At 45.5% G+C, this 288,358-nt stretch overlaps 2 protein-coding genes and 1 long non-coding RNA gene across 3 annotated transcripts; 1 reads left to right on the forward strand and 2 right to left on the reverse strand.

Annotated features, from left to right (window-relative positions):
• Positions 1 to 9,937: 9,937 nt before the first annotated feature.
• Positions 9,938 to 182,169, reverse strand: LOC146863111 (uncharacterized). The gene is made up of 5 exons (XR_014978214.1): positions 182,130 to 182,169; positions 177,419 to 177,566; positions 165,501 to 165,617; positions 140,195 to 140,279; positions 9,938 to 10,296 (listed from the first exon to the last, which is right to left on the reverse strand). It is a non-coding gene; the product is annotated as an uncharacterized LOC146863111 (long non-coding RNA).
• On the forward strand, positions 90,591 to 231,419 carry LRPAP1 (LDL receptor related protein associated protein 1). Its single transcript, XM_085642489.1, has 8 exons — positions 90,591 to 90,982; positions 166,414 to 166,558; positions 175,488 to 175,612; positions 183,664 to 183,784; positions 204,684 to 204,839; positions 207,173 to 207,255; positions 216,530 to 216,706; positions 230,604 to 231,419. Exons 1-8 carry the CDS (start codon positions 90,809 to 90,811, stop codon positions 230,670 to 230,672), a joined length of 1,050 nt encoding a protein of 349 aa, XP_085498615.1. The 5' UTR covers positions 90,591 to 90,808; the 3' UTR covers positions 230,673 to 231,419.
• On the reverse strand, positions 180,494 to 181,616 carry LOC146863113 (uncharacterized). Its single transcript, XM_085643403.1, has 2 exons — positions 181,244 to 181,616; positions 180,494 to 181,155 (listed from the first exon to the last, which is right to left on the reverse strand). Exons 1-2 carry the CDS (start codon positions 181,614 to 181,616, stop codon positions 180,494 to 180,496), a joined length of 1,035 nt encoding a protein of 344 aa, XP_085499529.1.
• Positions 231,420 to 288,358: the final 56,939 nt, after the last annotated feature.

Below are 288,358 nucleotides of genomic sequence, written 5' to 3' on the forward strand. Positions count from 1 at the left end.
TTAATCATATGCCAGGGGAGTGGGACAAGGAAACTGCCTACCTCTGGGCGACCCCTATTGCCACGCATTGAGTCCAGGGCGGTATCAATAGACAATGTGAAAGGCATATGGGATTTCCATCTAGAGTATAGACGGCTTATATGAGGACACAAAAAAAAAAATCACTGTGGCTCCAGTAGAGTGCAGCCAATTGATGCTCTCACCCATCTCATTACCCTCTGAGGTTGCTCCTGCAGCTGTAACTCTAACGCAAAGTACACAGGAAGATGGGCAGACCCTACTATATCCTATGAATAATATCGAGGGAAGTAGGGCGAACAAGGTATCATGGAATGTGGCAGGTGTAGCCTCCAAAATTTCTAAACCACATTGGCTAAAGGAATGGCAATCTATGGAGATAGTATTATTTCAGGAAACATGCGCAAAAGACCCTCCCTACTTTACGAGGTTTCACACCATCCATTCTCCAGCCGTTCCCTCAGTCTCTGGAAGGGCGAAAGGGGCTTACTTACTTTAATTTAAAATACTATTCCACTTCAAGTTTGGCAAGTTGGATCCTTACACACTCACTTCCAGATTATGGAGCTGGGGACCAGGAGACAGGCCATTTGCACTTTTGTCAACTTTTGTAATAATGAGTTTGGGAGGAACTCAAGGGTTGTGGTAGATGCTCTAGTGTTAGAGATCGAGAAATTGTATAAAGGGAAAAAGGGGGAAATATTAATATGATTCTTATATGGGCGGGCGATTTCAAAATCTACCCTTGTAAGCTTAATGGGACCAGGGTATGTGGCGTAGAAGATGCTCATGGTAATCCCCTCTAACATTTTTCACATAACAAATGTGGTGAGATTCTGAACAGCTTGCTATTTCAGTGGAATCTATCAATATTAAATGTAATCAACGAGAGAGGGCAAGGGACCACCTTCAGAAGGGGCACTCAAGATTCCACTATTGATTTTGTGTTAGTGGCCGGACATCTGCTTCGGAGAGTGGCCCTTATGAGCATTCGATTTTCACCCCACAGTGACCATGCCATGCTATCGACTTATATAAATATTTTACCCAAACCTAAAGATCATAAACAGGTTGTAGAAGAAGTGAACCTGTCTAGGAAAAATGGCTACCAACTGAAATGGCCAATAGCACAAAAATTAAATCTGGTCCCCGAAATTTGAGTGCGGGTAAAGGATGACATAATAGCATGTTTGGAAAAATGATATTGCCCGCAGATCTGGTCATTGAATTTACCGTTCTTTTGGCGAAAATAAAAATAGCCCTTACTCGGGTGAAGTCAACAAATGCTACTGCTAATAAGGGGTGGTTTGACTCAGCCTGTTCCAAAGTGAAAATAGCCCTCACAAATGCCCTAAAAACTCTTCCCAGAGACTATTCTAAGATCTGCTTGTAGAGTTCTTCCTGTAATGGAATGTAGAACTTGCTGTAGATTAGAATGTTGATCTTTGAAGGGAAGGTCAGTATTGTAATGCTGGAAGAATAGCTGGAGGTGCTTCCTTTACTTGCTACCAATAAAGATCATCATCATTACTACTACTACACTGTGTTGGAAGTGGATCTTTACATTGGCGACGATGGACTTATGCTGCGCAGGGGGCAGACAGCAAGTACCTCCACCCCTGGATTAATTTCGGTCTAAGAAGAACCCACTGCTTTGAAAGCTGTGTTTCCTTGGATATGTGATCAAGATATCAGGTTTGATATACCTGCATCTTGTTGGAATTCAAGAGTTTCTTCTACACTTACGTTTTCGACATTTTGGTAATTTCCTACTGTACTTTCACCTGCTTATTTAACTTTAAATTTCTGTGGAGGAAGGAAATTACGTTTTGGAAGTAAATTGTGCGTGTGTGCAGAACGCTGTGAGTTAGACAACTCTTTTGAGCCAGGAAGATTTATTCTATGTGCGATGTTGAACTTCAAATTTGACTTCAGGAGAAATACTCGCGCTTATTAAATCAAAGGACTAGTCTAACTTTATAGATAGCGCTGTTATTACCACCGTTTTCACTGGTAAATCATTGTTACTATTGTTATTGAGTGATCGCCAACTAACCGTCATTTTGCCAAGCGATCGTCATTTTTCAAGGCTGCATCTGCGTTCCAAGCGTCCGTTCTTATTCCTCGTTTACTGTGCCCAACTGCCAGTAGAAACCGACGCGCACCACGCATAGCACGTACAGCGGCCATTTTAGAGAGTTGGGAAAGTTTATTTCCTGTTTACTGTGCCCAACTGCCAGTAGAAAACGACCCGCATCACGCACAGCACGTACAGCGGCCATTTTAGAGGGTTGGGAAGGTGCCCAACCGGGACTTCGTCTCGTTTTTCGCTCCACAAGAGGATTATCAGAATTCCACAGCGTTTCAGCAGTATTTATGTTTTGTTTATTTATTTATTACTAATTATTCTTCCACAGGTCATTGGATTTGGAATTGGATTGTAATTTAAAGTACAGATTAATAAGGGTACAACTGGTTATCAGCCATGGCAGACCAAGGGTTAGCGACTCCTCCTTCTTTTCTTTCCACTCCTGGAGATCCTCCCATTCTTTGGAAAGAATGGAAAAAATTATTTTTAACATATATTCTGGCAACTGGAGCGGACAAGTATGGTCCGGTTCGCAAACAAGCTATCCTACTTCATCACCTGGGTGTTGAAGGGCGACGCTTGTATGAAGATCTACCTGAAATTTCTCTAGGGATGGGTGATGGTCAACCATCTAATGTTTATGAAATGAGTATGCAGATGCTAGAAGTGAGGTTTGTCGCTAAGATCAATGTGGTACTTGAAAGGCATAAATTTTTTTGTCGTACACAAAAACCAGATGAAGATATAGCAACATATGTGGGTGCTTTGAGAGGGCTTTCTTTAACCTGTCGCTTTGAAACATTAGCAGATTCACTCATACGTGACCAAATTGTGAGATGTACAAATAATGAGAGAGTACGCGAGAAACTTCTTATCAAAGATTGTACCTTAGAAGAAGCCATACAGATAGCTAAAGGGCTTGAGCACACTGATCTTTGGATGAAAGAGATGGAGAAATGTAGTGGCTCAGTTGTACCAAAAGAAGTAGTATCAAAAGATTTGAATTCTAAGGGATCGGAAATACATGCATATGTTGATGAAACTAAAAATGTAAAAAGTATGGGGAAGCCGGAACCTAGACCAGTAGGTAAACAAGCAGATACGTTTCATGAAAATAAGGGGACACCTGTGTACACACGCCCAAGAAGTATGGCAACTACAGCATTCACTCGGAATGTTAAATGTTATAGATGTGGGGCTCCTGGGCATATAGCTTCAAGTACTAGGTGCATGGCTAGGAATAGTATTTGTAGAGCATGTGGGAGAAGAGGTCATCTTGCTAAAGTGTGTAATGCCAAAACCCAATATGTACAAGAGGTTGACGATACCTGTGAGAGTGTCCAAGAGCTAATGTTATGTGTAGATGGTTTGTCCTTTCCTATGGAAGGAGATTGTAATGTTGTCAACAATATGGGGATTCCTTTGGAGAGCACGGATAAGTTAGAAAAGCCTCATTCTATTATTTCTCTAGACATGAACAATGTGAAAATGTTAATTGATTCTGGAAGCCTATACACACTTTTATCTAGAGACATGTACCTTGAAGTGTGGGGAGAAAAGAGTAATGTTGAAGAGTGGGGTAGTCCAGACATCAAAGCTGTAGGTTATGGAGGGAGGCCAATAGAAATATTGGGTTTCAAGTGGATGTTAATAAGCTTTGAAGATAAGAAAATTTATGGGCGTGTTTATTTGACAAAACAGGGTTCAAATTTGCTTGGGTGGCGTCACCAAAAAGATCTGGGGATAATGTTAAATCCTAATGCCAATGAGCCAGTTATATCCACCTTTGTTCACGATGTGGGTAATTATGGAACGAATTTGATGGATAGGTTCCCTGATGTTTTCACTGATAAATTAGGTAAGCTAGTGAATTTTTCTCATAAGATCATCTTGAAAAAGAACGCCATACCAATTGTCCATAAAGTTAGAAATGTTCCTCACTTGATGAGAGGGCCTCTCCAGGATGAATTGGACAAGTTGTTGAGTCAAGGGATTATCGAGCCCATTGAGGCCTCGGAATGGTTGGCGCCCATTGTGGTCGCTCCCAAGGAAGGAAATAAAATTCGTTTGTGTGTGGACTTGCGCGATTTGAATCGTAACATATGGGTAGATAGACAGCCGCTACCTAATATATCTGAGATGTTGACTGCAATGGGGGGGGGAGCTGTTTTCAGCGTGATAGACATGTCATCAGCGTATCACCAAATTGATCTTTGCAAGGAATCAAGGCATCTCACGTCTTTTGTGACACCCTTGGGTGCCTTTCGCTATCGCAGGATGCCATTTGGTTTGGCATCCGCTGCGGCGGTATTCCAAAGGGTTATGCAGCAAGTGTTTTCTGGGTTGGACAATGTACTATTCTTCCAAGACGATGTATTAGTTGTAGGGAAGAATGATGAGCATCACGATATGGTGATCGAAGAGGTTTTGAGAAGAATGGAAAAACATGGACTTACAATAAAAAAGGAAAAATGTCAACTTAAGAAGAAAATGGTGACATATTTAGGTCATGAGATATCTGAGGCAGGGATTAGACCTAAAAAGAGTATTGTTTCAGCCATTAGTGAGGCCCCTATTCCACTTAATAAGGAACAATTGAAATCTTTTTTGGGGTTGGCAGAATATTGTTCCAAGTTTGTGAAAGGATTCACAGAAATTGTAGAACCTCTCAGACTGTTGATGAAAAGTGGTGTTGTGTTTAGTTGGGATGAAAAGTGTGATGAAGCTTTTAAATCGGTAAAGTGCTGTATACTCCATGCTCCTACGCTTGGTCATTTCAATGTTAATGCGAAAACAATTATTACAACTGATGCAAGTGCAGTTGGAGTTGGAGCTGTTCTAGCTCAAGTGTACAATGGAGAGGAAAGAATTATCGGGTTTGCATCCAGGAGGTTGCAGGGTGCTGAAGCCTCATACTCCGTGATCGAGAAAGAAGCATTAGCTTGCTGTTGGGGAATTAAGCATTTCCGTTACTTTGTTTGGGGTTTACCTTTCAAAGTTCGTACTGATCACAAACCTTTGATACATCTGTTTAAAGGAGGGAGAGGCTTAGAAGGTAATGTCACGCCAAGGATCTCAAGATGGATTCTGTCGGTTATAGAATACAATTTTGAGATGGAATATGTGAAGGGATTGGAAAATGTGGTAGCAGATTGCTTGTCCAGATTACCAGCTAATGTTGTAGATGCAGATTCAGAAGATAGTGTAGAGGTAATCAAGTGTAATGTTGAGCAAGCGTTTGATAAGGAAGAATGGGAGTCTGGTATGTTGAATGATGCGACTTTACAAGCTGTTATGGATTGTGTGTCAACAGGATGGAAAGATGATCATGCACAAGATAGTCGTTTCAAGGGTTTTTGGAATATTGCATTAGAATTGAGCTTGAGCGAAGGGAAGTTATGGAGGAGAAGCCAGTTAGTACCACCAGTTAGTCTAAGGGGTAAGATTGTGAATATAGCTCATGAGGGACATCTGGGCAGGAACATGACCAAGAGACGAGTTCGACAGTCATTTTGGTGGCCAGGTATGGACAATGATATTGAAAGTGTGGTCAAAGATTGTTATGCCTGTGCAAGTAGTGACAAGACGAAAGTCATAAGGCAACCGCCATTAGCGTGTCCTGAGTTTCCTACACGTCCGTGGGAGAAGGTAGCTATTGACTTTTTAGGACCCATTGGTAAACTGGGGTCACGCAACAAATTCTTGATGGTCTTGGTAGATTATCACTCTAAATGGTTCGTTGTTGAGAGTACTGAGTGCATTGAAACTGAAAAAGTAATTGGGTTCATGGAAAGGATATTTATAAATGAGGGGATTCCCAAGACACTTGTGTCTGACAATGGGGTTCAGTTGGTTTCCAAAAGAATGCAAGAATTCCTCTGTGGAATGGGTATCAACCATGAGAGGGTTGCGTTATTCAGACCTCAGGCCAATGGGTTGGTTGAACGAATTAATCGTTTGATTATGGATAATATTCAACTCTCTATTTCTAATGGGTTAATGTGGTCAGAGGAACTCAAGAAATTAGTTTGGTCATACAGGGTTACACCACATTCAGTGACAGGGGTGTCACCTTTTGTGTCTCTTAAGGGACGGGAACCTGGCATGAAGGAGGTTCCAGGTTGGCTTAAGAATAGGGAGTGTGTGTGGGTAGATCGTGAGGCAGTGAAGGATGATGTGAAGGAACAACAACTTGCTGCTGCAAGGTATTATAATATCAAGAAGAGTGTCATGAATCATCACTTTGTGGTTGGTGATTGGGTGGTCATAAAACGTGGGGGAATTGTTGCTAAGGGTGAAAGCAAATTCTCACAACCAATACAAATTAAAATGGTGAAAAAGGACATTCTCATTATGACTGATGGTTCTGCTTGGAGCGTAGGAAATGTTTCAAAATGTAATGCCCCAAATGTCAATGTGGGGGATTAATGTTCTTCTTTTATTTTATTTATTTATTTATTTATTTATAAGGAGGGAGATGTGTAGAGTTCTTCCTGTAATGGAATGTAGAACTTGCTGTAGATTAGAATGTTGATCTTTGAAGGGAAGGTCAGTATTGTAATGCTGGAAGAATAGCTGGAGGTGCTTCCTTTACTTGCTACCAATAAAGATCATCATCATTACTACTACTACACTGTGTTGGAAGTGGATCTTTACACTGCTCATTGCGCAATGACTATAAATTAGCCAGGAAGGCTCCAGCCTTAAATATTGGATGCAAAATGCTCCCTCTCCAAGATGATGGTATATTTCCTGTTTGAAAAACATGATTGAACAGTGGGGTGAAGTATTCTGCCCAAAACGATTGGTCGTATTTAAAGAGCCCGTTTGGCAAGCCATTTGGGCCAGGAGCGCCGGTGGACCTCAATTTTTTTATAATCGTTTGTACTTGATGTGGTCTGATCCAATTTTCGCCAAAATTTTGTTTGGTATCTTCCTCTTTGTGTTGGTGATGAGTGAAGTTATCTGGTTTAGTCACTTGGTGGATACGATAATTCCCTTGATTTTGTTCTAAGTGGTGTATCCAGTCTGCCTCTAATATGTTTGGCTTGTGTTCGTGGAATGCTCCGTTTGCTATTTTATTTATTTCAGCCCAGAGACTATTCTAAGATCTGCTCATTACGCAATGACTATAAATTAGCCAGGAAGGCGGGAGAGAATGATCTTAAGGCACAGGCATGGGAAGACCTCGAGCAAGCAGCTATCTCTGGTAGCAGCAGAGATTTTTGGGAAAGTGTGAATGCCCCTCATTTTAAAGGCATCACTGATTCCTTATTAGATGTGCATGTAGATGAAGAGGCTTGGGTGAGACATTTTGAAGGAATATTTGGGCTATCAACTCCCTCATCTACTCCAGTATGTTGCCCAGTACCTGTACCTCAGGGAGGGCTAATCTTCTCTGTATCCAAGGTCCGGAAGGCGTTAGAATCCTGTACCCCAGGTAAGGCCCTGGGGCCAGACGGAATACCATTTGATCTCTTACAATTGGACTATGATATGTGTGTCCCTTTACTTGCAAATATTTTTAACAGCATTCAGATAGCAGGTCCACCTCCATCATGGAGTCAGTGCTTAATTGTCCCCATTTATAAAAAAGGGGATAGGGACTCTCCAAAGAACTATCGCCCTATATCTCTCCTCGATACCACCGCCAAACTAATGGGACGGGTTCTCCTGGCCAGACTGGAGGATTGGGCAGAGTTGCATAATATGATTATGAAGGCACAATACGGGTTTTGCAGAGGAATTGGGACGGTTGACCAGTGCCTAAAGCTCTCCCTAACCATAGGGAAGTACACACAGGCTAAAAGCTGGAAACTATACATGGCCTTCATGGACTTCACATCAGCCTTTGACTGTGTGTCACACTCTAGGCTGTGGTCCATGATGGAGGTTATGGGTATTGACCCGCTGATTACTGGATTCATCCACCAGCTGTACGCCAACACCACAGCTTGTGTAAGGTATGGCAGGAAGGGGGAGTGCACTCATCATTTTAAAATTGAAAAGGGAGTAAGACAGGGGTGTGTGCTCGCCCCGTTTCTTTTTTCAATCTATACAAACAGAGTTGAGCCCTCTCTGTCTACTCTCTCACTGGATGTGCCCAAATTCGATCAAACCCTCCTCCCGATTCTGGCGTACGCCGATGACGCTAGATCGGGGTTGCCTTACAAAAATTAATTAAAGCTTAGTCAATCTTTATGGCCTCCCTTGATCTAGAAGTTAATGAATCCAAATCATTTATAATTGTGGCCGGAGCGAATAGCGAATCCCCACTTTCAGCTGGCAGGTAAAAAAATCGAGGTGGTTTCATATCTTGGAGTGCTCTTTGATAAGGATCACTCGTGGTCTAAATTAGTGAAAACAAGAGGCCAGGGTATGCAAAGGAGCCTTAATGCTTTTAAAAGATTTGCAAAAAAGCTGGGAGGAAGCCCACTGGATGCAATCAAAAATATTTATTTAGCTAAGACAAAGTCGGCCGTAACATATGGGGCAGGTGTCTGGGGGATGGTTAATGCTGCTTTGTTACAGCAAATGGAAGACTCCTTTTTAAAAAATCGTGTGTCTTTACCCCAATCAGCCCCAAATTATATTTTACATTTAGAATTGGGGCTTCCCTATGTGAGTGACGCCATAAGGTTGAACCCAGTTCACCTGTGGCTTTCAATATGGCGAAGAACTACGGTGGACCTGACTCAAACTATCATAAGGGATTGTTGTAACCTAGATCACTACAAAAGGATTGTGTGTCTAAAATACGTAGAGACTGAATTGAAAGCTCTAGGGCTGGGAAAACTTTTTCAGGATCTTGATTGTTGTAAAGAGGTCACGAAGAAATGGATAACGGATATACATACTCAAAGATTAAATTATGCACGAAGGGGAAAAAAAGTATCCATCACTCCATTGCATACGATCTAGCTCCACCAATACCAGGAGGTTTTCATTATTTATCTCGTATAAATAATGAGCAGCATAGATTTATTTTACTGTGCTTCAGACTGAATATGATTCCGTTACTCCTGGGATCGCCACAAAATAAATACAGATTAGCAGATCTGGCTCCCTGCCCTTGTAATAACCATGCCGTGCAGCCAGCCATACCGTACTATACTGTAAAAATTATTCAGAGGAAAGGATGACATTTATACTTCCAATCCTGAGGCACCATAATTTTAGGCAATGCCGGGTTGCAATGTACTTTCTAAAGGCCTTATTGGACCCATATGTATGTTTCTGTGTCGCTTCATTTTTATAGGCCTGTTTTAGGAAAAGGAAAAAGGCGGGCTTACATCCTACTAGTATAGTGCGATTTTAATCATTAACTGTTTTTCTGAATGATTTTAATGGTCTTACTTGGATCACAGCAAATTTGTTTAATACTCATTTTAACCTTGTATATATGTATATTTTTTGGTCCGGAAATTTTATATGTATTTATGTGCTTTTATGGTCTGTTTATAAAAGATCGACTAAAGCTGTGTGACTGACTGACAGGTACAGGTTAATCATGGTAGTTTGATGTTCATACTGCCCCTACTTCAGACGCTCTTACTGTAAGAGGCAGAGGAGAAAAGGCAAGACCTTCTTCTGGTGACCACCTCAGTACTGCTTTTCTTATCTAAATCTGGACGCTGAAGTACCTCATGTCTTGTGCATGTTTTACATGGTTGACCTTGTTTGGCTGCATTCTGGCAATGATGCTACTGAGCTTTCATGAGATATTATTACCAATACACAATGTTACAATTTACCAAGAAAATCAAGCAAGTACTAAATAATTTAAAAAAATACTTTTTTCATCAAATTGTTACAAATATGAGGCTGGTATTTTCTGAAATGCTACAGCAAATTGGCCCTTGGTAGAGAGGTAATTTGGCAGCAACGTGGTCCCAGTACTCACTGGACTTCAGCTGTGAATTACTTTTATAGCAAGGACTTTCAGCAGTCATATCCTCAATAAAAATGTCTTCTGGAACTGGCAAAAAGACGCAAGCATTGGGACCCCATTTTTGGAATTTTGCTGAGCCCCTCCACTTGCTTCGGAAAATCTTTTGTCCATCACTGTCGCTTATGCAGAGAGGAGCTAGATCTGCTGTTGTCTGTTCGTCCTCACGCAGATTGATGATCTTCAGATTCTCAGTTTTAATTCTGCTTTTTTCCAGAGCTAGTTTCTTTCGGGGTAGTGCCTATCAAAGACAAAAATAAATGAATGGTGAGCTCTACAGTAACCTGAAAACCTTCACACTGCTGTGGTAGACATGAAAAATCACTTGAGTGCCACTAAAAGGTGAACAACTGCCTACAACTCATACAGAACACAGGTAAAACCAATGGGCAGTGAGACAAGATCGGCATTCAGTGATGGGTGGACGAAGAAACCCACAGCAGATCAAGAGGGCTGGACAGGCCTTTTGTTCCGCTAGGCATTTCCTCAGAGGCCTGGAGCCACTCCTGGTGCCTCTATCACTCTCCACAGCTCCCTGGGACTAACTGCACAGGGAGGCTTCAAGAGAGAGAGAAAAGGAGGGAGAGCGGAAGGGATGGTTGAGAGAAAGCGATCAGAGAGAGGAAGAGAGAGGGAGGAGAGAAGGAGAGGGAGAGAATGAATGAATGAATGGACAAAAGAGAGAGGTTGTAAGAGAAGACAAAGGAAGCAGGGCTGCTTAGAGGTTTGTTGCCAGGGCTGTATTTGGTTCCACCTCCGGACAGGACATACATGAGGTGGGCTGGTGCACTTGAAGGCCATTTTCATGGACTGGCTTGACAGTGCTGCTGTCACCAAATAATTATGTGAGCAACACTAGAGAGGGGCTCTGGCTCTGCCCGCATGTTGGGAGCGAGGAGTACATGTTTTGATTGGGCAGATGTTGTGTTCCACAACAAAACTGCTTGTCCTACACACAGGTGTGACCATTTTATTTATCCAGCTGCCTCAGCTTGAAATTTCAGGGGTACACACATAACATTGTAATGCTATTACAGTGTCTTAGATGGCTAGATAATGTTTGGTGTTTTTCTCTGGAATCAGTGCAGCAGATGGGACATGTGGCTGTTTAAGTCTGGTGTGATAGTGCAACTGTCTACAAACCTTTAACCCACACCAATATTAGGTTACAGTATTTTGCTTTCTCACAAATACATATCCATTCCCATGCTATTTACTTGTAATGCTTCACATTACCATTCAACATTATTTTGAAGCTAGGACTATCAGCCTTGCCAATGCTTGTTTTTTTCTGCTGGGGCTATTATCATCCTATTTCCAATTTCCGACTTGCCTCAGCTAAAGCTTCCCCTTTTCATTGTAGAATTGCAGAGCTGATGTCATACTCACAGTGTGACTGAGTGACAGTGCAAGACCCAATGAAGCCCTGGGTTGTTAGTCACCTAATATGTGTGTGACATCATCTCTGCAATGGAGCTCCATACATTTGGCCACAGGGCCTGCCTCTGATCTCTGAGGAGCGGGCAATGGAGCAGACTACGGTGACTGTATGGGGGAGGAGGTGCAAACAAAATGGCTAGTGCAACTGAAGGTAGGGAAAGAATATAAAAAAAATATCCAGAATGGGGTGGGAGTGCTAACAGTGCTTGAAGACCACAATAATGATAAAAACAAAACAACACACTATGCACAAATTAATGAATTAAGTGTGCAATAAAAATACTCCATAAAAAAGTGATAGAGTTCACGAGCAAAAATATATTTGTATTTCTTTTGAATTCAACATTGCCTGTACAAAGGCAGGTGCTATAATTTAACGATGCACTGACCTCAATGAACCCAAGAGCTTCCACCCCATCTCTCTGCTGCCCTTTCCCGCCAAAGTCCTCAAGAAGGCCATAAACTGCCTACTCACAGGACACCTGGAGAACAGCAATCTACTGGACACCTCCCAATCTGGATTCCACCAACCACAGCACCGAAAGCATCCTGATTGCAGCCGCATATAACATCATATCCCTCCTTGACCAAGGAAAAACAGCAGCACTGATCTTCCTAGACCACTTGGCAGCCTTCAACACAGTATCACATCACACCCTGATCAAAAGGCTTCAATACATCAGAATCCAATAAGACGCCCTCAAGTAGACTGCCTCCTTCCACACTGGAAGAACTCAGAGAATCTGCCTTCCTTCCTTCACCACAGAACCCAAGTATACCGTCTACGGCATCCCTCAAGGTTCATCCCTCAGCTCTACCCTGTTCAACACCTACATGACTCCCTTGGCCAATGTCATCAGATCGCACAGACTGGGCATCATATCTTATGCCGACGATACCCAGCTCATCCTCTTTCTATCAGAAGACCCCTCCGCCACGCTGACCAATTTCCACAGGTACATGACGATCATGAAAGACTAAATGAAAGACAACTGCCTACAATTCAAAACAGACAAGACAGAAGTGCTGATCTTCAGTAACAATGCCTTCACTTGGAACGAGGCCTGGTGGCTTCCCGAGCAAGTACCCTCACCCACTTCAACTGACCATGACGCAACCTCTGCATCACCCTGGACAGTAAGCTAATCATGAAAAGACAGATGAATGCAGTATCATCCACCTGCTACCTCACCCTTTGCATTCTCCGCAAAATTTTCAATTCCCCATTGACACCAGACGCACCATTACACAAGCCCTGGTAACCAGCCAACTGAACTACGGTAACGCACTTAACGAAGGAATTGCCTCACACCTCCTCAAGAGACTGCAAACAATACAGAACTCAGTGGCCAGACTCATTCTTGATCTCCCCAAATGGGCCAATATCACCACCCATCTGAAAAAGCTCCACTGGCTCCCCATTCAGAAGAGATGCCAGTTCAAGATGCTGATCCAAACCTTCAAAGCCCTCCGCAATCATGGACCAGAGTACATCAACCACTGACTGAACTTGCACCTTCCCTCCAAACACCTGCACTCTGCCTCCTTCTGCCTCGCCCTTAACCCCTTCATCCTCCACAGAAACAGTGGAGGTCGCTTCATCTCCTACCTCATGGCTAAGTCCTGGAACAACCTCCCACTTCACCTACAGACCTCATCCTCTCTGCTGGAATTCAGAAAAGGACTCAAGATCTGGCTGTACAACTGAGCCCCCTACAGCAGCTCCTCAAGCGCTTGAATACCCTCAGGGGTGACAAGCCGCGTTATACAAATCCAGTTTGATTGATTGAAGGAGTTGTTCTAGACCTCTTATTTGATTAAAAAATGGGTGTGACCATTTTTCACAGATATTGAATCTGTTCAAACATATAAGAATTGTTGCTTTTAGATGGATACTTTTGCATGGGATGGAATCCAGGAAAAGGGAGAAGTGAGGTAGACGGAGCAAGGATGACAGAAAAGAAGGAGAGAGGATACACAGGTTAGTAAACCAAGAGAGAAAATGAGGGACACACTGACAGGATGATGAGGTGAGAGGAAGGCGAGGGAAGGAGGAAGACGGAAGAAATAATGATGGGGAAAAGCAAAGTGTGGTAGTTAGAAGGGGAAACAGAAGAGAAGCGGTGCGGAGGAATACATACAGATTTTATGGCTAGAGAAATAAGGCGAGGATTTGGGGAAAAGAAGGAGAGTAGAATAACGAGCAAGTGAGTGGGAAAGAGGTTAGTGAAAAAAGGCAGTATATAATGAAAAATGTGTTGTAAAATGCACCAGTTTCATAATTTAGTTTTCACAAATTTATTAGAGAGAGTCCCTTAATCCCCTTTTCAGAGCACATTGGAGGCTGGCCTTTCCCATTGAGCCTTAAAGGAGCCCTGAGGGAGCAGCACACAGCTTTCTGAAACCTACTTACTGTACCAAACACTGTTGTCTTTTCAGCTGTTAAATGTCTAAAATTGCATACTATAATGAATGAGGTGGCTCATGTTTTTATGTCTTGGGGAAGGTGTGTCGGAAAGGATACAGTGGCATAAAGGATTGCTGTAAAAGGGTTTTCTCTCAGCTTCCATTTCTGCCTTATGAAGTTTTCGTAATTATATCACTGAGTGGCAAAATCATTACTTTGTTATTACTGTTGAGTTATCAGATAGGTATATCCTAAATGTTAACAACAACGGTTTAAAGACCAAACTACTTAATGATGTTTTTTATATTTAAAATATATATCTTTTTATAAAGAATGGATCATTTACTGTTGGACCTGGCCCTTTTTGCAGATTTATCCCACAACGTTTTGCCTCCTATTTCTCTGACCCTCTTTTTGTTGGATTTAGGATGTCTGGGTACTTTACCACTGCTAATCAGTGCTAAGGTGCATATGCTCTCTGTGTAAATTGTGATTATGATTGGATATCCATGACTTGCATATTTGTTTTACTGGTAAGTCCCTAGTAAAGTGAACTGTGCGTACCCTATGCCTTGTAACATCTTACAAGTGTAACTTGTAATTGGGAAGAGATAGAGATTTGGAGTTTGGGCTCCCTGAGTTCAGAATTTAATAAAACATCTTTTAGTGAAGTTGAATTTTAAATTGTGTGTTTGAAAGTGCCACTTTTAGAAAGTGGGCTTTTTCTTGTTTAACCATCTTGTGCCTCTGGCTGCTTGTGAAATCAACGTCTGGTTTAGACTGACAGGGGCTGTTTGTGCATTCCCTCTAGACATTCACACAAAGGGAGCTGAGGTGTGTCCTGCATATCCTGATGGCCCATCCCCAGACTGATGGATCTTCCTGAGAGAAAGTAGTGAGAGGAGTTGTCAATGACTTCTGAATAGGGCTGTGCCTGTCCTCTCACAATGCTGTTGCCACCCCCCTGGAGTGTGTCTGGAGCCAAGGCTGGGCAAGGCGGGAACTTGCAAGCAACAAAGACTGTTTTCAAGTTTGCCAACTTCAAAGGCCAAAAGGGGTATAATAATTGGACCTAAAACCCCAGACTTTTAGAACACTTCTGGCTTAAGATGAACCTCTGCGAAGGGGAAGAGCTGAAGAGTAGTGAGGAGGAGTACTGCCCCTTTGCAGTGTGTTGCTTTGCTGGGTTGGCCTGTAGCTGCTGCTTGTGCTTTGCAGAGGACAAAGGACTAGACTTTGCTGTGTATCCTGTTAGTGAAGTTTCTCCAAGGGCTTGATGTAGAGATTGCCTCCTGTTAAGAAGTCTCAGGGACACAAGGACTTAACCTGCAGCATCTTTGAGCTCGACTGCTGGGATTTCTGACTTGCCTTGTGGTATGATACGCCATTCCTCTGACTGGTTGTCATAGATTAGGGGCTGGTATTATTAGATATGGTTTTTGAGTTCGTTTTGGAACTCCGAGGTTCCGGTTTCAACCATTTTCTCTCTGATTTAGGCAACGCTTGTAATAATTTGTCCTGTGTTCTCATATAATACTTGTTTGTTTGTAACATGTAATAGTTTTTCTGCAACGTTAGATTTAACGTGGCTGCTGAACATTGCAAGATAATACTGGTGCTATAGTTACTAAAGATACCGGGCGTCTGACACGCTTTCACTTAACTAATAACAATGACAGCATGTGATTGTAGTATATCTTTGGAAGGTGGCTGAGATTAATGTATGCAAAAAATCAAAAGGGAGTGGACCACTTGTCCTGTGTAGCCAGGGTCTTATTACTGTTCTTTCCTTCGTAAAAGAACCCTCATAACCATACACAGGTACCAGAGGCGGCATGAACTGGGTTACCGCTTAAGTGTAAAAGTGCAGCATCATCATAGGGTCTTTTTTTGAATGTACGCTGCCCTCCACCCGGAGGAAGACCTTCTGGTTCAACAGTAGTGTCCAGACATGAAAAACAAAAAATGTGAGAGGGTTCGTATTTAGTGAGTTAAAATCTCTTGGTCATTGTTTCCATAGTGACTTTATTCTTGAAAGCTTGATCAGAGAGTTAAAAGAAAGGAGTGCGGGGTGAGACGGGGTTACTGGTCTCCCGTACTTGTCATGATATAGGGGTCAACATGTTTCAGCCTTCTGCAAGGGTCTAAAGGCTTTCATCACGACCGTTATTTGTAGGAAGGCGCTCTGTCGCTCCTAAAGTGAGAAAACTTGTCACTTGTTCTGAGTAAAGGGGTCAGATCAATAGTATCTGTACCTAGAAAAGGTAGAAAAGGTTACTTTCACCAAAATTTTCTTAATTAAAGGTCATAATTTGCTGCTTCATGCCATCGTCTAGGGCAACTACTTATGTGAGGGGAGGTAAGTGAGGATAGTATGTAAAAGCAGAGCAAGTAGGCGGAAGTCAGGGACAGTTACGTGAGGTAAAGAGATGCTAATCTCGGCGAGATGAAATTAAAAACACTGTAGAACAATGCTTAGTTCATAACAAGGAGACACGTTGTGGTTAAAGGATTACCAAGCCCTGTAGATAATATCCAAGGTGTGTTGTAATCATTCGGTGGACTCAAATTGTCAACATAAATATCATCAATAATAGCGAGTTGCCACTTATTGCGACGTGAGTGAGTTGAACTTTGTCACATCTTATAAACAGACAGTCGTTGGTGTTTCTAAAATACGCTGCGGTAATATGTCAATGCGTATTTACCTCAGACAAGATTAGTAACATTCATACGTGGATGCCCGGAGGCAGGGCGAGAATTCATTTCTGTATTTAAATAAAAGACAAAAGAGGTAAATTAGAAAGACCTTACTTTAGTTTGGAAGTTGTACCAAAACTGCGGCGGCCATCGGAGCTTACCGATTCTCGCACGTTCGGTGTCTGCATCTGCCTCTTCTCGCGGTACACCCAACCAGATTCGTCCGTGTAGGCTTACCGTTAAGAGGTGGAGAAGTAGTGGAGGTTAAAGAAGGACTCCACGTTATACGGTAAAGATTGGCAAAGTATCGTGGTTGGCACGGTACAAACGTGTGTTCGAACCAGTTAAATGAATATGGGTTATTATTGTGTGGGATTGTATTCACTGATCGAGGCGAAACATTGTTGTACGTGATTTAGAATTATATTTTGTTAGTGTATGATGTTGCCGGCTGAAACTATCATGATTGAGATAGAGTATGATGGTAGAGGAACTGCGATACTCTCATGATTCTGAACTTGAATGGTGGAATGAGTATGCGTTATGCGTTATGTGCGTGCCTTGGTGAATAGATTAATCAAATACTACATTCTTGTTTGTTTCAAAATATTCATGTGATGGAATGCTTACGTGGCTAAGGTGTACCATGGGATATTATCGTTGAGGCCTTGTTTGTCCGTGGACAAACGATCAATCCAACGTTGTTCTTTCTCATACAAGATACGTTCGGCATTGTAGTTGACAGTTCTTAAACTTTCTAGGACTACCCATTTGAGGTCACTGGTGGCATGGTTGTTCTCTATGAAGTGTCTGCTCATTTTGGTGGTCGCTCTTTTGCAGTTCACGTTGCTTTTATGTTCTGTGATTCTCAATTTTATTTTTCGACAAGTCATTCCAATATATTTGAGGTCACATTGGCAGGTGATCATGTAAATTACGTGGGTAGTATTGCAGTTAGTATGCTGTCGCAATGTCCACGTAAGGTTAGGAAGAAGTTGGATGGTTTTGGTCACTTTTGTTAGGCTGCAGACTGAGCACGTCCCACATGGATAGTGTCCTGTGATCGGTGCAAGATTCCATGCTGCTGTTATGGTTCCTGTACTTGTTTGCAGAGCTGGTCTAGTATGTACTAGAAGATCTTTTATGTTCTTTGTTCTTTTGTTTGCAAACCTTGGTTTAGGCCATTGTAAAGTGTCAGAGGTTAGAATTCTCCAATTTTTGTTCACAATCTTTTTCACTGTGTTGGACATAGTTTTATAAGTAAACTAGGGAGGGTAGTGGTGTTCCTAAAAGGAAAAGACCTGCACATCAAAGAACACACGAATATATATAAGTCAGTTAAAAAGGCGTATAACGTTTGATAATATGAAAATAGATTTGGGTGCTTGGCTAGCTATGGGCACTCACTACCCAAAAAGTGCCAGTAAGGTGGATAAGAAATCAACCTATATAATATGAATAAATATAGCTATTACAGCACAACCATGAATAGTGTAAATGAAGTCAAACTGAATAACCAATAATATACTCATGCGTTACTCAGAAGTTGAAACAGATATACATATATATCTCAAAAAGTTCATCTGTAGAAATCCTCTGTTGAGAAAAATTAGGATGAAAGGTCCAAGTTCTTTATGATGCAAAACTTGCTTTTATTTGATAGTAGTATTAGAATCAAAACTCCAAAAGCGAAAACAGCCAACACGTGTTTCGTCAGTACAATGTTAGTACCAAAGACTTTCTCAAGGCTGTAAACAAACAGATAAGGTATATATAAGAAACTAAATGAATTAGACATTAGAATAAAACAAATATAATTTAGATTGTAATCTGAAAAACAATACCCAAGAGGTATAAGCATGGAAAGACACCGATCAGGTGTGATATAAAAATTACCAAGAAACTGTGAATAGAGGCCAACGTCCCGATTTGTAAAAATATCAGAGTGTAAAGTAGCATATCGCGAGAATACAGGAGTACCGTGTCATATTAAAAGAGAGGTCCCTATAAAGATGATAGAAAGAAATCAGAGATTGTTGGAAAAGAATATAGAGAGGAAGTGTGTGGAAAGACTAGATATGGAGTAAGTAAGCTGACAAGCAGGTGAAACTGAAAAGTGTCAAAAGTGTAGTGATAAGCCAGGAAAAAAAGAAAAGGAGTCGAATTAATAAAATAACGGCTCCTGGAGAGATATATGTATAAGTCACATACCTATGTAGGAATATAGTATGCAATGAAGTCCAAATGTAATCGTGAGGGGTATAAATTACAACGCTCGAGTTACGTAAAACGAGAGCGCCAAGAATATCTAGAAAAACACAAAAAAATGTTATTGATTTTTTTAAATCAGAATATCGAATAAGTCTTGGTCTGACTGATAGGAGAAGGCATCACGTGTAAAAATATCGCAATGAAACCGGATAGCAAGAGAAATTGTATAAATCAAAAGAAGGCTGGTGGTGACATGCAAATAATTAAATGAGCATGTCTGTCTAACGTTATAGAGTAATAGTCCTGGTATTAATAAAACCATCAAAAGACTAGTCCAAAGCATAAACTCACCTAAGTATTGTTGGGGGTCGCGTAACTAATCCCAATATATCTTTAATGCGTGAGTAGAAGGTGAAAGGATAATGTCCTTAAAATACAGTAACATCTAAAAACAGAACGAGTGATAAGTAAACAAAAGGACGGGAATTCCCAATATAACTATTAACAATGCTGTTAGTACCATTAAGTACTCGACAGTGACTCACCATGAGTAAAATGCGGAAGGAATACCCCCAAGTCGTGCTTATACGGTATTCAAAAAGTCTCTATGCGAGAATGTAAAGAGTCACTGGTTGATGTCCAAGTAATACGAAAACATCTAAAAATGAAGTGAGCCATAAGTAAGAAAATCGGGAGGTCCCAGTAAAATTGGTAAACTTAACGTTAGCACCAGAATGGACCAAACGTCAACTCACCGTAGATGAACCAATGTAAGTTCTCCGAATAAGTGCGCTTGATAACGCTTCACCGGAGGCAGTGTCAGACCAAGAAAACGCCGTGTTCAGTGGATTCATATAATGAAACCAGTCCCATGATCAGCGTTCAGAGCCACTCGGCTCAAAAAATTAGAGAGCGAGAGTGGACTAGAATGTAAAAAGCCACCGCCATTTTGTAGTGGCTAATGTAATGAACTGTAGTAATGTTAAAATAATGTTGGTGACCCCGAAAACGGGATCTAACATAGTGGTGTAATGGTAAAGAGTATTAAAACTACACACACCCACGAAGTGACTTAATTATGATAAATATAAAGGCGGGGCCATAGGGTAAGTAGACCGGCGCCATCTTGTAATGGTAAATGTAACAGTGGGCAGAGACTGTAGTGCATTCAAGCAGTAATGTTTTACACAAACTAATGCTGTGAACAATGTTTAATAAGCCCATGTTGGAAATAGGCAGGGTTGAGAAGGAGAAAAATTATATCTACAGAGGCTACGAAAGGATGGAACACACAGTGGAAAAGGAAATGTTAGAGTATAGCAAGAGCCCCAAAAGATAATAATAGATATGGTGAATAGAGGCAATGATAATACTACATTGTTGTGACAAAGCTTGGTCAATACTAAATAGTTACAACAAATGGAAATCAGAGTAACAAGTCACAACCTGTATGTATAAGGAACTTTACAGAATCAAGATAATAACAATATTGGACTTCTATTGCGCCTAAGCTGACATTATGGTAAATAACAAAGATAATTCAGAGAAGACATAAGAAACATGTAGTTAATCTCGTAGGAATACATGCAGTTCTCTATCTATGTTTAACCCATGATCCACTGATCTCAGTTTAATCAGCCACATGGCTTCTAATTTTCTAAGAGCTGAGATCTTGTCTCCACCCCTAGGGTTATCTCGTAATGTAGCAATACCATGAAATTTTAAGCCCAGAAGTTCCGTAGACTTATGTTCAGTATTATAGTGAACGGCTAAAGGAGAATTCGTACTATTATTTCGTATGGCTCGAATGTGTTCTTGTATTCGTTCTTTAAGAGCTCTAATAGTGCTTCCCACGTAGATAAGATTACATTTGCACACAATACAATATACAACATATTTAGTGTTGCAATTCATAAACTGTGTTATGTTGTGTGTCAGACCAGTGTTGTACCTGAAACTCGTGATTTTATTGTGAGCAAACTGGCATATGTTACACATGGAACATTTGTAAAAACCTTTCGGTTTGGCTGGTAGCCAGGTCAAAGCTAGATCATTTTTTATAGGCTGTTTGTTGGTAGAATTTAAAATGTTCCTTAGAGTGTTACCCCTTGTGTATGTAACCCCAGGTTTGTTGCCAAGGTAAAGATCCAAGTCATGATCTAATCGAAGTAAATGCCAGTGTTTCTGTAGAGTACGGAATACTTCATTGCTATGTGTGTGAAAACGTGTGATGATATTCACTTTTCTACAAGATGTATTGACATAGCTTGATTTGTGCTTTAGTAGATCTGAGCGTTTTTTGTTGTTAATCCTGGTGTGAGCTTTATCCAGTGTATCCTTATCACAACCTCTGGTAAAGAAACGTTGCTTAAGATTTGTGATTTCTTGTTGAAATATCTGGTCCGTGCTACAGTTTCTCCTTATACGTGTCATCTCACCATAAGGTATTGCCCTAATTTGTGTAGTTGGATGAGCACTGGTGGCATGTAGCACGGAATTGCACGCCGTCTTTTTACGAAATAACCTCGATTCCAGTTTGCCATTATCTACATACAGTGTGACATCTAAGAAGTCAATGTGTTCTCTATTGTGACTATGGGTAAAACTAAGATTGTACTCATTTGTATTCATGTGGGCAAAGAGATCATGTAAGTCAGTGTCACTTCCTCTCCAAATCATAAGAATGTCGTCAATAAAGCGACCCCAATAAACAATGGAGTTGGTAAGATAGGATGGACAAGCTCTCCAAATGTGTTGATGTTCAAATAGACCCATATAAATATTGGCGAAGGAAGGCGAAAATTTGGCTCCCATAGCTACCCCCAGGTGTTGTCTGTACCAAGTTTCACGATGTTTAAAGTAGTTATTATCCAGGGTTAACCTAGTCAGTTCAATCAACATTTTAGTGTGTTCATATAGAGTAGCATCCCTCTTGGACAGAAAATATGTAAGGGCTTCCATACCCTTGTCCAGTGGAATGCTGGTATAGAGCGCATTAACATCTAGTGTGACAAAAGTAAGGTCATCCTGCCAGGTGAAATTTTCCAATTTGTTAAGTAGGTCTTTAGTGTCCTCAATAAAGGATGGTAATTGGCGTACTATTGGTTGGAGGTAAATATCAATAAATTCTGAGATATGTTCCGTGGGTCCCCCAATACCCGAGATAATGGGTCTCCCAGGTGGTGATGTGAGGTTTTTGTGGATCTTGGGCAGAATATACAGATATGCTATTCTGGGTGAGGGGATGAATAAATATTTGGCTTCCATGTCTGATAACAGTCCTTCAGATCGCCAATAAGTTAATGTACTTTCAACTAATTCATTGACTGCTGGCAAGGGATTGTAAGTGATCTTAGTGTATGCCCTAGTGTCCGAAAGCTGTCTCTCAATTTCACCAAAGTAGTCAGTATTGTCCATAAGGACAATGTTACCTCCCTTGTCGGCCTCCTTGATGGTTATTGTAGTATTTTCGGCTAGATGAAAAAGAGCCTTCCTTTCTTGGGTTGTCAAGTTGTCTCTATGTCTGTTAGGAGTGCGTATTAACTTATCCTCGAGTTTATACAGGTCAGATGTGACTGCTTTGTAAAAGCAATCTATTAAATTATCTGCAGCCAGCATGGGGGTGAATGTTGATTTCATTTTCAATCCACTATCAGTTTGTAAATTTGTGGGTATATTTAGATCATCTAGTATCGTACCAATGCTGGGCGTTAAGTCAACACTTTCATCCAGGGACAAAAGCATTTGTATATTGTTGATGTCTTCAATGGTTTGTCCACTCTTGGAAGCTGTATATATAGGTAAAGGACACAATTTGTTCTGATTGTCAAAGAATTTTTTTAATTTCAATTTGCGAATAAATTTGAATAAATCAATGTGGATTTGAGTGAAATCAGGTCTCGAATTGGGACAAAAGCTTAAACCCTTTTTTAACACCATTGTTTCAGCATTATCCAATATTAATTTGGACAAATTAACAATTGACACATCATCTACAATGTTAGTAATAGGACTGTTAACAACTGGATCGCTGGTAATCATAGAGAGTCTAGTGTCATCACTCAATTCCTCTGTGTGCGCGACGCCGATCTTGTACTTCTTTTGCTGTTTTCTAAGTCTGGTTTTGTGCCCCCCTCGCCTGGTTCTCTTCTTCCTGTTTGTTTTGAGTTGTTGAACCCCAATCTGGTCCCCTTTCTGTATCTCTCGAGTTCCGATAAAAAAGAAGATGTACCTGGAGCAGTATTGACATTACCCAGTGATGTGGGTGCTGTCTCACTTCTTACATCACTGATATCACTAGCAGTGCTAGAGAGATCGGAGTCAGTTGCTGTTGTATGAGCATCGGAGTTCTTGGTATCCAAATCTTTTATACCAGCTCTTGGTCTTTCCTCGTCAAATTTCTTCGCAAATGTAAAGATGCGACCGTTTTTGTAGTCGTTTTCATCCCTCTTTAGTTTGCGTATTTTTTTGTCTCGAATATATGTTTGATGTGCGTTAAGTACATCTTTCAAAATTTTGAAATTTTTTTCTGTTGCCTCAGCTAGATTCAGTTTCTTGATTTCCTCCTCAATCTGTTCTATCTCCTCTAATAGTTTCCCTCTCTTCCTTTCTGCATGTCGGATTAGTAAATCCATCATGCCAAATGAAGATGAGGATATCAGATTCTCCCACTCTAGGAGGAGATCTGGATCAAGATCCTCAAATGTTGGAAATATGATAACTCTCAGGCCTCTTGGTACCTGTTTTAATTCAATGTATTTCTTGAGAGTGGTGAGGTCCCACCACCTAGAGAGTTCTGACTTACGAAGTCTCTCTAGTTTGACAAACAATTGCTTTAAACCTTGAGGTTTTGCCTCAGTTGTAGGTTTTTTAGTGTACTGAATGCCTTGTACGCAAAAAATGTCATTAAATAATTTGTCCCTTTCATCATCAAAACCTGCCATGATAAGGAAAACGTAAAGTAATATCCAAATGAACTTACACTCGGATCACGCCTACAGAAGAATTGAGTGCTGGTCACCACCAAACTGAAAACAAACTAGGGAGGGTAGTGGTGTTCCTAAAAGGAAAAGACCTGCACATCAAAGAACACACGAATATATATAAGTCAGTTAAAAAGGCGAATAACGTTTGATAATATGAAAATAGATTTGGGTGCTTGGCTAGCTATGAAGTCACTGACATACAGACCCGCCACACTAGGAGCAAAGGTGCTGCCCATCGATGTACCATGGCGTTGTCTATAGAGGGTGCCCTCGTATTCAAAAAAGTTTTCAGTTAGAGCTAACTTGCAACACTGTAGTATGAAGTGTCTCGGTGTTGAGTTGGTCCAAGGTTCCGAGAAAAGCACGTTTTCAAGTGTGTCTAGGGTCTTCTGTTGGGGGAGACTGGTGTATAAGCTTTCCACATCTAGTCCCACTAGGTACATGGTGTTTTCATTGTATACCTGGTTGTCCAGTTGATTGAGGAGGTCACGTGTGTCCTTCAGGTATGTTGGTGTTCGTTGTACAAGAGGTTTGAGGAAATGATCGGCAAATTGTGAAAGAGGTTCCAATATTGACCCAATTCCTGAGACAATTGGTCGTCCTGGTGGTGGGGATCTATTCTTGTGTGTTTTTGGTAGGGAATAGAAATATGGTGTTCTGGGTATTCATATTTCTATTCCCTACCAAAAACACACAAGAATAGATCCCCACCACCAGGACGACCAATTGTCTCAGGAATTGGGTCAATATTGGAACCTCTTTCACAATTTGCCGATCATTTCCTCAAACCTCTTGTACAACGAACACCAACGTACCTGAAGGACACACGTGACCTCCTCAATCAACTGGACAACCAGGTATACAATGAAAACACCATGTACCTAGTGGGACTAGATGTGGAAAGCTTATACACCAGTCTCCCCCAACAGAAGACCCTAGACACACTTGAAAACGTGCTTTTCTCGGAACCTTGGACCAACTCAACACCGAGACACTTCATACTACAGTGTTGCAAGTTAGCTCTAACTGAAAACTTTTTTGAATACGAGGGCACCCTCTATAGACAACGCCACGGTACATCGATGGGCAGCACCTTTGCTCCTAGTGTGGCGGGTCTGTATGCCAGTGACTTTGAGCAAAAATACATTCACAACCCTGACAATCCGTACCTGACCAAAGTAAAATTCTGGAAACGTTACATAGATGACGTTATAATGATTTGGGAAGATACTGCTGAGTCTTTAGGAGATTTCCTTATATGGATCAACTCCAGAGACGAGTGTTTAAAATTCACCTGCACTTTTGACAGACACAAACTTGACTTCCTAGATATAACTATCTATTCAGAGAATAACCTCCTCCAAACTAAGACGTACCACAAACCAACAGCAAAGAACAGCTTGCTGTCTTACAATAGCTTTCACCCGCGTCCTCTCAGAGACAATCTACCATTCAGTCAGTTCCTTAGACTCAAGAGGAACTGTAGCAATCTTCAAACTTATAAAACTCAAGCCAAAGAATTGGGTGAGAAACTAATCAAAAGAGACTATCCAGTAAAAATCATAAGGAAGTGTCAGAAAAGAGCCTTGTACCAACCGAGAGAAAACCTTTTACAGACATCAACACGGGCAGAACCAGATGATCTTCTAACGTGTGTCACCACTTATAATACTATGTCCAACACAGTGAAAAAGATTGTGAACAAAAATTGGAGAATTCTAACCTCTGACACTTTACAATGGCCTAAACCAAGGTTTGCAAACAAAAGAACAAAGCAGAGCTGGTCTAGTATGTAAAGATCTTCTAGTACATACTAGACCAGCTCTGCAAACAAGTACAGGAACCATAACAGCAGCATGGAATCTTGCACCGATCACAGGACACTATCCATGTGGGACGTGCTCAGTCTGCAGCCTAACAAAAGTGACCAAAACCATCCAACTTCTTCCTAACCTTACGTGGACATTGCGACAGCATACTAACTGCAATACTACCCACGTAATTTACATGATCACCTGCCCATGTGACCTCAAATATATTGGAATGACTTGTCGAAAAATAAAATTGAGAATCACAGAACATAAAAGCAACGTGAACTGCAAAAGAGCGACCACCAAAATGAGCAGACACTTCATAGAGAACAACCATGCCACCAGTGACCTCAAATGGGTAGTCCTAGAAAGTTTAAGAACTGTCAACTACAATGCCGAACGTATCTTGTATGAGAAAGAACAACGTTGGATTGATCGTTTGTCCACGGACAAACAAGGCCTCAACGATAATATCCCATGGTACACCTTAGCCACGTAAGCATTCCATCACATGAATATTTTGAAACAAACAAGAATGTAGTATTTGATTAATCTATTCACCAAGGCACGCTCATAACGCATAACGCATACTCATTCCACCATTCAAGTTCAGAATCATGAGAGTATTGCAGTTCCTCTACCATCATACTCTATCTCAATCATGATAGTTTCACCCGGCAACATCATACACTAACAAAATATAATTCTAAATCACGTACAACAATGTTTCGCCTCGATCAGTGAATACAATCCCACACAATAATAACCCATATTCATTTAACTGGTTCAAACACACGTTTGTACCGTGCCAACCACGATACTTTGCCAATCTTTACCGTATAACGTGGAGTCCTTCTTTAACCTCCACTACTTCTCCACCTCTTAACGGTAAGCCTACACGGACGAATCTGGTTGGGTGTACCGCGAGAAGAGGCAGATGCAGACACCGAACGTGCGACAATCGGTAAGCTCCGATGGCCGCCGCAGTTTTGGTACAACTTCCAAACTAAAGTAAGGTCTTTCTAATTTACCTCTTTTGTCTTTTATTTAAATACAGAAATGAATTCTCGCCCTGCCTCCGGGCATCCACGTATGAATGTTACTAATCTTGTCTGAGGTAAATACGCATTGACATATTACCGCAGCGTATTTTAGAAACACCAACGACTGTCTGTTTATAAGATGTGACAAAGTTCAACTCACTCACGTCGCAATAAGTGGCAACTCGCTATTATTGATGATATTTATGTTGACAATTTGAGTCCACCGAATGATTACAAACACACCTTGGATATTATCTACAGGGCTTGGTAATCCTTTAACCACAACGTGTCTCCTTGTTATGAACTATGCATTGTTCTACAGTGTTTTTAATTTCATCTCGCCGAGATTAGCATCTCTTTACCTCACGTAACTGTCCCTGACTTCCGCCTACTTGCTCTGCTTTTACATACTATCCTCACTTACCTCCCCTCACATAAGTAGTTGCCCTAGACGATCGCATGAAGCAGCAAATTATGACCTTTAATTAAGAAAATTTTGGTGAAAGTAACCTTTTCTACCTTTTCTAGGTACAGATACTATTGATCTGACCCCTTTACTCAGAACAAGTGACAAGTTTTCTCACTTTAGGAGCGACAGAGCGCCTTCCTACAAATAACGGTCCTGATGAAAGCCTTTAGACCCTTGCAGAAGGCTGAAACATGTTGACCCCTATATCATGACAAGTACGGGAGACCAGTAACCCCGTCTCACCCCGCACTCCTTTCTTTTAACTCTCTGATCAAGCTTTCAAGAATAAAGTCACTATGGAAACAATGACCAACAGATTTTAACTCACTAAATACGAACCCTCTCACATTTTTTGTTTTTCATGTCTGGACACTACTGTTGAACCAGAAGGTCTTCCTCCGGGTGGAGGGCAGCGTACATTCAAAAAAAGACCCTATGATGATGCTGCACTTTTACACTTAAGCGGTAACCCAGTTCATGCCGCCTCTGGTACCTGTGTATGGTTATGAGGGTTCTTTTACGAAGGAAAGAACAGTAAAAAGACCCTGGCTACACAGGACAAGTGGTCCACTCCCTTTTGATTTTTTGCATTAAACATAGGAAGCCGAATGGACCACAGCTTCTTTTTCCCTCCCCTTGATAACTTGAGATTAATGTATGCCATTTTGTTTTTAGATACACGTCCATATATTTTACTGTACCGCCTTGGATACAAGTGATACTAAGGTAAACCCCAAACATACTTCAATTTATTGTGGAGAAGTGTGTACTTCTCATTAAGGAACATGGAAGTTCCCTCTGTTACCGTCACTTGTTAGGCTCAGACACACCACAAGAAATTCTCTCGGTATATGACCATTTACTGATCTACATATCTTATTCTTTATATGGGCACAGTTTTAAGATATATTGTTTGATATTTATGCTTGGCCTGCAACTATTATTTGACATCTGACCCTCCAAACATTCATAATGATGTACTCTGGGCCAACCATTCCGAATGTTTTTCCTTAAATAAACCCTGCTTATGAATAGGTGGCACGATGTTTGAATTGAGAGTTTCAGCTATGACGACATCCTCTGAGATCACTTTCTCTTTTCTCAGACCCATGCTGAATGGGATTATCTGCAGGCTTGCCTGGATATAGGCAGACCTGTTCTCAAGTTACCATTTGGTGAGGGATATGCTTGTGGTTTGACACAACCATGTTCACTCTGGTTTTCTTTTGGTATCACAATATAACTTATGTGCACCTATTGGACCTTTCGCCGTGGGTGTCCGTTTTTCAAACATACTCTTCTCTGTGCTCCTGAAGTGAGTGCACACCCCTTTAGCTACTCTGTCATTTTACCCTTACAATATGCTTTACTCCACTCTAGTTGGTCTTTTCTATCCTTTTCCGCTTCTCTTGTTCACTTCTTCAGCACTTCGTTAGATGGCATTTCACTTGGTGAATTATTCTGGTGGTCTTCTCACTTGTTTTTTAAAAATCCCCTTTTCCTCTTTACCTTAACAAATCTTACTGTTTTGGTGTTCGCTCTTCTAGTAAAAACCTCTTTTGGACAAATATCACAGAATGTTTTCTGAGTATATATTTCTCTATTATTGTTATTATAGCCTTGAGGAAGTCAATGGGCGATATACCCAAGACGAAACACGTGTTGGCTACATCGGTTACATCTATATGTTTATACGAACCATCTGTGATATATCTGTGGTCTCTGAATGTGATGACAACCTGAAAATAAAGAAGAACACTGAAACACTGATTTTGGATTAATACTCTTTTATGGACTTATCTTTTGATGAAATGATTCAACCCTTTGCTCAGGAGCGGAATCTATGTTTGTGACTTGCTCTCTGTGAACTGTGTCCACAGAGAACACTTGGAAACGTGGGTGGCCGTTTCCCTCTTGTTCCCTTGAGCAGCTATTGTACATTACTGATGTCTTGTTTATAGTTATGGTATTGCGCAAATTCCAACCCAGCCACATTTCGAAGTTGTAATATAAAAATTCATGCATCGCCCTTCCAGTGCCTGTTTTTCCAACGCTGCACCGCAGTGCGGGCGAAATTTCCATAAACCGCCAGAGTGCGGCTGAAGAAATCGACACAGTGCCTGTCAGCAGCCGAAAAAACTGCCACAGCCCAAGTTCAGTGCACCAATCTCCGAAGTCCGAGACCATCACAATGACTCCGAAGCAGGCCCTCCTTGCAGCTGAAAGAATTGGCACATTTGGACCGCAGCTGAAGAAATCAACGTAGCGCCTGTTTGCCACTGCCGCATTGACCTCCAGCGCGTCCAGATTTCCACACATCGCACCTGTGCAGCATGTTTTTACGACGCATCACCTGCAGATAAGAACCATCTTGGAATCCACGCCTCGCTTCCCCCTACTGTCCTGATTAGATGCAACACTTCTCCTGCGTGCAGCAGAACTGACACATCGCCTCCACAAAGACTTAGGAACCGATGCATCGCTGTGTTTTTCTACGCTTCCCTCCTCTGCAGCTGTTTTGCCTTGTGAATTTTGGCGCATCTGAAGGTACTTTATGTAAAATCACCGCATCCAGAGTTTTCTTTGAACAGATTTGCTAAAACCTTTTAAAAGTCATATTTTAAGTTGTGTATGTTGGATTTTTGTCGTTTTGGTCTTGTTTGGTTTAGATAAAGATAACTTATTTTTCTAAACTGGTGTGGTGGTCATTTGCAGCGTTTTCACTGTGTTACTGTGTGTGTTATGTACAAATGCTTTACACTTTGTCTCTGATTTAGGCCTGACTGCTCGTGCCAAGCTACCAAGGGGGTGAGCAGGGGTTATCCTGGGTGTGTAAATGCCTTACCCTGACTAGAAGGAAGGGTACCTACTTGGACAGGGTGTATACCACTGCCAACTAGAGACCCCCATTTTCAAAACTTGCCTTTTCTTTAACCTTAAATACTGTATTATACTAATGTGGATATTTATAGTTGCTGCTTGAATAGGCGTGTGAATTGATTGCTGACTATTTTCATTTTATAAGCATTATGTTTACATATAAAACTCTGAATAAATATTGTATAAGGATACCCAGTGGTATTCAAACATTCAGGCAAATGTTCTATTTACTTTACAGCCATGTTACTAAATCCCTTGGCTTCGCATGTGCACTTTAGTTGCTCCAAAAAGACCTGGCACTGAAAAACGGCTTCACACAGCAATCTCTATGCACAGCCAAAGCAAAAATGCCATTCCAAATCTTGCTTGAAAGAATTAGGTTTCAGAATTTTCCGGCCTCAATTTCAACTTATGATTTTGAACATACACAAGTCTAGCCGGAGTTCAAGAGTGGCAGGTACAGTGCTAAGTAAGAAAATGTATGAGAAAGAATTTCCTTGCCTAAAAATTTATTTTCAGAGTAAAGGAGGACTACATTGCATTCACGTCCACTACACTCACTCTTGTGGATTGGGAGACATTTATTCTCCTTCACTCTTCCAATCCCATTGGCCACTCTGCAGGAGAACATAAAGGACAGGGTGTGTGCAAACACCCCATTTACAAAGATGTTCATTGGTAACCCTGGGGATTTTTGTGAATAGTTTGAAAAAATGAAAATCTTAGGTGAAAGGTTATAGTGAAAGGATTTCTGACTTTGTGGTGTGTTCCCTGAGTCATTAAGAGGTGGCCAAAACGGTAGGAAAGATTATGAAAAGCTGGAACTCTCTGCGTCATACGTTTACTTCAATGATACCCAGAGATACCTTGGGACCAACCTAAGTCATAGAAAAAGAATAGTTTTGTTTCTTTGTCTATATTCACTGAGAACGTCTGCAGGATAGACATTTCACTGCAATATGTTGGAGTATTTCTTTTTTTTTTTCTTTGCAGAAAATATATATTTATGTGGTGTAAACCCTTTCCACACCCTGTTGAAAAATGAGGTTGTTCTTATTTATTTTCCACCCAAGGCAAAAATGTACTACCTTCTGTTTTGGTAGAATAGTCTTACATGCATCTTAGGTTAATAAACAACCTGCAAAATATTTGTGAATACCTAAAAAGTAATGATTTTGTGGGTGTTCATTGCATTATGCTTGGTCAGCTCCTGGCTATTCCTGCTACTCTGCCTGTCCTGCCCTATAAATGGTAATTAAAAATATGTTGTAGAGAAAACATAAAAACACACAGTAAACAGTTGTGAATGTCTAGGAAGTAAGCACAAAATCAAATGACAGACACCCGGATCATACATCCAGCCAGGTAATTTTTTTACAACTTTTTTTGCTTGCAAATCTTGAAATTACTGTTATATTTTGCCAAAGTTGCACTACTTGAATAATGTGTTGCGTTAAACATAAGAGTGATTCACAAAAACACTGATGGAAGTGGTTTCCTTACAGTTACATAAAATTCAAGGTAATTGAAATATGCATAAACTAATTGTAAAATATGTAAGGTATTACTCCATGAAAAAGATAGATAAAAAGGACTATACAGTGCTGAAATGCATCTGTCTCTTTAATATGCGGTCTTTTCATAAGTGAATAGAGCAGGTTACAACGCATGCTTTTACTACGCGGTATTTAACAACGCGATGCCATTACTACGCAAGTCATTACATCGACTTGCAGTAGAAGGCACCGTAACATTAGGAATGTATAATTTACTATTCCAACTCCAGCCTACGCAACAGTAGGGAAGGTGTTGAAATAGTAAATTATACTATTCTTTATGTCAGAACGCCATCTACTGCAAGTCGATGTAATGACTTGCATAGTAATGGCATTGCGTTGTAACAACGCAGTCGTTGTAACAACCGCGTTGTAAAGGCATCGCAGTCTAATGACCTTGATGTAAAGGTTGTTTCCCATTTAGGATCATAGGAAAAGGCCATCTCCCCACAATTTTGCCCTATCTGTTTGCTGTTTTGCTGGACTTAGAACTATGGGCACTTTACCCCTGCTAAATAGGAGTTAAACTGATCCAGGCTGTACCATAGCTACTAAGGAGTTGAGCTTGGGTTAATTTAGTAACTTTTGGGGGTCAATCTGACAAGTTAGTTTTATTATTCCTTGAAGTACGAGACCACCTACCCCAAATAATAATCACCTTTCTTACAAGTACCATGTCATCACCCTTCCATTTATCTTGATTCTTTATCATAGTACATGACATTAGGATCTCCAAAAAACAACACCAAGCTAATCCTCACCATATTTTTGTTGTTGCTCACTAAGATCTAAGGTTATATATAACTACTTCACAAAAATTAAAGACAATACATAAAAGAGTATGCAAATATACTTACTTAATCCCCACTCCATTAAATTGTGTCAGTGAGATAAAATGCCTTGCAAAAAACAAACACGTGTTCAGCCAGAACCACAACAGAAATGAAAATAACTATCCCAAAGGTAAATTAATACCAAAAAGTAGCAGTAGTCAAGAGACGTTGTGTATTTCTAGATTATTGACTAAGGGGAAAACAAGATATGGGTCCTTGTTATGTAAGTCAGAATTCCAATGAGAAAGCCTGTTACAAACTCTCAGTGAGTGAGCGAGCGAGGAAGTGAATGAGTGATTGAGTGAGAAAACTGGTACAGCACACTTTATGGGCTAAACCATCCCTTGGCACTACTCTCCTGCTTACCTTAATCTTACTGCACATCTCAATCATTGAAAAAGATATTTTGGAGAGATTTCCTGAAGGTAAGATGGTTTGTTTCAACCTGAAAGTTAAAGGGACGGGAATTCCTCAACTGGGCTCCCCATGTTCTGCCTAGTCTGCCACATTTCGTTTTGAGATTTAATGTCACAATACAAAGTAAGTTTCTTATCGAGGGCCAGAGGACCCTAGATGGTTGCTAGCTATTGACATTACAAGCAAGGTACTCTATGAGATTGTTAAAAAAGCATTATGTAAAAACATAGAATCTTGAAATTTACTCTGGCTGTCACCAGCAACTAATGAAGAGATCATCATGCAAAGGATATGCAACAGTCCGAGTTTATAAATTCCCTACTACCAGGTAACATTTTAGATGTTTGTACCTGTAACCACATCAGAGGTCTAAATAATCCCCTTACTCCCAAAGTTTTGAGCAATAAAGCAAATTGTGAGTGACTTTATGAGTAGTCACCACTTATGGAATGGCAACCCTTTCTTCTGTATGGGCAATATCTAGGTTCACACCTCTAGCCCAAAACAAATTACTCTAATGGTAACTCCATTGGATTTGTAATATGTGAACTTGAATTCAGGTTTATGCATCATAAAGTCAATTAATGACGACAAAAATATTTATGAATACAGCCCTAAGTCGGTATTATGCAAATAAGATTAAATAAATGATTCAATATTGGGAGATGTGAATATTCAGACCTGGGTTTTCTGAGTGTAATTACTTTCAGGGTAATTTCAATTTTCCCTATGCATAAAGCTGGGCATGGCTGTGTCCTTTATAATGTTTTCTTCACTTGTAAGGTTTCTTTTATCACACTAATATAACTATGGGACTGATTTAGATTTTGGCGGACGAATTAGTTACTGTCCTGTGGCAGAAAACTTCACTCCCGCATTGAAAGTTTTATGGAGTGCTCCGTCAAAATGAAGAAGCCGTACACCAAACTTTCAACTTTTATTTTATTTTCAAAAACAAAATTCCAAAGCAGGATTTTGTTTGTAAAAATAAAGAAAAAACAACGATCCTCTTGCCATAGTAGTATTCTCTCATAGCGTAGTGGTAATTTTGTAGTTTTCACGGTCCATTACCACCAGGTTTAACCTGACAGTGAAAACTGACTATGTGCTTCCCACTCTAAATAGGGAGTGTGAACGCATGGCAAAACCTCTGACAGCTCTTTCTCCTTCGGGCTGTCGGAAGTTTATGTAGGCGGTGGAGACAAAGTAGGCACTGCCATCAACATACTGAAGTCCTGCCCAACCATAAATGAGGCAGGCAGAACTTTGTTTTAGCGGGGAAGAGTACTCCATTTTGAGTACCGTCTCCGTCAAAGTCTAAATCAAACCGGAACTCCATACTATTTGAAATCATGAGACTTTATAAATCAGGTTGCCTTATATGGTCACTCTTCTTAAATTGCATGAATTTTCATGTTGGAAATTGATTTAACCAAAGCATGTTAATGATGGTGATGAGAGTAAACCAGTCTTACCTGTACAGTCACTCATTAACTGGTGTATCCTCCCAGGGGACAATGCGCATTTTTAAAGAGCAGGGGACTCTTTCTCGACAAAGTTATTATGCAGATCACTTAACAGGTCCTTCCCACACCAGTAGTACACAGTCTAGAAATAATTATTTTATCTTTAGCTAGAGAGTCAGTAAATGATTGCATAGCCCCATGCTTATACTACAACTGAACCAACATTCAGGAAGTCTCCCAGACTTACACAATGTCTAGGGGGTGTGTACACTCACTCTCTTTCTCAGATCCTGAGAGCAAAGGATTGTTTTTATTTGACCAACAAAATCAAAGAAACCATATTATATCACAGGCTATCTCTTTTTGATTTGGGTAATACAATATTTGTATAGGTTGATTACTGCAGCTGATTTCTGAAAGGAATGGTTTGGTAGTGACATGCCTACAAATATTGTCTCTGTTTTATTTCCCCCAGTTGGTTATTGATGAGAACGGAATTTCAATTCCTTCTGGTGGGATAACTGTTTGCCAACCAGGCGTGTAACTAGGGATGTGTGAAGGTTTTATTCTACAAACAGTCTTGTGGATATTAGCCTACCCTTAGTTACCAGTGTTTCCTGCTTTTCCTACAGCTACTCACTCGTGTAGTTTTCTGTTATAAATCTCTCCATTGTAGGAAAAATTCTTAGAAATGGCTGCACTAATTTCATATTAAGACAGGGAAAGCAAGTGGATAGTGGATATGAATGTGAAATCACCATGTGAAAATTAGTCATTTCTTTTGAGTTTTGAGTAACAGTGTTGTGTTGTTTCCTGAATACCTCTAACAGGTGAGGTCCCTTAGTATTATGGTTAAGGGTCATAGATGGAGGTGATTGACACTGAAAAGAACTGTCATATACTTTGGCAGATTTTGGAATCCAGATTTCTGTGGAGCTATAAAGAATTCCTTTGCTATGTGTTTAGCAAGTTGGCTAGTCACATATTATTCTACTATTTTCCACGGAGAGGGCTATTGAAATGGGAAATGGGATAATAATTGCCTGGAACCTCTAGCTCCAGGTTTGGTTTCGTTTAGTGAGTCAAATACCTTTTGTTTTTAAGAAGTCTGCAACCGTTCTTCAGATCATGGCGAAATTAGTTATAATAATAACAAATAATAATTTTATTCGATCAATAGCATGATCATTTCCATCAACAAAATCACAAACAATGCAATAATTCATTACAACATAAAAAGACAAACTTACAATAAAATCAAATTTCTCGTCCCTTTACATCAGTTATAAAAATTTATCAAATTTGTAATTTCATACGAGATTAAAAAGTGGACTGGGAAGTCGAATGAGGCTTTGACCTATAGCTGTAGCTACATTGTTATCCGCCACCCTCTGGTCAATTACATTGTAGAAATTGACTACTTTGTTGACTTCTTAACTAACATTTCGATTACAGAGAGGTTCTGAGAGCCTGTTTCGTCAGATTTCTATGTGTTCTTATGCTGATTTTCTAGTATCCCTATTTGTTATTGTATCATTTTTTTATTAAACAGTTAGTGTTTAAAAAATCAAAAACTTGTTAAATGTTTGACGGGCAGCTGTTGTGTTTGACAAAGTCATCTGTCAAACTGTTAACACATTGGCAGGAACCGCTGTGACTGTAGTTCTTGCTAAGGACTAGAGATGTCTGCAGGGCTGGTGAACATCTCTAAATGCGGTGTTTGGGTACTCTGTGAGGGCGACAGAGTATTTTACTGTGTCACGCTGACGGACTAAATGCCATACTCCACACTCTAGATCAGGCTCAGAGGCTGTATTATGAACTAGGTGCACCTACATGTGTGATTAGACCAGATACACTAATTGAATTTTTGATCATTGAGCAGGACCATATATGTGGGGCTTTTTCTCCAAGCCCGCTCTTTTCTGGGACCCATAGTAATGCGGCATAGTCTATTTGTATATAATAAAAACAGGCAAGCCTGCTTTTGCGATCTATTCAGATAAGGCAGTCATTGGCAGCAGCCACTAGGCGAAGTCAGCATATTGAAGCGACCATCAGACATTTTCTTGCACATTGTTTCTGTTGTCAAAGGAGCTCTTATAGGGCCCTGCATGGTTTGTGATACTGACCCCACAAAAAGCTTGTCAGTCAGAACACATTTTATGAAGTTATTTCCAAGAATATGTAAACAAGACCATGTTTTTCTGCATAGTCAGTTAGTAATACCTTTCTAAACTCTGCATTGACTGTTAAAAAATGTAACATGAGCATCTGTGCTAATTCCAGCCGAGCGCATATGCATAAACTGAGGCATATAAATCACAGATACACAGATGCAGTTGTGCAAATGTAGGTACGCAAACCAATATTTACACAGGAACACATTGTTCATAGTATGGATCCTGCTCTGCAAATAAAATGGATGCACTCCATAATCAACATTGAGACTTTATTCAAAGGAAATATATATGTAGAAATGTGTCTGTGCATGAGGTGCATAATTAGGTGCACTGCTCATCACGTCTCTCTTGGATTGAGATAGAACTGTCTCACTCAAAGTGAGGCATCCATGGTAAGGGTTGGACTGGCCTATAGGGCAACCAGAGAGTGGTTTAAGGGCTGGTTTGATAGGTCTGTGTGTGGGTCATCTTTAGGTCTCATCTGATGCAGCGCATGAATTTTTTTAAACTAAAAAAGGCTTGAAGCCCAATTATCGCATACCATTCACTTGCTTCCTTGTCACTCTTATTTTCTGTCTCATGATTGTCCAGTGTGTGCCAGCTTCACTTTTTCTACCTTCGTATCTTCCTTCTGTTGAGCATAGACCAAGTACTGGTTGCTTTTTGATTTGTTCCTCCCTCTGCTTGTGCTGGGATTGAGATTTTCATGTCTTCTACCCCATTATTCTTGTTGTTCTTTGCTCCCCCATCCCCCTCTCACACCAGTATGCGTATCACCACTCTTCCACCACCACTATAACACTACAATACCAACCATCACTCAACCATGTCCTACCACCGTCACCCTAATTACCACCATCCTAACCACCACTACCCTACCATAACCACCACCTCATTAACCACAATGATAACTACCACCAAAACACAACTCTAACCAACACCATCCTAACCACCACCCTAACACCACCACCTCCCCACCACCCTCCACCACTCCTCTGCCACCACCCTCAACACCACCCTAGCCACCACCACCACCCTAACACCACCATGCCCACCATTCTAACTACAACCACCACAATCCTAATTATCACCAGGACCCTAACCACAACCAACACCACCACCTTACCCTAACCACCACTATACCCTACACCAACCAACACCCTACCTTAACCACCACTGCCCTACCCTAACAGCCTCCACCCTGACCACCACTTCTCTAACGACAACCACCTTCACCAACCTCACCCTACCACCACTACCATTACAACCACTACCCTGCCACCTTCACCCTAACCCCTACCACCGTAATGACCACCACACTACCCTGCAACCACCACTCTACCCTACCACCACACCACATACCACTACCACTCCATCCTACCACAGTCCCACTACCACCCTACCAACAGCACCACCCTACAACCAATCACACAACTACCACCATACAACTGCCCTACCACTCTACCACCACTACCATCCCTGACCACTATTACAACCTACCACCACTCTCACCACCACCCTCTTCACCACCACCCTCATCAGCCTTACCACCACCACCTTACCAACACCATCCTCACCACCACCCTCACCACCTTATTCTCCATACTCTAACCTACCACCCTTTGTTTCAACATGGCTCTCAATTCCTGTAGAAATACTTCATGTTTTAACAAATATTTCAGCTCATTACTTGATTATTGTTCTCAAGGAAAGTTGTGGCCTAAATTTGTGTTTGTTTCAAGTAACTTGTTCTCGCCTGAAGCTATGCATCTAGGTATGCAAAATAAAGTCATATCAAAGATTTAGAAAGATTTAGACATTGTCCATAGCTGTCTATCAACCTGATCAGCCTTATCCATGAAGATCAATTTGAGAAGGTTGAGAAGGATTGACAAGTAATTTGTTCTCGCCTGAAGCTATGCATCTAGGTATATAGCAAAGTAAAGTCACATCAAAGATTTAGATGGGCACTACCAATTCTGGGTTATGCCCTTTGGGATGAAGAGTGCCCCTACCACCTTTCAGAGGTTGGTCAACCAGGTGTTGGCTGGTCTGGAGGATTTCAGTGCCGCCTACCTGGATGACATTGCAGTGTTCAGCGCCAGTTGGGAAGAATATCTGCGCCACCTCTGGGAAGTGTTGATGGCACTGTGGAAGGCAGGCCTCACGATCAAGGCGAGTAAGTGCCAGATCGGACAGGGTTCTGTGGTGCACTTGGGGCACCGGGTGGGGAGCGGCCAGGTAGCGCCCCTACAACCCAAGATTGATACCATCCTGGCATGGGAACCCCCTAAGACTCAGACACAGGTGAGAGCATTTTTAGAACTTACAGGGTACTACAGGAGGTTTGTCAAGGGGTATGGCAACATTGTTGCACCCTTGACTGAGCTGACTTCCAGGAAGCAGCCAAAGAAAGTGAACTGGACTGACACCTGTCAGAAGGCTTTTGACGCCCTGAAGACTACTATGTGCCCAGCACCCGTGCTTCAGGTGCCCAACTTCTCAAGGGAATTCATTGTTCAAACAGACGCTTCAGAGCATGGTGGGGGAGCAGTTCCATCACAGATTAATGAGGAGGGCCTAGACCAATCTATAGCCTTCATCAGTAGGAGGTTACTTCCACAGGAACAGAGGTGGAGTGCAATTGAGCATGAGGCATTTGCTGTGGTCTGGGCACTGAAGAAGTTGAGACCATACCTGTTTGAGACTCACTTCCGAGTTCACACAGACCACAGGCCCCGCAGATGAGGGGTGAGAACCCAAAGTAATTGAGGTGGTCCATTTCCCTACAGGGGATGGACTTCATGGTGGAACACCGCCCTGGTACAGAACATGCCAATGCTGATGGTCTGTCCAGATTTTTCCACCTTAGTGAAGAGAACTCCCAAGGGGAAGGGTAGTTCTCCCCACCTTTCAGCTGGAGGGACATGTGTTAGACCTGGTACCATTGGCATAAGTCTCCCTTCCATTTTTTTACCGATTGTCTCCTCTGTCTTTGATCTGTGCGCTGGTTTAGATGCTTTAGGAAGTGTGCCACTGCTATTCAGTGCCACAGTGCAAGTTCTCCCTATGTTAAGTTGATGTATTGATTAGTGGCTCCATGATTGTTTTTTTTTATTTACTTGTCAGACCTTAGTATAGTGCACCATGGGTGCCCAGTGCCTGAAAACAAATATTGCTGGTGGTGAAACTCACTGTTAGAAATGGGGTTTTCTGGTTGGCAAGGTACACTCCTACGCCAGGCAAAACTAGCCGCTCTAGTCAGGGTAAGTTAATTACACACCAAAGATAACCTGTGCTCACCCTCTGGTAGCTTGGCGCAGAGTAGGCAGGCTTATCATCAGAGGCAATGTGTAAAGCATTTGTGCAACACACTCATACAGCAACATAGCGAATACCCCACAAAAGAGACTCCACACCAGCTGTCAGTGTCCAGGGCCAGACCCCAGGCCATCCAGGGGTATCTGTCCTCTGTGCATTCTCAGAGTGGGGGATGGTAGCCCCAGATGCTTTGCATCCTTTCTCCACTCCACTACCCACCAGTGCAGGGGTGGTATCCTGAGACTGTTTCCCCAGTCCAGGGTCTGCACCCTTGAGCTTGACAGAAGTTAGGGTTGAGTCCTTCCTCCCCTCCTTCTGGGGTTCTGCATCCTCCTTTTGGGAGTGGTACCCCCAGAGACCAGAACTGTCAGGGCGCTTGTGGCAGCCGTCCTGCTCAGTTCTTCCACCAGTTTAGGGATGGTATCCTGTCCTGCAACTGGTCCCCCAGCACAGAGTCTATACTCTTAGGCTGAGCATGTGCCTGACAAGCCAGGACTTCCAGGAGAGTACACCTCCCAAGGGAAACGCACTCTGCATGTGTTATGCAAGAGTCTGCCTGGCGCAGGTCTCCTGCCCTCCATCCATGTGACAGAGCATGGAGTCCTCCCAGGCCAGAAGTGGCTTCACCAGGGTCAGTCCTGGGGAACTCTGATCTTAGAGCTGGCAATGCCTGACCCACTGCTCCTCCCACTGGGGACCGTCTCCACCCTTACCCCTATATCTGGACTTCTGCACCCTCCCCTGTAGAGTGGTACTGCCAGACATCAGACCTGGTTGGACACTGGTATCAGTCACCCCCAAAGATCCTTGACACTTTGGGATCCCCCTCAGTGGTTGGTCTCCCAGTACAGACTACACTCCCCTTGTGGTGCTCCCTCTGGGAACTATCTAGGCTCTGGGACTGGGTATAGGGCACTGTGGGCCTCTGCCCACCCCACCTCTCCTACTCTGAGGAGGGACATGGGACCCTCTGCCCCTCCAACTACACTGGGACCTGCCTGGGCTACTGTGAACCTCCCCCACCCTCGGCTTGGAGAACATGAGCCATTCCCTTTAGGATCACAACCAAATGCCTTTCCAGACCCTCTGATATTCACCCCGAGGTCTGCTTCCTTTGCAAATTCCCTGGGGTCAGAGAACGTTGGCGTAGCCATGGAAAACAACAATGGAACATGTACTCTCTGGCAATCAGATTGTACAGCCCTTCAAAAGTGTTTACTGTGCTACCCTTCACCCATCCATCCAGTACTCTGAAAAATCCTCCACAAATTCCTAACAAAACTGGTTTCCAGCTGCCCCTGAACCTCAACCTATACACTTCAGGGGTGAATCCATACCTTTTTATCAGGGCTTCCTTAATGGGTATGTACCTCTGCCTGTCACTCCCTTCTAGGGAGAGTAAGGCATGCCTCCCATCACCAGGAATGTGACTCCACATGACAGTTCCCAGTCCTCTTAAGGGATCCTGCTCACCTTTAGAGCTGTCTCAAACTCCTGAAACCACTGATGTATGTCACTCCATCCTTGAAACTAGGCACCAAGTCTCTGTGTATGTGAATGGTATCTTTACACTGGACTCAATAACTTTGCTGCCACCACTGGGCTCTACTTGCAATGCTTTTAAGTCCAGAATCCTTAAACTATGCACATGGGCCAATTTCCTCTCCTCAAGAGTATGTTTTTCTCTAGGGAAGGCCCTTTCTGCCTCTGCCTTCCTCTTGTCAGCTAAGGCTCTTTCAGCCTCAGCCCATCTTTCCTCTAGAGCCAGCTGGACCAGCTACACCCTCAGGTCCCTCTCAGTCTGTCTATCCTTGAGCTCCTCAGGGGACAGGTGTGGGAGGTGACACTGTTCCCTCACTAGACCCAGCAAGGTTCTCCATATCTATGGGGCCCACTCTCTCTACTGGTATCTCTGCCCAGTCATTTTCGCCCTCCTCCTCAAACTCTTCAGGGCCACTGCCCTTGTGGAATTCTGGTTCAGAATGTTCTAGGAGATTTGAAGGCTTAGGATACTTATATATTCCCAAGGGGTCCTCATTCTCCTCAGAGTCCTCCCCAGAATTACCAACCTCCTGGTCCTCTTTTAAGGTTGCTTCCCAGTGTGCCTTTTCTAAATTAGACAGGGCTTCCCAAAGGTCCCACGTAGTGGATTCCACACTTGCAGCTAATTCTTTCTTGCTGCAGAAATCTTTTAACTCCTCTACATTGTAAAACAACAGGTCATGTAGTTCAAAGGTAGATTCCATTTTGTCAAGGTACTAAACAACTGCGTGGGACCCAGCAGTCACAGGGGACCCCCTGGGCCCACACTCCGAGTTCCCTGGTACCTTTCTTGTAAGTAGAGCGGTCCTTGCGTCACTGGGGACCTGCTCCCTCGACAGAGCGGCGTAGCGCCAGGCCGTACATGAGTGCCCTTGGTGATCGGAGCAGCTGGGGATAACACTGCTTCATCACAAGTTAAAGTGGTGCTGGATGAGTCTGTGTCAGACAAGACTGAGGAAAATGTGAAACAAGAGAATTTTGTTTTGATGATTGAATCAAATGTTTTAGATGTAAATCCCCATTCTAGGAATAAGCATGTGTGTGAAAAGAATTTTGGGGGTGTTGTTCACATTGTTGCAGACTCCGGTTCTCCATACACCTTCAAAAACAAAATCTTATGGGAAGAGAGATTTACCGCCGTCCTGGGAATGCGCCTACTTCCTACCGACATCCATCCTGAGAGTTTTACAGGAGATCCAATTCACGTAAGACGGTATATGGTGTTGTCCTTTGAATTCAAAGGCAGAATGTCTAGAAGGAAACTCTACATTGCTGAGAAATGCCCTTCTGTCCTAGGGTGGATTTAATCAAAGAGTGTTGAGAATTATTCTCGATCCCAACAGCCCTGAACAAGTGTTTCTCATAGGGCAAGAGGGTTCCTGTTAGAAGGCGACCTCAGGGGAGCCCGGAGGGGGCCCCGACTGTCCTGAGACCCACCCTCAAGGTATCGTAGCCGGGCACTGGCGGGAGATTCCGCAGGGGAGGAATCTCGTACCTAGGATCGTACACTTGGCACCACACGACAAAGAGACACCACACCGAGGGTTCTTATGATTCAAGCTTTATCAAATCGAAGTGGTAGGATCTTTATGATCAGCAAGGCAGATATTTACAAGCAGAGCGTGGGATCACAGAGTTGGCGGGGGTAGGAGGTAGCGGGACAGTCTTTGGGGGGATCGGATCAAATGCAGGAGCGTACCCGGCGCACAGCTCACAATCCTCGAGCTGGGGGATACGCTTGTCGTCGTGGGGTCCGGCGGGACCAAAGAGAGTCAGGGGGAGCCGCGAGTCACTCAGCAGGCTCAAGCACAAGTTCGGAGGTCTTACGATCTTCAGGGAGCCGCGAGTCACTCAGCAGCGCTCAAGCACAAGTTCGGAGGTCTTACGTTCTTCAGGGAGCCGCGAGTCACTCAGCAGGGCTCAAGCACAAGTTCGGAGGTCTTACGATCTTCAGGGAGCCGCGAGTCACTCAGCAGGGCTCAAGCACAAGTTCGGAGGTCTTACGATCTTCAGGGAGCCGCGAGTCACTCAGCAGGGCTCAAGCATAGGTTCGGAGGTCTTACGTTCTTCGGGGAGCCGCGAGTCACTCAGCAGGGCTCAGATGTTCCAAGGCGAATCTGCCGAACAGTCCCGGAGCACCCCTTGTTATAGGTCGACCCCTCTTTGATGTCCGGAGTCTGTGCAGGCAGGGGTCTTGTCACCTGGGGGTCGTTTGTCGAGGTTTCCTGCTATTGTCTTTTGATCCTTTCAGGGCTGGGTCGGGAGGAGTCCCAGACACCCAGCAGGCGTGGAGCCAGCCCTCAGGGAGGCCGGAGGGCCGATCGAAACCCATCGTCCCAGGGGGGTTCAGAGGTGCGATAGAAACGGCTCCTCCCTCTCTCATCCCCTGGAAGCGTGATGTCCTCCAGCCGGAGTGGCGCCTCTAGGCCCGGGTTGTGCTGGGGCCGGGCGGCCATCTTGGTGCACGAAGTGGGCACGCGTGCCCGGGGTGGCCGAAAGGAGAGAGGCCATGGACGGGGAGGCCCGGGCTGCGTGTGTGTGTTCTGGTGGGAAGGATCGGCTGGGCCGTGTACTTGGGGTCCCTGGTACCAGGTTAGGTAGTGCGAGGACAGGAAGAGCCATGCTACGAGGCCGGGTCTAACACGCGTCCCCCCCAGCTGAAAGCCGGAGAGAACTACCCATCATCTTGGGGGGTTCTCTTCGCTGAGGCGGAAGAACCGGGAGAGGCCGTCTGCGTTGGCGTGGTCCGTACCAGGGCGATGTTCTACGGTGAAATCCATCCCCTGGAGGGAGATTGACCACCGCAGTAGCTTGGGGTTTTCTCCTCGCATCTGCATGAGCCATCGCAAGGGCCGATGGTCGGTTTGTACTTTGAAATGGGTGCCAAACAGGTAAGGGCGCAGCTTTTTGAGGGCCCAGACTACGGCAAATGCTTCGCGCTCAATGGTGCTCCACCTCTGTTCTCTGGGCAACAGCCGCCGGCTGAGGAAGGCGATGGGCTGGTCTAGGCCTTGGTCATTCATCTGGGACAGGACGGCCACAATGCCATGCTCGGAGGCATCGGTCTGGACTACAAACTCCTTGGAGTAGTCGGGAGCCTGGAGGACGGGGGCCGTGCACATGGCCTTCTTTAGGGCATCGAACGCTTCCTGGCAGGCAGTCGTCCACTGCACCCTCTTGGGCTGTTTTTTTTTATGTGAGTTCGGTGAGGGGGCCAACCAGGCTGCCATACCCCCGGATGAATCTTCGGTAGTAGCCAGTGAGGCCCAGGAAGGCTCGGACCTCCGTTTGGGTGGTGGGTGGTTCCCAGGCTAGGATGGCGTCGATCTTTGGCTGTAGAGGGGCGACCTGACCGCTCCCGACCTGGTGCCCCAGGTAGACTACTGATCCTTGCCCAATCTGGCACTTGCTGGCTTTTACTGTGAGGCCTGCCTGGCGCTGGGCGGTTAGCACTCTCCGGAGGTGCTGGAGGTGCTCACTCCATCCGGAACTGAAAACAGCGATGTCGTCTAGATAGGCCGCACTGAACTGTTCCATCCCGGCCAGGACCCTATTCACCAGTCGCTGGAAGGTGGCCGGGGCATTTTTCATTCCGAAGGGCATTACGCGGAAGCGATAATGCCCATCTGGGGTGGAGAAGGCGGACCGCTCCTTGGCTTCCTCTGTGAGCGCAATCTGCCAGTATCCGCAGGTGAGGTCGAAGGTGCTGAGGAACCGGGCCGCCCGAGTCGGTCAATGAGCTCGTCGGCTCGGGGTATGGGGTGGGCATCGGCCCGGGTGACGTCATTGAGCCCCCGGTAGTCCTCGCAGAATCGGAGCTCGGGGGCGACACCGGGGGCCGCTGCCTTCGGAACTAGGAACACGGGACTGGCCCAGGGACTATCGGATGGCTCGATCACCCCCAGGGTCAACATCTTCGAGACTTCAGCTTGAATGCAGGACCGGACTCGGTCAGTGACTCGGTAGGCTCGGTGTCTTACTGGCGGGCTGTCCCCGGTGTCCACGTCATGGACACACCAGTCGGTGACTCGGGGGATCAGGGAGAAGAGGTCAGAGAATTGTCCTAGGAGCTGGCGACAGTCCGCTTGTTGCTGGTCAGTGAGGGATGGGGAGAGGTTCACTCCCTCTACAGAGCCATCCTTCTCCTTGACACACAGGAGGTCCGGGAGGGGATCGGACTCATCTTCGGCCCCGTCATCGGTGGCCAGCAGGAGGCTCAGTTCTGTCCGTGCGAAGTGAGGCTTGAGGCGGTTCACGTGTAGGACCCGCAGGGGATCCCGGGGCGACTGGACGTCCACCAAGTACGTGACTGGACTCTTCCGCTCAATCACTTTGAAGGGCCCGGTCCACTTGTCCTGGAGGGCGCCAGGCTTTACGGGGGCCATGACCCATACCGGCTGGCCCGGCTGGAACTCGACCAGAGTGGCATTCTGGTCTTACCAGCGCTTCATTTCTTCTTGGCTGGCCTCCAGGTTGGCCTCGGCCAGCTTTCGGAACTTCCTGGTCTGGTTCCGGAGGGCCAGAATGTATTGGAACACATCTCGTGGGGGGGTCTGGGGTGCTGCCTCCCACCCTTCCTTAACCAAACTGAGGGGACCTCGGACGGGGTGCCCATATAGTAATTCAAACGGGCTGAACCCCAAGGACTTCTGTGGGACTTCCCGGTAAGCGAACAGGAGGCAGGGGAGCAGGACGTCCCACTTACGCCGGAGGGGTTCTTCTAGGCCGTGGATCATCCCCTTCAGAGTCCGGTTAAACCTTTCTACTAGGCCGTTCCCTTGGGGATGGTACGGGGTGGTGAACTTATAGGACACCCCACATTGTTGCCACAGGGACGTCATGTATTTCAAGATAAAATTAGTGCCGCGATCGCTCACGACCTCGCGGGGAAAACCCACCCGGGAAAAGATCCCCATCAGGGCTCGGCCCACCACGGGAGCCGTGTCAGTGCGTAGGGGGATCGCCTCAGGGTATCGGGTGGCGTGATCCACTAGGACCAGAATGAAACGGTGACCTTGGGAGGTGGGGGGATCCAGGGGCCCCACGATGTCGATTCCGACTCTTTCGAATGGGGTACTGACGACCGGGAAGGGTTGGAGGGGAGCCTTGCGCTTCCCCCCACTCTTCCCACTAGCCTGGCACGTGGGACAGGACTTGCAGTGGGCTTCTACAGCTACTCTCATCCTAGGCCAGTAAAAGTGAGTCACGAGACGGCTGTAGGTTTTGTCTTGACCCAGGTGGCCGGCGAGGGGGACGTCGTGGGCCAAGCCCAGGAGGAAGTCTCGGAAGCGTAGGGGTACCACCAGCACCCGGCCGGATCCTAGCTCCACCGACTTCTGCTCACTGTACAAGAGGTTATTCTCCCAATAAACTCGGTGTGTTCCGGTCTGGTCGCCTGCGGCTTGGCCCTCGGCCTGGTGCCGTAGTCCGACCAGGGAAGGACAGGTGGCTTGCTCCCGGCAGAACTCCTCCCGGGTGGGCCCGCCCTCTTGGCACCACGGGGCCAATTCGGCCGGATCGCTTAACTCGGGGACCGGGGTGGTGTCGGAGGGTTCGTCGCTGGCGACTGACCCTCCCGATGGGGGGACGGGAGGACCCTCGGCAGGGACTGCTCTGACTCCCTCGGTCGGGGGGTCCTCGACTTCCCCCAGGGGGGTGAGTCGGGCGGACATAGATCGGATTGTGGCGCACACCCACTCGGGGAGTCCCATCATCTCTAGGTGGGCCTTGCGCTCGACGTACTTCCAGGGAGAACTCTCCAGGTCGTTCCCTAAGAGGCAGTCGACCGGCTGGGAGGTTCTTACGGCAACCCTCAGTTTACCTATCACCCCTCCCCACTCAAACGGCACCAGGGCTACCTGACACATACTCTCTCTATTATCTGCGGAAATTACGGGGCAAAAGACGTTGGGTAGGATCTGCTCCTCGGGGACTAAGTGCCTGAGGACACCGGTGATGCTGGCCCCGGTGTCTCGCAGGGCTTCTATCTGGTGGCCATTGATTTTGACGAGCTGCCCGTACTTCTTCGTGTTGGAGGGCAGGAGGCTACCAGGGACCATCTCTCTGTCTCCCAGGGACACTAGGGCCATAGCTGCGGGTTCCCACTCCCCGGTGTCCTCAACCTCCTCCCCCAGGGCTACGTTGGCTATCTGTCTAGCAGGGTTTGCAGCAGGGGGAACCTGGGGGGCCATGGGGCACTCCGGGTCATTGGCGTAGTGCCCGGGCCTTTGACAACGGAAACAAGTGATGGTTACCCGGTGCCCCCGTCTCCCGGGGGGTCCGGAGACTGGTGGGGGGGGCGCCGGGAAAGGTGGAGGTTGGGCCTTCGGGGGACTCGACTGGGACTCTCTCTGCCCTCCCTGGTTCCCTCCCCCTCTCTGGCGGGGTGGTCCCTGACTGGCTCGGGGGTATTCTCCTACACTGCTCCGCGGGACCCGGGTGTTGGTCCAGCGGTCTGCTTCCACAGCCAGCTTCCGGGGATCGGTGAGTTTGCTGTCGAGCAGATGCTGGCGTAGTTCCACAAAGCAGTTCGCCGCCAGGTGTTCCCACAACATGAGGTCGGTGAGTTCCTCGAGGGTGGTGACCTTGCTGCCCTTGATCCACCCATCGAAGGCCCGACTGAAAAAGTTTACATACTCCACCCAGGTGGTGCCCGGGATCTTCCTGCAGTCCCGGAATCGCTGACGGTACATCTCTGGGGTGAGGCCGAACCTAGTGAGGAGAGCCTCTTTCATGTAGCTGTAGGAGGTCTGCAGGGAGAGGGGTAGGTCGAGCAGGGTGTCCCTTCCTTCGCTCAGAAACCGTCCCCACAGCCCTGCACCCCAGTCCTTCTTCGGGACCCGATGAGAGGTCATGGCGACCTCGTAAGCCCTGAACCATTGTTGAATGTCATCATTTTTATAATATTCTTTGACCACGTCCTTGGGGATGTGGACCTTCTGTTCCGCCGGGGAGGTCGCCTCTCGGTTCCCGGGGGCCTCCCTTCCTCGTTTCTGGCTTTGAGCTCGATCTCCTTCAAGCTGCGTTCGTGCTCTAGTTGAAGCTTCCTTCCTTCGTGCTCCCGTTGGAGCTTTTTCTCCTCCAATTCGCCTTGTACGCGCATTTGTTCTACTGCTAGCTTTTTTTCTGCTAATTTCAATTCGCCTTCGATTTTGAGTTTGGCTAACTCGAGTTCGTGATTGCGACTTCTCTCTCTGTCTGCGAGCTCTTCCGGGGAAAGGCCCCCGTCTGGCACGAAGCCTCGCACCTGATTGCTGCTGCTTTCGCCTTGGGTGGGTTCTGCTTTGTCGTGTCGCTCCCCCATGCCTTCTGTGCGGGAGGCCCCGGCATCCACCCAAGCTTTCAGTGCTTTCTGCAAATCTTCTTTGGTGTTGAGACCGGTGGTAGCGATTTTAAGTTCTTTGCAGAATTGCTTCAGTTCTTTGTGCGTGTATTCTTCTAGTTGTTCCACCTGGAACACCCTGTTGGTGTTGGTTTCTGCGGGGCTCATGGCGCTTCCTTCTGCCATCTTTGTCGGTAGTGTCAGTCGTTCACGGTACGATCTCTAGGTTATGGGCCCGAATCCCGTCGCTTGCCACCAATGTTAGAAGGCGACCTCAGGGGAGCCCGGAGGGGGCCCCGACTGTCCTGAGACCCACCCTCAAGGTATCGTAGCCGGGCACTGGCGGGAGATTCCGCAGGGGAGGAATCTCGTACCTAGGATCGTACACTTGGCACCACACGACAAAGAGACACCACACCAAGGGTTCTTATGATTCAAGCTTTATCAAATCGAAGTGGTAGGATCTTTATGATCAGCAAGGCAGATATTTACAAGCAGAGCGTGGGCTCACAGAGTCTTGGCGGGGGTAGGAGGTAGCGGGACAGTGTTTGGGGGGATCGGATCAAATGCAGGAGCGTACCCGGCGCACAGCTCACAATCCTCAAGCTGGGGGATACGCTTGTCGTCGTGGGGTCCGGCGGGACCAAAGAGAGTCAGGGGGAGCCGCGAGTCACTCAGCAGGCTCAAGCACCAGTTCGGAGGTCTTACGATCTTCAGGGAGCCGCGAGTCACTCAGCAGGGCTCAAGCACAAGTTCGGAGGTCTTACGTTCTTCAGGGAGCCGCGAGTCACTCAGCAGGGCTCAAGCACAAGTTCGGAGGTCTTACGTTCTTCAGGGAGCCGCGAGTCACTCAGCAGGGCTGAAGCACAAGTTCGGAGGTCTTACGATCTTCAGGGAGCCGCGAGTCACTCAGCAGGGCTCAAGCACAAGTTCGGAGGTCTTACGATCTTCAGGGAGCCGCGAGTCACTCAGCAGGGCTCAAGCATAGGTTCGGAGGTCTTACGTTCTTCGGGGAGCCGCGAGTCACTCAGCAGGGCTCAGATGTTCCAAGGCGAATCTGCCGAACAGTCCCAGAGCACCCCTTGTTATAGGTCGACCCCTCTTTGATGTCCGGAGTCTGTGCAGGCAGGGGTCTTGTCACCTGGGGGTCGCTTGTCGAGGTTTCCTGCTATTGTCTTTTGATCCTTTCAGGGCCGGGTCGGGAGGAGTCCCAGACACCCAGCAGGCGTGGAGCCAGCCCTCAGGGAGGCCGGAGGGCCGATCGAAACCCATCGTCCCAGGGGGGTTCAGAGGTGCGATAGAAACGGCTCCTCCCTCTCTCATCCCCTGGAAGCGTGATGTCCTCCAGCCGGAGTGGCGCCTCTAGGCCCGGGTTGTGCTGGGGCCGGGCGGCCATCTTGGTGCACGAAGTGGGCACGCGTGCCCGGGGTGGCCGAAAGGAGAGAGGCCATGGACGGGGAGGCCCGGGCTGCGTGTGTGTGTTCTGGTGGGAAGGATCGGCTGGGCCGTGTGCTTGGGGTCCCTGGTACCAGGTTAGGTAGTGCGAGGACAGGAAGAGCCATGCTACGAGGCCGGGTCTAACAGTTCCTTTGTAGTAGAGTTAAAGATACATTTTTCTAAGGTATTCACAGGGAAGTAGGGGAACTGGAAGGGTCATACTGAAAAAGAACACTGCCCGTTTTGCGCAAAGTGCAGAGGATTTCTTTTGCAGTCAGAGTGGAAGTGGAAGTGGAAATGGAATTGATGAAGTTAGAGAAGGATAAAATAGTTGAGCAAGCGGAATCTTCGGAGTGGTTAGCAACGTTGGTGGTAGCTAGACGTCAGTATGGAGAGATAAGATTATGCATTGACTTCCGAGATCTCAACAAAAGCATTTTGATAGACAAATTCCCTTTGCCAAAAATGTGTGAACTTTTGGCATTGATGAAGGGAGTGAAGTGGTTTACCACACTATACTTGAAATCGCCCTACCATCAAGTGCTACTTCACCCAGATAGTAGATCTATGACAGCGTTTATAACTTCTTTTGGGTGTTATCAGTTCCGCCGCATGCCATTTGGTCTCGCCTCTGCAGTGGAGGTGTTTCAAAATCTCATGCACAGCATCTTCAAGGGGTTGAATTGCACTACTTTCCTCAGGATGACATTTTGGTGATGGGCAAGACAAGGGAAGAACATGATTACAGACTGCACAAAGTGTTATAGTTGCTTGAAGAAAAGGGTTTGACTGCTGACTTTTTGAAGTGTAAGTTTGCCCAAAAGTCAGTTACTTACCAGGGACATTTGGTCGGTGACAAGAGAATATTAACCAAACCGGAGATGGTGGAAGCTATAAACGTTTTTGGGGCCTAGTGGAGTTGTCCGTGAAATTTGTACCCACATTTTCTGAAAGAACCTTATGATATCAGGCAATTATTAAAGATGGATGTGAGTTTTGAATGGAATGGTAAATTACAACAGGATGTTGACGCAATCAAAGCTGATATCAGTCTTGCTTTATCTTTGAGTGGATTTGAGCCAAGATTGACAGCAGTAATTAACACTGATGCTAGCAATAGGGGGTTAGGCGCAGTACTTTCTCAAACTGAAGATAATGGGAAGAAAGTAACAATTGCATGTCTATCAAGATCGCTAACTAAATCTGAAGAGTGCTTCTCAGTGATTGTGAAAGAAGTTTTGGCTTGTGTATGTGGTGTGAGTTATTTCAGACAGTTTATATGGGGAACTGAGTTTACTTAAGAATGGACTGTTAAGTCCCATGTAAAACTCCTCACTACCAGTGGAATAGGTAAAGCTACACCACGGATTGCCAGGATGTCTCTGTGATTGCTGGATTAGGCTTATGTTGTGGAATACCTTACTGGTGTAAAAATTGTGTGGATGATTTCTTGAGCAGAGCAACTCTAGCTTCTACTGAGGATAAGGATGTGGAATGGAGTCATTGTTGGGTGGCCGAAGTACAGGTACCAGGTGCCGTTTCTATTGAAGGGTGGAATTTTTCAAGTGATAAGAATGATCTGTTATGGGCAGTCAAGAATAAACTTGTATCTGTATCTTTATCTGTTAAACACCAGAATCAAGGAGTTTGGGGAAATCCAACATAAAGTATCTGTAAACGATGCAGGTTATGTTTTGCGAGCACAACGCATTGTCAGTCCTGCTACTGTAAGACAGAGGATATTAGACATTAATCATGAAGGCCATTTAGGCATAGTGAAAACCAAGAGAAAAATCAAGGAATTGTATTGGTGGCCAGGGATGAATGCTGTGACTGAAAGATATGTTTGTTTTTGTGGTGATTGTAGTAATGCGGATAAATTGCAAGTTACTTTAAGACCACCATTGTCTCCCATGCCTATTTGTGATTTGTCCATGGCAAACGGTGTGTATAGATATTTTGGGTCTAATATTCAGACGGAGTGAGACATGTTTTCTAAATGGCCTGAAATAAACATTGTGACCAGAAAAGAGACCAACGATGTGGTGCATTTTATGAAAGGGGTATTTTTGAAGGAAGGGTTACCCAAAGGAGTTGTAACCGACACTGGCCCGCAATTTACTTCCAAAGAAGTGAAGGAGTTTTTGGGAGAAACGTGGCAAACCATAATTTCACGTCAATGCATCATCTTGCTAGAAATGAAAGTGTAGAACGATGTAACAGGGTAATCATGTGTAACATTCAAATCTCCTTAAGTAAAGGAAAAATGTTGGGATTGGAGTAACAGAAACTGATTTTGTCCTATTCGGCTACACCCAGAGTAACAGGGTTTTCCCCATTTAAGGTGACCTGAGCCTTACACTAAAGATAATTTATGTTGGATGTCTAAGCAGAGGCTTAGTGATTGGTCACCAGATATGGTCAGATTGAATATTGAGAAGGCACAAAACACCTATAAGAATGATTATGATCACAAACATGGTGTATCTAGAGTCAAATTGAGTGTAGGAGATTGGGTGGAATTCAAAATTACACAAATGATGTCTAAAAGCTGTAACAGATATACTGCTCCATTAAAAGTTGTCAACATTTTTAATGATTCTGCTAAATTGAGGGAAGTGTACGGCATTTCAATAGGTTGCCAAAATGTGATAGGGGTGAGATAAGAATGCGTGAGGAAGCGGGTGAGTGTGCTGGGGAATCACTGCAGGGCTGTCCATTATTTGAGTTTGGAGTACCTGATGCGAGTGGTCAGGAAATATGGATGACCTCTAGTCGGGTGGAGAAGAAAGATCGTGTAGCAGTGACAATGCTGAGTGCAATAGAGAGAGCAGCGTGAGGTGAGAAGTGGAGAATGTGTCTGAGGAAGTGATGAGGAGTGGAAGTGGTTTAGAAGATGGCATAAATGTGAGAAAAAAGGATTTTCTGTGACTTGCATACTTTTTTAATTGAGATTTTGGGAACCTTTGTTTGACTTTTTAGTCTGGATTAAAGGGGAAGTTTATGGTAGACTGTAACACTCCAAGTTTAATAATGTGCATATTTTTTTAATAGGTGAATGTAACCACTTACCTTATGCCTGCTCAGTAACTTAAGTTTATTCTTTACTGCTGTTGTTCCAGTTCTTTTAATATTTGTGTGTTTATTGAAAGAGGAAAATGTGTTGTGTCTTGGCTTCTGTGGAATGTGGAATCCTCCAGCAGGTTTAGAATGTCATCGCCTAAGGATTCCCTGAGGCAACAGTTAGAGGGAGAAGCGCTGGAGGAGAGTGAGGAAGCAGGGTTGTGCTAATAAAGGAGTTTCAGAGTTATTCACGTATCCGGTTATTACTCACAATCAGTAAACAAAAGGAAATAAAGCCACAGCACATTCTGTAGATGCATGCGTGCATGGTGCACACGGCAAACAAATGCCAAGGCCTTTGCAGCTGTGTCATAGCACCTTGATTTAGGTTTCCTTTTTAGGTCTCGCGAGCCAAAGGCTCGAAGAGACATTTTATATGTGGGATTTTCAAAGTGCTACCCACAGTCTTTTGGCTGGCCTAAACCTTGAGTGCACGATCACATGCACGTGCACAGCTGCTCCTCTGCTCATTGCATTCCCCCCTCCCTTCTCACCCAGCCCTTTGATGCTCTGCTTGATTACTTTCACTTTCGGCGGTTGGACCCTTGCATTCCCCCCTCCCTTCTCACCCAGTCCTTTGATGCTCTGCTCACATCTCCCTCCTCCCTGGGCGTGAAGGGAGACAGAGCCATCCTGCTTGATTAATGGCTTTGCATCCCATGTGTTCCCGTAGTAAACATGCCCGAGGCGCCAGCCGAGCACAAGGCTCACGGAGACATTCTCTTTACCCTCGTTAGTCCCTGTATCTCTATTTCCTTCAGAAGCTCCTGCTTTTCCTACCTTTCTGCCCAGCGATTTGCTTGTTTTCTTTCTTGTTAAGTGCGCTTTAGAAAGAAATTAATCAATTAATATATAAACAAATACGAAAAAGTTGCATTGATAAACTCATCTGAGTACACTTATGGTGTTTTTTCTTCACGGCCGTCATCAATCAAATTAACAGAGTCAATATGGTCACCGAGATGCCTAAATGTTTAATTTCCATTCTGGTTTTGTAAGAGATAGCTCCTTCCCATTTCCTCACCAAATCAAATCATGGCGCTGAAATTATACATCTCAAAAGTTCTTCGCAGACGATATCACGTGGAGAATAAAGTTACAAGACTTCGTAGTTCTATGTTCGTCAACCGGAAATCTTTTTTCCGAGTGCTTTTTTCACTCGTTTAACCTAAGGCAACGCTGTGAAATGAATACGAAAAACGTACGTATTTCATAAACTGAGCATGGAAATTTATGAAAGGCTGAAAGCAAAACAACTTCACAGCGACATAAACCTTCGTCTTCGCTTTCCTCATTAGAAGACGACTCTGCAACTATTAGAAGGTCCGAAAAGAGTTAGCAAAGTAAACCCAGCCTGGTTACTCATCTTGAATTGCCTGGCATGTTTTTGTCCAAAACAGTTCGATCCACTGTTTATTTAGCTTGAAGCTTGTAAAATGTTGGCACCAAAGTCTATACATGGTTTAGTTTACATCAGAGGCGCAACTAGAGCCGAATTTCGGGGGAGGCTGAGCAAATATTTCCGGGTTGGGGGCTGAACTTTAAGTAATAGGCAGAGTGGAGCTGCAGGGGCTCTTAGAAGGGGTGAAACAACAGCGAGGCCTCATTAACATGCAAATGGTGTTTTAAAGACCTGTGAAGTGCTCGGGTGCGGCTGTGTGTGCGCTGCGAGGCTGTCTCATCCTGGGCTGCCACACACGACGGGGGGGGGGCTGAAGCCCTGTGGGTCCAATGGGTGTTGCGCGCCTGGTTTACATCCCTAACATCAGTTTCAAAGACTTTACTCCTCCCTCCTCCTCTGCGTGTGCCTCTTGACCTCCTGCGATCCCTTCTACCCCACGCAGACGCATAAGTGCCATTGCGCCTGTTGGCTCACAGACACTGTATATGCAGAGCTATGCCACACAGGGGGATAGTTACAACTTTGAAGTATTTTTCCTATGAACTTCATGTCTTTCTAGGCTACCTCAATCTTCCCTTTCTGCCGCGAAGCAACGGAGTGATTTCCACTGAGTGCAATAACGCCTACTTGTGCAAGCAGGGCTCATCGGCAGCAGGCCGTCTCCGTGCTGAAAGTCAGCCAGGAAACCACTCACGGCTTCCAGAGGGGCGATTTGTAATCCTCAAGTCTGTGCAAATATGCATGAACCCCAAAGCAGAGGAGACTACAAACTTTAGCTTCGACTTAGGAAAGCAGGAAGGAGAATGCACCGTGCAGGCATCTACTCTACATCCAAGTGTCGACTCTGCAAAAAAAAAATATATGAAAAGTAACTGGTGATGGGGATCCTTCTTTTTCACCGGCAGATGAGGTTATTATTGCGTAAGTCACTAAGACGAGACAAGACCGGATAAATGCAGAACTTTTTGGAGAGCGACCAAACTATGTTTTGCCCTTTCTTTGATACAAGCCTATCCTCCAGACGAAATAACCAAGATAAAAAGTTATACCCAGTGCAATGATTATGACAGAATATTGGGAACAGAGATTTAACAAGCATCTAACGAAGAAAACAGCATGTAAATGTAGGCCTCTACTCCCTGCCAGCATTGCTTTATAAATTGTTTTTTTTTTTACAGTTTTTAACCTTGCTGCTTTGCACTACACGCTAGATGCCGCTAGTTGATTTCTGGGATCGTGGGCGCACTCGCACTTTTTGGCCATGTTTAGTGTTGGAAGTAATAGAGAGCCCCAGTTGACGACCAGACACGGGTAGATCGAGCACTCCGGGGAACCTCTGAAGGAGTGCTTCCTGTCTCAATAACTTGCGAGTACCTTGGACGTCACAGTAGGGGCCATTTGACCACCCTTCTAGGTGTTTTCCAGAAGGTATATTCAACTTTACCACGTTCCTCAATTTCACACAGGAGTACCACAAGAGTCCAGACTACAGGGGAAGGAACAACTGGTATATATACCATCACCGCCCCCTCTACAGTAGATGAGTATCCCCATGTCCTGAAGAAACGCCAAGATCCAACTGGACAATTTAGGGCATAAAACATGTCGACCACCTCCATTCCACACACATCACCTTGAACTTGAGATTGTATAATTTCCCCTCTTCAGCCCAAACTTCTCAGTCCGCTGTTTTTACTCATAGCATAGGAACCCAGTGAATACATTTTTATTTGAGAATCGTTTAGCTATTTTTAATTCACACTTTCTTTCCCCCCCCCTTTACACATACGCCCCACCACCTCTTTTTAGCTTCAAGTTGGCAACCAGAGAAGATCTCTGGCAAAGAGCCCCCTTGCGGGGTCCGTTGGTCATTGCAGTGCCGGGCCAACGAGAAGCTGCCCAATGATGAAGCAGGACACCCTTCGGAGTGTCTAAGGGCCCTTGCTCCTTATTGGAGCTACTCCACCTTCGGTTCTCCTTCATCTGAAGAAACCCCCGGACCCCTCTCCCCTTTTTCTCCCCTCTTGTCAAGTAATAGAGAGCAATACTGTTTTGGGTCGGCGGTCTAGTTCTTGCTCATGACGTGAGGAGCCTGGGTGCGCAGCACAGTGGACACGCGCACAAAGGCAAGCTCGTCTCCGTCCGCCCGCGCCAAGACCACGCCAGGTGCCTCCCGCAGCTTATTAAGGGTAAGCTTCCCTTATGTAACAGTTTTAACATGAATCTGGTCCCAGACAAGTTAAACAGCAGCCATTGTAACTTGTTTCGTCAAAGGGAACAAACTTTCCCAGAAGAGAAACTGGATGGCTTTTCCAATACCGAGCCTCAAATTGTTGACCGACCTAGATTGAGAAGTACATTGATAAATTCACATGATCTGATTAAACATAAAATGGAATTCTTCAATCATTTAGAAATCTATAACCGTGAGTTAGCATTCTTAACAGAAACACATGCTAACGAAACCTCAGACCCTGATCTGGTTGATGCCTTACCTACTGGATTTGCTAAAACAAGGATAGACCGACCAGGTAAGAGTAGGGTAGGTGTGACAGTACTTTATTGGGACCACCTTAAAGTAATATACAAGCCTGTAACAGTTACAGATAGTGAAGCAATGTCATTAAGCTGCAAACTATCCAATAATACCAACTTTAATGGACTACTGATTTACAGGTCACCTGACCGAAAGTAAAATTTCTTGAGGACATCTGAGACGTTCTAGAACCATGTATACAGTATTCCAATTTTACTTTTTTAGGCAATTTTAGCTTGCATCTAGAAATCAGCAGTGACAAGGAAGCTGAGCAACTCATTGATATTTTAAAAAGCTTAAGTCTGACTCCGCTGGTAAACACCACCACACTTATCGCATACACACCCTTGATGAAATTTTCTCTAATAATTTGGACGTAAAGGTTAACAACACATAGTCATCAATTTCAACTTAAAATCTGGCCTAGTTTCGCCTCTCAACAATGAGATGGTCCAAAGTAAGAAACTTCAAGCCTGGAAAGAATTAATAAAGCAGACGTGACAGACAACTTAGATAAATCTCAGCTGATAATTTTGAAAGATTCAGTACTAACTGTTTGCAAATACTCTGAATTGATAGGGACTGCAGTCACTAAACTGGCCCCATGTAAAACCATTAGAAATTATAGAGGTAGGCCGTCAGCTCCCTGGATTTCTTCACAGATTAAGGATTTAAAGCAAAAATGCAGAAGGCAGGAGAAAGTATGGAGAAAAACCGATGTCACAGAAGAATAGATCAGATACAGACAATACATTCAGGACTATAACAACAACAACAGCTTGCTATCAAAAATTGTAAATACTTCTCATAATTTTTTTTAATCAAAGAATTTTACAAGAGAACTTTTTAAAACAGTTCAGCTTCTTTCTAGCTTATCATCATGCCCTACAAAACCTCCATGTCAACTTTTTTTTTGATAAGCTAGCTGAACACTTTGAAAAATAAAATAGAGACTATTCATGGCAAATTGAATCTGGGGGAACAGGGCCTTAGCCCTGGCCTTGAGACCTTCTGAAGTACCCAGTGATAAAAACATCTTTTGCAAGTTTCCCCCCGCCCCATCAAGGAAGAAAAAGCAATTGATCTTATTGACTAGAGCGATCGACCTCGAAGCTGGGGAACTGGGATAGAGTCTCGGCAATGACACTCCACATCCTGTGATTCTGGGCAAATCACTTAATCTTCCTGTGCCTAACAAAATTAATGTGTCCTTCTGTAACCCAAATGGTGCTCAAGTAAAGTGCTCTGATACCTTTGGGTCGAGTTCGAGCTATATACATTTCCAAAAAGTAAAAAATAAAGTCTAGGACTCCTTCGAATCTCCGTCCTCCAAAAATCATTCAAGAATTTACAGAGACTGTTGCTTCCCTCCTCACAATACAATCATGGACTCAGGTTTCTTCTCTACGGAGTTAAAAAAGGCCACCACCCTTCCTCTACTGAAAAAATCATAGTTAGATCCAAAAGAGGACACGAATTATCGCCTCCTATCCCACCAACCCTTTCTAGCTAAAACCATTAAGAAAGCACGTGAACATTGCTCTTTTCACATTTTTGGAGGACAACGAAATCCTAGAACCAGCGCAATTTAGATTTAGACCAAATCATGGCACTGAATCAGCTATGGTTGTGACCACAGAGCTATTTTAGACAACGTTGGGAAGACGGTAATGACTCTGTTGGATCCATCGGGGGCCTTCGATATCGTGAATCGTGAATTGTTTCGCTCTTTCCTCACTGAGAGAGAGAGCAATCAGTCGCCCCGGAGAACCCGGTTTCTAAGTCCTTTTCACTACCTCAGGGTCCATGGCTGAATTACACATTGTTTAATGTGTATGTGGCTCCCTTGACCAGAGACTGATTTGTTTGTTTGGTTTTACTCCAGTAACCTAGGCAGATGGCACACAAATCGTGGTATCTACTTTGAATGAAATTGACAAAATTGCAACTTGTTTTAATAACTGCATAAGCTCAATTGAAGGATGGATGAACAATAACAGCCTTATTCTGAACTCAGACAAAACTGAGGTCCTCTTCTTTAGAAAGGACAAGGTTGTTTGGGATCAAACTTGGTGGCCACAATCACTTGGTGCACCTCCAAACTTAGGAATAATATTAGACTCTAGCTTGACATTTGGTGCTCAAATCAACAAACTTACATCTACCTGCATTTTCATGTGGCGCACCTTAAGGAAAGTTCTTCCATTCATTCCTTATGATCTTCAAAAATAAGTGGTTATTGCCCTAGTTTTGTCTAAGTTGGACTACTATAATGCACTACATTTAGGCATTCAGCAACGCTCTTTAAAGAAACTTCAATGTCCACAGAATGCAGCAGCTTGCTTATTAAAACAAGCATTTGAAATGCAGTAGGTCTCGCATTTACGAGAGTTTGAGCTATTGGCATTGTAGATTACAATACCTTTTATTAATGTGTTGATTTTTCAGACAAATAAATAAAATGCATTGTCATTTACAATGCCAATGGCTTAAACTCTCGCAAATGCGAGACCTATTGCATTGCAAATGCTTGCTAGCCATGCTGCACGGCATTACTAAAAGCCAACTGCAAAGCCAATAGTTTTCAAAGGCGGGACCTATTGGCTTTGCTAATGCTTGTTTTGTCTGTTTGTGAGCCTGTTTTATGGTGTGGTGTGCCGGTGTCTAGTGTTGATTTCCCTCATATTGCCACATACAATGCCTGCAGCAAGCACAAATGCAGTCTCCCATACCTACAAAACACCAATACAACGTGTCTTCACAAGTTGAAAACTGCCCCGATTTGCAATTGTGGGCCACTTTATTAAATATCAATTGCGAAAAAGCAATAGCAAGCAGATATTATTGCATGCAGGCAGCGGCGTCACTATGGGGGTGCGGGGGTGCGGACCGCACCGGGTGACACCCTCACATGGGGTGACACCAACAGGGCTGGTGTGCGCATAGCAACCTAACCTTTTAGGAGGACGAGGTGCCTGTGCGCAATGCGCACTGTCTCCCCTCCTTTCTTTTATTTGCTTCCCTGTGAAATGGATCCAAAAAGAAAATCACTTTTGCTGGTAATCAATGTCTATTTTTCTGACATTTAATTCCAAAGTGCAGCATCGGGAATAAAAGTTTAAAAATTTGAAAAATAAATAACTAAATAAAGTAAGACAGAGTGGTAGCAAACTGGCCAGATTGATTGTATTCACACCCAAACACATTAGCGCCACTTTTACAGAGTTTGCCAGTGAAGCGCTATTTTTGTTGTCTTGGCTTTGTTTTCCCTGGGCTTGGAACTAGTGCCCCAATCCTGGAGGTACTGCAATGTGAGGATTGAAAAACAAAATTTGTACTGCTGCTCTGTATCTAGGGATGTTGTCTTTTTTTACCATACCGCTTACGTTTTGTAAGGATATAAGCAATGGCCAATGAAATGGGTCCATTCAGGGCCCTGTTGTCATGTCCTTAACTTTTCAGGCAAAAGCACTCACTGATTTCTGAACAGTGAGTGTAAAAGCGTTAATGTAACCATGTTGTTCCTGCTTACATTTCACATGGTTTGCAAAATTTTGCATTCCCTATGATTGTTTGCTTTTTCCAGGATGCTGTCACTTTTTTTTGTAGGCCACATATTGCTCTTGCCCAGTGCGTAATTTAAATTGAGCCGCATCCAGGTGTTTATAGCTGGCAACAATTGGGTTGTAGTTGAAGGCAGTCTGAGTTTTTCTCAGTGGGGCAGTATGGTGTTCAGTGGGGGAGAGGATGTGGCACTATGGCCAGAGCTGCTGAATTTGGAACTGGGGAACCAGGTTCGGCCTTAATAACCAGTCCGCCAGACCACTCTCCTGAGAGAGCACTATCTAATGCTAAACCTTAGAAGGCTTCGCATGACATTAGAAGCCCCGGAGTCGTAGCACCAGCAGGTGGACCCTAGCATGACAAGTGTAAGTTAACCTTCAAGGCTTGTCTACCACTATTCATACTGAAGTTCACCTCCAGTCTTGCGGGCAGGCCTATGAAGCAGTACACCCTAGAACAATGACCCTGTCACTGAGATCACAGGACCCTTGAGAAGGGCCAGCTCTAGGGCGGTGCAACCTGTGTGACCGCACCAGGTACTCACTTTAGGTGGAGGCATCATTTTTGCAAGTATAATATGGTTTTAAAAGCGCTTGCTGCCTCCTTCCTGGCCTCCAGTAACTTTCGGTAACAATAAAAATGTCATGATGACTCTGGTGATTAATGTTCTTCCTAGAGAGAGATCGGAATTTTGTCTAATGGAAGATTTGACTCATGGAAAGGTAGCTCAGAGGGTTAATGTACCTGCTGCAAAGAACATGCACCATGCAGATCACAAAGTGCACATAATGTAAATAGGCCAGTGGGCTACTGCTTTTGTCAGAGAGACCCTTTTGTTACTTGCAGTTTATAAGTTAAAATCCTGACATAGAACAGTGAGCTATTAACTGTCATCTACTCCGCAGCAACACAAGTCACATTTTTTATTAACTTTTGATACGTTTGAGCTACAAACAATTTATTAGTTTAAATGGTCAGATCATGCTACAGATCTTGCATTATGAGGCAAATATGGCAGAGCCATTATTATTTAGAAAACAGTTGCAAACTAGGATTTTAGCCATTCATGTTTGAACTGCTGTTTTGGAAAAGGGAGAAGTGCTGATGACAGAAACTCCATGGCTCGGAGAAAAATGGCTTGTGCTTCCACATTTTATCGTATTTGGGGACATTCTGTGATTAGAAGCATATCCCACTTTGTGAACACATTTTACTGTCAATAACTCATTATTTTTTATTTTTTTTTTGAAAACCTTTATTGTGCACATTTATGCCATCTTACAACGCACATTCCCCGTCCATATGGCAAAGCAGTCAAATAAAGTGTACATTTCCAGAGATAAGAACACAGCCATTTAGCCGGCAACCCGGAGGTCCGGCGGCATTATTCAGGATGACATGCGCGCGGAAGGGGGGGTGTGTGCGTTGTGAAGGGAGCAGGCGCGGAATGTTACGTATGTGCTTTTTAGTTTTAGAGGTGTCTCAGGTGCAGGTTATCAACGGTAGAGGATGGCGCTGTGATCTAGCCCACTCCACAGCTATGCCGGCTGCCACCCAGGCCCCAAGTCAGTGACCCAGCGGACGTCACCATGTCCCCAGAATGTAGAGGCCTCCGGGTGGACAAACGCCAGCAACGCGCTCAGAGTGCGGGCCGCAGCGCGGCAAGGATAACCCAGTATAGCTCACAGCTACACATATGGCAGCGCATAGAGTTGGCGAGCCTGGTATGCAGCATCATAGTCCTTATCTATCCCGTGTATGCATAGCAAGAGTATGTGCTAGGGTTAAGGTCATAAACTCAAACAGGGCTGAGGGGGAGTGAAGAGGGAGGGGGGGTGGAGATCGGTCTGCGGCAGAGCAGGAGGGTCATTGGCTGTCAGGTTGGGCTCGGCAGGACCGCGCGATGTGCGTGGGGGGTCGCAAGTCAGGAGAGGGGAACAAAAGAGACAGAGGGCCTTCAGGGCAACATATCTCAGGGATTCAGGTTATCCCCCTATCCCGGCAAGCCCCCTGGAATGTCCCAAGGAGAGTGTCCCAGAGGTGTGCGATGGGGAACTTCCGGAGCCCTGCCGTTTCCTCGCGAAGGAGCACCGCGCTCTCCGCTTGCGCCCAATTAACAAAGGAGGCTTTCCAGTGGCGTACTTGCGGGGAAACTGCTGCTTTCCAGTGCTTGGTAATCATGCGTTTGGCCGTGATAAGACCCATGTCCCAGAAGCGTGCCTGCACCTTATTGTCTTTTGTGCGCCTGTAGAGTCCTAGAATGCAAGTTTCCCATGTGTGCGGGAGCCGCCCATCTGCACCGTGCGCGAGCAGTGACAGCACCGCGCCCCAGTAGGCCTGTATCTCCGGGCAGTGCCATAGCATGTGTAAAAGGTCCGCTCCCGGCAAGGAGCAGCGCGGGCAGGTTGCGTCTGTCCTCGCGAAATATCTGTTAATTTTATCAGGGGTGAGGTATGCGCGCTGCAGAATGTAGTACTGTATAAGCTTAAAGCGGGGGTTGCGTGGGATGTTTGTTGGGCCGGCCAGTATCATCACCCATTCCTTGTCCGTCCAGTCTCTTCCCCTGTCCGCCGCCCAGCGCTCCCTTAATGCTATTGTGGATGGCTGCGAGAGCGTCTGTAGCGCCTGCGCCAGCCAGTGTACGATGTGCGCGCCATGGCCCATAACGTGTAGGTATTGCATAAAGGTGTGTGTCGGAGGCTCATCTGTCATGTCACCCCAGGAAGCCGTGAGTGTGCGCAGAATGGAAGCATGTAGGAGGAACTGCCCCGCCGGGAGGGTCGAGTCTTCAGACAGGTTGGCGAACGTGAGCAGTGCGCCATCAGCATATAGATCGCTCAGCGTGTCCACCCCCGCTTGGTCCCAGCCAGCTAAGCGAGTCTCCGTGAGCTGCCCCATCGGGCTGGGCATGCCCAAAAGTGGTATGCTAGGGGCATAAGGTTTCGTAGCGCGCGTGAGACGAAGGCTCCTCAGAAAGCATCTGCGCGCCACTGCCAGGTGGATCTGGGAGGGGCAGGGTGCGCGGGTTATCGGATGGAACAGCGCATTAACGCGCGTTTGTGTCCATGTAGCCATATGTGTGGCCGTGTCTTCGAGGTGTTTGCCGCTCAGCCATCCCGCCACCCATTGCATCTGCGCTGCGAGGTAGTACAGCTCCAGATTAGGAACCGCCAGACCCCCCGAGTCTGTGGGCATATATAATTTAGTCAGCGCCACTCGTGGCCGTCCCTTGTTCCAGATGAGCGAACGGAGCAGTGCCTCTAGGTCTCGAAAGAGCCTGACGGGCACATACAGAGGCATGTTCGCGAAGTAGTAGAGGAGGCGAGGTAGCACAATCATTTTGGCTAGCGCCACACGGCTGGGCACGTTCAGGGGTAGGGTATTCCAAAAGCTAATTTGCGCTCGGATAGAAGCGATCGCTCGGCAAATGTTCCCTTCCAAGACATCCGCCGGTGTGCGGTAGATTTGGATCCCGAGGTATCGGAAAGTGGTGGGATGCCACTGTAGTCTGTCTCCCCCCAGCCGGATGTCACATTCCTGTACATCAGGGTTAAAGGGGTACGCCCCCGACTTGGCCCAGTTAACCCTGAGGCCCGATATCTCTTCAAAAGTGCGGAAATCGCCAGCGAGGGAGGCAGGGATGGCGGTTATGTCCCTGACGTACAGTAGCAAATCGTCTGCATACAGTGACACAGCGTGTATTCCATCCGCCAGCGGGATTCCCCACTCCAGCCCGTGTGCTCTGAGGGTCGTGGCCAATGGCTCCATGGCCAGTGAGAACAGCAGTGGCGACAACGGGCAGCCCTGGCGGGTGCCCCTGCAGACCCGGATGGTGTCCGAGATGAGGCGACCCGTGCGAACCCGGACCGTCGGTCTGCCGTAGAGCAGGCCAATCATAGTCTGGTATCCCCCCCCCAGTCGATATTTCTCTGTAACCGCCCGCAGGTACGGCCACTCCACAGAATCGAAAGCCTTCTCTAGATCCAATATGAGGCATCCCGCTCGCGGCCACTGCCGTGTAGCGTACTCCTGCACCCGGAAGAAGCGGCGTATGTTAAAGGAAGTGTGGCGCGTGGGGACGAAGCCGTTCTGGTCACGGTGTACTAAGGTGGGCACATGGGGGGCCAGTCGTCTAGCCAAGGTAGAAGCCAAGATTTTATAATCTGTGTTCAGGAGTGCCAATGGGCGATAAGAGCCCACCCGTGTGCCATCTTTGCCCGGTTTGAGAATAGAGACCAGCGTGGCTTCATTTAATGTGGGGGGCAGGGCGGCAGTCTCCGCTGCTGCGGTGTACATCTTCAGCAGCTCCGGAATGAGAATATCCGAACCGGCCTTGTACATCTCGGCCGGCAGTCCATCCGGACCCGGCGTTTTACCATTTGACAGGTTAAAGATGGCTTCCCGGAGCTCATCAGGTTCCAGGGGGGCACCTAGTTCGTCCTGTTGCGCAATAGTCAGGTGTGGCATTGGCAGGGGGGAGAGGTAGGCAGCAATAGCCATAGGAGGAGCCGCCAAGCGGGAGCGATACAGCCCTGCATAATGAGTCGTGAAGGCTTCGTGAATACCGGTTTGCGTGTACACTATGTCCCCCCCTTCCGTCTGTACAGCCGCCACTGGCGTCGAGCGGGTCTCCTGGGAGATGAGCCACGCTAAAAGTTTGCCAGGTCTGTCGCCCAGGTGATGCGTCCTCGCCGAGTGTGCGGCATAGTTTATGTTCCGGAGCCGCTCTAGGAGACGTGTGTGCTCTGCGCGGGCCTCATGTAGCGGACCCCCGTCGCCAGCCACAGCCCCCTCCTCCCGTGGCAGTAAGTCCAACTCCAATCTGGTCAGGTCCCTCTCCAATTGGAGCCTTATGTGTCCCTGTGCGCGTAGGCAATGTCCCCTGAGTACCACCTTAAAGGCGTCCCATTCCGTCTGTGGAGTTGACGCCGTGCCAGCGTTGTCCTCGAAGTACTGCGCAATGCATGTGAGCAGGTTATCTCGGAAAGCCGCGTCTAGTAGCAGCGCAGGCTGCAAGCGCCAAGTGGGGACAGGAGGGTGCGGGTGCGCCCAGGCCAATGACATGAAGTGTGGGTTGTGGTCCGAGTGCGTGCGGCCCATGTATTGTGTGTCCGTCACGTGGGGTAGGAGGGCAGCGGAAGCCATGAACCTGTCCAGGCGGACGTGCAAGTCGTGAGCGCCGGAGTAATAAGAGTACGTCCGCGCCCCCGGGTTGCGTTGCCGCCAGACATCATGTAGGTCCCACTGCGCAGCCCACTCCAGCAACGCTTTTGTGGCTCCCCGCGTAGAGGCATTAGCGGGGGGTGGGAAGGAGCGGTCCAGCGCTGTATCTAGTGTGCAATTGTAATCGCCCCCTATTATCCACGAGGTTGCGTGCCATGGTGCCATGACCTGTGAGATTCGCGCCAGAAAGCCGCCCTGATCTACATTGGGGGAATAGAGGGACACTAGCGTGAGAGGCTGGCCATCTAATCTGCCCTGCGCAGCCGCATATCTGCCCTCCCCATCTACCGCCACCTCCGTAGTTACCCAGGGGGTCCCAGGGCGGATCCATATCAGTGTGCCACGCGCATAGGAGGAGTACTCCGTAGCGTAAAGCTGCCCCCGCCATCGTCGGCGCAGTGCTTGCACCTCGGCACCGTTCAAATGGGTCTCTTGGAGTAGTGCTATGTTGATGCGATGGCGCTTTAGGTAAGAGTAGATTTGATAGCGTCTGGTTGGCGTGTGCATTCCCCTGACGTTCCAGGTGCATATGTGTATATCAGTCATGTCAGCTACTCGTGCCTGCGTGCCATCCCTCCCCCCAAGGTGCGGTCCCCCGGTCAGAGACCCCCCAGCTCCTGCAGCCCGTCCCAGCCGTGCAACTGTCATAGGTATCATATTCGCAGTACCATGATCTCCAACAGGGTATTGGGGTAGGGAACAGGGGGAATACAAAAAGCCTTAACATGGCAACAAAGTCCAAATACCAAAAGGTCGGCCACACAACAGGTCGCCGTCCAAACACTCAAGTGAGCTCGCGAACTATACAGTCTAAGGGGGTGCTTGTGGTTGCGTTCAAACAGGAAGCAAAACAATGCAGTTACGGGCGTGCCCAGTGCCCCTCCCGGGTGCTGCACGCAAGCCCCCACTGGCCAGCGGACGCCCAGCGCCTCCCATGTCATGCCGCGGCAGCTATACGTTCAGGTATCAGTCTGGGATGTAAAAGAGTATCAGGGGGGGGTGTGAGCCCCCTCCTCCTAGGCAGGTCAAATTGCTGCGGGCCGGCAGCGGGTCGCGGCAGAGTGCTCCCCCGCGTACGCAGCGGAGGTGCATGAGCCGCAGACAAACAAGTAGGTAAAGTACTTACAGTGGCCAGCGCCGCATTTCGGTTCCCCAGGGCAGCGGCAGTGTGAGCGTTGTCAGGTCCAGGACAGCCCCAGGGCCAAGCGGGGCAGTCAGGCAGGAGCCCTGGCGGGTTCTCATTATGTAGGGGGCAGCAGTCAGGGCCAGCCGCCATCAACCAAAGAGATCCACAGTCTGGGGTGTGACCTCCGGGGGTCCCCCAGAGCTCTGCGTATCCGGTAACCCATATATTGCCTCGTCATCTGTAGAAGACGCTACTGGGCTGGCGCCCGGGTGGAGCGACGGCGCCGGGGAGTTGCTGATTTCCGCCACTCTGCGTAAAGCATCTTGTTGTTCTTGTTGGATCAGATCCGCCGGCGGGGAGTGGCGCACTGCCTCCCCGTGCAGCGGTGGCGTGGATGATCGTCGGCGGCGTCGCCTCCCCGGGCCCCTGGACTGTGCCATCGCGTTGGCTCCCGGCGCCCTTCGCGGCGCGTCAGGCATACCTCCATCCAGCCAGGCCGCGACCTCCTCAGGGTTCATAAAGAAGTGCGTCTTGTCACGCAGCACGACTCGTAGTTTAGCCGGGAAAAGTAGCGAGTACTTTAGGTTTGCTTCACGCAGCCTCCGCTTGACAGCCAGGAAGGAGCGTCTCTGTCCTTGAACTTTTGCAGTGTAGTCCGGGAAGAACATCACCGCAGCGTTCTCGATGGTGACCTCCCCGAGGTTCCTGGCTTCGCGTAGGATCGCTTCCCGATCTCGGTAGTTGAGTACTCGAAGGAGGAATGACCTGGGGTTAGAGCCCGGAGGGAGCGGTCGCATGGGCACTCGATGGGCTCTCTCCACCACAAAGTGGGGGGAAAGTGTGCCAGCTGGAAGAAGGTCTCGTAACCAGTCCTCGACCTTACGTGCAGGATCCGCTCCCTCCCATTTCTCTGGGATGCCCACGAGGCGAATGTTGTTTCTTCGTGCCCTTCCTTCCGCATCCTCAGCCCTGCCTTCCAAGAGGTCCATTCTGGTTAGGAGGTCATGTACCTTTTTGTCTGTTTGTGCCACCAATGGTTCAACCGCTGCCACTCCATCTTCCAGTGTCTTAGTGCGGGCCTGCAGCTTCTTGTGGTCGGCGCGGAGGTGGGTCAGGTCAATCGCCACGCCATCGATTCTGGCCTCCAGGGAGGCGCGCGTCTGCTGCAGCGACTCTTCCATCCGCTCCATGGCCGCCAAGACGCTGTCCAGCTTCGCCGCCACGTGGTCGGTATCCATCTTGTGTGCCGTTTTCGTTTGTCTCCCCTTTGCCGCCGCAGACCCCGATCCAGTGCGTGTCCGCGCTCCTCCCGGCATGGGGCTGGTGGCTAGCGCAAGTTGATGACCCCCGGTGTTGTGTGTCAGGGGCCCGTCGGCCGCAGCAGGTCACCCCGGCGGCTCCGGGATCGTCGTCGGAGTCCGCGTCTCACCTGCCGTAGAGCCAGCAGCTCCAAGCAGCTCGGGGCAAAGGTCTCTTCCCAGGGGAGCAGGGCACCTGCGTAGCTCTGATCAGGTCCAGTCTCTCGGAGGGTCGTCGGCGCGAGCGCGGCCGCAGGCGGCGCAGCCCGTTGGTCTATGAAGATCCCGCGCGAAGGAGGCCAGACTACGGCGCAGCAGCTCTCAGGTCAAAGCGGGGGGGGGGGAGGCAAGTTCCCCGCGTCGCGTCTCGGGTCCAAGGGTCGCCGTCACCTCCTCGGGTTCCCGTGTCCGTCCCCTCTCCGGGTCTACTCCGCCGGCCCCCAGGCCCCCGTCCGCCGACTCCTAGCAGGGCCGCAGATCTGCTGCCATGTGGGTATCCCCGATCCGCTGCCCCCGTCGATCACACCCTCGGGGGGGGGTGGGGGGCGATCGCTCCAAGTGTTGCCTCAGCCGCTCAGAGGCTTCCCCGCAGGGGCCGCCAGCCGCTGCGCGCCTCCGCGATGTGTCCCTCGTGGGCCTCAGCGCAAGGCCTACCTGTCCGTTGGAAGCCGCGGGCTCGCGTCGTCCGGGCCCCCAGCAACGTCGCCTCCAAAGCAGCCTCGATCTCGCCTCTAGAGTCGGTGCGGCGTCGTTTCGCCGATCAGCGCCGGAGTCGGCCAGAGTGCGCCTCGGGTCTTAGGGCAGGTCCGCCAGCAGTTGCAGGCTGCTCAGGAGAAGTTTCAAGGAGTAATTCGCCCGGGATAGGGAGGCTCGGCCGGGAGCTCTACCCAGGCACGTCCATTCACCTCGCGTGGTAAGCCACGCCCCCCGTCAATAACTCATTATAACCTTAAATAATCATGTGTATCCATTGGTTGATAAAACTGGGCAGTGAAACCAAACAAATACAAAAAATTGGGATGTTTGCGCATTCTGGCCACGCCTCTGGCTCTACCCACTGATCCAATCCTTGGGTTATTCCCGCCCTCTGATTCTCCGCCCACAGTTCCCCTACTTTTTTCCCCCCACTTCGACCACTGATATATCATGTTGCTGGATAGTGGGAACACCACACCAGTAAAAAGTACCATACTTTTGATATTATAAATTACAATAAACTGTTGACTAGCAGATAGCCCACTGTACAACCTGATTAATGAGTCATTATCACACTGTTGTTAACAGGCACATTTTGTAAATATAGGACCTACAAACGTTACTAAGGATTCTGTATGGTCCCGATAATTGCAAACTGTGTCCACTGGCAGACTCGGGGCGGAGGAGGTCCATGCGGTAAGTCGTGAGGGGGTGACACCAGGAGTTACCCGCACCGGGTGACACCAACCCTAGTGACGCCACTGCATGCAGGTGATGTTCCTGCACACTGTCAGGTGTGAGCCTGTGTTGGAGCAGGAACTTTAAGGTGAGAAACCATTGAAAACGTGTTAAATCGCGCTGGGGCTAATTCATAGACTTTTTGCACACCTCAGAAGTACTTGTGTGTACAAGGGAAGCAATTTGCATTTGTAAAGTTTACATGCTGAATCCCATGAAGATTGGTAGTATTTTCCAAAACGTAAAAAGGACATCTAGAGGTGGAAAATCTGCTGGTTTTAGCATAGTTTGACGTTGTACATTTAGTGTCAGTATGGGCATTGTTGTATTCAAGGGTGGGACAGCTTGCAGAAGTAGAACAGCCACAAGCCTCTAAGTTGCGGGCGCTCATCTTTGTAACAAATGCAGTTACCTGAGGTAAAGCTCAGGAAATGCCTTCCTGGGTGGAAAGAGGAAGGGAACAACCCTATATTTAATGGGGAATTTAGGAGAAGCAGATTCCAAGGGTAAAATATTTACACAGTGGCCAAAATGCACAACTCTGCATGATTTTCTCATGCATAGTCCAACCCAGCATGAAATCCAACAGTTGCAGTTTTCCATGAGAGCTCATGAGATTTTGTGTAACTCCTGGTCAGAACTCGCCTTCACATCTATTCCAAACGAAGGAGAGAAATCTACGAGCAGATTGCTGACTCCTTTTCTTGGATTTTTTAATCAAGACTATCAGTGTCATAAATTAGATTGATATCAGATTTAAATTATGATCATTAGAGTACTGCATACAAAAAGGCATCCAGCCCGATAGGAACAATACTACATTAACATGGAATTGAAATAAGTAGTTTTGATAAAAATGAACCAAAAATATTAGTAGGAGTTAGCTTACTAAATATATAATTCCTGCAAAAGTGCATGTAATTTTTTGTGGTAGCCTTCTTTATGAAAAACGCTACTTTTTATTTGGCTAATACAATGCACACACTGCCCCACACTCCTGCACATGCCTTTTGTATTACATATGCAGTTGCCAATCCTACATTGATGAGAGACACCACATTAAAATTAATGTACAGAACACACATTTTTCTCTGATTATTTTAGATTTTTAACAAAGGCTACCTGGCACTTCCTAGAGGTTAATCTCTGCTGCTTGATAGCACTCTTACAATGGTGGAAGGGAGCGCTAAATCGTTCCTTGGGCAGGTTACATGGCTTTTTCAGTATTTTCTGTTTTCCGTGTCTCTGAATTTTCCGTACCCGCCGCGAGGTGTGATGAGTAGATGAGGTATTGTCCTTCAAAATAACAACTTCACCCACTATAGTCGGGCATTCTCCATAAGGACTATCTTTTTCCATGTCCTTTCTCACTACCCTAGACTTCACCACCAGAGAATGACCAGGAGAGACTGAGATAAACCTGGTGTGCAAACTTCCACATGCAGAAAGTTGGACAAATAAATACCTTTTGCTGAACGCGTGGCTACCAAGAATGTCCCAGGCCTATTGGAATCCTCCTGGCATAATGGTATCAGGATTCCTGTTGCCATGACCTACCCTTGAAAGATTCTAAAAACACCATGGTAACAAAGAGTTCAAAGTAAAGAAAAAATACTCTAAGAAGCAAAGTGTAGGTAATTATAGTGTCTAACCTATAGACACATTCAAGTAGGTGGACCTTAAAAACAGCAGATCTGGTAAGTACTGGCTATCCCACTAGGCTGTATCTCCCTCTGAACCAGTGCCCTTTTTAGCAAAAACTGGAAGTGTATAGAAGAGTTTGTCATTCATGATAAAAACAAATAAAAGCAAACATCTGCATTTAAAAAGCAATTTATCTAAAACAAACGTATTCAAGATATTCTTATGTTTGATATACAGTATGTCTTCCTACATGAACAGAGACAGCCTAGGAGGACCTGTGATGGTTGGGATAGCACTGTTTGAATTTTAAATTAGTTTTAATATTGATCAGGCATTGCTAGCTGAATCAATGTCCTTTCAAATACATGCATTCTTCCTCCTGAGCGACTTTGGTCACTGTCGTCTCTCAACCGTCATGCCACACGGTAGGTTTTTAAAGTGAATTTACTTACTTTCTGTAATGGGCATTTCGACCTGCTTATAGAATCATTGTAAGTGATACAAGACCCACATGCTGCTACTTTAGCTGAATACCTGTCCAGTAAACATTTGTTAGAGCACCTACTCAGCACCAGCACAATAACGAACACATAGGGCACCATTATTGAAAATATGTTTATTTTCAATCCCAAATGATTACAGATTCGGGCTCTAATGGACTGCTTAAAAGGTTAGATTTCCAGTCAATCAGGAAAACAAATATAGCATTTTGAACCAAAACATTAACAAAGGATGTGTTCTGAGCAAAGACAAATCAAGCCAAAACTAAGGAATGTCTAGAAGACTTAAAACAATACTGGATCTTATAAATGTACTCACTTTAATCAGATAAACTAATAGAATATTAGTAGAGCAGGCTAAAGCTGCATATTACTCTTATTTCATACATGATTGCAAAGCACCTAAGGACATTTTGAAAACGTGTAAAAAATGTAAACAGCTAGTCCCTTCTCCAGCTCTATCAGAATTTTCTCATGAATAAACAATTAACTAATCCACTTTCTTTAAACACAAAATCCAGATATTAATTCACAAAGCCGCCAAAACTAATGCCTATGCCATCATGTATCTGGACAGAGCCTTCGGATGTGCATGCCGGCGTGCAGAGTAGTAAGTACCTCACTATAACATTGTCAGATCATAATCCAATCTTAATTCGAATGCAGTGGTCTCACACTCAAACTACGATACCTACATGGTGCTTGCGTCCCAAAGCCTTAGAAGACCAAGTCTTTTGTGAAACAGTGAGCACTGACATGACTCAATACTTCCAAGAAAATGCTGGCACAGCAACATCTTCATTGGTGGAGTGGGACGCTTTTAAAATAGTTATTAGGGGTTGCTGCATCTCAGAGGTAGTGGGGGTGCGTAAAGTGCTTTTGAGGGAGTTACAGGCAGCAGATCAGCACCTGCGAGAGGTAGAACGTGATCGCCCTGAGAGACCAGATAAGCAAGAGGAGCTCTTGGAAGCGAAAGAGGCGGTAGCGGCGCAAGTAGAGCACCTACGCTGCTTCGACTATAAAGCATATACTACGCGTGCCCAAGCAGAAAGAGACGAATCGGGAGCTCTCTTGGTGTGGCTAGCTAACAGGAATCGATGGAGCTCAATGATACTGGAGCTCAGAGATCACCATGGGGAGGATTGTTGCACCCAACAAGGTATAAATGAGGTGTTATTTGAGTATTATGTAGACTTGTATAGCAGTAAATAACCCTGATAGAGAACGACTTGAATAGGTTTAGACATGCAGTCCGGCTCCCGAGTTTGGACAGAGAGTAGGTGCATGAGCTGGGGCGCGATATTGAGATTGGAGAGGTGAAGGGGGCCATTAAGCATATGTCAGCCTTAGTACATAAAGACCAATCTGGGTTCATCCCGACCAGAAACACAGCTATTAATGTTCGGCGCTTATTGCAGATTTTGGAAGCTGATTCCTACTCGAAGGATAAGGCCACTATTTTTGCAGTTGACATCGAAAAAGCATTCAATAGCCTTGAATGGCCTTATTTGTTCCATGTAATGGAGAAATTTGGGCTTGGAGATAAGTTTATAAAGTGGACGGCCCTATATATTATTATATAAGCACTCATTACCAAGGGTTAAAACAGGTAGAATAATATCTGACAAATGTGGCATAACCCAGGGCACGAGACAGGGTTGTCGGCTGTCCCCCCTCTTGTTTGCCTTGACGGTGTAACCACTAGCAGCACGGGCCAGGGCCACTACGGGACAGCATTATCAAGGCCTCTACGTGCGCGGGCAAACCCACCATATTGCCCTGTACGCAGACGATTTGCTAATGTTTCTGGCGATGCGCTTCGAGGGGCGAAGGAATTGCTTCATGACCTTGGCACGGTGGCAGGGCTTCGAGTAAATTGGGCAAAGTCTTGCTTATTTCCGACCATTGGGGATAAAGTCGGCCCGCAAGCTACAGCCGGGGTGAATTGGAAGTATAGATGCCTGACATATTTAGGTACGAGGATATTTCATACACAGGGAGATCTGTTGGAGGGCAATATCCGTAGGGCAATCAGAGAACTGAAGGGTAATTATGATTTCTGGGGGGCGCTCCTGCTATCATTGGCTAGCCGGGTGGCCTTACTTAAAATGGTGGCCCTCCCAACTATTGTACAATTTCGGGACCATGCCAATTTGGATCCCGGTGCGATTTTTTAAACAACTTAAGACCATGGTTACGGGTTACCTATGGGGTGCTGGTAGGCGGCGGGTAGCGTTAGCTGTTTTGATGCGCTCACGGTCAGAGGGGGCGTGGACAGTTCCTGATTTTGAGGCTTATTACCTAGCAGCCCAATTACAATGGCTCACACAAAACATAGTGGCCAGGATGCGAGGGACGAAAGAGCTGAGGGATAGAGCACCGGAATTGAGAGTACTCTCCCATATTGTACTGAACCTCCCGATCCGCACTAATGACTTTCCCGGGGATCTCAAGACGGCAAGGCAGTGTTGGAAAAGGAGTTTGAAAAGGGCAAGGATTGACATTCCATATGCGTCTGACATCCCCTTAACCGAGGTGTTACCACATGGAGGTTCCTGGAGGGGACTGGCAAGTTGGAAAGAGAAAGGCCTGACTACGATTGGGAATTTATGACGATGGCACTATGCTTCCATTTACTGATTTGCAGGAGTGATATGACCTGATAGGGTGGACTTTTTATTACATGCTGCACTTACTGCGGCAATCCGTAAGCATTAGGGGGAGGGCCTCCTTGAACCGAAAAGGACCCTGGGGTGCCAATACATAGTGATAGCGGAAGGGGCCTTTAAGGCGGTTACGTGCCTGTATAGACGTGTGACGCAGGAGATGCTGTTGCCCCTGACTGCACTGCGACACAAGTGGGAGGAGGATATGGAGGAGGAGATCCCGGAAAAAGCCTGGGCTGATATTCTGGAAAGGGCATGGAAGGGCACCAGAAACACCCTTTTTCAATTAGTGCACTTTTACATATTACACGGAGCATACCTCACCCCAGTGAAACCTAATAAATACTTTGACAATAGCTCAGATGCGTGTTTACGCTGCCGCGGGGAGGGAGCAGACTTCTATCACATGTTCTGGGGATGCCCGCACTTAGACAATTATTTGTCCAAAGTAGTGACTTTGCTAAACGGAATCACTGACAGGGACTTGGAACCGGCTATAGGTCCGTGTATGTTCAATTGGTTTCCCTATACAGCCAAAAACAAGATTACTAGCAAATTCTTAGATATGGGTCTATTATTGGAGAAAAGGGAAATTACTATGCAATAGAAAGCGCAGAGGGGCCCCATTATATAGCCATTTGGAAGAAGGAACTCATTAAATGGGCAGAGTCTGATGGAATAGTTCGGATGCAATTAGCGAAGATGGCGGGAAGCGAGAGGGCACTGGAAGCAGCGAAGGCATGGGAAACGTTAGTGGTGCTCCTAAAGATCCCAGAAGGTGACAGTGATGAAGAGCCTGGGATCGCAGTTCCTGAAGGAGAGGGTTAAGTAGATTGCCCCTGAATTCGGCCTGATATGGGGACCCTAGAAGTAATATGCAGCATGACTCTGCACATTCACCTTTCCACTGACGCTCTTGATATGTTATTGAACATACAGCACTACAGACCTACACTAAAGTTTATATGGAGAGGTGGGAGTGACATGCCTGGGGGGAGGGATGGTTGGGGGATAGATCTGTAAGATTAGACTAGAGTTAAGATTCAAAATGGGACTGGAATGAGAGCCGTTTGATTGCGACACAATATGGGATTTTACTTTTCCTCCCCTGTACTTCCTGACTGAGAGGGCGGGAGGGAGGGTGAATATTATGCACAGAGTTTTCCCTTTTTTGTATGTACCTTATTGTGGAACTTTACGCAATGTGTGCATGAGCAGACCTGTAAACTTCAATAAACTTTGTTTAAAAAAAGAAATGTATCTGGACAGAGCCTTTCAGTACAAATCGAGTGCCATATAAGTGTTTCAGCTATTCTAGGTCAGCAGAACCAGCCAGGTTTCAGTTTGAATCTCTTACTGAAGAAGAATCAGCCGCGGCCGGTCAATTGGGGCTGAGGGGCTATGCCCCTCCAACATTTGCCTCTCATGAACTGTATCTGTCAGGCTGAACAAAACTCAGCCTGACAGTCACTGTTCATTTCAGGTCATGAAGCCAGGGGCCAGTCATACACTAAATGTGCAGGCTCCTGGCTGCCTGAGCTGGACTTTGCTGGGCTGAGGAAGTCACAACTCCTGTGGGTGTGACGTCCTCAGCTCAGCAAAGGTACCTGAGGCCCTGCCCTCAGTGACGAGGGGTAGCATCACTGATTGCCTCACACCTGGGCGCTTCAGTTTTAAGCCCTGAAGCGCCCATGGTCGAGTGTCCATCAGTGACACTTCATCACAGAGTGGGGTGGGTTCAGCAGTCTCACTGACCCCATCCCACTCTGTGATGTCGTTGGGACTGCTGCCTTCCCTCATTGGCTGACCTTAGATCAGCCAATGAGGGAAGGGAGCAGTCCCGAGCCTCCTGGAACCTCCGAGGCAGAGCTAGCTGCAGGTAAGAGTTTTTATTTTAAATTAATGTTTGATGCGTGCATGCGTGTATGTATGAATGTTTGGTAAAGTGTTGTGAACGGATGCGTTTGTGTTTGTGCGCGTGTGAATGCATGACTGTGAGTGTTATGTGTATGTTATGTGTGCGTGTGTGTGTCCTGTCCGCCCCCTCCCTCCAAAACTTACCGACCACCACTGAAAAGAATAAACCACATAGATTACATTTAGTACATTTAGTAGTACTAAATAGTACTATTAATGCACTACAAAATGCTATTCACAAACATATGTGCGAAGGTTCCACCTCTGTATCTTTTTTTTCTTTGCAGAGATCTCAATCCAAATGTGGAGTCTCCACACAAATAATTATATACTTTAGTAGTAAATGTAGGAAGAGCCCAGGGGAGTGGCTTGAAAATGGAGAATACATATGAATAAAAAGGAGGGGCTTAGGGTTGAGAAAAGAGGGGTTTAGAGAGGGCTAGGGAGGGGTTTAAGGAAGGGCCTGCACACACCAACAGAAGAGTAAGCCCATTGCTATTCACAAGCTGCCCTTCCAAAGTACTACAACCAAAAAGATATCCAAATTGATAGCAAATTACTCCCGCTCAGAGCTGCAGTATGTCCAGTACCATACATGGACAAGCTATTTAGTCCCTATGCATCCTTGGAGTTCAGAGTGTGGCTGTGGAGCCTCTGACTAGAAAGAGCAAATACACTTAGATGCAGGGGCTTTAAAAGGCCACCCACATCTCTTTGATCTCAATAAGTTTTGCCTCTATTCTTAGTGATAGGCTGCCTGCTTTAAGCGTGATCCATGTCATGTGGGAGGGGCCATCCTTGGGTAGCTTGCATCTCCCAAGTACGTGGCTGTCATTATTTGCTGAGGTTGGGAGCCTTTTTAGGCATATGGTTTTTCTTCCCTCCAAAAATAAATAACAGGAGTGTTGGCTGAATGAGCCTGCCCTAGCAGGATGTAAGCACAGTTTTCAATGTTGTACATATGCTCAGTTTTATGTAAACAAAAACTGTCAAAAATCTAATTTTGTATTCCTATATATTTCTTATGGCTGAATACTGGACAAGAGGTCAATTAAAAATAAACTACAGCCTTGGGTGATTGTATTTGGTGGTCCATAGTTGGGGAAGTGTGGAGCCTTGTTGTAACTTGATTTGTTATGGTATCTTCTACTTCCATATTCCCCATCCTAGACACTTAGTAGGCTCTGTGCCGGTGAAGCTCAATTGGACTGTTGAGGTAAAGCTCAAATAGTACGTTGGTGTGAGGTGTTGGAGATGGCAGTTGAAGACTGAAGAGCTTAGTTGGAGGCACATATCTTACAATAAACCTGTTTTGCTACTCACCTGTGTTCCTCTGTATTACTTCAAATTGTTGACAACGATGGAATGCTGTGGAGTGGACAGATTGTGCCTTCACCCCTGATGTGGTGCTCTCTGCTTGGATATCCATGTGCTAGGACGGCATTTGAGACTGAGTTGTTGCTGATATTCTGCTTACTGTTTTGTCTTCTCTGGAGAAGGGAAACACTACTAGATGAATAGGGACTACTCTGTTCCTTCTTGAAAAATCATTGTACAGTTGTGAAGAACTTCACTAGCCACACAGCTAACTGGTGAATTTTATTGTTATAAATGAAGGAGCATCATACATTGAGGAGTTCCTTGATTCGTTGTGGTGACGTCCATCCTGCAGGAGAGTTAGACCTCTTTCTCTAGTAGTTAGAGCACTCCTGCAGTCTGGAAGTTGAAGTACTCCTGATGGCTCACAGTGGTACGATGTGGTGCTTTGGAGAGGTACACCCGCTGGCCAAAGAGCGACAAGTAGTTTTAAGTGGGGCATATCCGTTCCATCACAAGCGGTGGTGTTGAAAGTTCATGCCCGATTAGCATCTCCGCTGACAGGATAGCATCAATCTCCTCCCCGGATGCAATGTGGGGGGGTCACACCCCATCAGCTACTGATGGTGCCTTAATCGGATGGCTGAGTATAACCTCTTGTCAAGGGAGACAGTGTTATCTCATCACAGGAGGTGACAGTGAGAGACTCACGCCCCGTGCATTGATAGGTTTGTTCCCCTCAGCCTCCTCAGGTGATAATCCATTCTGGTAAAAGTTGAGGGTGGCATTCGTTGATGCACAAACTTTAAGGTATTTAAGTTGTTCTCAATACTCGCTGATGACCAGGTGTCTTATCCTTTATCCACAGCGACTTTAAGAAGTGAGTGTTCTATATGTCCCTCAATGTTTGCCTCCTGTTTTGACATTATTTTCAATTTCTAGAGTTGTTCTAACTTAGCCAGTTAGAGTCCCATAGCTGAGGGAGAGGGGGAGGGGAATGGCGGGGCAGCACACAAGATGGCCATTATCATCTGAGCCCCTGGATCGCCACCAACCATCCCTCGTCATCCTGAACTCCAGAGGGCTGGTGTCGCAACCGCCCTGTCCTCCCTTGCTGGGACTGAGGCAGTGGCTGGCTCCCTCATCCATGCACCCAATATGGCACATGAGACAGCGCATTGGGACTGAAAGTGGCAGTCTGAGCTGGCTGTGATAGCCCGGGAGCATGAGTGGCCGTGTAGGTGACAGGCGAGGTTGAGCTGAGCGCTGAGGGTTGCCACTTCTGGCTGGATTGCCAATCGGACCTGGTGCAGGCCAGAACTGTGCTTGTGTTGCTCCTGCTCATGCTCTCAAGAATGCCGTAGAGAGAACTGCAGTCAGGTGACTCAAGACAGCTGAAGACGTAACCAATTACCACACCCCCAGGCAACTGGACATGAGATGGGCCACCAAAGGAAGCAGCAGGGGGCCTGACCCCCAACTCACACAGCGGTGAATACCGAGGCACAGAAGCATGTCTGCTGAGAACAGGTGGGACCCCAGAAACACAATAGCCCTATTTAATTCCCGCTGGCGGCAGGGAAGAAGGTAGTGGATTACAGTGACTATTGCAGAACTGGAGCTGACCGGCCGAGAAGTTTAGACACCAGCGGCTCCCCCTAGAGGTGGCCCCACTGTGGGAGACATCAGCTGTGCACCATGGGGACACAGACACACTCACTGACGGCTGCCTCCCTGAGTGGAGGGCATACAAGAGAGATGCGCCATGACTTGTAACACGGCAAGACATTTGCTGCATGACTGAGAGAGCACCCTTTTTGGAAGGAGGCCACAGCAATGGGCAGAAGTAAAAGCCTGAAAGGCATGTCAGGCACAGCCAGAGGGACCCTGGGCACAGCTCCTATGTGAAATGCGGGCCCACTGACCCTGGGGAGCACTTAGGGGGGTGCCAATCATGGAGCAAAGATCACATTGGACCATATTCTGAGTGTCATAAAATCCTCTAAGGGTAGAGGATTCTGAAGGAGGCCACTGGAGAAACAGCATGCAAATGGTTGGACTTGTGGATGGAGTAGAGGGCTCAGGCATGCTTGGCTACCCTGAGAACTGGCTCAGGACAGAGGTTGCGCCGCAGGACCTCTCTCCCTTTTACGCATTTGAGTGGGTCCATTGGGTGCCTGCTCGGTGCCCGCCACTCGGGCCGTCCTGTCTAGTCGTCGCAACCTTCTCCACTTCAGAGCCAGAGACACAATCTTTCAAAAGGCACAAGCACATGGGAACCTTCAGGTGGAGAACAGTTGAGAAGCAATCTTTCCAAAATACACATTTGCAGTCCAAAGGCAGAGGGCGTCTTTTCTGGCAGTGAAAAGGGAATTGTGGGATGCTGGCCTGAAGTACATGCTTCTGTTTTCAGCACACCTTAAAGCACTAGTGAACGACCGCACTCTATTCTTTGAAGACCCCCCTAGGGTCTGGGACTTGTTGGAATAACACAAAGCTGGCGCGGATGGTGTGTTGTTACAGCACCCAGAGCCCCCAATAATAGGAGGAGACTGCCGTGAGATGGATCTGAAGCATTGAGGTCATCCCAGCACCAGGCGGCACAAGGATAACTACAGGTTGTTGAAACAGCTAACGCATTCACCACCTTGGAGCTCCAAGAGTGTGACACCAGCGGGGTCGTCCCTTGAGGGCACGGGCTCTGACACACCTCAGGAGGGGGAATTAAGAGGGACCTGGCTGACGCCGAGAACGCGGGATGACTGATGAAGAACAACCCTGCAAAGGGGAATGATGATGGAGGAAACTATATAGCTGACTTGGACTGAGGTATGAGGGCATGGAGTGGCAAGGAGCTTATGAGTGGGGTGAACCCTTCGGCCAGATGCAATAGGTAGAGGCCGAGTAAGTAACACTTTGAGTGCCTGACGGTGGGTGACACAGGGGACCTGAGTGGACTAAAGCTAAGCAGACCCCACAATTCTCCATTATCGGAATAGATATGGAGAATCGACTTGACTTTTGCTTTGGCTTATACTGGTTTGGCTTATACTAGATTATTGGACAGCTGGCTTTTGTCGTACTGTCCTGGGTAGTTGAGGGAGTTCTAGTTATGCCCCCTTACCCAATACAGGTAGCCTACCTATCACTATTTATCTTTCTGATTCCCCCCATATACCAGATAATGCCCTCCACACATACGTAGGCCAGCTATGACACATCATATAAACACTTACTCATTTATCTGGTGGAATGTGAGAGGGATGGTGACTAAGCGGCATAGAGTCCTGGCCTTCATTAAGCAATGAGTAATAGATATAGACTTCATTCAAGAAATGTACTTGACATGACTAGGTTGCAGCAATGCTGGAGGGGTCAGCTCTATGCCACCAAATACTCTTCATTTGCCGGACGAGCTCTTATCTGGCTCCGCCCGGAGTCCCATTTACAAAGGACACAGTGCACATAGGGAGTGATGATATGTGATCCTCATAGGGACTCTGGACGGAGCCCGAATACTGCCGGGTAGCCTTTATGTCCATCGGATTGGGCAGGATCGCTTCTTTGCATTTCTGGCGCCGCTGCTTTCGGGAAGCAATCTGGAGTTATGGATAGTGGGCAGGGACTTTAACTGCATGACAGATGTTTAGCTTGACCTCTCCACGCCACCAATGGCTGGAACGCCCGCCTTCAAGTTAGCCCAAGACTTCATTTCATGGATTAACAACTGGGAGCTGATAGACAGGAGAAATTATTGTTGTATAACATTATTTATTCTATTTATTAAATTTGATGACCCTATCACGGCCCTTGGTCAACACATAATGCCCTCCCATTGGCTGCACTCACGGCGTCCCTAGCTACAGCCCCACCCCCCGCCTTATCGTCCTATCCATGCCCGTCTCCTTGACGCTGAAGCTCCCTTCATGTAGAAGACGACTCGGCTTCCCATTTCAGGCAGCGTTCGAGTACCGCACACGTCCGTGGCGGCTTGGTGTACCTTCGTGTAATCATTGGACCCTGACTCCCCTGACCTGCTCATTCAGTAAGTCCCCCCCCCCTGCTAATTTGAGTGTCCTTCCGAAACCTTAGGCTTCGATTTTATCGATCTCTACCATTAATTTAATTTTATTTTTGGATTCACCCTCACAGAAAGTATTGAAGCTTTCCTTCGCGTCCCTTCCCTGGCTCCCCAGCTCCGCTCCTGTTAGCGGTAAGTTTGTAATGCGAACATGAGTGTTCCTCTCTCCCCTTCTCCTCTCCCTCCCCCCCCCCGACACTCACTTTACCCTTTTTGTCCCCCAGAGACTCCAAATTGACTTGTGTCTCCACTGTATATCCTCCCGGACGATATGTGATCTGCTCACCTGTCTACCCGGTACCCTCTACAACAGATACGATATATTCACTCGTGTCTCCACTGAAATTCTACCGGGACGTTATGTGATCTACTCACCCGTCCACCCGGAACCCTCTACAACTAAGCCCCCCTTTTCCTGTGCCTCAGGTATGCTCCAGTCGGTGGCTCCCTTGCTCCTTCTTTTTCCTTCCTCGTTGTCCTGTTCACCACCACTCTGATACTTTCCTTTGTTTCATACAGCACTCAATGAAATTTGCGACCCTGGTCCTGAGGATGATCCTAATTAAATAGGATCGAAACGTCGTCGACCTGTACCCATCAGCTTTAACTCCTTCTGGCGCCCCTTGATCTTTTGGTTCTCTAATAATTTTGAAAACTATCAAATGAACAATTGAAAAATTTGATGTTTCGAACCTTTCATCTTGTACATATTCTGTAATTACTGTTTTGCGCCTCTTGCAATGGTTTTCTTCACGTTGTCACTTGCGCCGTCACTCCATTGTCACGAGCACATTGTACACTTTCTTCTTTAGGGTTGTTTTGGTATTTAGACCAAATAGTGCTGTTTCAATTTGTTTATATTTTCATTAATCTTCTCCAAATATATGACGCCTATGGGCGCATTAATCAAATTATTTGAAGCCTCTTTTTCTTTCTGTGTGTTTTGTAATGTCTTGTACATACAATTGTAAATAATCCAATAATTCCTGCTGAGATATTGTTGTAATTATATTATACCTTCATAAAGGAGGCATGGGAACAAAGTGCAGCAAGTGACAAAACCCAAACTTTAGTACAGAATAAGATATTGAATGGGTGACCCAGTAAAAGCAAAGAATTACCTGATAATCTCCAACATTTTTGGAAAGTGAGAAATTAATTGTCTATCAAAGATAACTTAGTTTTGAAAGCTGATAACATTGTACCACCGGTTGATATGTTGGCATGTGTTGTGGACCTAGCTCATGAAGGACATTTGGGAAGAAACATGACCAAGAGTAGAGCAGAGTACTAGTTTCCCAACATGGATACCAGTACTCTGCTCTACTCTTTGATGCCATAGTTGAGAATGAGGTAAGGGATTATTAAGCATGTGGTGGAAGTGACAAAACTAAATCTATCTACAAAGTGCCCCCTTCCCAGTAGAAGATTCTTCTGAACCCTGGAACAAGTTGTGCCATTAACCTATCTAAGGCTCATAAGAAGTATATGTTTGTAATGGTGGAGTATTTTTATTTTTCAGGAACATGAAAAGCAGAATATGCTGAGCCTAAACAATTATACGAGAACGGTAACTAATTTCCGTTGATGCAGAGAATATGAATGGCTGTAGCACTGCCCCTGGGATAAATATGTCCCTTAAATAAAAGAGTTATAGTTACAAAATTAGTTTTTACTAAGAACACCCTCCTTCCTGGTGAAAGTTTTAAAATAGAGAAAAGTGTTTAATCGTAGGGTTGAATGGAGCATGTGGATAGTGGAATGGGGATGAGGGCTCCTCCTAATATCACAAACATAATTGATCTGACCGATTATGATTGTACCCCCGGGTGATTGGTTGATAAATTGACTGAACTCTATATTTGTAACTATGTCATTGTGATACATGTGATATGTAACTTTGTTTTATCATGTGTCTTTATAGATAATTGTTGTCAATAAGTAACAGTCCAGAAGGTGGTGTATTGATTTTCGTCCACCGAAACGCCGCGCCGACAACTTTTTAAAATAATCATTCTTTATGAACATGTTTTTATGTAAAGTTAATTAGAAACTGTAACTAACTGGATGCTAGTGTGTTCTCTTTCATTTGTATATCTGAACTCTGTGAATACCAACAACTTTGGGTATAATGAAATGCTTTATGTCTCTCAGAATATATTGATTCATCATTTTATTGCAAAGAAAATAGAGAAACAATTAAAAATATCTGCATTGATGGTACAGTGCTGCTTTTTTAAACTTTTAATCGTTTAAATGCATAATTTCCTGTACATGTATTGGGAATCAGTAAAATACATTTTTGAAAAATTTTACATATATATGAGTTCAGTGTGTTAAAACAGTGAGCAAATGAATTGTATGACAGTGGATTAATGGTGGTGATTAGAGCTTATAAACTTACTATAGAGTAGGGGACGTCTCTGTTTTTTTAACCATATTTTATTGGCATTTAATCATTATTATCACATACAATATGCCTGTAGCATGCATGAGAGCTTGGTCTGCGACATTCGCAAGATCTTACAATCCCACTCCTTCCAAACAGAAAATAGAACAGTTTCCCCCTCCCCCTCCCTCTCCTGGGTTGCAATGGAACAAGGATTGCATAGGGGTAGCTTATTGGCAGCCGCCGGTATATGTTGGATTTCACAGTTGTGCGTAGTGGGGGCCGGGGTCGCGTGTGCTAACTTTGATGACCTCCCAGATCATTGCCTAGAGCTACATCGGCCGCCCCAGGGGAGCCCACCTCTTCAACGTCTTCCTGTCCAGAGGCTACTAGTTCACCTACTAAGGTTTCCCAGGCTTTGGCCCTGTCCATCGTCCTCGACTGGCTTCTCTAAACAGCAGCCTGCATTAGGCCCCCGCCAATCTCTCTAATTCTCGTCTCCAAGTAGGGGACATCTCTTTGTTGACATTGTAATGAGGGAGTACCACTCCCATTGGGTTACCACCTATGGATAGTGCTACAAACACAACACATAAGAGAAACCTTCACATCAGAATGAAAAGTGAAGATATGGTGGGTATAAAAAAGCTGGAACATATGATTGTCTATAAAGTCAATAGTCTATAAATCAAGTCTCAATTGTAGTGTCGCGGTCTAGTTGACGCGCACTACGTATTCACGCTATTGCGTGTAGCGGCCATTTTGGACGCTAATGCGCATGCGTGAAAACGCGCGCGGCGTTCAGAGCGATCGGAGCAGTCTGCCCGGCGCTCTCTGTGGAGATATATATTTGCCCAATAAATATAACGCTACAACAGCTGCCAGACTACCACTCTTCATTGGGGGGGGACGCCTAGCAACATTACAGTGGCGACGAGGGTGGGATGCCCTCAACCCTGAAGGACACACCCAGAAAAGGAGAGACCCCACCAGCAGGAGAACCTGAGCGTGGCGGCCAGGCACAGCCCTACTGTAGTAAGTGCACCAGAAGGTCACAGGAGGGGCACTAGGGACACCACGAGAGAGCGCGGCAGCGGCAGACGGAAGCTAGAGGGAGGCACGAGGAAAGCAAAGGTGCCGGCCAGTCGCACGGAAGCGTAAGGAAGCAGACCGGAGTGAGACATAGCGGAGGCCCTGGCGGAAGCAGGGAGGAACAGCGCAGAGGGCACGGAAGAGGCCCGGACGACCCGAAGGGGAGAAGAAGGGACGGAAGCGCCAGGCAGTCCTAGAAACCAGGCAGAAGAGACCAGGGAGCGCGCCGAAATGTGTGCACAGGCGTCAGCGCTCACTACACCGATCCCGTTCCTGCCAAGGCCCGGAGAGCCACAAATGAAATGGGAGGACTGGAGAGAATATTTCAAAAATTACCTTGAAGCATTGGAGGACGAGAATGAAGAGGCGTTTTCCAGCAGCCGGAGGAAGAGGATACTCCTACATTATCTAGGACCAGAAGGCATACGAGTATTCCTAAATTTAGGACCGGCCACCCGACCACGAGCAGACGATGATGTGTTCAAACACGCCATTGAAGACTTAGACAACCACTACCGCCCCGCCGTGTGCACGTCTATCGACCGCTACTATTTCCAGCAGAGGAAACAAGAAGCTGGGGAAACGATAGACGACTACGTCGCGGCATTAAGGAAGCTAGCGATAACGTGTAAATTCGGAGCTCTGCACGACGAATTTATAAAAGACCAAATAGTAATACACACAACAAACAAGATGGTGCAGGATAAATTGTGGGCAAATGGAGATGCGACGCTAAAAGACGTGATACCCATGGTGAAAAAGGCTGAACTGTCCAAGCGATGCGCAGACGCAGGTAAGAGAGAACAAGTCCCGAGACCAACGATAAATAAAGTAGAAGACGCCGACCAATATGGAAGAGGAAAACTGGCACCAGGAGAGAACAAGGGAACGCACAAATTGAAAGGAAAACCAGGACAAACGTGGAAACAGGACAAAGAAGGCACGCCAAAGTGCTACAGGGGTGGTAGCCCGAACCATGCAGCACACGACAAAAGATGTCCCGCTTTCAGAGCAAAGTGCGCGTTCTGCGGCCTGATAGGTCACTACGAGAAGGTTTGCCGAAGGAAGTGGAAACAGTGCACCGTGAAGTACGTGGCACAAGACCAAGGAGAGGAAGAAGAATATCAAGAGGAAGACGACGACGTCCTTTGCGTGGAAGACCAAGTGCTAGGCATTGACTGCAGACGGTCTCGCAAACCCCAGTGCGACATGCGCATCGGAGGAGTGGAAATCACAATAGTGGCGGATTCAGGGTCCCCATACACTATTGTCCAAAGGTCCGTGTGGAATACGAAATTTGAACCTATAGTAGGCCCACATCTGGAATCTCCCGACATACGACCAGTCACATACACGGGGGAACCTATCTCAATGGTAGGGTTCCGGAGACTGCTCTTTCAATTCAAAGAACGCAACGCCCAGTGCAAATTGTACGTCACATTGAAAGGACCCCCGGTTCTAGGGTGGATGGACCAAGGAGAATTGGGGATGCAACTGAATCCAGGAGGTGACACCCAAGTGTTGGCAACGTCGGAAGGAAAATGGCTTAAGGCAGAAGGAATGCGAAGCGAATATCCGAAAATATTTGGAGATAAGATAGGGAAATTGGGAAAATTCACCCACAAAATTGTGCTAAAGGAGAATGCCCACCCGGTAACACACAAAGTGAGAAACATACCGATCGCAGTGAGAGAGGCGGTGCAACAGGAGCTACACCGACTGGAGGAAGAAGGAATTATTGAACCCATCGACAGCGCGGAATGGTTGGCGCCATTGGTGGTGGCCATGAAACCGACGGGCAAGGTGCGCTTATGTGTGGACCTCAGAGAACTTAATAAATGTATTGTGGTGGAGAAGTTCCCGCTACCGCGCATAGAGGAAATGCTGGCACGGACGAAAGGAGTGAAATGGTTCTCCACCATCGATCTCAAGTCGGCGTATCACCAGGTAGTCCTGCACCCCACGAGTAAGAAACTGACGTCCTTTTTAACACCATTCAGATGCTATCAGTTCTATCGCATGCCCTTTGGTCTGGCCTCAGCAGCAAAAACTAATGGCCCGTCTGTTCCGAGACATAGAGGGAGTACAATATTTCCAAGATGACATCCTAGTGATGGGGAAGGAACAGGAAGACCACGACGAGAAGCTGGATGAGGTGCTTAAGATCTTGGGAGAAGAACGGACTAACAGCTGAGTGGGAGAAGTGCCGCTTTGGCATGCCATCAGTCACCTACCTGGGGCATGAGATCGGAGAACAGGGAATAACACCAAAAAAGGCGAACGTAATAGCCATCTGTGATGCTCCTCCACCTGCCACCAAGGAAGAAGTGAGATCCTTCCTAGGGATGGCAGAATACTACAGTAAGTTCGTCCAGCACTTTGCTACGAAAACCCACCACATGAGGCAGCTCACGGAGAGAAAACAGCATTCACATGGACCGAAGAGACACAAAAAGAGTTCGACACCGTAAAAAGAGAAATCAGCCAAGCTATCCCGCTACAAGGGTTCGACCCCCTAGGAAAATCGATACTGATGACGGACACCAGCGAAAAAGGGCTAGGAGCAGTGCTTATGCAAGAGAGACAAGATGGCATGAAGGAGACGATTAGTTTCGCACCCAGGTCGCTAATGAATTCAGAACAAAAGTTCAGTGTGATAGAGAAAGAAATGTTGGCTGTAGTTTGGGCCATGGGGAAGTATCGCCAGTTCCTGTGGGGCACGAGATTCCTACTGAAAACGGACCACAAACCATTAGTGAAGGTATTAACGTCAAGTGGACATGCCAGCGCGACACCCCGCATAGCGAAAATGACACTGAAACTCTTGGAATATCGTTATTATGTGGAATACATACCGGGCTCACGGAACAAGGTAGCAGACTATCTCAGCAGAGCATCGGCAATGGAAAGTGCCACCAACAGCACGGAAGAAGACGATGTGATGGTAGCCTTGACAGAAGATCCAGAACGGGCAATAAGTAGACAAGAATGGAGGGATGCATTTGAGGCGGATAGAGACCTGGTAGAAATCAAGAAGTGCGTAGTTCAAGGGTGGCCCGAGAAGAAACAACAGACGCACCAACTTCGACAATTCTACGAAGTCAGGGATGAGTTGTCGGTGGGAGATGACGGAGTGTTTGTGTACAGAGTGGTCCCACCAGCGAAAGTAATACCATATCTATTGACAATATTACATGAAGGACACCTGGGAATCGTGAAGACTAAAGCGAGAACCAAACAAACGTATTGGTGGCCAGGAATAGATTTACAAGTAGAGAGACACGTAAGAGACTGTGAGCAATGCCAAGGAGCAGACAAAATTCTGAAACCAATGAGACCCGCTCTAGGGAAATTCACGAACCCCAATAATCCCTGGGAAGAAGTGGCGGTGGACATACTGGGACCAGTACTAGACAACCTAGGAATTCCAAAGTACATGTGTGTTATAGTGGACAAATACTCAAAATGGCCAGAGGTACACATTCAAGAGGAGATGGATACTGACACAATACTTCGATTTCTCACAACAGTTTTTCTCAGAGAAGGCATCCCCAGAGCCATAATTAGTGACAACTGACCCCAATTTACTTCGGACAAATGGATCAGATTTGCAGAGAGAAATGGCATTATGCTCAAACACACGTCGGTATATCACCCTGCCAGCAACGGTCAGGTAGAAAGGTTCAACAGGGTGATAATGGGCTCCATACAGGCAGCCATCTCCAGGGGCAAAGACTGGGAAAAGGAAATACAAAGCACGGTGTGGGCCTACCGCATCACCCCTACCAGCACGGGGTACAGCCCGTTTCAAATTCTACGAGGAAGACAACCTTTCACCAAGGACAATGTCGCATGGAAAGAGAAGACAATCACGAGCAAATGGTCTCCAGCAGTGGTGCAACACAACCTGGAGAAAGCACAGAGGATCTACACTGAACATTACAATCGCAGGAAAAACGTGAGAGAGACAGCCTTAGAAAAAGGAGAGTGGGTCAGAGTAAAGTTGGCAGTACTCAAGAGAAAGGGAGATAGCAAATATTCTCCACCCCTAAGAGTGGAAGAGGTGTACGACCGAGCGGCGTTGCTCAGTGATGGCAACGTGTGGTCCCAAGACCGTATGGCCAAATGCAACAAAATCCTACAGTGGCCACGCGAAGATAACGAGAGAACGACGCAACCAGAGGAGACGGAAGACGAAGTAGAAGCTCCTCAAAGGGAAAAGGGAGAGAGTGTTCCAGACAACCGTAACAGCGAGAGGAAGGTACGAGAAGGACCAACAACGGAGGAAAGGAAAAGGAAGTGGACGAGAGTGGAGACAGAGAAAGAAAAGGTACCCAAGAGGAAAGAAGGGGGAGCCCAGTCGAAGAAAGAGGTCGAGAAGGACACCACACCCCGGTAAGATGCACCGAGCTGGCAGAGCGGTGGAGAGACCATCCAAGTTTAAAGACTATGAACTGGAGTGAACTTTCAGTGATATGTACATAGTTTTGTGTGTGTTGTAAAAGGGGGAGATATGTAGTGTCGCGGTCTAGTTGACGCACACTACGTATTCACGCTATTGCGTGTAGCGGCCATTTTGGACGCTACTGCGCATGCGCGAAAACGCGCGCGGCGATCAGAGCAGTCTGCCCGGCGCTCTCTGTGGAGATATATATTTGCCCAATAAATATAACTCTACAACAGCTGCCAGACTACCACTCTTCATTGGGGGGGACGCCTAGCAACATTACATCAATAAACGTAGTGTTCCACGTTAAGTGGTTTAGCCAGTTCGTATTTTGGACCGATGGATATCCCTTAGAGATGGGAAAAAATAAAAGTGTAAATCCAGTATTTTTTTAAAGGAGGTTGGGGAAGGACATACTCACGGCTCATCAACATCTTCAAATATATATCGCGTCTCACAGTTTAGACTTTTTATAAAAAAAATAAACAGATTTTGACCTCTTTCTTCCCTTTGAAGCTGAATTGAAAGGTTAAGAGGCATGAATTTGACATAACTCCTCTCAATCGGGTACCGTAATAGAATACAGGTTCATAGTATCTCTGATACAGCTGGCTGGAAACAATCAAATTACGTTGATTTGATTACTGCTCAGTCAACACGCACTTTTCTTAATGCGGACGGTTCTCATCATAAAATAACTGGGACGGCAAAAAGACCCGTCACCCAATTGGTAGAGGGCTTTTAATATCCAATCACGAACTGCCTCTAGAGTGACCAATCAGAGAATGACTTGTATATGAACGCTATAGAGCGGTGCTACTGAGATTCCCAAATAACGTTGCAGCTGTTAAACAGTGTTGCAGCGTTAGCTATTTTAAGTGAGTGAAATTGCACAATTTTCGGTGAAAGTCACACATACCAGTTTAGAGAAGGAAGCGGTTCCTTCTATTCTAGATTCTCGCAACGCAGAACATGTTTGCTTCGTGGTACATCCTGTCGTTCCTATGCTCTTGTTTGCTACTAGGCATTTTTGCAGGAGGCGGCGGAAAATATTCCAAAGAACTTAATGAAAACAGAATGAATCCTGGTGAAACGGGCGAGTTTCGGATTGTAAAACTGAACCAGGTCTGGGAGAAGGCGCAAAGGGTGAGTCTTTCCAAGAGTAACATAGGCGCAACAGTGGGAAACTCGCGTAGTTCAGAGATGCCATTAAGAAAGGGAAAGCGGTTTTATTACGGTGTGCTGTACGCACAGGTGTCCGTGCAGCCTGGCTGATAACCGTGCTCTTCGTTGTTGGTGCTGAAAGTAGTGAAGGCCACTGCTAGTTTGTAAACGAGGATAATCGTAGAAGTAAACGAGCGCCCTTTTCCAAATGCATTATTCAGCACCTGGTTTTGGCATCACATATGCGTGTCTTGAGTAGTAACTTGTCATATTTTATATTTTGGATGTTTCCAATTATATTGTCCGCCTCTAATTAGTGTAATAGGAGCTCCTGTTATTGCAAGGCTTAGTTGCCCAGATGTTTTGTCCTAAGCGCTACATAAGCCAATGAAAAAAGCAAAGGGTGTTATGCCACATGACCTGCGAGTTACACTTTTTGGGAGTGTTGGAAATGCCAACTCTCCAGAGTTTGGAGGTAGTCTTCCCCTTTCTCCTGCAAACTTAAGGACACTTCTAGCAGTACGCAGAATATTATTTGCAGTGCTACAGGATTCGTCATGTCGCAGCACTTTCCCAGTTTCACGTGTTCTCGTAGGCTTCATATTTACCCTCTAAAGGCCCTGCATGAAGCGTATTCTCATGCCTGCCTCTGTTTGCAAAGGTATACTTTTTATATTTTACTTTACACTTGATATTGAACGTAGTATCAGTCTGAGCTCCCAGTGAATTTGCTTCTGTGTCTTGACCTATCAGCTCAGACATTCTTTAATATCAGTATTCAATCCTGAGAAATATCGCACAGAACCTATTCTTTTGTCCTGGGTTATAGCTGGAAAACTCGTTGTTGTACCTGTGAGGAATCTTTCCAGCAATTTTTTAAGCTTTGCGCTTTTTAAATATGTTTGTGTGAACACACAGAACGCATTTGTATGCCTACTATAATATTCACTCAGGGCCCTATTACGAGTCTCGTGGTCCGAGGACTGTCAGACTCGTGGAGGCGTGACGGTGGCGGATCCAGCCACTGGTGCACCGACAGTCCGACCGCCCAATTATGACCTGAGCAGTTGGACCGCCAGTTCCGCCAGGTATCCGCCGTTCCCTGGCATTGGAGCGGCGATCAGAGACCACAATATGCATGGCCGGACCGTCACGGTCCCACCAAGCATATTATGAGTTTCTTCTTTGCCAGAGTTTTTGTGGCTGTTGCACCGCCATGAAAACACTGGCGGAGAGGAAACAATGGCTGCCTTATAGGGCCTCCTGTGCCTCCACCGCACGTGGATGCACACAGGAGGGCATAACATGTTCCCCTGTGTGCATGCACAAGATGGACTTTCGAGTTCGTGCCGTGCAGGAAACGTTTGAGGCGTTCCCATTGTGGTGCCTTTTTTGAAAGTCACCGCCACCCTTGAAATGGCACCGCAGGGGGAACCGCCACGCCTGCTACCTGCCAGATCACTGAAAAGTAGTAATTGGGCGGGGTGCCGGCAACCTTGGGTGGAGCGGTGGTGCAGCGTTTCGCACAACCATGCCACCGCTCAGCCAAAAGTCGTACTGGGCGCTTAATGTTCAGGAGGCTGCAGACTAATGGCAGAACACAATTTTGAAACATTATTGTTTTGTAACTTGAGCTTACTTGCAAAGCAGCTGTGCACTATCTTTCTGATGCCGCGAGATGCTTAACTATTTACATAGCGCATTGCCTGAGTTTTTATCATTTTCAAAAGTAAGATCTTACTTAAGTAGTCTCAGTGAAAAATGCATTGTCGATAGCCTACATATATATTTTGGCAAAACACATTTTGTAATAATTACCAAATAGCTTAACTGTGACTTGCTTAAAATCACTTAGTATGTCAGTGATTAGCCAAGACTTAATCCAAAAATGTTAACTCTAAATAACATTCACTGTTGGCGACTAAATAGTAATAGTTCAGATGGAACGCAGTGATTTCCCTCGTCTTTGTATAGGTTGAAGCTGCCTGAGGAGTAACAGTGCACTAGACATAGGTGGAAGCCCAGACATACTAATCTGTAATCGTTTACAATGAGGAAGAGTCTTCTAGAGTGGTGGTTCCCACTATGCATCCATGTAGAATTCTATGAAGAGGTGTGTCTGCCGAGCCTTTCTGAATTGCCAAAGGGTTGGGGCAGTTACGTTGTTGATGGGGGTATTGTTCAAGATCATAAGTGCATAAACGAAGAAGGCCTGCCTTCTGTGTGCTTTTATTTTTTTTAATTTATTTTTTTAGGTCTGGTTTGACCATCTCTTTCTGGTTGCCTTTTGTTACCAAATAATTAAACATGCATACATAGTGAGCTTTAACATTTCCCAGAAAATTCCCTCTCATCTCGTGCTCTAGGATATTTGGTGTATCATTCCACCTCTTATGGACTATTTCCATTGTTCTGCACAAGTGACAATTTAAACATTTTGAATTGCCACACATGATATTTTTTTTTATCTCATGGATGCATTATATGTTGAAAGCAATGTTTAATATATTTTATCACTGTAGCAAAGTTTTTTTTTTTTTTTTTTTTAGTATTCCATTTGGGACTCAAGATTCCAGAAGACCTTTGCCAGGGCTTGTTTTGTTTCCACTTTGGCAATGTCCTTGTCAGCCTTTTTCCAGGGGGCTATGGGGGCTGGGGTTGTTTGCCCTGGGTGTCCCAGGTTCCATCCTACTTTGAAAACTATGCCAAGTGCACCCCTTTTAGTACTTGACTCTCAGTGGTAGCTTTGACGAGCAGTCACAGGCTTCTCAGGGCAGTAGTGCAGGGATGTGCATACTTCGAACTCAACAACCACCCAGCAGCAAATAACTGAATGTCCAACCCATTGCTTTACTTAAATAAGATACGTGTTTTAATACACATACTTAAAGCGGAATAGCACATAAATAACCGCTGCGGATACACACTTATACTCATGTTTGGGATACTGTACCTTGCTTATCACCCTCTTTTCTCCCAGGTTTCCTTCCTCTCATATATCTAGGCAAGTCCCCAGTTTGGGCAGAAGGTCACTGTGCGGCTTGAATCACGGCTTAGGTGCAGTCCCCCAGTTCAATAGCAAGTGAGTCAGTTCAGTGCTCTCCCCTTTTTAAGCACTCTGATCACACGCATGCCTCTGTGTCGGGGTGATGGCAGGATACCGGCAACACTCATCTCATACCTCTCCTGATACTGGGAGGAGATGCAGCTTTTGCCTCAGGCATGCCATAGCTGAATGGGGTACGAGTGCTACTGCCTAAAGGGTTGTAACATGAAAAAAAATATTGGTGACAAAAATGTTTCCGAAAAATTATTGAGGATACAAATATAGACTTTCCATACTTTGGGCTTTATTACGATGTCGGTCGTAGGTGCCTCTGACCGACACCGTCGTGAAATCGGGACCGACCGACCTCCGGTCGCATGATTACAATGCTGCCGCACACTGTGCGGCCGCATACTCCCATTTCTCTATGGGGGCTTGTGCTACAGCCGTAAATCTGCCGGTGCGCATGCTCCCATAGATAAATGAGAGTTGAGGTACCTGACACAGGGTGCAGGGATTTACAGGGGCACCATAGGTGCTTCCCAGGTTCACAACCATAGAATGGGAGGCAAGGGGGCCCTGCTAGGGGCCCCCAAAGTCACTTTCCGACAGCCTTTCCGTGTCAGAAAGGCCACCACAAAAAGGCTGTTGGAAACTGACATCGCAATACCGACGACGGAAACATAATCCTATTGGGATTACGGGCTGGTTTCCGACTGGCCGATAGGCTCCTTGAGCCCGTCCGAAGCCAGCGGAATGACCGTCCAGTTTCAGTTTCCGACAGCCGAGATTGTAATTAGGTGGTGGGAATTGAAACCATCTATGTCAGTCGGAATGCCTTCGACCTGCGGTCAGAGGCTTTCCAACCGACATTGTAATCGGTCCCTTTTAAAGTAAAGTTAACAGTGTTGACTGCAAAACTATAGACAACCACAATCTGGTCATAAAATCGGAAAGTATATTGAATTTTTGCTATTATATTATTAACTTTAAAATACATTAACTTTGAAATATTTGATTTAAAAAATTGTTATAATTTTTATAAACTTAAAAACATAAAAATACATACTTTAAAATAGTCACAACAAATAAACATTAACATTTTTTTAAATGTAAACAAAAAGCAAAAATACCTCTGATTAGAATATCGAACTAAATATCAAAAATTGAATATCTTCAAAATAACATAAATGAAGAAAAAATTACTTCAAAATATAAAATCAAAGTACTTCACTTCAAAATTAACTTTTACATTTAAATAAAAAAAATATAAAAACTATTTAAGAGAATGAGATTTAGAGGGGTGAAATCTGCTACTCCTGTTGCAACCTGAGTGACAGTGGGGGAAGTGATGGACTTTGGATGAGTTAGGCTTACTAATACAACTGTAACGTAAGCAACAGTATGAAAAGTGTTTGGAGGTGTTACATTTATTATTGCCACTCCAACTGGTGTAACATTATTCATTGTATCTATTCATGACTTTGTTTTATTTTTAAAGTATGGTTTTAATTAACTGTGTACATAAAAGTCAGAAACAGTAGAACAGTCTCACTAAAGATCAACAGTCTAGAAAGTGTTGGACTTTGGAGGGGCCAGATTTACTGTTTTCACTCCAAATCAAGCAACAGTAGAGAAAGTATTGGATTTGGGAAATCTCAGATTTCATTTTCCAATTCTAAATTAATTCAAAACAAATTGCATATGCATAAATTAGAGAAACATAAAATATTTTTGCAGTAACATACTATACTTGATATAAGTAACTAAAAACTATAAATATGAAATTACTATATAAAATTAAACATACAATTATATGTAAAAATCATATCGATTAAAACAAAAAAATAATAATAATCTCACTTCCCACCATATTTCCCTAATATTCCAACGTTCACAAAAACAAATTAAAGTAATAGAAAAAATAAAATAACACTATAAAATTATTTTACAAAAAATCACCATGTTTTTAGAATTATCTATTAAATATTTTTTTAATAATTTACATAATCAAGTTAGCAAATTAAAACGTATTAAATGTATAATCAATTAAAAAATAATTATTTTAAAAACTACAAACCCATATAGCAAAACTATAAAAATCAACAACACAATTAGAAACCAATCTGTACAACTATATTAAAAAAAAAAAATATGTATCTTGCCACCACCTCGTTTTTGTCAGCCGGGGCGCAGCGGTGCACGCCGCGGTTCGAGGAAACCTCGTATAAACTCCAAACTACTGCACTTTACACGCGCGCACACTCCTCCCAGGGTGCATTATTGCCACGGAATCATGGATCCAGGTGCTTGGAAAATATCTTTATTTTCTATAACAAGCCGCAAAACCCAACGCTTTTCGGCGTACGACGCCTTGATCACGGGTAATTTTTTCTTTTTTTCTTTATGCATATAAACAAACATTGACAAATCACGTAAAGCGTGCCTTTAGTGAAAACAAACAGTGGACTACACAATGAGCACAAAGACCTTCTAATTGTCGGCCATGATGTAATAGGTATTCTTGGCAGTTTTCTACAACCTTTCTTAAATATGTTCTATTTCTTTGGACATCTTATAAGAAAATAATCTCCATTTGTTAAAAAGTATATGTTTCAGTATCCATTTTTAAAGAAATATAACAATAGACCTTTCTAATGTGAAAAGAAAAGAAAACATGATGTCTTTTTCAAAAAGAAAGCATGTTACATATCTTTTCTCTTTAGTTAATTCAGAAGAGATGGGGAAAATGAAGGACTGCAGAAATGTGGTGAATCTTTCAAACCGTCCTTTAAACGCTACTGAATATGAAGTTTTACAGTATGGTCTGTCATTCTGTCCTACCACTGCCTTCTCATACCCACAAGAGAGAATTGATCTTTATCAGTTAATAAGAAAACTGAGATTACGGAAATGGTCTAAACTGAAGGTTAAAAATTCAGCCAATGCTAACATTTCACAGCGTCCTATTCCTGCTAGTGAAACAATCAATGAAATTGAGACCTTAATTGCATTAAAAGAACTGGAATTTGTTTAGTCTGAGACACCTCCTATAAATGCAAAATCTTTGGGCTTTGAGGTGAAGTTAAGCTGTCCTAATGACTTTAAATCCAAATCTACTGTCAACCCTGCCCTTCCACCTTGTGGTATTGATATATTTGAAACCTTGGTCATTAATGATTTGAAAGTAATGGCAAAGAGAAACAGTCATTGGCGGTATGACAATTTAAATAAGGAGAGACTGTCAGTAAAAACTTTGCAGTCAGATCAGAGTATAGTCATCCGCCAATCGGATAAAGGGGGAAATGTGATTATTTTAAATACAGTAGATTATTTGCAAGAAGGTACACGTCAGTTACAAGATCATAATTTTTATGAGGCAGAATCAAAAGATTTGGTTGAGAATGCTAACCCTGTTTATCATGGTATGCTCAAATCATGGCACACGCAAGGTATACTTGTGTGGGATGAATATTCATATCTTTTGAACCGTTCTCCGAAAACAGCTATCTTATATCTTTTGCCCAAACTACATAAGGACCCACTGAAACCACCAGGGAGACCCATAGTGTCCTCGATGGGTTCACTATTGGACAAAAACATCCAAGTATATCGATTTCTTTTTGAGCCCTTACATTGAGATGTTACCATCCTATGTGAGGGATAGCAAAGACTTTCTGAATAAAATCAAGGATGTAGTGTGGCAAGACAGCTTTTTATTCATTTATCCTAAGGGGGCCGCGTGGCAGGATACACCTATCGCAATGCGGGGAGACATCGCAGGATGAAGGACGCGAACAGCAGCTGGGGCCTATTTTAGGGCTTTATCGCCGACAATCATGGTGCACTGAATTTTTTAATTAAATAAAACTTCAAATCCCATAAGGCCTAAAGATGACATTGGCTCCATACAGGGCCGGGACATTTAATGAATGCTTTGGGAGGAGGAGACTAGCACATACCTCTCCTGGGGAGCCTTTGATAAAGAATTATTCGAAACGCGTCAGGCTGTAAGAGAGGCTGCCTTCAACATACCGGCTGAACTGAACGTGTTCATACTTGAATTGAGGCTGGTGACCTCGCCTGTTTCTCGAGTGAGTCACCAGTGTTTTGCCTATTGAAGCGGCCCCTCAGCCGCTGAGGATGCAACACCCTGCAATCCTAAGGGGGCCGCGTGGCAGGATGCACCTACCGCAGTGCGGGGAGACATTGCAGGATGAAGGATGCGAACAGCAGCTGGGTCCTATTTCAGGGCTTTATCGCCGGCAGTCATTGTGCACTGAATTTTTTAATTAAATAAAACTCCAAATCCCATAATGCCTAAAGATGACGTTGGCCCCATCCAGGGACGGGACATTTAATTAATGCTTTGGGAGGAGGAGACTAGCACACACCTCTCCTGGGGAGCCTTTGATAAAGAAATAATTATTCGAAACGCGTCAGGCTGTAAGAGAGGCTACCTTCAACATACCGGCTGAACTGAACGTGTTCATACCTGAATTGAGGCTGGTGACCTCGCCTGTCTCTCGAGTGAGTCACCAGTGTTTTGTGTGTGTGTGTGCGTGTGTGTATATATATATATATATATATATATATTAGTATATTATCTACTGGCGGTCGCCAGTAGATAGTTATAGTTAGGACCGTGTTTCCATAGGAAATCCGCAACATTCTATTTGGAATAACTTTGGTGCCGGTTGACAAATCCTCGCCAAATTTTCAAAATAGGTGGGGCGCTCCGCTCCGCTCCTACCCTGAAAGTCTCGGGGGGGGATTCGTCAAGCGGGGGCTGAGAAAAAAGGGGGGTCCCAAAACGCGTTTTCCCCATGCAATTTTCCATAGGGACCTTTAGTCCAAGGTACAGCCCGAACGGCTGAACAGAATTACTTGAAATTTGGCAGAGAGGTAGTCCTCAGCTCAGGGATGTGCCTTTTGCATATATGGAGTCCATCTGTTCGGTAGTTCCTGAGAAAATTGCAGTTAAAAGCACATACATATCTATAGCCGCGCACCGTGCGAGCACCCTAACGTGCGCGAGCGTAATTCTGATTGGTGGTTACATGTTAGTCAACGTTCGAATCGGTCGAAGTCAGGAAGTGTTGGCCGCCATTTTGTTTGTTTTCAGTGCAAGAGTGAAAAAGGAAGGTGGCGAACGTGAAAAGGGGGCAGGGTGGAGAGTTCCTGACCCCCTATCCTTTGTCAGGGGGTCCCTGAAGGACCCCAAAGGCAGAAAAAAACATTTTTTTTTTTTTTTTTAAATCTGTTTTTTTTTTTTAATGTAGTTTATTGTAAAATAAATATATATAAAAAAATAATACATACATAACTTAGCATTTAAAAAACCGTACAAATTCACTGAAAAAACCATAGGTTTCACACACGTTTTAGTTAGGAATTAGCATTTAAAAAACCTTGCAAATTCACTTAAAAAACCATAAGTTTCACACATGTTATAGTTAGGTGGATATTTCACTCCTATAAAACCAATGAAATTCCCCCGTTATAGTTAGTTCAGATAACTATAACTCGCGCGGCCGCCACTCTATCACAAGGATGATGTCATCAGTGATGTCATGAGTGATGCCACTGACCATGTCATGAGTGATGTAATATGTGACGTCATGAGCAGTGGATTGCGGGCGCGCAAGTTATAGTTATCTGAACTAACTATAACGGGGGAATTTCATTGGTTTTTTACGAGTGAAATATCCACCTAACTATAACATGTGTGAAACCTATGGTTTTTTAAGTGAATATATATATATGTGTGTGTATATATATATATATATATATATATATATATATATATATATATATATATATAATGTGTGTGTATATATAGTATTGCCCTCTATATTTGTGACCGAATATTTCTATCAGTCGATATTTTTGACACTATATTTTTCTTGCCTACTGCCTGTATTCTTTTGGCATTGTAGGTGCTTGATGCAAGTGTAGGTCCTCAGGAGATGTTGGACCAGCTTCTGGGTCAGAAAGCTGATGGGCTGCAATGCAGGTGGGGTCACTGGGGCACAATGGCAGCATTATGAAGCATTTCTTGGGTGCTGGAGAAGTGACGATCATGGGAACGCTCTCTCGTTTTGGTGGCGACTCCCAAAACAGAGACAGCTCTAGCCTTCGACGGTGACATCCACCACAGGTACACCTCTTAATGTCTGCAACGATCAGCCGCAATCAGATGGGGAGGTCAGTTGTTGACCTGTGATTCCCTCTTGGAACCAATCTCCTAAATATTGTTCCTAGGGCTTTAAGATCGCTCTCTGCAATCTTCCTCGGCTTGATAGACCCAAATAATTGGGGTCTGGCTACTTCTGGCACTTTGTGAACAGACACACCTCCTGCAGGGATGGTAGGCTCTTTCCTTCTCTCAGCTGACCAGTTGACTTCCAGGTGCTTCAGATCAGGGGTACAACTCTTTAGAAAAGCAAGACTTCAAGTGATATTCCATCTCCACTAGGAAGCCGTCATGCAGATATGCGCTCTGCTGGCCCAGCAGGCCTTTGAGTAATCTGTGGAACACTCCCTTCCTTGGTCAAAGGGAACTCTGAACTGGAAAAACAAGTGGATCAGTGGTTCCCACCTTAAAACAGTCAAAGCAGTCAGGAGTTGTGGATTCTTTCTGCACCCACAGAACTGGTTTGGGGTTGTTCTTTTCTCAAGTGCCTTCTCCAGGCTGCTCTCCAGACACAGCCTTTGTGTAGCGTGACGCTCCTCTCAGCAAGGTAGTTACCATCCAGAGGCACCCACGATTAGAGCACAAAGAGTTGTGAGGTTTTTTTTCTTCAATGAAAAGAGATCATGAAAGTGAAAAAAGGATGTTCTGCAATAAAGGGAGGGCCCGAAAAAATTATGTGATTGTGCGGCCGCGGTAATTTTCACTTAATTATACATTTGGCACATAATCCATCACCTGCTGCAAAATGCAGGTTTTAACAAAAAAAATTAGTTTCTAGCTCAAATGGTTTAAAAGGTACTTTAAACGTAGCAATGTTTTGCTGACCAGTGGGAGGCCATTTGAAAAGGTTCACTGGTTGCTTATTAGTATATGTGGGTGTTGAAAAGAGGTGCAACCAATCATCTATGCCTCAAATGTGGGCCAGTTAACCTTCTTAGGCCACCTCACAAAGATACTAGCGGGGTAGAGCCAAGTACCCTGGCTCCTTGGGGGAGATTTCAACTCCGTGCCCAATATTGATCTGGATACGTTTCTCAGGGTGTAAGTTCTCAGTGTAAAACCATCATTTTGAATTATTGTTTGTACAAAATATGAAGGTCAACATCAGGAATGTCTTTCAAATAGAAGTTTATGACACGTTTTTTCAAATAGATACAGAAACAAAAACCAGCCGACACATGCTTTGTCATACGGGAATCATCCCGTGACTCTTCAGGGCTGTTGGGGATGAGAACGCGGCTGTGCGTACAATCGCTGGACCGGTGAAAGTTCAATTCCGGTCGGTGAGATGAGTGAATAATGAAAGGTGCGAGGAGATGCCACGATGAGTAGAGGGGAGGACAGGTCGGTCACTAACCCCAAGGTTCGTAATCCGTGAAAAGTAGGAGGAGGTGCTTTTCACGGATTACGAACCTGAGATAAATGAAGATACAGCAGAGGATGCGTTAGTGGAATGTGAGGCCTTCAAGGTCACAACGAGAAGCCATTGCATGAGTATGAATAGGAACATCCGCAAGCAACTCTCATCCGACCTAAGTACCATAGAGAAACAGCTGCTGCAGTAGGAAGTGGGAGGGGAAGGCGAGGGTAGGGATAAACGGCATCTGAAAGCGCTGCGCACAGCATGCAGAGCTACTAGAGCGCCTCCGCTGTCATAATTATACAGCACACACAGCCTGGACACACCACCGCCGACAGGGCGGGTCGCCTTCTAGCAAGGCTAATCCGCCAAAAACATGCCCGCAAACCCATCGAAGCACTGCGAATTAGCGAAGGAACACTGATACACATGCAACGAGACATCCACAAGGCCCTGACACAACACTACCGCCAACTGTACCAATCCCACTGCAGCTGTGAGCCACACGCCTTGTCAGCATTTTTAGACCGCATTCAACTGTCTGAGATAGAGACTACAATCAGTGATATGCTGGAAGAGTCAATCTCACTCGAAGAGATTGAGGACGCGATCTCATCACTGGCCACAGGGAAGACCCCGGGACCAGATGGACTCCTGGCGGAGTACTATGAAGCGTATCGGTTGACATTAGGCCCAAGACTGCATGCCTTCTACACAGCCGCCGAAGAAGCGGGACGACTTCTCCCATCGCTTTGTGAGGCACACCTAATCTCGCAGCCCAACCCCTACAGAGACCCAACTGACATGAGCTCCTATAGACCCCTCGCTCTACTTAACACCGTTTATAAGATGCTGGCGAAGGTATTAGCTGAGACGCTGGCACAGGTGGTTCCCGCCCTGGTGCACGTGGATCAAAATGGTTTCTTACCAGCCCGCAGTACCTCTTTTAACCTGCGCCGTTTCTTCCGCATAGCCACATACTCCACAAGCACATGTCCAAGGTCGGGCTGCCTCGTGCTCGATCTCGAGAAAGCTTTTGACTCTCTTGAGTGGAACTACATGTTCGCCACTCTTGAGAGATACAAGCTAGGCCCTGCCTTCTTACAATTTGTTCGCCTGCTTTACCTGAACCCAGTGGTAAAGGTACAGACGGGTCCATACATTTTGGAGGCAATCCCAGTGCGAAGGGGGACGAGGCAAGGCTGCCTGTTGTCCCCCCCTTCTCTTCGCTCTTGCAATGGAGCCGCCAGCGAAGTCGTTACGGACACAAACACCAGGGGGTAAACAGGTGACGGCCTGCATAAGGTATCGTGATATGCGGATGGCCTATTAATTTAGCTCTACGACATAACCAACGTACCTGACAATCTGGCCCAAATCTTTCAGGAGTTTGCAGCTGTTTCTGGACTTAAGGTGAACATTGGCAAATCCAAGCTTTATGCCTTTCAAGCAGGTGTCCCTGACCCGGGCCTCGTACTAAACGGGATGAGGGTGCAATGGATTGCTGATACTTTTCGGTATCTCGGTAACCGAATATATCGCCAGTATAAGGATTTTTTGGAGGGCAACTTGGGTATGACGTTAATGGCCATCAAATCCCAGATGCAGTTCTGGAGCACGCTTCCTCTTGCAGTGACCAGCAGGGTGGCATTAGTGAAAATGGTAGCCTTACCGAGATTTCTGTACTATTTTACGAATCTACCCGCTCAGGTGCCGGTCTCCTTTTTCACCGCACTGGAGAAGTTGGTCAGGGACTTCATTTGGGACTCCAATAGACACAGAGTGGCGATTTTAAAAAGCTATATTTGCCCACTGACCAAGGGGCCCTGGCAGCGCCATGGCTAGAGCATTACTTCTTGGCAGCGCAACTTCAATGGGTGGCCAGATGGATGGCAGATCACCAATGCGAAGACACCGCGACCATGCTTCCGCTGCACACGCGATCCCAGATACTCCAGCATTTTCATCCAGGTGCGCGCACACAGCCTCCTGAGTCTCTATGGCTGGGTGTGGCGCATAGATGTTGCAAAAGGAGTCGCTTCATAACTCGAGGCATAATGCCGTATGCCCCAGCCCTCCCCTAGATGGTACTCCTAAATGACAGGGGATGTTTACCGCCACAGAGTTCCAACAGTGGCACGCGGCGGTGGTCCAGAACCTGAACAACCTCAACCGCAAGGGCGCCGTGCTTCCATAGGCGTCCATGATAGAAGAAGACTGGCACACCGGGGGGCAATTCCTCCTGCATCGATCTTTGTTAACCGCACTCACAGCACTTTGGGGAGACCTAGCGACAGAACCGTCCACACATATAACTGTGCAATATCTACATGTAATGGGACAAGGCAGACGCCTGACACGGTGGTTCGCAGCTTCACTGCGCCAACACGCGGCGATTAAGTTAGACCCTTAGGCTTAAATGGGAGCAAGACCTAGGCAGACAATTCTCGGGCAAAGAGTGGGGACAGCCCAGTTCAAAACCCCAGGAATGCGAGGTCCAGGCAGATCCAATATTACATTATGCAAACAGCGTACTACACGCCGGCCAAAATTAATAGATGCTTTCATCGTACTGACACTGCTTACCCCAGATGCTCTGTTGTAGACGCAGACTTGATACACATGCTGTGGAGCTGCACCAGTCTTGGCGCCTACTGGAGAGACGTGGTGGAGGCACTCCATGCCTGCACTGAGAGAGTGCTACCCTTTGAATGGCCGGTATACTTATTGCACCGATTCCGCAGATAACTCAACACTAAAGTCACGTACAGATTTTTGGACTTGGGTATAATAGCTGCCAAATGACTCATTGCAAAGCAATGGAAGGCTCCTGACCCTCCACACTTCCAGGCTTGGAGACATTCTACACTCGCATGGGCTAGGGCAGAGGACATCGCCATACGCCGCGAAGAAACAATAGGCCATAGGAAACTACCAATAGCTACGCACTGGGAGGTGATTCTTACAGAGCTGCAACAGCATGCAGATCTGCCAGCCCAACCAGCATTGACGCCTGACCAGGATGGACAACGCCACACGTGCGACTAGAATCCCTGAGGCGCCCACAGTCCCCAATCCTACAGCTAAGACATGCGCTGGCACATTCACGTGGGCATATGACTACAATGATGGGCATGGACATAGCAGACAACATTTCCCCACCCATGCACAGGCAGCGGGAGTTACCCCAACTCGGCTCCAAGTTCTAACTCCTTCCCCCCGTGGTGTTAAAGATGCAGTTTACCATGGTTCTCTATATTACTCCAGTAATTCAAGGTTAATGCTCATGCACAGCGAGTTATAGGCTTCCCCATAAGACTGGACCCTGAATGTTGATTGCCGCCCTGGTACAATTCAACTAGTACTGTCATACATGCACGCCAAATGAAAGATTATTTGTACAGATTTTGTCGTCAAAAGAGCTGCTGTAAGTGACCTACAGACATATGATGCTGACCACGTAACACTGTTTATTACTGTTATTGCCATACTAAAATCTAAAAACAATAAAAAGATTTTACAAAAAAAGAGGTGCAACCGATGCGCAGACAGTGTTAACAATTGTAACAAGCATTGGCATAGCCAATAGGTATCGCCTTTGGGACCTTATAAGTATTTAATTATGCAGAAACAATATTCTTGGTGCAACATCAACTGTTGCATGGCTAAACACTTATAATGTCCCAAAGGCGAGACCTATTGGCTATGCCAATGCTTGTTTTCTTTAGGCTATGCGGTTGTATTCACATTGGCACCTAAAAATAGCGACAAATTAAAGTGGCCTGATTGTCTTTGTGTACCTGTAGGAGACGAATTCTGCTTCAATTTCATTATTTTTATGCATTTTAACCCCTTGAGTGCCCGCCCCTTTCCCCGCCCTGTGCCGGCCATTGCATTAGCGGGCGGGGTTTATGACGAGCTGGTCTCGTCATGGGCACAGCGCAACCGCGGCCCATGACGAGACCAGCTCGTCATGGGCACTCAAGAGGTTAAATAGTATGTTATTTTAAAGACATTTTGCATTTTAAAATGTACGTTATTTTTTCCTACATGTATAATATTTGTGTTTTGTTTGTGTTCATTTGTCTATCATGTTTACGTTGACTTCATTAATCTGAATACATTATTTTGACAGATTTCCCATGTATTTTATGATACTCGCATTTAGCCAGCATTGCATTTATATCAAATAGCACTTTACACAAGTTGACTTGTAGGCCGGCATGTATTAGTCACAGAATCCAAAGTGTTGTGGCTAAAAAGCATGGGCTGACTTTAGGTAGTCTTTGAAACATTTGTGGTTTTTCAACTACACTAATATTAATAAACAATGAAAAAACACTACCTATGCCTCTGTCCTAATTTTTAAAAAATCGCCGTTTTGGTGTTTAGAAGTAGGATACATAAGTTCGAGGGTTGAATCTCAATGTCATGCTACAGCATTGTATAAAAGATATCCAACACCACTAAAGTCTCTGACTGCAAAAACACTGGCTCTCACTACATTGAAAAGTAAAAAGAAGTGAAGTCGGTGTACTGAAACTCCTCCTCTGGAGGACGGAATCATTGGTGTATCATTGTCATAACGTCTCTAAAATGAAATAACACTTTGCAAACAACTTTCTTTTTCGGTTTTTGACAGAAAAAGGGAAAAGCGCCCTGTATAACTTATCAGTACTGGTAAGTATATTCTTAGTAATTAATAGTAGAAGATGTGTATTTGTTCATCATTACAAATCGGCATATTCTTATTAAGAATCAACTAAAATTGCATTTAACAGATGTGTGTCAAAGACTAAATATATTTTTAGAAAAAGGCACATGATTCTGTTTGATGTCTAGCGCTGCAATTTACAGATTTTTAAAACAATACATAAATGATATAGCAGAGCGTATCCCAAACAAAGTCGCTGTAAATCATTTGATAAGGATTGCCAGATGTCCTTTTCGTCACGGAAGAATGCATTGCGACTTTGCCAAACATTCCAATGGTATATTTTTCATGGGTATTTTCCTAACAATTGCCATGCTTATTTTCAGTCTCTGGTCTGAAGTTGCAAGGACAGTTTCTTGCTCTCGTTCTGCAGGCCCTCCTTTCATCTTGACGCAGCATAATTTCGCCACCGTGGATACAGTGTGGTGAGAGGGTCAATCCGTGCTTATTTACTTTCCCCTTAGAAGTTCTCAAAGGGTCGGATCTGCCAACCCCCTGGCGGGAGGGTGGAAGCACTGCAGCAGGTATTGGAGGGCTTTGACGAATGGGTGTGTGAGTGTGTGTATGTGTGTGTGTGTCAGGGGAGACTGTTTAAATAAACAATAGGATGCCTGAGAGAACAGCTTGAAGGCCTCAGATCTTCCTCTCCCACTTTTACACAGAAGATTATATATGCTACTGTGAACACGAGCTGATGAAAAGAATTCTCGCAGTGCTTTGAACGGTGCCATGCAGAGACCCTCGGGAGAGTTACAGATTGCTGTTGGAGACACCAGTCTCCCCTTTCAAAATGTTTGCAAGCGGCACAGATATCCTCTTTCTAAACAAGTTGTTTTTGAGAACTCCACCCGAGGCGCTGACGAGCAAAAAAACCCAAAAAACAGACCCACCAAGCGTTTCCCTTGTGGGAGCGAGCAGGGGCACCATTTGTTGAAAGTTAAGTACAAACAGATGGTTTCAAAGCTCGCTCCAGCAAGGGAATCGCCAAACGTGCATGCGTTGCCATTGAAAGCAATGCAATGCATGCACGTTTTTGGCCTAAAAAGTGAATCGATTCCAAGAGGTCTCCTACGCAGCGCATGCACGCTGCGTAGGCGAGACCTAAAAATGACAAAATAACAAAGTAATACTATTACAAAATGTGCAACATTACGCCGCATAACTTGTCTTTTCTTGCCACATAATTTACTCAACTCTGCCGCATAATTTGGCTCTGCCCTGCTACATAATTATAAAGGCTCTGCCCAAAGGGGTCTGTTTCACCTTAACGATAGAAGCTGCAGTCCCACCCTTCACCCTCTTCATCTAATAAATGGCAGTGCTACAGGAAGACTAATTAGCGGCTCCTATCTGCAAAAGGTGTAAGTGAATTTCCAAAGGAGCCTTGTGTCCTCTTTCCCCACTTCAGTGTCTAGGTCTTCTCCTTACAGCTATATACTTCCACCATCTGGGAAAACAACCTCACCACCATATTGTTCACAGGAGCAGACTAGAGACTTCCAAAATGGGACCCAGAGGCCTCCATTACACTGGTGTGTACACACACACACACACACACACACTCACTATCTCCTTACCTTCCTTCCTCCCTCCCTCCTTCCGACTCCATCCCAACTCCTGGGATGTTAGTGCTAGGATCTTGGTTAGTGCACACTTTATTCAATTGGGGCAGCAGGCCTCCATTCCAGTGATATAAGTAACAAGCATTGGCATAGCCAATAGGTCTTGCCTTTGGGACCTTATAAGTGTTTAGCCATGCAACACTTGATGTTGTTGCACCAAGGATATTGTGCTGGATAACTAAACACTTTATAAGGTCCCAAAGGCGAGACCTATTGGCTATGCCAATGCTTGTTTTTTGTGCAACACTTGGATTTTCATGATCCCTTTAACATTACTGACGTATTATATTGAGGGCTGCAATACAACTCTTTAAATTGAGACTCCTGAGGCACAGCCGGGAGTAGGGAACAGATAGCTCTTTTAATACATTGTACTGCCATTACCTGTTTTTATTTCGGCGTTTCTGTCCCATCTCCCTCGTTCAGCAGACCTAACGCAGCTGACGTGGGCAGGGATTCCCAGTTGCACTAGCGTGATTGGCCGGTCGCCAGAGGCACGCCCACGACTACAGCCACGCCCCCATTTGTATTATAAAACACGCTGACCTCGAGCGCAGCGTCTTAGAGATTAAGACTCCTGAGGCACAGCCGGGAGTAGGGAACAGATAGCTCTTTTAATACATTGTACTGCCATTACCTGTTTTTATTTCGGCGTTTCTGTCCCATCTCCCTCGTTCAGCAGACCTAACGCAGCTGACGTGGGCAGGGATTCCTAGTTGCACTAGCGTGATTGGCCGGTCGCCAGAGGCACGCCCACGACTACAGCCACGCCCCCATTTGTATTATAACACACGCTGACCTCGAGCGCAGCGTCTTAGAGATTGAGACTCCTGAGGCACAGCCGGGAGTAGGGAACAGATAGCTCTTTTAATACATTGTACTGCCATTACCTGTTTTTATTTCGGCGTTTCTGTCCCATCTCCCTCGTTCAGCAGACCTAACGCAGCTGACGTGGGCAGGGATTCCTAGTTGCACTAGCGTGATTGGCCGGTCGCCAGAGGCACGCCCACGACTACAGCCACGCCCCCATTTGTATTATAACACACGCTGACCTCGAGCGCAGCGTCTTAGAGATTGAGACTCCTGAGGCACAGCCGGGAGTAGGGAACAGATAGCTCTTTTAATACATTGTACTGCCATTACCTGTTTTTATTTCGGCGTTTCTGTCCCATCTTCCTCGTTCAGCAGACCTAACGCAGCTGACGTGGGCAGGGATTCCCAGTTGCACTAGCGTGATTGGCCGGTCGCCAGAGGCACGCCCACGACTACAGCCACGCTCCCTTTGGTCTTACCCTCCATCACCATAAAGCATGTGTCTCCACCGGAAGCGCAGCGGATGAGCGCAGCAGGCGCGACGATTGCGCGCCAAAGGCGCGCTTAAGGCAAGCTCGTCTGCGCTCGTCCGCGCCGAGGCCGGGCCTAGGGTACCCCCCCTTTCATGTCCTGCTTTGTCTCGCGAGGTGCTCAGATACAGTAGGGAAACGCTCATGCTGCTGAACCCCCGGGCAGATAGAGCCGATTGCCCACGTTTATTCCCCAATATAATACATAAAGACAATAATGTATGCATCAACTGTCAAGGATGGCAACCAAATATTAATCCTTTACCCCCTAAATCTCTTCTGAAACCCGGTTTAACCTTTGACAAGATCGGTCCCCTATCAACCTATGTGGGACCTAAGCCCAGCACTAAGGAAAAACCAAAACTAATTAGCGGACTATTAAACGTCAGATCCCTCCCAAAACATGCCTTGGAAATACAGCTTCTAATCGAGTCCAATAAACTAGACATTCTCTTTTTAACTGAGACATGGATGGCTGCGGGATTAGAATCTGAGTTAGGCTCAGCATGTCCAGCAGGATATAAGATTATTCATAAACCTAGAAATACTGGACGAGGAGGAGGCCTGGGGATTATCTTTAAGGAGATGTTAAACATCATAACTTTAGATACCGACGCTATTTCTGGCGTCGAAATCCTCGGGATTTCCATAAAACATGATGCCGAACAATGCCTTACCGCTCTTATCTGCTACAGAACACCGGGGCATTTCAATGCCTCACAACAGCAGGAATTGATCACTACCATAAACAATATTTCAATCACCCACAGCAGGATGTTGATATTAGGTGATTTTAACTTATGGGAGAGTGACCAATTACGCACAGCCTTGTATAACATCACCCAATCCTGCCAAAATGTAGGGCTGAAACAGTGGATAACTACCCCCACACACATACAGGGAAACATATTGGACTTAATATTCGCGGCAGAAGACTTAATGACCATGGATACAATTCTTCCAGTGGGCTGGTCAGATCACCACCTACTCATTTTTAATATATATTTCCTGACATATACAGGGCCCGTAAGGACGCAGACCAGAACATTTCTTGGTCGGGACTGGAGGAACCTGCTGAAAAGGAAAGAGGAAGGTAAATCTGATTTCCGTCACGTCGGAACCTCGTTAAATCCTGAGAACGATGTTACGACAAACTATCTCTCATTTCGCAATGAGATTACTAAGAAACTGGACGATATCATACCGCTGAAAATAATCAAGAGAAGGGGTAAACCCTCCGCCCCCTGGTACACGGACAAACTGAAGGAATTGAAAAACATCTGCAAAAAGGCAGAGAAGCTCTGGAGGAAAAACTATTCAGAACAGGAGAAAGAACGATGGAGGCTCACTATCCTACAATATAGGAAAGGAAATTATTATAGCTAAAACTAGCCATTTCGCAGACCTTATTATCAAAAGTTCTAATAAGTCCTGTGACACCTTCAAGATTATTAGAGAGCTTTCTCATCCTGCCTGTGCTGACAGCCAAATCAAGCCTTCACAAGAACTGTGTGACGGCCTAGCAGTATTCTTTCAAGAAAAAATTAATAAAATAGTCAAGGGAATGAATAGTAAGCCCATCTCCACATCGCAGGATAATAGCAGCCAAGCAAACAGAGATGAGTTGGTGGAATCTGCCAGAAACCTCTCTCCAAATGCTAGCTTGGAAAACTTTGTGATCCCTTCTAAGCAGGAATTTCTTAGAACAGCCCTTAACACGTCATCAGGATCCCCTTTAGACCCTCTTCCCCATAGAATGGCTAAGAATTTCGAGGCCGATATTTTTCCAGCTCTGCATCAGCTCTGTAATCAATCCCTCCATACAGGCTCCGTACCAAGAAACTGGAAATTGGCGGTTGTGACCCCGTTACTAAAGAAGCCAAATCTGGACCCTAACTGCCAAAAGAACTACCGACCCATATCCCTCTTACCATACCCGATAAAGATCATAGAGCGATGGGTCAGCAGATCCCTAGCCCTCTTCCTGGAAACCAATGACATCTTGGAAGAGGAGCAATTTGGTTTAAGACCAGCTCATGGAACTGAGTCAGCTTTGCTGACAGTCATGGATGACCTACGTATGAGGGCGGACAGGGGAGAATCAGCAATTCTCATTCTGCTGGACCTGTCCGCCGCTTTCGATACGGTGAACCATGTCATCCTGTTAAATAGACTGAAGAACATCAGAGTTGGAGGAATTGTGCTTGACTGGTTCCGATCCTATTTGACGGATAGATGGCAGGCAGTTGCTATCCCGCCATATCAATCAGAATTCATTAAAGTTCCGCATGGGGTCCCACAGGGGTCTGCTATCAGTCCTATACTTTTCAACATTTATATGCAACCCCTGATGAGGATCATAAAAAGTCATGGCATCAGCGTGATAAATTACGCTGATGACACCCAGCTGATGATCTCTCTTGAAGGAGCCCACGCAAACTCACTGGAGACTTTCCACACCTGCATGTTGCAAATGTCACTCTGGCTAAACCAGAATTCACTACAATTTAACAGCGATAAAACTGAAATACTGCATTGTGCAGTAGGAAGAATCCCTGCAAACCTACCTACAGATTTCTGGCCTCAGCTGTTAGGAGATTCGCCTATCCCCGTGAATTCAGCAAGGAATCTCGGAGTCATTATTAGTGACACTCTGAGCCTTGAGACTAACGTCAACAAGCAGGTTAGGGCCAACATAGTCAGGAGCACCATCCTCAGCCGTTTGGATTACTGCAATGCTCTTTTGCTGGAATCTCCTGCCTATCTCATTTCCAGACTCCAAAGTGTCCAAGCGGCTGCAGCCAAACTGGCACTTTCTCGGGAACGAGGATCTTCCACCACCTCCGCCCTGGCCGATCTTCACTGGTTGCCCATACATCAGAGGATTTGTTTCAAATCCCTATGTACTGTCTTTAAGGCAGTCCATGGGCTAGGCCCTCGACCACTTCAAAACAAACTCAATTGGTATGAGCCGACCCGGTCTCTCTGATCCTCTTCCCTAAACCTTATCAGCATCCCCAGAATCAAGAAAGCGACGTGTGGAGGAAGAGCTTTCAGTATTGCCGCAGCGCACCTATGGAATAATCTCCCCACTGATATCAGAAAAATAAACGAACTGATGGCCTTCCGTAAAAAGGTGAAAACATTGCTCTTCCCAAAATTTCCTTTCAAAAAATCGAACTGATCGGTACCTGTTTCACTGACCCCTCCTGTCCTACAGGTCCTCAGCTGTATGTACTTTAGCGCCAGGATGCCCGTAGGGTTGCAGAGCTCTCTACAAATGCTATAAATAAATAAATTGTTCCAGCACCGCTGCCTGATGTCTGACAGTGGCACTTGCCCTCAGGAGTTCATGCCCTCACACCGCAGCCACTCACACAGCGAACTCATGCCAGGTAAACATCCTCTCGCGAGAGGACGGTGATGATGCAAATGATCAGATCTCGAAAGGGGCTGTTCGTTTTGGTTATTTTTTTGCGCTATTACTTTTGCTAAAAATATCCAGATTGGAATTATTTGCGTAATTACGCAAAAGGAAATTGCACACCACGACAGCCTGGACCCGTCTGGGACCTCAGATGCGTCCTTAATGTGGCATTATTTTATCAGGCTCATCGACCTTGAAAGGATGAAAGGTCGCGGTTAACCATCGGGATTTTCAGTCGTTGCTGGCAACTAATGGACTATTCGAGTTGGAAGGCGCTTTAAGTAGTAAGCTTCTTACCTGCCGTGTGAAGACGTAGAACCAGCAGCAGGATGACGCACGCTAAGGGGGCGTCTGATCCTAGCCTTCCCCGGGTCATGGTTCCTGAATCTGTTCCTTGGCTACCTAAAAATCCACACTCCTCAAACAGCCAGACCAGCAGCTTAAGAAATGCGTTCACAAGTAAGTGTGGTGTTTGGTTCTACCTTTATATATATTTTTATGTATGTACGTACACACATCAGGCGATCATCAAAGACACCAGCATTGTATCTAAATTCATGGGAATGGCTCTCAGTACTGGCACAAAGTCCAGTCACTCACTTTCTGAAAACGTAAATCATGCGCCTCACATCACCAAAATAGCACCTTCGGGAGTGATGAATGACTGTAAAACCGTTGAATGAAACTAGAATCTTGTGCGTCAGTGATACCTGAAGTCAGATAAAACGTGAGAGTCACTCACGCTCAAGTATCGGAAAATAGAACGACACAACCCACCGAGAATAAAACACGTCAGAGTAAACTGCAACAAAATAAATTACAGGAAAAAATCGCCCATAAAGCAATACTTCGGAATACAGGGTATTTACAATGAGAATGCATACTACTTAAATTTGTACATTAATAAAACATTCGAAAAACAAGTAACAATTAAGTACTTTTCCAGAAACAAACAATGAAAGCTAAGTACCATTCTGGATTCAATTTTCGACAAAAATATGCCTTTCCACATATTACCAGTCAGCGTAAAAAATATTTCCATATAACAATGTCCAACAATAAAACAAAATTCCAGAAACACGCTATCACAATAACAACAAGCATAATAGACACAAGAACGTCACGGAAGAAGGAGAGGCATAGCGAGCATTGGAGAGGCGGAGCGAGGCGCGGATGCTTGTGTGCATAACCGCAAACTCTAGGCCGCCACAAGCAAAAGCGTGTGGTAGCATTTTCTGGAGCCACACACTAAATGTCTCGCAGAGCAGCGCATGCTCTGGCTCAGCGAGACATAAAAAGTAAACATGGTACAGCGCTGTCATTGCTCTACATGTTAGCTGGTATGATGTAACACTGCTGGTTTTGGTGACCATTTATTATCCAGCTGGTCTTGAAGATGAAGCAGGATTGGTAGTCCGTACAATTACTTTAGGATTGGTTAATATGATCCAACCTTTTCATGCCCTTTAAGCTACTGCAGCCTGCCTTTCGGGATATCCCATATGGTGTCACGAAGCCCTAAAGCAAGGTATTTCCTTCTATCCAGTGCAAGACACCAAGAGCATTGTTAGCTCTGCTTAAAGTCCATGCAGAGAAGGACAACTTTCACTTTCCTACTTTCTTTAGGGGGTAGAGCTGGCAGTGTATTATTTGAAGGAGAACCCAGTCTCGAGCAAATCAGTTATTTTGTGCTGGGTGCCCGGTGGAATGTTAAAGCTGCCCGGGTTCAATTCCAAATTCAAAGCTCGGATTTAGGTTTTTTTTTTTCCTTTTGGTGGAATGGAGGAATTCTGTCTGATTGAGTTTTAGATAGGCACTGGACATCAGGTCAGAATTAGTTTGAGGCAGGATTTGGTTCGCTGAATGTCTCAGGAAAATGAGGTTAGTCAGTTGTGTGTTTTTCTTTTCCTTTAATAACCTTTTTTTTACCAGATGTTAGGTATAACAAACAGTAGCAAATCCCACATTCTCATATTTCACGCCATAATCGTAATGAGTGGCTACCTCCATGAAATTTGCTAATTGTAATGACAATGTCGAACAAAAACTACTGTTCTGTAGTATGAATATGTACATTGGTGTTTTTTGACTGAAAACCAGCCCAAGTGGCATATCGGTCTTTTTAAACAATTTTACTTCACGAAATGTGTGTGTTCCTTAGGTTGGATTTGGGTATGCGCTCACGTTATTTGTTACAGTAACTTTGTTGCTTCATCAGTGTTGTATTTTTAAACCTGTTTAGAACGACCTGCAGTTCATTGCAAATCTGTCAGGCCCAAAGCACAATGTAGCTCTGAGCTCCGGTGAAGGGAAAGAAAGCTAAAAAATACTATCCACTCTGCTACTGGGGCAGCACAAGAAGTTGAACCCTCGAAATGCCGAGTCAATCTCACCCAAGCGTAATTGATCTGGGGCTCATTCCATTTTTCATAGCTCATCTCTGGCAGTCCCAAAGTACACACAGATCTACCCATAGTACTGCATGGCCTACTTAATGCATATCAGAAACTGCGAGTGTGAGTAAGTCCAAGCAGTCATTCGCTCTTCCTACGATAGCACTGCACAGGACTTCAGCAATGAACTCGCTCCTTTTACAAAGTAAGACAGCCACAGTTTAATCATTTCTCTGGAAATTTAGTTTTCAGTGGGACTTGAAAGGTCATTTTGGCATTCGAGTAAATGATTCAACAGTTTATAGCTTAGTTAGTGGAGTGTTTTCGAAAGTATGGGGTTCCTGAAGGAGCAGAATAGTGTTGCTCTGCTGGTGCCCAAGAAAAGAATGAGTCAGTCCACATGCCGGGTAATTCATAAGGCGCGGCTCTGAATTGTTGGTAATTTCTGCTTATTATGAAAGTCAGCAGCTTTTTTCTCATATTCGTAATTTTTTAACCATTCATGTGGTTTTGGTTGTATTTCTGGTTTAGCCTTTTGGTTGCATGATTAAGGGCTGAAATCAGAAAGTGATCCTCGCCCCTTGGCATTAGACTGCCAGTAAATGCAAACTCAACATTCCAGAGCAGCACACATGGAAAGTGGGGGCGTTGGGAAAGAAGATGGCGGGGCAGATACTTTTCCCATTTCCTGGAATCCACTGCTGCAAAAAATGATCTTGCTCAATGGCCATCTCTTGCTCAGGCTCATGTTTTTATTAGGCCTGGGCGAAATTCAAATCGTGCAGTGTAATTTGGGAATTTCACATTAAGCTTGTGTAAAATTCCCAAAAGGACTCCACTTTACAAAATTGAATTACTGCAAATTCGCTGTTTGCAGTAAAACAGGGAAGGAACTTGAGTGGTTGTTTTCTGTGCTTTTGTGCACCTATCTAGGTTTTGTTAGGTATTTAATTTGAGGTAGTTTGCTGGCATCCAGTGGTCAGTCGCCTTTACGTATTATCCAATTATACATGTGTCAAGATGCAATGAATTTGAAAGATTCGGTATGATTTGGGTAGTCCTCTGCACAGTTGTAGCAGCAAACTTAAAGATTCAATCCACTTTAGGACAGTTACTTGAACTCCTTTGTTGTCCAGTCTCTGTAGGAGAGTAGGGTGGTGAACCAAGCGTATCACGCATTTGAGTCAATAAGTAGTTTTGATAATGTACCACATGGCTATCGAATCAGCTTCACCACCGCAGCCAGAATGGAATCCAGTTTGACAAAGTTTGTTTTCTTAAGTGAATTCAGATATTTGTTTGTTTTATTTTTAAATGTTTTATATAAACTGATGTGAGTTCACTTAGGAAGGCTGCAGTCGATAAGGAGTGATTGATTACAATAGGGGCAACGTAGATGAATTATACTGAAGGATGATTCACGTATGTGTGCCCTTATGGACTCCTAATGGGTTTGTATGCTGCTTTGCAATTTATATGCAAGCACTGTGCTAGCCTATTTGTTGGCCAGTATACAATTCACCACAATCTACTTGAAGCAAAAGAAGCTGAAACTGCAGTATAGACTTCAATTTGGGAGAATATCTCCCCAGTGCTTGGGTACCACCATTGGCTGCCGGACAAAATACAGAATGAAATGTGAGGCTTTGTGTTACTTACCAGGCACTCCACGGGCTAGGTCTACCGTTTCACTAAGATGATATCAGACCCCAGGACTCAAAGCGCACTCATTAGTCTGTCATTGCTATTCTAGCCATTGTACCTTGTTTGCAATGGTTTTGAAATAGTGAATAAGCCCTCTGAGGTAGGCACTTCTTTATGCGCCAGTCTGCCAATCTAGCACAACTTAAGGAATTCATAAAGATCCGGCGTTTCACCCTATACTGCCATACAGGGTTCTGAAATGTGGAAGGGCCTCCCCACCCCAAACTTCACCCCATCTAACAGTGTGTGTTTTGTTACTGTTTTTCACAGGGTGTTGTTAGAAAACTAAGTGTGCCGTTGATTAGATACAGTTTATCCTCTGTTAGCAGCGCAAATCGTGTATATACAGATGCACTCCTGGGAATCATATAGTGTACACAAGTACCTCGAAGGTTGTATCAATCAGTAGGCAATGCATAGGTCACATCCTCGGACATTAGGTTACACAGCAGCATACTATTGACAACATTTGAGTCCATGGATGGGAGCCTTAAACGTCTGTATATTGATGGGTATTTTATTTGCCAGCAGAATGATGGACTGTAGTTTATTATGACTTCACAGAAAGTTGTCTTTTAGCTGTGGTTCCTATAGGCAAGCCATGCATATGAGTATGGGTATTCTTTTTGGTTGCTATTTTTAGTTTTTACCATCCTTAAAGTAATGTGATATGGCTCTTAAAAGGAACAAATATGGTTTAGTGTTTTTTTTAAATTTACGTTAATCTTTATTGTGATAATCACATAACTATACATATGTTTTCAACTAAAAACAGTAAAAGAGCAGTTTTGGTTTTGAAAAACTACTGAAATTCACAACAGCCATGCAAACTTTAACTCCCACACAGGTTGCAATGCCTATGCCCTCACCAATAATGCAACAGATATAACTACAAGTGTTATAAATATATTTGTGTTATGTAACTACACTCTCTTTTTAGTTGTGTGTTTTTATTGGTAGAAAATATTGTGAGGTCATGAGCATTGCATTTTGTGTTTGAGTTATGGTCTGCATGGCTGCTTTATGAGTAATGGTATTTTGGTCATAACCATTATTTACAAATTAGGGGCCAATTATAATCTCGTTAGGAAAGGCTCAGAATGGGATTGGGTATTGCAGAATCCAATTTGAAACCCTTGTTTCCGAACTAATAGTACACATTTACCAACTACCGACTAGGATGCCCAGAAACCGTTCAGGCAGTCCGAATCTGTTCTGAAAGGCATTCGGACAGCCTGAGTCTTTCGGAGCCGATTGGTACAGCTCTATGGACATGGATTCTGGACGAGCGAGTACAATGACCGATTTGAGCAGCCATTCCAATTCGATCTTCCAGACACAAAATGGCTGTCAGAATCTGTTTTTGGGGGACCGATGTGGGTACCCCTTCACCCGGAGGCATCCGAATGGGCCCCGTGGGTGTACCCAGGTGACCCCTCTTCCCAACCATGCACAATGTGGCATGCACCACGGGGTGGCCGACACAGGGTGCAAGGTTTTCCCCAACCACCCCTTTTTTCAATGGGAGCCTGTGTTCTCGTTTGGAACACAGGCTCCCATTGAAGTTAATGGGCATCCGACCGAACGATGTTGGGAAGCATCATAATCGGTCGGTTGGACTCGCAGAACCCGATTAGTTCAGAAACGATTCGGAAACCAATTAGGTCAGAAGAGTTTCCAAACAAGATCTGTAATCGGCCCCTTAGTGGTTTTTTTTGGTTTTAATTTGAATCCATAACTGCACTTTAACTGGATTTTTAGGTGAATTTCTGAGGTTTCATTTAAACATAACAAAACCAACCACACTTCCTCTTTAACTGTTGATTTTCTGAGAATCTTTGGTATTTTTCTTATTATACACACCACCCTAAATATCCTTGCACCCAACCTTCCTCTGGCACTCATCCCCCACTGCACACAGCCTTTGGCTCACCATAGTGGTGCTTGGCTATGAGGCTTGGATGTCAGCCATGGCTATGAGCAGGGCCTGATCCCGTGCCAAGCCTTCCGCAGGCAGCTAACCCTTCCTGCACATGGTCTTCAGTCTACATAAATCAGCATGGAATCTGACAAATCTTTAGCATATTTGCTTTTCTTTAGTTGTGTCAAGTTATATGAAGACCAATCAAAGAGGAGCCCATTTAATGGGGGGAGGGGTTACAAAATATTTCCTATTAGTAATAACTTTGGCGCCTTATCCCAGAACTGTATGGATTTTGGCAGACCCATTTCCTGTTCCGTTAACCTGTACTATATTGTGTTTCTTGCAAATCTATCAATGAAAGTCAAGTGTTCATTTTAAAATCATTTCAGTGTTGGTTAACGAATCAACATCATATCTGATAGGCTTTTAGCAAGTTGAGCCCAGTGCGGAATCACCGATTTCAGGCAGATCTATTGACTGGGCAAAGTTAAAACGGGGGTTAGAAATTATTTTATTTGTCAATATCTTTGGTGCTTTATGATGGACTAGTATGACATTTGCCTTTAATGGTCAAAATTACCCTTAGTATATGGAGTTTCATGCAAATCCATCTACAGAGGGGACAGTTCCGGGAGTAGCAAAATGCGTTCATTTGCTAATCTGGCCCAGACTGCCAATTCCTGATGCGCATGGCCTTCAGACATGCATAGCGTGGGTCAGCCACATGCTCTGACCTTTTAGCCTTTCCTGGGTTTTTATTTGGTGACCCTGTTTGGACAAGTTTACAGACCAAACTTTGATACTGTGGCATCGAAATGGACAACAGTAGCTAAAATATTCTTTTTCTAGGCACCTAGACACCTAGCTTGCCACTTGCCTGTGGCCCTCAGTTCTTGTTTGTTCCAGACTGCTCTGGTGTCGTAGCAGCTGCCCGGGTTTCCCACTGGGGTTTTCCCACTCACCTTTCTTCCCGCCAACAGAAGCCCCTCTCACCACAAGACCTACTTAATGCAGGCTGCAGCGTGACCGGCAAAGGATGGACCAAAGAAACGCCCATTTGCTCCTGGACTGCACGTAGCGCCACAACCCTCAGCCCCACGCTCTTCAACGCATACGTGACCCTGCTGGCAAACATCGTCAGATCCCACGGTCTCTACATAATTTCCTATGCAGACGACACCCAACTTATCCTCTCACTCACCGACGACTCCACCACCAACAGAACCAACTTCCACGGATGCATGGTAAACGTCGCCAACTGGAAGATGAACAACTGCCTGCAGCTGAACACATATAAGACTGAAGTACTGATCTTTGGCAACAGCAGCACTCCTTGTGGCCATCAAACCTACGACCTGCACCCACTCCCTCCGACCACGCCATAACAAGCTCACCATGAAATAGGAGTTCAACGCCGTCTCCTTTGCATGCTTCCTCACTCTGCACATGCTACATTAGATCTTCAAGTGGTTACCCCTACACACGAGACGCAACGTGACACATGCCCTCATCACCAGCTGAATTGACTGTGGCAGTGCCCTCTACATAGGGATCGCCACACACCTCCCACTGAAACTTCAGACCATACAGAACACCGCAGCCAGACTCATTCTCAGCCTTCCCCGGCGAACCAACATTACACCCCATCTCAGGCAACTTCACTGGCTCCCCGTACAGAGGAGATGCTAATTCAAGCTCTAGACCCACGCACACAAGGCTCCTCACAACCAAGGACCCGCACACACTCCCTGAGCTGCCACCAACTGTCGAAGACTATGCTCCGCCTCCCTTTTACTTGCCCATACTCCCGCATCTACCGAAGCAGAAGTGAAGGACGCTCCTCCCATATCGCAGCAAAGACATTGAACAGCCTCCCTACGCACCTCCGGACCATCATTTTGCTTCCGGAATTCCGAATGGCCCTCAAGACCTGTCTGTTCGAATAAGCTTTGGGACCTGCACGCGACCGGATACCCTATCGAGTGATTAGCCGCACTTTATAAATCCTGATTGATTGATTGATCGATCCAATGACGGCTTTTATTGTTAAATATAGATTCACAGAAAGTCTGCAAACTTAAGTTTGAGGAGTATCCCCACACTAATAGTTTTCAAGCTCACTGACAATAATTTATTAATAATGTCTTGAACTAATGAATGGGTTGACTCCAAATCAGGCAATGTCACTTCCCTGACTAAAGCTTTCTTTTCATTCCATGATTGCTAGAATTTTCATCTGATTCTATCTGTAGAGGAGAGCATAGATTCCTACGGATGTTAAAATGGGAACTGCTGTTTTTTTGACCGTTCAAGTGTAACCTTTCTTAATGATTTACCAGAAACTGAAAATATCATAAGTAAGCTAAGCATGGTAAGTGTCCGACAAGTGTTGTTCAGCTCTGTAAAGTTGTGTCAACGTTATTAGCAAATTAATGATTCTCCTCTCCCCATTTAGTTTTTCCGCCCCATTTTTGGATCTGCATGGATCCTGCATTGGGCTTAACATGCTAATAGTCTTCCTAAACTTCATGCAGACTCATTATTAAAAACCAAGTTCTTCGCACATGAAATAGTTTTTGCCCCTTTCAGTTCTGGCCCCCCTTGATGGATCTGAACAAGTCTAAACATACAAGTAGTAAGGTAAATATGCTAAGCATCTGCTAAACTTATTGCCAAACAGAGCTGAAGTTATGGGCAATTTTAAAAATGCAGCTTTAGAGCTGTCAAGATGTCTCTAAAATCTAATCTCTTCACGTCCAACCGGAGTACCTCTTTAAGCGCTAATTTCTCTATTCCACTGTTGCAAAGTCATCATGTGCCCTGGGCACCCCTTGTAAAGTCATCATGTGCCATGGGCACCCCCCAACTTTTTGCTGACTGGAACTGGTGGTAACTGACTCTGACTGACCCTGGGCTCTGCCTAACCAGGCCCAGGGCCAGTGCCAAGCTGAAAGGAACACATTAGATTTTTATAATATGGCAGGGGATTGAAACTACCTAGAGGTCCCCAGTATCCTGGGGCATGGCAGTTTAGAGGCCAGCAGCTTTTCTGCACTTGCATGTGTGCTCTGCTGAAGCCTGGGGTCAGTTTAAAACCAGCCCTGGTTGCCAGGACTGCTTTTAAAAAGTAAAGAGCTGCTCAAATTCGACTTTGATGCTAGAAAACCTGGTTAAGAAAGATCTGCAATATTTCTGCAGATTCAGAACCCCTAAAGTCTCCCTTAGTTGCAAAGGGGGTGGGGGTCCTGTTGAGATTAGGGAAATACTTATACAATATGTTTTTATAAGCCCTGGTGCTAGAAAACTGACCCAAGTCATTTTCCCCATTGCAAACCCCATGGCCCATAGGTTAACATGGTAGGAAGTTAAAGATTAATAAATATTGATAGGAGAGGACTAGCCGGACCATTCAAAGACTTCCCAGAATGGTAGTAGTAAATCCAACAATATTATATTGTTGAATTTCTGCTAACGTGTACATACAAGAAGTTATAAGACTTTCTTGTTTGTAGTCCCAATTCAGCCTTCCAGTGGTCTGCCCCGATTGGTCAGAGATAAGTGGATTAGCCAGGCTGCTTGGAAGAGGTGATAAAGAACCACTCTACTGGGAGGGCAGTGTGCTAGGTATGCCAGGCCAGGAGTTGGAGTCGTAAACTATGCTCTTCAAAGGCAGAGGGGAGGCCTGGGTTTCAGTTTCAATTTGACACTCTTGACCCAGAGTCAGGGCTAGGCTTAAGGAAGGTATGTGCAGATGGTAGGGGGAGAGTCCATGGAAATAAGCCATCCCAGGGGGTGTGTTTAGCCAGCTCTTACCTCCTTGCTGGAAAATCAGCCATTATGGATTTGGAAGAAAGATGCACTCTGGGACAACATAATGCCACACTCTGCCGGATGTGGTCATAACTATGAGGAGTTACCCTGCTTTCATTGGTCAGAAGTGATCTGTGGCTTGACCCAGAGAATTGTGAATAAGTATCTGAGAGGGGCAGAGCCCGCCAGATCTGCTGCTTGAAACTTACTTGAAGCAAGACGTGCCCTGCTGCGAAGTTCTGCTGTGCAAAGACTTCTAAGGCCTGACCTCTGAAAACTGCGCCATCTGAAAACTGCAGCCCTGTCGATTACCTTGCTACAAAAGTACTAAGAAGTAGACTCCCTGCAAGCTACAGGTTAACAGAGCTCACCTGGACATCCCCACAAAGAATGCCCAGCCTGGAGTGCCAGTGGATTTGAAAGGGTTTTGTTCAAGTGGATTGCGGAATTGAACACAGTGGTGAGATATTCTTCAGAACCTTTTCTAAAGGTGTGTCCCTGTCAGAGAAAACGAAATGACTAAAAGGAGCACTGTTGGTTTCTAAGCACTAGAAAGTGACTAATCTTTAAAAATTCATAACTCTGGTTCCCTACAGTGGATTATTTTCATTTTGGTGTCATTTAAAAGATAAAAATATTACATATTTTTATAAATTGGTGTTGGATTTTTATTTTGTGGTGTGTCTTAATTATTTACTGAAATGGTGTTTTTGAATGCTTTACATACCTGTCTTTGAAGTTAAGCCTGTCTGCTCGCAGCCACGTTACCAAGGGTTGAGCATAGGAATAATTTTCTAAGACCTATGCTGGGTCCTATTATGTGTTGGTGGCCTTATTGCTAGTGGCAGACCGACATTTGCCCCTACCAATAACCCACCTTCCAACATTTGGTGTTCAGCGGTGTGGATGTGGACTTGCATTTAAAAAGTACGCCTTTCAGTGAATGATTTTAAGATAATAAAAATCCTCTAAATTGCCTTAGAACAAAACTTTTGAGTTTGATTTTTGGAATTTGGACTAAACTGTTTTTAATCCATTGTTTTGATTTTTCCAAATTGTTTTAAGTCTGTTGTGCCTAGATTTTTGTGACCCAAAACTAGGGAACCATGGAGCTAAACCTGGCTAAACTGTGCCAGTTCGCAGTGGGTGATCTTAGGGTACAGTGTAGGCTTAGGGGGCTGCCTGCTTCCAACAAGATTAAGAAGACAGCGTTGCTTAAGTCCCTAATGGCCTGAGCTGCGGTAGCTGAGGAGACGCAAGGGGGGTGGGAGGATGATCCCCCCCCCAACCTCACCCGAGAGAGGGGTGAGGATGAGACCTCTCCCATTGTGACTAGCCAGGTGAATGAAGGTGGTGGTGGGAGTGGGGAAGGGTCCCTTACTCAGGTACCACTACTGTCCCTTGCAGAGAGACAGCTTCAGGCTCAATTAGAGCTGATAGCCTTGGAGAAGGAGAAATTCGAACTGGCTAAGAGAAGATGGGAGAGGGAGGAGGAGAAGAGGAATGGTGGCAGCGAAAGTGAAGAGGATATTGAGATGTCCAGGGGTGGTAGATTTGAACCTAAACTTCCCAAGGGCATAGTACCTAAGTACACTGAGGGGGATGACATTGACAAGTGGCTAGCAGCTTTTGAGATGGCCCTTAAAATGAGTAGGGTCCACTCTAGGTATTGGGGTGCACTCCTGTGGGAGTTGATTCCAGTAGCTGGGAGGGATAGGCTCCTGACCCTGAAGGGAGAGGATGCAGAATCATACCAGCAGATGAAGGCATGCTTAGTCAAGAGATTTGGTCTGACTCCAGAGCAGTACAGGGTGAAGTTTAGAGGCACCCAGAAATTGAGTTGACATTTCAGTGAAGGCACTGGAAGGCTGGATTGTTGGTAACACAGTTGGCTCATATGAGGGATTGTATAATTTGTTTTTGAAAGAACATATTTTGACTCATTGCGCAGAAGAGAAGTTACGCCAGTATCTAGTGGACTCTAAGCTGACAGACCCCAGAGAGCTGGGAGAAGCAGCTGATGAGTGGGTGAGAACCCGGGTTTCCATTCAGCACCAGGGGGGTGACCAGAAGAAAGGAGGACAGGTCCCTCCCCAGGGGAAAGCCCAGGGAAAGGAAGGTCAAAACCAAGAGTCCTCCAAAGACCAACAAAAACCTGCACAAGGAGGGGGGGCCCCGAGCCAACCAAAATTCAAAGGGAGGGGGTATCAGGGAAAGAATGGTAGGTTCTTTGATCCCTCAAAGGTGGGTAAGTGCTTTGACTGTAACCAGCCAGGGCACAAACAGGGAGATGCTGTCTGCGCCAAGAAGCTCCCCCCTAAGGGGCCATCCACAGGGATTGCCAGTGTCAGTGTAGGGGTGGAGAGTGGTGCCCCAGAGAAGGGTAGTCAGGTGGTGGAAGCAACCTTAGTGTCCCTGGGTGGGGTGAATATTGCAACCCTTGCTGCCTTACCTCCAAACATGGACAAGTACAGGCAGAGGCCTAAAGTGAATGGGGCTGAGGTTGAGGCTATCAAAGACACTGGGGCTAGTGTAACTATGGTCCTGGATGAACTGGTGCCTCCAGAGAGGTTATTACCTGGTGAGTTTCACCAGGTGACTTATGCAGACAGCACTACCAAACTCCATCCTATGGCTGTGGTGGATTTGGAATGGGGAGGTGTGACAGGCCCTATGAAGGTAGCTGTGCCAAAGGTGCTCCAAGTCCAGTGTTTACTGGGCAATGATCTTGAAGCCTCTGTGTGGTCAGAGGTGGAGAGAGGACTCCATATGAAAATATTGGAGCTCCCTGAGTGGGTATGTGCTGTGACTAGGTCACAGACTAGCCAGAAGGGAGGGGCTGGACACTTGGACCCTGGAACAAAGGGCCAAGCATCCAAGGACAAGGGCACTGGGCCTGGTGAGCCAGCCCAGGGAACTTCAGAGGTGCAGAAAGAATCTAACCCTGATGGGGAGGATCTGGCCTCTGAAGGAGGGACTCCATCCCTGCCGGAGCTGTCAAATTTGGCAGAACTGACAGGAGCAGGTGGACCCTCCAGAGAGGAGTTCAGTCAGGGACAGCGTGACTGTCCCACCCTTGAGAGCTTGAGGCGGATCGCTTCTAAGCAAGAGGAGGGGGATGACAGTGGGTTTCACAAACTCTACTGGGAAGATGGACTGCTTTATACTGAGGCCAGAAACCTCAAGGAGGGGGCCACCAGGAGGTTGGTGGTGCCGCAGAAGTACAGAGAGTTCATCCTGACTTTGAGTCACGATATCCCCTTGGCAGGACATTTGGGACAGACAAAGACATGGAACCGGTTGGTGAACCATTTCTACTGGCCCCATATGTCTGAAAAGGTAAAGGAGTTTTGCAGCTCCTGTGTCACCTGTCAGGCCAGTGGCAAGGCAGGGGGCAAGACAAAGGCTCCCCTAATACCACTGCCAGTGGTTGGGGTTCCTTTTGAAAGGGTGGGGATGGACATTGTTGGTCCCCTGGACCCACCTACTGCATCAGGGAATAGGTATATCTTAGTGGTAGTTGACCACGCCACTAGATACCCTGAAGCCATACCTCTTAGAACCATTGATGCTCCTGCTGTGGCTAGAGCACTGATTGGTGTGTTCACCAGAGTGGGTTTTCCAAAAGAGGTGGTGTCAGATAGGGGCACGAACTTCCTGTCCAGCTATCTGACTGCTATGTGGGATGAGTGTGGTGTCAACTACAAGTTCCCCACCCCCTATCACCCACAAGGAAATGGTCTTGTTGAGCGATTCAACAAAACCCTGAAGGGCATGATAAATGGGTTGTCAGAGAAACTCAGGAGGAGATGGGATGTTCTCCTCCCATGCTTACTGTTTGCCTACAGGGAGGTGCCACAGAAAGGGGTTGGTTTCAGTCCCTTTGAGTTGGTGTTTGGACACCCTGTGAGGGGGCCATTGAGCCTGCTAAGAGAGTCTTTAGAGAAGCCTCTTAAGGAAGCAAAGGACAATGTGCTTGATTATGTGCTAGGCCTGAGATCTAGAATGGCAGAGTACATGTACAAGGCAAACAGGAAACTGGAGGCCAGCCAGGAGCTCATGAAGCACTGGTATGATCAAAAGGCTACTATGCCGGAGTATAGTCCAGGACAATTGGTGTGGGTGTTGGAGCCTGTGGCTCCCAGGGCCCTCCATGACAAGTGGAGTGGGCCTTATCCAATCTTAGAAAAGAAGGATGAGGTTACTTATTTGGTTGACCTTGGCACCCCCAGGAACCCTCACAGGGTCCTGCATGTGAATAGATTGAAACCCCACCATGACAGGGCAGACATGACCATGTTACTGGTCACTGATGAGGGTGTGGAGGAGGAAACTGAGCCTGTAAATGTAAATGTATGTGTCTTGTAAAGCGCACTGCTGCCCTGAGGCGTCCTGGCGCTGTAGACCGCTGGGGAACCCGTCCTGGCTATCCCTGTGAGATGGTCCCTCCAGGGTATCTCCAAGGTGAAACCAGGCATCCCTGGCGAATGTGGGGGGCCGTTGTGGAGATGAGGCAAGCTAATGCCCAGAGTTGCCGAGTGTGTTCCTGGTTAGAGTAGGTACCGAGGCGAGAATTATCGAGTCCGTTTTGACCCTGGTCCACGACCCTGCCGCGTCGGGAATTGAACCCTGGTCCCTGGCCGATTCTCTGCTTACGGATCTGCCGCCTCTAACCAGTGAGCCACACCTCTCCACTGTGCCCGACCTCCTCTCCACTAATGTGCAAGATGGGTCAGTGGAGGAAGTTGTACTCTCTCCCAAATTGACAGACCAGCAGCACAGGGACTGTAAGCAGGTGCTGGAGCAGTTTGCTGGCCTGTTCTCTTTGACCCCAGGCATCACTGAGTGGTGTGTGCACCACATTGACACTGGTGACAGCCTACCTGTCAAAACAAAACTGTACAGGTTGTCTGACCATGTCAGAGCCAGCATTAAAGCTGAGGTTGCTAAGATGCTGGAACTGGGGGTAATTGAACCGTCTGAGAGTCCATGGGCCAGTCCAGTGGTGCTGGTACCTAAACCTAATCCTCAGGGGGGACCCAAAGAGTTAAGGTTCTGTGTGGACTACAGGGGTTTGAATGCAGTCACAAAGACTGACGCTCACTCCATACCTAGAGCAGAGTACATGTACAAGGCAAACAGGAAACTGGAGGCCAGCCAGGAGCTCATGAAGCACTGGTATGATCAAAAGGCTACTATGCCTGAGTATAGTCCAGGACAATTGGTGTGGGTGTTGGAGCCTGTGGCTCCCAGGGCCCTCCATGACAAGTGGAGTGGGCCTTATCCAATCTTAGAAAAGAAGGGTGAGGTTACTTATTTGGTTGACCTTGGCACCCCCAGGAACCCTCACAGGGTCCTGCATGTGAATAGATTGAAACCCCACAATGACAGGGCAGACATGACCATGTTACTGGTCACTGATGAGGGTGTGGAGGAGGAAACTGAGCCTGTAAATGTACATGTAAATGTATGTGTCTTGTAAAGCGCACTGCTGCCCTGAGGCGTCCTGGCGCTGTAGACCGCTGGGGAACCCGTCCTGGCTATCCCTGTGAGATGGTCCCTCCAGGGTATCTCCAAGGTGAAACCAGGCATCCCTGGCGAATGTGGGGGGCCGTTGTGGAGATGAGGCAAGCTAATGCCCAGAGTTGCCGAGTGTGTTCCTGGTTAGAGTAGGTACCGAGGCGAGAATTATCGAGTCCGTTTTGACCCTGGTCTACGACCCTGCGCGTCGGGAATTGAACCCTGGTCCATGGCCGATTCTCTGCTTACGGATCTGCCGCCTCTAACCAGTGAGCCACACCTCTCCACTGTGCCCGACCTCCTCTCCACTAATGTGCAAGATGGGTCAGTGGAGGAAGTTGTACTCTCTCCCAAATTGACAGACCAGCAGCACAGGGACTGTAAGCAGGTGCTGGAGCAGTTTGCTGGCCTGTTCTCTTTGACCCCAGGCATCACTGAGTGGTGTGTGCACCACATTGACACTGGTGACAGCCTACCTGTCAAAACAAAACTGTACAGGTTGTCTGACCATGTCAGAGCCAGCATTAAAGCTGAGGTTGCTAAGATGCTGGAACTGGGGGTAATTGAACCGACTGAGAGTCCATGGGCCAGTCCAGTGGTGCTGGTACCTAAACCTAATCCTCAGGGGGGACCCAAAGAGTTAAGGTTCTGTGTGGACTACAGGGGTTTGAATGCAGTCACAAAGACTGACGCTCACCCTATACCTAGAGCTGATGAGCTCATTGATAGGTTAGGGGCTGCTAAGTACCTGAGTACGTTTGATTTGACTTCAGGTTACTGGCAGATTGCCCTCACCGATGGAGCAAAGGAGAGGTCAGCATTCTCCACCCCAGAGGGACATTATCAGTTCAAGGTAATGCCCTTTGGATTAAAGAATGCACCTGCCACCTTCCAAAGGTTGGTGAACAGGGTCTTGTCTGGGTTGGAACAGTTCAGTGCAGCTTACCTGGATGATATAGCTGGATACAGTTCTACCTGGGGGGATCACTTAAACCACCTAAGGGAAGTGCTTCAGGCCATGCATTAGGCAGGCCTGACTATTAAGGCAAGCAAGTGCCAAATAGGGCAGAGTTCTGTGGTGTACCTGGGCCACCTGGTAGGTGGGGGCCATGTACAGCCTCTCCAAGCTAAAATCCAAACTATTTTGGATTGGACAGCTCCTGTTACCCAGACTCAGGTCAGGGCATTCCTTGGACTGACAGGGTACTATAGAAGGTTTGTTAAAAATTACGGGACCATTGTGGGGCCCCTAACAGAACTGACTTCTAAAAAGAGGCCCAAAAAGGTGATTTGGACCCCAGAGTGTCAGAAGGCTTTTGACACTCTGAAAGCTGCTATGTGTTCAGCACCAGTGTTACTGGCCCCTGACTATACAAAAGAATTTGTTGTTCAGACAGATGCTTCAGAGCAAGGGATTGGGGCAGTGTTGTCACAGCTAAATGAAGGGGGCCTTGATCAGCCAGTTGCCTTTATTAGTAGGAGGCTTCTTCCCAGAGAGCAGAGGTGGAGTGCCATTGAGAGAGAGGCTTTTGCTGTGGTGTGGTCACTGAAAAAGTTCAGACCCTATTTGTTTGGGACTCCCTTTCGTGTTCAAACTGACCACAGACCTCTCAGGTGGCTCATGCAGATGAGAGGGGGGAATCCCAAGCTGTTAAGGTGGTCCATTTCCCTACAGGAAATGGACTTTACAGTGGAACACAGACCTGGGGTTGCCCATGCCAATGCAGATGGACTTTCCAGGTTTTTCCACTTAGCTGATGAGGACTACCAGGGTGTAGGTTAGTAACCCATCACCTTTCGTTTGGGGGGGGGCTATGTTGCAAAGTCATCCTGTGCCCTGGGCACCCCCCAACTTTTTGCTGACTGGAACTGGTGGTAACTGACTCTGACTGACCCTGGGCTCTGCCTAACCAGGCCCAGGGCCAGTGCCAAGCTGAAAGGAACACATTAGATTTTTATAATATGGCAGGGGATTGAAACTACCTAGAGGTCCCCAGTATCCTGGGGCATGGCAGTTTAGAGGCCAGCAGCTTTTCTGCACTTGCATGTGTGCTCTGCTGAAGCCTGGGGTCAGTTTAAAACCAGCCCTGGTTGCCAGGACTGCTTTTAAAAAGTAAAGAGCTGCTCAAATTCGACTTTGATGCTAGAAAACCTGGTTAAGAAAGATCTGCAATATTTCTGCAGATTCAGAACCCCTAAAGTCTCCCTTAGTTGCAAAGGGGGTGGGGGTCCTGTTGAGATTAGGGAAATACTTATACAATATGTTTTTATAAGCCCTGGTGCTAGAAAACTGACCCAAGTCATTTTCCCCATTGCAAACCCCATGGCCCATAGGTTAACATGGTAGGAAGTTAAAGATTAATAAATATTGATAGGAGAGGACTAGCCGGACCATTCAAAGACTTCCCAGAATGGTAGTAGTAAATCCAACAATATTATATTGTTGAATTTCTGCTAACGTGTACATACAAGAAGTTATAAGACTTTCTTGTTTGTAGTCCCAATTCAGCCTTCCAGTGGTCTGCCCCGATTGGTCAGAGATAAGTGGATTAGCCAGGCTGCTTGGAAGAGGTGATAAAGAACCACTCTACTGGGAGGGCAGTGTGCTAGGTATGCCAGGCCAGGAGTTGGAGTCGTAAACTATGCTCTTCAAAGGCAGAGGGGAGGCCTGGGTTTCAGTTTCAATTTGACACTCTTGACCCAGAGTCAGGGCTAGGCTTAAGGAAGGTATGTGCAGATGGTAGGGGGAGAGTCCATGGAAATAAGCCATCCCAGGGGGTGTGTTTAGCCAGCTCTTACCTCCTTGCTGGAAAATCAGCCATTATGGATTTGGAAGAAAGATGCACTCTGGGACAACATAATGCCACACTCTGCCGGATGTGGTCATAACTATGAGGAGTTACCCTGCTTTCATTGGTCAGAAGTGACCTGTGGCTTGACCCAGAGAATTGTGAATAAGTATCTGAGAGGGGCAAAGCCCGCCAGATCTGCTGCTTGAAACTTACTTGAAGCAAGACGTGCCCTGCTGCGAAGTTCTGCTGTGCAAAGACTTCTAAGGCCTGACCGCAGAAAACTGCGCCATCTGAAAACTGCAGCCCTGTGGATTACCTTGCTACAAAAGGACTAAGAAGTAGACTCCCTGCAAGCTACAGGTTAACAGAGCTCACCTGGACATCCCCTCAAAGAATCCCCAGCCTGGAGTGCCAGTGGATTTGAAAGGGTTTTGTTCAAGTGGATTGCGGAATTGAAGTTTCACACTTTCAAGGACCCTCTTGGAGATTCCAGAACCTTGGACTGTGTGTTGGATACTTTGGAACCCGCAAGCAGAACTTCAGGAAGGAGTTCTAACTGGACCTAGCCTGCTGAAGAAGGCTACACAGTGGTGAGATATTCTTCAGAACCTTTTCTAAAGGTGTGTCCCTGTCAGAGAAAACGAAATGACTAAAAGGAGCACTGTTGGTTTCGAAGCACTAGAAAGTGACTAATCTTTAAAAATTCATAACTCTGGTTCCCTACAGTGGATTATTTTCGTTTTGGTGTCATTTAAAAGATAAAAATATTACATATTTTTATAAATTGGTGTTGGATTTTTATTTTGTGGTGTGTCTTAATTATTTACTGAAATGGTGTTTTTGAATGCTTTACATACCTGTCTTTGAAGTTAAGCCTGTCTGCTCGCAGCCACGTTACCAAGGGTTGAGCATAGGAATAATTTTCTAAGACCTATGCTGGGTCCTATTATGTGTTGGTGGCCTTATTGCTAGTGGCAGACCGCCATTTGCCCCTACCAATAACCCACCTTCCAACATCCACCAAACCAAAAAAAGCACAATCCTTAAATAAGGTTCTAAGCTTGGGGCAAGTTTGATGTAATTCTATTGGGCCATTGTTTTCTGTATTGATGAGCAAAGAATCCTGTGGGAATTGAATGGGATGTAGCACATTTGGGAGATTCCTTTTTCTTGGCCTCTGCTTGACCGATCAGCATGAAATTTGCCATGAAGAAAGGACTTATTTTTAAATGTTTGTGAAGATTCTTCTATGGCACAAAGGTTATTAATAAAACAAAAAAAAGTGTATCCTATGGAAACTCTGACTCAAACAAAATTACAACGGCACTATCACTGGCAGTAATATTTATGGATCCAGATAGATACATAGGTAGATCTAGATAGATACGTATTCATGACTTCAAGCAGTATCCTCCCAGAAATTAGTGGCATTAATACATAAAACAAGTGCTTTCAAAAACTACACATTAGTAATAGCTAACCAGACTTTACCTTTTGTTGACATGTCTATAAGTCCATTAAAAGGACGCTTTCCAAAACTCACCTTCCTTACATTACCTGTCATCATGATGCTTCAAGTGACTCCATAAATAAAAGCACTCTAGACTATTCCCCTCCCCACCCTTTACCTCTCACACAGAGGTATGTCCAGGTCCCCAGTAACAATTTCGGGATGGTTGTTTTTAACAAAGTATGGGAAATATTTTTCTAAAGTTAAAAACACATGGCCACTTTAAGTCATCATACACTGTGCCAACTTCAGCCTCTGTTTACATGCAAATGTCCTTTTAGGTGGGTCGAGAGGGTGAAAGGGAGGAAGCCAATAGGGCCTCTGGGTAATGGGCACAGGAGAAAGCAGAAAGATGCAAAATCCATGGATATTGTCAAAGAGATGTCCCAGAGAAGGGGGCACCGGAGCCCAGTGGTGTGAGGGCCTAACTAAACCCCCATTTTGGCTGTTTTACTCATTCCTTGCATGCGTTTGTACTACGTGCCCCCTGGCTGTGTAAGTGTTGCTTTGGGTGGGCATTGAACCAATGGCCCAAAAAATTGTAAAATTGGAGCAGAGAAGAGACCATAGCTTTGGCCTTCAGAAAAAAGGCAGAAAGGAGGATGGGGGGGAGGGGTTTAACCAAGCAGCAGAGGAGACTTCCCACTTTACAAGGCAGTTGCTCTCATTAGTGAAGCAGGTGAAGTGGCACTGGTGCCAAGGGGTGTGAAGTGTCCACTCCATCACTGTCTTACTTTACAATAGAGCACTGGGCAGAGCATTCGGGATGAAGGCACCCTTGCTGCAAAGAGATGGAACTAATTTTTTCCGAAAGGGACAAATGGTTTGTTTCAAGTTTGGAGTGATGGCCAGATGTGTTTGGGAAGGGGTGAAAGAACAGCCGAGATAGCCTGCTATTCAAGGCCACAGCTATTGTTAGTGCAGAAGGTGCAGTTGCATTGGGACCCAGAAGTGTGAGGGGATCACATGTTCATGTGGCCTTCAATTAATGGGAGTAGTATTTTTGTCGATTTCCAGTTTTTTTTTTTTATATGTTTGCTCTTTTAGAAGTCTCACATTCAGTCTGGATTATGAGTTAGTGAAAAGTGCCCTGAATGATCACATAGACCCCACACCCTGTGCTCAGCCCTGCCCCTCCCAGTCCCTCGATTCACTCCATAAAGGTTTGGATGGGGGGCCCGATTTCAAAGCACTTTTGGTAACAGGGGGGCTCGGAGAAAAAAATTTGAGGACCTCTAGTCTAGAGGGTGGGGGATCCTCACTTTGGAACCTAAGAGGCTCACATACGCAAGTTTGGTATCCCAGCATTATTATAGTGTGTAGTATTTTGCTTTCTATGTAGTAAAGTACTTGTCTTTTTTTAAACAGAAGAATTGGGCTGTGCAGTTAACTTATTGTACTGCTGGGCCCTACATTTATCGCCTTGAGAAGCCTGTGGCTACTCGACATTGCTACTATGACAGTCTAGGGCTGCTCAAAGGGTTGTACTTGACCAAGCTTAAAGAGTCATTGTAGGACAGGCCCTGGGATATCTGAGGAAAACTACCCTAAGCCCCAGGGCTGTAGCCCATAAGACCCTTCCTAGCCTGTGGCTTCCTGTACAGTATGAAACTGCCATATTTTGCTTGGTGTGGATGTGCCTATGATTGTGGTTGCATTGTCATACGATTTTGGACGCACACATACATGGAGGAGAGTGTCTTGCCGCATTATGGTAGGTTTGTTAACATATGTTATTGGTTGTGGGCGTATAACAATGGCTTTATTTTGTGTTTACCTTTTTGAACAACTGTGATAGATTCACTGTGTTCTCTTTATTAAGGTTTTGTAAATAGGTTAGCCTTTTTGATAAGGCTGGATTGGCTTTTTTGATTTGGATGTACATATTGTTCACTGCCCTCCCTCACTTACCTTCACACTTGCACATTGCTGGACTTTTCCCCTTCCTCCCCTCCGAGGCACCTCTTCACGACTGTATTCAACAAATGTGATGGTTCTGTACATAAGGACCTTTTGTTCAAACATGAAGTAAAATGTTTAACATGGTCACTATTGTTTTGATCTGACCTAACAGGTGTTGTTGAGATTCTAATGTTAGTTTTCAGTTTGCATTCACTGGGACCATTGATCCTTGTACCGCATATTACCCAGGTCCTAGTGTCTGGGTTTACCCCATTGTTTTGTAATAATGCAGACTAGTAGAGCAGTGTTTAATATATGGAAGTCACCCCAAAGGTAGGCCTGTTGAGCTCTAAGGCACCTTATCGTATATTAAAAAGTAGGACATGTTTTTTTATGTGCTAACAGTAAAAAACCCAAATTGTCTTTTTTTCTGTGGAAAGGCTAGTAGCTCCATTGGCAAGTACAGAATTGCACGCTGACAACTCAGCTGTGCTAACATCTGAATGGTACTACTAAAGCTGGTACTTAAAGGTATCAACAGAATTGTTACATTAAACCCGACTTGATGCCTAAGTGGAGTGACTTTTAAATAAATAGCAAATTTAGAAAGTTATCCAGTGGCCATCTTTAGTTGCTGGTTCTGCCCTCTTGCGGAGAGGTGTGAACGACTCCCAGAGAAGGAAATAATAGGAGCTTTCCGTTGGCAAATGGGTTACCTCTTCTCTGGCATGAAGCCCAAACAGTATGTGAGCCCAAAAGGCGAACTTCAAAGGGGAAGCCGACTTTGAATGGCAAATGGTGGACACACACAAGTGTGTTTGCTCCTTTGTTCTGGTAGAAATGGCATTGGGGAAAAAAGAGGGGTAAAGAATTGCCAAACCAGTTTTTCTGTGAACGTGTAGCCCTCAGGTGGCCACTTCTCTAGGGTGGACCTCCAAGCTCCACACCGAGAGACTGGTACTGCCATCTTGGGTTGGGCAGAATATTGCACTCTGGGATAGATGCCACACATTACAAGAAGTAGTCATCAGGCTAGAGAGGACCTGGTACCCCATTGGCAAGTAGTCACTGCATCCCCGAGGGCACATTGTGGGCATATAAGCGGCACCCAGCCCTCAGATTATGTCAGATCATGCCTGCACTGGAGAGAGGACTGAAGGACAACTCTGCTGTTCCGTGGACCCAGAAATAAGATGCTGCACCAAATACTAGACTGTAACTGCTAATCCATGGGCTAGCAAAGAGAGGACTATGCCTGTGGTCCCCTGCTAAAAGAAGGCCTTCCCTGAGCCCCAGTCAGAAGAGATGAACTCTGAGTCAATTAGCTGACTTGCTGCTACAGCTACAGACCACAAAAGCTAAAAAAACAGAAGCTGCTTTGGTGAGTTGGTAGCCACAATTTGCTTGATCTCCATAACCCACAGAAATGTTAAACACAACTACAGCCCGAACGGATGGATTTACACCAAATTGGCAGAAAGGTGGCTGTTTATCCAGAAAGCGACCTTTTTTGAATTGGTGTAAATCCATTCAGTAGTTTTGGAGATATTAAAGGAAATTCAAATTTGTATATATATAGGGACGCGAAGACTTCAAGAACCCTCCCTATGTCATGCTGAGATCTGATTGGCTGCCAACACTTCAACCAGGAAGTGTTGGCAGCCCTCTAAAAAAAAAAGTTTTTAAAAAAAAAGAGGGCAGGGTAGGAATACTCTGACCCTCCCCCCTAGGCCTCTGGCGAGGGTAAAACATGTTTTTTTTCGTTTTCCTTGCTGCAAATCCGTCACAAATCTGCGGTAACATTTGAAGAAAAAAAAACAAGCGCGGTCACCCACACTTGTTTTGATTACAGCCCCCAGATGGGCCAGATCCCAGGGGCATATTATAAAAATAAGAGGGGGCACCCCATCCTAGGGCTTCTGAAAGCCCCAGGGACTGTCACCTCCCTGGGGCAAATTACCTTAAAAGAATGCAGGGGTGTCACTGACCAGGTCATCAGTGATGTAATATGTGAGGTCATAAGCAGTGCTTTGCGGGAGCGTAAGTTAGTTAGCTCAGGTAACTATAACTGCTAAATTTCTATGGTTTTATGAGTGAAATCTGAGCCCAACTATAACGTCCTTTAACCTTTGTTTTTTTCCCATGGATATATATATATATATATATATATATATATATATATATATATATATATATATCACAAAACTAATCCAGCACCGCTACTAACAGTCAACAGGCGGAAAGAACGCTGGCAGGGACCTCTTCGATGTGCTCACGCTGGTAGAGATAGACAGGAATCCGGAATAGGTGCAGGCATTAATTTATTTGGCAAAGGCAGATATAAGTCCATTACAATCGTCGGACATAGTGTCCACCATGACACGTTTCGCTCGCATCCGCGAGCTTGATCACATGAAGCGCTCGGGAACGTCCATGAATAAATTATAGCACATGCACAATTTACTTTAGAAATAAACCTTAATGTGTGCGTGAAACTAAACAACATACTTCAGAAATATATGGTATCAAGCCTCGAAACTACCGACAGTCCAAAAATTCAATATTAGTAATTAATTGCAACTTATATATATGTTATGCTAGATTTGGTAAACCCGTTCATCTTGTTTTTTGGTGAGTATAGAAGCCTATGGGGAAATAAAATGGGAAATGTCACTTTCTTGACACCCAACTCCTTTTTTTTTTTTTTTTTTTTTTTTTTTCACTTGATGGACTTGCACAAAACCTTCCCTGAATTATACATTTTTGTGCAAATTTGTTAAACAGCCCGATGTTTTAAGTAAACAAATTAAAAAATATTTTTCAGTGGAATCTCTAACCTAACCATAAGTAGTGTGTGTCGTGTTATTTGCACATGGCTAGTGCTGGAGCACGGATGCAGACCGGTAAATAGTTGTTCTGTTGCTCCATTTGTTGAGGTGACCCACAGGAGGCATGAATGAGCACCAGAGCCCAAATGCACTGTACAACCACTCATTCCAAACCCGTTTAGCTTGGTCTTGTGCACGTGACTTGTGCTTGGGAGAGAGCACTGTCCAAGTAGAGATAGTAGTTGTGTTTCGATGTATTTGAGCACTGCACCTGCACAGTGTTCGGCACCATGGAACATGTGCAGTGATGTTGGGGACTTTTTTTTTTTTTTTTTTTAGGAAACGTTCATTTCTCTGAAACATGTTTGTTCATTGTCCTGTAGGACATCAATGGCATACCATCTGATCCCTGTTTATTCTATTTCTCCTGCCTGCTGTTGCCTTCTCACCCATCCCACACCACCTTATCCAGCCTAAAATCAGATCCGAGGCCCCTGATGTAGAATGACTTTGTGGCCCCCAACCACTATGGAAATTTTAATCCAGTCTAATTACTTTCTTGTCCAATTGGCCTGCTTGCCTCAGGCCATGAAGCTTGTGTCATGGAACAAGAACTTTTGATTCCCTAAAACGCGTGGTGCATGTATACTTCTGTAACCTGCGGAACCTTAAACGCAATGAATGAATGCCTCCCTAGAAAATAGTGCATAAAGGCCTTCTTCCTTACTGCGCTACTGCCCAACTATTTATACTCCACAAAGGAACTAGGCAGTGATGCCCATTGTCCATGTTACTGCATAGAGCGGTTTGCCTTATCCTATTTGTCGAGTCTCAGTTATACGGGGAATTCCTTTTGGCCCGGAGGAATGTCTAATTTCTGTACATGCAGATGGCGTGCTCCTGACTGCTGAAAGCCCTCCTACCATGCTACCAGAGGTAACCTGACTTTTAAGTGGATTGGAGGCGGTGGCAGGGTACACAATCACCGTGGATAGATCTGAGGTCCTTAATCTGTCCATGCCACTTAAAACAATGTATCTCTTGGATAATAGGCACTTCTTTAACATGGCATGAACAGTAATTACCTGGGAACGAAAATTATGCTACATGTTGCTCATTTATAAAGGGTAAACATTCCTCATGAATTAGAGGAATTTAGGATGGACTTGGCTAACTGGTTGCCTCTATTATTATTAATTTTTTTTTTTATCGTCTCCAGGAAGTATCAATGCAGTAAACAAGAACATACTGCTGAGGCTCCCTGTTTATTCCAAGCTCCCCTGATCCAAGTGGAGAACAGATTTTTGATCCTCTGGAACATCTCCTGACTGAGAATCCCACTACGTTTACTACAGCAAACGCAACTGAATGCATTACCAGATATTTACACATAATGCTCATGGGCACAGCTTTACATTATAATGGAATGCTCTAAACAGGAGGCCGGCATGATTTGGTTGCTCATGGACCATGCCATAGTAGGTGGACCGGTGTGGTGCCCGATAGTGCTGGACAGAAGTCAAAGACACATAATACATACTTAAGCACCCCATTAAGCACTACCCTCAACATGTAGAACAAGCTTGTGGAACAGAGATGAGGCACAATCTTTCTTTCATCATACACGTCAATACATTTTGCCAGTGAGTACACTCAACACTGAGAGAGTGTCCTATCAAGTGGAGAGAAGCAGTGCCGTTTCTACCATTAGGCAAGACTAGGCGGCCGCCTAGGGTGGCAAAAGGGCTAGGGCAGCAAAAGGGGGAAACATTTTACCCATACCTGGTGGGGGCTACTTTTTAGGCTGATTTAAGCCCACTGTGCGCATGGGCACCTGCCTTCTAAAACACAACACCATACAAAGGTGAACAAAAGCCACACGTTTTCATCATTTTGAAGACGCAGTAGTCCCTGGCCTCTGGATATGGTGCTATTCTGCTCTGCAGACACCTTTCTAGATTATAGTCTAAAAATGTTATTCCCAGAATTTACAGTTGCAATAAAGTGAACACTTCCTAATCTTCACGGAGCCTGTTATTTGAGCGTCACTTGGCAGAGGTCGCTCTGCCGAGCCTTTGACGCCCTACAGCGTTTCATTGCTCACCAGGCGCGCAACACCCATTGGACTCAAAGGGCTTCGCTCCCCCCCCCACCCCCCCCCCCGTCGTGTGTGGCAGCCCGGGATGAGACAGCTTCCCGGGCACCCACACAGCCGCCATTTGCATGTTAATGAGGCCTTGCTGTTGTTTCACCCCTTCTCAGAGCCCCTGCAGCGCCACTCTGCCTATTGCTTAAAGATTTAGCCACCCCCCCACCCCCGAAATCAGCTCCTCTGCTTATTGCTTAAAGATTCAGCCCCCCCCCGAAATTTTTTCTTAGCCCCCCCCCCCGAAATTTGGCTCTAGTTGCCTCTGTTGCTCACCCTTCATAAAATGGCGCTGCTGAGGGGAAAAGTGGTTACGTTTAAATAAAATAACCATTTCAAAACTCGTTTTTTTATCGACTAACAAATATCACCTTAACGTAACCGAGATTACTGGTGCTCATTTCATCGAGTCTGAGACAGTGGCGGCTGGTGAGATTTTAAAGTGGTGGGGCTGAAAATTTTTGGTGTCGAATGGCGCGCGAGCGAGCGCAGCGAGCGAGCCCGAACCACCTACGGAGGGTTCGGGGGGGTTCCCCCCCCCCCCCCCGAGAAAATTTTGAAAAATTAGCAGCCAAATGGTGGATTTTCAAGACTTTCGGAAGCCATTGTGCTTAACAGAAACAGGCCACTGCCTCCCCTAAAACTATCATCAGTTCCAAGGCCTCATGAATAAACCATTCTAAATTGCAATAAACCACAATTAATTTTAACAATGTTGCATAAATAGGTTGGATCTGTCTACTGACCAAGTGGCTACTTGAGATAAAATTGCATTCAAGGTAGCCCATCAGAGTGAAATGCCTTCTTTTTCCATATAGAATTGAATCTCATATTGGTTAGTGTTCATTTTTTGGAACTCAATAGCATGCATAAAGGCACCATGTATAAACAAAAAACACATAAGCATACAGAGATAAAATATATACATGCATGCAACACATAAAATGTTTCCCCTACCTGTGCTTGTCTGTTTCCTTTATGAATCATTTGTTCAAAGCCAAGTACACAGGAGGTGAATGAAATCTTCATATGATATAATTGGCTACAGATAGAAATATTAATTTGAAGAAAAAAATAATCCAATCTTATAGACTGTCAACCAAACTTTGAGCCGGCTAGCTTTACAGTTGAAAGACGAAACGTAAATATCCCTCACCCCAAAGCCAATTGTTCAAACAGTAATTTAGAATGCTTTATATAGATTTACATTTAAACAATCAAGCATGGTAAAATCCTTTCAAAAAAATTTATAAGGAGCAGGAAGATGACCAAAACCTTTGTGTAGAGAAGGTTTAATAGTACAAGAAGTATGTTTTATATACTTTAAATTTAAATACTTTGTACATCACTGCTAAAGTGTCTGGTGAACCAGTACTTAAAAAAACTTGTATATTTACATGAAATATGCATTGGTGCATGGAAGAAACATAACTTTCTCAAAGTTGTATGGGTTCACACATTTATATTATTTTACACCCATGAGGCCACCAACAAAATATTACTAGTAGATAACTCTATATGTTCCAACAAGAAAACAAACATGGTTATATCATTTATGAAAGTGAAATGAGCCAACATTCAGACTCCTTGCATGCAAATATGTGCTCCCTTACAGATGTTGCATCACTGCAGATGGCAATTCGCATCAGATTCTGCTAAAGTAATGGAGTTGATGAACATGAAGTGCTGCCGCCTTAAAATAATTGAATTTTTTTATGGTGTGTTGAGTATTAAGTATGAGGTAATGAGTCATGAGTAGATCTAAAGATATGCAATAGTGTCAAATCTAGTATGCTCTTCAGTTCAGAAATGAACCCTATCATTATAAATGAAGTAATATTATTAACAAATCCACTCAGTATCAGTCCATGATGGTCAGTGGTAGAGAACGTTAAAAAAATATACGTCCAGGATTCTACAGGCCTCTACCACACAGCAACACTACAGTGTATCAGTTTGCAATTAGGAAAAGAGCAAACAAACTACAGCTTCATCTAACGAATAGCCAGAAGACAATTGTTATTCCTAAAGGGCACTGCATTACAGCAAAAGTTTGTAAAACGAGACTGTATTCAGGACTGACTATAATACCTGGATCAGGACTGATTATAAAGATGAAACCAATAAACAATATCCTGAAATTCTTACAAGACTGACTGTAGCCCAGTATGCACCATCTTTAAGCATGTAATGGAAGGAGCATGGTATCAGTGTGTCAGGCTATAGTTTGAAAGTTAATGCAAAGCTTGCCAGAGTGTAGGATATTCACAAAACTGGGTCATGTTTGCTGGGGAACTTTGTAAAAAGGTTGAGAGAGAGATGCATTAACTAATACCCTGAAACAACACTAAGCTTATGTGGCTTTATAATGATATGTCTGAATTACTCTCAAGTCATGCAAGGTACTGAAACATAAATTTAACACTTGGTGCATTTGCTTTCATAGGTTCCTGGACCTGCAGTATACTTGAATGGCTGCTTGCAATACAAAGAAGTAAACAAAAACTATATTTGTTAGCACCAATGATTCACAGCACCACATGCATTTCTATGGTTTCTATTTGTACAGAAAGTTTGCACGCCGTTCTTTAATGTGAGCAAACCTTTCAATCGTTCTCTTGTTAAAATCTGGAATCTGATTTATTAGTTCTTTTTCCATTGACAGCATGGCCAATGCATTAAGTCGAGCTTGGGTCATTGTGTTCCTTAAAAATGTTTTTATCCTTTTCAGTGTGGAAAAGCATCTTTCAGCCTCAGATGTTGTCATAGGTGTCGTAATGACAATTCTCAGCAATTTAAGAGTCTCACAAAAAGAAGTATGCAAGTTGTTTTGACATAAGAATATATATAAAGCCATGGCACCACCGGTAGCCTGCTGAAAGTCCTGTCTTCCATACAGGATTGATAGTTCAGTGCGCAATCGTGACTTAATTAGCACTGGATATGCCTCCACTGTTTCATTAAGTGCGGCAGTAGGAAAAATGTTGCTATGTTTTTGAAACAGGCCACTATCCAGTAGTGTTGCACTGACTAGATGCCTTGTAAATGCAAAGCGCTCCTTGGCATGCACCACAATAATGTCGCATACTTCCTTTCCTTCCTGATTCAAGGTGTTTATCTGTAGTTTGCGGTCTGTAAATCGAGAATCATCTGGCAATTCAGAGTCCAAATTATCAATGGATTCTCGTACTTTGTTGATGCTGATCATAAAGGCTGAAGTGTTTTTTTGGGCAGATACAGTATCAATGTCTCGTTTTTGTAATTGCTCATACAACAAATTGACGTGTGGCATTATATCGTGGAACAAATAAAGAAAAAATAGAAACTCCCTGTCTTCCAGAGTCCTGGTAAAGCCCTTAGCTTCACACACCGAAGTGGAATCAAATGTATGGTCTTCTGTAATAGATTTCATGCATTCTAAAAGGTCACCCCTGTGTTCGTGAATTATATTGACAGCTCGGATGTTGAAGTTCCAGCGAGTTGCAGACCCTCTCGGTATTCTTTTTGCCACTATCTGTTGAAGCACTTCAGTCCGTTTTGGCGAACGGGAAAAAAAAGCAGTAATACCACCCAACTCTTTAAAGAAAATTCTGCATCTGGTTATTTTTGAAGCAGCCTGTTCCATGATTAGATTTAGTTGGTGGGCATAGCAATGGACATAGTGCGCATTTGGATAGATGTCTCTGATCTTTTTTTGAACTCCACCAGAGGCACCACGCATGACACTGGCACCATCATAGCTCTGAGCAATTAGCTTCCCTTTACCACTGTGCTCTGGGAAAATATGTTCAAGTTCATTAAGAATAGATGCTGAAATTGTATCTGCAGTTGAATCTTTAAGATTCGAAAAGCACCAAAATCTTTCTACTACCTTGGAATTGCCATCAATGTAGCGGAAAACAAGTACTGACTGCGTCTTGGTAGAGACATCAGTTGTATCATCGGCCTGGATAGCTACGTAATCAGTGCTTCTTATTTGCTGTACAATAGTTTCTTTTGTTACCTCCAGCATACAGTCAAGCAACTCCTTCTGGATTGTCTTGGAAGTGCCTTTAAATACAGTTGCACTTTTTAAGTGCGCTTCCATTGCACTGTCTATACTGGATACAAAATCAACCAGCCCTTTGAAGACGCCAGGATTTTGGGAATGTTCAGTTTCATCGTGGCCGCGCAATGCCAATTCAAAAGCTCCACAAAATTTTACACAGTCAATCAGTTTGGATAATATATAACGATTCTTATCAACCTCCTCATTGTGTTTGATTACCCCCTTGCGGTAGGCTTCATTTAACTGTAGTGCAATATTTGATTTTCCAAACAAAGACAACTTTAATACATTGGTCAAGTGGGCTTCACTGGAATCATGCCTCTTTATTTTTTCTGCCAGATGTTTAAGGTCAGTAACTCCTGTTTTAGTCCAGCTAACTTCACCCCCAAAGAGCAAGCAGGGGAAACAGAACAAGGCATTCTTAGAAGAGCTGGCAGTTAACCACTCCATTTTATCAAACCAGCTCCGTGTAAATCTACGTGTGTAACCCTTGCCCCGGTCTTTTGTAGACTGTTCAATGTTTATTTCAGGTTTATCAGGCCCAAGTCCTTTCACCCGAAGTTTATCTTCGTGTGTCATTCCCAAAAATGGTTTTGTGAGTAAACTGTCAACTGTGTTCATTTTGACAAACAATAAAATGAACAGTTCAAAGAAAGCCTAAACTAGATTATAGATGTATCACCTAACAGAGGACACCCACTTTCCTTGTGCTTATCAAACTATCTCTTGATTTCCTGTTGGTGCCTGTAGAAAACCTTTCTGCCAGTTTCCTCTCTGCTGCCTGACCTGTAGTTTCTTTTGATAAACTATCTGTTGATTTCCTCCCTGGTGCTTGTCAAGCTATCTGTTGATTTTCTCTGGTACCTGTTGAAAAGCTTTCTGCTGGTTTCCTCTCTGCTGCCTGTAGTTTCTTTGATAAACTATCTGTTGATTTCCTCTGCCAGGTGCTTGTCGAACTATCTGTTTTTCTCTGGTGCCTGTTGAAAAGCTTTCTGCTGATTTCCACTCTGCTGCCTGTAGTTTCTTTGATAAACTATCTGTTGTTTTCCTCTGCCTGGTGCTTGTCGAACTATCTGTTGATTTCCTCCCTGGTGCTTGTCAAACTATCTGTTGATTTTCTCTGGTGCCTGTTGAAAAGCCTTCTGCTGGTTTACTCTCCGCTGCCTGTTAAACTATCTGCTGATTTCCTCCCTGGTGCCTGTGAAAAGGTAAAAAGGACGTAAGCTTTGAGAATAGGGTCCACTGGATACACAGCAGAAACCACTGAACAGCTTGAACAATTTGAAAGCAGCTGTTAATTTCACATTTGCATCAAAACCAGATGCCTCAACGCCACAGGGACTGCGGTGTGCAGGTTTCTCAGTAATATAGGGTTAAATGCATTCTTATAGGTTTCATGTACATTGACGTTGGGGTCTGTGGTGGAAGCATATGAAATAATATAGGCAGTCACGGAGTAGTGCTCTGTGGCACTTCTCCTGAGACATGGTGGACCTGCACCACAATTGAAACCTACAGTCCTGTATATACTCAGACGGTGAAAAAACAGTTGAAAATAGGAATATCCTGGGGGCGCAGGCATGCTTAATGCACCTTGCATGAGGCCTCTTTAGGTTTCATTACATTGGACTTACCTAACAAACATAGGGATTCTTGCATATTCTCGAAAAACTCATACTACAGCAGGCCCACGTCGTTTCACTGTTGTGGCGAAGCCAAATAGAATATGTTTCTTCATTAAAACAACGCAGTTCAGCACACGTTTTCCCAGCTAACGCGATGGGCTCGACTCTTGCAAATCTCGGTCCACCACTATTGCTTATTAGAGAGCAGACGCCAGGCATATATCTTTATCAAAATCTATTTCCGAACTGCATACATTTCTAAAATTTAATTTCACAGGCTGCTATGGGAGAAAGTTGACAGGCTTTGAAATTATTCTGTAGAAAGACAGAAGGCCTAAACTGCTCAGTTTTCATTTTTGTATTTAAATATACATGTGCCTGGTTTGTGCCAAATTTCACGGACGAAAAGCGCTGCCAGCTCACAGATTCCATAGCCACACGCAAGTTGGTTCTTGCCAGGAAGTTCATACACCCTTGGGAAGAGCTGTGCCTCAGGCTTACCGACCGACCCAGGCAGGGGGTTCTGGTAACATTAACAAAGTCAATTCATAGCACGACGCATACCATACGGATATGTTCTGGGGAAATAACGTCATCACTGAATGGCTGCATGTTTAATTTTATGAGAAGGAGTGCGGTTGTAGCGCGGCCGCCTGCCTTGTTTTCATACATAAATAATAACTTCCATTAACAAAGTCATTCAATTCATCATAGCACCACACCACATCACTGTTGTGGCGAAGCCAAATAGAATAAGGTTTCTTCATTAAAACGACGCAGTTCTGCGCACGTTTTCCCAGCTAATGCGATGGTCTCGACTCTCGATGCAGGTAACACTAGAAACTTCCTAGTGTTCATTTTCAAGTCAAGTAGTAGCCTGGGAGATCAATGGGTACTCAGCCCAACTCCAACAGCGGCAGCCATGTTACAACTTAGAGTCAGAGAATAAAAATCCGTTCACACCACAGAGAACGGTCCGGTAGGCCCTACCTGCCCGAGTTCACACACGTCTCACTCTCGGTCCTCCTGACAGCAACCTCCTGCAACCAAATGGATGGATGGTGGACTAGGCTGGCTGCTGCTACAGAGCACGACCGGTCCGCTTTCTTTTTTCAAAGGCCCCGACCTTGACTCACTAGTCTCCACCGCTCCTGACACGACACAGTCCGTCCCGAAAATGGCGGCTGCTGCTACATGCGCGGGAAGAACTACTCCGAGTCTGCGCAGAGGGTCCTATCCACTCGTCACAGGGTGGTTCTCACCACGCCCTGTGACGAGTTGAGAGGGGGTGGGGGTGAATCTCACACTCTCCTGTCTCCTCCACTCTCTGATTGACGTGGAGATGTTAGCAATCCCGGGCTTGTGTAAAAAACGCCCGGGGCTAACTTAATCTCCACGCCATCAGGGGGTGGAGACTGGGCCTCCAGGCTATGTCTTTGCCTGCTGATGGCGTCACAGCCTTCAGGGCTGTGAGGTTCTCAGCCGGCAAAGACATAGCAGGTGGTGCAGCGCGGGGGTATTGACAGTGGGAGGCAGCAGACTGACGACAGTGCCCCATGTTAAAGTTTGCGGCGATGTGTTCTTCTTCTTTGCGTTTTTTTATTTTCTTAATAAAAAAGAAACGTACTGGTATTTATTTATTTTTTAAATCAAAGGAAACTTGTTAAATTAATTAACTGGGAAATTACCTGGGGCGGAGCCCCGACGCCCACACAGAGAAACCGCCACTGGTCTGAGAGGATGAAAGGATGAGTTAAAGCCGAGATTACTGGTTGTCATTTCATCAAGCCTGAGAGGATGAAAGGTTGAGTTAATCTGACCAAACAAGGCATCAAAACCTACGGCCTCTTGCTGTCTGCGGGGAAGCACTTCTTCATACCCTTCTGCAACATGTGCATTGACCCATCAAGCTATTTAAAGTTTTTTAAAAACACTTTCACATTAATTATTTGAACTTCAAAAATGCCACGCAGCATAAAAGTCAGTTCTTAGGATAAATACGTTTAGTACAGGAGAAGGACATCCCAATCAGCATGGTACAGAATATGAGGCGATAGAATATTTTGACATAAATACGAAGCTAAATATACATAATGTTTGGAAATACTTTCTGTAGACTGGTCGAATGCGGATTTAACGGGACGACAAAAATAACGTCAATGGAAGCTTCATTTTGATTTACAATAGCCTTTGTTTATTGTTTGAGGGCTGTTACTGCTCTAAAATGCAGCAAAAATCACTTCTGCTGTGAAGTCCGAAATAACTGCAACAACCAATGTACTTACGAACTAGCTCTCGGTAGGACAACCCGTGGCCTGAGGCACTTGAGTGTTGCATTTGCCATACTTGTGTTGGGATTAGTGGCATGGTGCCAGGCGTGACACCTTCATCAAATCATTAATTTTTGGGTGGGCAAAAACACTTTCTGGTTGTAGATTCATAGTCTGCGTTTACAGGGGTAAAAACAAAAGCGCAAGTTACCGAATGTTACCGCAAGCATGGGTAAGTGGCTGAACGGACTGCATTAGCTGAAGGTGTCACTCGAGGCATTGGCCACCTTTATGACATTTTATGTAGTTATGTAACAGCAGGTTTCACAGACGCTTGAATTATATCCATGGCAGCTCTGCGTTATGCGGATGTAAATTAAAGCCTAAACAGTATGGTATTATACCTTCTTTTATATCTAATGCATTAATACTTCTAGCCTGGATGACAGGGGGAGAGAGTGATGCTAGTAAAAAGGAGGGGGTGGCATTTTTCAATTCTTGCCTAGGGCGGCAAAACACCTAGAAACGGCCCTGGAGAGAAGGGTAAATGCAGAATGATTGCTGAACTGTTAAGGGGGGAACGATACAATCCTTTGCACAATGCAAATAGGAGTTTCAAATGGATGATGCAGACTCTATTCCCAACCGAGACAGTGAGCTCTTAACCCTCATATGAAGCAAGTAATAACTAATAGTGAATCACCTTTTTATAACATTATTCCTAGACTATTGAGTCCTAGACTATTGAGTCCTAAAAGTGTAATCTCCAATATTCAGTCTTATGGACCCTCTGCCGTCCCATAACTAGGTGCACATTATAACTTAGCAAACATATTTGAATAAACAGATCCTGCCGTGATAGTGGTAGACATTGAGTAAATACATACATTAAAGCTTGTCATGTGTTGGAAACCATGAGATACATAATAAAATTCCCTTTAGTTGCACAGTATGCTGGTGTGCCTACATCATATGTACCCCACTGCCAGTCAGGTATGTTGGAGTGGTTGTGGAATGAGAGTGAGCATTTACAAATATGGTTTGAATTCCCCCGATCCTCTTTTTGGAAGGTGTAGTGAAGACATTTACAGGATATTTGGATTCCCCATCCCTGTGGACCTTATATTTATGGTGTTGAAGCCAAGACATATGGGCTAAAGGGCTTAAGTGGATATGACTGGAATCTAACCTGGCAATGCTCGGGAGCCGCAAATTTAGCTTAAGCATTAAATTGAAAATTAGAACTCCTCCCTTGCTTAACCAGTGGTATTCCACATTATGGACCATCCTTTCACTAGGACAGCGATTCTTAACCTGGGGTCCGTGGATCCTGGGGGTTAATGACGCATACTTAGGGGGGGCGCATCTGTTTAGAGAATTAAATAGTTGCTTATTAATAAAATGTACACACACAAACTGTTTGTAAAATAGAAACTTTCAAAATAGCTTTGTAAATGAGAAGGAAATTGGAGGCTAAAATCAGGTTGGCACAATAAGCTTGATTCGTGGGAGCAGCGCAGCAAACAAAATCTAGTATGGACGTTTGCTGGCCTCCATTTTAGCGCTGGTATGTGCTTGCAAAACGAGAGCAGAAAAACAAGAAAGTGATGTGCTCGACTGTAGTTTATCACGTCATCTTTTTGAAACAAAACGAAATTTTGAAACACACCACCATTGTCATTAATATTTTGAGTATCTTTTTATTTGTGAATTAAAGAAAATAGTTCATAACACTTTTGTTTATTGTGTTCTTATTTCTGTTGTAAAATAAAACACAGTGCTTTGGGGGAAGCCTAAAGTCAAACGTGTTTAATGCAAAAATGACAATAAGCAAGTAAAACAATTGTGACAATTGTCGTTTCAACAGATCAGACCTTCCGCCCAAAAATCCAGTTGGGGCTGTTAAATGCTAAAATCCATGTATTTCAGACGCAGTTTTATGCGTTTTTCTCTCCATACAAGTCAATGGAAATGTAAACACTGGATTGAAACTGTTACTTCAACGAAACTAACTAATAGGCAGGAAGCAGGATCTACTCACAAGACTGTATGAAGCCCTTGGGAAATAGATCCAAGGAAATGAGGAGTGAATGAAGATGTGGAAATTAATTTGGTGTTGGATTATGTGGTTAATCGCTGTCTGGAGGAACACAGACTTGGTGCATTTTTTCAGAAGAAAGGTGAGTTGATGAGGCATGATGGTATTTAAATGAAGGTAGATAAGATTATTCCTCAATGTGTCTAAGAAGGAGGATTTTTGATTTGGGACACGAAGGACACTTAAAAGCGTCTTGTACATAGCTATGGTTTAGGGATTGACCCGATGGGTGGGAACATGTTTGTGTGGTGTGTGAGGAGCAATAAATCTGCTGACCCATGTGTCACTTAGTGTTATCCAGTAGAATGTGCTTGGGCCCGTGGAGAAAATAGAGTATTGACGTATTGAGAACCTTTGATGTGGTACCAAGGAGAGAATCCTTCACCCTCAGTGTCGGACTTTACCAAATGGCCTCATGTCAGGACGATGGAGAGTATTGCTCCATGTGTGGGGACTGCATTTTTAGGTCTCGCTTAGGCAGCGTTTGCGCTGTCTCTTCTAGACCTGCTGTATTCAGGTATGGACTTCAAACTCTGCCCACTTTCCACCCATCTTTTTAATTGGGTCCTGTTACTGTCCTTTATAAATGGTGGCTTTTGGATTGTTAATAGGCTTAGTAGTCCCGCCTTAGTATAGCCTTTTCTCTTATTGTAACCTCTCATGATGACTGCCCTTGTTACTGCATATGTTGTTACTCAGTATGTTGCATTTACAGTTTCTGAGCACTATTTTAGTAAGGACTTTCTCATAGCTGCTGTAGCAGGCAGGATGCACTCTCCTGCTTCTGCAACCCAGACTGCAGTTTAACTGCTCGGTAACGCTGCACACGACCCATCATCTTTAACAATGGGGCCATGCCTTGCTTTTCTTGTGCGCGGCTCACCGAACTCTATTTTTTTCATTTTTTTCCCAGTAGCACGCACGCCCTTAATCTTAAACAATGGCGGTCTGCGCAGCTCGCGCCTCTATTTTCTTTTTATAAATTTTTTAAGCACTCCAGTTTTTTAAGCACGCCTTCTAATCACCAACATAGGTGGCCGTGCCTTGCTTTTCTTCTCTGCTGTTTGCCGAACTGTAAGTAGCGCAGCATGCCCTTAATCTTAAACAATGGCGACCGCGCTGCTCATTTACAAAATGTTATTTTTTTATTTGACAAACGTTCGGAGTTGTGCCAACATCCACGCTGATCTCCTATCTCCAATATGTGTTAGCGAGTGAACGGCAACTGCCGGATGGCTCACGCATTCCTCCTGATGCGGAGCACATGCAAAGTCAAGGAACAGAGTGAGTGCGTTCACCAGAGTTGGGTTCATTTCACAATAGCTGCGGCAAGAACACAGCCTCGCACTGTGGGGGGCACTTTCAATTCAGCGCTTGCATTTTAATGAGTACTATCAGTACAATCGTTAGTTGTCAACACTAATACAATGATAGTCATGTTTAGTAAAGCTTTGTACGCTGAATCGTTTAGAGCCCCCATTTTTTTCCACCTCGTCTGCCTGCTTAGTAAACACAGGGCTTCTACATGGAGACAAACCCCGCTCATCCCATTGGTCCTGTAACTCAGAGCTCCGCCGCACTTTTCTGCCCGGTGCCTATTAGAAGCCGCACTTCGTACTGATGTCAGCCTTTGCTAATCCTGGTGGCTCAGGGAGCTCATGGCCTTCTGGGAGTTGTAGTTGAGTGACATCATCGCTTTATTCTTAAAACTAAAGGGTGCATACATAGACTGATATGCTGTCTGCCTCTCTGGATTCCTATTCCCACAACGTTATTATGCAGTTTTATGTAAAGTGAACTTCTGGAGCGATTTACATGAGCCCAAAATTACATTACACAAGGTCAGATTTTTTTTTTAACATACGGTGAGATTACGTGATTTGCTCCAAATCACCAGGTGATGAGCATACGCCAGGACACAAACCTGGTTCTCTATTTCCAAAGTCGGCAGCTCTCTACCCCAACATTGTTCAGCCTGCAATACGAACGCACAGTGCTTACTTTCATCTGCAAAGTTCAATTATACGGTCCATTTTAAAAGCCTCTTTATGCTGTGCACATTGAATTGCGCAGGTCACGAATTTTCAAACTGCAAGTAAGCCATTTATCAATCTGCATTTGTCGTACCACAATGCATGATGGGGTATTTTTGGACAAGGAGAAATTAGACCAGCATTTGCAATGCAGTAGCATTACTGAAAGTTTGAGCTATTGGTGTTGCATTATTATTTCCAGTGCCAATAGCTCAAAATGTTAGTAATGCGAGACCTATCGCATTGCAAATGCTTGTTATAGGATTTGTCTTGTAAGTGAGGGTTGGCTAATGACTGCTAGTTTGTGAGTAAGGAAGTAGCTCCAACTATTTTATTGATCTACAGGACTACATCCAACTCTGTGACCAGTAGTTCTGTAATCAAGCTACTTAGAGGGAGGAAACCTTGGTTTAAAAACATTCCTTAGTGGCTCAAAGAATTTGGTGGAGTAGGAAGTGCTGTGTATTTTAGGAGAGCCAGTGGATAAGTACCTGGAATAGAAAACAAGCATTTACAATGCAATGGTCTCGGCATTGGTAAAGTTAGAGCTATTGGCATTGCTCATGACATTATTTTTGTTTATGTTTTTGTTTTTAAAACATTTCAAGAAACGGCATTGTTATTTACAATGTCAATAGCTTAATCACTCTCCAATGCGAGACCTAGTGCATTTGCACCCACACACAGATTAAGCTATTGACATTGTAAATAACAATGCCGTTTCTTTACATGTTTTAAAAACATAAACAAAAATAATGTCATGAGCAATTCCAATAGCTCTAACTTTAACAATGCCGAGACCGTTGCATTGTAAATGCTTGTTGATGTTTGTGGCACGGTTCACTTGCCAAATATTTTCATGGCTCTACTCATACCAGGGCTCTCAGAGCCGAGCCAGACTCTCGGCTCTGCCCGTGTACTTCTTGGCCACCTCTGATGATGGATGGTACAGGGTAATGGGTGAATGCTGCTGTGGGCACGTCGATATCCACCTAAGTTCTACACCCGTTCACATTTACATTTTTTGGATGTGTGTGAGGTGTTGTATCTAACACGGTGTTTTGAAGGCTTGGGTAGTCATTGGTGGTGGTAAGCGCTTTTGGAAACCATATGTCATGTTTGGACGGTTTCGTTTGTCTGCACTGAGCTCTGTCTAATGTGTCCTGTAGAAGGTAATTTTAGTTTTGAGTATAGTTGATGAACCATTACAACTGTTTAAGATCTATCTGAGGTGCATGTGCACGTGGTTTGTTCTTTTAAAAGCGTACTGTGGGGCTGACTTGTAGAGCATCGCAAGGAAAGACATACAATGATCTTAAAAATAATATGGAGTGTAGACCGCCATGTACATTTAGAGATGACTTTGATGATGGGAAATGCCCGCTAATTCGACATGTGGTATCAAGCTGCTAGGCATGGACGCCCAAGGCCCCTCGAAGTGCAGCCACTCTAGAGCCCTTTGTCCTTCTAGGTTCACTGTCTGTTGGACTGGTGCACGAAGTGAGCCCCACTCAGGTGCCATATACCTGGAGATAACAACCCTCCTCCCAGGTGTCGTGTGTGGGAGAATAGTGCACCCTCATCTCTATTCTCGCCTCACAGGGCACTTTGTGCTTCAAAAGTGTAAAGTGTGCTGTAGAATGTCCTCAGTTGAAGAACCTCCAATCCAAAGTCACGTGGAGGGAGTTTGATTGTCTCGATCACTATCGTTCCTGGCAGATCACCAACGTCCAGTGCTGTATTCAGTGCGCATGCACAGCATGTTTCCGGCACAAATTGGGGCGGGGACAGTGAGAGCTGACCGGTCCTTGTGAAGAATCCTACAGTTTTACATTGAAACTAATAATTTTGAGTTCACCTGAGGCATTTTGCATAGGACTAAGAAAAGGCGCGCTCGTACTTCTTACTGTCATTTATTTTATGTCCATGGGAAAGGATCTGTGGGGTCTATTAGTGATTAGCACCTTAAGACTGGTTATATAGGAATTTTCTATAAATATATAATTTTACTAAAATTCTATTAAAGTGCCTCTGCTTAGCCTCAGGTCGGTGCCTTTCCTTTTGCTGTTTCGGTACTCTAAAACAGGCGGGTTTTAAATGTACTTGTGAAATGGGTGCATTTTACTAATTTGCTTTTAAATGTAGGAGATAAAATAGATTTATAGGAGTGTAAATAATTTATAGAAAGCACTTAACTTTTAACATTTTTGTAAAGGGTTATTTCCTTGAATCAAAATGGATGCTCGTTATATCGACCTTCGGATAGATGAAAGGCCCAATCCTCTTTTCTCGAACTGAAAACTTTGCGCTAGCAGTTCTACATAGATCTCGGCATAAACTATTTAATTCACTATGCTAGTTTACAATGATGTCTTCATTCAAAGTCTGCACTTTATGAAGCGTGCTATATATAATCTGGGTCACTGAAATGCTGGGATTTTGCGGCTGCAGCGTTTTCCACGTAATTATGGTTTTGCCACATAATTCATCACCTGCTGCATAATCTGCTGATTTAAAAAAAAAAAAACCTGTTTCTAGGCCAAACGGATCAGGTTACTAAAACGCCGCAACCCGTGTTGCTGCTCAGTGGAAGGCCCTTGCAAAGTATGACTGGTCGTCATTCGTTGCTTGTTGCTGTATTTGGGTGTCCGACTGGTTCTAATGATGTGAATGAAACCGTAAGTGTTAACATATATAAACAATGTAAAATATGTGAGGCAATACTTTTACAAAATGTGCCACAATATATTTTGCCTTTTATTGGCGCATAATTAAGTAATTCCCGACACATAGTTTGGTTGCCCCCTGTCGCATAATTTCCGTGGCCCTGGCACTTAACTGTTATCCTAATGCACATAAGTGTATGTTTAGCTTTGTAGCTCTTAGGATCAAACAACAAAGGAACAGCGCCCTCTAGAGGAGTGAAGTCGCAGGAGCGGTCTGATCTGAAACATCGGATAGGTGCGTTTCGAGGTGCACGCGCCCGTCAGATTTGAGGTATGTAGAGGCGCTGTGGACACCATTCTATATTTTGGAGGCCTAGACCCACTCCAAGGATCGGCAACTAGTGTCCACCTCGTGTTTTAGGGTGCTAAACTCATACCACTGCCTCTCCCGCCTATTCTATCTATATACAAGCCCGGGAGCACCGCTAACCATTGGGAAGGAAAGGCAGGGACATCGGTGACGGACAAACCGAGACCGTGCTGAGTGAGGAGCCTGCTTTGGTGAAAGTGGTAATGGAGGGAGGAAAGCTGTGTGAGGGGCTCGACGAAAGGTCCGATCTGTGACGAGAGAGGGGGTCTGTGTCTGGAAGAGTGTTAAGGCTGCTTCACTCTACTGAGTAATCCCGAAGAGAACTCACCATATTGTCCTGTTGAGGCACAAGTTACAAAAAATACCATAACCCGTAGCTACGCCATATCACTTAGGAGTAGCTTTCTCGTCCCCACCATTAAACCGAAAGGTTTGCGGGTTTTTTTCTTGCTGGATGAAAAGTGGTTGTTTCTTGTTTTGTGTCAGGTAAATTTTGAAACAGAAAATTGTGAACTTGGTGTTACATGCGAACCGAGTCCTGATAACGCCTGCTTGTTTAATTGATAGAGATCGCCATGTTGGCTAAATGTTTTGCTGCCGAGTCAAAAACGGCGATATAAATTAAAGTGCAAACTTTGCCCATTCAGCAGGGCTCTTTGTGCTTGGGGTCAGGTGTGGGGGGCAGCGCCTTTGAGCACCGCTAACCATTGGGAAGGAAAGGCAGGGACATCGGTGACGGACAAACCGAGACCGTGCTGAGTGAGGAGCCTGCTTTGGTGAAAGTGGAAATGGAGGGAGGAAAGCTGTGTGAGGGGCTCGACGAAAGGTTCGATCTGTGACGAGAGAGGGGGTCTGTGTCTGGAAGAGTGTTAAGGCTGCTTCACTCTACTGAGTAATCCCGAAGAGAACTCACCATATTGTCCTGTTGAGGCACAAGTTACAAAAAATACCATAACCCGTAGCTACGCCATATCACTTAGGAGTAGCTTTCTCGTCCCCACCATTAAACCGAAAGGTTTGCGTTTTTTTTTCTTGCTGGATGAAAAGTGGTTGTTTCTTGTTTTGTGTCAGGTAAATTTTGAAACAGAAAATTGTGAACTTGGTGTTACATGCGAACCGAGTCCTGATAACGCCTGCTTGTTTAATTGATAGAGATCGCCATGTTGGCTAAATGTTTTGCTGCCGAGTCAAAAACGGCGATATAAATTAAAGTGCAAACTTTGCCCATTCAGCAGGGCTCTTTGTGCTTGGGGTCAGGTGTGGGGGGCAGCGCCTTTGTGTGGATACCTTGGATGTGAGAGCGGAGACTCCGGGTTACGGAATGAGCACGGACGCTGCCAATGACGCGGGTCCGTCACCTCAGCGGCCAAGCACAGAGCTCCTGCCGTACAGTAGGAGATCAGGTGAGGGAGCAACGCCGGGACACCACCGCCTTTCTCCGAGGCACAGCAGAAAATGCCTCGGAGAAAGGGAGTGTCCTTTTCGGATTGGGGGGCGTGTTTTGCTGTTGTCTCCTCCCTGAGACTTCTCGCAAAAAACACGCCCCCCGATCCGAAAAGGACGGGGCATAATCGGAGTGACTGGACCTCTTCTCCAGTGGCTGGCCAGCATTTAAGAGGCCAGCCAATGGAGAACAGGAGAGAAAAGGGGCGGGTGCAAGCCCCTCTTCTCAAACTCATTAAATCTCGCGAGCGAGACTGCGCAAGCGCAGCCTTCGCTAGCCGAGACCTAAAAACGGGTTTTCCTGAGGTACCAGCTTGTGAGCCTGGCTCTGTGGAGACTGGTTCTGGGAATCATGAGTAGTGCGTTCCAGTTGTACTGGACATGTTGGGGTGCCCTGAGTTAGGACTCTGGGGCGAGGGCTACATTCCCATAAACCAGGGTTTTAGACGAAGTATACGTGTGAAACTGATGCCTAACAATTTGTTTGTTAGATTTTGAGCCTTGGTGGAAGGTTGTTTTGAACTTTGGTGGTTTAGTATTAGATTACTTTTGTGGTGGCGCTGTGGGGTTTTTCTTTTTGTTTTTTGCTCTCTTAAAGGGGAAAGGCGATTTGGTCTCTTTGCTTATAATTGTGGGTGGGAATTCCTGTGGGTTTTAATGGGAATTCTTGTGTTATGGTCTTGCGAGTTTGAGATTTGCTTAGGCAAGCTGCAGATCGCACCCAGTCTGCTCATTTTGGAGTAAATACTCTCTGCTTCTTTCCCCTGCGTGTTCCTCATCTACTTCACTATTTTAATCCTTTTTCTGTCTTGGTCGCTTGCTCTTTGTCAAAATCTGATAATGAAAAATTCTTCCATCGCCCCAAAAGTGATTGACCACTTGCACAAATTAAGCACTGGCTGTATCAGCGTGTGGCACCTTTCGGGAGTAGGGTATCCATGCATTACTGCAACCCACCTGTCACTTTTCTGAGTCCACACACAACAAATATGTTGTTCCCATCTCCACAGATATTTTTTGGAACGCATCTCTCTGTTTGCATTTAGTTTTAGCTTTTGTTCCTTTTTCAGCGTACTGCTTGATAAACATACTGCTTTATTCACATATATTATATTATTTTTCAAAGGGCCTGCAGCTTTTAAAGTAGAAATCTAATTCTTATCCATAGTCTCTGACCGCCCTTCTACGGTTCTCGCATCCTAGCATATGGTGAAGGGCGTATTTTGCCAAGAACCTGATCCTGGTTTAAATATACGTTTGTTATATTCCGTGTTTTTGCCTGGGAATATATTTTGCACTTTACCCGTAGACGCGCTTAACTACCCACACAAGGTCATCGAAGTCCCAATCACATTAAAAGTTGAAATATATACTTTTGATGTAAATTGAAGTACTTTAATTTACTACCACTCTGTGCACCTTTCCTCTAGAACCATTGTGGATTAACACCGGTGTTGTTGCAATGTGACAGATTTTTGCGATGCACCTGTTTTTAAAGATTTAAAATCACTGGCACCCAAGGACGCCAGGAGGCGAACTAACACACCTTTTTTTGTGTGCTCAAGAGAATGTGAACAAATAACTTTTTTTTGTTTTCCACATCATCAGCATTTTACAGTTATTTTTAGCTTTACAAATCCAGACATGGCTCTCCAGGTGAATACTTCATTCAGCTGCATTTCAATGAATTATTTCGGTTGGAGCTTTGGGAATGGCCCGTGGACTCTCATTAAAGCTGAAAACTTTGAGGTGTTTGCACTCACTGGGCTGAAAACGAAAGAAAGGCTTGCATATGCAGAAGTTGAACCTATCCAGGGACTGCAGAGATGTTCTTTCCAGGCTGGGTTTCAAAGAAATCCAGTTTCGTTAAGAATAACAATATACTTTTGTGCCAGGCTCGAGTGCCACAGACTAAAATTGAGTCGCCTGTTGGTGCGTGACTGAAATACAGACTGTGATGCAGGTGGACTGTCACATGCAAAGTGAAGCTTTCTCTCGTAAGCAATGAAGCATTTCAGGTCTGCTGCAGTGGCCCAAACGCAGCCACCATTTCACAGATGGACATTAGGTATTCTTGTGCGCTAGTCTTCTTCGTATGGTGTTTTGCCTTACACCGCCTTATGGGTTTGCTAATTGTTTAGTGGAGCAACGCAAAATGATGGGCTCGCCCAAGTGGATCTTAATGAGGGTCTCCCGAGTCTCCCATATCTCACAGATATTCCTTGGCCAGATAACCACCCCTGGTCCAGTTGGGCAGAGCGCAGAAGTCTGGTGGGAGTGTAGAAGGAGACGCGGTGGTTGAGGTATGCAGGTCCGGCATTGTGGAGGGCTTTGTAGGCACGCGTTAGGACCTTGAAGGTGATTATTTTGTTGACAGGTAGCCACGGTAGGTCTCTTAGGTGGCGGGTGATGTGTTTGCGGGGTGGGATGTTCACAATGAGTCTGGCTGAGGCGTTCTTTATTTTCTGCAGTTTTTTTGGGGAGTTTCTGGGTGGTGCCAGGATAGTGTGTTGCCATAGTCAAGTCATTGGACATAGCTGAGTAATTGGCATATGTAAATTACCTGTAAATCCCTAGTATATGGCACAAAGTCTATCAAGAGCCTACAAGTAAAATATCACTAGTGGACTCAGTCCCCATTGTGCCATCCTCTACAATGTAGTGCCAACATGGATTCAGGCCTACCAGTGTAGCCGGACTATAGCAGTGTAAACACTGCGATTCGACCTATAAAAAGAAACCATTTTGACAGGTCTAAGCCTCCCTTTTAAATATTAATAAATTATCCAATGCTTTTGGTGCTATTTCTACTTAAATCTTTAACCGCTCTTATTTCCGGTTGCCTTGTTTGGATTTTTGTCATTTTGGTGTCATTTCGTTTATTAAATTGTAGTCTATTTTTCTCATTTGGTTTGGTATTTCTGTTGTTTTGCATTTTGACTTTGTTACGGATTTGGCACTTCATAAATAATGTACACAGACGAAGTTAAGCCGATCATCTCTGTGCATAGCTACCAGCAGGCTGAGCTTAGGATAATTTACTGACTTTGGGGGTTCACCCGGACATGGGTTATGATTATTCCTTAAGATGGGGAGTCACCCACCACAAATAATCCAATTACTTACACCTACCTTATGAAAATCATTTGCGGTCCTGCTCCAGTAGGAGCAGTCTAGCCTACAATTCCAGGCCATGCCTCCTGCAGATGGGAACAGAAGCAACCCCAGATTGGTTTCGACCTTCTTGGGTTTCAACAGTGAGGTATGGTATAAGTTCTATAGCACAGTGAGCAATGGGCCGCGTCCAGGCATACCGGTCACTTAGGACATTCGCTACCAAAATTGCAAGATCTTAGTAGATATTCAAAGTATATATGATTTTTTGGGCTCTTAGGATGTGAAACAGCAGACTTCTTAAGCATGAAATCTTTAAACTTACTAAAGATCTCACAAACTTTCTCCACTGGTGATGATTATAGAGCACAAAGTCACATAACGAACAGCAACTTTCAGACATCTTAAAATCTCACAAATGGATGCAGCATTGAATGATGGACAAACACAAATTTCAGGAGTCCATTGTTATTCGCAGTTGGTATAGATTGTGCAGCATCTACACTGGTATGTGGCGTGATATTTGCATTATGGTATAAACTCCAGATTGTGTCACAGAATGTTGGAAGGTGGTTTATTGGTAGGTGTAGGGTAGGTACCTACCACTCGTAATAAGGCCACAATCCCAATATAAGTTACAGTCAAGGTATCAATAAATTATTCCCTTGCTCAACCCTTCGTAGCTGGCTGCGAGCAGGCAGGTGTAACTTAGTCGACCGGTGTGTAAAGCATTTATAAAAACCAATACATTAAATAAGTAAGACACAACACACAATAGAAATCCACACCAATTTTATAAAAATAGGTAACATTTTCATGATTAAAATGACACAAAAACGTCAAACATCGTGACCGGAGATATTTGTTCAACACTGATGGGTGATGATACACTGGGTTATTCTGGCCCTCACCAATTACGTGTATATGTATACTTGTATCTATTATGTGATAGTGCTCCAAGGGAAGGAGGGATCACCCAACCTGCTTGATTGAGACCACAAGTGCACACACCTAATGCAATCAAATAAATCAAGTTATAAGACAACATTCTTGTATTTTTCTTGGTCTTTAATTTTCTTTTACTTTCTTTGCCCAGCTAGCCAACACCTGTTTCGTCGTTTAGGGTGTTCCCTACGACTTCATCAGGGCTGGAAAATAACATGAATATAGTTGTAGTGTAGTGTGACAACAACACACAATTAGTACATGTGTGTTATCTTTGTGGAAACCTAAACCTTCCTTATATATATTCCTCAAACGGTGCATTGTGAAATTCAACATTAATGGAAGTCATTGTTACAATATTACAAATATTACATCATAAACTTATATATGACCATGCAGTGACCATATGATGATAATATTATAGTCAAGTGTGTCACAGGAGTTGAGGAGAGACGTGGTACAGTGAAATCCTTTCACTAATGTTATTCATTCATTATTAACTTGGGGGGCGTGCAGAAACTGATGGCTTCAGGCTCCCATGCTTTGGAGTGTCTCAAAAATGAGTGCATGGAGACCAGATATGTTTTTACAAGTGACTTTGCAATCACGGTCCAGTGGATTCTCTTTGGCCCTTGGGCCTAGGCTTCTTCCTAGACTTACCAGTAAATAATGTGTTTTGGGAAATAATCAGATTCTGTCAGTTTTTGGAATATATTTTATTTTAGTGGGTTACTGCAACTCCTTTTACACAAAGAAATTACACCATAATTTTATAATGCTTTATTAATATTTTAAAACCTGGTTATTGCAGAATATATGAAAATGCACATTTGCAGATATAAACATTATGATGAGCAAACAAGGCAATGAATGTAAATGACCAGAACATTGATAACATGACTATCCTTGATCTAACCTATGTTGGAATCGAATTAATTCCCATTTCCCTGGTTCTATCGCCATGGCTTCCTAAATGGCATGCACCAATACCTTCTCTTCATTTATATTTTTTCTGTTGCCCACCCATAAACAAGGAGATGCTTTATCTCTGTTATGTCCAAGTTCGCAAGAGAACCAAATAGCAAGAGTGAGTGCAACCTGGATGCAGATTGATTGTCATAGATGATCTTTCTTTAATGTCTGAAGCTCCTCTTTCCTTGAAGCTCTCAAGCAGGCATTATATAGTATTTTTCAACATAGTTTGAGAAAATCTTGCCCTGTGATCTATGATGTAGGATGTATCGGTCTAACCAAAAGTATAATTTATATATGCACTCCTCCGCACCCATCCCTACTGTTTACTTTTGCGAGTCAACAAAAGTGCTGTAGAATGAAGCACTGCACAAGACTTTGGGAGATGGTTGCTTGCAGAGGGGATGGACTCAGGCCTTCCACTGTTAAAAGCCAAGATGCCTAAGCCCTTCAGATGATTTGGCTCCCATAATGCCCTAGGCGCTCTTTGCCCTTAGCAATATACAGTTGCAGCTAACAGTGTCTGTGTTGGATTCTACATCATCATGGTGGCTGCCATCTTGGATGACGGGATTCTCCTCAAGATCCAATGGGGTTCGCCTAACTGCTGTTGTGAATGACACTGTGAAAACGTCATGATATTTCTAGTGTTCGTTTCATGCAGCAATTGTGTGCTGCAGTTGTGTCATGTGACATAAAACTTTATTTTCAATAAAACATCAGAGCAATTTTAGTTGAAAATACTATGTATAAATGCAACGTCATTGAGATTCATGGACACTTCAAAGTGGATGGACCACAATGGAAACTTTTGGAAAGATAAAACTGACTGTATTTCCAATCAAAAGCTTATGTTACTTTGCTAATTTACTGTCAGCACTCATGCAAATGCATCCACATACAGCAGCACGGTATCCTGGGCTTCTTTTCTACTTGAAATGTACAGAGTACAAGTGACAAGGATGGCGAAGTAACGGTTGCCGCATGTTAAAGTTGTAAACAATTTAAAAGTTGCATTGGTAAAAATAACAAATGAGGTAGGCCTGGCTGGGATTTTGAATTGAAGGTCATTGAATATCAAAAAATAACTGTTGGATAAGACTTCTCCATTCCAATGTGTTTACAAGGTGATGTCTCATACTATTTAAGAAGATAGCAGGTTGACTATTTTGACATTTGTAAAACAATAAATTACTTTTTTTTTAAAGTTCTTAAGCTGTTGCATTCCATTGAAAGTCGATCATTTAGCCAGGCTTCTGCTTGTCCGGCTGTCCTATGTACATTTATTGATCTTATTAATTTCATCTTCAGTGATTTTGTTGTTGCTCGAATATGAATTTACCTTAAAAACCAGACTAGGTGTTTGGCAAAACAGGAACAGTTGGTTTAGTTTAACTGTACGGCCGGTAGTGCAGCATACAGAACCTGGTCTGAGGACTGACTCAAAGTACAATCGTTTTGAATGTCTTTTTATACATTTTTGAAGCATCATAAAAAAATTAAAAGGTCCTGTTTCGGGAGTGGAATAGGGGTCTTGTCATAAAGCCATAAATTACTCCCACCTGATGGCAAATGCAGGTGGGTCTCGACTTTCCGTGGACACAATGAGGGCCAGTGGGTAATGTGTCCAGATGTCTGTCAAGGGGAGCGCATGATCTTTGCCTGTGTTGTGTGTGCTGTGTTCTAATTGGCTGATTGTTCCTAACTTCATGTGGCATCTAAATTGTGTTTTGGGAAAGTGCACCCCTCCGGCCATGTGGTTTTTATTGGGGGCATTCTCATCAGACAATTGAGGAGTTGCTGCCTATCTGTGGGACTATTCTGGGTTTTGCCTGTTTGCACGTTTGTCCTGCTGGTTACGAGCCATCACACCTGTAATCCATTATTCAGGAGGCTCAGGCCTCGGGCACAGGGCCAGACTGACCATGTATTTCTGACTCGGGGTTGATTTAAAGGTCATATTGGGGGATTTCGACAACAGTTATTCTCTTTCATTTTTGTACATACATGTATCATTGCATGCCTCAACATCAATATTAACATTTCCCCGCTCTTGTTGAATTTTGAACTACATCATTTACCCCATACTTCATGACAGTTTCATTCTGTGGGCTTGTTGTGTTTCTGTTTTAACTATTACTATTTCCCTAGCTACCCAATTTAGGGACTCCATTTTTACAGCAAGAAACCCCTCTTGTAGGAAACCACACAAAACAGTACAAAAATGATAATAAACAGCAATGACCTGCACAGTTTCTGTAACCCACTGGGAGAACCTGGAAAACAAGCCGACGTACCAGTGCTGCTAGGGAGCACTTCCCCCCCCCCCCTTATGTTTGTCCATTTGTAAGCAATGCAGTTTTTGGATGGTAAGATATATAGATATAGACAGTTTATTGCACAGTTAATTAAAAACATTGCAATCAAGCCATATTAAAAACAATGTAAAGTGCATAGATTCCAATGTTATAAAAGAATATGTGAAGGTTTATCACCCTGATGTTCTGGAGATTAAAAAATGCAGACACCAATTAGGCAACTATAAACATGAGGATTTTAAACAATTGGTACAGCATTATGGATTATATTTCAATATTATTGTTGTTATTCAAGACAGCTTTTACTGCAGACAGGTATTTCATGAAGCGTGCCGCTAGCTGTACTGATTCACCTTTCATGCACTCAACCAGGGCAGCTTGACATGTCTGTATATTTAAAATGCACCAGATGGGGTGAAGCCAGTATATTCTCAAAGTGCGTAGTTTCTCACAGGTGCACAATATGTGACTTAAGGATTCCTCTACTCCCCCACATGCTCGGCAATGAGTGGCTGCAGTCTCTTTGTACCCTTGGCCATACTTGTAAGTCAACAGTGGAATCGAGCCGAACCGTAATTACATTAGTTGGTGCTTCATTATTGGTTTTAAAGGGGAGGACCGGTAGTGTGGCAAGGCACCGCTGTTATAGAGTTTTGATACCCAGCTTCCATGAATAAGGTTTTTCAGAATGTGTGCGTCACTATCAGCAGACATTATCTTTGCTTGTTTTGTTAAGAGAAAATGCTTTGTTGGTTTGGGTTCTAGGGAAGGGGCTCCAAGGGAAGAGCTGGGTATGGTTCAGTTGCCGGCAAACTGAATGGATATTTCTAGCTTGGTCATCACGTCTTGTCCTAAGACAATAATCCGGGATGAGGGAAAGTATAGTAACTGTTTCCACATCCTATCCCCACCCCCCATCCCCACCCCCCACCCCCCACTCCTCCATCTCCAACTCAAGGGGTTCTTTGATGGGATTCTCAGCCAATGTACCCATGTATAGTTGCCATGTGTTTTGATATGGGGACTGCCTCTTCCTGGAGACCGGACCTTGTCGCCCCAGTGTCCACCAGGAAATTGTATGGTGCCTTGTTCACAAGCACCATGGGTATTTTCTCTGATCGGTCCTGGGTGGACAGTAGGATGTGGGTGCTTCTGGGTGTTTTATCGGTCTCTGGTATAGTTTCCCTATTTTCCCCATGACACATTGTGGAGCTGTGTGGGGTGGGCCCTAGACTGCTCACCGCCCGCATTCTGACAAATGGTTTGTTAAGAGCATGTTGATTCAGCAGAAAAACAGCAAATATGGAAAAACGACTGTATGAATTAGCGGCGCCATCACAAGCACATTAAGTCCTGAACAAAACGCAACACTCTAGGCAAGACGTGCAATTGCAGCAATTTATCAGCACCACAACATCGAGAATTTTCAATTGATAACCAAAATGTAGAAAGAGAGAGAGGAGGGAAAAAGGAAAAAAACTGACAGAGAAATAGTTATGACTTTTTCCAAAAATACGTTGGCCCTCTCCTTTGCGCATGCTACTTGATGAAGGGGGGGCAGCTCTGTGCGATACCCGGGACTAAGTGAGCCCCATATTATTTCAATATCGGCTCCGAGACAAATATTACAACAATTGTCGTGGAAACGAGGTATAACTTGACAACCACGGACCCTCCTTGGCCAAGCACAAGCTACACCTAATCTCCAAGGTCCAAATTTTTCCTAATGGCTGAATTACACCCTATATTACACCCAGGGGTCATGCGTGCTATATTTATCATGCCCAGCAGTCCAAGCGAATAACACCTTTCGCTTCTTTCAGATACCAACAGTGTTAAGAAACCGATAGCACTGAGAAAACCCTTTTAGACTACAAAAATAAGATCAAGGTGCTGGCCCTATATCACACCCAGGGCCTATGTGCATCACTGCCAAGGGTCCAAGCTTTGAGGCCTCACCCCTGTATCACACCCAGGTGGTAAGCATTCTATCTGTATCATGCCAAGCGGTGATCCTGTATCACATCAAGGGACAAGCGTACCATCTGCATCACGCCCAGTGGTCCAAACGACAACCAATATTCACCTTTCCTAGCTTGCTGACTATCGGAAAGAGGTAACCTCGCTGAATCCCCTCCGAGACCGCCTTGCGATTGCTCAGTTCGGACACATGAAGTGGGCAGTATGTCAGATTTCTGTCAGTGGCAGGGCACTCAGGACAAATCTTCCTAGTTTGCTGTAGGCCAAATGCTGGGGACTAAGGATCAGATGTAGTTTCTTACCCACTTGACGGCAGCTTCAGGGCGGACGTCTACCCCGCAGATTCAGTAGAGCTTTCAATCATTTGCAAAGTCTGCTCACCTTCCTTGCTGTGCTGATGTGAATCCATCAGAGCGGAGTGCTTCCTCCGTCTGCAGCCTGGTTCGAAGCTCCAATCTTTATCTGGCTCGCCAAAATTTTGCTTGAATATGAATTTACCTTGAAGAAACAAAGACAAAAGGCCTTTGGCAAAACAAGAACAATTGGTTTAATTAAACACTATGGCCGGGAGTGCAGCATAGAGAAATAAGTCTGAGGACTGACTCTGAGTACAGTTGTTTTGACTGTCTTTTTATACATTTCTTTAGGCATCGTAAAACAATTCAAAGATCCTGTTTTGGGAGTGTAGTGTGGGTCTTGTCAATGTAGTGTGGTTCTTGTCATGAAGCCATAAATTACTCCCACCCGATTACAAATGCAGGTGGGTCTTGACTTTGCGTGGACAAAATAAGGGCCAGTGGGTAATGTGTCCAGATGTCCGCCATGCGGAGCGCATTCTCACTGCTTGTGTAGTGTGTGCTGTGTCCCTCTGCCCATGTGTGTTTTACTGGAGCCAATCTCCTAAGACCATTGTGGTGTCTCTGCGTATCCGTGGGTCTAATCTGGAGTTTCCTGTTCGCGCATTTGTCCTGCTGGTTACATGCCACCCCACCTGTGATCTGTCAATCACTAGCCTCAGGCCTAGTTCGCAGTGAATATTTCTGACTGTTGATGGAGAGGTCAAATCGGGGGATTTTGACAAAAGTGATTCTATTACATGTTTGTACATACACATATCATTGCGTACATCAATATAAATATTAACATAGTAATATAGCAAAAATCTTACACCCCAAATAAAATATAATGCTAAACTTACAAACACAGTGAAATGTTTCTTCCACTCTTGCGTATTAGAATCTTCGTTCATTTTCATTGAAATAACTATTTTGCCTGGTTTTTCTTTTCTCTCTAGCTACATCTTTCAGCTGTAAAAGTAGCAGAATTGCACAGTGACTTAAAAATACAAGAGAAAGACGAGCTGAACTGGAAGAAACTTAAGGCTGAAGGATTAGATGAAGATGGAGAAAAAGAAGCAAAACTTAGGAGGAACTTAAATGGTGAGGAAAAAATGGCTTTGTTCAAACTATACTTTGAAGAATAGTGTCGTAGGATGTATGCAAATTTAGTAGCAAATGAAACTGCACCAAGACATGTCAGCAGGAAGGATCCTCAGAAACAGTACCCATCCCCCCCCCCTTGCGCCTGCACCTCCCCCCCACCCTCCCCTTCCAAGGCCCCACCTTCCGAGAGCTCTGTCTCTGACTATAATATGAGCAAAAGAACAGAGTGGCCAGACAAGGGGGAAGGGAATGAGGGTGGGTACACCAGGGAAGGTGACCTGAAAGAGAAAAACAACCAACCTCAACACAGTGTGCAATTTGCAAGGCATCATTCAAGTAATATCTGCAGTAAATAATTTGTAAGGAAATTATACTATTGCACATCAGTGTATAGAGAAATGATGTCAAATCATGGATTTCTGAACTGCTATGTGCACTTAAAGGTTGGTTGATAGTAAATCTGCTACCTGCAAATCAATTTACACTTGTGGGTGTTTGAGAACTAATCATAAGGAGAATTTGCCCAGAACATGCCCCTAATGGAATCAGACTGTTGGCCAAATATAATAATAATCACAATAATTAATGTGCGTAAATGATTCAACAATTCATGTGGACACCTCATAGAACCATATGGAATCTCAAAAATTTGCCAGAATAATGCTGCAGCATGAGAAATATCAATCTCTATAAAGTAACCCGTTTTCAACCCATGCTTGTGACTGAGAGCAGAGTGCAGTGAAGGGACGCCACAATATGTGGGCGATTGTGCCATACTTGGGAGCCGCAAAGTCCGAAAGGCCTTATGAGAAACCCAGCAGTAGAGTGGTGCTGCTCGAAACACGCTCCTGAACTACACAAAGGCGAGTGAGAACATATGCCGCAACCACACAACCAGGGCTGGCAACAGCGGGCAGGAAATGACCAAATAACTTCCTTTGGCAGTGCGGCATGAAAGAAGGAATGCTCCTTCACTACAGCGGACCCTGCTAAAGGGCCACAAGCAAACACAGATCTTATCAGCCACCCAGGAAGACTGAGAACAGGAACTGATGGCAAATACCCAGAACCGGGAACTGAATAACGTGGGCAAGCCCAGGTGATTCCCTGAGTTAAATACAGTTCATATATGGCTGCCAAACCACAGCGGTCTTGCAAGATCTCGCCACGCTGGGTTGTTTATCGTCACCATAGTGCCCATCTTGTAGTGTAGAAGAGCATGCATAATCTGGTACCTTCCAGCTTTTCCACCAATGGCAAGTCCCATGTATATGTTGATTACCACATATTCCATGCCTTTCTTTTTCAGAGTACAATGTGGGATGGGCTACAGTACCGCAAACCTCAACAAGACACTAAAATAGTTTTTAATACATGGTGCACCATATTCTCTTTCCACATGGGCTGTCTGACTTCTAATTTACCTTTTTAATTTGTGATATTTAAAGTTAAGGTTTGTGTATTAATTTGCTGTTAAACATTTAATTTGCATTTATAAGCCTATGTTTCACTTTTTGTTTCTCTGTCAAATATTTGTTTTACCTCTTCACTGCAATAACATTAGGCATCAGCTTGGAAATGGTTAGAAGAACTATGGTTATTACTGTTTCTCAATGGCACCAGATAAATGATTTTTTATTTATCTATTTATTAAGATCAAGCAGAAAGACGGGCATAGCATTACAGTTAGGAAAACACACAACAATCGATCATTACAGATTTCCGGTTGGTGCTCCTCCCACCAGAAGCTGCCGCAAAACGAATAAGTCTTCATTTTATCTGTTGCCATATTAAGTTACATCTGGGTTAGTTAGGGGCTGGATTGCCTCTCCTATGGGAGCCGTGCATGGATTTTCTCGAAGCATTAGATTTGTTCCATATTTTCACCCATTTCCTTGGGTAACCTCTGCTCACATAAACTGATTTTTCTGCCACCATACACCAGTCCATATCCCTCTTCCAGTCCTGAAGGGTCAGCATGGCTTCCAACCCCTACAGGCGGGCTATGTTACGTTTTTCTACCATAAGGCCCAAGGTAACCCAGGTTTGATCCGCTCGTCCTAGATCAGAGCCCTCCCAAACATTTAATATACACCATTTGGGAGAGAGGGTTAGCGCTTCTCCCACTGTCCTGGAAATGCAGAAAACTAAAGCATTCCAGTACTCTTGGATTCTTTGGCATGCCCACAGAATATGGTACAACGACCACTCCTCAACACAACCTCTGACAGTGTGTCAGCCTTTCTACCCATTTTTACCAATGTGTAACAGGAGATGTAGGATCTGTGGAGAATTTTTAGCTGGATCAGTCTGAAGTGGGTTCGAATGGCCACTTCTCTTGGGCAAGCCAGGGCATCCAACTACTCTTCGAGAGACCCTTTGGTTGGAGATGTTTGTGGATGAGGTCTTCAACGAATAGATCAGGCACCTGTCCCTCTATGCTTTGAGATCCCAAGAATTCGGACGTTATTGCATCATGACCGACCTTCTTGATCTTCAAGTCCGGCTTCCAAGTTGGGGTTGAGTGCTTGTATTTCCTGCATTTTCGCCTTAAGCACTGAGGTATGCTGGAGTAGAGTTTTGTTGGAGTTTTCTACTTTTTGTACTCTCACACCCATATTGCGCAAGTCTGCTCTAATTAGCAAGACCTCTGTCGTGACTGAGTCTATTTGGTTTCCAAAGCTGTTTGCACCCCTCGTATGGTGGCCATGGTGTCGTGTAGGGAGAGAGCACCCTTGTTGGAGGCCGACATGGAGTCAAGGGACGGATGCTCGTGAGGACTTTCTTGGGCCTCTGCACCCTTCGGGAGAGTGAATTTGTTTAGTTTCGTCTGGTGACTAGCCTTTATATTTTTCCCCCTGTCATCTTGGAGTGCGACCTCCATTAAGTTTATGATGTGAGACTTATCGGACACAGGAAAAGCTGCTGCTGCCAGCCAGGAGTCACCGAGGTAATCCCTGCGGCCTGTCGGGTTGTCCCCCTGTGCCTCAGTTCAGGACCCCATCCCCCACAGAGCGCTTCAATCACTGTCGTTGCCTGCTTTTTCCCACCTCCTTCCTTATGTTCTTTAACGACCTATTTGTCTCCGCCTCCCACCACCAACTCGGTCGCCCCTATAGACTCCTCTTAATTTGGAGGGTGCTTACTGGAGGCTCGTGTAGCAGCTCGTGCCTTCTGAAAATAGATTTGCTTGGTGTGGTTGGAAAATAACGCTGAGGCCACACTGTCTTGGTGGGGGTGTGCATCAGTCTTGCCCAGCGATCTTTGGGCCGTCCGCCCTCACCAACTTATTCCTGGATTTGTTTGCGGCACCTTGATGTGAAGCCGCGTGAGTGGCTCTCCTGGCCTCTTATTACTGCAATGCCGTGGTTGCCGGCCCCGCCAAAACGGCTCGGCTCCCTTGAACTCGAGATCGCCCCTCACCGACCTCGGCACACCTCCGGTCGGGCTTGCTCCCTGTCCCTATCGGGGGGGGGGGGGGGGGGGGGGGGGATCTATTCTTCTCTGTCACAGCTGTAAGTTTAGCCTACCGTCCGCCAGGTGGGCGTCTTCTTGTGAGCCGGCCTGTTACTGCCAGGCCATGCAGAGTGTCCGGGGGGGGGGGCCCCCAGCACTAGCTCCACGTCCGGATCACTTGAGGAGGGCTGGATCACGAGGCCCCTTCTCAGGGTCTCCGGTCCAGTTGCCCTCCTCGCTGCCTCTGCTCGTCTGATGCTGTTTCGGAGCGTACTGCTCCTCTAAAATCGAGGCCGGGCTCCGTTTGGTGAGACAAGCCACACTCCAGTAGCCCACCCAGGCGGTCTGCACACTGCAAGCTGAGTCTCTCCGTGGCTGGTCTCACTCCTTCGATACCCTTTTCCCATCATTCGGATTTGTGTCAGATAACGGGGGGTTTTGGAGGGTCGAGTTGCGGAGCTGCTTCAGGAAGCGGCCAACTTCGTTCATGGTCAGAGAGGACCTGGCTTGGCAATTCGGGCTGGACTGTTCCCATAAGGCACAGGGTCAAGACTGATTTGCATATGGCCAGGTCTAAACTGGGGTGGCATGGTGAGCAAAAAAACGATGGATTTAGGCCCAGATCTCTGTACTGGGGTGAATGTATGACATTGTTCTGCATTCTGTCCATCAACTGTTGTTTTTGCATTTGTCGCCCCGAGTGGGACGGGTATGCTCAGACGTGAGTCCCGTGCTCTCCATGCCACTGGAATCAAGCTATCCTGGCTGAAGAAGGGTGATACCCCGAAACCGGTCCTAGGATGCTTCTTTCCGGTCCAGGGAGGACCTGGCTTGGCAATTCGGGCTGGACTGTTCCCATGAGGCACAGGGTCAAGACTGATTTGCATATGGCCAGGTCTAAACTGGGGTGGTATGGTGAGCAAAAAAACGATGGATTAGGCCCAGATCTCTGTACTGGGGTGAATGTATGACATTGTTCTGCATTCTGTCCATCAACTGTTGTTTTTGCATTTTTCACCCCGAGTGGGACGGGTATGCTCAGACGTGAGTCCCGTGCTCTCCATGCCACTGGAATTGCGATTCTCCTATTAACATGACAAGAGAATCTGGATTTGATTAAAGACTCGGAGGCTAACATTATGCATCTCAATCAAGCTATCCTGGCTGAAGAGGGGTGAAACCCCGAAACTGGTCCTAGGATGCTGGTTTCCAGTCCAGGGAGGACCTGGCTTGGCAATTCGGGCTGGACTGTTCCCATGAGGCACAGGGTCAACACTGATTTGCATATGGCCAGGTCTAAACTGGGGTGGCATGGTGAGCAAAAAAACGATGGATTTAGGCCCAGATCTCTGTACTGGGGTGAATGTATGACATTGTTCTGCATTCTGTCCATCAACTGTTGTTTTTGCATTTTTCACCCCGAGTGGGACGGGTATGCTCAGACGTGAGTCCCGTGCTCTCTATGCCACTGGAATTGCGATTCTCCTATTAACATGACAAGAGAATCTGGATTTGATTAAAGATTCGGAGGCTAACATTATGCATCTCAATCAAGCTATCCTGGCTGAAGAGGGGTGAAACCCCGAAACTGGTCCTAGGATGCTGGTTTCCAGTCCAGGGAGGACCTGGCTTGGCAATTCGGGCTGGACTGTTCCCATGAGGCACAGGGTCAAGACTGATTTGCATATGGCCAGGTCTAAACTGGGGTGGCATGGTGAGCAAAAAAACGATGGATTTAGGCCCAGATCTCTGTACTGGGGTGAATGTATGACATTGTTCTGCATTCTGTCCATCAACTGTTGTTTTTGCATTTGTCGCCCCGAGTGGGACGGGTATGCTCAGACGTGAGTCCCGTGCTCTCCATGCCACTGGAATCAAGCTATCCTGGCTGAAGAAGGGTGATACCCCGAAACCGGTCCTAGGATGCTTCTTTCCGGTCCAGGGAGGACCTGGCTTGGCAATTCGGGCTGGACTGTTCCCATGAGGCACAGGGTCAAGACTGATTTGCATATGGCCAGGTCTAAACTGGGGTGGTATGATGAGCAAAAAAACTATGGATTTAGGCCCAGATCTCTGTACTGGGGTGAATGTATGACATTGTTCTGCATTCTGTCCATCAACTGTTGTTTTTGCATTTTTCACCCCGAGTGGGACGGGTATGCTCAGACGTGAGTCCCGTGCTCTCCATGCCACTGGAATTGCGATTCTCCTATTAACATGACAAGAGAATCTGGATTTCATTAAAGACTCGGAGGCTAACATTATGCATCTCAATCAAGCTATCCTGGCTGAAGAGGGGTGAAACCCCGAAACTAGTCCTAGGATGCTTGTTTCCAGTCCAGGGAGGACCTGGCTTGGCAATTCGGGCTGGACTGTTCCCATGAGGCACAGGGTCAAGACTGATTTGCATATGGCCAGGTCTAAACTGGGGTGGCATGGTGAGCAAAAAAACGATGGATTTAGGCCCAGATCTCTGTACTGGGGTGAATGTATGACATTGTTCTGCATTCTGTCCATCAACTGTTGTTTTTGCATCTTCGTTCATTCCTCCCCCCCCCCCCCCCCCCCTCCCTCCAGAGACTGGAGTTATATTCTTCATAAGTGCCAACCTTCTGAGAAATATGAATTTGTCATGATTCTTCACACGTTCCTAAATTGTATGTATTGCCAAAGTAGAGTGTGAATAAAATATGTATGTTGTAGCATTTAACAATAAACTAAATGTTGGGACCATTGGTTTACAAACTGAAATTCATAACCATTGTTTCTGGGCTGCAGCTGCTGATTGAGTTTGAAGTTGGCTCTGTTCACAATCTAATATGAGGTTAATTGTTTTAACTAATCAAGAATTGTTCCTTAATTGTATCCTTAGGATGGTTTGTATGCAGGGGGTACCTAGTGAGGTAGAACTGCAAAAGAAAAGCCAATCCTAAGGCACCCTCGTGCATCATCAATAACACCAACGTTCAGATACTGAGACACAGAAATGAGGAAACGACTGTTAAAGCAACCTTTGCTTTCAGGTTAATGAGCTTCATCAAGCCAAATGATAATCCCTGCAAGGACTCCTAGTGGCACAGTAAACCAGCACAACATAACTGATTCAAGTGATAAACAACTTGGGGTCTAGACAAGTATAGATCTAAAGTAGTAAATATGTAATAAATGGTTACTAGCACAGAATTGAACAGAATTATCGGCCAAAGTGATACAAAATAATCTCTATATCTAGTAGGGTTTATTTTCAGGGTCCTATAAAACAATCCCATCGCAGAGTTTTAAAATAAATTCAGTTGTATTTGTGTCCTAGTTGGCCTTGTTTCGCAAGATAGACCTAGCCACAAACCGACCACGTAATTAATACATTATACAAGAATGATCAGCGCACACTATTGATTATATAAATTACAAATTAATCTATTTAACATAGGGCACAGACTCTACTCCATTCAGTTTTTTGTTTTTTTTATAAAGATTCCTTCATGTATGTGTTCTTGTTTTTCAATAAATCTTTTTCTCCTAAGTATCCAACGCGATTCGTCTCTGGAAAGAGACTTCTTCGGGGCTTTAGTAAGATAGCAGCTTTGTTAAGTAACGATTAGCATCCACTGTGTATTTTGATGATCATTCAAGAATAGTTGATCTTTCTCACGATTTATATTCGGAGTCAATCTGTGGTATCTTCTGTTACCTATTGTTTTCTCATGATCAAGACTGTGCAGCCATTATTTGCTTAAATGATGTCCCATACTATGTCTGCATCAGAATCCGTTTGTACTAAGTCCCGCAGACCGTGTTGTGTCATGAACCGAGTTTAAAAACTGGTCATTAATACACTTGAGCTTTGTCTAGTTAAGAGGCTCTCTTCTTCAGGACTTGGTAAAGATTTTGAAATGCAGTACAAGTAGTTTCATGAGGGTTCCTCATCGAGAATTAACCTTGAAGGATGTGTGAAGTGAAGGAAAAGCTCTGGACAGAAGACCGTGCTGGCAGGCCTAAAGCAGGGTGTGGTGTCCTTAATTCCCCTAGATGGACTTGTGGAGTAAATGTTTTTAAAGTGAGAGTAGATCATGTGAATCGCCGAAGAAAATCTGCTCAGCGGAAGATTGTAGTGAAGAATTCCTGTAATAAAGAAAAAGATCTGTGCCCTTACTCATTGTGGCTGCCTGCATTTAGCTGCTCGGAACATGTATCCTGCATTGGCATTTTTCCTGGGCAGTTGAATGTGCTAGTTGGTAGTCTAGCTATGGTCTAAGCCATAGCCTGTAGGACTTACCCGATGGCTGCTAGTTAACCTTTGTGTGTGTATTTAGCTTGTTAGTGCTGTCCTCTGTTGAATTATAGTAGCTTTTGCTAGTATTCAGGAGTGCGTCCTGGACTGCTGCTATGGTGGTCCTTATATCCATTGTGAAATCACTTCTTGATCTTGCTTTTGCTGTTGCTGACGGGATGTGCATTGAGACATGTGATGTATAATGAACATCATCTTCTTGGCCTTGTCTCATATGCAGGCTTGTCCTGCCCCACCTGAAGTTCAAGAGCACTGCTGTGCATTCCTGCGATACCAATGTCTGGAGTAGAATGCTGTGTGCTAGTATATGGTCCAAGTGCATCCCCAATCTCACCAACATGACCTCCCACCCACCCCCTTCCCTTAAAAGATACATGCATGTCTCTAGCCCACCGAGTGGCTCTTGCATCCCACTCATCCCCCCTCGGAGTTGTTGCCTGTTTAATGCCCCTCCAATATCTCACAGGGTTTGCCGTTCTTGCATGCAAGACCGAGCACGAGTCAGCCAGGTCAGTGGTCAACAGCTCTGTCTGCAGCTCGGACTGCAGAGAGTTACTCAGTCTCAAAGAGCTTCTGCCACATGCAGTCACCTGTCTGCTAGATAAGTGTGCTACAAACCCAAGGAAGAATGGTGGTGAAGGTCTTCTGTGCTGCAGGTTCCAGACTTTACTCTTGTTCCTGTGGGTCACAGTGATGCAGGAACAGGCGAAACGATGGCACAAGTCTTCCTTTTAGTTCTCGCATATCCCCAAGACATCAGATTGATGGATTCTCCCATCTTTAAGCTAAAGAAAGTCTAACTTATCCTGTGGTGTTCTGTCAAGGCACAACACTTCAGTTGTGGCCACCTCGTTTTCAAAATGACAAAGTCTACACAAACACTCATACTAACCTACAGTCTACACCATGACTCACTTTCAACCACATGAATGTATAGCTGTTGGTTGTGATGCTTAAGGGGAAGAATTAAATAAAACATGATCCCACTTGTGTTCTTGTGAAGAGAAACTTAGTCGCTAAAATATGAATGTGACCAGGAATGTAATCCGCATTCAATGTTTTCACACGGGACCATTTGAATCGTATCATGAAAATGCAGCAACAGATCAAACGTGCATGCTGGGTCTGAGCTTTGTGCACTGCTTTCCTTCTTGACTGTTTATATTTTGAATACTGCAGTGATTTTGGCAAAGTATGGTCTAGATGGCAAAAAAGAAGCACAAGTAGGAGATGGCAACTACATCAAAGGCGGGACTGAAAATGATGTGCTGGATGATCCAAGGCTGGACAAGTTGTGGAACAAGGTCAGTGAACCATATACTTTTTATTTTGCATGTTCGTCTCTACCCAGATAAATAACGAGAATGTAGCTGCAGGTTTTGTGTAACGTCTATCACGTTTTTGGTTTTTTTAATAAAGTGACAATGCAGAGTTGTGCTGCTTAAGGCCACATGCCCGATAATCATCCGTGCACTGCCTACAGCCACGAACCCGACAATCCTCTACTGGCTATTTATTGCCTTTTAATGAGTTTAAACATCATCGGGTTTTAAATATTGATAGGACGTGCTCATTATCATTTGATCACCGATGCAACAATCTCCTACACGGCAGCATTTGGAAACTAGAAAGAGGGAGATTATGAAGATGGAGGGATTTTATTTTCTCACTTGACCTTCATTGAAGCAAAGGCAATTGTAGGTGGCAGGCTGCTCAAATAAAGCCACTTTTGAATTTGAAAAATCAGCAGCCTGCTGCCTGAATCTGGTACGTTGGGTGCATGCAAACTTGAGGAGCATTTTTTTTAACATTGTTATAATTTTATTGGGAGGTTATTAGTGACCTGTATTTAAAAATAAACGCCACCTGGTAAATGGGTCCTCTGCTTCTGTGTTCTGCTTCGCCTTCTCTCTTTTCCTCTGTTTTCAGCCTTCTCCCTCCTTTTAATCGTATTCACTCCCTTCCACACTCTATTTCCTTTCCACCTTGCCCTCGCTTCTTTCCATTTCCCCTCTCATTTCTGTTTTGTTCTTTGCTTACCCTGTTGCTCTTTTTCCTTCTTCTTTCTCATCTTCCCATGTTCACGTTGTTCCTGCAGCTCTTTTTCCAGAGATACCGTTCTATCTTTCCTTCTACACCATCTTCCCTACTCCATCAACTTTGCCATCATGTCTCTCTCTAGACCTGTTGCCCATTCCACCATCCCTCTTCTCCTTTCATTATCCCTTTCATTTCTTTCCATTTTCTCTTCTCCAATAGAGATTCTCCTGTCAAGACCTTTGCCGTTCTCCCTTGTTTTGTCTTCTTCTGATTATATACCATCTTCCTCCCTTCCCTTTTCCATACGCTACCTTCCTACTCTGCCTTTCTATCATTAACTTTGCCAGTTTCTATCATTAACTTTGCCAGTTTCTCTTACCTTTGACATTTCCATGCGCCTGCTTCATTCTCCTGAGCTTTCCACTTCTGTTCTCCCTTCAGGTTCCGTTGGCTTCCACTTCTCTCCATTGCCCGTTCTTGCATCTTCTCCTCTGTTGCCTTTCCGTCCTCGCTGTCTTCACCTTTCTCCTCCACCCCTTATCCCTGCTTTCTTTGTGTACTCTCCCAATTGAGTGGCTTTACTTTAGTAGTTCTTTTTGATGCCTCTTTCGAGACCCTCAGTGATATACACTGAAGGAAATTGGTTCCAATCGCCAATCAGAAACGGCAGTGTTTATCCAGACCCCAGATCGGACATTTATTTAATCGGGCATTTCCCAAAGGGCCGGAACCACTCGAGGGTGGGTAGAAAAGGGGCGGGCCGTTGCTGGCCCCTCTTATTCAAGCTACCCTGGAAATAATCCAGCACCTAGCCTTAGAGGGTTTGGAGAGAGAGAATACAGCATTTTCTAGCTATCGCAACAAAGAATTTTCAATTCTATTAAGGACACGGAGACAAGGATTATGCTTCTCTTTACTTTACTGGCAAAACAGCAGCCAATGAAAACTTTAAACTCAGCATAACCCGGAAGGACAACCCCTTCCTTAGTATGCGCCAATCATATTTCACACACTTGTTATAAATGTCTATGTAGTAACAATAACTTCCTCTTTCTTTGCAAAATAAATACCTTTCAACAGTCCATAAACTTGACTGACGAACACTGGACTCTACCGATACCATCAACGACCCAAATCTGACTGCAACCACAGGAAACTTCGTCTGTCTGTCCCGACAAAGATGATAAACGACTTCTCAAGTCGGTTTACTCTGTTCCCCTGAAAAGAGAATGACATGTCGTAATATACCATCCACCAACTGGATGTCCACACAGATAAGGGCGGAAAGAAACCCAATAAGTAATACACATTAATAGTTCACAAAATCATCAATATGATCAAATGCAATATCATAATATAAAATACTGTTTCGTGGGTGGGCTAATCCTTGCCTCTGTGTCCTTAATAGAATTTAAAATTCTTTGTTGCGATAGCTAGAAAATTTTATATTCTATGTCAGTCCACGGAGGCTCTGATTATGCTAGTTTAAAGTTGACCCAACACAGTAGTAGCAACATCTACAATTGGCTCATGATAAAATGTTTTGAAAGTAGAATCGGTAGCCCAATCCGCCGCAGTCATGATATGTTCTAAACGCGAACCTGTAGCCAAAGCCTTAGAAGCTATAGCTCCTCTCACTGAATGAGCGCCAAAGGCCGAAGTATCAATACCAGCCAACTGCAACAACCAAGTGACCCACCTGGCAAAAGATGCGGCAGTGGCTGGGCAGAATGGTTTCTGCAAAGAAATCAACAACTGTCATGCCACATCCGTCCTAAATTCTCGTGTGCAATTTTCATAAAATTTCAAACATTGAACGACACATAACTTACTGTGAGGTGGAAATGCAGGATAAGAAATACATTTAGAGTTTGTTTTAGTACGCTTACAAATAGTAAACGACACCCCCGAAGGAGTGAAAACTCTACCTGCTGTATCCAAAGCGCGAACATCAGAGACGCGTCTACATGATATTAAGCATAACAATAATGTCAATTTGTCCGATAATTGTTTTCGTGAGAGACCCTAATTCGCCGGCCAATTCCGAAGAAAGCGCAAAACCACATTCACATCCCACAAATTGGAATAGCGGGATTTGGGAGGATTTACCAACCTGATAACTTGCACCACTTTACAAACTAATGGATGTTCTCCCACAGGCTTACCGTCCACGTGGGGATGACCTGCCGAAATTGTCGATCTGAAATTATTAATCGTCCTATAAGCTAAACCTGTACTCGCCAATTCCGACAAGAAATTAACAATCATATGGATACCGGATTCCAAGGGATCCCCGTGTGGTGCAGTACACCAACTAACCCTGTGCACCAAGCTGACTCATACCGTTTGTGTAGCAGGCGCCCAGGATTAGGACAGGAAAAACAAAGTGTCCTCCGAAACCCCTGGCATTTGCCAGCATCTCCGGAAAGTCTCCACGCCATGAGGGACAACTGACCCTGGAGTATGAGTGGATGAGGCTGACCCACTTGTCGTTCAGCTGATGGAAAACCTTGGGGTTAAGACGCCAATTGCTGGAATCCCAAAGGAAACGGGAGTTCCAGTCCGCTACCACGTTGGTACAGCCCAGAATATACTCCGCTGTCACCGAGATGTGATGATGAAGGCAATAATGTCAGAAATCCTTGGCTATCTCCGCTAGTAATCGGAACCTTGTACCCCCCAGTCGATTGATATACCGTACTGCTGAGACATTGTCCATGCAGAGCAGTATGCAACAACTCGCTTTGTGTGGTGACAGGGTTCGAATTGCCAATGAACCCGCCAAGAGCTCTAGACAATTTATGTGGAGACTCAACTCTTCCTGGGACCAGCGGCCCACCGTCTCCACCGCCCCACAATGGGCTCCCCAGCCCCATCTGCTGGCGTCCGATTCGATCACTATTTCTGGGGCTGACGCGAAAAAGGCCTTGCCATTCCAGGCATCCATGTGTTCTAACCACCATAAAAATCTCTGTCCTGGCTTCCTGCGTTATCCGAATCTGTTCTGTGTAACTCAGACCCTTGCGTAGGTGAAGAATTTTGAGTCTCTGGAGTGCCCTGTAGTGAAGGAGACCCGGTAAAATAGCCTGAATGGACAAGGCTAACAGGCCCACCAGCCTGGCCAACGTCCGTAATGATATGGTCTGAGAGGACAACGCTCTCCTCAACACTTTCTTGATGGCAATTCGCTTCTTGAGAGGTAACCATAGTTGAGCAGAGACCGAATCCACCTGGAACCCCAGGAACTCCATTGATTGTGATGGAGTCATAACAGATTTGTCTACATTGATGAACCCCAGCTCCTGAAGGAGCTGAGTCATCCACGCTAGATGACGAAGAACTGTAGTGATACTCTGAGCCATTATCAGGATATCGTCTAAATAGATGATAAGCCTGACCCCCCTGCTCTCTCAAAAACTGAACTACCGGCTTGAGGAGCTTGGTGAAACACCAAGGGGCGGACAAGAGTCCGAATGGCAGGGCGGCGTATTCGTACCATGCGCCTCCCCATTGAAACTGAAGGAACCTCCTGTGTGGTGGAAAGATAGGGACCGCCAAATTGGCGTCTTTTAGGTCGAGCCGCACCATCCAATCCCCCTCTAATAATAGGTCTCGCAGTAAGTGTATGCCCTCCATCTTGAAGTGGCGATACACAACCCAGGAGTTGAACTCTTTGAGCTTCAACACCAGACGAAAACCCTGGTCTTTTATGGGGACGAGAAACACCGTGCTGGTGACGCTATGATCGTGTGGTGTAGTTCGCACAATAGCTCCCTTCTGCATCAGGGATGCCAATTCGCGATCTATGAAAGACCTCACTACATGGGAAAAATGGAGTGGATGTGGTGCGTGTGTCTGTTTGGGAGTGTCGTAAAAGTCTATCTGAAAATCTTGAACTGTTTGAAGTATCCAAGGGTCGCCAGTCAGGGTTCTCCACTTGTGAACAAACCCAGCAATCCGACCCCCCACCTTGACATCTACCCCTTGAATCACATGTACCTGAATATGAGGTGTCTCTATCATTGTTGTGACCTCTGTATTCTCCCTTCTGGCCTCTACCTCCACGATTCCTGTTGGGGTAAAAGTTGTATTGTTGTGGTCCACCACAACCTCTCTACTCTGATCCTCTCGAGGTCTGATTGAATCTACGGCCGGCCGCTCGACCCCTCAAGCGTCCGGCCCTGGTAAAAAGGCCAGCATGGAAAACTTTTTTTAATGTTGCTCTTGTCCTTGTCGAGAGCAGAGAACATGGTCACATATTTACCTAACTCTTTAACGAACTTATCTCCAAAGAGTAATCTATTCGCCAGGGTACCCGCCTCTGTCGCAGCCATGTCCGTAAATTGCGGATCAATTCGCATCAAGAAAGAGCGCCGCCGCTCGGTGTATAACACACAATTAGCGTTACCTAAAAAGCAGAGGGCCCTCTGCACCCACTTTAGAATCTCCGACGCATCCAAGGGCGTGTTGGCGTTTTTGGCCTGCACTGCAGCGTCCAGAACCTTCGTGAGAGGTCCTGACACGTCAAGGAGTTTATCCTGACAGCCTCTCCATGCTCGGTCCAAGCCTTTCTTGGGGTCTTTTGAGAACTTCTTTAGGAAGGTGGCCATGTTGGGGTCTAACTCGGGCGTGTCCACTACCTTGCCTAGTAGGGCCGGCCTGGGGCATTCCGATCTCAGAGTGGAGCGAACCTCTTGCTCGAAGCCCCGATGTAAATTCTCTTGGACATAGTGTGCCACTTCCACACATGGCACCCATTCACTGGACCGTGGGTGCACAATATTCTTGGGATCGAAGTAGATTCTTTCTGTTGGGGGGGAGGAGCGGTCTCTTTAGGCGCCTTGTGTTTCTTCTTTGGTGCCTTCTTAGGGGCCTCTGATTCTTGCTCGACTCACTGGTGTCCGCAAGGACAGGGGAAGAGTCATCATCGTCCCCTGAGTACAAGAGGGATGAGCTAGTAGACGGGAGAGAGCTCCCATAGCCATGGTCATTAATAACGTTAGCCGCCATCCGGGCAAGCGCCTCAGCTGAGGGATGATGGGATGATTCACCCAGAGAAGCCTTGAATTTACGCTTTCCGTAATTTTGGAGGGGCTGCGTAAATGGCTGTAGTGCCTTGACCAACGCCCTGTTCACTGAATCCTGGACGTGGGAATCGAGGGCTTCAACTAGTTGTTCCTCCATTTGGTGCTCATAGGGCACCTCTTTGTATTCCAAATCATCATTATATTCTGCCCACTGATCAGCCTCCTCGGCGTAATACGCCATCTTTTAGACTAGGAGGATTGGAGGACTTCAGGGGGGGGAAACCCCAGGGGTGTCACTGAAGTCCAATATAACCTGACTAATCTATCACTAGAAATCTTGTGAACTCACCCTGCAACTAACTAATATAATTACTTTGGCCAGTGATTCTAAATTCAAGTGTGGAGGGAGCCACCCTTATTCCCCCTAAGGCAGTGCCTGTAATCTGTTTATGTGCCCCGTCGGGCGTTCGAGGGACTGAGGGTAGAGGCAGCAGGGGTCCAGAATGCGCAAAAACCCTTCTGCAATGCAATCTCCGATGCGGTCGTTCTCGCATGCACGGACCGCGTGGCAGGCAAAATGGAACTGCCCCCTCAAGCGCAAAGCGCGCGTCTGTCCCGCTCCCACTCCACCGAAGGGGAAATGCCACACTGAGCGCCGAAACGCCACAAATAAACAAAAAGGATCGCGCGCACACGCGCGCTAAACAAGAATTAAGTACAATAATACTCGCACAGTAAAAATACAGCAATTTACATGCATAAATGAAGAGAATATGAAAACGCTTAACTCGCTGCTGCATCAGCAAAGAAAAAGGAAGTTCTTGTTACTACACAGACATTTATAACAGTGTGTGATATATGATTGGTGCATACTAAGGAGGAGGTTGTCCTTCCGGGTTATGCTGAGTTTAAAGTTTTCATTGGCTGCTGTTTTGCCAGTAAAGTAAAGAGAAGCATAATCCTCGCCTTAGTGGACTGACATAGAATTGAATTGATGGAAAGGGGGTGGTGCTAGTTTTAACATTTTTCTCAGTCTTGCCCTGTGTTTAATCAACTAAATCTGCATGTACAACGAGAGTGGTATTAAATTGTTTTTTTTTTAAAAGAAATTGTTTTAAGGGGTTCTTAGTTTTTAAGGTGCTTTTGTGATTCACTATAGATGCTAGCAGGTGTTCTAGCTAAAACTGCCAGATATTAAAGCCCTCATTCTAGACCCCCCCCCCCCCCCCTCCCTTAGGAATACGAATAGGTGCACGGGCTACGAGCCGCTGTTATAGAAAGTACACGTATTTTACACTTTGTTTTTAGAAATTTCATCCAGTGAACTTAAAATATCTGTGGGGAAAAATACACAGATTGCATATTTTAGAGAGAAGCGCGGTTTTACCGAGTTATGCTCCATTCTGAAGTGCAGACGACGGAATGGGTTGGAAATAAAACCACGCTGTGTAAATAACATACGCCGCACTGTATATCCCTGTTTAATACGCACCGAATAAAGGGGCTCTGACAAGACTATGGGTCTAAAAAAACCAAGAATAAAGTGGCTCTGACAAGACTGTAGGCTTAAAAAAAACAAGAATAAAGTGGCTCTGACAAGACTGTAGGCTTAAGTTGAAAGTGTTGGGGAGAGCCAGGGTCCTATCATGTTAGTCTGTTCTTTGCTGTCAGGCGAGAGCCGCTATTCATTTAGAGGATATCCGGGTACAAAATAAGAAAAAAGTGTGCATCCCAAAGAGCAGCTCTGGGTTTGAGCTGGGCGCTTCACTCTCGGCGCGCTGCTGTTAGACCATGGATAAAATATGGACCACTGCTTTATGAAACTTCGGATCCGTGTTTCTTGATCATTTAAGAAGTTTTAACTTGTGTCAAGGTTAAGTGGCAGCTGTACCCGAGGGAGGTGACTCACGTTTCAAAGCTAAAGGATGAAATTCTGAGATCTTTTGTGCAGTCTTCCAAGCACGTAGCCCCGCTCTGAGGTATTTGCCAGTAATCAAGGCGTCGTGGCCCGGCAGGTGTTGTCCGTGATTTGTTCCTTCCTTGGCTGATGGAGTCTTAAGTCTGCCGTTGTACATGACAAACCCTGTGGGCATCCGGTTGATTCGCGCTGTACAACGATGACCCAGCGATTGTAGCGTTGCCAATGAAGCTCACTTCCAATTTCGCGTTTGCCTGATTAATGGACTTTTAATGGCACTGGGCTTATCCTCGCATCCCTAATTCACCTAGGCTTGATTAACCGCTTTAATGGCCTTTTTTCTTATTGCTTCTAATTAATATTCTATTAGGCCAAGACCTCTGGCAAGTTTTCCGAAGAAGAACTTGAGAAACTGTGGCGAGAGTTTAAACATCACAAAGAAAAAACTCACGAATACAATTTACTGTTGGACACCGTCAGCAGGACTGAAGGTACTTTAATATAGCCTGAATGTTCTTGTCATGTACTGAGCAAAAAACGTGTTTGTTGCCTAGTGTTTACTATTCTTGTGCACATTAGTTGTTCTTTCAAGCTATTCAGCATGTCTTCTCCTTTTTCCTTATTTCCATATTTTAATTTTATTTAAACAAATCATTTATCCTTTTAACTTTTTCTTTCTATGTGTCAGCAAATCTATATCTTTCTATCAATCTGAAAATCTTTATCTACCTACCTACCTTTTTATCTCTTGCCAAATTTATATCTGTTTAGCTATAAATCGATGTATAAGAGAGAGGGAGAAGGACATATATAGAGCTATATCCCACCCGGGGGGAGAGGGCACAGGCAGCAAGAGGTACTGGGCATCAACATTGGGCAGTGAAAGTAATTTGACTGATGTCCAAGGTCATTCCTACTATGGCTTTGCCTGCAGGGCTGAGTACAACCTCTTTAGCACTTGACTTTCAGTAGCAGAAATAGCGCGCAGTCACAGATATCTCAAAGGAGGTCATATGGAGGTAGTAGAGCTCAGAACTATATGTAATATCCGAGTGATAAATCAAGTGCTCCTCTTTCGAGAACAAAAAGTACTTTAATGCACACTGAAGTGGATACTACACACAAAATGGGCAAAGAACAGTTTACTGTCATGGGTGCTGTTGTGCAGGTCGGTACCTCCGTCTACCATCTTTCATTAGGCATTATCCCCACCCGCCCCCAACTTTAGGTTGATTCCCCAGGATTAGAACAATAGTGCGATTACTGCTCCAGTGCGGATCTCAGCCATTAGGGTATTTGATGTTCAGTCTCTCACAGTTCAGTTGTTTTAGTATCCCTACAGTTTAAATGCTCTGTTCTTACCACCCATGGAAGCACAGTCCTTTCGGGCAGCCGGCCTACCTTAGCTCAGCACACCTGCTACTTTCCACTTCTAAGAGGCTTAGCAGACTCCTTCCTTCTTCAACAGGCAGGCTGACTTCCAGGTGCTTCAGGCATGTATACAACTCTTCCAGAAAGGAGTCAGACCCAGGTGATGTTCCTTCTCCTCTGGGAAGCTGACTGCCAAGCGCACACAACCTCTGGTTGCACAGCAGCCCTCTGAGTACTCTGTGAGGCACTCCCTTTCTTGCCAATAGGGGTCAGGGAATTGGAACTAGTGAGGCCTCTTTAAAAAAAAAAAAAAAAAAAATTTAGCAAACGTATGCTGGATATGAGTGTCCACCGTCGGGCCTTTCAAAAGCGGTTTGGGATTGTTCTCCTTTCCAGGCTGATCTCCAGACGGAGCTTTTGTGTTGAGTTATGCTCCTCAAAGCAGGTTTGTCTCCAGCCTAAAGCACCCACATAGAAGGTTGTGAGGCTTCTGCACTTGACGGTCATCAGCCAACTCAAAGTGTAATCAGGGCAAGGCAAAAGGCTGGGCCTCACCTGAAGGGTCTCCTACACCTTACACTAGAGACTGCAGTTCTACCCTTTGCCCTTACCATCCACCGCATGGCAGTTCAGAAGGATTATATTAGTTCTTTGTTAAGGCCTAATTGAATTTCTAAAAGTGCCTTGTCACCTCTTCCCTCATTTCATTGTCTGTCTTCTCAATGCAGCTTCAGGAATCAGATCAATACAATACATTTCCACTGTCTGAAACAATAATCTAGCCGTCGTCTTGGGCAAAATGTCAGACCAGGAGTATCCAAAATGGATTCCAGAGTCCTTCGTTACTCTGGCTCACTCCATGCATGCATCAAGTAGGCTGCAAACACAAACGTGCACAACATACACTTGGGATGTTAGCTCTAGGACTCCGGTAAATACATAGAAGCTTTAGAGTTTACGAGTGGGCCACTTTGCTTCCACTCTAGTGACACAGATTAAAAAGGTCTGGGTATAACAATGGATTAAGCACACAAAAGGTGATGGGAGAAATGCTTGCAATTTGTCTAACCAATAACTCGAGTTAGCATCCCAACCCATCGTTGTTTTGCTCACCATGCTACCTCAGCTTGGACCCATTCGTATGCAAATCAGCGTTGACCTTGCTACTCATGGGAGCATTCTAACCCGAACTGCCAGGCCAGGTCCTCACTGAACCACAACACAAGCGACCTAGGCCCATTTTCACCTGATAACGGCTCATCAGCCAGGTATAACATTGAATTCATAGAAAATGTTCCACTACCGCTGTATGTGCTAAATACGCAAAAGGGACAGTAGTTCCTTGTCTGTCAGTGAGAGTAGGCTTGCTGTGCCCCTCCACAGTCACAGGACAGGTGCGTGACTTTACCCATGTGAAGGGACAGGCCTAGCCCTCTATGCTGATACTAGACTAGTGTGACGCCATGGCCACTACCAAAGACAAAAAACACAATTTGATTTTTTTTTCCTGAATTTTATATAGCACAAACATGACCTGAAGACATCGGAGTTCTTTACATGAGCACCAGTTGAATTACACAAGGGCACATTCATTTTTGTTAGTCACGGGCAGATTAAGTGATTTGCCCAGAGTCACAGGATGTTGAGCGTCCTTGCCGAGACTCGAAGCCGCTTCCCCAGATTTGATATTGACCGCCCTAGCCGTTAGGCCACATCCTCTTCCCAAATACTCAAAGTTTGTCTCCTTGGGCCAGGGAAACACAATTGAACACCATGCATGAGGCATGCCTGTTCATAGATACAGTGGTGCACGCCATCAGGCTCACCCATGGCTGTACGTGTTTCCGTGCATAGTTAATCCACACACTAAAAAAAGTTTAGTGTCATAAGGGTACATTTTGTTGTTTTTGAAGACTTGCCCTCCCGAAGTCTAGATGGTGCATATCAGTTTGCGAGCATACAAGAAACTGCACTTCATGTCCAGCCCTTCATATCAGACTCTGACTTAATGTCAGACTCTGACTTCCATTAAGCAATGAACTTGATTTTTAACTTTTTTGTTGTTTGCCTCTTTTAAACCTGTATCACTTATAAAGAAGTACACCTGCACTGAAATGGACTCTTGAAGATCAAATATTAATATTTTTTCTGAGTTGATAATAAGTGTTCTACTTATCAGAAACCAGTTGAAATCAGATTCTTGGAAAAATACCATAAAATATTTAACTCCATGTTATTGATGAAAGAGCAAATGTAATGTGATTTCCGTTCTGCAGCTATTATCATGCCAGATCCAAAAAATGAAACCTTAACATCTGAAAAGTGTGGTGTTTTTTGGGGGGGGGTTACGAACCTTTTCTGAAAAAGGCATTTACAATTTCATTACTCTTTTGGAGGCATATTTGATATAAAAAGAAATATTACCTACTCAATAAGAAAGATAAAAAACTAAACCTAAGCAGTACTTTCCCGGCAAGCACGAGTGTCTATATGAATAAGACTTCCTAGAAACACCAAACAACAATCTTTGTGTCTGGCATTGCTAAACTGTGCTTTAACGTAACTTGATGTAGAAAAGAGAACATCAGTGTATGGTTGAAGATACAAGAGGTATAATAAACACTGCTAAACATACCAACATTTTTCATACATTTAATTTTTTAGGAGTTGTACAAAACATTACACTTTACCTAGGTAACTGCAGATCATTGAATTCGCAAGAAAGATGTACACAAAAAGGCAATTTAGAAAACATAAAAGTTGAGAGTTCATCCAGCTGCGAAGATCAGACCTTCTAAGATACTGCCCAGTCGGTACTAGACAACTCAAAGCATGCTTTACCTGTTCTGTTTTCATGAGCTTCCAGAACTGAAGGTAACCGGTTGACAGAGGGTGTTCCAAAGTATCATAGTCTGGACCCCTAGGGTTCTTAAACCATACTAGTCTCTTAAAAGAATCTTGTTGTATCAAAAGAGCAGAAGAGTTTCACAGGTTCATAGCTGAAGCATTAGTGCTATGCCACCTTCAGAAAGTAAACCGGACCTTTACCTCCACATGCTTAGCATCTTGAATTCTATATTAAATAGCAATGAATTTCAGTCCAGGACCTTGAAACCTTCAGAATTGGGGAAGACGGAGCCTGACTTCAGGTTAGATTATCAGCCCTTGATCTGCTCAGTCAATGGCTGTTGCTTAATCTTGCAATTCTCTGTCTGTTGGTGTAAGAAATTGGGTTATTGGTGGGGGGTGAATGCCCCACTCGGGCAACAACCACAATTCTTTTCAGGAAGAAGCACATAAGTCATTAAATTCTTCTGTGCTTAACCTTCTGGTAGCTTGGCACAAAAGCAGTCCGGCTTAACTTAGAATCAATGTGTTAACTATTTATGCAGCACACAAACCGTAAACGTGAAAACAACACAAACATTTGAAACCAATTGAGAAAAATAGAGTACATTTTAATAAATAAAAGGAAGGGGGAAAATCACAAGTTCAGGCAAACTGTGATTGAACGCGGGTCGAGTAAAGGGACCAAATTACTCCAGCTGAAGAGTTCCCTTCTCAAGTCTGGCATTTAGAGTTCCGCTGGAGGACGTCGCAAGGAGGAGGCTATCAGCACGAAGAGCAGGTCTAGCCTCGCAGACGGTTGTAGCTGTAGCGTGAAGATCTGGTTGTCGCAAGACTTTTGCATTAATGGATCATCACACATGGTCACAGTCTACTCGTATTGCAGATCTTGCGTTGCTGGTAATCACGAATGGTCGCTGTCGGCGTGAACACAGGTCCTGCTAGAACATTGTGTTGGCCACTGTCGCGGGCGGCAGTGTTTTGGGCAAACTGGTCCGTTCATGACCACTAGAAGCACAAATGTCAGGATGTTCTGGGTACAAACAGAGGGGGCATGGTGTACAAAATAACAATGGACTATGATGCCAGTGGTTGAGATTAATTCAAACATTTCATCCATCACTTTTTGTATACTTCAGAGTAACACCCTAAATGGGACGGACATTCCTAGACACAGGTCTTGTGCACCCTGTGCCACTGGACAAAACTATACTGGACTGTTGAGCCCTAATGAGAGTAAAACCGGTCCTGGGTTGCTTGTGTTCACGGTCAGGGGAACACGGTCTGACAGTTTAGGCTTGACTCTTCCTACTGGAGTAGGGTCAAGACTGATTGTCATATAGCTCTATCCAAACAGAGGTGGGATGGTGAGCAAAATACTGATGGACTGGCATGCAGCCCGAGTAATTTCTAGTGGCTGAGATTAAACCAAGCATTCCATCCATCACATTTTTTGTATTTGACCTTCAGTTTGCCCTTGCATTTAAATATTCTGCCTGGTTCTGGCTGATCAGGGATATGCCATGAATATTCAGCCACTTCCAGAGGTGAAGAGCCTCCTGACACAAGGCCAACGACCCCACTCCACTCGGTTTGTTGCAATTGATATGCATGCCATCCACCAACAATATGTTATGTTATTTTGAATTTGTAAGGCTCAACAGCTACCCAAAAAGGGTTTCCCGGCGCCAGCCTCAGAGGAACAAAGCAAGTAGAGATTATTGATCAAAAAGACACGATTTTACAGATTTACGAAAATTCCCATAAGCAGTTTGGTTGCGGAGCGGCATGGGAAGAGAGTGCCACAAAGAAGGGCCTAAACAGGCAAAAGAACGACCCCCCCCGCCCCCATGCGAGATAGTCTGATCCTTGGCACCGAAAATTTCACCTGAGTAGTGGATCGGAGAGTGCGGGATGGCCGGTAAGGATGTTCTAGTGCTTGCAGATATCGAGGTCCCATTCCGGATTTGATCTTAAACATATAAATCAAAGCTTTGAATTTGATCCGGTTCTCAGTCCTGAGCCAATGAAGGTCCCTCAGGGAGCCTGAAATGGAGGCCGCTCTGGCAAGCTACAGGTGGTGCAGAGCTCTGCACCACCTGTAGCTTGCGTATCACATCCTTGTTAGCCCCATGGTAAAGAATGTTGCCGTAGTCAAGTCTAGAGATAACAAGAGCCTGGACTAACTTTTTTTTGGGTAGAACTAGGCAGCATCAAGACAATTTTTCTAAGCCATTTCAAGATGGTAAAACCGGTCACGGCCACCTTCACGGCTTGTTGATGCATTGATAATTGGTCATCCATAATAAAGCCAAGATTGCGGACTTGATGAGAGGGCTGAGGCAGGGCACCCATTTCCACAGGTTAGTGATGGGGGCCCCAGAGATCTTTGTTTTTCCCCAAAATCAGAACTTCTGTTTTTTCACCATTAAGTTTAAGAAAATTGGTTTGCATCCACAAAGCAATTTTGCGCAACCCCAGCCCGAGAACAGATGACTCAAATTCCCTTTCAGCGGAGAGAGAGAAAAAAAGTATTGCGTGTCGTCTGCGTAGGAAAAAAAGGACAACCCAGCCTCTTCGGCAATCTGTGCTAGAGGTCTAACGTAATCATTAAACAGAGGACTAAGGATCGAGCCCTGAGGTACCTCGTAGGGAGAGAAATGAGTGTTGGAACTGGCTGTAGGGGGAGAAAACCTGTAACGTATGGTCAGTGAGTAAAGAAGTCAGCCAGTTGAGTGCAGGGCCAGCCACACCCAAAGAATGTAGAGTTTTCAGTAACACGGTGTGAGACACAGTGTCAAAAGCTGCACTCAAGTCCAGTAATATAAGAGCAACTGTATCTCCAGCATCCAAGCTGTGTCGCAACATTTTCGTGACTCCCAGAACGGTGGTTTCAGTCGAGAAACCGGCTCTAAAGCCAGATTGAGAAGAGTGTAGGAAATTTTTTGTGTTTTAACAAAATGGGATAGCTGCACATTGATGTGTTTTACATAGGCATTCACTCTAAATGAGGTGAACATGACATCTGCTGTTTTTTGGCCAATCTCCCATCATCCCCCAAATTTGAAATTACCCCCCAGTGTTTTAGTGGTACTTCACTCGTTGAATATGTGACCATCATTAATTCCAGATGTCTTCAAGTAACAACTCTGTTGTGGTTCCTATTGTCCTATGTGAATAGACTCCCTCCTCGTTCATTTGTTCTGCAAGGCGACAGAACTGTACAAGAGAGATGCCAAATACCATAACTGTTGGTATTCCTCACTCTCTGTCTAGAGTAACTCAATCAAAAAGATAATTAGATTGGCATAGCAACACTGTTAGACCTGTCAGCCTTATGGTGGGCTAACCACTTTTATTTTTCTGCCTTCACCCATCTTTTTTTCTGAATTTGTTTTTGCTGACCGTAGGACTCTGCACTATACCTCCGCTAACTAGTGCTAAAGTGCTTGTTCTCACTCCCTAAAACATGGTAAAATTGGCTGATGCCTGATTGGCATATTTCATTTACTTATAAGTCCTTAGTAAAGTGTTATACAATATACGAAGGGCTGGTAATTTAAATGCTACTGGTGTGCTTAGTGTACTTATTGTACCAACCACTCAAGTAGCCCTTTAAAACATGTCTCAGGCCTGCCATTGCAGCCTGCTGGCAGCTTTAAACTACAAATTTGACTTGCAAAATATCCCCCTTACCAGGCCTAAACTCTTCTTTTATTACATGTAAGTCACCCATAAGATAGGTCCCAGACAGCCCATAGGGCAAGGTGCGTTGTAATAAGAAAGCTGGACATGTACTGGTAAGTTTTACATGCCCTGGTGATAGTGAAAAACAAAAGTTTTTTTTTTTCTGTTAGGCCTACCTCTCCCATAGGATAAGTTTGGGTTGCCTTGTTATATTTAATAGGTGCTAACTTTTGATTGAGAGTAGGTATGGAATTCATGTTTGGTGTCAGAGAAATTTTGAAATTCTTCCTTAATGGGAACGTTGGATTTAAGTCACAATTTTGAAAATGCCACTTTTAGATTGTTGGAATTTTCCTGCCCTAATGGTTTAGTATCCGAGCCTGTTCCTGGATCCCATGACTGGGTGGAGTTGGCAGTTGTACTCTGTATATTCCTCCCAGAGAGCTACACAATAGACGGATTAGGTGTGCCTGGAGTGGCCATCACTGGCAGGATGGGGGCGAGCTGGGCACAGCACCACTTACAAGTCAAAAGGCTGGGCCCTGCCTTCCCACGAAGAACTCCTTTTCTAGCCCATTGTGTCGGCAGCCTGGCTGAAGCCAGGGCAGGGAGGCAGGAAATTCCAGGCACTTCAAAGTAAATCTCTAGACACTTCTCCTAGTTCATAAATCACACATTGCCTCTTAAGTTAGGCTTGAATACTTTTGTGCTAAGCTACGAGAAGATTAAGCAGAGGTTAATATAGTGGCTTACCCTGACCGGGAGTGTGGCTGATGCTTGAGCAGGGTTTCTACCATGCTCCACTAACAACCCACTTTCTCACACACACACATAGTGTAACCATGTCCTTAAGAACACTAACACAGCTGATTCGAACTCAACAGTTTTCCTTTTATTCTGCTTCCCCGCTAAATTGGGCCCTGTCAAGCCGAGCACTGTGGTGTATGAGGAAAGAATTAAAGCTAGTGGTTTAAAAGAGGAACACATGCATCATTTTTCTGAAATAAACACTGTTGATTAGTTTCATGTGGCTATACCTGGAGCTGTCTAACTTACACTAGGCATAGTTGGTACTATGATCCTTTATTAATGTTCTGTATCACCAAAATAAGCAACCTGTTTCCAAAGTATAGTTCCAAATTAAGGCAAGATGGAACTCGTTTAACAAATATATACGTTCACCAAAAGATGGCGAATACAAAATAGTTACAGCAGTTAACGTATGCAATTGTGCAAAGCACTAGCCAGAGAAATATCAGACATATTCGAAAATGAATATGGCCATATTGTATGCTCAAACAATTGAGGTATCTTGATTTCAGCCAGAAAAGAAAGCAGTTGATAAGAAAAAGAGAAGGTGAAAAGGGTAGGGAGTAAAAGCGGGTATGCAGGAAAAAGAGCACATGCCCTGTCGCCAAATATGCCTGAACTGGTGAAAAATACCCTTTCCCACCGGATTTCCTTTCCAATGTGTTTTTTCACTAATTTCCCTTCTGCCTACTGCAGTGTCCAGGAACTGGGCATTAGTGCCCAGAAAGACGTAACTATGGAAGGGCTAAAGTCTCTGTTGTAGCTCTGACTCCACATTCAACCCTCCCTGCCACCTCTAATACATGAGAAGGAAGCTGTATTGATAGCACATCTACATGGTTCCAAGACTATGTTTGATGATAAAACAGAGCTAGTTTGAAAATTGAAGAGACATGAAACATTTATTGCTTGTAAAGATGTCAGACAAAAAACATCAATGGATTCAATGATCCGGTACAGTGCTGACATTTTCATGTATTCTTCTTTTTTTTCTTTTTTGTAAGAGTTTTGTATAGTGCGAACTAGACCAGAGAAATCGGGTATAGGAGCGCTTTACATGAACACCAGTTTCGTTACAGAAGGACACGTTCTTTTTTGTTAGGCACGGGGCGATTACGTGATTTGCCCAGAATCACAGGATGTTGAACGACGTTGCCGAGACTCGAACCTGGTTCCCCAGTTTCGAGGTCGACCACTTTAGTCGTAAGGCTACGTTAATGCTTAATAGCACAAGCAACCACGTTGCAGGTGCTCCTCAAACAAACGCAGTTAGGCCAGCATATCTTCCCCCCACATAAGGTAAAAGCTTGTCATGGGCATAAGCAGGGTCGGATTGGGATGAAAAATTGGCCTGGACACCCAAAAAAAGTGGCCAACAATTGCAGTTCGCAACCATTCATGCCGAAAAAGGTAATTTCTTCTCATCCATTTCTAGTCAGATTTTTTTTTTTAATACAAAGTTATTTATAACTTTTCTGTTTTTTTGTTTTTTTTCTTTATTTCCAGTGCACAGTATTTGACTGAAACTCCTAACCTCAATCCAAGAAAACTGGCAGCAGGCACTTGAGGCTTGTCTGTCTGGTCGTTGTGACCTGCTGTGGGGGACAAAAGCCTCCTTCCCACACCCAACGACTTGTTAACAGCTCAAAATACACACCTCGCTCAAAAGCTCACTGGCACCTTCTGGGCCCGGGATGGAAAGAGGTGCACCACATGATGCGCGTCCTCCTGACGACCTATGGTCATTCTGCAAATAACAATTAATAGGCCTAATATGTGGCCTGCTCAGACTACCTCTCACCTGAAGCTGCTGCTCTATAGGGAAAATCAGCCGAGGTATATGGAGTTGCTTGATCCACAGACAAAAAAATCAGCCCACAAGCTGGCCTCTGGCACAGGCCCTTTGGGCACAGGTCGATTGCCTCCCCTGCCAATCTGACCCTGGGCATAGGGTGACCAGAATTATACAACCAAAAACGGAGACATTTCACAAAAATAGCAGATGGACTACAATTTTACTTCAACCGAGCTCACAGAATGACAGCGAACCTCAGCAGAGAATTACAGAAGAGGCAGGAAGAACATAGATAAAATGCAATTTTTAAAGCCAGTAGCATGCCTGTTAGTTACATTGCTTTCTTATAACAGCTGCTAACTATCCCTGCTTTGGAAAACTGAAAAAGGCCCCTTCCCACTGTTTTCAGTCGACCCTCTTAAAACAAGCATTGGCATGGCCAATAGGTCTCGCCTTTGGGACCTTATAAGTGTTTAGCCATGCAACAGTTGCATAACTAAATACTTATAAGGTCCCAAAAGCGAGACCTATTGGCTATGCCAAGCGGCCCTGCGGCCGCGAAAGTGATCGCGATCAAACATCAAAGCGGCCGTGTGGCCGCAAAAGTGAAAGTAATCGTGGTAAAGCGCGGCGCGCGTGCCCGCGCACAAGCACTGTATCTCTAGGCTGGCCTGATAAATCTTTTTGGAGCCCTCTCAATAAGTGTCGCCAGACCAGCGCATGCGCTGGGTCAGGCGAGACCTAAAACACCGGGACATAAACTAAATTTCCCGAACTCCCCCGGTACAGCAAGTGGAAACTTGGGTCTATCCCAGCAAATCCGAGACGCCTGGTCACCCTACATAGGCTGTAGTATGCTGTTAGACCTGTCAGCCCTTTGGATGGTCCCTCCTCATCATTATTTATTTTGTCCCACTTCTGCCTCAAACCCTGTTAGTATTTTTTTCCTTTTTGGGAACCACCAGACTTTTTAGTATTGATGCAGATTCAGGGAGCCATTTTATCTACCCCTGGAACTTCTGTCTGAGGGCCTGGAGCACAAAATGGTGGCCATCCATTGTCACCTGTGACATCACTGGAACCTACTAGAACCTTCTGCAACATTCTGGAACCCTGTGACAGTTGGAGGCGGTTTGGAATGTTGGGAAGCTAAGCCAGAGTTGACAGTTGGAGCTGGCAGTTGGCACCTGACTGGTGAAGAGAGAGCAGCAGAAACCTGAAGGAGGAAGGAGTGAGGCAGCAGGGGTGGAAACTTGTGCCTGGAGTGGGGTCCATAAACCCACCCTTGATACTAGTCCCTACTGACTGAGCCCAGCCTGGAGCCCTGTGTGGGAGAAAGTAAGAAAAACCACCTTAAGGACCTGGACAGCAGGAACAGGCCTTAAAAGTAAAGAACAGCAAGTACCTGACCTGGTTACTGGTAACTACCTGAAGTCCGACGTCGAGAAGCCTAGAGACCTGGAGCCCGAGGTGGAGAAGCGGCGCTGACTGGGAAGCAGACGTCGTACCCGGAGCCGCCAGAGGTCGAGAGAGGGCGCCAACGGAGGTCGTGGAGAGTACCAGAGGTCGAGGAGAAAGTTACCCGAGGTCGAGTGTGCGGCCTCGACGGGGGAGTGAAGTCCGCCCTCCGGAGACCGAGGTGAAGCGTGCCGGAGGTCGGGAGTGGAGATCGCACTCCGGAGTCGCCGGAACCTGAGGAAAGGAGCACCGGAGGTCGGGAGTGGAGATCGCACTCCGGAGCCGGCGGAAGTCGACATCGAGCCAAGACTGCCCGACGTCATCGAACCGGAGGTCGACATCGAGCCGAGGCCGCCGACATCGAACCGGAACCGCCTATCGACGTCGTCAAGAACTGACATAGCACCGAGGCCGCCGACATCGAACCGGAACCGCCTCACGGCGTCGACACGATTCCAGCGGCGTCGGAGCTTCATAAAAAGGGCAGTAAGTGGAATAGAGGGCGCCTAAGGCCCTGTGGAGCCCTGAGAGACTATCCTAGGGGCTAGAGAGGTGCTGGAACCAGCTTGATTGTGCCAGGGGTGAGCTGAGACTAATACAGAGGGGTTGTGTAGTGTGGGAGAGCCAGATCTCTAGATCCCCCCCCTTGACCTACCTCAGTTTAGGCCTCAGCCTTGTCCAAGCCAGGGAGTATACCCCTCAGGCCATCCACCTAACCATAAGCTGTGACTGGGCCAAATCAGCCCATAGTATTTTAAATGTGATCTGATTTTACAAATGTCATTGTTGGCTGATATTATTTATTGAGGGTACTCTATTTATTGTATTTATCTAAGTTATTCCTGTGATGTATTTATTGTCCTGAGCTAACTTATTCCTGCACAGTATTTATTGCCTCACAGTATTTATTTGACCTGATCCTATTTATTGCACCTGTGAAGTGTTATTATTTATTTGACCTGCACTTTTTAAGGAAAAGCCTTGTGTACTGTGATTGTATTATCATTTATTCAATCAGCAACTAAGAGAAAAGAAGATAAAGAGATATATTTTCAGTATAATTTTTAAGGTGTAGTGTCGTTTTTGGAACGGATGCACGCATGGTTATTGTGTGGGTATGTCGTATGCTTAACACGGTGCCTGACCCCTGACCACTCGAGCCAAGCTACCACAGTGTATGTCTGGGAAAATCCCATTACCACCCTTCCGGTGTGGGAGTGGGGTTTTTCTAACATAATTGGTGTTCAGCGGCGGGATTGAGCTGTGCCTACGTATACTCGACAATAACTGTGGGTAGTCCATAGGCCTACACCGGGAGTTTTCTCCAAGCGGCCTTCCTAATTGTGAGTTTTTGTTTTTCCAAATTTACTCTGGTGGTGGGAGGAGGTATTATAAAAGGTACCCCCCTGCATTGCTTCTGTAAAAACCTGTCTTCTGTTCTGAGTGGGCAAAATGGAATTTGTCTTAGAAAATGTGGAAACCGATACTGTGGCCCAACTCAGAGAGTTCTGTCAGAGAGAGGGGGTGTATTGTCCCCCAGGTGCCAAGAAGGCTGAACTGCAGACCAGCTTGAGGGCTTGGGGGGAAGCACGACGAGAAAGCAAGGCTGAGCAGGAAGACAGGGATGGAGAGCCTGACAGCGAGGGGGCTGGGTTGTACCAACCTGAGGTGGGGAACCTGTTAGCGGGGCCCAGGACACTTTCCAGGAAGGGCAGCAGTGCCTCTAGCGGTAGCTTGTCTGAAGTGGAGTTAACAGACCGGAGGGAGAAAAGACAGCTCACATGGGACTTAGCAAGGCTGGAGAAAGAGAAGGAGGAACAGAGGATGGCTCATGAGTTAAGGCTGAAAGAGATAGATCTTCAGATCCTAAGAGCTAGGGCACACCCTGTTCCTAATGGTGGCAGCAAAGACCAAGAAATCACCAGGGAACCCAAACCCTACCTGCCAAAGGACATAGTAGCTAGCTATGGAGCGGGTGACGATATCGCCAAGTGGCTAGCGGCCTATGAGGTCTCGTTAAGGGCCCATGGGGTTCCAGAGAAGTACTGGGGAGGGGGATTGTACAAGTACATGCCTCCAGCTGGTAGGGATGCATTATTGGCCCTAGAGGAGGATGAGCAGACCCACTACCCCACCATGAAGGTGGCGCTCATAAGAAAGTTTGGACTAACACCCGAAAAGTACAGACAGAAGTTCCGGGGTAGTCACAAACTGGGCACACAGAATTGGGTGGACTTCCTGGACTATGCAAAGAAGGCACTAGAGGGTTGGATTCAGGGCAGTGAAGTGAGGAACTACGAGGGGTTGTTTGATTTAGTACTGAAGGAACACCTGCTCGAAAAATGTTTCCCTGAACTGCGTCAACACCTGGTGGATAGCAAGCTGACCAATCCCCGGAAGCTTGCTGAGGAGGCGGACATTTGGGCTAGTACCCGGGTGTCCACAAGGGGGACTGGAGGGGATACTCAAAAGGCCGGACAGGGCGCCCCCCAGAAGAAAGAGGGAGGGGAAAAGAAAAAGGAGTTCTCCAAAGGCCCCCAAAATAACTTCCAAGGGAAGGGAACAGGATTCACCCCTAGGGCTAACCCACCCAGAAACCCTAATCCTGGCTAGAGTCAGCAGCCAAGGGTTGTCCATTGCTACGAGTGCGGTGGCGTTGGACACTACAAGGGAAATGCGAAGTGCCCGAAACGACCACCCCCTCCCATTGGAGGAAAGACCCCCGGAGTAGCTAGTGTAGTGCTCGGGGAGGAGATGCCTTTAATTAAGGGAAGGGAGTGGGCGGGTGTCACTTTAGTGTCCCTGGGAGAACGGGAGATGGTTCCTAAGATCCAGGTGCCCGCAAATACCGTAAAGTATGGGCAGTGGGTCACCATCAACGGCCAAAGAGGGGAGGCTCTGAGAGACACAGGAGCCAGTATGACTATGGTGCGTAGCCAACTGGTGTCTCCAGAGCAGGTAATTCCCGATGTACTCCACCCAGCCGCGATGGCTGACGGCAGAACAGGCCACTATCCGGTGGCCGAGGTTCCCTTTGAATGGGGGGGGGGGGTTGCAGGTTCACTTCGAGTTGCCGTAAGCCCTGCCGTGCCAGTCGATTGTCTACTGGGGAATGACATGGAGCACAATGCTTGGAAGGAGGTGGAATACCGGACTCATACTGAGATGCTGGGTACACCTGACTGGGCCTGTGTGAGCACAAGGTCCGCGACTACCCGGAGAGGGAGTTCATTCAGGCTGGAGCCTGGAACAAAGGCCCAGCCAGCTGCCAGTCAAGGGAAGAACCGAGGACAGGAGGAGCCTGCCTCGGCGTCCACACCCCGTAGGACGGATAGGCCACCGGAGGTGGTGGACCAGGAGTCTGCGGTGGGGGATGTCACCGAACTGGAGGACCTACCCATCCCGGCCGAGTGGCACGTGGAGGGAGGCCCATCCAGGGAGGAATTCTGCCAGGGCCAGAGGGAGTGCCCTACCCTTGAGGGACTGAGGCGACAGGCCGCAGCCCAGGCAGCAGGGAACGTTGAAGGGAACTACAGTGTTTACTGGGAGGATGGCCTCCTCTACAGTGAACCCAAGGCACCCCTACATGGATCGTCACGAGCCTTGGTAGTCCATCAACGTTATCGAGCCTTCCTTCTGGAGTTGGCTCACGAGATCCCCTTGGCAGGACACCTGGGGCAAGACCAGACCTTCGCCCGTCTTGTCCCACACTTTCATTGGCCTCAAATGAAAGTGTCGTCCGATACCTACTGCCGGACATGTGTGTCTTGCCAAGCCAGTGGGAAAACAGGGGTGAAGCTGAAAGCTCCCCTGGAACCACTTCCTGTCGTTAGCACCCCTTTGAAAGGGTGGGCATCGACATTGTGGGTCCGTTAGATCCACCTACTACAGCTGGTCACAGGTTAATCCTGGTTTTGGTGGATCATGCCACACGGTACCCAGAGGCAATACCTCTGAGGACCATAACAGCACCTGTTGTGGCTAGGGCCCTGATGGGAATCTTTACCCGAGTGGGTTTTCCCAAGGAAGTTGCGTCCGACAGGGGGACCAACTTCATGTCAGCGTACATGCGGGCCATGTGGAAGGAGTGTGGAGTGACCTACCGGTTCACAACTCCTTACCACCCCCAGACCAATGGTCTGGTGGAGAGGTTTAACAAAACCCTGAAAGGCATGATCAGAAGTCTGCCTGAAAGCCTGCGGAGGAAATGGGACGTCCTCCTACCCTGTCTACTCTTTTCTTACAGGGAAGTGCCACAGAAGGGAGTGGGCTTCAGCCCCTTCGAGCTTTTGTATGGGCACCCTGTACGTGGACCTCTCAACCTGGTGAGAGACGGATGGGAAAGAACTCCCAGGAAGCTTCCCCAGGACGTGGTGAGCTACATGCTGGCCTTCCGGAGCCAAATGGCTAAGTTGTGGAAGCAAGCTTCTGACAACTTGGAGGCCAGCCAAGCAGTAATGAAGGCGTGGTATGACCACAACGCTCACCCGGTGGAGTTGGAGCCTGGCCAGAAGGTGTGGGTGATCGAACCAGGAGAGCTTAGCGCCCTCCAGGATCGCTGGTCAGGACCCTTTGAGGTATTGGAGAAGAAGGGTAAGGCTACCTACTTGGTGGATCTTAAGACCCCTCGTCAGCCCCTACGGGTGCTGCATGCCAACCGCCTCAAACCCCACCACGAGAGGCCCGAAGTCATTTTGATGATGGTGACTGACGGAGCAGAGGACGTGGAAAGCGAGCCTCTCCCCGATTTGTTTGCGTCTCAAGAGAAGGATTGGTCGGTGGAGGGAGTGATTCTCTCCCCATCTCTAACTCCTGAACAGCAGGAGGACTGCCGCCAGGTCCTGGGGCAGTACTCTTCGTTGTTCTCCCTTGTCCCGGGTAGAACTCACCTGTGCGTCCATGACGTGGGCACAGGAGACAGCCCACCTGTGAAGTCCAAGATCTACCGGATGTCAGACAAGGTGAAGGCCAGCATTCACAGTGAAGTCACTAAGATGCAGGACTGAATTCAGTAACCAAAACTGATGCTCATCCGATCCCTAGGGCAGATGAATTGATTGACCGGCTGGGAGCTGCCCAATATCTAAGTACCTTTGACCTTACCTCTGGGTACTGGCAGATCTCTTTGACTGATGGAGCAAGGGAAAGGTCAGCCTTCTCCACGCCCAATGGCCACTACCAGTTCTGTGTGATGCCCTTTGGGCTCAAGAACGCACCTGCCACGTTTCAGCGCCTGGTAAACCAGATCCTCACCGGAATGGAGAGTTTCTCTGCTGCTTATCTGGATGACATCGCCGTCTTCAGTAACAGCTGGGAGGATCACTTGCGTCACCTGCAAGCTGTTCTCCAGGCCCTGAGACAAGCTGGGTTAACGATCAAGGCCAGCAAGTGCCAGATCGGGCAGGGGTCGGTAGTGTACCTTGGACACTTGGTGGGTAGGGGAGCGGTGCAACCCCTCCAGGCGAAGATCGAGGCCATCATGGCCTGGGAACCCCCCAAGACACAGACTGAGGTCCGAGCTTTTCTGGGCCTCACGGGATACTACCGCCGCTTCGTGAAGGGGTACGGAACCATTGTAGCCCCCCTCACGGAGCTCACGTCCAAGAAACAACCTCAACGGGTAGTCTGGACGGAGGCTTGTCAGTAGGCCTTAGTGAAGCTGAAGCAAGCCATGTGCGAGGCCCCGGTCTTAAGGGCCCCAGACTTTTCCAAGGAGTTCATTGTCCAGACAGATGCATCAGAACATGGCATTGGGGCAGTGTTATCGCAACTCGATGAAGAGGGTCTGGATCAACCCGTGGTCTTCCTATCCCGGAGACTACTTCCCAGGGAACAGAAGTGGAGTGCAATAGAGCGTGAAGCCTTTGCCGTGGTATGGGCTCTGAAGAAGTTGCGGCCATACCTGTTTGGCTCGCACTTCCTAGCTCAGACCGACCACAGACCCCTTCGTTGGCTGATGCAGATGAAGGGGGAGAATCCCAAGTTGTTGAGGTGGTCTATCTCCCTACAGGGAATGGACTTTCAGGTGGAACATCGGCCTGGAGTGGACCACGCCAATGTAGACTGTCTCTCAAGGTATTTCCGCCTTAGTGATGAGAACTCCCAAGGGGTTGGGTAGCTCTCCCCACTTTCAGCTGGGGGGGACGCGTGTTAGACCTGTCAGCCCTTTGGGTGGTCCCTCCTCATCATTATTTATTTTGTCCCACTTCTGCCTCAAACCCTGTTAGTATTTTTTTCCTTTTTGGGAACCACCAGACTTTTTAGTATTGATGCAGATTCAGGGAGCCATTTTATCTACCCCTGGAACTTCTGTCTGAGGGCCTGGAGCACAAAATGGTGGCCATCCATTGTCACCTGTGACATCACTGGAACCTACTAGAACCTTCTGCAACATTCTGGAACCCTGTGACAGTTGGAGGCGGTTTGGAATGTTGGGAAGCTAAGCCAGAGTTGACAGTTGGAGCTGGCAGTTGGCACCTGACTGGTGAAGAGAGAGCAGCAGAAACCTGAAGGAGGAAGGAGTGAGGCAGCAGGGGTGGAAACTTGTGCCTGGAGTGGGGTCCATAAACCCACCCTTGATACTAGTCCCTACTGACTGAGCCCAGCCTGGAGCCCTGTGTGGGAGAAAGTAAGAAAAACCACCTTAAGGACCTGGACAGCAGGAACAGGCCTTAAAAGTAAAGAACAGCAAGTACCTGACCTGGTTACTGGTAACTACCTGAAGTCCGACGTCGAGAAGCCTAGAGACCTGGAGCCCGAGGTGGAGAAGCGGCGCTGACTGGGAAGCAGACGTCGTACCCGGAGCCGCCAGAGGTCGAGAGAGGGCACCGACGGAGGTCGTGGAGAGTACCAGAGGTCGAGGAGGAAGTCACCCGAGGTCGAGTGTGCGGCGTCGACGGGGGAGTGAAGTCCGCCCTCCGGAGTCGCCGGAGACCGAGGTGAAGCGTGCCGGAGGTCGGGAGTGGAGGTCGCACTCCGGAGTCGCCGGAACCTGAGGAAAGGAGCACCGGAGGTCGGGAGTGGAGATCGCACTCCGGAGCCGGCGGAAGTCGACATCGAGCCAAGACTGCCCGACGTCATTGAACCGGAGGTCGACATCGAGCCGAGGCCGCCGACATCGAACCGGAACCGCCTATCGACGTCGTCAAGAACTGACATAGCGCCGAGGCCGCCGACATCGAACCGGAACCGCCTCACGGCGTCGACACGACTCCAGCGGCGTCGGAGCTTCATAGAAAGGGCAGTAAGTGGAATAAAGGGCGCCTAAGGCCCTGTGGAGCCCTGAGAGACTATCCTAGGGGCTAGAGAGGTGCTGGAACCAGCTTGATTGTGCCAGGGGTGAGCTGAGACTAATACAGAGGGGTTGTGTAGTGTGGGAGAGCCAGATCTCTAGATCCCCCCCCTTGACCTACCTCAGTTTAGGCCTCAGCCTTGTCCAAGCCAGGGAGTATACCCCTCAGGCCATCCACCTAACCATAAGCTGTGACTGGGCCAAATCAGCCCATAGTATTTTAAATGTGATCTGATTTTACAAATGTCATTGTTGGCTGATATTATTTATTGAGGGTACTGTATTTATTGTATTTATCTAAGTTATTCCTGTGATGTATTTATTGTCCTGAGCTAACTTATTCCTGCACAGTATTTATTGCCTCACAGTATTTATTTGACCTGATCCTATTTATTGCACCTGTAAAGTGTTATTATTTATTTGACCTGCACTTTTTAAGGAAAAGCCTTGTGTACTGTGATTGTATTATCATTTATTCAATCAGCAACTAAGAGAAAAGAAGATAAAGAGATATATTTTCAGTATAATTTTTAAGGTGTAGTGTCGTTTTTGGAACGGATGCACGCATGGTTATTGTGTGGGTATGTCGTATGCTTAACACGGTGCCTGACCCCTGACCACTCGAGCCAAGCTACCACAGTGTATGTCTGGGAAAATCCCATTACCACCCTTCCGGTGTGGGAGTGGGGTTTTTCTAACATATGCCATGTCCCTCTGACCCATTCCTGGTGTAGCGCGAGTAGCAGCAGTGCAAGCTTCCTCTCCGCACAAAGCCACACCATGCACAGTTGTTGTGTAATGTACCCCCACACTGGAGCAGCACAGCAAATGAACAAAAAGTCGTAATGCCATGCATCAACTTTTCAAAGTTTTCTGTGTAGTGTTGTCCACCAAAAACGAATCGCGTGTCAAATTACAAGGGTTTGCAAACCGCAGACTAAAGTTCTATCTCTCCAAAAGCAGGCAATGTTAGTGCACCCTCTATTTGGCACCTGCACATGATTTACCATTCATAACAGTGTAAAAAGGGTGTAAATCACCAGTTAGTGCAAAGCAAGTACCTCCAGCCTACAGTTCTGTAAACGTCGACCTCACTAGATTTTCACACAGCAACGTTCAGTAAGTAGGCAGTCATCAGTATAAACTCAGTTTATTGGACTGCCAATGGTCAGTTATTGCATCAGTAGTGTTGATCCCAATGATATGACCAGATCTCCCTACCCTGATGTGCATCTAACATCACAAACCGCTAAAATTAATTGTAGTTAAGTATAGCTGTGTTGCCAGATTGCGAATGTTTCTTCTAGACGTTTTATGACTTGGTAGCAGTTGCTTTTGACCCCTCGGAAGCGAGGAGCTGGCAATGTCTGGCTGCATGTGGCATCATTGTACACATAGTGACCACTCTAGCTGTTTAATTGCCGTACCTTGACATTTCAACATGCACAAGTTGAACCCATAGAAAAGTAATTATGTGAAATTTATGAATTTTTGAAGCATACTGTGCCGACCATTTGGACATTAGAAATCACATTTTAGAACCAGGCTGCAAATGACAAACTGTATTTTTAAAGGACAGAATTTCTTAAAAAAAACTCGTTTTTAAAAATTATTCTCTTGGTGCGGAGTGAGGGCTGTTGTCTTGTTTCAGTGCCAAACACGAATGCTCTGCTTTCCACAAGTGGTACTTTTTGAGAATTCAAGCCAGAGTTGTGGTGTGTTTAAATGTTTACTTTCCAGAGATTACAATAAAAAATGCCACTTTTTCATAGTTCCTTATCCCTGCGCCATAACTGCTTCTATTTTATTTTTATCTTTACATTATTTCCCTTTCAACAAATTGGTATGGGAATGTTAACCAATTTATTTTTTACCTCCAATGTTGTTTTGGTTTTTGTATACAAGTACCACTTGTATTTTTGTTTGAGGAAGGCTTTGCTGCTTATTCAAAGTTATGATGGGAAAGCTCGTGATTCTTCTTACAGACCTGTTTTACTTCTAGGTGCTAGATTGCTTTGTCTTTCTGATTCCACAGCTTATCAAGGCTGAGCCCTGTCTCTCCAGTAGTCTAGCAAACTAGTTTCTTTCGAGTATGATGTACTGTAACAACCAAGGTTTGTTTTTCATACAGAAATCCACAAAAATGTGATCAGCCCTTCTGAATATGAAGTTAAGGAAGAAGTGCTGCATGGAAAACACACAGAACTGAAGGATAAACTGAGGAGCATTAATCAGGGGTTTGAACGAATACGAAAATTAAGCCACGAGGGATACGAAGTTGCAGCTGGTAAGTGCTGTATGTTGTTTTATATAAGTTGGTGTCATTACCATCAGCCTTTCCATAACACACTCTTTAAACACGCTATTGTGCTTGGCATAGTGTGCCACTGCCACCTGACTGGTATTTTGCTGCTTCTGTCCGTGCACCCAAATATATAATACAACAAATAACATTACACCTACAACAAGCCAGGACTATTGGCGTTGTCAATGGTTGTTAGTTGCATATGATAAACAAGCCCCAACTGTGGTTTTGTTGTATACAACATTGAAAACGCTTCAATTCTGAAATAATGAGAATATGAAAGAACTATTCATCAAAGGCAGCGAAGGGTGGTACTGCTGCTGAGTTAATTTTTTTTTTTTCACCCCGAGGGTGAGGGTAAAAACGGAGAGTCCGATAGGGACCCGTCTCAGGACCTGATTTTTAGAACTCCGACCCGCTTGAAGCCCTGAGGCCAGGAATCAAATTTGATGCACATAAATGCCCAGAAAAACGTGCAATTGGTCTTTCATACAGAACTGGTGGGTACGGTTACGTTCCTGATCTGCAACAGGCTTTGTACACAAAGTAGTTCGAACGTCTACACTCAGAAGTTTTCACCTACGCTTGGTTGTACAGTTTAACATTTCTATATTTCTCGGTGCTTTCGATGCGTGCACCTAAACAATTGCGACAGCTCTTTGTTAATGTGTAGACATTTCCACATTCTTAATTGTCCAGTGTCTTCTATTACACATGCAGAGATGTCTAGAATGAGTGCAGTTGCATTTTGAAACTTTTTTCCCTCATAATTGGGGAAAATGTGTTCTTTCATGGAGAGCCCCTTTAACGTGCACCCAGATCTTTTGTTGGTGTTCCCTTCCCATTCACACCTTGCAGAGAAGCCTCGTCATTTCCAGAGGGAGAATGGGTGGATAACATAGTTTGTGACTTCCCACAAATGCATACGTTTGCGGTTGTGTTTAGCCTGATAGGGCCTCTCATAGGGGAGCCCCATTTCCTACCTATGGGAGCAGATTTACTCCTCAGAACTATCACACCATTCTGCGATTCATTACATCTTTGTAAATAGCTGGAAGGGCGGGTTCACCTCTTGTGAGCTGCAAAATTGAATTTTAACATGTGACTCAAGCTTCTGAAGAACCTAAGTAGAACTTAGCCTGGGAAACTGTGTCTCTGTGAAAGGTGAAATGGGTGCGGGACAGCATAGACTCCAGGGGCATATTAGAAATAACCAGACCTAGAGTAATGTAAAATTTAGATTGCATAAATCACAACTAGGAAAAATGCAAAATATCTTTTTGTAACACTGCAGTTTCACCTCCTAGAATTCCTATAGATGCTTTGCCACCCAATGCTGACCATCTCATATGGCGTGTACATTCTGCACCCAAATAAAAGCACATTAAACACACCAGTGCTCCCACACTCAATGCATTTGTAGAAAATAAATCCTGAAATATGATATCCATTGGCAAATACATGTCATTCAGTCTTCGCCCAAACATTCGAGCTCATAACCTAGTACATTAAATTATCTGCTGGGCAACTTCTCACCAATTTAAAAGAAAATTCGAAAAAAGGCCAAGCTGCCAGAAACAGTGTGTGTGTGTGTGTAGTAAAAGGAATACGTTTCTGTAGAAATGGAACATTTGATGGACTGTTAAACTTATAGATTATGAGCCCTGATTTTGTTTGGGTCAGGTTTGTGTTCTCAATTTAAATAATAATAGAGGGATATTGTTTTACGAGTAAGTCAACTCAACATTGCAACATTCCCCTTTAAGTTTTCACTGTTTTGGAAAGTGATTTGTGTGTTTTAGAATACACAACTATTACAGCAGCGCCAGCCAGCCACCACAAACTTCCTGCTGCACAGAGGCGTGGAATGGTGAAATGCTTTTATAATTTCGGCTTGGTGAGGTTCAAAATGAAAGCCACTAGTATATGCATGCTGGGGCATTCCAGATGTAGTAGACCAAAACGTGCAGGAGATGGAGGTTGCATCAAGGTAAGGATTCAAATGAAAGCTCACCGTGATCTTGGAGACAAAAGATAGCGATCAGCATAAAGAAGAGGAGACAGACAGAACTAGAAGAGCACAGTTTGGGAGTTATAAAGACTGACATCGTCCCTAAACTCAAACTGATTATCAGAGCAGAGCTTAAATGAGGGAAGGACATCCATTGCAACCTCGATGGAGAGCGCACATTTGCAAATAATTTGAAATGTTCCCTTTTCTTATTAAAGATTGAGCATACAGATCATTGTAATAGGTGGTGGACCTTCCCTAGCCATTGGTTTACTATTAACACTTTATTTTGCTCTTATTTTAGACTTTGAAGAGCCTCGAGTGAATGACTTGTGGGACATGGCCAAAATGGCCAATTTCACTGAGACTGAACTTGAATCATTTAAGGTGAGCAGAACATTTAACAATATATTTTCATCAATGTTGTAATATTCTTAATACATGTGTGTTACTTATACACCACAGTGGTCCAAGGTGCCTGTGATGGAAAGTATGCTATTCCTAAACAAATAATTAACTCTTTTATTGTGCATTCGCACAGATCCTGTATACACCCCTTTCTATGATTGTGTGGAAAGGTGCATTTCAATACTTGGCAAATATTTGTTTTTGGCTCATTTATTTGGGTAGTACTGAGAAAGTGTATCTGAATGTAAACTTATATCATTTAATGGTAAGGTGCTTATCATATACCTTAATGGGAAATAAAATCCTATCTGGTGCCTGCGTTCTTCTTGGAATAGGTTGCAATATTAATTGGAAATTTCCAAGTTAAAGACTTTTTTGAAGCGAGGAAGAATTTTTTTCTACTCTGTTAAAATCGGAAGGGATTCCCTTCATATGCCATCCCCGTTGTGCGTTGATTTGATTTTATTTTTTGCTTCTCATGCATGGTTCATGCTTATGGTGCTTTAGTAAACCACTACCATTATTCTATTGTGGTTTATCAGGAGAACACTTAATTGTGTTTGTTCTTTCACTGTTAAATTGGTTATGTTAAAATATCACACATTTATCAGTTTACTTTGAAAGAGACTACAGTGCATTCAGGATCCAGCTGCATGGTTTATCACCCACCATGGTGTCTGTAGTTATAATTATATATATTCTCCCATAGAGTCCTCAACAGCAGACCAACCAACAAAGAATGTAGTTTACAAGGGAATGAATTTCCTATTGCCGGCTTTTCTACAGTTTCCAGTTCCACGAGGACTCCTGGCTGGCTTGCCGAATTTTAGCAGTCTTGAAAGGATTGCCTAACTTTTTTACTGCAAGGAGGTCCCTGTAGAACTTTCTGTCTCAGTCACTGTATGTTATACCCTCTTCATTTATTGTCAAATAGTGACATGGAGAGCTATTTTTTTTTTTTATCCAGCCATTTAGAATATGGCCTCAAATGATAGGATTTTGTATTTCACCCCACTTCAGTCTACTGTGGTTAATTCCACTCTGGTCCCTTTAATATTGCAAGCACCTGATAATTGTTTGTGTAAACCTAAATGCCAATTGGGAAGTGCCCTCAACTCTGATCACCCGAGGAATCATTATATCGGAGACCTTGAAATAATTTGCATGCACATGAGATTCATGGTCTACCTCTTTTGAGAGATGTTTTTGAACCCCCAACTCTCAAGGAAGAGACCATATTAATGCAGTTAATTTGACAATAAATCAGGGAAACTTACCCTGTAGGGTCTGAAGAACTACCGCTTGTTGTTTAGTTTGTTGATGAATGCTTTGGGTTTTTTTAAAACTGTGTAGGAATAAAATGGCCACACACCAATTGGACGAATGCATGGACTGGCATAGCTAATGACAACCCTACAGCAGCTATTTGTTTTGGTAACACAGGCTTAACCACCAATTCATCTTCTCCGTCCCTTGAGTTTTTACTTGTCATGTTTTCAAATCTCCAGCTGAGTAAAGCAACAATCAATACATTTTAATAAAATGAAGCACATTGTCTTACAAAGATGAGTTAGATTTGCAAACCATAAAGGCTTATTAAAAGATTAGTAAAGTTACAAGTTGAAATCATCAAATTAGTTGTAATTTAGTAGTCAATACATGATGCTTTAGTCTGTATATTTCAAAGAAATTCAAAATCATAAATGCAAACTTAAACTACTGTAAAGTTGTCTCAAAATAAATCAAAGCGGACTCTAAATATGTTTATTTCAGTTAATTAAAATAAACATTTTATACAACATCACAATATTATGAGCAGACGCTTTTTCCCCATGAAGGGAAAACCCTACTCCACTAAACGAGGGAAAAGTCAGGAAAGTTGGGGAGAATTGAAGCAGAAGGTGTCTGCTTGGAAAGCCTCTGAAAGGCAGAATCTATGAATCAAATGAAGATTCGCCTTGCGAATTGGGAAGGCATCTGCCCAAGTGTAATCTAAACTTTTTGGCCAAGAGAAAAAGTCTTCATCTTTAAAGGGAGCTGTAAAGACATCTCAGTGAAAGTGCATTGCATTACTTCAAAAACAAATTTTTATCAGTTTGCTTTACCTACACACGATTCACGCGAGGGGAACCAATCAGTTTAAGGTACATTCTGATAAGACAGTCACATTATTTTCATAAACTTAAGTACAATGACATCTCAGGCAAGTGTCCTTCAGCTCTAGTATCTGCAACACAGCAAGATACACTTGTTCCAGGATGTTCTTGCCTTAGCGGATACTTCGAGGATTGCACCAAATTAAACATTCACATGAGAAAACATCAATAAATCATACATTGTTTGAGGCCTGCTGGTACAGCTGCTAATGACACCAAAGATTGAACCTTAACGCTGGCCGTTCTAATATGCAGCCTATGTTAACTGCAGACATTTAAACATGAAAAATGCACTGTAAGTATTTATGAATGTTGCAGATAAATATCGTTATTTGTGCAAAACATTTAATTAAGAAAATATCAACGAGGCAGTTGTAATTGTCTTTGAAACATCCTTCTGAAATCTTCCTTCAAATTTGTGCACAGGACTAAAAAAAATCTACTCACCCACTCGCTATGGCGAGTCAGATTTTATGTGGTTGAGCTATTCTTAGCACCTATTCCTCAGTGAACGTAAGCTGAAAGGAACAGGTGTTCTTTTCTTTAAGTGAACCAGCAATAAAGATGCCTTTAAATCTTGTTTTTATCTTGACACATTTGCTGTCTGTTGAAGGACAGAGGTCAAATGTCAGTTTGTCTTTTTACTAATTGTTTCTTATCTTATCCTGAAAATTGTGTTTACTTTTCTTTCTCTTATTATAGTTAAAGATTTTTGTCAAGAAAGCTGTCGGACAATTATTGTGAAACAACAAGCTGTAAGATATGTTAGAAAAAAACATGACAACATTGAAACAGCTTGTAAATTAATAATACAAGTATTTCAAAATACATCCGGAATTACGAAATACATTTTCTTTGTAATTCAGTGTGATGCAAGTAGAGATTTAAATAGGAGCAAAACAAATCAGAACACTTTACTTGGTGGTGTGCAAATGACAAATATTTGCAGAAACTCTATTTCCAAGCTTTGTACACTATATAGTTTTATCAGTAAAACCACGTCCATGGCAAATGTTGCAGTCATTTCAATGGAAAATTTGCTGATTGCAAATAAATGTGCTACCACTTGATGCTTCGATATGTATTTATTAAAAGTGATAGTTTTTAAACTGGATTTGAGAAACAGTCCTGCTTCTGCCCTGATGACAGTGCAGTTAATTAACTAAAATGCAAGTTAACGGTCATGAGTAACCTATATATGGCTAGATTTTATTTTCTGTGGAGCAAAAGTTTAAACTATTAAATCAAACAAAAGTGTTTTTTGTACAGCAAACATGCTGACCTTGTGTATTTGAAGGTGCTCTCATATGTGATAAAAAAGAAAATGGCGGCTCAGTGAATTTAAATATTTGACTAAGATCACATAATTTGAAAGCAGTTTATGGGCCACGAGCATTATAATTAGGTTGGGTAAATTATTTTAGTCACTAGACCTGCAGATCTAGTAACATTTTGATGATGTTTCGAGGCCTGGTGCAGTTTTATTTTTGATATTTGTTGCCAGTGGCTAAGAATATTTGAAACAATCCACTGATCAGCTTTCTTTGTTTTTCTTTCTTTAGATAGAAGCTCAGCAAATTACTGGTGAATATATTATTGTCGTAGGTTTAGCAAGGAAAAATACCACTCTATGCCCTAGTGGGCCTCCAACGTAGCACACTAAATTAAATCTAAGGGTGGATCTTGTGAGCAAATCGGAACATTCTCGTTGGGTTTTGCTTGTCTGCAGAAGCTCTGTTCGTAGTGGTGGCTTCTCGGCACATTGCTAGACAGTGCAGGTGCATGATCCCAGTATACAGATTAACTCTTGTGATATTGATGGATTTCACAGAAATGGGATATGCAGCATTCTTAAATTATCTTGCACAATTAGCTATTGTTTCTTTCTCCATCTCATGTTTTGCACAGTAAAATGAAATGCCCCCTTCATCACAAGGGTTCTTCTCTGGTTGCCTTCTTATTCTATTTGTGACAGATATGATTGGGAAAAAGATGACTTAAACCCAAAATGTCTGAGAGTTTTAGTAAATTGTGTTACTTAACATTATTTAACACCAGGTACAAATAGGATTAATAAGGAAGAGCATACGGATTTTGAGTATGGCATTAGTAGAGTGTGCCTCAGTATTTCTAACTTGATGATTGTTAATGGGATGAGACAACAACTTCCCTGTGCAGCATTTGTAATGTGCCTGATATGTTGTTGTTTTAGTTGGGCATTTCAGTATATCAATTTGTGGTGTGACTTTGAAGCAAAGAGACAAAAGTTTTTTTCCCAATAAAGATCTATGCAAAAGATGCGTGCTTCACATACAGCTGTGATGGAGAAGCGTGTATGGAAGCAGAAAAAAGGGGTCTGTTGTATTATGGAAAGACTTGACAGGGCTCGAAAAATCTGAAAAATGGTACTAGTCCTGCAGGTCTAGTACCTTGAAAACTCTCCTCGACCTAACAGTAACCTATTTGACCTCTGTCTCTGGAAGCGGAGCAAATGTGACAAGATAACAAGATTTAAAGGCCTCTTTATTGCTCATTTGCTTTGTGAGCAATAAAAAGGCCTTTAAATCTTGTTATCTTGTCACAGTTGCTTCGTTTTCAAAGACAGAGGACAAAAGTTAGTATGTTTTCCTACTCGCCAGAAAGGGCGAGTAGGACCTAAAAATAGCTCGACCTCATTAAATTTACCTCGCAAATGCGAGCGGTCGAGTGGATTTGTCGAGCCCTGCTTGAGGCTCTGCAGAATTTCCCAGCGAGCAGACTCATTCACATGTGCATACAGGAAAACAGAAAGAAAGAAAATTGATTAAACTGATCTTCAGTTGAGGCACAGAAGACATTTTGATTGAAGGACAGAAAATGAATTCAATACGTAGAAATGCAGGTTAAGAAAGATATGTTGAGTGAGAAATATTGGCTACAGAAGTCCTGAGTAGTGAATCCTGATGACGAGAGACTAATTTTGTTATTTTAATTTGGATCATTGGAGTCACACTTGTCGCCTGATCTTGATATTTTAGAAATAGGATATGGAGGTTTCTTCTGCGATTTGAAGGAGGCACCAGAATCTCATGTACCCTCTACAGCGCCAGGATTGCTTGAAATTGTTACATTACAGGACAGAAACCTGGCATAGCACCCTTTCCAGATGTGGAGTTCAAAAAGGTGCTCAGTAAATTGGAGGGGAGATCCAATATACTGTTGGACTCTTTGGAGTTTATAAGTCAAGCAGGGGCTACTGGGCCACCGCCCTGGAGCCTGGAGTAGTTTGCCTCTTCAGTTCCTGGGTCAGTCCTGATATGGCTCTACAAAATTGGTCAAGTACAACCCCTTCAATACTTGCCTCTCAGTGGTAAAAATAGTAAGCTTCTTATAGAGGGCAGTGTGGGCATTGAACAAGCTGAGGAGACAATCAGCCGCACAACAATGTGATTGTTCAGTCCAGTGCTTCTCGTATTTCAAAACTTCATTGGGATTACGCCTTACAGACTGTTTAGTCGTCTGGGCCTCCCTCTGTTGAGGTGCTGATTCATCCTCCTTCCTTGTGCATGTCCTGGGACATAAACTGGAAAGCTTCAAGCAGCAATGGTTGGGTCTGATCACTTGTGCTGATAGCTAGCACCACAGGGATCCAATTAGTGCTTTGGAACACAGTGACATGTGCCTTGATGCAGGAGCTTCTTTCACGGAGTCTGTTCTCCTTTCATGTGGCCTTCTTGGGTTGTTCTCTGGACACAGCTTGTGTGTAGACGGATGTTGCTCACAGCAAGGTAGTCTCCAGTCTGGACCTTAGCCTACCCTCAGTGGCAGTCAAGACTAGCATATCGACAGAGCTGCTTTAGGCGGGAGTGACCCCCTCAGAACCATTTCTCCCATTTGATTAAGTCCTTGCAGACGTCCTGCTTCAGACTTGGTCAAGCCCAGCACAGAGGCTCCAGTGAACAGGACGATTTCCCACTGCCACCACCCCTCATCAAGGGACCCCAATTTCCTTACACAACACCCTACCCCGTAGATCTTGGTGGTCCAAGCCATTTCTTCCTACGTAAATCCTGGTGCATTCCCTTCCGCCTCACCGGATTAGGGAATCCAAGAGGCTGGACATCTGGTTCAACACCTAGCGAGCTCTCTGAACGTCAGGATGGACGGACTCAGCCAAAGATGCTTAGCATATCACAAGTTGCATCTCCATCCGGAGGTGCTGCAATGTCTGTGCAATGGGGAGAGCCTTGGTTAGATCCGTTCACCACTGCCAAGAACATGCAACGTCAGCTGTTCTGTGTGCTGGGGTTTCCAAGGTGGCACTCCCTCAGAGATGCTTTTCTGCTAGCGTGGAGCTCAGGCCTCCTGTATGCCTTTCTGCCCTTACCACTCCTGCCCAGAGTTCTCAAGAGGATCAGGTGCAACCTGGCCCAAGTCAGCCTTGTGGCTCTGGACTGGGCTTGGAGAGTTTGTTATCCTGAGATGTTGAGCATGGCCAACAGTCCTCCGATCAGGTTGCTTCTTTGGGAGGATCTTCTGTCTCAGAAGCAGGGGAATGTTCTCCATCTGAACAACTGTTTACAGCTTTCGACCTTCCCCCTGAAGTCTGCGATGTTATTCTGGCAGCCATGCTTCCCTCCACCAAAACCGTATACGCCTGCCGCAAGTTTGTGGCTTTGTGTGCAGAGTAACCGGTTGACTCTTTCTGCTCCTCTCGCTCAGCTCCAACTCTTTATATTTTCGCTTGCCCATTAAAGCTCTGTTCTGGATACCTTTAAAGGGCTATCTTTCTGCAGTTAGGCCCCTTTCTCTGGTTGCCTAACCAGCCACTCCTCTTCAAATCCCCTGTTGTACATAGGTTCATGGAAGGTTTGCAGTATGATTCCTTCTTCACTCTTCATCATGTCTCAGTGGGGCCTTAATCTAGTCCTGACATTCCTGATGTGCACTCCGTTTGAGCCCTTGGTCAACTGTCCTCTCAGACTCCTTACCATCGAGACGGCCTTCGTGGTGGCAATAACTTCTGTGAACTTCAGGCTTTATCATCCAAGCCTCCATACCTGAACATCTACCCAGACAAGCTGGTTGTTTACACTAGAGCTTCCTTTGTGCCGAAAGTGGTTACTGACACAACGCTGATGATGTCACGCGGAGCTTCTATGGGTCTAGCTTCCAGTCCCCCCTTTGCCCCCGTGGTAGTCAGTTGCGTTGTCAGTAGTGAGTGGTCCGAACTGCCTCATGATAAGATTGTATGTATGGGAAAATCCATGCAATAAGTGTCAGGGTGTCAGGAGGCAGTCTTGTCTGGACATGGACCACATCTGTTTTGCAGCGTAATTGTGTTGTCTGTTCTCCAGGTGCTCCTCCCTCCAGAGGTCCGTCTTCCCCAGGGAGTCAAAGAAGGAGGCCAGGCATGTGTCAGGCCTAGGTCTATCCCCAGACATCCCCAGGGTTGTCCTTTCCAGGTCTGTTTGCAGGGCTCAATTCATGACCCCTCCCCCCACCCCCAATCGGGAGCAGCGCCTCTGGCGTGTCTGCCACGTACCTCATTTTGTCCAGCCACCCACCCCATTTTGTCCAGCCCTCCGGTTTGCACCCTCAGGGGAAAGTGTTTGGAGGTGAGCAGCAAGCTTTCTCAGTATCAGCGTCCACCCACCGCCGCCATGACTCGGCTGCTGCCATTATTTGGGGCAGCATCTCCTCTGGCTCCCAGCTCTCACGCTGCTTAGCAGCTGCACCTTCGAGCAGGTGTTGTCCCCAAAGGCGACCTGCAGCCGCCCACATTTACGGATGGCAGGATCAGTGCGTGCACGGGGCCATAAGCCGGAGCTGCCGTCAAGTGACTACAGGATTCACGAGTCCTTCGTCAAGAGTGGCCCTGCTGCCCTGTTTTCTTTCCCTCTCCAGGTCACCATAGCCAGGTGAGAGCCTCTTAACTACAGCGACCCACCGGACAACAAAACCTCTGCACCCGAGCCCAGGCTCACGTGAACTGACTTTGTTCCTGTGGTCCAGAGACCCTCAAGAGCTCCCACTTGCAGCCTTTCCTTTGCAGGTACTTCTATAGACTCTAACACATAGTGCTGGAGGCTACCAATGCGGCCAGCACCTCTGCACCCGGACATCCCAAGTCCGGTAAAATCGAACTGCTGGTGGTTTCTTGTACATTGGCCCCTAAGCACCTTAAGTCCTAGAAGGCATCCTTCAAAATAGTTTGCAAGTATATCTATGCAGTGTATGTTTCTACCAAAGGATAACATATCCGCGTTCAAGGTTCATACCTCAAAAACAGTTATTTGACTGTATTTTCTATTTCTACTAAATCTATAACTCTGAAAGTCCTTACCTGATTCCGATAATCTTGGTGTCTAAAAATATGGAAAAATCGGTGTCATTTTTCTAAATTAGTAACTCTGTGCGCAACAAATGCCTCACACTACCCTCTGATGAACCTTTTCTGCTCGACCACACCACTATAAATAGAGCACTTGGAATTATTCATTTAAGCCCTGTAAACCAATAAGGGTTGTCTGTACTTTTTGTATGGTGTGCGCTTACATAGGCACTGCTACATAAAAAGCCAACTTCCTACAGTTTGCCTGCATTTTCATATTTGTTTATTTGCCTCGCTCCCTTGTTTCCTGACTTAGGGTGGCATGTTGGGGGCAGAGGAAACAACCACTCACTTGTCCTCTCATATCTTGATCATGATAAATACAAATGTGATCTTCATTATTTGAAAACAGAATCCATATGTATCCTGTCTTAATGGGATTGCAGCTAAAATAGGACAACTTGTATAAAAGCAATTTTTTTCCCTTTTTTTTAATCTATTGACCCACATTCAAGCAGAAGTATATTGTTCCTGCTGTGTACAGTATTCTTTGAGATGCTGTTCAGCCCTTTCTTGACCAGTTACAAGATTCAATTGCCTGCGAAGTCGTCGTTTTTATTTTTCCAGCATTTATATTATATGAAGATTCTTTGAAGTGAATTGAATGAGAGCATCAAATAGAATGGGAGAATTGATGCATTTTTTTAAAGTTGGGTGCTCTGAAAGGTTTGCACACCCGCCCACGTTTCATTCTGATATAAGATTCACTTTGTTCACATTCTAGGAGGAGCTAAAACATTTTGAAGCAAAAGTTGAGAAGCACCAGCATTATCAGAAACAGCTGGAAATCTCCCATGAAAAACTAAAGCACGTCGAAAAGACCGGTGACAAAGAACATCTACTAAGAAACAAAGAGAAATACACCATGCTGGCCGAAAAGACGAAAGAATTGGGTTATAAGGTTTGTAGACCAGCTGGCTGCGCATGCTGTTATGAAAGTTCCTCTGTTCCTGTTATCTGCTTGCTTTGTAAAGACTTTGCTGCTGCTTATGATATCACTGTGGAGCTGATTAACATTGGATTTTAAGAGTTCTGTCTGTCCTTTATTTCATTGCTGCACAACACTCACTGTGCAAAGCAGATCTTTGTCTTGCCATCACTGTTTTTAACCCCTGTAATACTGAGTTTTAAATGCTGAGACTTTTTTAAAAATGTTTTGGGCACTGTGGTCCAAGCCTTGATAACTTACTTTCCACAAAAGGTAAACAACAAAAGAAACAGTGGTGGGGAAAATCTGCGCAGGGGAGTGAAAATTAAAGAAGAAATAGATATCTCACTTAAAGCCACTGCTCCAAGGTTAACAATACGACGACCACCTCACGTCGTAATTAGTGAGCAATGCCCACCTAGTACAATTACAAAATGGTAACCGAGCAAAACGGCTCAAAAGTAAAGCATAAATTAAAGTCCAGGTATCAATTCAGTATTGTAGTCTTCTTTTAATTCAAGCTGTTCAGATCTTTGTCTCTTGTTCCAATACAAGATCTTCCAAAATATGCCTCCAAGCCAAGCCAACACGTGTTTCGTCCTGACAGCTGTAAGGCATGGACTTAATCAGGGCAAAATTGTAACAAACGAGTTGGAAGAGGTAAAGGTACAGTTCAAAAAAGGATCAAGCGCTTCCTCTATGATCCAAGACAAATAGTGCACATTCCTTCCATAGGTACAGTCAAAATGAAAATATCTCAGCTTCTATCTTTGAAATATCAGGTCCAATTATTATCCTCACATCCTTCGAACAGCATGACAAAGGCCCTCACATGGCAATAGTGGCGTGGCCACGATATGTCTAGGATCATAGAGGAAGTGCTTGATCCTTTTTTGAACTGTACCTTTACTTCTTCCAACTCGTTTGTTGCAATTATGCCCTGATTAAGTCCATGCCTTACAGCTGTCAGGATGAAACACGTGTTGGCTTGGCTTGAAGGCATATTTTGGAAGATCTTGTATTGGAACAAGAGACAAAGATCTGAACAGCTTGAATTAAAAGAAGACTACAATACTGAATTGATACCTGGACTTTAATTTATGCTTTACTTTTGAGCCGTTTTGCTCAGTTACCATTTTGTAATTATTTCCACAAAAGGTATCCAGGCCACATTAGCACAATTTTTCCCGCATGTTGGGGATTGTAAAGGTACCCAGGGTTTGTGGATTCTCCCGGGGGAACCAAAAAATAGCCAAAATATAACAAAATTGTGTGGGATTTGTGAATAATGTGGAAAATGTGAAAGAAAGTGTTTTTTTTCTATATATTTCAACAACAAAAGTTTGGTTGTGTTGAGATCACCTTCCTCCCAGCTTTCAGGAAAAGGTGGATTATTTTTTGACTTCATGGTTTTTAGGTTTCGCCTAGCGAAGGCAGCGCATGCGCTGCACTCGCTATTGAGAGTAACTTTTGGAATCGATTCTCCGAAAGCCTTACATGCACGTGCAGGGATGGACAAAGATGACTGCTCTCGCCATTTGTCCAAACCTAACAGCATGCACGTGCATGTAAGGACAGTGGACAGTCCGCCACCATCTTGTTAAACACGCCGCCATGCGCGCACTTTAAACACAGCATGCTTTCACTTTAAACGCAGTTTAAAGTGAAAGCACGCCGCCATGCGCGCGTGCGTGCACTGTGCGCCAGCATGGCCGACCTCCCTTGTTCATTATTTAGAGGAACATTGTGCCTGGTCTGTGTGTTCAGCTCTCTCACTTGCCTCTGTAGAAGACAGTGATCAGCAGTGAAGGTCCCTGCGTCGTCACGGTGTCTGACCAATGTTAACCATACTTTAGCGTTTACTGTGGTGGGAATTTGCCCCAAAGAGCAACAAGTGTGTACAGAAGGAAACGCACGCTTGAGAAGGTGTAAACGGCTTACCCAGTCATTGGGGTGCTAAATCAGATTCCAAAAGAAAAAAAAATCGCATTTTGCATTTAACAGTGCACAGCGTGTTAATCTACAACAACTGTACTCTGGGTCACTTATGACATCATTTGATCGAGGGTGTCTGTGTCAGACACAGAACATGCAAAAAAATTTAGCGCTCTCAGACATGGTTTTCAATGTAAGTTTAAAACACGATAACTAGGCTTATAATGCATCATATAAATGACCTACTTTGTATAGTTTCATGGGAGGTAAATGGCTTGGAAAGTTCAGGTATGAGAATTTTGCGTCCACCTGTATGTGTGACCGAGGGGCATAGGAATGTATGCATATTTTATTGATGCAAAATCGCTAAAATATAATAATAATTGAATTAAATACAAAAGCCCTGACATAGGCCAATAACCTTAATAGCGCTAGCTAAGACCTAAAGTTCACAATAGACAACTATTTCAATATCGGAACGCGTTTCAATCTATGTTAAAAAATGTGAGTATATTTTAAATCTGTTTGTTGGTGGTGTAATTGCATCAGTACCACTTTAAATAATTAAGCAATTAGAAGAAATAGTAAATTCAAGCCCTAATACACCTAGCCAAAACAAACCAACAAAGCAACGCTTTCGAATCCCAGAGTGGTCAACTCTGCCTTTCATCCTTTCGCGGTGATATGAGCCATGGTGACGTGGGCAAACACGACGACTATGCAGTGGGCACCAAGAAACTATTTACTGTGTGGCACTGGCATGTGTGTTTATACATAGACACAAACTTATTTAGGTGGTTGAGATAGCACACAGACAGTGCCGGGGGGCGCAACCTGCCCGGGCTTTTAACAGACGGGTTATAGCACGACAGGAGCACCATGATCATAAAATGCTGTTCACAGAGTGGTGTGATGGTGGGCTGTTGAGGCTAGATTATTGTACCCACTGGGTAATGGGATTGGGTCAAACTAAACGGAACGCTTTACTGCCGTTTTAACATTTCATACATTTACACTTCGATACACCGGATAAAGTGCTGAGTCCAGAATTAAGTATTTAAGATGCAGTTACCCCAGGTTTGCAATCGCAAAGAGGCCAGCAATTGAGCCACTCCGAACGTTACTTCCGCACATATAACACTACATCTTAATGAACTGCCCCCGCTTTGCCCCAGTACCCCCCCTCCCTCCAACCTCTGCCATCAACCCATCCTTCATCTAATGTAAGGAATGCATATTTTAAAAGTGATTGCTTTCAAACGGACATGTTAGGAGTCATTAATAGATGTTGCGGAATTCGATAAAACTACGAATAATACATATACCTCGGAGTAAAATTATGTGCCGGGTTAGAATTAACACCCCAAAAAAGTACATGAATTACAAAAGCGATTGGGCGCAGGAAGCGTGTGTGGGGTTGGGGTAGCCGTGAGTGACACTTCACAATCAGCTTTGGCAATGCTAAAGTACAAACACTATTTCTGTACCTCTTATGGACGGATCGAATCTATACACAGGTTGCCCGCCCTTCCCTCTCAGATGCGCGGTGAATGCATTAGAGCAGAGAGGACCCTCGAGTGTCTGAGAGCTCCTAGAAGCGCGGCTCGGGAGTGGCATGGACCCCACAGTGACGGGAAGGTGGTGGCTGGGCCAGCTTGGCTCTCTGCTGCAAATGGGCCAAATGGGCTACTGATTGGTAACATCCGAGGACGAGAATTGTCAGTGCTAGGACTTTGTCACTGGTTCAGTGGTAGGGCCGACTCGGCGCGACATCTTTTTGAGGACAATAAAGTATCGATGGGTTTGGAGAACAATAAATGGTAAAAGTGTGGTGGCAAGTGCTATATGAAACATTCTGGTAACAGAAAAAGAAGGACGTGAAAAGCTAAGAAACAGGCATTCGCCTTTAAGGTTTTACATTTAAATGCGGATCCGTCACTTTATGCTTTCTACAAGCACACGGAACGTCAGTGTTGGGACTTCTCCAAACGTCTCTTACAGCCTATCTATAGGTCGTAGGCTTGGCCATAGACATTACTCCACCCCACTTACTATAAAATCCACCAGGACTACAGACAAGGGCATGCTCGTTGACAGAATGTGCCTGCGAGCAACTACAAATGCCAGCCTTAATTGCATTTCCTATTTTCTGTGCGGATGATTGTTAATATTTAAAATGAAATGTGTCTCTGCCGTCCATGTAACAAACCCGGCTTGCCAATTACAGCGCAGAGGGGGGTGTTGCTATGTGTGCAGTTCCCCGGCTGCGTGTGGATGACTTTGGAATTGGACCCGTGTTTCACTAGACACACTGGCAAGTTGCTGTACTTCTCGGGGTGCTTCTACAGATTACGCCAGTTAAATTGGGGGTGTCTCGGCAGGCGACTCAAGCCCGAACCCTAATAAACACCTCCAAATGTCTCTACTACTCACTCTCTACTACTCTCTACTACTCTCTATTACTCTCTACTACTCTCTAGTACTCACTCTCTATCTACTACTCTACTCACTCTCTACTACTCTCGCTCTACTACTCTCTACTGCTCTACTACTCACTCTCTACTACTCACTCTCTACTACTCACTCTCTACTACTCACTCTCTACTACTCACTCTCTACTACTCACTCTCTACTACTCACTCTCTACTACTCACTCTCTACTACTTACTCTCTACTACTTACTCTCTACTACCTACTACTCTACTACTCTCTACTACTCCCTCTGTACTACTCACTCTCTACTACTCACTCTCTACTACTCACCTCACTCTCTACTACCCTCTCTACTACTCTCTACACTACTCACTCTCTTCTACTCTACTCTCTACTACTCTCTACTACTCACTCTCTACTACTCACTACCTACTACTCACTACTACTCACTCTACTATTCTCTACTACTCACTCTCCTACTACTCACTCTACTACTCACTCTCTACTACTCACTCTCTACTACTCACTCTCTACTACTCACTCTCTACTCTACCTCTCTCTCTGCATCTTTCTCTACTACTCTCTACCTCTCTACCACTCTCTACCTCTCTACCTCTACCTCTCTACGCACATATATATATATATACATATATACACATACATATACATACATACGCATATGTATGTATATATATATATATATATACACACACATATATAAACATATATATATACATCTGCTTATCTATATAAATACAAATATAAATGCATGCATATATATACATATGCATGTTATGTACATGAAAGTTTGAAAAACACTAATAAAAGCAAAGCTAAAAAGCCACCTAATTACAAACAGAATTCTTTAACTTAAACGAGGGCGAGACCTGTTGCAATGCTTGTTTTTTAACTGGAAGTCCATTTATTTCTTTGTTTTTGGTTGTTTCTGCCTGTTGGCAGGTTGTGGTGAAAACCGGTATGAACCCTATGGGTGAACCAGCAAAGCTATCGTATGGTAAAATCTAACAAAAGAAAAATGGGCATTAGGAAAACCTATACATTTTTTTAATGTGCCCAAGATTTTGAATTAAAGAATAATGGTTATTTGTACAACTCTGAATTTGCTGTTAACCAAACTATTATATCAGTCAAAGGGCATTTTGCGCAAAATGTGTTCATTCTTGCACATCGGCATACATTTGAAAACCAGAAACTGTAAGAAATTCATTTGATAATTAGTTGTGACATATGTGACCGTGTGGGCATGGTTGCAACTCTAGAATGTTAGGGATGTAATAAGGATAGAATGTTGGGAGCCCAGAGGCTATCTGCAGTTGACGGTGGCCGAGGTGTCTGAATAAACAGTACCTCACCTTAACCTTTTCTCTGCTTTTCCGTGTTGGGAAACTGCATGTAACATCACACAAGTGTTATACAATTCTGTATTCCCACACTTTTCCTAATAGAATTGCACCTCAGTTGGGTGGCTGGCTGTGATGTATGCAGTGTGTCTTGAGGCACCCCTCGAGACACTTCTCAATGCTGTTACTTTAACTTGTATTTTACACTCATGCTTGGCGCGGGCACTGGCGAGGATTCGGACGGCAACGAGTCAGTTGCAGTCGAATTCCGTGCCAGATGCACGCGGCAGGCCACGGGTGACATTTGAGGCACCCCTTCTCCACACTGTATCACGGGGGTCACAGCTTTCTCGCTGATTAGAGGCAGGGAGGTGTACATTTCTCTGTTCCCCTCGTGGTTGAAAGAACAGCAATGCGATGCCAAGATAGGGAAGCCTAGTACAGAAACCGTTGCACCAAAGGTGTCTATGAGACAAGCAACCATGAAATGTGTTGTAACCTGTCCCGTTCCCTCTTTCCCTTTTCCCTCCTTTCCCCCCCCTCCTTTCCTCGCCGTATGGGATTGCCCAGCTGTAGAACGTTTGGGCTGAAGCCTGGGTTAGAATGTTGGGGTTGAGAGCGAGAGGCTGAAGGATCCGTTGGAATAAACTGCTTCTCCTGAACTCTACCGGCTTGGAGTTATTATTTACAACATCTTTTTGGCGACGAGTTCAACTTACCGTGCTGGGGACGGTCTGGATCCTTTCCCCAGTGTGATTCTGCCTTTCGTTTGGTCTCCTGGTCGCTGGCTGGTCCATCATTTATATGGAGCTGTGACTTTCCTTGCTCCAGTCGCAAGTTTACTCTGCTCGCTCACCTTGTATGGCCACCTGTGTCTACCGGTGCGACTGTTATCCTGCTGATTCCGTGACTGGTGAGTCCCTTTGAAGCAAGCTGCTGCACAGCTGCTCTAGCGCTGTTGTTAATCAGGATTGCTGCCTGCCGTGGTGCACCTACTTACGCTGCGAGGGCCCGTTCTCTTCGTGCTGGTGATTTGCTGAGGGAGCGATTGCCTCGTTGCCTGTGATCTCTGATGCGGGTTGTTTTGTGACTGCTTTGAGGCGGCGATCGGTTCTTGCTCTCCACTCCTGTGGGGGAAGTTGACTGCCTCCGTAGCCTGTAAGCCCGGCGCTGTTTAGGTCTACGGATCAATACCTGCTTCTGTGCAACCACTCACGTCCCGCTGATTGGCTTCTTTCGCTTGCCTGGAATAACTGTGGGGTGTTCGTGTATCGGCGTTTGTTCTACCTTCCGTCTCCTGAAGGGGAAGTTCATTGGTTCGTGGGTCCGCCCCTCACATGTGACTAAAACTACGGATGACGCCCGCTATCGAGACACTACTCTTTTCCTCATCGTCACCGGCTGTGCTCCTCCTGCTGGGGGAACCTAATTATTCACCTTCAGCGTGTGTTGAAATTGACGCTCCTGCTTATAATTTCTCCTCGTACTTGATGATTTCAGCCTGCTACGATTTTATCGCTGACAGGCTCAGCTCACGTAATGATACTTTTGGTCACAATTCCTGACTGGTTGTTGATTGACTATTACCACACTTTGTGGATTTACCAGCGTTCTTTGCTGTTGTCTCCTCTTCTCTTCCATTGGTTTTCGCTTTCTCTTTTGCTCTATTATCCTTTTCTTTCTATTTCTTTTCCGCTCTCCTCTTTCCCACGTTTAGCTATTATGTCTGCATTTGCAATGTCTCAACCTCCTTCGTTCCTTGATGATAGTGGGGATCCCCTGATTCCATGGAAAAAATGGGTAAACCTATTTGAATCCTATCTTATTGCCATCGGTGGTGACAGGTTTTCTGCTGTGCGCAAACAACATGTCCTTCTGCACAAGCTGGGGAAGCAGGGGAGGGAAATTTTTGATGACCTACCTGATTCTATTGTTGAAAATGTAAATGTGGGGGCAGATGGCGAGGGAGATGTCCAACATGATGTTTATCAGTTAACATTATTGAAATTGGAAGCGCAATTTGGGGACAAGATTAATATTGTCTTAGAACGTCACAAGTTTTTCTTGCGTGTTCAAGGGAAAAATGAAAAAGTGATAAATTATATAGCTGTTTTGAGGGGTTTAGCCTCTACTTGCGAATTTGGTATTTTAACTGAGTCTCTAATTAGGGATCAGCTGGTGAGATGTACTAGTAACAAAAAAATACAAGAAAGACTCCTAGCTGAAGCCCCAGATTTGAAACACGCTATTGATATTGCTAAAAGTATAGAGCATACAGCTTATTGCATGAACAAGATGAAGGAAGCTGTTGAGGTTAGACAAGTAGCGGAAAGCTATGTACACAAGATTTCTGGTAAAGTCACCAAACACAAGCCTCCACTTTCTGATCCTGAAATACACACTGCAACTGGTAACAAACCCAGATGCTACAGGTGCGGTAATCCCAATCACCTAGCCAACTGTGTTAATTGTCCTGCAAGAGGCGTTATGTGTAGCAAATGTAAGAAAAGAGGCCATTTCTCTAAAGTGTGTCATGATGCAAAAAAAAATGTCACCCACATGATTTTGAGTGATCCTGATCCACAGCTCCCTAGCGAAGATATAGTTTTCCAAGTTTCCAACTTTTCTGAATGCAGTAGCTCTTCCTACCCAAAGTGCGAAATATTGCTGGACAATATTAAGTATGAGGTTTACGCAGACACTTGTTCCCCATATACACTCGTAAATGAAGCCACGTTTCAAGCAAATTCAGGGGCACGTATGTATAGTCTTTTGCCTCCAGACATCAACCCAGGGGGTATAATCAAGATCCCATACCACTTGTAGGGATGCTACTCATGAACATTGACTTTAAAGACAGATCGACCGTGGGGAAGGTTTACATCACAAAAAATAGTTCTAATCTACTTGGATGGAAACATCAAAAGGATTTAGGAATCAAACTAGACCCCAATGCACCTGAACCCGTGTACCTGATTGACAGGTCCAACATTGGGATGGAAATTTGCAATACATTTCCAGAGGTATTCACAGACAAACTGGGACTCCTAAAAGGTTTCCTTCACAAAATCAAACTTAAAGATAATGCCAAACCAATCGTCCACAAACCAAGGTCCATCCCACTTTTGATAAGAGAACCACTCAAGAAAGAGCTGGACAGATTGGAAGAGGACAATATCATAGAAAGAATTGAGAGTTCAGAATGGTTGGCGCCCATCGTTGTAGCCGCTAAGGGTGGTAGCAAAGGTATCCGTCTATGTGTTGACCTTAGGGATTTGAACTCTAATATTTGGGTGGACAGATACCCTCTCCCCAACATCAACGAAATGCTGTCTGCCATCCATGGGGCTAAAATCTTTACAGTTCTAGACCTATCCTCAGCATATCACCAGGTCGTTCTCCATCCGGAACCTAAACCTCACTTCTTTCATAACCCCGCACGGGGCTTATCAGTTTTCCAGGTTGCCTTTTGGTCTGGCATCTGCGGCGGCAGTATTCCAGCGTGTCATGCAACACATACTGCAAGGTCTTGGGAAAGTACTCTGTTTCCAAGACGACATCCTGATTCATGGTTCATCAGCAGAAGAGCATAATAAAACTCTGGAAGCAGTGTTGTCCAGACTCAGCAAAGCTGGTTTCACCACTCAGAAAGACAAATGCAAAATCGGGGTGGAATCAGTGGTCTATCTCGGTCACACTATCTCAAGTGAGGGAATCCAACCCAAATCCAATTTGGTGGATTCTGTTAAACTAGCCCCAGCGCCAAACAACAAGGATGAGCTAAAATCATTTCTGGGTTTAGCGGAATATATGTCCAAATTCGTCAAAAACTTTGCGGATCAAGTGCATCCTCTCAGAGTTGTTGAAGAAAGGATCTAATTTTGAGTGGAATCAACAGTGTCAATCAGCTTTACAACTCATCAAGGAGGCCATCGTTGATGCACCTATTCTGAGTGCTTTTGACCCCAATGCTAAAACCACTCTGACCACAGATGCTAGCATGAAGGGGTTAGGAGCTTCACTTACGCAGAGGATAAATGGACAAGAAACCGTGATAGCTTTCGCTTCAAGAACATTGAGAGATGCTGAACTAAACTACTCTACAATAGAAAAAGAAGCCTTGGCTTGCTATTGGGCCATAAACCACTTTAAGTATTACTTGTGGGGTATACCATTTTCATTGAGAACGGACCACAAACCATTACTTCCGTTATTCTCCACTAAACGCCTGGAAAATGTCACTCCACGCATATCTAAATAAGTACTGAATCTACAAGGGTTCAACTACTCCATGATATATGTTCCAGGAATCGACAATAGGGTAGCTGATTGTCTCTCGAGACTACCTGTGTCCAGAGGTGATCCTATACAAAACCCACCGGAGGAGACCATCATTTTGGTTGAAATTCCGGCCATCAATCGTGAGAAATGGGAGAAATCCTTAAGAGAAGATAGTGACCTCGGTGCATTAAAAAACATGATTTGCAGAGAATGGCCTGTAAACAAGTCTGAAGTGCCGGTATCTATCCGTCAATTCTGGTCTGTGAAAGATGAATTGTCCATTGTAAAAGACCTAAGTGGTAGAGGAAATAAAATCATTCCTCCAAAAAATATGTATGAACGTATAATTCAGATCGCACATGAGGGCCACCCAGGTAGAAGCATGACGAAAAGCAAGATCAGGCAGTACTACTGGTTCCCCGGTATGGATTCACTAGTGGAGGATCAAGTAAAGAGTTGTGTGGCCTGTGGTTCCAGTGACAAAACCAAACTTGTCCGCAAATCACCACTTTTCCCAGTAGAATTCCCCACCATACCTTGGGACAAATTGGGTTTAGATATAATTGGTCCCCTGAATCTTCTGAACCATTCTCATAGGTTCATGTTTGTTCTCATTGACTACCATTCCCATTGGATAGTAACGAAAATGGTATCTTCCATCACTACTGCTTCGTTGATAAACTTTTTGAGAGATACCTTTTCTAAAGAAGGTATACCAGGAGTTATGATAACTGACAATGGGGTCCAATTCGCCTCAGAAGAAATGAAGCAGTTTATGTCCACACTATCCATCACACATCTTAGGTCCCCGCTCTACTGCCCCAAAGCTAATGGGTTGGTAGAAAGGGCAAACAGGATGATAAAAGACACTATTCAGCTTGCATTGAGCTCACAGGTACCAGTGGAGGAGGCCATTAGGAAAATGCTGTGCTCGTATCATACGACTCCCAATGCTGTCTCAGGAGTTTCCCCGTTTGTTTCACTCAAAGGCAGGAACCCTGGTTCTAAACTCACTCCCAACTGGCTAAATGGGGGATCTCCTGTTTGGGTGGACAGAGATTCTGTGCTGGGGAAAACTCAACAACATCAACAAGAATACAAGCACAGGTACGACAGACGTTGGGGAGTTTCCAAAAAATGGTGGAAAGATGGCCAATGGGTGGTCGTTAAGAAACCCTTTCTGTCTAAATCCAAGATCTCCTCATTTTCCAAACCACTGAGGATAACTCGTGTTGACAACAATTCTGTAACACTAGAAGATGGTAGCACATGGAGCATGGACAACATAGCTGGTTGTCCCAGCATCTCTGGTTCCCATCCCACCAGTGGAGACGATCAAAGCATCAAAACGTCCCTTAGAGATGAGCACAAAGTTGCAAGAGTACGTAGACCCCCGAGTTGGCAAGCTGAATACAAGATGTAACTCCAGTCAATTCATTTTTCCTTTATGCTCATGTTCTATCTTTGTGGTGGGTTACTCCGTGATATGATTTGTTATGGTATTGCATTTCTCCTGTTTTTCTTGTTTTATCATTTTAGGTAATTGGGAATGTCTATCCAAATCTAATTATGCGTGTTTTTAACTTTCTCCTTATAGTAGGGAGATGTGTTGTAACCTGTCCCGTTCCCTCTTTCCCTTTTCCCTCCTTTCCCCCCCTCATGGGATTGCCCAGCTGTAGAACGTTGGGGCTGAAGCCTGGGTTAGAATGTTGGGGTTGAGAGCAAGAGGCTGAAGGATCCGTTGGAATAAACTCCTTCTCCTGAACTCTACCGGCTTGGAGATATTATTTACAACAAAATGTAACTTTGACGGCAAATGTAGGTTTGAGAAGATTAATGTGTTAATGGGGGACTGGGTTTTAATCAGGAAACCCTTCGAGGTTAAAAAAGGGGAATCTATGTTTTCCATACCTGTAAAATACAGCAAAGTTAGCAAAGGTGCAGCATTCATCATTGGTGAAGGTAACACCAGAGCAAGCTAATAACCTGCAGCAATAAAAAAGTGATGTATCTATTCACGAGCATGACTGGGTGCATTGGCTGCAGTTAGATTTTGAACAAAAGAATGTTCATGGACAGAGTAATGAAGCCACTGATGAAGTGTTACCCATAGATTGGGTCATGATGACCGGGATTGTACAGGTAAAGAAGTGGCGATAGGGTCACACATCAGGAAGGTTCTCAAGATGTTTGATGACTTTATAAGGCACTAGACTATATAGAATATTAGTATGTTCTCACAATTGCAACCTCCTATGTATTTAAGGAACTATTGTTTTAATACATCGTTTTTATGTTTGCAATCTAATGTATATTTAGTAAATTTGTTTTAGTTTTTTTTAAAGGGGGAAGGTGATGCGATGTATGCAGTGTGTCTCAAGGCACTCTTCAAGACGCTTCTCAATGTTATTATTTGTATTTTAAACCTGTGTGGAGCGGACACTGGCAGGGATTCGAAAGGCAATGAGTCCGTTGCAGTCGGACTCCGTGCCAGATGGGCGTGGCATGCCGTATGTGACATTAACAACTTAAGTCTTGCTTTGGTCTACGTGGAGTCCCTTACCACACTGGGCCTGTTGTATATGATGAGAAAGGCCCCAAAACGCAACATGGAGAGATCAAGATTTTGCCTTTCCAATGGATCCATTTTGGTGATGTGGTTAGCTTCAGTAGGGCCTGGCTCAGCCACCACAAATTAGACAGGGGAGTCTAGGATGATGTGACTGGAAGTGGATACTACTATATTTCTTTCCCAGAATGCCCTGCAAGTGCCAACGTTTGGTTAAAAGCATGCATTTTCCTCACATTTTTGAGAGGAAGAGTTCAAAATCTATGTGAGTATCCACAAACGTTTTACCACCATCCATTCCATCACTTCTTCCAATATAAACTGAACCCTGCTTATGTGATTGGGCCTATTGCCTGCAGCAGAAATCGATTAGTGACTTCATATGGTCACAGATTTCATCTATCAATGTGGTGTTCACATGGTTACTGGTGTCATCCGTTCTTGCATTGAGTATTGCACAGGAGATTTCCCCAGTGCACTCCTGGGCATTTTAGAGGCATTGGATATCACATCCTGCAAAAGTGGGTGCGGAGCAGGAGGGTGTAAAGTCCATACAGAGACACAGGCATCTGCTTGAGGACTCTAAATGTTACAACACTCAGATTTGTGTAATAAGGTATTCTGCTTTCTTGGGTTTATTGTTCTTTAACACAAAACCATATGTTTGTGTTAGAGATGTCTTCCAGAAAGTTTCTGTCTTTGGGTATGGTTTATCCCTTAACTTGCATACATATGCACACATATGTAAAAGGATCGCATATAGTCAGGGCCGGACTGACCTTAGCAGTTCCCCGGAGGGGTGGGGGCTGGATTTGTGCCTGCGGGGCCGGTTTTCTTACTGGGGGCTGGTTTTGCATTATCGCCCCACCTCCCAGGGTCGTCAAGCTGCAACCTGCCAGAGCTTTTTGCTTTTCCCAGTCTGGGTCTGCTTATAGTCTGGAATTTCCGAGTACTAAGTGTCCCTCTCCCCAACCATTCAGTCATTTTAAAGCAGGTAAAATGCTTGACTGTTAAAATGGGCCAGTGAAGTGCAAAAGAACACAGTTATCAGTGTTGAAAAATCTGTTGGTATTATTTCACGTTTCTCAGGGGTAAACTTGGAGTGGGCGATTTTCACATCCTACACTCACCAATCCCCATCGATATCTGTGCTTCTGGGTGCAGGATTACTGTTGTTGGACTCTGCTCCTCTATTATATGAGAAAAATATTGATTATATCTTCTTTCGAAGACTGAGTTTAATGGGTCAGTGTTGTAAACTATACACTCATTTTCTTTTTCATTTCTGCAGGTAAAGAAGCACCTTCAAGACTTAACAGGCAGAATATCCAGAGAGGGGCTAACACACAATGAACTATGAAGTTCATCACTATAGTAGTTGTGATGTCCATACTTAACCCTTTACAATTTGCCAAGAAGACATTTGTCTGTTTGCCTGACTCCACGTGTAATTTAAATATCTTCTAGGTTTGTCTTTTTAATCAATTTAAAAGGAAATTACATTTGCACTGATGGAGAACTGGAGATATTCTGACATAGCTGTAAGATTGTTTAGTGTTATATTGTGTTGGAACCACAGATCATTCCTTTCCATTGATAATAATTTTGCACAATTTCAGCTGTTTTCTAAAGAGTGTATTTGAGAGCGAGGTCTGCTGTTCAACCTCATAATCCATGCCAATATTCTACTGCGTAGGAAGGTACTGCATTCTTTTACCATTATCAAGGTTAGCGTTTTCAGAACTTCTTCCAACTATAAGCATCAGAAGATGGTCACGCTCATCCAAAAAAAAAAAAACAGCATTCCCACGACTAGATATATATGTGATTTCCCTAGCAAACATTACCCACGGTTGTTTTGCAATGCAAGATAATTCTTTGCGAGCCACAATAATTATATCTTGCAAGTCTTTGACATTTTTACAAGAAGACATCATTTGAAATGGTGTTGATTGAGAGCTATTCACTGCAAAAGATGTGCCAGCCAAAGTAGGCATTGTGGTAAAATCAATAGCTGTTGGCTACAATAAAGTGTTCTCTTTTTGTACATTTTGCACTTAATTTGATAGTACATGTAATTAAAATAAGCAATGATTTTTGAAAACTTTTTTGTCTCTGGAATTTTTTATTTCTCTACAGTAGAATCGGTTTGTTTATGACCAAGTGAATGCATATAATACTTATTTATATGTCTAGAGTGCACTGCTACTTGGATTAAAGTATCCTGGGGCTGGACAGACACAGGTTCAGAAGTGCTGGGTTCTTGATAGAGTCTTATTAGACCTGGCATCCTTGGCGTGGTCTCCCCTGATGTTTTGCCTTCCATCCTCTTGTTTTTGACTGTTTTGCTGACTTAGTTTTTGCTGGCTTTATGAATCTGGGCTCTTTACCGTTGCTAAAAAGTGCCAAAGTGCATGTGCTCTTTACTTAAAATATGGTAACATTGGTTTGTCCACAATTGGCATATTTGATTTACTTGTAAGTACCTAGTAAAGTGTACTACATGTGCCCAGGGCCTGTAAATCAAATGCTACTTTTGGGTTTGCAGCACTGATTGTGCCACCTGCTTAAGTAGCCCTTTAAACATGTCTGAGGCATGTATGTGCAATTTCTAATCTGCCATGACGACCTGGCAAGTTAACAAACTCCGCAACGCAACAAGATGATGGACAGAGTGCTGAACTTTTTAATCCATCATTCTTTTGCTCACCATGCCACCCCAGTTTGGACCCAGCTATATGCAAATCAGTCTTGATTTTGCTCCACATGGGAACAGTCCAGCCTGAACTGCCAAGCCAGGTCCTGCTTGAACTGGAAACAATCTAGGACTTGTTTCGGGGTATGCCAAGATGTGGGTCCCTTGCTCACTTTGCCACTGGATTCAAGCTAGTTGGCTGATGAGGAGTGTTACACTGAAACTGGTCTTGGGATGCTTGTTTTCGGTCCAGGAGGGATCTGGCTTGGCATTTGGGGCTGGACTGTTCACATGAGGAGCAGAGTCAAGACGGATTTGCATATGGCTGGGTTTAACTGGGGTGGCGAAGTGAGCTAGAAGTGCACTTCAAAGCATCTCTTTGAAGTCTCCCCCACTTCAAAGGCCCAACTGGGTATAAGTCCTGGACATATGACACAACCAACTCAAAACACTTCTGGAACTGAGGACATTCTACCAGGAGGAAGGACTGCTGTTCTCCTCCAGCACTGCCACTTTACTGAACTGCTTTGCCATGTTGGCCTGCTGGTTACTGCTTCTTGCCTGGGAGTGAGAAGGACTGGACCTGCATCTCTACATCCCAGAACCAAAGTATCTCCAAGGGTTTGTTGGCTTGCTTCCTGTTTTTTAAATCACAGGAAGATCAAAGACTTCTCTCTTCAACCTGCAAACAGCACCTGGACTCTGTCTGCTGTGAGTCCTGCTCTGCCAAGTTGTGCCAATCTAGCCCTGTGCCTTTGGAAGTGAGTATCAAGTGCTGCATCTGCCAGAACCCACACATTGACCTTGTTGAGCCGATCTGAACCAACATCCCAGCTGTTGCAGTAACCAGACTGACAAATTTCCTTTGGACCGTTGCTTCCTCTTTGAAACAGACACTTCGGAACTGACACATCGCCACCACTGCATCGAGAAACCTGGTGCATCGCATTCGGAACCACAGCATCTCGGAACCGGCGCATCACTCACGGACTCGATGCATCACCGCCGTTGCATAGAGAAATTCGGCGCATCACCCTAACCGTGTGGGTATCACTGACTCATCTCTTTGCTTGCGACCAGGATCAAGGTACTTTTGCTCACTGGGACCTGCACGGGTCCTGCTTCCAGCCTATGCTAGTTGTGCATTTAATCTTTGAAAATTGAGATCTTGGCTTTATGAACCGGAGTGGAGTCTTTTTGTGGTGTTTTCACTGTGTTATTGCTTGATGTGTTGCAAAAATACTTTACACATTCCATCTTAAGTTAAGACTGACTGTTTTGTGCCAAGCTACCAGAGGGAGAGCACAGGTTAATTTAAAGTGTGTTACTGACTTACCCGGACTAGAATTGTGGTTCCTGTTTGGACAGGGTGCATATACTTGCCAACCAGAAACCAAATTTCTAACCTGCCTGGTTAGTAAGAAGCCAGATTTTTAATTTCCTGCAAACGTGTATATATTTTTTAGTACTGTTTAGATTGTGAGGAAGCTTATTACAAGCCTTGCCCACCAGCACAGAACATGACTGCCCACTAACTTTCTATCTGCAATATTGAGAAGTAACCAGTAAATTGGTCTTAGAGGATCTGAGGTGCCCAGAAGGAAAACCGTGTGAAAGAGAGCCTGAGGGAGGAGCAGAACTTGACCTAAAAGAGAGCAGTGCACATTTGAATATGGCCCTCTTCCTAATTGGAAGCCAACATAGGTGTGAAGAAATAGAAGCTTTTTATACTATAAAAAGACCAAATTAGCCACTGCATCCTGAATGATCTGAAGGCTTTGTATCAAGTATTGACACCTCTCACATAAGATAAACTTGCAATAGACAAGTTTAGACATGATCTTAGATTGACCTATCGATTTTCTTCCATATGAAGAAAGAAGCCGGTGAATTTTCTTCAGAGACTTTAGAAGAAGAAAACCAGAGTATGCCTGCCTGTTAATTTGACCTTGAACGTCAAAATTGTATCAAAAACAACTCCTAGGTTCCTTGCATTGGTCACTGAGGCAGGGGAAACACTAAGTTAGGCAGTTACCATATGTAAGACCAAGATGAAAGCTTGTTGCCAAAGATCAGAATCTCAGTTTTATTGTAGTGGAGCCAAAGATAATTCATTTCCATCCAGCTAGCAATAGCTTTAAGGTAGTCTTTAAACTGCTTCTGCATGATCCAGTCCTGACCAAAAAGTTTGACAATAGGTCAGGTGTCATCCGCTTAAACAGCACTAACAAAGGGACCATTAATAAGTTAATCAAAGTCAGACTGAACACTGATCCTTTATGGTACTCCGCAGGTAAGTGGTTTACTGTTTGGAAAAAAAAGGTGGAGTGAGGCGGCCTGTGAGCTTTCAGCTAAGAAAAAACAGAACTTAACTTAGACCCTGTCCCTCACCCCAACTGCAAACCATTACAGACCCTTTAGGAGAATGGAATGGGTGACTCCCACAAAGGTTGCTGAAAGGCCCAGTAAGAGTAAGGCCACTACGTCATCCAACATAAGCCGAAGAGCACATACATGCACATCTGTTATCCCACAAAATATGACCGCCACAGAATCTAAGAAGAGCCGTTTTTTCAAATAGGCCAACAATGTTATACAAGCCATATTCTCTAATTTTTGCTGGAAAAGGAGAGAAGAAGGTAGTTTGCTACAACCAGGGGATCAGCTTTAGGCTTTTTCGAAAGCGAAACCATAGTATCAGTTTTGCAAGAAGAAGGAATACATCCCTCTGTTAAAACTCATTGTATAGAACCTTGAGAGTAGGAGCAATACATTGTTACATTTTTTTTAATAATCTCCATAGGATAAGGGTCCTAATGGGATTTTGGAGATTTCTCATCGACTCCACACCAAGTTGAGGCCTTTAACTTGTAGATATGCAAATTAACTTCAGCTCCTACTAGCCCCACAGAACAAGCTGAATCCCCAGTCAGAATCCCACTGGCAGACCCTTCTCCAGCACTGACTAACCCCAGACTACTTCTATTCACTCCGCCTTTGGTGCTGGGCTGTAAGCCTATCCCTGTATCACAGGCCTTGCCTCTTGTTCCTCCATCAGTGACACTGGTTCTGGATCTGTTACAGCCCCAGCCCTAAATTTGGATCCATCTGCAGCTAGAGTTTGCCCTCTATCTTGCTGTGTTATAGCCAAGATACAACCACGTGTGAATCATCCCCCAGATTCTTAGACCTCAGAGTGCACAACAACAATCGGGAGTTCTTGAGATTCTTCTGTATCAAAATGTTCCTTCAGGTATAAGAGTGCTAGATATGACATTGAAGCACAAACAGTTGGATTTAAGGTAAATAAATAAACAAACTGGGAACACATTATCAGATATTGTTACTGGTCAACAATTTATTGACTAAAAGTCCACTTAAGTGGAAGGGTTTTAATTAGTGAACCGAGTCATCAAAAGTTGTGCCTTAATGTTCTCTCTCCTAAAATATACATTGCTATTAATAATGCAGAAAATATTTTGTAAAAGATGGTAGAGGGGAATGTACGAATATTAGTGAGACATTTGTGAACAATCATAATAACAGGAGATAAAAATCCCATACTATTGTAAGGTTCAATAAGGCCTGTACTAAAGTCTCCATTTAAAACGGCACATTTAACTTGACATCTAATGGGGCTTTTTATATGCTTTGCACTTACATGATAACATACTTGGAAGTTGTTGTATGTGCTGCACATTTCTTAGTAAAGCATTTTATCAGGTTGCCTGTACACTCTGTCCAAGGCTAGGAACATTGAACGGGATGCCATTGCATTTGTTGTCTGGTTGGAGACAGATTTGAGTCTCAAGACAAACCATCACATCAGCACTACATCTTTGACACAGTGAAAATGGAATAATAAAAAACGCCTCTGATCCAAATTCTGCAGAGGAGCACTTCTGCTGGGATTGTCCTGGAATGCTGTGCACTGTGAGTGAGATGCAGCCTTGCTGAATCTAACTGTCATCCTGGTCTACACCAAAGTGGCTTTCAGATACATCTTACACAGGTATGGAGGGTTGGGTGTCCCAAGAGATCTGGCAGAGGGTACTCCCTTTATGCTCTTGCTAGTTAGTGTAATGAAAAAGGAAAAAGTATAATTATATAATGCTATTATTCTACAATACTGTTATAATGGTTGGGCTGATTATCTTTTTCACCATTCTTGTAATGGTTACAGTGCTATGTTTTACACTACTAATAATTGCAGCTCATGCATTTTACACAGGAATACACTTGTTTCAATAAATATTTGAAAAGCCAATTTGTATCTTTATTGTGTCTCCCTTGGGCATGCCTGAGTAACAACAAAAGATGGATCTGTTTCCATAGTTTTCTTGGAGAATCAGAGTGGTCATTGTAAGAAGCTGGCTTTTTATGTAGTAGTGCCAATGTAAGGAGCGCACCATCCAAAAAGTCCAGGCGACCCTTATTGGTTTACAGGGCTTACTTTAATGTCAACTTCTCTATTTGTGGTAGTGTGGTTGGGTAGCTTAGGCTTATCATAGAGGACTGTTAAATCATTTATTGTACACACACAGGCAATAAATAGTTCACGCACTCAAGAAGAAATCTGAGTCCAATTTATAAAAAATAAAGTAGATTTTTACATAATTTTAGACACCAAGATCTTTAAACTAAGTTTCGTACTTTCGGAGAAATTGATTTTACAAAGAAATAGCAAAAATACTTAAGTAATGTTTTTTGAGGTATGAGCCTCGAATGCTACAATGTTAACCTATGGAGGAAAAACACGCAGCAAAACAGTATTTGCAGTCAAAGTTCGGAGGTGCCCTTTGGGGGACAAGGTCAAAAGAACCACCAGCAGTTTGGGTTTACCTGACCTGGGTGTCCGGGAGCAGAGGTGCTGGTCGGGATGGTAGCCTTGAGAGCGACACCGGTCATGTCAATGGTACCTGAAACAAAGAGGCTGCAATGGGGGCGACTTTGGAGCAAGTCCAGATGAACCCAAAGGGGGGTTCAAGTCATGAGGCCCCTAGCCTCGTTGTACAGGAAGGCTTCCAAGGTGGTGGTGTCCAGGCTAGACAAAGAATACCTTGGCTGATTTAAGTGCCCCAGTAAACAGGATCTTGGTGCGGCGGGGGGTCTCCTGGAGGGTCTAGCATCTCGAAAATGGGCAGAGACGGGGCTGAACTTCTAGAGCCACTAAGAGCTTCTCCTGTCGTGCTACTCCTTTGGTGGGCCTGACGGCTAACAACATGGGGTACTGTACAACTGCGGTTGGTGGCTGCGAATGCAACGGGATGGCTCCTCCACCCAAGGAAAATGCTAGCTTGTTGGCATAGTGCTGGACAGGCCTCCGAGTGTTGAGGAGGGTGCAAAGCTGCTGGAGGAGTCAGGTCTTTGCAATTGTCGAGGTGCCAGCAGCCAGGCAGGGTTTCGCACCCATTTTTGTGCAAATCATCAGTTCTCATGGCATCGGCTCTCCTTTGTCTTTCTTCAGTTCCAAGGTAGTTGAATCTGCCTCTCTGGTGTTGAGCTATATTCTCAATTTAGGGATGTTTTAGTACATGTGGGGAGTGGGCATAACCCTGACCCAGAAATCTCTATTTAAACCTAAACCAAGATGGTGAAGTCCTTCTCTGGCTGTCAACTTCCAGTAGCTCACCTTAGAGGTGTGATTAACCTGGGAGTGAAACATGCCTCCTGAATATCTAATTTTCTGCCTGCTCTAGTGCCAAATGGGCTCCAGGGTAAGGGGTGCCTTTCCCCAGGTCTTGGGGAAAGCCGGGGTCGCCTTTCAAAGGAGGCTGAGGCTGAGGCTTTGAAGCCTCTGGCCTTGAGATGCTAATTCACTAGCCATCATGCTGGAGAAGGTGGGAACACCTTCTGCCAAGCAGGCATTTTTCCTGATCTCTGAGAGCACAGGCTCTCCCTTACATGGGGTCAGAAACTAGTCTGTGGTAGCAGGCTGGAAGATACCAGCCAGCTAACATACTATGTGCCTTGTAGGGTTACAGAGGGTGCCATCTGGGTGCATGTCTTTGTAAATCTGATACTGGCATCAGTATGGATTTATTAAGACAAGGTGTTTGATAACAAACACCGTTGTTTTCAGTAAAGCCATTATGTAGTTAAATAGCTCATAATGACCAGTGCCCAGTACATACCTTTACAATGTTTTCCTGATCACTTGCAATGCCTAGCAATTGAGCTAGGCATCACAGGGGCATATTTGTTCACCCAGATGTGCCCTCACATGTAAAATGATGCACCCTGTCATAGGGCTCTAAATTCCTGCTGTAGGGTGACTTGTATATAGTACATGTAGTGTACTTTGGCATTGCCCACAGGGAGTAGGCAATGCTGTCTTTTCTGAATGGTTTGCACCATTTCACACATCCTGCAATGGCAGTCTGCATGCAATTTGTTGTGGGTCCCTTAGGGTGGCATAATAGATGCAGCTGCTCTCAGTACCCATGCCCTGGGTACCAGGAGTACCATTTATCAGGGACTTACAGGGGTGCTAACGTCCTTGCCAATCGTATTACAATTAACATTTGCCTTGTTTTAGGGAAAGAGCTCTGGTACTGAGGCCTGGTTAGCCGAGACCCAGTACACTTCCAATCAAAAGCATCAGTACTAGTGGGCAAAAAGGGGGGGTGACCATATAAAAAAGAGGCACTTTCCTACAGTCATGTTCTGAGGTCGCAGATACCATCTGGTACCATGGTAATGATAGGGGTTCAGATGGGGCACTGTAAGCTAGTTAAGAATTGGGCCAATATACTCTGATATGTGTGGACTCAGACTCCATATTCTGATGGTTATGTTGCCTGGATACACACTCCTACTCAATTCACAGGAATCAAATAACATGGCCCCACCAACATTCTAGGTCAGCTACTCATTTAGTGGGTCTCCTGTGTAGTTCTTGTGTGTCCCCAAGGCCACTCTTCACCTTATACGGAGACGTCCGTGGTGTTGGCGATTAATCCTCATCTAAATAGGAAACACTTATTTATGTCTGAAGGCTGTTCAATCCTAAACCTTTTAAAAGGATCTTCCCACTATAGTATTTTCCTTCCTTTGAATATCATTCATTAAATATGGCGCAAGTAGCAATTATTCCTATTAATTATAGACAAACTGTAAGAACAATGTTACATCCAGAGCTACCTCTTATAGGGAGAGATGTTATCTTCGTGGTAAAGGCCCCAAAGCATGCACAATAGCCAATACACAAACATTTCGTACATAATCTCCAGCAGTAGTCCCAGCCCAATCTAGTACTAACGAAGATTTAGAGGTACCATTAACCTTTCAGGAACATCAAAATTGGTTCCAAGGTGTCCTACCACATCCATTAAACAGTGTATGACTGAGTCCTATCAGCAAGGAGGGAGCAACCTGGCCAGTTCTAGCCGGCTATAATCCATACCCATCATTAGCACCACTAACGGTTGTAGAGCTCCGTGCTCTATATTCCGTTCTAGTCAGACTATACAGACGATTAACACAGTTTGTTATGCGTACAATAACAGCAATCCCAGTGAGGGCTGTTCAAGCTGTGCAGCCACATATAGTCGCACCTGCAATTAGTCCAGTAACTATCCATGCAATTATGGGTAAAGTTCCTGCCAGACAGGAGGAAATTTCTGTTCCGAACTGCAGAAAAATCAAAACTGCTTGAAGCAGTGTTTCCCTACACAGGACCCCAAGACAAACATATAATTCTCACAATGTGCCTACCGCTAGGGATGGTTCCCCCTGTAGCTGAATGTGCCAAAGAACACCTCCCCACCCCACCTCCCCAAATGGCCCCTAACAAGCATTGGCATAGCCAATAGTTCTCACCTTTGGGACCGTATATGTGTTTAGACAGAGGTATTGGCTTTTCCCATGTGTTTAAGAGCATTGTGGCTGTTGTGCAGCATGTTGAAAAGGTATAATAAAGTGTTATAAGCATTTTTGTAACTTTATATATAACCAAGAAGACACTATGTACAACTGAACGACCCAATTAAAAAAGAACAAACATAAACAAGAATTGGCATAGCCAATAGGTCTCGCTTTTGGGACCTTATAAGTATTTAGTTATGCAGCACAATATCCTTGGTGCAACAATATCAACTGTTGCATGGCTAAACACTTCTAAGGTCCCAAAGGCGAGCTCTATTGGCGATGCCAATGCTTGCTCAAATGTGTTACCAGTAGCTAATTTGTGCTAGAGTGGGCGAAGGGCGAGTCTGGTCAGCACTTAGCCACGCTCTGAAATGGTAACTTGTCACAGTTATTAACAAAAGATAGTTACCTCTCTATAACCTTACCTGACGCATATTTATCTTCATAATTGCTTGATTAGGTACCCTCATTCAAAGTTAGTCATATTAGTAGTGATCTACTCACAATATGTCATGAGTACTAGGTATGAGGCTATAGGGATTGCTGGAAAACATGCAACAATTTGTCAAAGGACGCTACGACGTCCTGTTACAGTTATGTGGAAAAAATGGCGTAAATGGCAGGATTGCGGGGACTCAGCAGGGCAGCTCATACTGAGCATGTGTAATAACCCGGAGTAATAGGTTTTGTCAGCGTGTGCGCTTTACAACGTAAAATTCCTTGTAATTTTGCAACATTTCTGATGAACAGTTAAAGTAAGCATTTATTATTGAATTTAAGAGTTTGGAGCAAACATATATTCTGGTCGGAGTAGAAGTGTGCATCACATGGTCACACTTTAGCTCACAGCAAGCCCGTCTTTAATGGGCAAACAGAACTACATGTCCCAGAATGCAGAGGGCTGTTGGCCGGAAAAAAATGTATTTTCTTCTGTCACACAGAGGCTAAGAAGTCTAGTGGAAGATGTGCTTTCAAACCAGACCAAACAAGGGAATCTGATTTTTCTCTACTTAAAATGTCACTCTTAAGCACACCGAAAACATGGTAATGTCACACATAGGCATGCTGAAAACTTGGCAGTTATGTCCTAGAGATAGTGACAATTATGTTAAAACGTACATTTTTAACACATTCCGCTGCAAAAAAAACATAAAAACAGCAATAACTGGAGTAATTGTATTAGCCTTAAGAGGGAATTTAAAGGGGAAATTAGATGCAAACTGCTGCCGTGCTTGAACGACGGGTACATTCAGGTTTTGCTGTTAGTATTTAGATTTCAATTAATTAGAGCGTGCGTACAGAAGAAGGTAGGGGGCATCCTTATCAACCAATATTATAATATTCTTCTAACACCACCGTTGTCCTTGGATCGGGGATGCACTTCTTTGTATTTTGTTTACCTGTGACTAATGCAAGCATCGTTTCGAAAATTACTTGCCAGCTTGGGAAGTGTAGTCTCCTGCAGCAGGGTACATGCACGCAGCTCACGTAGGCAAACTCTGGGCTGAGCTGGCGGAGAACCTGCGGGTATGCTCAGTACAGCCGTGTGGGAGTAGAAGCTCCTGCGTTGGCTCAGAGATCGCGTATAAGACTCCAGAAATGCCCGGAGTCGTTCCGACAGTACGTGTGCATCTGCACAGACAGAGAAGAGGCACTCTATCAGTATGTGTCAGAGGTATTAAGTAGACCGTCGAGAGGTCTCTGAGATTCTGTGAGACTGAAGAGACAGCTAGGAAGCACCTTGACAGTCTGCTCTTCTGAACAGACAGTCCAGAGGCACTGGGACAATGTGTGAGTCTAAAGAGACAGCATGGAGGACTCTGATGGAGCCTGTGTGTGTGTGCCAGGGGCATTGATAGGAGTGTCTTCTGAGACCACATGTGAGACGGGAGAAAGCGCCTCGAAGCTGTCTGACAGTACAAGTGCCTAAAGAGGCAGCCAAGATTACTCCGACAGTTTATGTGAGTTTTGAAAACCCCAAAAGCTGCCTAAAAAGCAGTTCATTGACCAACAATATTCCTAAAACGGTCACCACGCGCTCTTGGAATGAATTCTATTGTCCCGGGCCTTCCTGCGATGGTTTAAAGGTCTCTGAACCCGGTGACGCTGACATGCAGTCTACAATGAGAGGACGTCACATCAGCTGGGTTTCTAGCGCCTCCCCGCCGTTAGGAAGGAACACAAGCTGTTACCATCACACTTACCCCTGCGCTGCAATTAGAACGATAACGCATTTGTCAGGACAGGCGGCTTAGGAACAGCAAAGAGCGGGGGAGCGCATTCCAGGCGGGGGAAAGGACCCTTTGAAGTATGATGCCGAGGCTGTGGCTACACGTGCACGCGCCAGTGGGCTGAAGCGCTTCCCCAAACGGATTGCATGGCGGCACGATGCACGTGATTGTGTGCGTGCTCGCCATGCAATCCACTTTTGGGAGCACTTTGAAATGCCCTTCTTACTAGAGTCTCGCATAACGATTGCGTAAACGCAATAGCTAGGCGAGACTTAAAAAGGTCTTGTTGTTTTTTTGTCGTTGCAATGTTGGCAACTTCTTCCTGCCTGTTCTAATTTGGAGGTGGTGTTGAGTGATGATGTGGTGGTGCTGAGTGGTGGTGCGGTGGTGCTTAGTGATGCTGTGGTGGTGTTGCGGTGGTGCTTCGTTGATGCTAAGGTGGTGCTGAGATCTGTTCAGTTGGTATTGTGTTGAGGTGCTGCATCAGTATTTCAACTGTGAAATCCTAAGCCATAAATAACTTTAAAAAATAGAGCTAACTTATTTTGCATGTTTCCTTTTCATACAATAAAAAAAGAATTGCTTCAAAAGCCAATGTGTTGCATTTCAAACATGGAGAATGTACATTGCTTCCACTTATAAATATGTTAACAGCAAAAATGATATGATGTAAATTTGCTCCACAAGTAACAAAATCATCCCAATGACTTATCCTGTTTTTGCAGCAGGGCAACGTTTCTTTAATATGGTCCCAGAGATAAAACATTTTCCTTTCTAGTAGTTGGACGAGGTTCTTCTAAGGCTGATCACGCCCAAAAACCTTATATTCTTTGATGTGAGGAACAAAGTAATGGAATTTTAAAATTATCCTGCCTCATGTTTGCTGAGCGCTGATACAAAGCTAGAGGCTTGTTGTGTGTGTCTGCAGGGACTGCAGCGGGTGGTCGATTTCTGCCCTCAAGCAGTTTGACCCATGTTACAGAGGTTCTGTCGACTGGGTGTGCTTTGTCTCTTCAAAACATCCATGATGTTTATTCACCAAGCCCTGACAGCGATTGGCCGCAGTGCTTCATATACAAATAAACAAATGCGATCGTCCAATGTATTGCTCAGGAGGTCAATGCAGCTTGCACTAGTTAATGGAACTACAATCACTGCCACATGCCAGTATAAACGCTTCCTACTGAACATCATCACATTTAGACAGTTTACACCATTCAAAGCTACACAAAGCAGTAAGAATGGCTTGGACGCGCAAAACTAAATGCTGATGTCAGCATCAGCAAAGACCGGCACAATTTAAGCACTGACATTTGTGCATTTGGTTTTTCCTTCTGTTTACACATTAGTGTTTTTCACAATCGTTCCCCATTTTAACTTACTTATAAAGATACTGTTTATTTACATGGTGTTGCTGTGCCTTTGCTTAAAATAACTGGAAAATGATTATGGATTTGGACAAATTAATAAGGAAAATGCTTTCTTGCCTGTTTCTGATGACCCGGTCCTCACCCTGAAGGCAGAAGGAGTTTGAGGTGAGTGATTTAAGTGGTACTAAGGCCAGGTGAAGTGCCGAGAAGTGGAAAGTGAGGTCACAGGGAACCCAAGGCACAACACAGAACAAAGCTGAAGACCACAAATCCAGTGGATAGACACTGTACTCTGATGTGTTTGCCCATTTTCTGACAGAACAGATTTTGGGCAGAAATATGAGCAGAACATGGCAAGCAATAATAATGCCAGCACGAGAATAAATTGTCTCCGCACACAACTAGCGTAGTGCACAGTAGGTGCACCAAGTTAGCTAAAGTGCAGTACTCGAGTATATAACGGGTGAGGTTTGGCTGCAGCACACAGGGGTATCAAGTAGCTTATGCCACGTGCATGAGCAGCACAAGGGGCAGCAGAACCTGTGTACCAAGGGAGGAGTGGCAAACGCCAGATTAAGGGTGTCAATCTCCAATATATGGGTGGATGGACTGCAAACTGCAGAGAGAGTGACTGCAACACGGACAGAGGGGCAAAGCATGGAGCACAACAGGGCTAGCAATGGGTGAGGTGGGATTTAAACACAAATGGTGTACATCAACTGGGGGAGACTTGCCGCACATGATGGATATTTAGGGAATATATATTTTGCCATGCACAGAAACTTGGCTGTGTTTACTTGTCAGATGAGTAGAGGATAAGGGAACATTAAGAAAAGAGTGGAAAGAGATGAAAGAACAGGAAAAGGAAAAAAGATTGAGTAAAGAGCAGAAGAGAAAGGAATCCGATATAAGGAGATGAGAATGAGCGAGGGGCAGAAAGAACATTAAAGCAATCAAGCAAATGTGAGGGAGGCAGGGTGGGGAAGAGAAGTAGAATGAGGAACTTGCAGAGACCCGTAATTGACATAAGTGTAGCAGGGGTACAGAGACAGTGGAGTTCGTGGATGTGATGGGTGCACTGCACCTCTTTTATAACAGTCTTAATACCAAATGGGGGGGGGGGGGGCTGGTTTAATTGCCAGCACTAGGGCCCCATGACCCAGATCCACCCTCGCCAATATATCAACCTGTAATCAACAATAGGTAGCATTTACGCAAAATACCCCTTGTCTTTATAGCAATTCCCAAATCAAAAACATTTATACTAGAAATTCACAGCAACTTTACATACAATCGAATAAACAGTGTAAGGAAAACCACGCTTGTCTCCAAATACTCTCCCTTCCGTGTGGCGGGTCATTTAACATGCACACGGATTTACATTCCAAGCTTCACCGCATATGCAGACACGGCCTGGCTGGACTGCGCAGCATAGAAACGGGAGTCCACGCTGTTTGGGTTGACATTTGCTTTGATAAATTCACAGGCAGTCTGAGTGGAAAGAGAACACAAAAAGTCTTAAAACACTGCGGAAAAATGTACTTCAACCTCGATAGTGTGTGATCTGATTTTATTGCTGGATGGGGGGTGGAGCGAGGGGGGCGTTCAATGGTAACTGAAGACTCGTTTTACTTCAGATGTGCTTAACAAATTTACAGTGACCTCTGGCTGATATCCCTTCACCATTGATTCAGAATGTGTAGCACAGAATCCTTCAACTAGCACAGGGGTAGTCACAAACTTTCTCTTGGGGGCCAAATTTACAGTGTGGTTTGTGGCCGAGGGCCGCACCTTGGGGGCGGGGTCATTGGGGGAGGGGGCGGGGTTAGAGCAACAAAAAAAAACTGTGACCATGAGGTGGAACACAGGTCCCTGCAGCGGACGCCTTCGTCCACTGAGCCAGCGGACCCGGCATACACATCTCTCTCCCTCCCTCTCTCTATCGCCCTCCCTCCCTCCTCCGTCTCCCTCCCTCCTCCGTCTCCCTCCTCCATATCCCTCCCTCCTCCATCTCCCTCCCTCCTCCGTCTCCCTCCCTCTCTCCCTCTATCCGTCTCTCTCCCTCTCCGTCTCCTCCTCTGTCTCCCTCTCTCTCTGTCTCCCTCCCTCTCTGTCTCCCTCCCTCTCTCCCTCTCCTTCCCTCTCCGTCTCTCTCCGTCCTCCGTCTCCCTCCCTCCTCCATCTCCCTCCCTCCCTCTCTGTCTCTCTCCGTCCCTCCCCGTCTCCCTCCCTCTCCCCCCCTCTCCCCGTCTCCCTCTCTCTCCCCGTCTCCCTCTCTCTCCCCATCTCCCTCTCTGTCACCCTCCCTCTCCGTCTCCCTCTCCGTCTGTCTCTTTGCCTCTCTGTCTGTCTCTGCCTCTATCCGTCTGTCCCTGTCTCTGCCTATCTGTCTCTGTCCTTGTCTCTGTCAGTCTCTATCTCTATCTGTCTCTGTCTGTTTCTGTCTCTCCCTACTGCCCTCTGTCACCCTCTGTCCCCTTACCCGATTCTCACACCCTGCTGTTTTCTTGTCATTCTTTGTCACCCCCCCCCCCCCCCCCCCCCTCCGCTTGTGTGGCATCTGAGGCAGCTTCCCTTCCAGGGCACACACACAGCCCCACCCGAGAACTTCACAGGCATGATAACGAGGCTTTGTTGTATTTCACCTCTTAGCGCCCCAGCAGCTCCACTCCGACTATCGCTTGAATCCCTGGGCCCCCACAGAGCAGAGTCTGTGTTTGCTGACACTGTTAGGAAAAAAACCAAACACCGGTACGATGTCTCAAAGGTCCGCGGGCCGCCAAGAAAGGCTTGCCGGGCCACTGGCGGCACGTGGGCTGTACTATGAGTACCCCTGAACTAGCACGTGGCAACCCCATACACGAGATAAGGGGGTATTATTGTGGCTCATTTTGTTCAATGCAAATACAGCATTTCCATGCAGCACGAAAGCAAATAAAGATTCCATAAGAAACGGTGCCGGTCATAACGCAATTACTAGTAATTGTTCAAACAATCGTCTGTGCATACACGTTTATGCGGACAGAAAAAAACACGTCAGCGCTGTTGGCTGTGACGTAGCAACTTGGGCGTGCAAGGAGCAAAGTGAATGCATAATTAAAACAAGCAGCGGGCCCGCCGGTCTTCAGTCACTACAGAGCGTGCAAGGAGCAAACAAAACACATAATGAAATAAATAATACAAACAAGCACTAACTGAGCAGAGGGACGGCTAGCACTTTGTGGGAAGTTTAACAACGCACCACAAAAGCAAGATAAAGCCTCGGAAGGGGGCGCTTGAAAAACAAGCGAGGTGAGTGTGGTGCGACTGTCGCAATTTAAGTATTTAAGTAAGCTGTCAAGTGCCCGGTGGGAGAGTGCTCACCGCGCTCTGTGCTTCCCCTGGTAGGTTAGCTGGACTGCTGCTGTCGTCCCCCCCCCCCCCCCCCCCCCGCCTCCCCTGTGCACGTATCCGTAGCCGGACTAGCAAGGGAGGTCAAATTCCTAACTTGTGCTGTCTCTGCCTCCCGATGTGAAATGTGAATACGGCACTGTTTTGTCACGCATGCGTACGATGTAAGGCATCGCGTGCATGCGAGACAAAAGAGTGCAAATTCTATGTCCGGACAGGAGGCTCCGATTATGCTTTCTCATTTCTTTATTAGAAATGCTCAGCAAACAATTAGAAGACAGTAGATAGTAGAGAAAACTACAGTACCCATAAACACCGGGGTATCACGTGACAAACCATGGAGACCATAGTATAAAGTCATGTAGAAAGTATCTGATCCTCTTTCTTTGCTGCTCTGCAGCCAGTTAAGTGTATTTTTCTCTTTACTTGATAATTAATGCTACTGCTTTGGTACCTTGTTTCTGATATTGCACTTGTGCCTTTTAACGCTTATGTGGCGCTCCATGTTCGCGCGTCGCCGCGCTGCTTTTGCCCGGTTTCCTTGGTTCCCATAGCGTTTTGTCTTCCCTTCCGCTCGCCGCTTTGGTCCGTCGCAGGGAGTGTGAGGTCACCTCCCTGAGTCCGGGCGCTTCGCGCCCGCGTCTCGGTTGTTGTGGAGTTGGAGATAGGGGCTCGGAGGCTCGCGCATTGCATGCGAGCGCTCCACTCTGTAAATACCGGGCGGCTGTTACCGCGCATGCGCGGCAGCCATGGTTTTTTAATACAACGGACATTTTTGTCAGGAGAAGGTCGCGTTTTCGGCGCCCATTGCCCACAGCCTGTGTATTTCGCCCCAATTACACCCTTTTGTAGCACAATAACAATTGGGCTGTACAATCCATCATATGCTTTGCCTAGAGTGACAGTTTTTTCTCTATCAGCAAGCCCTCCCTCCATGTTTAATACTTGCAGTGTGTTCAGGTTTCTACCTGCATTATTGGCTTGCTGTGGGGTTTGTTCACTCCCCCTGCATTGTGCCTTTGGCCATTATTGATTATTGTCATCTCTCTGTGGGTATTATAATTTGTTGCACTTGTGTGCCATAATGGAGGATTATTATTATGAGGATGACTATTACTACGATGAAGATGCCTCTGGCTCTCTGGAGCACTATTTGGTTGAGGCTTTGGATCAGGGAGTACAACATTCGGTTAATAAGGCGCTTGTTCGTGCCATTAACCCCTTGAAACGTCATTTGTCTCTCTATGCTCAACAACAGGGCTGGTTGCCGTCTGCTCGTGCATCCTCTAAATCTCCTGTAAATCCTCACAAATCTGATTTCCAGAAATTGGCCAAAAGTTGTCTTCTGACAGGTCTACCCCTAAGGCGACGGTTGGAACTTTGGTTTCCGCCTTCCCTGATACGGATGCAGACGATACTCATTCCTCCACTTCGTCTGAACTTGACCCTCCTCCACGGAAAAAAAGCTCGTAAGGAGCACTTCGTGGACGCTCCCTCACACCCTCCTATACTCACTTTTGATCCCTCTGATATCGTTCACCCAAATTCTTCTTCTTGGTTGCCATCCCCTGCAGTGGCAGAGTACGTACAGGCTCATATTCGCCAACCATTTGAAAAGGATGTCAGGGCCCGCCTGAGATCCGAATGTCCACGTCCCGATTTAGCTGACCATTTGGCCGAAACTCCAGAAGTGGATCCTACGATGCTCCCATATCTCAAGAAGTACGCCAAAAACCCCAAGAAGGGTCTTGATAGGTCTTGGCGTTCCTGCCAAGACAAATTGTTGGACTTGTTGGGCCCGCTAACTAAAATGTTGGAACTTGGTGTTCTCGCTAAGGAGTCTTCAGCCTTTGTTGACCCTGATGAGCTCATTGAATGGTCCCAGAGGGCTATTTGCCAGTTGGGCAATGCCAACTGCGCGATTTCGTGTGAGCGGCGCCCTTCCATTCTTCTCAAACTCGATCCTAAGCTGGCGGAGCTCTCACCTTCCGAGTCCGGCCCCTTGGCTCAGGGACAGTTATTTGGTCAACCATTCCTGAAGGAGCTTACACACTTTGTGGCCACTTTTAGTGGCCTTGACAAGGCTCAGGCCTCGCTGCGGCGAGCGTTTCGGCCGGTTTTTGCCAAGGCCGAAACGTCACAGGGGGCGTTCGTTCGGCCGTGGCTCTCAACAGAATTCCCAGAGAGGATTCCAGTCCCACAGAGGTGGTGGTCAGGACTCCGGATTCACCACTCGTTCCAATTTCTAGCCCTCTCGAAAAGGGAGAGGACAGTATAAGAAAGGTCGATTCGGTGGACACCAAGGAGGTCACCAGGACTCCAACAATTCAGGTGAGGTTAATTTCAGCTTCCGAGGAGGTTTTGGGGGGCAGGATCTAATTTTTTCTCCACAATTGGCGTCTAATCTCCAACGATGCTTGGGTGCTGGAAACGGTTCAGGGTTACAAGATAGAGTTTTATCAGCCCCAGCCTCAAATCCTCCCTCCAACCCCGTTGTTTTTCTCCCTTCAAGATCAGGAGTTCATTCCAGCAGAGATAGACTCCCTTCTCGCAAAAGGGGCGATCCTTAGGACTACCCGTCATCCAAGAGGTTTTGTGAGCACGGTTTTTCTGGTTCAGAAACGAGGGGGCGGATCCTGTTTGGTTCTCAAACTGAAGGAGTTCAACGGAGGGGTGGTGTACCGCCATTTCAAAATGGAGGGGATCCATCTGTTGCGAGATCTTCTCCGGGAAGGGGATTGGATGGTTCGCCTAGATCTCACAGATGCGTATTTGTCGATTCCAATCTTCATCCCCCATCGTCGGTTTCTTCAGTTCCAATGGCAGATGAACTGGTTCGAATACAAGGTTCTCCCGTTCGGCCTCTCGTCAGCTCCTTGGTGCTTCACAAAGCTTCTGAGGCCCGTCGTGGAATGCTTGCGTGCTCAGGGTGTTCGCATGATCGTATACTTGGACGACATTCTGATCATGGCAGATTGTCCCCTCAAGTTGATTTCGCATCTGGAATGGTCGATCGACCTGTTACAATCTCTGGGATTTCTAGTGAATCCTCAGAAATCTGTTTTCACCCCATCACAAGTGATAGATTTTCTGGGTTTCCAGGTCAATTCTCTGACCTGTCAGCTTCTCTTACCCAATCAGAAGATTCGTTCCATCAAGAGGGAGTTGACTTCGGTTATCTCCAAACAGACTGTATCGTTGAGATCTATAGCACAAGTTGTCGGTCTATTGGCGTCTTCGATTCAGGCGATTTTCCCGGGCCCTCTGCATTACAGGGCGCTTCAACGTTTGAAGATCCGTCATCTCCAGAACGGCCTTCGCTATTCCGATCAAATTCCTCTTTCTGAGGAAGCGAGGTGGGAGATGCAATGGTGGTTGGCCCACATGAAAGCCTGGAATGGGCGAGCCCTGTTCGGCTCTTCTCCGGAGATGGTGATAGAATCCGATGCCAGCCTTTGGGTTTGGGGAGCCCGGTGCGGTCCAATATCGACGGGGGGTCGGTGGTCTCCTCACGATTTGTCTCTCCACATAAATTGCCTGGAACTCCTGGTGGGGTCCTTCACGATCCGTTGTTTCACTCCCCTTCGATCCAACTGTTGAATTCTTCTCCGCATGGACAATGTGTCAGCGGTTCGTTATTTCAACAAGTTGGGCGGCACGAAATCCAGGATCTTAGCGGAGATCGCCAAAGACTTTTGGCATTTTTGTCTACAAAAGAAGATCACTTTTATTGCCGAATACCTTCCCGGTCGCAACAATCCGATTGCGGACTGGAATTCGCGTCACCTTCGGGATTTCAGCGATTGGAGGCTTCATCCTCGAATATTCCGTTCTCTTCTCCGGTTTTGGGGCCAGTGTCACATCGACCTGTTCGCTTCGCGCCTCAACACTCAGCTTCCTCTGTTCTTCAGCTGGAGACCGGATCCGGAAGCCCTGGCCACGGACGCATTTCTACAGATCTGGCCGTCACTTCTGTGCTACGCCTTTCCCCCGTTCATGATGATTCCCAGAGTCCTGGCTTGCACAAAGCGTTATCAGTCGGAACTGATTCTGATTGCTCCTCTGTGGAGGGCTCAAGCTTGGTTCCCAGTTCTCCTGGAAATGTGTTGTGCAGTGCCGCTCCTTCTTCCCCAGAAGTGGAATCTCTTGCTGGACCCTCTCGGCAATCCGCATCCCCTGATCCAGTCAGGCTCTCTCCTTCTTCTGGCATGGCGACTTTCGGGGACCGCTGGACGGTCCCGGGCCTTTCACGAGACGCTTCCAAGTTTATCAGTGGATCTTGGGCCCCCAACACTCATAAACGCTACTCAGGCTCCTGGAAACGATGGTGTGCTTGGTGTGTTCAACGGGAGACTGATCCCGCTGCAGTGGATGTATCTCTGATCATTAATTTTTTAGCGTCTCTTGCTTCCTCCAGTTTGGCTTATCGGACGGTTAATAATTTACGTTCCACCATTTCGGCAGGCCACGTTCCTATTGATGGTAAACCTGCGGGTGAGCATCCTTTGATTGCCAAATTGCTTAAGGGTATTCGTCTGGCGAAACCCCCATGTCCTAAGTAAGTGTCTTTATGGGATGTATCCATTGTTTTGAAGTTCTTGGAAGCCTGGCCTTCCAATTCTTTGCTTTCCCGTAAGCAGCTGTCAGCCAAACTGACCATGTTGTTATGCCTTGTTGCTTGCAAACGGGTGTCTGATGTTCGTGCTTTGGACTTGGCAGGTCGCAGTTTTACACCTGATGGTGTCACATTTCGTCTTCCCAAACGTACCAAAACGAATACTTCCTCGATTACCTCTCCTTCCTTTCCTAATCATCCCAACCTTTGCGTTGTTCAATGTGTCAAGGATTATGAGGTATGTACTGCTCCTTTACGTTCAGATATGCACGGTCAACTGTTGCTACATTGGCTCGCTGGGTTAGATGGCTCATGTCTGAAGCTGGCATTGATGTTTCCATTATTTGTGCTCATTCGGCACGTGGGGCTATGGCTTCTAAGGCATTCTCGATGGGTGTTACTTTATTTGACATCATGACGGCCGCAGATTGGTCTTCTGATTCAGTGTTCAAAACCTTTTATTACAAACCAATTGATCATATTGCTTCAGTGGTGGTGGACCAGCTTTGAACAAGCATAATCGGAGCCTCCTGTCCTGACATAGAATTCAAAATTTGCGAACATACGTGACAAGAATTTTCAATTCTATTAAGGACAAGGAGGCGAGGATTATCCCACCCGTTGTTATTGTTTTCTGCACATGTTATGCATTTATTCTGTTGTTTATTTGCATATGAATTATGTTTAGTGCAATTCATTATTTCTCTACCCCCCCTGTTTATGACTTCATTCTATATACTGGATGTGTATTACGGCTGTATGTCTCTTTTCAGGTTCTGACCCAAAGTAACGGTGTTGCTGTTCCATCTTGCTTATCCTGTTTTCGATGCTCTTCTGTTTCCGGTGATCTACTGCTGCCGAGTCCTGTGTTCTTCAAAGTGGACTTCTGCTGCTGCTGATGGTCTTTCTATCCCTGATGTTCAACGTTTTCTTGGACTTCCTGTTTTAATTTGAACTGTTTTCCTCACCAAAGAAAGAGGATGTGATACTTTCTACCTGACCTTTTATAGCATGGTCTCTATGGTTGAACACGTGATACCCTGGTGTTTATGGGTACTGTAGTTTTCTCTTTTATCTACTGTTTTCTAATTGGCTGCTGAGCATTTCTAATAAAGAAATGAGAAAGCATAATCCTCGCCTCCTTGTCGTTAATAGAATTGAAAATTCTTGTCACGTATGTTCGCAAATTTTGAATTGACCCACCAGTCACATGGCCTAAGGCCTGGCTGTGCACCCAACCGCATTCCGCACACAGCCAAAGGCCATGCACAGGGATATGTTTAGGTGTCAGCTAGGTGTTGAGCGCACTCAAGGGTTTTTTCAAAGGGCATGGCCTAACCCCTTTCCTTGGCACAGTAATGGACATGTTAATTTACATTAAAAAAAACAAAGAAATAGAAATTCACTGGAAAAAAACAAGGGTTAAAGTCACATTATAGTTGTGCAGAAATGTCAGTTAAAACATACTGTTTAAAACCAACAAAACCACTAAAATTCACCAGTTATAGTTATCTTAAGTAACTGTAACGTATGCCCTAAAGTATCCGTAATTTGCGTGCCCGCCAGGCACTGCTGATTACCTCACATATTACATCACTCGTGGTATGTTCTATTACATAACTGATAACATCACTACAACATCTGAAAGGCCTTCATTCATGACAACACTGTGTATGGCAGGGGTGCAAGTTTTAGTTACTATAGGGCACAACTTATAGGATCTTGAGATAACTGACTTGGTGATTTTATGTTTAACTTTGTTTTATTGATATTTTGCAAGAAGAAAATCCCATACATTACGGATAACCCTGTACCCAAAGCTCGTTGTTTCATCCCTTCCTGGCATACCTTGCAATTAGTTATCTATGGGGAGGTACGCAAATGTCAATAGGGTACTTCCATGAGTTTGTATCTCACCGTATCGTATCCCGAGGGTTGCCCCCCCCCGCTCTATCAGAAATGTAAAAAAACAGTAACACCCCCCTTAACTGGTGTGCTTAGGGCCTGCCTCAGTTTAAGCCCATGTGGGGAACATTAGCTGAGAACCAATCGGGTAGCTTCACTCATCCCCTCTGGCGCAGTGAGTCAGAGAAGACGAAGATATTTCAGGCAAGTTACTTCATTTAGCTCAGTAGCCAGTAGGGACACTAGGGGCTGCCAAGTTTCTCTAAATCCCTCCTTGGAGTTAGTGAGGGAAGCCTGGATCTGCTCCACCCCCAAGGTATACCATAACCTATGCAGCCATCCCGTGTATGTCGGTCTGGTCTGTGTCCCCCAATGTGATAAGATGTGTTGAGTTGCTGCCCCTAAGGCCAATTCTGTTTCCCCCTCCTAGATTTCAAGAGATAGGTCAACTAATTAAGCAGCCCCAGCACCACATAAGCTGGGAACCGCAGTATCTCGGTCTCAAACTGTCGGTCACTATCATCTAGTATCCTGGTCCAGTAACTCGTCAGTTCCTCACAGTCCTGTAGCAGATGCACTAGTGTTCCCTCTTCTACGCATCCTCTCCAACAAGTTGGGCTGCGGTCCGGGTTCCCCTTATTCAAACTCGCTGGCGTCAAGTACCAGTAAGTGGCTATCTTGACCGCCGATTCCCTGCTGGCGGTGTTGTGTGCCGTGTGGTTGGCCCTATAATATATGTCCCTCCACTCTTTCTCTGTAAGCTCCCACCCGTTCTCTCTTTTCTGTCCGGCCGTGGGTTACGTAGGGGCTGGTAGGCGTAACATGTCATACAATTCGGAGATAATTTTTTTTATCTGTGTGTTTCGTCACTAGCCACTTTACATATTTTGTTAGTGGCCAGCTCACTTGTGGCTGGACCTCTGGCTGGAGGAGCCAGTGGCCGATTTGGAAGTATGGGAACCGATCTGACTCGGGAATGGCATAGGTTTGTCTTGCGTCCTGAAACGGAAGGATTCCGTCGAGATCAAATAGATGCCCTGCCGCCTTGCATTCCGACTCATGCCAGGCAGCGAACGCTCTGTCGTCCGTCCCCAGAGTGAACTCTCGGTTATCAAATAGAGGAGTCATGGGAGAGGGGAAGGACGTCAACCCTCGTCTAGTGGCCATTCCATCCCACACTCGTAGTATGGAATTCATTATGGGTGAACCCCTAAGGTTCGATGGTCTATCCGCCTTCCTCAAAACTGGGACCTTCCACAAGGACAGCTTCGCCAGTGCCCTGTCTTGAAACAACCATCTCTTTTTGGATTCCGGTCGACTCCACTCCAATAAGTATTGTATCTGCGCCGCTCTAAAATATTCCAAGATATTAAGAATCCCCAGCCCTCTCTCCTCCGGTGGCCTGTAGCTGAGTTTCTTGCGGAGGCGAGGTCACGCCCCAGCCCATGCAAACTGTAGTATCACCTGCTGTAGCTTGTGGATAGTCCCCGAGGGGGGCCAGACCGGTAATGTCTGGAACAAGTACAGAGCTCTGGGGAGAATGGACATTTTGATCGCTGCGACCCGTCCCAGTAGCGACAGTGAATGATGTTTCCAGAGCTGAAGGTCCCTCGTGGTCTGAGGCAGTAATTTGGAGTAATTGAGTGTGACTGTCTGGATTATGGAGGGGGCTAGATCTAGCCCCAAATATGGGACCGAGACTGTATTCCCTCAAAGGGCTCCTCTCCTGCACCCGTCTGCCCCCTGTGCCGGCCCAGTCTGAGGATCATGGATTTCCCCACATTTACCTGAAAACCAAAGACCTGTCCAAAGGACTCCAGTTCCCATAAGAATGCCGGCACTGATTGCTTCGGCTTCTCTAGGGTCACAAGGATATCATCGGCATAAGGGCTCACTGAATGTCTCTCCCCGCCAAAGGGTATGCCCAGGATGTCAGGGTTGTCTCTTATCTTCTGCGCCAGTGGTTCAATATAAAGCGCAAAAAGGAGGGGCAGTAATGGGCATCCCTGTCTCATGACCCGTTGGATTTTGAAAGGACTAGACACTATCCCATTAACCCTAACTGTCGCCTCGGGCGCACTGTAACAGCTCCCCACTCCAGCCCTAAACCGGTCTCTGAGACCAAAGTGAGCCAGAGTCTTATCCAGACAATCCCAGTCCACCCTATTAAATGCCTTCTCGGCATAGACCGACAGCAAGAGGGCATCCATCTTCGTGCGGTGGGCTTTATCAATGAGATGAAGAATACTTTTGGTATTTTCACTGCTCTGCCGGTTATGGATGAAACCGGACTGATCCGGTTCAATGATGCCCGGCATCCGTGGACCTAACCTGGCCGCCAATATCCCAGTAAACAGCTTCAGATCGATATTAAGGAGGGACACTGGACGGTAGGAGCCGCATTAGGTTTTATCCTTTCCAGGCTTGGGGAGTACTTCTATAGTGGCCACTAGCATATCAGGAGGAATTGTCCCGGGTCCTGTGAAGGAGTTAAAAAGCCGCGTCAGGACCGGGACCAGTAGCTGGCATAAAGATTTATAAAAACCCCGCTGAGAACCCATCCGGCCCTGGCGACTTCAAAAGCTTTAGGCGGGAGATCGCCCCTACCACCTCCTCTAACCTGATCGGCACTTCCAAGGCGTCCGCCCCATCCTTAGTTAGTGCAGTCGTATTCACCCCTTATAAATCTGAGTCCATATTGGGACCTGGATGCGAGTCCCTCCGATGGAGGGTAGAGTACAATTCCCGGAAAGTCCCCACAATCCCGGCATCCTCCTCTACTACCTCACCCTTAGCATTCTGGAGAGACTGGACTTTCATCTGCTGGGCGCGGGCCCTAAGTTTACTCGCCAACTTACACCCTGTCTTGTCTTCCCCCGATATAGTAGGAATGTTTAAGCCAAAGGGCGGCTTATTCGTCCCTATCTAAATCGAGCCCTGCCAATTGGGCCCTCGCTGCCTTCAGCTGGCGCCAAACCCTAGGGGCGCCTGTCCTGCCGTGCACCCTCTCCAATTCCAGCATCTGAGCCGTCAGACGTTCTGGTTTGTCTTTATGTTCCCTGTTTTCAGCTGCAGAGATTGCAATCAGCTCCCCCCGCACCACTGCCTTGAGTGCCCCCCATAGAGTAGGCAGGTAAGTGCCCGGTATGTCGTTCATCACCAAGTAGTCTGTAATACATTTCTGAATCTGTTTTATCACTCCCTCTCTGCGTAACATGTTTTCCCTAAGTCACCAGCACCCCTTCTGTCTATGGATTGGTGGCACCCTGATAGTCACTGTCATTGCGTCGTGGTCCGATAGTGCTGCCGGGGTGATGGTTACCTCGTCTACAAGGTCCTTTAGTTCAGTAGTACCTAGCAGGTAATCCAATCGGGCATAGGTGTGGTGTGCATGTGAATAGAAGGAAAATTGAGTGTGGGTGAGCTGCCCGCCATAGATCCACCAACCCCCTAGACTGCAACCATTCCTTCCCTGCCTGGGACAATGCTCCCGTTTGGGCGTAGCGATGGCTGGACCTGTCTAGCGCCATATCAATGACTAGGTACCAATTGCTGCCGCTCTTGCGAACTGAGGACATCAGAGAGTGTTGCTGTCGGGAATCTCTCCTGTTTGAGCGCGTATATAGATTCTACCACGAGGGGCGCCCCCCTATCCATAGTCTATATGCTAAAAGGCGAGCTTTAACTTCCGCCACTTTGTCCCCTACTTCCCCCGCAAACCACTTGGCTATTAGTATGGCCACCCCAGCTTTTTTGTCTGCTGTGGATGAAAAGAATTGTTGTGGAAAGGCCCTGGACAACATCCAATGCCAATCTTTGGGGAGAAGATGCGTCTCTTGTAGGAGACACACATCAGCCCCCAAATTCTCCAAATAGAACAGTATGGATTTTCATTTGATCAGGTTTTTAAGCCCCTTTACGTTGAGGGTGACTACCTGAAGTGTGGAATGTAACATGGGCCCTTGATGGAACCTGCCTGCTTCGTCTGTGTGCCCCTGTTCCCCTCACTTGAGTGCGTGCCCCCTGTTGCCTTTACTCTAAATGACCTTGTCTTGAACCCCAGCTGCCTCTCCCATTTCCCCAGCACACCAGTTCCACTCCTGCCACAACTCAAAATCCCCAACCGTGTCCATTGCTCGCTAACCAAGGTCGCGAGCACTTGGAAAAAGAAGGAAGAGGGAGCATATGTGGTTCAAGTTCCCCCAGCTCCCCGCCCCCCGCAGCCCCTCCCCCGGTCAACTTAACTACAATGCGTATGTTAACCCCTGGTGAAGTCACGAGTCGTGTTGGGATGCAGTGTCTTTAAGAACCGTTTCCAAGGCCATCTGCCTCTCCTGCGCAATAGTGTTAAGGTCCGGCCCCAGCCCGTGAGCAGGCGAACGTGTCCGCCTCACTCTCCGCCACTGCTCCGTAGCTGGCCTCTCTTCCCGGCTGGTCACTTCCTCCGGGCTGTGATACTCCAAACCTAGGACCTTGCATGCTTCTTGAAGAGAGCGGATCTGATAGAACTTACTGTTCCATTTAAATATCAGGCGAATAGGATGGCCCTAAGAGTAAGCCACCCCTTGTGCTCTCAGGTGTGTGGTCACTCCTTTAAACTCCCTCTGTTTCTGCAAAGTTATGGAGGCCAAATCTTGGTATAGAGCGATGGAGTGCCCTTGGTATTTGACCTGTTGCTTCGCCCTGGCCCTGGCCTCTCATAGGATGCGCTCTTTGAGGGGGAAATCTGGCAGGAAGGCCAGAATGTCCGGTATGGGGGCGGGAGCTTTGCCGCCTCAAGCCCACTCTGTGCGCCCGATCGATGCAGATTTCAAAGTTCGGTGGAGCTCCCAGGATATCATGGAACAGCCCCTGCTGATAGCCAACCATGTCGGATCCCTTTTCGTCCGAAGGAACTCCCCGCACTCTAATGTTGTTCCGCCGAGAGCGGTTTTTCAGGTCTTCTGTGTGTGCCTGCAGGTCGATCTGTTGGTCTCGCAAGCGTATCACCTCCTGCTGTAGTTGCTCTACTTCCTCGTCCCTGGTCTGCTCTTTTATCTCTATGTTGGCAGAGGTATTGGCTTTTCCCATGTGTTTAAGAGCATTGTGGCTTTTGTGCAGCATTTTGAAAAGGTATAATAAAGTGTTATAAGCATTTTTGTAACTTTATATATAACCAAGAAGACACTATGTACAACTGAACGACCCAATTAAAAAAGAACAAACATAAACAAGCATTGGCATAGCCAATAGGTCTCGCTTTTGGGACCTTATAAGTATTTAGTTATGCAGCACAATATCCTTGGTGCAACAATATCAACTGTTGCATGGCTAAACACTTCTAAGGTCCCAAAGGCGAGATCTATTGGTGATGCCAATGCTTGCTCAAATGTGTTACCAGTAGCTAATTTGTGCTAGAGTGGGCGAAGGGCGAGTCTGGTAAGCACTTAGCCACGCTCTGAAATGGTAGCTTGTCACAGTTATTAACAAAAGATAGTTACCTCTCTATAACCTTACCTGACGCATATTTATCTTCATAATTGCTTGATTAGGTACCCTCATTCAAAGTTAGTCATATTAGTAGTGATCTACTCACAATATGTCATGAGTACTAGGTATGAGGCTATAGTGATTGCTGTTTGGCATTTTGCTGGAAAACATGCAACAATTTGTCAAAGGACGCTACGACGTCCTGTTACAGTTATGTGGAAAAAATGGCGTAAATGGCAGGATTGCGGGGACTCAGCAGGGCAGCTCATACTGAGCATGTGTAATAACCCAGAGTAATAGGTTTTGTCAGCGTGTGCGCTTTACAACGTAAAATTCCTTGTAATTTTGCAACATTTCTGATGAACAGTTAAAGTAAGCATTTATTATTGAATTTAAGAGTTTGGAGCAAACATATAATCTGGTCGGAGTAGAAGTGTGCATCACATGGTCACACTTTAGCTCACAGCAAGCCCGTCTTTAATGGGCAAACAGAACTACATGTCCCAGAATGCAGAGGGCTGTTGGCCGGAAAAAACTGTATTTTCTTCTGTCACACAGAGGCTAAGAAGTCTAGTGGAAGATGTGCTTTCAAACCAGACCAAACAAGGTAATCTGATTTTTCTCTACTTAAAATGTCACTCTTAAGCACACCGAAAACATGGTAATGTCACACATAGGCATGCTGAAAACTTGGCAGTTATGTCCTAGAGACAGTGACAATTATGTTAAAACGTACATTTTTAACACATTCAGCTGCAAAAAAAACATAAAAACAGCAATAACTGGAGTAATTGTATTAGCCTTAAGAGGGAATTTAAAGGGGAAATTAGATGCAAACTGCTGCCGTGCTTGAACGACGGGTACATTCAGGTTTTGCTGTTAGTATTTAGATTTCAATTAATTAGAGCGTGCGTACAGAAGAAGGTAGGGGGCATCCTTATCCACCAATATTATAATATTCTTCTAACACCACCGTTGTCCTTGGATCGGGGATGCACTTCTTTGTATTTTGTTTACCTGTGACTAATGCAAGCATCGTTTCGAAAATTACTTGCCAGCTTGGGAAGTGTAGTCTCCTGCAGCAGGGTACATGCACGCAGCTCACGTAGGCAAACTCTGGGCTGAGCTGGCGGAGAACCTGCGGGTATGCTCAGTACAGCCGTGTGGGAGTAGAAGCTCCTGTGTTGGCTCAGAGATCGCGTATAAGACTCCAGAAATGCCCGGAGTCGTTCCGACAGTACGTGTGCATCTGCACAGGCAGAGAAGAGGCACTCTATCAGTATGTGTCAGAGGTATTAAGTAGACCGTCGAGAGGTCTCTGAGATTCTGTGAGACTGAAGAGACAGCTAGGAAGCACCTTGACAGTCTGCTCTTCTGAACAGACAGTCCAGAGGCACTGGGACAATGTGTGAGTCTAAAGAGACAGCACGGAGGACTCTGATGGAGCCTGTGTGTGTGTGCCAGGGGCATTGATAGGAGTGTCTTCTGAGACCACCTGTGAGACGGGAGAAAGCGCCTCGAAGCTGTCTGACAGTACAAGTGCCTAAAGAGGCAGCCAAGATTACTCCGACAGTTTATGTGAGTTTTGAAAACCCCAAAAGCTGCCTAAAAAGCAGTTCATTGACCAACAATATTCCTAAAACGGTCACCACGCGCTCTTGGAATGAATTCTATTGTCCCGGGCCTTCTTGCGATGGTTTAAAGGTCTCTGAACCCGGTGACGCTGACATGCAGTCTACAATGAGAGGACGTCACATCAGCTGGGTTTCTAGCGCCTCCCCGCCGTTCGGAAGGAACACAAGCTGTTACCATCATGCTTACCCCTGCGCTGCAATTAGAACGATAACGCATTTGTCAGGACAGGCGGCTTAGGAACAGCAAAGAGCGGGGGAGCGCATTCCAGGCGGGGGAAAGGACCCTTTGAAGTATGATGCCGAGGCTGTGGCTACACGTGCACGCGCCAGTGGGCTGAAGCGCTTCCCCAAACGGATTGCATGGCGGCACGATGCACGTGCTCGCCATGCAATCCACTTTTGGGAGCACTTTGAAATGCCCTTCTTACTAGAGTCTCGCATAACGATTGCGTAAACGCAATAGCTAGGCGAGACTTAAAAAGGTCTTGTTGTTTTTTTGTCGTTGCAATGTTGGCAACTTCTTCCTGCCTGTTCTAATTTGGAGGTGGTGTTGAGTGATGTTGTGGTGGTGCGGTGGTGCTTAGTGATGCTGTGGTGGTGTTGCGGTGGTGCTTCGTTGAGGCTAAGGTGGTGCTGAGATCTGTTCAGTTGGTATTGTGTTGAGGTGCTGCATCAGTATTTCAACTGTGAAATCCTAAGCCATAAATAACTTTAAAAAATAGAGCTAACTTATTTTGCATGTTTCCTTTTCATACAATAAAAAAAGAATTGCTTCAAAAGCCAATGAGCGCTGATACAAAGCTAGAGGCTTGTTGTGTGTGTCTGCAGGGACTGCAGCGGGTGGTCGATTTCTGCCCTCAAGCGGTTTGACCCATGTTACAGAGGTTCTGTCGACTGGGTGTGCTTTGTCTCTTCAAAACATCCATGATGTTTATTCACCAAGCCCTGACAGCGATTGGCCGCAGTGCTTCATATACAAATAAACAAATGCGATCGTCCAATGTATTGCTCAGGAGGTCAATGCAGCTTGCACTAGTTAATGGAACTACAATCACTGCCACATGCCAGTATAAACGCTTCCTACTGAACATCATCACATTTAGACAGTTTACACCATTCAAAGCTACACAAAGCAGTAAGAATGGCTTGGACGCGCAAAACTAAATGCTGATGTCAGCATCAGCAAAGACCGGCACAATTTAAGCACTGACATTTGTGCATTTGGTTTTTCCTTCTGTTTACACATTAGTGTTTTTCACAATCGTTCCCCATTTTAACTTACTTATAAAGATACTGTTTATTTACATGGTGTTTCTGTGCCTTTGCTTAAAATAACTGGAAAATGATTATGGATTTGGACAAATTAATAAGGAAAATGCTTTCTTGCCTGTTTCTGATGACCCGGTCCTCACCCTGAAGGCAGAAGGAGTTTGAGGTGAGTGATTTAAGTGGTACTAAGGCCAGGTGAAGTGCCGAGAAGTGGAAAGTGAGGTCACAGGGAACCAAAGGCACAACACAGAACAAAGCTGAAGACCACAAATCCAGTGGATAGACACTGTACTCTGATGTGTTTGCCCATTTTCTGACAGAACAGATTTTGGGCAGAAATATGAGCAGAACATGGCAAGCAATAATAATGCCAGCACGAGAATAAATTGTCTCCGCACACAACTAGCGTAGTGCACAGTAGGTGCACCAAGTTAGCTAAAGTGCAGTACTCGAGTATATAACGGGTGAGGTTTGGCTGCAGCACACAGGGGTATCAAGTAGCTTATGCCACGTGCATGAGCAACACAAGGGGCAGCAGAACCTGTGTACCAAGGGAGGAGTGGCAAACGCCAGATTAAGGGTGTCAATCTCCAATATATGGGTGGATGGACTGCAAACTGCAGAGAGAGTGACTGCAACACGGACAGAGGGGCAAAGCATGGAGCACAACAGGGCTAGCAATGGGTGAGGTGGGATTTAAACACAAATGGTGTACATCAACTGGGGGAGACTTGCCGCACATAATGGATATTTAGGGAATATATATTTTGCCATGCACAGAAACTTGGCTGTGTTTACTTGTCAGATGAGTAGAGGATAAGGGAACATTAAGAAAAGAGTGGAAATAGATGAAAGAACAGGAAAAGGAAAAAAGATTGAGTAAAGAGCAGAAGAGAAAGGAATCCGATATAAGGAGATGAGAATGAGCGAGGGGCAGAAAGAACATTAAAGCAATCAAGCAAATGTGAGGGGGGCAGGGTGGGGAAGAGAAGTAGAATGAGGAACTTGCAGAGACCCGTAATTGACATAAGTGGAGCAGGTACAGAGACAGTGGAGTTCGTGGATGTGATGGGTGCACTGCACCTCTTTTATAACAGTCGTCTTAATACCAAATGGGGGGCGGGGGGGGGGCTGGTTTAATTGCCAGCACTAGGGCCCCATGACCCAGATCCACCCTCGCCAATATATCAACCTATAATCAACAATAGGTAGTATTTACGCAAAAGACCCCTTGTCTTTATAGCAATTCCCAAATCAAAAACATGTATACTAGAGATTCACAGCAAGTTTACATACAATCGAATAAACATTGTAAGGAAAGTCACGCTTGTCTACAAATACTCTTCCTTCCGGGTGGCGGGTCATTTACCATGCACACGGATTTACATTCCAAGCTTCACCGCATATGCAGACAAGGCCTGGCTGGACTGCGCAGCATAGAAAAGTGAGTCCACGCTGTTTGGGTTGACACTTGCTTTGATAAATTCACAGGCAGTCTTAGTGGAAAGAGAACACAAAAAGTCTTAAAACACTGCAGAAAATGTACTTCAACCTCGATAGTGTATGATCTGATTTTATCGATGGGGGGGAGGGGGGGAGAGCGAGGGGGACGTTCAAGTGGTAACTGAAGACTTCGTTTTACTTAACAAATTTACAGTGACCTCTGGCTGAGATCCCTTCACCATAGATTCAGAACGTGTAGCACAGAATCCTTCAACTAGCACGTGGCAACCCCGTACGCGAGATAAGGGGTCATTATTGTGGCTCATTTTGTTCAAAGCAAATGGAAGCTTGGGGGGCGGACGAGCACAGCGAGGTCCGCTCCCTGGGCAGATTGGGAGGGGGGAGGAGGGGGCGTGGCCGAAGCGGCCATTTTGTAAGTTTTGGGCTACATTTGGGAATAGCCCAAATGTAGCCCAATTTTCGTAAAAGATAGCCCAAAGGTATATAGGGCGGTTACGCGCTTTCCCAGCCACCATTTTAGGTTTGGTGACCTGGTGGCTGGGAGCGCTAGCAGTAGAGTGTAAAAAAAAAATTTCAGGTTGTTAGACTAGTTGCGTAATAACGGCAGCTGGCGGCGACTATCGGGTGTTGGAGGCGATTCGCCTGCTGAGCGAGGCGGGGAGGATGGATCTCTTGATCCCGGAGGCGCCGTTGGCGGTCTCGACGCGCCCCGTGAGGCGCGCATCTGCGGGGGTGGCGGCCGCCGTCGCGGCATGTTCGCCCCCCCGGAAGAGCGGTGAGTGTCAGGGGCAGCGTGTATGTGAGGAGCGCCGCCCCGCGTTTCGCGGGTGTGGGCCCGACTGGGGCGTCGCGGGGGCGGGGGAGCGCGTCTGGGGCTCTCCCGCCGCGGGCGAAGTCTGTATCGGAAGGCCGCTCCCGGACTCTGGGAGCGGCCGTAATGAGAGCGGCAGTGGGGGCGCGGGGACATTCGTGGCTGGGCCGCTCTTCTGACAGGGGAGCGGCCCTGGAGGCGCCGGGTCGGTGGGAGGGGGCGGAGCGTGGGAGGATTCTTGGCGAAGGGCAGGGGAGAATGAGCCGGTCGGCAATATCCCGGGGCAGCGCAGAGCAGAGGAGCGCTGCCCCGTTCGGGTTGGATCAGGGGGACGGTGTTGGGGGGGGCGGGGCGGCGGTGCGGGGGCATATGGAAACGGCGGATTTGGACGGCGCAGGGTGGAGAAGCACGGCCCCGTCCCTGGTGAGACTGGGAGAGGGTGGGGGTCGGGGACAGCCGCGACAGGCCGGGGAGGACGGCGAGGTGGGGGGGCACGCGCGGAGGGGCTCTCAGGTGGGACGGGCAGGAGACGGGATCGCTGGCAGGGGGACGGCCCTGGCCCCAGAGGGGGTGTGCGTCAGTATGGTAAAGTGGCGGGCAGAGAGGCTTGCCCAGGGGCGGGGGGGCGAGTGGGGGAGCACATGGCGCGGGGGGGTTCGACCGGGAGGGCGGGGGCACGGGGTTGACGGCATACATCGGGGGTAGGGTGGGGGAGCAGGCGGACGACGGGGGGTTGGGGGTTGCAGCAGGGGGGGAATCCCCGGTGCTGTTCGAGTCGGAGGGAAGCGAGCGGGATTGGGACGGCTTGGACATTTTTGAGTCCTGGGCGGAGGGTTTGGGGGGGGCGTCCGGTCCGGGGGAGGAAGGCGACGGGGTGGGGGGGAGTTCGGAATGGGGTGGGGCGGGGAGAGGGGGGGTGACGGAGGGGCAGGGGTACGGGGGTTGGTCGGGGACACGGACGGAGCTGGGCCAAGCGAGCAAGGGGTGGGGGGGTCGGGGGCGTGGGAGGGGAGCGACGGGGAGGAAGGGGACGGTGCGGGGGGGAGGCGGTGGATCTGAGCGCAGTGGGGAAGGCGTGGGTAGCGGGTAAGTGGGGGACCGGTAAGTGGGGATGGGATGGTAGGCGGAAAGGAGGTAGGCCCAGCACACCAGACCATTCCTTTTCTTTGCAGGCGGGGGAACGACAGCTGGACAGTCGCGGGGTGCCGGACTTGGTAGGGCTGGGAGTGGCCCGACAGCACCAAGGAGAAGGGAGGGTGGAGCCTTGGGCGGCGTATCATGTACCGGAGGGGGATCACGGCGCAGCTGGCATAAGTAGGCCCGATACGGGCTCGCCAGCCCCAACACCCATGGGGTCACAGCGCCCCGGGGGACAGCGGCAGAAGAGCAACGCAACGGAGGATGTTGGGTTACTGAACAGGCAGTTGGCGCCTGCAGCGGGGAGTGCTGGGGGTGTAGGACAGGAGGAGCTAGAGTACGAGGAGGAGAGCATGGAAGAGGGAGAGTTGCGTGATGTCGACGACAGGGCGGGGGGGCCGAGTAATGCTGTGACTAGTCTTTTGCAGGTGTCACGACGCCAGGCGCGGCCCACGGGTCGGACATCGAGGTGGGAGACCAACTCGGCCCTCAGGACAGGACGCCAGGAGCGGCGTACAGAGACACTGGCGCCAGGTAATAAACATTTGCTCGGGCGCCCAGTGATGGTATCCAGAGGAGTGGGTGAGCCTGTTGGGGAGGGGGGGGTTGGGGGGAGGTTGAGAAGGGGAGCGTATGTGGTGGATGTGTCTGTGGGAACGGACGGTGCAGGTAAGGGGGACGAAGGGAAGAGCGACACGGGGGTGACGGATAAGAAGGCGACAGGCGACGGCAAGTCAGGGGAGGGGGAGACGAAGTTGGAAAGTAAGGAGCTCAAGATAAAGCGGTTGCCGTATATGGGGGTCACAAAGCCCCTGGGGGCGCATCTGATGGTGACGACTAAAGAGAGGATCTGGAAAGGGGAATATGTGGAGATGCTCAAACTTCTGCACAGGGAGGTCAGGGCGAAGGAGGGCTCGAAAGAAGAGGAGTTTGAGTTGGCAAAGAGGCCTAAGGTGCCGTTGACGATCGAAAATTGGACGGCGGCTTTTCTCATTTACGCTAGTGTGTATTGTGAGAAATTCCCAGAGAGGTCGGTGGCCATGTTTAAATATATGGACGTAATTCGGAAGGCACAGATTACAGGGGGTGGATACGCATGGGCACAGTACGACGAAGAGTTCAGGGCGCGCATGGCATGGGATACGGAGGCAAAGTGGGGAGAGCTGGACACGGATCTGTGGCAGCATACGATGGGGACCATTTTTACGGGCAGCGGGCTACCGCTCGTGTACCAGCCCTTTCGAGGGGGTCCCACCCGGGGGGGTGGGAGGAGCGGGGAGAGGTTCGACAGGAGAGAAAGGTGCGTGCTGGGACTATAATAAAGGAACGTGCACGCGGGAATATTGCCGTTTTCGGCACGAATGCTCAGGCTGCGGAAAGCGGCATGCATTGGTCAAGTGCTGGGGGGCCCAGGGACAGTGGCCTAGGGGTCAGCAGTGGCAGTCAGGCGCCTTTAAGGCAGGGGGACAGCAGCAGTCACAACAGACGGGAGGTGGGAGGGGGGCTAAGGGGACTGGGCCAAAGGGCTCATACTCCGGTTAAGGTGGAGGTTTTGTTGGGGGATCTGGGAGGGTATCCGGACAGGACAGCGGCGGAGCGACTACGGTGGGGATTTCTGGACGGGTTCAGGCTGGGGTTTGAAGGTCCAAGGGGACGTAGATGGGCAGACAACTTGAGATCGGCACGGGAGCACCCACAGGTGGTGCAAGCGAAACTGGATAAGGAGGTACAGGAGGGCCGCATGGCGGGACCTTTTCAGGATTGGCCCCTGCATAATTTGATTGTGTCACCCATTGGAGTGGTGCCCAAAAAGGAGCAGGGCCAGTTTCGCCTGATACAGCATCTGTCATGGCCGGAAGGTGGGTCGGTCAATGACTTTATTGAGGAAAGTGCGGCCACTGTATCTTACTCCTCTGTTGACGTGGATATGTCACTGGTGGTGACCGCGGGCGCAACAGCGCAGATGGCAAAGTGCGACATAAAGTCAGGTTTCCGGCTGCTGCCAGTTCACCCAGATGACTGGGATCTGTTAGGCATACAATTCGGCGGCCACTGGTACGTGGACACGGCTTTGCCGATGGGCTGCTCCATGTCTTGCGCACTTTTTGAATGTTTCAGCACGTTCCTACAATGGTTGTTTACAGAACGGACGGGTCACCAAGGCGTGACGCATTACTTGGATGACTTCTTTTTTGTCGGCACCTCGGGCTCTGCGGACTGCCAGAAGGCTCTGCACAGCTTCCAAGAGATCACGAGGGACATGGGCGTGCCGCTGGCCCCAGAGAAAACACAAGGGCCTAGCACGGCACTAGCTTTCCTAGGCATTGAACTGGATTCCGTTTTGATGGAAGCGCGCCTTCCGGCGGATAAGAAACAAAACATGTTGGAGCTGCTGGGAAGTGTGTTGGCACGACAAAAAGTGACGGTCAGGGACATACAAGTGTTGCTGGGACATCTCAATTTCGCCTGTAGGGTGGTCAGAGTAGGGCGGACGTTCTGTAGGCGACTGGGGAGAGCATTGGAGGGGCAGAGGCCCCCGCACCACCATGTGCGGCTGTCCGCCGGGACGAGGGAAGACTTGCGGATGTGGCAGTTTTTCTTGCAGCAGTTTAACGGGGTGCCGTTGATGAAAGAGGTGGACATGGTGTGGGACGTGCAGATTTTCTCAGATACTGCGGGGAGCAAGGGTTTTGGGCTGTACTGGCAGGGGAGGTGGTGCGCAGAACCCTAGCCTTCAGGCTGGTTGGCGGGCAGCAGGAGTATTGCCTTCTTGGAATTCTTTCCCTTGGTAGTGGCGGTCACGTTGTGGGGAGCTTTGTTGGCCCACAAGAGGGTCACGTTCAGGATTGACAACATGGCGGTGGTGCAGGTGGTCAACAGGCAGTCGGCAAGGGACGAGCAGGTGCTCAAGTTGTTGAGGGTTTTTGTGCTGGGGTGCTTGAGACATGATATGGCGTTTCGAGCGGTGCATGTGCCAGGTGTGGACAATGACATTGCAGATGATTTGTCTCGTTCGCAGTGGGGGAGATTCCGTGGGCTTGCCAAGGACGCGGACGTGAATCCAGACAGAATGCCGCACCAACTATGGGAAGTAGGCAACACAGGATGCTACAATTGGTTTTAGGATCATTAGCACAGTCTACACGGTTGGCATACTGGGCGGCATGGGAGGAATTTGTCCGTTCAGGGTCGAGGTGGCGGACTTCCGGGGCGGCCAGACAGGAGGATGTGGTGCAGTTCATATTGGATTTGGTGGAAAGAGGCCTGACGAAGGTGACAATTGGTGGCAAGTTAGCGGGGATCGGTTTTGTCGGGAAGCTGTTGTGGGGCTACGCCCCCTCCGCAGGGGAACTAGGGGCACGCATTCTGGAAGGGTGGGCGCGGGAATGTGGGAGCAAGGCTCTGGTGAGGAAACCACTATCCTGGGAGCTCTTGAAAGGGGTGATGGGGGCTCTGCCCGGGGTTTGTCTGGACGACGGGGAGGCCATGTTTTTTTCCACAATCATGTCTTGGATGTTTTTCGGGGCCTTTCGGGTGTCGGAATTGTTGGGCTCCAAAGGGAATCGGGGTCTGGCCTGGGGCGAGGTCTCATTCGGGGCGGAGGTGGTTAGTATTTGGCTCAGGAAGGCTAAAACGGACCAAAAGAGCAGGGGGAAGTGGGTTGCTTTGAAGAAGGGGAGCTCGCCGTCGGTTTGTCCGTTTCGGTGGGGTTTGCGGTGGAAGGCATGCTCGGGGGGGTGGGGGGGACTTGGTCTTTTTGCATCGGCAGGGGTGCGGCGTTAAGGCTTCACAGTTACTGGCCGTGCTGCGTAAGGCGCCGAGGAGATTGGGGGTAGAGGAGAAGGGTTTTGGAACTCATTCCTTCCGAATTGGGGTGGCGTCTGAGGCTCATGCGAGGGGTTGGGAGAGTGGGGACATCATGCACTTGGGTAGGTGGTCATCGAATTGTTATCAGCGGTATGTGCGCAGCGAAACGGGGGGTGGGTTGCTGTAAAATAAAGAGAGAGGAAGGGTTTTAACGGGTGTTTTCCTGGTTTTCATTCTTGTTTTTCTTTTCAGGTTCGGTTATGGGACCCCTCGCCAGGGAGATGGCCATTTGGATTGTGGGGCACTCGTTTGTGAGGCGGGTGCAGGTCCAGGCCCGGGAGAGTTACTTTAGAGAGAGCCTGGGGTTCAATAAAGAGTTATTCTCGGTGGCATGGCGGGGAAGGGGTGGCATGCGATGGAAGGAATTGGTAACAGTATTGAACGGGATTTTGAGGGGGGGGGGGCGGTGCCCGGATGTGTTGGTTTTACATTTGGGGGAAAATGACATGGTCAGGGAGACAGGTTTGACGCTGATGCGGGCGATGAAAAAGGATTTGGTCTTGATCAAGGAAAGATGGGCAGGGTGTTCCATTGTATGGACTGAATTTGTTCCGCGGAGGAGTTGGAGGGGGGCTGTAAACCCTGGGGCGGTGGCTTTGCGGTGGTGCCAATCGACACTGCTGCGCTAAAGCAGGTATGCCTTTGAAGGACTGTAAAGACCGCACAAGCACGAGTGCTGCTGGCGCAACCCACTGTGGACATTTAATTGTTTTTAAGGAAGCAAGTATACGGCGCCTCACTTGAGTAAGATACTTTGCACCACAACTTCCAGCAGGCCATGCAGGTGGCCACGCCCACGGAGGCGGGGAGAACATTGCAATACTGGTGCAATTGAACATTGCCGAAAACTTGTCTTCATAATGCCATAGCCCCTGAGGAAGTGTTATTACATGAAACGCGTTGGGCAGGTGAACTAAGCTGCGAGGCAATACCGATGTTTGAAGTCTGTGCGCCCTTCAAGAATTAATGGCGGAAACTTACGTACCTGGTGTGGCTCTTCTTACAGCAGGCAATTGTGTGATGTTTGATATATTATCTACTGGCGGTCGCCAGTAGATAGTTATAGTTAGGACCATGTTTCCATAGGAAATCCGCAACATTCTATTTGGAATAACTTTGGCGCCGGTCGACGAATCCTCGCGAAATTTTCAAAACTAATGGGGCGCTATGCTCCGCTCCTACCCTGAAAGTCTCGGGGGGATTCGTCAAGCGGGGGCTGAGAAAAAAGGGGGTTCCCAAAACACGTTTTCCTCATGCATTTTTCCATAGGACCTTTAGACACAGCTACAGCCCGAACGGCTGAACAGAATTACTTGAAATTTGGCAGAGAGGTTGCCATAAGGTCAAGGAAGTGCCTTTTGTAGGTAAATCTGTTCAGTAGGTCCTGAGAAAATAGCATTTAAATCAATATATACATCTGTAAGCGCGCACCGTGCGCTTACCGTAAGCTTACCGTACGCGTACGGTGACGTGCGCGAGCTCAATTCTGATTGGTGGTTACATGACTGTAAACATTCGAATCGGTCGAAATCAGGAAGTGTCAGCCGCCATTTTCTGTCTCTCGCACTGAGAAACAAAGGTGGAGAACGTGAAACGGGGGCAACGAAGAGAGTTGCAGACCCCCTAGTGTTTGTCAGGGGGTCCAAGAAGGACCCAAAAGTCCGAAAAATAAATTTAATAATTTTTTTTAAAAATCGCGGGGTACGCGTACGGTAAGCTTACCGTACGCGCACGGCAAAAAAAAAAAAAAAGAAGTAACAATCACATTTATTAAATAAATTAAAGGACCCACAAGGGAGAAAAAAACAAATGTTACTGTGTAAATAAAGGCGAGGCGCGCACGGCATGGACGCAGCGCGCACGGTGCGCGAAGCGCACCGTGCGCGCAGGGTGTGCACATAGTGAAAAACCAGAAAATAAATAAATAAATAAATACATAACTTAGCATTTAAAAAACCGTACAAATTCACTGAAAAAACCATAGGTTTCACACACGTTATAGTTAGGAATTATCATTTACAAAACCTTGAAAATTCACTTAAAAAACCATAGGTTTCACACATGTTATAGATAGCTGTACATTTCACTCGTAAAAAACCAATGAAATTCCACGTTATAGTTAGATCAGGTAACTATAACTTGCGCGACCGCAATCCACAATGTGTAATTTGAGATGTCATCATTGATGTCATGAGTGATGTCACTGACCATGTCATGAGTGATGTACTATGTGACGTCATCAGCAGTTTATTGTGGGCGCGCAAGTTATAGTTACCTGATCTAACTATAACGTGGAATTTCATTGGTTTTTTACGAGTGAAATGTACAGCTAACTATAACATGTGTGAAACCTATGGTTTTTTAAGTGAATATATATATATATATATATATATATATTTACTGAAAAAAACATAGGTTTCACACACGTTATAGTTAGGAATTAGCATTTAAAAAACCTTGCAAATTCACTGAAAAAACCATAGGTTTTACACACGTTATAGTTAGCTGGACATTTCACTCGTACAAAACCAATGAAATTCCCCCGTTATAGTTAGTTCAGCTAACTATAACTCGCGCGCCCGCAATCCACTGCTGATGACGTCACATATTACATCACTCATGACATGGTCAGTGACATCACTCATGAAATCACTGATGACATCTCAAATGACATCACTGATGGCATCATCCAGTGAATGTGTGTTTCTGAACAGTTTTAATATGTTTAATAAATATAGGGAAAGGCCTGTTGAAGAATGAGTGGGTGTACAAGTGTGTAAATGGATGATTTTCTGTGGTGCGTAACTGACTCTATAAGTGAGTCATTAAATGTATCTTACTGCAGACTAGTGACTTAACTGTGTAAATGTCTGTATGTGTCTGTTTGTTGGTGTCTAAGTGGCTCCATGGTTTTGTGAATAGCTATATGAGTGTCTATATGGGTTGTTGATTGGTTGTCTGAGTATCTGTATGGGTGCCTGTGTGTTTGTGTTGGTAGGGTGTGTGTTACTCTGTGCATAGATGTGTGAGTGGGTGATTCTATGGGTGCATGGTTTTAAGAGTGTATCTGTGAGGGACTGTATGGTTGGATGAGTGTATGTATGGGTGTGTTAGGGATTGAATGTATATCTCAGTGGTACATGTGTGACTACATATGTGAAAGGCAGTATATATGTGTGTAAGAGTATATAAGTGGGTATATGTGAGAGTGTGTGATTGTGAGAGTGGCTGTATGGATGCGTGTGTGCTTGTATCAATTATTGTATAAGAGCGTAAGAATGTGGTACTATTTTTATGAGTAAGTGAACTTGAGTGTGTTTAACTGTATAGGTGAGTAAATTGGACTGTGTTTAATTACTTGCACGACTGACTAGGTGTGTCAGTACCTCAATGGATGATTGCCGGTGTGTGAGTGTCTATATAGGTGTCTAAATGCATATGATAGTCTTGTATGGAGGGACTAAGTATGAGTGACTGTAAAGGTGAATGAGTGGAGTTGTGTGTAGACCTAAGAGTTAACCCCTTGCCTGCTCATGACGGAACCACTCCGTCATGAGCCACGGGCACCGTGTGCTCATGACGGAGTGGTTCCGTCATACTGCGGCCGTTGTGGCCGCTCCGCCCACGTGGCGCTGATTCCCCGCCTGTGCGGGCGAACAATGCAAGTGGGCGGAGTCATGACGGAACCACTCCGTCATGAGCGGAGCGCCTGTGGCTCATGACGGAGTGGTTCCGTCACAAGCATGGCGGCGCCGCGCTCACCCCAAACCCCCCCAGCACCGCGGCAAAATTCATGCCGCGGCGAAGGGGTTAATAAGTGAGTATCTAGTTATTGGTATTGGAGTACGTATGGTTTTGAGAATGTAACTCTGAAATTTTCAGTCGGTGTTTGAAAGGTAATGTTAGGGTGTGAGAAGATGTGGTAATTTATCACATGGATGACGTCATCAGTGATGTCATCAGTGATGTCACTGACCATGTCATGAGTGATGTAATATGTGACGTCATCAGCAGTGGATTGCGGGTGCGCGAGTTATAGTTAGCTGAACTAACTATAACGGGGGAATTTCATTGGTTTTGTACGAGTGAAATGTCCAGCTAACTATAACGTGTGTGAAACCTATGGTTTTTTCAGTGACTATATATATATATATATATATATATATATATATATATATATATATATTACCTACTGGCGGTCGCCAGTAGGTAGTTATAGTTAGGACCACGTTTCCATAGGAAATCCGCAACATTCTATTTTGAATAACTTTGGCGCCGGTTGACGAATCCTCGCGAATTTTTCAAAATAGGTGGGGCGCTCCGCTCCGCTCCTACCCTGAAAGTCTCGGGGGGATTCGTCAAGCGGGGGCTGAGATAAAAGGGGGGTCCCAAAACGCGTTTTTCCCATGCATTTTTCCATAGGACCTTTAGACACAGCTACAGCCCGAACGGCTGAACAGAATTACTTGAAATTTGGCAGAGAGGTAGTCCTCAGGTCAAGGAAGTGCCTTTTGTAGGTTTGGTGTAAATCTGTTCAGTAGATTCTGAGAAAATAGCCTTTAAATCAATATATATATCTGAGCCAGCTTACGGTGCGCTTACGGTGCGCTTACCGTACGCGTACGGTGGCGTGCGCGAGCGCGATTCTGATTGGCCCTTAGATCTTAGTAAACATTCGAATCGGTCAAAACCAGGAAGCGGCGGCCGCCATTTTCTCTCTCGCACTCTGAGTGGGGATTAAAAAACAAAGGACAAAAACATGTAAAGGGGCTGTTTAGACAGCTCCTAAGCACCTAGCCATGTTGGGGGAGTCCCCAAAGATCCCCCAAGGCCAAAAACGGAATTTAAATTTTTTCGATAATTTCGCCGATTACGCTTACCGTACGCGTACGGTAAAAATGTTATTAAAAAAAAAATTATCCATACTCTCCCCACCCCATGTGCAAATGGTGCCCGAAGGGCACCATTTGTGCATGGCATATCACTGATGTGAAAAATTAAAATATTACCTTTCACAACGCAGCGCATCATATGTCCTCCATGTGCGCACGGTGCGCGAAGCGCATCGTGCGTACATGGCCCATCCAGCGTAACGTGGGCACGCGGTGTGCGTAGCGCACCGCGTGCCCACCGTGCGTGCACGGCACTAACTGCGTAAAGTGGGCGCGCGGTGCGCGAAGCGCACCGCGTGTGCACGGAACGAACTGCGTTAAGTGGGCGCGCACGCCACGAATGGCGTAAAGTAACTTAGCATTTAAAAAACCGTACAAATTCACTGAAAAAACCATAGGTTTCACACACGTTATAGTTAGGAATTAGCATTTAAAAAACCTTGCAAATTCACTGAAAAAACCATAGGTTTCACACATGTTATAGTTAGAGGAAATTTTACTGATAAAAAACCAATCAAATTCCCCCGTTATAGTTAGTGCAGGCAACTATAACTCACGCGACCGCAATCTTCTGCTGATGACATATGTGTCTTTATGAAAAAAAAATATTTGTAATATATGTATAGCTAAAAATTTATGGAAGAAGACATGGGCAAATAAGTGTCTAAATACAGTATTAGCATCAGCAGAGGATTGCGGTCGCGTGAGTTATAGTTGCCTGCACTAACTATAACGGGGGAATTTGATTGGTTTTTTATCAGTAAAATTTCCGCTAACTATAACATGTGTGAAACCTATGGTTTTTTCAGTGAATATATATATATATATTTTTTTTTCTCGGAAATGGTTCGAAAACCGGAAAGGCGGCGCTGCATAAAGGTGCGTGGTCCTCGCGGTTTCGAACCTGAACCGCTAATAATTACCAAGTTCTTCTCCAAGGAGAAATCAGGGTCGCACTCCAGTTTGCTCGGTTTATAACGGTGTTTATTGCATCTCAATGTTCCATCAGCAATCGTGCCAGATACACAAGTCTCCAAACCAACGCGTTTCGGTATTATCACAATACCTTGATCACGGTCGATTGTAACATGTCAAGTGATTGGTTTTAAAGAAAAAACTGTTAAGGAAATGGTGATTACCTCATTTCCTGTACCCATCAGGACTTACTCCATGGATTTATGGGAGTTGTAGTCCGATGATTGTATATGGTTACAAACCAATGTATAAAGTTTAAAGAAAAAACATTGAAACAATATTAATTCAATACTATTTCCAAAAACGATCTAAAATAGTGAGGAACAGACCAAATCAAACATAGTCAGGTCGACTTTCAACTCTGCCCATGATACGAACTATATTAGTTCCTCTGAAGCTGCAACATTATTTTCGTTAACTTAATTGTTCTTAAGTACGAACAAGTGTTTTTTGGTTGTTCATTTATTTATTCTCCTCCAGTGGAGCGTCTCATTTTGTTTCATCAGTTGGGTAATAGGTGTTCATTATCTCATCAAATGTTGTTGTGCAGTCTCGAGATTAAATATGTATATAGAGTTCTTCTGACTGATTCAATCCATTTGGTGCCAAGGTCCTGAAGTTCAGGATATGGCGTGATTCCCGTTGGCGTAGCATTTTCTCTCTGTTGCCACCGCGTGTCAAGGTAGGAATGGATTCAATCCCATGAAATTTCAAAAGTTTCCAATTGCCATTGTGATGAATGTCCATGTGTTTTGCAACTGCGTTGTTTTTGTCTCTGTTTTTAGTTGCGCGAACATGTTCTAATATTCTCTTTTTAAGTTCGCATATGGTGCTCCCCACGTATTTTAGCTTGCATGGGCATTCAATGATATAGATGGTATATTGACTCTTGCAAGATATTAGATTTCGTATTTGCCAAACTTTTCCACTGGCCATTGAAATTTCTGAGATTGGTTGTGCGATTTGGCATACCTTGCAGTTGTGGCATTTGATGAATCCTTTTGTCTTGAGCCAGGTTTCCTTTGGTTGTTGGATTTGTAGATGACTGTGTATCAGTCGATCCTTCAAGTTGGTTGCTCTTCGGAATGTTATAGTAGCCCGGGATCCCATTTTTTCACCAATTGTACCATCCATTTGTAAGATTTTCCAGTTTTTTTGTATGATTTTTGCCACTTCTCCTGATTCCAAGGAGAAATCCATGATTAGTCGGATGGGGTCTGAGTCAGGTATTTCTTCCAGATCTAGAAATACCTGACTCAGACCAGATCGTAAACCAAGGAATGTGTGCCTGGAGCATGATATTTTGTACTTAAGGAAAAGCCCGTTCCTATGATTTTCAGCAGTCTCCTGAGAACATACACGCTGTTGTACTTCTAGGATACCTGTCATTGGTCTGCAGCCAATAAACGAATCTTTGACTTCACCCAGAAGACTCTGTGTTTCTGTAGGTCTGGAACAGGGTGAACCCAGAAGTCATAGGGTGTGTGCCCCTGCACCGCTGGGTCTAAAATACCCAGTACTTCAGTTTGGCGCCCAACTCGGGACGATTTCAGCGGTACCAGTCCAAGCCAGAGGTTCGTGAGGAGCTTCGTGTGGAAATTCCGGAGGAAGGCCGCCACTTCATCGACCCCTGCATGTCGACGTGGTCCGAAAGTCTTTTCTGCGAGGTTCTCCGCGTCCCGACAGCTACGAAGGACTGCTGCCCTGATTAATCGACCTGTTTTGGACCCTTGACGAATCTGAGAGAGCGAAACAATCGAGAGAGTCTTCTGGTGACGCCATCGATCAACAATATTCAGTTAAGTATAAGTGGAGCGTCTCCTATTTGTTTTTGGTACCCTTCGGGATCGTTTGATTTGGTAATTTGGTACTTTGGAGTTTGCAAACGCCAAAACCAGAGGACTCGTGTATTCACGAGGCTATCGTAATCGATAATCCTTTGACGTTTGGATCTAGACTAGTGAGCAAAGATGCCTGGTTCTGGACTATTTGGTAGATTATTCTGTTTGGTTTGTGGAAAGGATTTCCAGCTAGAGGAATCATGTCCGGTTCCTCCGGTTGGAACTCCAACTTATGAGCTCTATGTAAAACATGGCGTAGGCCCCATTGCATATAACGAAGTATGGATCCACTACACTAGGAAAGATGGTGTTTTAAAATGGCCCCAAAATGGTAGTTTCGATACCGATATTTTAGATAATTTGGAAATTAAATTGTTTAAGAAGAAAGCCCGGCCGGCGATGTTTGACTCTTTCCGCTTATGGCGAAAGGAAGCCAAACAAAAGGAAATTAAGTTAGCGAAAAAGAATAAGAGAGAGAAAGGTATGACAGTAATGCAAGCAGCTGTACAATTTAAAGACAATGAAGAGGAGCAAATGAGTGAGCAATTGCATAGGCGGCGCAAGTTAGGGATTGACAAATGTTACCCAGCTTTACCACATTCTAAGCAGAATGAGTAAGAAGAAAAGGAGAAAGATCCCCTGATGTCACATTTGTTGAGTTCGCCACCCCCGTATGCTCAAACTGCCACGGCGCCTCCCCAGCTTGTAAATATGCCACCTCCAGTGCATATATTGCAAGCCTTGCCGCTACCGCCAGCTGCTTTGCAGCCGGTTCCTATCCCTGTAGTGCAGCCCTCTCAAGGACCGCCAGTTGTGCTTCCAACTGCCCCCGCACTTCCTGCGACTTTGCCTAATACAGCAGCTGCCTCCCCTGACACTCTTCCTTCCACCACTCCAGTACCTGTCTCTACATCCTCTTTTCTTCCCTCTGTTTTTCACCCTGTTCTCGCCTCAGCTTCTCCTTCAGCGCGACAGCGCTTAGCTAATGTGGTTACTACATTAATGTCTCCTCTCTTTGAGACATCTGGTGCGACTCCTGGTTTACAGCGTAAGCAATTGCGTAGCCAATTGCCTAACCCTGACGAGAAAAAGGTAATAGATAACATGGCGCGTAGATGGATTGTTTTTCCTTCACTGTATGATGTGGAATCAGTTGTCAACGTTTTCCATCAATGGGATGCCCCAAAACAGAGATATGTGTTTGAGAAAATGTGCGAAATTCTCTGTGAAGAATTGGAGGATAGTGGTAAAAATCCGAACCCGCAGGAATTGTGTAGAGTGAGATTTGATTTTGGAACTGGTATAATTGTGGACCGTGGAGTAGATAAAGCAGTTGCGGTTGTATTGTCCTTTAGGAATGATGATTGCCAACAATCATTGTTTGAACAAGATGTCCTTGTGGGGAAAAAGGTAAAAGCGCGACAATACCCTATGAGAGAAGTTCCCCCGGTATGGAAGGAAGCGGTTGCAGCTGCCGGTGGTAACCCCGCTGTGGCAGCGCATTTCCAGCGTGTTTGGGTGCATGTTCCATGGAAGCGCTCTGAGGTGTTAGCGCTTAAGCAGTCCTTGCCTGATCCCCGTAAGAACCCAGCAGGTTATTATAAAGAGTTGTCACAGACGGCAGGGTCATGCATTATGAATCTGGCCGACATAGACATGTTGTTTGGTAATGTTGTTCCACAGCCTCTATGGGGGTCAATTCGTAATGTAGATCACAATGCAGAACTAGGGGATACATGGGCTAACATTGTTGCTGCTGATGCTAGACAAACTGGTGGTGCGAAACCAGAACCTTTAGTAGCTGAACTGCCTGGTAGAATCATCACGTATATGAAGACAATAATGCCTGCGATGCGCGTAAATTGGGACAAGTTATCTGCATGCAAGCAGAAGAAAGATGAGACAGTGTCAGACTTCTTTACTAGGTTTGAAGAAACGTTTATTGATCACAGTGGGCAGGATATGAGTACTGAGGGTGGCCAACGGTTATTTGTGGATAAGTTTGTGCAGAATCTACTTCCTGACCTGTGTAAAAAGTTAAAAGATTCAGAAAGTTCTTGGGCTGTTTCTTCCTCAGCGCAAATACTGGCTACTGCACAGTATTATGAAAATAGAGATAAAGACGAGAAAGATAGAACAGAAAAGAAAACGAAGGAACTAAAGACAAAGGTCCTTTTACAGCAGGCCTATCCGCCACGTGGAGGTCAGAATAATTATAGGCAACCCCAAGGTGTCTATTACCAACCCCAACAGTTTCAGAACAACCAGCAAATGAACGGGTATTATCAACCACGTGTCCCTGTAGGTCCCAACCAATGTTCATACTGTAAAGAGGAAGGTCATTTTAAATATAGTTGCCCTAAACTAATGCAGCGGAACGGTAATGCGTATGGCGCAAGAGGTAGGGGTGGTCAGCAAGCTCCTAGAGGCAGAGGGCATGGAAGTGTTCCCCAGAACGCGCGTCCTTTGCCGCCTCAAAGTACCATCAATAGCTTTGATCAGCAAGCTAACGCGATTAGTAATACGGCCCAGTATTATAATAATGATTATTATGCAGAGGACGGTGATGCAGAAAATAATGATTACTAGGACAGCCATAGACAGAGAGAGGGAGTTGTTTCAGTGCCAGTGGATCAGAGAGGACCGTATGTTGAGGTGACTACAGCAAATGTAACGGAGCCTTTTCTGCTAGACACTGGTGCTGCAAAGAGTTCAATCATGCATTCAAAACTCCCTGGCGCACCTTTGTCTGGCGATATAAATGTTTCGGTAGGTTTTTCTGGCGCCCCAGTTAGGAACCCGATTTCTAGTCCCATGTCACTTTCTGTTGGACCTTGCGAGCTGAAAGCACCCCTGATTCTGACAACAGGTTGTGGTGAGAATTTGCTGGGATTAGATTTGTTGAAAAGATTGCACGCTACACTGTATTGTTCTCCTTCAGGAGTACAACTTACATTAGGCAAGAAAGTGATTTCCCCAATGTATTTGTCTAAAAATACAATGCCACCTGAATTGTCATCCCTTCCGGATGCCCTTTGGGCTACTGGTCCCAATGATGTGGGCCTCTTGGAGATACCGCCATATGTGGTGACTTTAAAGGCTAATGTCAGACTGCCACGTATTCCCCAGTACAAGATTTCTAATGAAGGGCAGAAAGCATTGTTAGACATGGTCAGTGACTTGATTAATAAGGGTGTGATTGAAGAGACGAGAGGCAACGTTTGCAATAGCCCGATTTTACCTGTCTTAAAACGAACGGACCCTTCACAGCCACCTGTTTATAGATTTGTGATCGATCTCAGAGAGGTTAATAAGATTGTTGTGCCACAGTTTCCGGTTGTCCCTGATATAACTGCCTTGTTAACGATGATTCCAGCTTCTGCTGCATGGTTTTCAGTGATTGATTTAAAGAATGCTTTCTTTAGTATCCCAATTGCAGAAGAGAGCAGAGACATTTTTGGTTTTAGTCTGGGAGGCCGAAGCTTCCGCTTCAAACACGCTCCCCAGGGCTACTGTGAAAGTCCATCAATATATAGTCAAGCTTTGAAAGCGCAGCTTGATGTACTTGTTTTACCTAGTGGCGCTATCCTGATTCAGTACGTGGACGATTTACTAATTGCTGCGGATACTGAAAAGATTTGTAAAGAAGCCACATTGTCACTGTTGCGCCATTTATCTGCTTTCCATCACAAAGTGTCTCTCTCTAAGCTGCAATATTGTCGACAAGAAGTGACCTACTTAGGTCCTCTCTTGTCGAAGGAGGGAAGGAAACTGACCCCAGAAAGAATTCAAGCCATTGCACAGTTGAGTGTGCCAAGAACACAGAGAGAAGTGCGTGCTTTCTTGGGCATCACTTCATACTGTAGGCATTGGATCCCTAGTTTTTCCTTGTTGGCAAAACCTTTGTTAGCCTTAACATGCAAAGACACACCGAATCCTATCCCATGGTCTGAAGAGTGCCAGAAAAGTTTTGTGGAATTGCGTAATGCATTATGCTCAGCACCTGTGTTGGGTACTCCCGACTATAGTAAGCCTTTTACATTGTATGTTCACGAGAAAGATGGTTGTGCGTTATCAGTGTTAACACAGCCTTTTGGCGACAGACCGCGCCCATGCGCATATTTTTCATCAACCTTGGACCCTGTAGCGAGGGCATTGCCAAGCTGTCTGAGAGCGACAGCTGCTGCAGCGATGTCTATCCGACAATCTGCTGGTTTGGTAATGGACAATACATTGATTGTTATGGTTCCACACGCTGTAGACACATTATTAAATAGGACCAAGACACAACACTTGACTAGTGCGCGATTATCAGGTTATGAACTTACACTGTTAGCAAATCACATACACATAAAAAGATGCAATACGCTGAATCCAGCTACATTGTTGCCAATTCCAGCAGACTCAGATGAGATTGAGCAACATGACTGTCTGTTCAGAACAGAAGAAGAGACGAAAGGGAGAGTAGATCTAAAAGATACTCCCCTGACTGAGTGTGATGGCACTTTATGGGTAGATGGTTCATGTTTCAAGCTCCCTAATGGTGACACGACTGCTGCATATGCTATCACGACTTTACACACGGTCGTGGAAACTGCACGAGTGCCACATAATTCGGCCCAAGCAGCAGAATTAATCGCCCTCACGAGAGCATGTGTGTTGTCTGAAGGAATGAGAGTGAATATATACACAGATAGCCAGTACGCCTTTGGCGTGGCTCATAATTTTGGGCGATTGTGGAAGGAGCGTGGGTTCCTGACGTCGCATGGAGCTAAAATTCAGAATGGCAAGTTGGTGAATGATCTCCTTGAGTCACTGACCCTACCGTTGCAAGTTGCGATCATGAAATGCAGCGCGCACAGGAAAGTCACAGATGATGTTGGACGTGGGAATGCGTTTGCTGATGAGACCGCGAAAGAAACAGCACAGAATGTGAAGACTAGAATGTATGTTGCAGGCCCCGCAAGATGGGTTAATGATGTTGGGATGTGTGAAAACACAATAGAGAGTGTAAAGTCGCTTCAAGCTGAAGCCACAGAGGAAGAGTTAAGCAAGTGGAGAGAAAGTATGGGTAAGTTGGATGAGAATGGTTGTTGGATTGATCTGACAGAACATAAGCGATGGTTGTTGCCTGATGCATATGTGCTTCCAGTGGTTACTATGGCACATGGAATGGCACATATCAGTACGAAAGGTATATGCAAGTTGTTGGCTCCAGTATGGCAGAATGCTGGGATTCCCAAGTGTGCAGAGAATGTGGTCAAGAATTGCATAGTATGTTTGAAGTACAACCCTGGTAGGGGAACCCCAACTCCAGCTGGTCACTTTGCACCCCCATCATGTCCATTTGAAGTTTTGCAGCTGGACTTTATTCACATGGAAAGATGCAACAACCTGAAATATGTACTGGTGGTTGTTTGTGCTTTCTCAAAATGGATAGAGGCTTATCCTCTGAAAGATAACACTGCCCTATCCACAGCCAAAGCCCTTGTGAAAGAGTTTTTCCCTAGGTTTGGGATGCCAAGAATGGTGTGGTGCGATAACGGAAGTGAGTTTGTGGGTAAAGTGATGAAGAATGTATGTGAAGGGCTAGGGATAAAGCAGAAGTTCCACGCTGCAAATCACCCCCAATCAGCTGGACTAGTAGAACGCTACAATGGAGCCTTAAAGCTCAAGCTGGCCAAAATCCAGGCGAGCACCGGTCTTAAATGGCCTGACGCTCTGCCTCTAGCACTCCTGTCCACCAGAATGACCATACACTCACGAGTGGGACTTAGCCCTTACGAGGTTGTCTTTGGCCGTCCGGCCAATGTATGGGGTGTACCGAGGCCTACGAAGTTCAGTGAGATAGAGCATCCAGTACTGCTCGATTACCTGTATGATTTGACTGTTAAACTGCGTGTTTTGCACCAACAGGTACATGATACTCTTCCCCAAGCTTCTGAACCTCCTGGACACCCTATCAACCCTGGTACGTGGGTGCTAGTCCGAAATTTCCAGCGCAAGAGCAACGACGAGCCTCGCTGGATCGGCCCTCATCTTGTTCTTCTTTCGACAAGATCAGCAGTGCGAGTGAAAGGGAAGAAGCACTGGATCCATGGTACCCACTGTAAAGTAGTGCCTTTGCCTCTGCCATATGACCAGTGGGTCAAGGAGGGTATCGCCGACTCTGAGACAGACACTGTACCTCGTTTTGTACCATTCAGTGACGCACGCTTAAAAGACACAGTTTCAGACCAAGAGAGTGACAATATTCTGCAGGAAGCTGTGCCACCATCAAATCGACTGGACACCACTGAGCCTGAACTTTTGTTTCAAGACCAAACAGCACCTGGCCGTCTCCGCTATAACTTGAGACCTAGGCCCATGGACAAATAAAGATTTCCTCACTATTTCCTTTTTGACATTTTTTGCTCTCCCATCTGAAGGACTTTCTTGATTTTTTGTTTTTCGAACCACCATCCGGGTTCTGCCGCAGGGTCGCGGTGCCAAGACTTTGGGGTACAGGCCGAAGACGCTAGGTCAACGGTTCTGGTTGGTCTAGGGCGTTTCCCTGGACTGACAGGCGTACTCCTTAGCAGAAGACACTCATCCGCCGCGAGCGGCCCGAGTAGAGGATGGAGTTTTTTAAGATGGAGAGACCGATTGAGGAAATGAACTTTAACGCAAGGATGTGTAGAATTGTAAAAAGTAAATGTTTTGTCTTTTTGTGCCTCTTTACACTGTGTAGCATAATAATGTTTATTGTAGGATTTGTGTTTTTCTCCGCTCAAAAGCCCATTGAACCCACTGAACAGCCTATACCTCTTTCTACTGCCTCCTCTCACTCTTTTCACCCTTTGCCTGAGCACGAACAGACCAGACGATCAGAGTTCGTAAATAACTCGTTTATCCAACTCTTGCACCAGCACCAACTGGTAATGAATACGACCAATTGCTGGGTGTGTGGGTTAATGCCACATACCATTAACAAGGGTATTCCCTACCTAGTGCTGCCGTATAGTTACAATGGATCGTCATGGGCATTCCAAACCATGTTTCTCTATGCTCTAGATACATACCCCCCCTCGCCAACCGCGTTCCATCAGACCCATCACCAATAATAAGGCTTTGATGAAAGGAGTTGCCGATATGAGTAGGGATATCGATGCATACTCATCCATTCCCAAAGAAGAGTTGAGACCTTATGTAGGATGGAACGCGACGGGGTATAGTATTAGTCTGGGTGAAAGACAGCGAAAAATCTCATCTCCAATCTGGGTCGTACCCCACATGGGTCGGTTCTGCTTACAGGGTAATGGTCAGAATCCTAGAGCTCAACTGGGAAGAAGTGACTGTACTGAAACGTACACTTTCCCGTCACAGTTTTCCCCTGCGTTTTTGGCTGCCAAGGGCACATATTTCATCTGTAATGACCGAGCATATACATGGCTGCCCCCTGATTTCTCGGGCACATGTTATATTGCGAACTTGCTACCGCCGACATTTACTGCTGCCTCTGACTATCACAAGACCAGAGTTGTGAGAGGTGTGATTAGTAAGGAGGATACTGCCGGTCAGAAAGCGGGAGACTTCTTCTTGGGTTTCCTGCCGTTTTGGGGACCTATGGTCAACAGTAGGAACCTGAGACAGCTGACTCGTGTGGTTGAATCCACTGTCAATGTAACGGCTGGTGCCCTTAGTAATCTGACAGCTGAGCTCCAAGCGGATCGCCTTATGACTTTGCAGAACCGCATGGTTCTAGACGTTATTCTTGCAGACCGCGGTGGGGTATGCAAGGTCATACAATCCAGTTGCTGCATTTTCATACCAGATAATGCTCCAACAGTGTATCAAGCCATCTCCAAACTCCATAAAATATCTGAATCCATACACGTGGATAAGGGAGATTGGTCACTGGTGGGGTGGTTCTGGGAATTGATATCTGCCTGGGGTTGGAAAGTTCTGATGGTCATTGGAATGATCTTAGCCATTCTTTTCCTGTTCTGTCTGTGCATACAGTGTGCTCCTGCGATATGTGGCCTCTGTGCTACCTTATGTGTAAGGAAACCTGTATCGAGGGATGAACTAAGTAATAGGATGATGCTACAGCAACATCTCCATGACTTTGTGAACATTGACCTAGACTCGGATTAAGATGAGTATAGTGATTGCCTATGTAAGGGCAAAAGGAGGGTCTGTCGTACTTTAATATTCGGGACCGCGTAGGGGACGGGGCTCTACCCCTGTCTATCTTGGTATTAGCGAACCGCAAATGGTAAATGCGGCATGTACGAGTGCTTTATATATCGTTCTAGCTATGAATGCACTGTGTACACGTTATTCAGCTTCACTACGCGGGTTCCATTTTGGAAGCAGTGGCCATCTTGTCATTGCCCTCACATAGGCTATAATGGAGTAAATACGGGCCTCACAGTACATGGGCTTCTCCTCTGACTTTTCTGTGACCTGGGCAGCTGGCTCTGCTGCCCCAGGTCAAACCGGTCTCACGAGCTCCCCTTCCTCCGTCCACCTGTGATTAGCATCAGGGCTTGACCCATCATAAAACCCTTTCATTCTACACAATCCCCCGGCTAATCTCTTTCACACCTGCTTGTTCCTGCTTTATGACTTGTTTCCCAAAACAGGAGATGCTCATGTTTATTGGGGGGTCTATTGACATCCAATGTGGGATCTGAACCTTACTGTGTAAATCATTGTGGGCTGGCCGAACTGGAATGTGGGATGGTCATCATGACTCTGCTTTTTCGTTTGTAATGTATACCTTTATATGGCCATATCGTAAACCAAGGAATGTGTGCCTGGAGCATGATATTTTGTACTTAAGGAAAAGCCCGTTCCTATGATTTTCAGCAGTCTCCTGAGAACATACACGCTGTTGTACTTCTAGGATACCTGTCATTGGTCTGCAGCCAATAAACGAATCTTTGACTTCACCCAGAAGACTCTGTGTTTCTGTAGGTCTGGAACAGGGTGAACCCAGAAGTCATAGGGTGTGTGCCCCTGCACCGCTGGGTCTAAAATACCCAGTACTTCAGGTCCGGGTCGATGGCAATGACGAAGATCTCAGGCTGCAACAGGGCACATGCACACAGCGTCGCTGGAACTCACTTGAGCTCCAGGTGTACACGGTCACAAGGCACTCCTCGCGAAGGTCTCAGGCTGCACGAAGCACATGCACCCAGCCTCGTTGAGACTCCCTTGAGTTCCGGGTGCACACGATCAAAGGGCAGTCCTCACAAAGGTCTCAGGCTACTCAAAGCACACACACACTGCGTCGCTGAGACTCACTTGGATTCCGAGTGCGCACAATCACAGGACGATCCTCTCGAAGGTCTCCGGCTGCACAAAGCACACGCACACAGCGTCGCTGAGACTCACTTGGACTCTTGGTGCCCACGATCACAGGGCAATTCTTACGAGGGTCTCAGGCTGCACAAAGCATACAGCGTCGCTGAGACATACCTGGAAACCTTTGTGTTCCTGAGTTTCCACAACAGGGAGCCAGCTCTCCTCAGGCCCTTGGGTTAAGTTACTTCAGGGCACAGCAAAGTCATTTCAAGCAAGGGGACACAGCACACAACAAAGTCCCATTAGCTTCTCCTTAGTTAAATCAGCAAATTGCAGGCCAGCCCCAGAACACACAGCAAGGATCAGTCCTTTCCTTCAGTCTCTTCAGCTATTTCTTCCTTGGTAGAGGTTTCTCTTGACCACGAAATAGTTTCAATCCTTTTCAGTCTTGATCAGTTTCATTCCAAAATCCAAGTGTTTCAGCTCTCATAGTTATACCCCTAAATGTCTTTGAAGTCTCTGTGTTCAGGGGGGCACTGACCCCCTGTCCAAACCAGTTCCGGGTGTCTCCCTGCCAGTTACACCTTCTTCCTTTGATAGTGGGTGTCTGGATCCTCAAACACTCAGCAGGAGATGGAGCCATTGTTTTACGGCGGCAGCCCAGGCCTCTTCACCTCCAAGGGCTACTCCTTCCCCCTACACTCCGGATGCAAGTCCGCCTGTTGCTGTCTCACCTCCTCCCCTGGGTCAAGACATTCCCCAGAGCCTATCACATTCAAATCCAGACAGTCAATCCACAACCAGGCAGAGACACACAGAAATGTTAAAACACAAAAACCCAGCCACTTCTAAAAGAGTTGTTTCTAAACACACAATGCAAAAACCACCTTCACAAAAAGATGCGTTATTAAATTGTGAGTTCAGGCACCCTAAACTTCACTTCTCCATCTTAAGCCTATGGGAGGATAGGCTGGAAACATATTACACAGCCTCCCCATTCTGTCCTATGGGCAAGATGGTCTTTCAACAGTAAAAAACGAAATGGAGAGTATTTCACTGTCGGGACATGGTACACACCTTAGGACATGTCCTACCTTTCACATACACTGCACCCTGCCCAGGGGCACCTTGGGCCTACCATAGGGGTGTATGATGTGCATAAAAAGGGAAGGGTAACACCTGGCAAGTGGGTGCACTTGTCAGGACAACATGGCAGTTTAACAAACTGCGCGCAGGCACTGCAGTGGCAGGCCTGAGTTCTCTCTTTAAGGCTATTTGTGTGGGTGGCACAATTAGTGCTACAGGCCCACTAGTAGCATTTGCATTACCAGCCCTGGCACACATAATGCACTTTACTAGTAAGGCAAACATACCAATCATGGACAACCAATTATCATTACCCTTTACACAGGGAGCACTTGCACTTTGACACTGATCAGCAGTGGCAAAGTACCCAAAGCATCTAAGTTGGCAACACCATGTCAGAAAAAAGGTCTAGGGGAAAAGCAAAAAGTTTAGAGAATTTTAGCCAAAAAGGCCTATGTCCAACACTAACCTTTCCAATCTAGCCTCTAAGGGCTCCAGCTCACCGGGGAAATACCCGCTGGAATTAAAGGCTTTTCTGGCCCCAGTTGGTGTTATGCAGGCTGCAGTACCATAGACTGTTACTAGTGTTCCCCTGAGTCAGATGCAAGTGCTTGCTGCAGGAGGCTGCTGTACCTTAAGCAAACACAAGGAGATGATGGACGGAGCGCTGAAACTTTTCAGACACTCATCCCCAGTCACAGATCTGGGTTGAATCGAACATCGTTCTCTAGCTGCTGTACCTTAAGCCATTAGTGGAAGCCCCTCAAGTAAGACACACAAGTGCTTGCTGCTGCAGGACCTAAATCTGTTACTAGAGAACCCATAGGTTTGCACAACGTTCCCCACAATCTCAGATAAATAAGCCTTTTTAGACAAACATAAAATCCCTTTCCCGTTCGTGAAGGAACCATCAATGGAACAAGAATAGCAAAGTCATTGCACATTATTATACTGCGAGCACTATTTCTCTTCCGAAAAGATTGGCATGTCAACACTATATTTTAATTGAATAAAAGTGAATTGATGCAAATTTAACTGAAATGCGCAGTACTGCAAATGGTTTGGTACTCAACCAGTTTCCAACAAGGATCCACAACAGTGTCCACCACAAAGCCTTTATAATGCACTTACCCAAGAACACCAGACCTAGTACCTTCCAGAGCTTTGCTACAAGGTACTGCTTTGACATGCTCCTGCCAGATTGCAGGGGCTGTATTTCAGGAGTCTACTTGGCA

Source organism: Triturus cristatus, chromosome 2_2 (assembly GCF_964204655.1).
Source record: "Triturus cristatus chromosome 2_2, aTriCri1.1, whole genome shotgun sequence".
Lineage (NCBI taxonomy): Eukaryota > Metazoa > Chordata > Amphibia > Caudata > Salamandridae > Triturus > Triturus cristatus.

Coding starts and splice junctions, on each gene's coding strand:
- LOC146863113 (XM_085643403.1), bottom strand. CDS start 181,616: ATGGCGTATTACGCCGAGGAGGCTGATCAGTGGGCAGAATATAATGAT. Junction 181,156..181,243: donor CCCTGTCCTTGCGGACACCA/GTGAGTCGAGCA, acceptor CCCCCCCAACAG/AAAGAATCTACTTCGATCCC.
- LRPAP1 (XM_085642489.1), top strand. CDS start 90,809: ATGTTTGCTTCGTGGTACATCCTGTCGTTCCTATGCTCTTGTTTGCTA. Junction 166,559..175,487: donor ACTTAGGAGGAACTTAAATG/GTGAGGAAAAAA, acceptor TGAATACTGCAG/TGATTTTGGCAAAGTATGGT. Junction 216,707..230,603: donor CGAAAGAATTGGGTTATAAG/GTTTGTAGACCA, acceptor TCATTTCTGCAG/GTAAAGAAGCACCTTCAAGA.